This window comes from Pinus tabuliformis, chromosome 5_1, assembly GCF_031772625.1.
Source record: "Pinus tabuliformis cultivar Carrire ecotype Pingquan chromosome 5_1, CPIR1, whole genome shotgun sequence".
In the NCBI taxonomy this organism is placed as follows: domain Eukaryota; kingdom Viridiplantae; phylum Streptophyta; class Pinopsida; order Pinales; family Pinaceae; genus Pinus; species Pinus tabuliformis.
The window spans coordinates 739,811,734-740,075,108 of NC_142305.1; the positions used below are offsets into that span (position 1 = coordinate 739,811,734).

The 263,375-nt window shown below is 39.4% G+C and overlaps 1 pseudogene; it reads left to right on the top strand.

Moving 5' to 3' along the window:
- The first annotated feature begins 52,412 nt into the window (after positions 1-52,412).
- LOC149167073 (putative acyl-CoA dehydrogenase IBR3) lies at positions 52,413-165,415 on the top strand (annotated as a pseudogene).
- The last annotated feature ends 97,960 nt before the right edge of the window (positions 165,416-263,375 follow it).

The window sequence follows — 263,375 nt, forward strand, 5'->3', positions numbered from 1 at the left end:
TCCCCTGTTGCCAAAATGAATTCTATCCGCCTTGTTCTTTCCCTTGCTGCCTCGTTCAAATGGGAAGTCCATTAGATGGATGTTAAATCTGCCTTCTTGCATGGGGACTTACATGAAGAAATCTACATGGAACAACCCATTGGCTTCATAAAAACAGACTCCTGCCTTGTATGTCGGCTTAAGAAATCCCTTTATGGTCTCAAGCAAGCTCCTCGAGCTTGGTATGCCAAAATGGATAGCTTTCTTTTAGAATCTGGCTTTTCTAGGTGTCATTCTGACAATACTGTCTACACCAAGAAAGTGGGCAAGTCTCTTATCATTCTTGTTCTTTATGTTGATGATCTTATCCTTACCGGTAGTGATCCCAACCTTATAAACCATGTGAAGTCCAGCCTTAAAAAGAAATTTGAAATGACAGACTTAGGACACTTACATTATTTTCTCAGTCTTCAAGTCTTGCAATCCAAGGAGGGTATTTCCCTTTCCCAGTCCAAGTATGCCTGTGATATTCTACGCCACTTTCACATGGAAGACTGTAAGCCATCCCCTTCTCCCTTTCAGTCTGAAGTCAAACTTTCAGTCACTTGTACTTCTCCTGAAGTTGATGCTACCTTATACCGTCAACTTGTAGGAAAACTTTTGTATCTAACCCATACTCGTCCTGACCTTTCCTTTGCTGTTGGCCTTGTTGCTCGGTTCATGCAAAACCCCCGTGAAAGTCATTGGAAAGCAGCTAAAAGAATACTTCGTTATGTTCAAGGTACAGTTCAGTTTGGGATTCATTACAGTGCCGAAGCATCTCCTCTATTGGTTGGTTTCACTGATTCCGATTGGGCTGGTGACCCTGATGATCGGAAGTCTACTGCCGGTTATGTGTTCACTCTTGGTTCAGGACCTATTACATGGGCTTGCAAGAAACAAGGTGCCATTTCTCTTTCATCAGCAGAAGCAGAGTATCGTGGTGTCGTAGAAGCTAGTAAGGAAGCCTTGTGGCTTCGTCAGATCCTGTCAGAGTTTGGCTTTGAGCAGCAGCATCTGACTACACTTTGGTGTGATAATCAAAGTGCCATTCAGCTATGCAAAGATCCAGTCCAACATCAGCGCAGCAAACACATTGAACTGCACATGCACTTCATCAGAAAGCTCATTCACGACCATGTTCTTCAAGTGCAATATTGTTCAACAGATGATCAAGTTGCAGACATCTTCACAAAGGCTCTTACAGAGGCGAAGTTCACTAAACTTCAATTTATGGTTGGAGTTCAGGAAGTTGTCACTAAGGGGGATAGGCTCTAGTGCCTCCTTCCTTCTCCTATTGTGTCATATTTGTAAATCCTTCAATCCTATCCCAAGTTGTTCTTAAGGGGGGATGTTAGGATATTCCGACACATAGGAAATAGTTAAGTACAACTTGGTCTAGTATAGAGTTAGGTAAAGTGTGTTTCTTTACCGTTGTACATTTTGTAACTTACAATCCGATGGTCACGATATGTAGTGATCCGACAGTTCATTCTCTCCTTGGTATTACTGACACTTGATCCGTGGCTTGACACCCGATTGGTCCATGATTTCTATTTAAAGCGCATGGAGGGTCATTTGTAGGGTAATTCGCATGAGAGAAACATATGTAAATTTTCATTCTTTTATTAATAAATTCCCTGAAGTGGCCGCGTTGGCTCAGGCCGTGGACTGTTTCCCTCTTTGAGGGTTTTAACCACGTCAAAAATACTGGTGTATTGAGCGATCTGGTTGTGAGCGGTGTCCTTTGGTGTTCTGTCTGAGGAACTTACCCTGTAAATTCCTACATTAGGTGCCAAAGTTATAAGATCTAATAGATTTATACCAAAGATTTACAAATAATACATAGATCTATTGGACCTGAGGAGTATGAGTACAACTCTTCTCCCAAATCAATAGAAACAAACTCTTAATAGCCAGATATGTCTAATAAACGAAATATTATTGGATATAAATGAGTAAATAAGAAATTTTAATTCATGATCGAGATCTCTGCAAAACAAGTAATCGCAAGATATATTTCAGAAATTTAACACAATGGGATCTTGAATCTCTGGATTTGGGAGTTGGTTGGTCCAACCGAATACTTCCCCTCATGCCCAAGATTTGAATCTCGATCAGATCTCTACACAATTAAGATTAATTTTTTATCTTCAAAAGGGGACATATACACGTTAAAGCTCTCAAGGTCTAGAGATACCTGTTAGACCTATTAGACTAGAACGTTTTTCTAAAACCCAATACCTAATGCAAGATACTTGTGAAAATAGATAATCCAACTGATGGCTAATGAAACAACTTTTTTTATAAAATTTAATTCAATAGAGCATTTATGCACATGATTTAGAAAAATATTACCAATAGACAAAAGAGGAACACCACAATGAATAAACCTTGAAGTCTTTTCTATTAATTCCAAAAAAATGTTACAATAGTAGAGCTTGACTCAAAGCTTTCTCAAAAAAAATATGTAATTTGAGAAGCAAATGACTCCTAATTTATAGATAAATTCTCCAAATAGCTAGTTGGATTGATCGTCATCAAAATAATCTTGACGTTGATAGGTATTTGATTATCTTTTAATCTCCGCCATCGAAAATATTTGTTTTTGAGTAATTTTCGAATTTCTCATAAAAAACATTTTAAATTAGCTAAAAACTTATTATTTTGAGCTATTTTCTTCAAAAAATTGACTTTGACTTAACCACCAAGGCCCAAGGGTCCAATTTTTCTTGAAATTTCCAATATTCCCTTAGTGGGGGACCTCCAAAAATTAATTTCTTTAGGACCCTTGAAAAGTTTCACTTGGAGAATTTAATTTGTTTAGGAATTTTAATTTTGACTCTAATTAATTATATTTTTTGTTTAGGATTTTAATTTATTTTTTGTCAGAAAATTTAATTAATTGACACTTGAGGGGACTAATAATGTTTCCACCCTCTAATATTTTAGCCACGATGTCTAAGCATGAGGTACCATGCACCAAAATATTTTTTACATCAAGATATTACAATTTCAACCCTCAAAGGGGGAACACCCATTCGTTGTAGACTCTCAATTTATTACCCAACTTTTCGACTCAATATGATCTAGTAGACCAAGTGATTTGTAATAAAATAATTTAGTCAATTAGCTTAAATTATTCCCAAATCACTTTTACAAAAGACTCAGCTATAACACTAGGACTCACCTCAGATCTTGACGACAAATTCAACCCTATTTGGGGTGAGGCTGGAGGGATTTTTTTCTTCTTCTGATCATTCGTGTTTTGAAACACAGATGAGTCAGTGAGACGAAAAACCTCCTAGGATGAAAATCATCGCCAAATTAATAGGCTTACCTATGTTGTTACATACATATGTAGTCTTACTAGGATCATTTACATTACAATTATTACATAATGGGTCTACAACTCTGATAGAATGATGACCAATGATGATGAATTCAGGATGGTTTGAATGCTTGAACATGATGGAATCTCTTTGCGAAAAAAGTGTATTGATATAGGGTAGTTGACACATAGTGGTCAATAGGGACCATTGATTCCTAAGGGGGGGAGGAATAATCTAGGTGGATATTGGTGGCCACCTGCCTATTCCACTTGGATGCCCAACACTATTTCCTTTAAGTTTCCTAATTTCTAGCACAATTTAGTGTTTTTGGCAGTTTTTCGGGTCCTAAACTTCTGGAGCTATTTTGAAACCCTAAACAACGTTATTTTTAAAATGAGCAAGCCCATGTAATTATAGGGTTGTAGTTGAATTATTTTTTTCTTAGATAGATCTTTTTAATGAGGTATCATATGTGCCAAATGAAGATCGTATGACAACATTACGACCCCATGAAATTGATGTACCAACTAACCCAAATGAGGCCCACAAAATTTTGGTGCTTCGTCTCATAGGGTTAGGTTTTTGGATGTTTAGGGTTTTCCATTGTTTCTTAACGATAACAAGGTCTACAATCCTCATTGTAACACATTTCGTAAATTATGTAGATGTCAAATATTCTCAGAGATAAGTTACCATTGCTCGAGCTAGTTTGTTTCTCTTATGTATGTAAACAATTTTCAACAATTGCTATGTATTAATAGAAGTTTTGTTTCACTGTATCTCTGTGTTTTGGTTTGAATTTGTATTTCATTTTGTTGCTTCATAAATCAAGATCAGTGGTATCAAAGTGGTATCCTCTTTCTCTATTTTTTTGTGCATGTCCCCAACAAGGTTAGGGCATAAGGACTTGGGACTTGAGTTGGTTAAACCCTTGCAAGACCATCCTCGATGACCTTGACGACCTCCCATGGTGGAAGAAAATAAAAATGAGGGCGCAGGATATCGCTTATAAATATTGCTTGAAGAAGCCCTTGAGTGACAAAGGAACGAGATGATGGATAATTTTTCCCAAATCCTTCGGCATGTATCAACAGGTGAAGCATATTCATCCAACAGTCACTTCGGAGGCACATGTTAGGCGGTCTAATCCCTCTTGCATACAATATGGATCTCCCTAAATCTAAAACGAAATCTAGTAACAAACAAGAAAGAATTGCTACCTTTATTTAGCTTACTATTGATTGAAATAAGTAATACGTGAGAGATCACTTATTGGTTTATCGAAATTCCTGTCCAAGTCCCTGTCAATGCCTTTGACAGTTAACTTCTCCTTGATGGTTTAGAGATTGTTCCAACACTTTCCAAAACTTCTCCATGATGTCTCGAATGAGATCTGCATAGACATAAACACACAAAGGATCAAAGCATCTAGTATATAGAATGAAAGATAAATGAACTACTTAACTCAACATATATCATAAATTGAATCAATATCAAATCATAATGTGAGTGATCAAGGAATCCCGCAAATGATATCATAAAAGATATAATTAGGAAAGAACAATTGCTTTTTATAAAATAAAATGGAGAACAAACTTACAACTTCAAATCCTTGATATTACAAGCCTATTCTCACAATCTCCAACCCTCTCCTTGGATGAAAATCCTCCTAGCCTTATTTCTGCAGCATAAGCCTACCTTTAATTTTCCTCTCCAATCCTCTGGCCTATGTTTGATTTATAGGCCAAGAGGAGGAGGTTTGGGATCCATTTCCTAAGGGATAAGATCCAAAAATGGTGGGATAGGAAATCCACAAAGAGAGGGAAGTAGCTCCATGATGGGAGGGATCAAGCTTGAATAGGAATCCATTCGAAGTTGTTAGTTGGAAAAGATTAGACTAAAAAATCTTCTAGACTTTAATTTTTATTTTTTACTTGCGTTAAGTCATGTGTGCAGGCCATAGTGTCAGACAGAGCGCACTTTTGTGCAGTTTCTAATGGACTCTTCTATGTATGTGCAAAAATGGACTAGGGAACTGCGCAAGAAGCCAAAAATAGGTTTTTGAGCCTTGAGATCTAGGAATTTCATTCTCTTTGGGATTGTTTGGGTTCTAACCTTGTAGGGGGATGCTTTGGAACACTTTGATGGATAGTGAAAGATCTAGACTGATGTTCATTTGCCTAATGCGACAAAATGACGTGTAACAGATTTCCCCCTAAAGTGCAAAGTTAGAAGATATATTTGATGACTGAAGTGCTTTATCATGCCAAGGTTCGGGTTAGAGACTACAGTCGGAGACTTGAAACAATCAATCAAATGTTACAATGCAATATAAAATCATTGCTGATATAGGCATTACCATACTCAGAGCATAAATATCTCAAAGAACCAATACCGAAATGCATATGAAGATCCATGTCAATAGACGACATAGTATGGATGCAACCATCAATGGATCTATATTTACAATAATGAATGTTTAATAACTCCATGCAGCCTGGATGAATGAAACTAGATCTAGGGTTTTGATCTCCATATCTTGATCCATAGTACAAATCTAGCCATGTGAGTGGATGTCTCGTATTCGAACATGGTTGAAACACTTGATTACATGTCAATGATGTGAACCGTTAACAAGTGCGAGAGCAACCACCAATAATGATAATGGTTCTCAAGGTACTTCCAGTACAATCTATGAAGTGTAAATAGATGTCTTGAAGTGGAACACTCATAGAATCATTCAATCTCAGGTCAACGATGAGAACCTTTCATCGAACATGAGAAACTTGCCATTAAGGCATGCAAGCTCCAAGGTACTGCAGGGCCTACGAAATGAAACTCGTGTCAAGTTTTGAAGAACAACAGTTTGGAGTAATCCAGGACAAAATTAGGAATGGTCGACGCGATTGAAGACTATGAATAGCAAAGAAATTTGACCGAGGTTGGAATTCTCTTGAACATATTGGCGACACGACATTCTGACTTGGCAGAATTTGTCTCAAAAATAATACCTAAACCAACTGAAGACTTTCAATGAGGTATGGTGAACTGAGAGGAAAATGGATTTTCCAACCCGGATAAAAAAGTGACAGAGTGTCATGTTCAAGAGCGACATATTGCCTTTTAAAATATAAAGAAACAAAGGTTCTTTCCAAATCCCCCCCCACCATTACTAGCAAGTACCTATTTATTTTTGGCAAGCTTGAGGACGATAACATATTCTTGTATTGTAATCTCATCCTTCGGATGTGTCCTTTGAAGTATTTTTAACGGACCTTAGGAAGGAGTGGTTTGGTCTCGTCATGATTGACGAGTCGTGCATTGTTTAAGTTTTACGAGTCCAGTGAAGGGGTAACTTGATGTCATTTTCATGTTTAAATAGTTTGGAAAGACAAAAAGAAAACTCATTCAGTTATTTCAATGTAAAATTTTAGCGAGCCCGAAGAAAGTAAAGCTTGGTGTTTTTTAGTTTTAGGGAGTCGGGAGAAAAACATAAGTAAACTCCATAGTGTCATTTTTTGTAAATTTAGTCCCTCAAGCCCGAAAAAGGATAAAATAATGCAAGAGAGAACTCTATTGATCAATATTTGTCAATGTATACCTTTTTCGTAAATAACATAGTTCAGTCTGTAAAGGGGTAAAATTATATTGAATAGATGATTGTTCATTTAATTTTATGAGTTTGAATAGTTAAGTAATCGATAATATTTTAATGTTTAGGGAGTCTGAAAAGGGTGTAAAGAGAACTCCTTGTTTTGCTTTTTTGTAAGTTTTTGACGAGTTTGAAAAAGTGATAAAAATATAATCATTGCCAAGATGGTTCATTTTCGTAATAAATTATGTTCTGCACACTTAAACTCAAAAATTATCGTCATCGCTAAAAAATATAATAAAAAACATTAAAAATTTGAAATTCAGAGGCTAATAAGTAAAAAATAATATTTTAATAGGCTTAAAAATCTCATAAAACATCCAAAAAGTAAAAAGTTTTTATCATTTGAGAGTGATAGAGTGAATTTTTTACCAAAGACTTTAGAGGAAGATTTTGGGCAAATTGTTGGACCAAATCACAAGCCATCTTCCCCATGTAAACCACCTCTCCGATATATTCATTTTCATTATTTTTATTTTGCATTTGACCTTTTATTTTTGTTTTTTTGGGGGGGTTTATCAAATCAAAAATCGCCCTCAGTGTTTGAAATTTACCTTCATCGAGCATGCGCACACTGAATGATATTTTAACATAGAAAAATGATATTTGTGCAGTTTCTAGGGATAGAACTGCACAAATCCGCACTGGTCTTCATAAGCGGCTGCACACAACACTGAGGGGTTTGAAAAATTTATTAAAAACTCCGAAATTTTTGCAAAACTTATCACAACATTTTCTAATGATCCTCCATGTTTATTTGCAGGGTTTTGAGCTACAAAAATGGAGTGGAGAGAGTGTGAACACGAAGAACATGATATAGCTGCTTTGAACCATCCAGAAACAATACAAGCTCTGAGAAACTATGTCCTGTATAAATTTTCACAATTCCAGGGCATGAAGGCCCAACTAGATTTGCTGGAATGAATGGTGAGAAAGTGATATGTACAGGAAGAGTGCTTTGTGATCGGAGACCATATATGACATTTACTTCTTATCTAGGCTCCCACATCATGGAGTGGATATTTCTTTGTATGGACATAGACGAGGCGGTGAAACAACGTACACCTATCTACTGCAACATTTCTTTTGAGGAGCTTCTCTCAAAGACGAGAGAATTGATATCGAGACCATTGAGAGGCTTCCTTTGAGGACCATTTATTTTACTGTTGCACAATTATGTGGTAGTGAAGTGCTTCATTTACTTACCAAGGCTCAAATGCATATTTCTGTAGAGTGCTCGCAGCCTACCATATCCAACTAGTGTGAAGGGGTTGTTGCCAATCTCAAAGGGAAACTAACTAGAGTGAAAACTGACAAACTCAACAAATTTGGGTATGGATCCATTATGATCTCATTCGCTCTAGAGAGGATCCCACTTCTTTCCCCACAGGTACCCATAGATGCAGGAGGACCGAAAGATCCTTGTATGTTGAAGTGGCTTATGTTGATGGCACGCCACAAAGGTGGTGATGGTCCAACTGATTCGGTATACCCTGATTTTTTTGGATGGTTGGAACAACAAATCAACATGATTTAAGAATTTCCACATGCGGGCATGGATTAAAAAGGTGATCTAGATATGCCACTACCATCTGGGTGCAGTGGGGTGACCTAGGTAAAAAACTTCACATTTTGGTTGTTTTATGTTTTTCAACTTTTTAATTTTTTAGCATCCAACATTAACTATCCAAAATAATCATGCAGATGTGAGCTCGGTCAGACTAGCAGGACTACGTCGATTTGACAGATGTGGTGAGCAATTAGTAATGCCCGTGATACAAAACCCCGATGAGGCAAAGGCTTTGACTGAGCTTGAGCACAACCTGGAGAGGTTGACTCTGGATATCCTAGATGTTGGGATTGATGATTTTCCTCTGCACTACTAGAGGCATACCGTGGGAGTTCAATCGCTTGCTACGACGAGTATCTCTCGCCATCATCTTCTACCATGATCATCATGCTTAGTTACTAGTCATAGGGCTAGAATTTTGTTTTTTGATGTATCAACATGTTTGGATAATAAAGGCCACGAGGCCTCATGTCTTGGATGACATTTTGTAAAGCCACACTTTTTATAGACATTTTGACTAATGAAAACTACTACTATTATCTCAGTTTATCTTGTAAAATATGTTAATGAATATTGTTTTCTTTCTTATAGATGTTACAAATGTCGATTTAACACATAGTTAGCCAATGCATCAATTAATGTGTTTAAATGTCTTGGAATGTGTTGATATTCAATGTAGTCAAATTCTTTCTCCAAGAGACGGACCTGCAAAAAAATCTTAACATTGTGGAACTTCTTATTAAACAAACACCATTTAAATGTAATACTATGAGTTCAAATGAAATGGCGTCAGATAATAGCTCAATAATTGAACTATATGTTGTTCAACCAAGAAATATTCCATGAATAAAAACTAACTCATTAGTGAGGGAATAAATATCCCAAGCCGCGGAAGACAAATTCCAAGTAATACGACTAGCACCATTGACAAATCCAATGTAATTTTGAGGGAGAGTTGACATCTAGAAATCAAGTGTAACACAAGATAAGTAGGAGAAGTAGTAGAAAATTGTAAAAATATGTGATGCAAAAATTTTTCACTCACAAAACATGATACAACAATTTACAATGTACCCATGGAGAGGCACATGCGCTCGAAGCTTTATTTTATCTTCTTAAGTAAATGAAAAATTACTAATAGGCAGATGAAATGAAGGTTCCATTATAAAATCAAATGAAATAAGCAATTTAAATGGGGAATTGTTTCATTTTTAACAAGCTTGAGACAAAACTATGGTCATGAATTTCATAAATGGGTTTCATTTTTATGCAAGTTTGAAACAAAAATAACTATGCTCAGACTTTATTTCATTTTTCAATGAGGTTGACATAGCAAAGAACCATCCTCACAAGAATTTTTTTCAATTTTTAACGAGGTTCACGTAGTAAAAGAAGTACCCTCTTAATGACCCATTTCATTTTTGTTAAAAGGGGTTGACACAATAAAAGAACCATCCTCACAGGGACCTGTTTCATTTTTTAACGAGGTTGACACAATGAAAGAACCACCCTCACAAATCACCTAGATCATGGCTTCCATTTGGAAGAAACACATGCCAAGGGATACTTCTTGACCATGGATTCAAAGAGATATTCATTAGAAGGCATAATTTCTCTATTGAAAGAAGACACGTGAAGAGAATCAAAAGGGGAAATAAAATCCATTTCAAATCCCCCCATAAGGTTCCTTATGTCAATTACCAGATCTAAGTTATAATAAGTCGAGCAAATAATGAAAGGCTTGCTTGCATTGGTAACTAAAAACATGGGATTGGTTTCCACATAATTAAACTGTGGCGGGGTAGATACCACTTGAATATAAGGGACATTAAGGGATTTCGAATGAAATGTAGTCGAATCAAGACCAATGAATGAAAGTTGGTTAATAGTCACAATGTTTCCATGGTGAGGAAAAGACATCACTCGAAAGAGTGTCAACACGACAACTTTCATGGCATAGACATAGTCTTGCCCAAGGAGAAAATTGAAATCCAAGGGGCCTTGGACTACCATAAGATCAATAGAAACAATTTTACCTTCCAGAGTAATAGGTAACTTAGGAAGGATCCCTAAAGGCTCACTAATGGTTTTGTTAAAAGATAAAATATTCTGTGTAACAGGTACAAGCTGAGGGGAACCCAAATCTTGCCAAGTAGATGAGGATAAAATACTGACAGAAGCACCTTCATCTACATTTGTTCACGGCACATTCTTACCATGCGTTTTCATAGTGATTTGGAAAGGGGTGGAAGAAGGAAGACAAGGTCCTGTCAGTCTACTCCAATCAAAGGAATTAGCCTCATTACTTAGAGGGGGATCAATGGAAACATGTGAAATGCCCCCATGTGTAGAAGAATCTGAAGTGACAAGAAGAACCTGAACGATATTATTTTCACTCTCTAAAGGGAGAGTGGGATCAACTGAAGATGGTATTGAGTTGACCACTTGATCAACCAATGGCTCATCAACCTAAGTGATATGTGTTTCATCTCCAATGGAAGAGTGGGATTGACTATACCTGGAATTAGATCATTCACTTCATCAAATGGTAGTAGGTTGGGAGAAAGTTTAAGGTAACCAGCTGAAAGTTGTTGTTATGGAACAACAGGTTTTCCAAAAATTTTGAGGTTTCGTTGATATGAGGGCAAAGGTGACTATAATGAATTCATTTGCATAATCGACAAGGAAACCTAACTTTACCCTTTTTCTGAAGAACCTGAAAATCACTGGTTGATGGATCAACAGTAAGTTGATATAATTTTTTTGACAATACTTACAAGACCTAGGAATACAAGGACAATCAATAAGGAAGTGGTCGCCCTTACAAAGTTTTCAAGGGTACCTGGTATTGTGATGTATGTTGGAAGTTTCCTCAACATTACCAATATCTACAACCATGGTTGTTTGGTTGACTTCTTTCTTATCTTGCTTCTTCTTCTTCTTCGCTTTCTTCTTCTTCTTAGTCACATGGTTATTAGCATCAAGGATTTTACCAAGAGAAGAAGAAGAAAGGGAGGAGGACATGTTGGGTGAAGAAGGTAAAGGGTAAACATGAGGTTGGTGATGTTGAGATGATGAACTCGGTTGAGGTGGAATAGTTTGGGTATTTGGGATCAAAGAAGTTGAAAACAACCACACCAGTCAGCCTATTGTGAATCCAGGAAGTGATAACGTAGCCATATAAGGAGGACTGACATTTGCTAAGTCAGGGAGATGATTATGATTCTTGTTAAAAGGAGTTCTTTATTGATAAATTCTAGCATTATTTCCATTAGATTCAACTTAGATAAATTTATTATCAATATTGATAATTGAAAATCATAATCCACACCTAAGGTTTGTAAAAAGTAAAACAAGCAAATAACATGCATTAATAAATCTGAGTCAAACCATGCAAACAAGCTTTTCACAGTGAAATCACTAGTTGGTGATGAAACTCAACGTCATAGAAATCAATGTGAAAAGTGGCTAAAGATAGAGTGGGTGGAACTAGTTACGCTGAAAGCCTGCGTAATGTACACGATCTGGTGCAAGTAACTTCACTTATTCCATCTCGAGTGAAGAATACCCTCAAAAAAGGTCCAAGTGAGTCTAGCCAATGTTTGTTCCAAGTACAACAGAGACTTCCCCTTTGTCATCACCTCGGGTAATATCCCTAAGATTATGGTCTCTAAGGTTACCACGTAAAACAATTTAACCTGGGGGACAGTCGCAGATAAGACATACACACAAGAGCAAAGTAACAAAGCTCAATCCCCTTGAAATTTCCTCAACATGGTTAATCTGAGGTTTACTTCCAAGTGACTCCCAAGTACCTTTCGACACCATTTTTAATACGTGTAAATCACTCTACCATAACCAATGAAGTGGGGTCGATCACTCCACTGGGTCCGACATGATCTCGTGCTTAACTCCTTTGTAAGGGGAGCTTCCCAGAGCCAAATTGCAGTAAATGGATTTACTCCCTATCGCAAGATTCTAATGTTTGTTTGCAGCTTTGGAAAGTTAACTCACTTCCCTATTCCAAATCCCTACAACCTGATATAATGTAGGTGGAAAAGAGCCCTAAAATAATAAAAAAATTCTAAATTGATTTTGTTAGCACTGGTTTTAGGAGTTGTTACTTACTCAAAGGTAATGGACATGAAATTGATGGTAATATGACTTGACTCGAAACCTAACACAATCGAACATGAAATTGTAATCTTTTATTTTCGATGAATTCTAACTAAAATAAGGGAAGAGGTTTCTTTAACTTTTCAAAAATACAAGAATCAATGAATCATTTCAAGATACACATCAAAGAGAATAAAAAATACACGATTCTTGGGTCTTCTTCGAGAAATGCAACCTAAATTCCTCAAAATCTAAGTTACAAGAAGAAAAATTTTGATCTTATCAACTTCTTACATACCCAAAAACAATCAATGAATTCTTCCTTCAACATACACAAGCTATAATTTCAATTTGATGTAATGAGTTGCAAACCACTGTAAGCAGAATATTGTGTTGTCTTATAGAGAGAAATAATTAGTAATCACTTTGGAAAAAAAATCCCAATCACAAGTGCTCTCTTGAAAAACCCTAAATTTTCCTAATACTAATGACACTTTGCAATTGAGAAAACAAAGTACTTAATATGATGCTTTGACATAAAAAAGGACAGACTCAAACTATCTCAACAATGACTAGTCCTTCCGTTGATTAATCAACAACTCACTAGATCTAACTTTGAACCCTAATTTGCAAAAGTAAAGAATTCTTCAAAAAGGCAACCCCAAAAGTCAAATCGAAATAAGGAGGAGGTTTACAGAAGGTAAACAAGTGTAATTAAATAGGAAAAACAAAAATTTCTGGACTTGATGAAGAGAAAATTGATTTTTTTTTTAAAATTCCAGGTATGTGCACAAGCAATAAATAAATCCAGTGTGCACACACACTATTGCAAATGGAAAATTACGCAGAAATACGCTCTGTGCCTAAAGATAAAGTGCGCACAACGGGAAATTTTTAGAAAAAATAAAAAAAGTCAAATAAATCATAAAATTTAGATTTTCAGTATTTCCAAACACTCAGAGAGGGATATGACTAAAGAATAAAAGGTCAAAACAAAGTGAATGATGGAGAGTGAGATGATCCCCAACAGAGTCGCAAATTTTTTAGGTCGACTAATCCATCTTGCAGATAAGACAGACATCCCTAAATCTCAAATGAAATCTAGTAACAAACAAGAAAGAATTTCTACCTTTCCTTAGCTTACGATTGATTGAAACAAGTAATATGTGAGAGATCACTTACCAGTTTATTGAAATTCCTGTCAAAGTCCCTTTCAATGCCTTTGACAATTAGCTTCTCCTTCATGGTTTAGAGATCGTTCCAATGCTCCACAACTTCTCCATGATGTCTTGAAGGAGATCTGCATATACATAAACACATAAAGGATCAAAGCATCTAGTATATAGAATGAAATATAAATGAACTACTTAACTCAACATATATCATAAATTGAATCAATAACCAATCATAACCTATGTGAGTGATCAAGGAATCCCACAAATGATATTAGAAAAGACATAATTAGGAAAGAACAATTGCTTTTTATTAAATAAAATGGAGAACAAACTTACAACCTCAAAGCCTTGATATTACAAGCCTCTTCTCACAATCTCCAACCCTCTCCTTGGATGAAAAGCCTCTTAGCCTTATTTTTGCAGCATAAGCCTACCTCCAATGGTCCTCTCCAATCCTCTAGCCTATGTTTGATTTATAGGCCAAGAGGAGGAGGTTTGGCATCAATTTCCTAAGGGATGAGATCCACAAATGCCAGGATAGGGGATCCATAAAGAAAGGGGAGTAGCTCCATGATGGGAGGGATCATGCCTGAATAGGCATCCATTCGAAGATGTTAGTTGGGAAATATTCAACTAACAAAGCTTCTATGGTTTATTTTTTATTTTTTATTGCGTTAAGTCATGTGTGCAGGCCATAGTGTTAGACAGAGTACACCTTTGCACTGTTTCTAATGGACTCTTCTGCATATGCGTACAAATGGACTAGGGAACTATGTAGGAAGCCAAAAATAGGCATTTGAACCTTGGGATCTAGGAATTTCATTCTCTTTGGGATTGTTTGGGTTCTAGTCTTGTCGGGGGATGCTTTGGAACACTTTGATGGATAGCAAAAGATCCAGACTAATGGTTATTTGCCTAATGTGACAAAATGGTGTGTAATAGTGCTGCCCCCTTTAAGGTACAATTTAACTTTGGAATTCCTATATTTGAAGGAAAAATAGACGCAGATGTCATAGATAAATGGTTAAATCTATTGGAAGGAATTTTTTGGTCAATAATTTTTCCGATAGGGAAAATATTACTTTTGCACTCGTCAAAATGGCCCCCCCCATGTCAAGGAATGGTGGGAAACTTACTGTGAGCAGAGGGACGAGGAGGAACCCTCATTATTTTCTGTTGCACCCTCTTGGAATTATTTTTGAGATGTTGCCAATGAGCAATATTACCTTGTCGGAAGCTATGAAGATAAGTACAGAAAGTGGACCACACTACGATAAGGAAGGCACCAAGATGTGTTGTAGTTCACAAATATTTTTGATACCCTATTGTAACAACCACTGGTTGATTTTCCATATAAATAAAATAATACCAAGGTCATGGGACATGTGTTCCAAGATGAATGTTGGGAAAAAATTATAGTGGGCATCACTTGTGTTTAATTAATGACTATATAAATTGGCAAAGACAAAGAGGAAATAATTGGCACTTAATTATGAAAATAAAGGAAAATAGGATAAAAGAAAGGTGAAGAGACACAAATTTGCATGCAAGGGAAATTAGAGGGAAAATGAAGGAAAATGAAGAAAAAAAAGAGACCAATGATAAAAAGGCATCAAAGAATTAGTTTCTAGATTTTTAACAATTTTGAATTGAGCTCTCCTTTCATTCTCTCTCTCATACACTCTTGTACAGTTAGAGCATTCTTGGAGCATAATTGGAGCACTCTAACATTCACTTGGATGCATGGTATATGCATGTGGTTCCTTGGTTATGTGTTGTCATTGGCATGGAGATTTTCCTGGATTGACAGTGGTTTCAGCCTTGCCTTGCCATTTCTTGGATAGGAATGGTGTAGTGGGTTCCCCATTTGGGTTTTCTAGTTACTTCTCAGGTTTTCTATCGTTGTGGGTTGGAACAAACACTTTGGAGCCCTAGAACAACATGGGTTCCCTAGAGGTTGTGGGTTGAGTTACTAGTCCCTAGAGCCCATGGGTTGGGAAAAATTCTCTAGAGCCCTAAAATAACTACGGTTCCCTAGAGGATGTGGGTTGATTTATTAGTTCTTGGAGCCCTAGACAACTTGGATAGAGATTGATGTGGTCGATTTTGAGGATTTCTGGAATATAAAGGTGAAATCACTGTGGTTTAGGGTTGAGGTGGTTTGGCTTCTGGAAGCCCTAGATGATTTTGTTTTGGTTTAACCCTTATGATCTAACATCCATGCTTGGAATATGGCATGGGGGTGATTGGATGAAAGAGGGATTTGCCTCAGTCTAATCTATGGACAAGTGGTACGTGGAAGTCCCAGACTTGGTTGGAATTTTCATATATTAATATGAGTTATTTTCCTATTATGATATATGAGCACTTGTACTGGTTGTTATGGTGATCTTATGGTTGATTTTCCACAATTTCTATTTTGGTTATATGTATGGTTTTATGATGTGCTCTAGCTATGGATCTCTCTCATGATTTGATAGTTTATTGAATGGTTGATGAATGCATGGGTTAACAAGTGTTTTTGCAGCTAGCTTGAGAGGGCATTGGGCCTTCTTGGTGATTCTCAGACGAAGTTCAGAAGTTAGGATCATATATGCATTCATGACCTGTAACTTTCATGTTTACCATATGTTAGATGAAATACCTATCTTGTACTAGGCATGTATTGGTCAAGATATGGCTCAAGTTCTGTTTGTTTAGCATTGCTATCCTTATTTTCATGATTTTGGAAAGTTATAGGTAGTTATGGGAAATGGTCTGGCTGCTTGCCAAAAAAGGTGGCATAGATCTCGTGACCACATGCTCTAAACTGAGGGATTTGGGTAATAACTACATGCAAGCATGGTTATCAGCACAGTTATAGCCTCCCCACCGCATTCACGATGTCAAGGGTGTGATTGGAGGTTTTCTCTTGTGAAAACAAGTTCCAAATCAGGGATTGATCACTTGGTGTTGTTTGTAGGCTCCCGAGTGGTCTGTAGTCCCCGAGGGATGATTGTAACTTATCTGTTAGTCGGCCCCACTTCCATAACTGGAACTTGGAGGTCATGTCATATCATAGTGACACTTAACTCATGTTTACCCTATAAAGCTTGTAAAAGTGGGAGGGGGATTTTATAGGGTGGTATCAAAGTGGGTTCCGTTCTCTTTGGGTGATATATGATACCATGGGGTGGTATCAGAACTTCCAAGTTCAAACACTTGGACGAGATGGGCTAAAATGCATATGGTTATGCATGCATGTCAGTTGTTTATGTGTTCATCATGCATGCATGTAGGTTACTTCTTGTTATGATCATGATATTTATGGATGATGTTGATATGTTGATGTCATTATGTATCTATATCATGCTAGTCTAGATTGATTGTGAAGAGGTGATAGTTGTTGAAAATAGCAACAAGAAATGCTAAAAATAGCATTGCTAAGGATAACATTTCAGGATACTCCAATTTTAATTTGTCCTTGAATTAAAATTCGAATTAGTCTCACCAGCTGTTTGAAAAATAATTAATTCATTCATTCATTCTGAGTTAATTAGTTGGAGAAATTCAAACATGAAGTCTTTGTGAAGTCATGCAACAATTATCCCTTTGATTGAGGAAGTTATCCCTTAATTAAGGAGATAAGGATGAGTTGTAATTAGTTAGCTCAGTTAACTGTGTTAATTCCAATTAGATTAGTTCCAAACAGTTTTAGGAACTAATTGTGAGTTCAGCCAGTTAATGCATGCATGCATCAAACTAGTGTACTCCAGATAACTGAGGATTCTCTCATAAATAACTCATGCATGTCAGTTCAGACAAAGACCTAGTTGAGATTAAAGATAGGGACATTGTACTATTAGTTGGAGGAATTTTCCTATAAAGGAAACTCATCCATGCAGAAGGAACAAGGTTCCTTGAGGATTGCGTAGTTTTACAGGGCGTGAGATCAGTGTTACACTTGGTAACAGTAGGATCCCCCAGGAGAAACAGTGCAAGGAAATAGGAGTCTTGGAGGGCAGAGGAGAAGGTTTGTGAGAAGCCTTGTTTTCCTATGAGCATCCAGGAGGATTGTACTGAGAGCTGGTTAGCTGTGGGAGCTAAAGCTTTGTGTAATCTTGATGTATTTCCACCTTGTATGATAATACAAATAGCGGGGTTTTTAGCTAAGGCTTTCCCCAGTATTCTTCTGTGTTTCATGTGTGATTGATTCTTCTTCTCTATTATATGTGTTCTACTTGATCTTGCTCAAATTGATTAAGCTTCCACAAGTTTTATTGTAGAAGTGGATTAAGTATTTTGCTTTATTATATTGCATAATCAGGTTAATCTACAATGAGAATTTCTACATGGTATTGGAGCAAAGGTGATCAGAGCTGTGAACAGTATACTGAGAAGGGAAATTTGAAGTTTGAAGTTTGGGATTGAAGGTACAAATCAAATTCATCTCATACTTCAGGTTGGCCAATGACGTTCTATGGCTTGAGACTCGAGTATGCCTTGGATGGCAACTTGAATTACATAGCATGGAAATATCGCATGGAAGCGCTATTAGAAGACCGATCATCCTTGAGGGAGTTCAAGACCATATTGTCTCGAGTTTCCATGGGAAGGATACTCCATTTTCAATGTGGAAGACATTGAAGGACCTATATCAGAACAACAACGACCAGAGGAAGATGGCACTGAAGGACAAGCTTCGAAAAATCAAGTGTGAAAAGGGCGACACTATTTCTACATATCTGAACAAGCTCACCACCTACAGAGATGAGCTTGGAAGTGTAGGAATAACGACAACCGATGATGATATGGTGAGTCTTGCTCTCCTCGGTCTTCCTAAGAGCTGGCATAGCTACCAGGACTCAGTGAATGGAAGAGAGAAACTGCCAGATTGGGAACGACTGTGGTCGAATCTCATGCATGAGGAGATCAGGAGGAACACACGAGATGGTTCTTCATCCAAGGAGGATGAAGAAAATATGGCCTTAGTGAGTAAGGCAAGGAAAGGGAAGGAGAAGGATTCTCATCCCAAATCGAGTTCTTCTCATGGAGGGAAGAAGGGTGACAAATCTAAAGTGAGATGCTTTAATTGTCATGAGGTGGGCCATTATGAAACTAATTAGTAATTGTCCATTGAAGAAATCCAAGAAGGGATCCTTGGAAGGATTTGAAGGTGAGGCATTGGCCTCTCAGTTCAAATTTAATTTTACCCTCATTGCATGCATGGTTTCATCGATGATGGGTTGTGGTTGGTTTTTTGACAGTGGAGCCTCATTCCACATGACCGACGATAAGATTTTGTTCAGTACCTTGGAGGAGAAAGACCTCCAGATGCGCATAGAGATGGGTAATGATGAAAGGTATAGTGTTTCAGGAGTGGGCACGGTTGCTTTTCAGAGGGAGCATGGAGCTCTCATTACCTTGACATATGTGAAGTATGTGCCTGGACTGAAGAAGAACTTGGTATCGATCGCAATGTTGGAGGACAAAGGCTACGATGTTGTCTTCAGTAAGGGAAAGGTTTTCCTTAAACACATCACCACAAGACAAGTGAAGCAGATCGGTTCACGAGTCAAGAACCTATATGCTCTTGAGGTTCAAGATGCATGCAAAGCCTTGAGGAGCAAGGCAAATGTTGGAGACTTGGTGGTTGAGAGGGAGAGTAAATTACCTCTCAATATGCAGCCCTAGAAGAAGTCTCAGACAATTGTGGAGGAGCCACAATTGGAGATGCTGAGAGGAGATCGAGTGGAGGCATCCACTCATGCAGAGACCTCCAGTAGGGGGAAATTTCAAGCCAAGTGGGCAGAAGGATCACATGCAGCCATACCTCCAGGTGTGAGGTGGGGCAATGTGAAGTGATAGTCCCAAGAAGGCTGAAATAGGGGCAGGATCCTTGAGGTACCCAACCTCTTTGATTAGACCTTGCTACGGGAGCCTCGACGAGGAGTAGCAGGATTGGCTGAGTGGGTAGAGACAGATGCAGATGGAGCGGCAGAGGGAGCTTCAGCATCAGAGGGTGTTTCTAGCTCAACAGGGAGGTTAGTTGGGAGATCAGTTACTTACTTCTCAGTAACTGAGTTGCAGTGTAACATTGGGTAGCACGATGGAACATGATGAGAGGAGGTGCGGTGTAGATGCAGTGCTGGGAGATAGGACTAACAACAACACGGATGCAGTAGGAGGAATCATTTTGATTGATGCAATCAGAGATTAAAGTGACAGAGGCTAGAGCAGTCAGATACTGAAGAGCACAGAGGTGCAGAGTTTTCCGTTGACAGAGGCAATAACAGCCAGAGACTTTGATGACAGAGGGATCATTCTGATTCAAGGTGGATATTTTTTTTTTGTTTCTGAAGTTGCTAGAGCAACAAAACTTGAGAGAAGTGTTGCATGCAGAACATTCCAAAGGTTCAAGATCGAGTTCAAGTTGAATTCCTTTCTTGTTGAGACGGAGTGTTGAAAATAGCAACAAGAAATGCTAAAAATAGAAATGCTAAAAATAGCATTTCTAAGGATAGCATTTCAGGATATTTCAATTTTAATTTGTCCTTGAATTAAAATTCGAATTTAGTCTCACCAACTATTTGAAAAATAATTAATTCATTCATTCATCCTGAGTTAATTAGTTGGAGAAATTCAAACATGAATTCTTTGTGAAGTCATGCAACAATTATCCCTTTGATTGAGGAAGTTATCCCTTAATTAAGGAGATAAGGATGAGTTGTAATTAGTTAGCTCACTTAACTGAGTTAAGTCCAGTTAGATTAGTTCCAAATTGTTTGAGGAACTAATTGTGAGTTCAGTCAGTTAATGCATGCATGCATCAAACTAGTGTACTCCAGATAACTGAGGATTCTCTCATAAATAACTCATGCATGTCAGTTCAGACAAAGACCCAGTTGAGATTAAAGACAAGGACATTGTACTATCAGTTTGAGGATTTTCCTATAAAGGAAAGTCATCCATGCAGAAGGAACAAGTTTCCTTGAGGATTGCGCAGTTTTACAGGGTGTGAGATCAGTGGTACACTTGGTAATAGTAGGATCAACCAAGAGAAACAACACAAGGAAATAGGAGGCTTGGAGGGCAGAGGAGAAGGTTCGTGAGAAGCCTTGTTTGCGTGTGAGCATCTAGGAGGATTGTACTGAGAGCTGGTTAGCTGTGGAAGCTAAAGCTTTGTGTAACCTTGATGTATTTCCACCTTGTATGATAATACAAATAGCGGGGTTTTTAGCTGAGGCTTTCCCCAGAGTATTCTTCTGTGTTTCATGTGTGATTGATTCTTCTTCTCTGTTTTATGTGTTCTACTTGATCTTGCTCAAATCGATTAAGTTTCCACAAGTTTGATTGTAGAAGTATATTAAGTATTTTTCTTTAGTATATTGCATAATCAGGTTAATCTATAGTGAGAATTTCTACAATAGCCTCCCTTGAAACACATTGAGGTATGATTTGATTATGTTTTATATTTGCTTTATCTAACATGAAATGTTTGCAGGAGATAAAAGATTAGAGATGAAGATCAAAATGGTGGACTATAGTTCACATGACTCCCCTTACAGGCCTGATGTGAATTCAATGGAATGGGACATGTTAGTTGAGTAGCAAGGAGAAGAGTACTCTCCTAATATAGCAGATATGCTGAGAAGTTTGAAGGCAGAAATTAAAAGTTGTAAGGAAGATAATAACAAGTTGATTGAGGCACAAGAAAGGCTTGCCAAAGGTGAAGAAAAGGAATCAAAGGTTATTGCAGTCATCCTTTAATGTCTTTCGGATTTGCAGAAGTAGGGACATTTAAGGATCATTCATGGATAGGAGGAAAATATTAATGGGGCATATGGCAACAGGTCTTGATACACATACAAGTTGGACAAAGATTTTACAGTTAGAGGTGGCAGATCTTTGGATACACCTAATAGGCAAGCTAGCACTCATGGATTTTATTCTAGTTCTGATTCTGAGAGACATCATCATCATTACCGCCAACATCCTTATAGGAGGAGTGAGAAGCAGTATTTTCCAGAGGAGTTCAAGAAAGCCAAGCCTCCTACATTTGATGGGGATGTGAATAAATCATAAGATTCAGAAGCATGGCTACTTGGGATGAAGAAGTTCTTCAAATTGCATGATTATTTAGAGGTTATGAAAGCCAAGATAAGATATTTAGTCTCAAAGTAAAGCATATATCTGGTGGGAAGATGTGAAGCGTGTCAGAGGCATGAGGGTAGAGGAGCTCAGTTGGCATGAATTTAAAAGACTCTTCAGAAAGAAGTACTTGTCTAAGAGATACTATGACAAAAAATCCAAGGAATTATATGAGTTGAAAATGGGTTTGATGACAAATTAAGAGTACACGACTAAGTTTCTGGAGGTATTTTCCCAACCTCAAGGATGTGAAGACAAAGGTCAGAAGGTTCATTAGTGGATTGCCTTTAGAATTTATAGATCAGAATAATTACAATGAACATTGGTCATTGGATGAAGTCATTGGGAAGTTGAAGCATTGTTATGATCAATCAAAGCACAAGTATGAGCCTAAGTGGGATTGAAAAGGAAATGAGAAGACTAAAGGAAAGTGGGTTAAGAAGTGGGGAAGAACTCAGGATGTAGGTGATAAGGAGAACATAGTACCTTACAATAAGTTCAATGCAGTTGACAGAGGACATGGATTTTATACTGAGGAGAAGAATAAGGGCGATGGTAGGCCTTTGAGGTGTTGGACTTGTGGTGGAGAGAATCGCATGAGTGAGTGGAAATCACACCAAGGTGGTAGACCTCATATTTATAGTGCTCAGGAGGCACATACAATTGGAGATGTTGGGCATAGTATTAATCGGATTTACACAGCAGTGGATAATAGGTAGGTTGATCATCAGGCATCCATTTTAAAAATGGAAGGTAAGCTTTGTGATCAAGTTGTTTCCATTTTGATTAACCCCAGATCTAATTATAACTATATAAGTCTTGACCTGGTGGATAATTTTTGCTTTAATAAAGAAGTGCATGCAAAATATTGGTTGATGTAGTTGGCTATAGGGACCAAGGGAAGAGTTCATCATTGGGTGAGATCTTGTGAATTTGAGTTGAAATGTATGCCTACATCAACACATCTAAATGTGCTTCCTTTGGGATCATATAATATGCTTTTGGGCATGGATTGGTTTTTCATTCACAAGAATAAGATAGCTTTGTATGATAATGCTATTGAGTGCCTAGATGATGACAGAGAAGGATAATTTTGCACGGAAAGAAGAAGCCTACATCGGGAGAATGGTCACAACTATGCAGGAAAAGCGCAGTTGTAGAAAAGGATGTGTATTGTTTGTATTTCATATTTCTAGTGACAAAGGGAAAAATGTTGATGATAATGAAGTCCTGAAGAGGTATCTTGTTTTGCAGCAGTTTCATGAAGTGTTTCCTATAGAGTTTTCAGAGTTGCCTCCTCATACAGAGGTGGACTTTTCTGTTGAGTTGATGTCGGGAGTAACACCAACATCTAAGGCAACATACAAGATGAGCACTATAGAGTTGGTAGAATTGAAGTTGTAGCTTAAGGAAATGCTTGATAAAGGATACATAATACCAAGTGTGTCGCTTTGGGGTGCATCAATATTGTTTGTAAAGAAGGACAATAGTCTCAGGTTGTGCACTAATTACAGACAATTGAAAAAGGTGACTATCAAGAGCAAGTATCCAGATTGATGACTTGTTTGATCAATTTAAGGGAGAATCAGTATTCTCAAAGATTGATCTGAGATTATGATATCACTAGGAGTGCATCAAAGAATAAGACATCTACAAGATTGCATTTCGTACAAGGTATGGACATTAGAGTTAGTGGTAATTCGTTTTGGCCTTACCAATGCTCCAACCACTTTCATGTGCTTGATTAATAATGTGTTGCATCCTTACGAGGACAAGTTTGTGATAGTGTTTATTGATGACATATTTATATATTCAAAGAATGAGGAAGAGCGTGCAGAGCACCTGACAACAATGCTGAGATTGTTGAGAGCACACCAGTTGTATGCCCAACTCAACAAGTGCATTTTCTTTCAGTCTCAGATTCAATACTTGGGACATGTTGTTTCCAAGGAAGGCATATCAATGAACCCAAAAAAGATTAAAGCTATAATGGAGTGGACATCTCCTAGGAATGTGGATGAGGTTAGATCATTCATGAGGCTAGTAGGTTATTACAAGCGGTTCATCAAGAACTTCTCGCAGATTGGCTATCCCATTACATCTTTGCAGAGGAAAGGGAAGAAGTTTAAATGGACTGAGGAGTGTGCAACTAGTTTTTAGTAGTTGAAGCATTTGCTTACAAATGATCTGGTTTTGAAGATTGTAGTTCCTGATAAGGAGTTTGTGGTTTGTATAGATTCTTGCAAGGAAGGACTTGGTGGGGTCTTGATGTAGGAAGAAAAGGTGGTATGATATGAGTCAAGGAAGTTGAATGAGGGCGAGAAGAACTATGTGACACATGATCTTGATTTGGAAGTTATCATTCATGCTTTGAAGATGTGGAGACATTATCTTCTTGGGAGGAGGTTCGTCCTGATGAGTGATCACAGTGGAATGAGGTATTTGTTTGAACAAACTAATCTAAATTCCAGGAAAACTAGATGGTTGACTACCCTTAGTGAGTTTGAATTTGAGATTAGATACATCAAGGGAAAGGAGAACAGGGTTGCATATGCCCTCAGTAGGAGAGTGCAAGTGAATCATATTTTAGCTGTGATATATTATGGGTAGATTTACATAAGTGAATCTTTCAGGCAGGGCAACATGATGACAAGTACCAGCAACTGAAGCAGAGGTTGCAACAACAGGGTGAAGGTAGTTGGGATGAGGAGTATCACCTCACGTTAGATGGCTTGGTCAACTTTAAGAACATGATTTATGTGTTAGATAGTAGTGAGCTCAAGAAGTTTGTCTTGAGGGAGTTTCATGTCAAGTCATATTCAAGTCACCCAGGATATCAAAATAATTTGATCGCTGTTAAGAAGTTCTATCATTAGCTAAACTTGTAGAGAGAGGTGGATGGGTATCAGGAATCCTTGAGGATGAGTCCATTTGAGGCTCTTTACATGAAAAGTTATAATACTCCTATCAGAGTAAATGATCCAGTGAACATGGTGCTGATTGGATAAAATATGTTGGTTGAGATGGAGCAGGAATTGCAGGTTATTAAGAGGAATTTAAAGGAAATGTAAGATAGGGATACAAGTTATGCAGATCAACACAAAGAATTCAAGGAGTTTTAGGTTGGGGAGCATGTGCACTTGTGCATCAAGCCCAAGAGGATCTCCTTGAGGATCGGGTCATGTGCCAAGATGAAACCTCGATATTGTGGGCCTTTTAAGAGCCTTGAGTGGATTGGACCTGTGGCCTACCGACTTGTACTGGCACCAACAATGAAAGTCCATGATTTTTTCCACGTTTCATTTTTTAAGAGATATGTCTAGGATGTTGATGATGTGATTAATTGGTTTGTATTGCAAGTGGAACTAGAGGGGGATTTCCAACCTAAACCTCAATGCATTTTCAACGGAAACAACTCATGCTCTGAAATCGAGCAATAAAGAGCACTTTGGGCTTGATGAAGCTACATGGGAGATGGATGATCAAATGTGGGCTTTGTATTCTTGTTTATTTTTTGGTCGAGCATATGTGTTTTTTATATTTGTTGGGTTATATTTATATATGCATGTGTATTGTAAATCTTGCAATGAGTTGTGTTATAAAGCTCCAATAAGCAATATATTGTAAATACTACATAGAGTTGTGTTTTAAAGCTCCCATAAGTTGTATGGTGTTCATGGTTTCAATAGTTTGGTACGATGTAAATGCTACATCGAGCTATGTTATAAAGTTCCATGGGGAGCATGTTTCACTGGTTATAAGCGTCATTGAACACCAAGGACGGTCTTACCCCAAGGGGGATGGGTTTGTAACAACCTTTGATTGATTTTCCATGTAAATAAAATAAGACCAAGGTCATGAGACACGTATTCAAAGTTGAATGTTGGGAAAACATTATAATGGGCATCACTTGTGTTTAATTAATCACTATGGAAATTGGCAAAGGCAAAGAGGAAAAATTGGCATTTAATTATGAAAATAAAGGAAAATAGGAGAAAAAGAAGGTGAAGAGACACAAATTTTCATGCAAGCAAAATTAGATGGAAAATGAAGGAAAATGAAGAAAAAAGGGGGATCAATGATAAAAAGGTCCCAAAGAATCAATTTCTACCTTTTTGACAATTTTGAGTTGAGCTATCCTTCCATTCTCTCTCTCTCATACACTCTTGTAGACTTGGAGGATTCTTGCAGCATACATGGAGCACTCTAGAATTCACTTGGATTGGAGAAATAAAGCAAAGCAAAGTAAGGAAGCGCAAAGAGACAGTTGGATTTACAATTACATCAGGCTTACTTTGCAGGTAATAATTTTCATGTGTGATCTCCTTTCTGATTTTTGGATGCATGGTATATTCATGTGGTTCCTTGGTTTTGTGTTTTCATTGGCATGGAGATTTTCCTAGATTGACATTGGTTTCAACCTTTCCTTGCCATTTCCTGGATATACATGGTGTATTGGGTTCCCCATTTGGTTTTTTGGATTGCTTATTATGTTTCCTATGACTGTGGGTTGGAACAAACGTTGTGGAGCGCTAGAACAACTTGGGTTCTTTGGAGGCTGTGGGTTGAGTTACTTGTTCCTTGAGCCCTGAGAAACTTGGGTAGAGACCGATATGGTTTATGTTTGTAATTTTTGGACCGTAGAGGTGAAATAACTATGGTTGAGGGTTGAGGTGGTTTGGCCTTTGGAAGCCTTGGATGATTTTGTTTTCGTTTAACCCTTATGATCCCACATTCATACTTGGAATATGTCATAGGAGTGATTGGCTAAAAGAGAGAATTGGTTCAGTCCAATCTATAGTTGGGTGGTATGTGGAAGTCCCTAACTTGGTTGGCATTTTCATATTTTAGTATGATTTATTTTCCTATTGTGATCTATGAGGACTTAACTTGTTGTTTTTGTGATCTTATGGCTAATTTTTCGTAGTTTCTATTCTACTTATATGTTGGTTATATGCATGTTTTTATGATGTGCTCTAGCTATGGATCTCTCTCATGATTTGATAGTTTATTGAATGGTTGATGAATGCCTGGGCTAACAAGTGTTGTTGTAGCGATATTGAGAGGGAATTGAGCCTTCTTGGTGATTCTTAGTTGAAGTTTATAATTTTATGACCATATATGCACTCATGACCTGTAGCTTTCATGTTTACCATATGTTTGACGAAATGCCTATCTTGCATTAGGAATGTATTGGTCAAGATTTAGCTTAAGTTTTGTTTGTTTAGCATTATTACCCTTATTGTCATGATTGTAGAAAGCTAGAGGTAGTTTTGGGTAGTGATTTAGAGGCTTTCCTAAAAAAGTGGCATAGATCTCACGACTGCATGCTCCAAATTGAGGAATTTGCGTCATAACCGCATATTGGCAGGGCTATGGGTGTGGTTATAGCCTCCCAACCGCATGCACAAAATGTCAAGGGTTTGGTTGGGGAGTTCCTCTTGTGAAAAATAGTTCCAACTTAGGGATTGATAACCTGGGGTGGTTTGCAGGTTCCTAAGTGGTCTGTAGTCCCTGAGGGATGGCTATAAGTATTCAATTAGTTGGCACCACTTCCATAATTGGAACTTGGGGGTCAGGTCATATCATAGTGATACCCAACTCTTGTTTACCTTGGAAACCTTGTAAACATGGCTAAATGTTAGAGGGGGAATTTACACCTACGCATGCATTTGGGTACCAAGGATTTGAGCAACATCTAATACTCAAATATTGTGGATGTCTACATAGATACATCTAGGAAGAAATGGATTTCCCAGGCATCTCCTCGCTTAGCACAACGTACCGATACACTATGAGGATTGAGCAAAAAATTAAACTAAAAAAGCGAGACTTTGGATCTGCAAATCCAAGGAAGGGAAAGGCACCTTCAACCCACAAAACAAAGGACAGAGCCAAGGCAAAGTGACCCAAGACAACCCATCGAAGCAAAAAGTAAAGAATAGCACCACGAAGATGAAGAAGGATACCAGAAAGTGGTGTGAGTTCCATAAGAGCCCCAGCCACAACACAAATGAGTGTCGTGTTAAGTAGTCACTAGTAGCCAAGCTAAAAGCTTTAGAGTTAGATGCATGTTTTGACTCTAAGCCATAACTCGACAAGGGGAATGGAAAGGGGAAATAGATTATTAATGCAGAACCTAGTTCCACCATTTCCACCACCAAGGTCTGAAAGACTGATCCTAAAGATTCAAAGGATGGGGAGTGTATCTTCCACTCACAAATGTGGGTGAAGGGTTCTCCACTACAGTTCATTGTTGATAGTGGGAACTAAATCAACCTCATCTCAATAGAGTTCATTAAGCAGCTGATCATGCTGACCACACCACACTTGCAACCATAAACCATCATGTGGCTTCACCGAGGACGAGATCTCCGTGTTAGCCAATAATGCCACCTTCCCTACAACATCAAGCCCTTCATGGATGAGGTATTGTGTGATGTTGCTCCTATTGAAGTTTGTGAGGTTTTATTAGGTCAACCATACTTTTGGAAGCATCATGATGTGTATGAGTCTATACCATCATTGTTATTATTACTTTATGCAGAAAACTATACAAGATACCAAACGTAGCCCTGCCTACAACTATTTCTTTGATCTCTACTAAGCAATGCAGTAAGCTCATCTCCCAGTCTGGGGAATTTTTTTTCTTTATGATTCACTCCTAAAGTAAGGGGAAGATCATGGCCACATCCATGGCCCCTATAAAGGGTTGCTTTGCACAATAGAAGTAAGTTGACAAGGTCATGGAGGAGTACAGGGACATCTTTGCCTCACCTACAAGGGTAAACTTGCACTATCAGGTCATGCATTCAATCGATTTGACTCTTGGGTCACCTCTAAGAAATGGGCCATTATACCACTACTACCTTAGGGAAAACAAGGCAATCATGTGGAAGATCTAGGAGTTTCTCCAAAAATGGCACATCCGACCAAGTTCCTCAACTTGTGGGAGTTCAATTTTGCTCATAAAGAAGAAGGATGGGACCTGGATACTTTGCATTGATTATCAGGCACTGAATAAGATCACTCTTAGGAATAGATACCCGATCCCGTTGATTGATGACCTTATAGACCATCTCAAGGGGACCAAGTACTTCAACAATCTTGATCTGAAGTCTAGTTATCACCAAGTTCATGTAGAGCCAACAGATGCATGGAATACCACCTTCAAATCCAAGGAGGGCCCCTTTGAGTGGTTGGTCATGTTAGAAAATAAGAAAGGCAAAAATATTTTCTTATCTTGATAATTACTTGTGATTTATTAGAAATCTTATTAATTAATTTTATCTTCTTATCATCAAACAACTACGAAAACATAAATGCATGAATATCAAAACAAAAAGGACACATGATATAGGCTCTCAACCAGGGAAAAACCCCTCTCCTAAGGGAAAACCAAAAAATTCTCTTCTCTTCCTTTAGAACCAAATCAAATGTAACAACCAATACTAAAACAAAGACCTCCTCTATGCCACCAAGTTAGCCTCCCAAGGTAGTCCTTTGAATAAACTTCTTCAATACTGCATCAATACTACATCAACCAAAATTTCGGTCCTACTGCATCAAAATTTCAGACTTATTATAGACCTGCAATTTCAACCCCTCCTACAACTCAAAATCTCACAAGTGTGAGGAAAAGAAAGAGAAAAATGAGCTTGTCTTATTCATTGGGGTTGCTTCTCTCTTCGCTAGGGTTTATCCTTCTCCTTCAAGCTTGGTTCACCTCTTCGCACCTCCTTTTGATTGCAGATCAAACTTTGTTGGTGATTGAGTAAATGAGGTCGATTTCCTTATTATATATAGTGGTTGGATCATCCCATTTTAGGATGGCTTCACTATACTTGAGGCTGCCTTGGTGGAGGAGAGACAAGTGGAACTTTTTATATGAAAAATAATTTTCTTCTTTGATACAATGAGCCCAAGAAGGGTCTGATACATAATGATAGGACAATGACTCATGAAACAAACCCTAGAGGAACTCAACGGGTGCTTTGACCTAGAAACAAAATAAATAAAGCATTAAATCCATTCTTATAAATATTTTTTCTTTGACGATAAATTTTTATTTTCTTTCTTTTGACTTTAATACAATTATGAATGCCGATACTAGTTACATTTCTCAACACTCTCTCTTAACTAGGGAGGTATTCATATTTGTTCAATCAATACAAGGTTGACCTCAATTTGAAATGTTTCAAGAAGAGTACAACAACATACACAATGATAGATACCAAACTGCCAAGATATCAAGTCAAAAATCCAAGTGTCAAGACACTATTTCAAAGATCCATTAACTCAGGGACCTAAGTGTCATTTCCAAGACACTAATACAAGGATCTAAGACACTAACATGGACTAAGGTGTCATCAAGGAAATTTTCCACTATAGGTACCATCAAGCTACAACCCTCGTATCAATCTAACTAGATATAGATACCATATAGGTCTCCATGCCAAGACACCAACCCTTGGGGATCCAGATTTCATCAGAGTCAAACACTAAAATGGAGCTCCACAAGACAAATATACCCTCCAACATCGGGATCTAGACATCATAAAGACCAAACAATAACTGAGATCTAAATACTAGCTAGGCCACAATGTTCTCCCAAGTACCATCATACAAGAAATTTTGTGGTACTCATCTCTCACTCTCAACTAAATCGAAGATATCTACCAATCTAAGAATTCTTATCAATTATTCAAACTTCTCAAGGAGAGATCCACACATCAACTCCCTGATCAACTGTTAGAACATCCAGTAGCTTCACGAACCCAACCAGTACTAGTACTTTATCATCAATATGTTAGCATAAAATCTGGGTTCCTCAACCATTCTGATGCTACTTATTTTATCACATTATCCAAACAAATCTCCATGGAATCTTCCTTATTCAATTTCTCCAGTAGCACCAAACTTAAATTCAACACTTCTCGAAACATCCGAGTCTTTTTACACTACACCTCAATAATAACGATCAATAGTGCGTTGGCCATTCTTCGATCTCGTTCTTTCTTCATGTTTTTCACATTATGTTCTCGATTAAGGAGGATATACACTTTCCTTTATCCAAGCTCCCTCTCAACTTAGGGAAATAAGTCCATCATCAACAACTATATTCTTCCAACTATAAGGCTCTTTCTTTTGCATCATCTCATCATCAGAGAACTTCAATCTTCCAAAACATCATTCTTCATATTACCTTTCAATCAACAATGTAAACTTCAACGTCATCGGGGTTCTTACAACTCCCTCTTTCCATCATTCTTACAAGTTCATCATCAAATATATATATATATACTTTATCCATCCAGGGTTATCATGTTAGCGCAAGGAGAGCATCTAGGGTTACCAAAACTTTGAATAAGATATTAAACTTTATAGATTCAAAACCTAAACCAAGTTAGGATCATATCATAGTGGAAGAAATTAGCTAGGGTTTCACTTTCATACCCTAGATTCTTATAACAACATTAGCTAGGGTTTTCTCACAAACCCTAGACACCATCATCAAAACTTTAATATTAAACTTTGGATTAGCAACTAAACCATGTTAGGGTTTCATCCATAGTGAAAGAAGTTACCCCTAGGGTTTCACCCCCAGGATCTTATATCAACGTTCACAAGGGATTTTCCATAGACCCTAAACATTGTTATCAAAACCTAAAAGATAGGGTTTTATCGTATGTACTAATAAACCCTAAAAATCAAAAGGCAAGGGTTTTATCAAAATAAATAAATAGTAAAATATAGTATGACAAGGGTTGAATTAATCTAAATATCAAACACCCTGACACTATAAGAATATTTCATGATTCTATAGCAAAACCTTAGTAATGTAAAGAAAATCTTAAAACAAAATGGTCATACCTTCTTATATGAAGAAAACCTACTACATATCTTATAGTATTTAACATAACTTGAGTTTCTTCCTTGACAAACCTCGTAGGGCTTCCTCTTGAATGGCTCCCTCTATAATACAATTTCTTTCATGGTTCAAGTCTTCCTTTGGAGTCTCCCTCTGAGTCTAGCCACAATCCTTTTTAGAATATACCTGCAAACTTTCCTTCCAAGGAAAACACAAGAGAAAGGATTACAAACAAGCAAAAATGAAGCTAAGAATATAGAGGAAATCAACAACAAAAATGAAATGAAGAACGAGATACTTATCTTTTGTGAAAAGGGGGGAAGCTCCCTCTTGATCTTACATCAATCTAGTATTATAAGGGATTACTTTAACTCATCAAAACAACTCAAGAACTTTCTAACAAAACATATTAAATCTACAAATCCTATAAATAAAAAAGAAAGATTGATCCTAGAGTCAAACATAAGAGAAACTTTGCAAGAACTAAAATAATAACCTATACTATAAGTAAAGGATACATGAGACTTAATAGAGTAAGTCTTTGACTTCATAATCCTCAGTTTTAAGCTTCTTTGGAGGATTATCGTCAGTAGAAACTGTAGCTTGGTCCCTTTCTTTCTTCTTGTTCTTAGGATTATCGGGGCATTGATTCTTATATTGTCCCATCTTGTGACAATGATAGAATTCTATTTTAGAGAGGTCAATGTTGCCATGATTTTTCTTTGACCCTTTAAACTTCTTATTTCTTCCTTTCTTCTTGAAATAAGTAGAGTAGGAAATTGAGGTATTTTATTCATCTTATTACTTACCTCCTATCAAGCAAAGATGAGTTTCTTCTTGAATACAAGAAAACCACATTTCTTCGAAGGATGGATAATTCTTCCAACTACTAATTCCAACAGCAAAGGCATTCCAAGGCTTTGGTATTCCTAGAAGGGAATAAATCACAAGTTCCTTTCTAGGGACTATTTCATCAACTGCTTGTAGTTCATCTCTTATACAAGAAATTCTTACAAAATAGGAGGATAAATCAAATTTAGTCATTTTCATAGTTCCAAGCTCATTCTTTAAACTTGCCACTTGTCTAATATTCTTGATTGTAAATAATTTGGAGAGAGATTCGTACATTTTTGTTGAAGAATCTAGCGTGGATATGTTGGAAATCAAGTTGTCTTTAACTCCATCCACAATTAGGTTCATGGAAATAATGCCATTTTCTTTGTACTTGTCCTTTCCAGCATCATATGTAGGTTCTTTGACTTTTCCTAGTACTAATTCCAATACATTATTGCTTGCAAAGAGGAGGTCCGTCCTTGTTTTACATGATATAAAGTTAGAGGCTCCTTCAAGTTTGTTTTCAGATTTCATTGATGATGCCATAGGTATACTTGTAAATCACACTTGATGAAAACTAGATATCTTTGTAGCCTTGAATAGGTTTTCTTCTTCAAACTATCTTATACAGAACCAAAAATTTTATATTACCTTTCAAGACTCCCTTCCTTCTATCAAATGGTGTCCTTCAACATATCTTCAAAGGTATGGAATGTAAGAATTTTATTTTCCTTCCTTAAGATGATGTGTGTTATTGATCTTTAGGTTGCCTTTTTCCTTCTACTTTACCTTAGATTTGAAACCATGTTAGAAAATCATAAAGGCAAGAAGATTTTCTTAGCTTGATAATCACTTGTGATTTCTTAGCAATCTTATTGACTTGTTTTATGTCTTATTTTATCTTATTATCATCAAGAAACTACCAAAACATAAATGCATGAATATCAAAACAACAAGGACACGAGATATAGACTCTCATCTAGGACAAAACCCCTCTCCTAGGGGAAAACCCAAAAATTATCTTCTCTTCCTTTAGAACCAAATCAAATGAGACAACCAAGGCCAAGATAAATACTTCCTCCAATCCACCAAGTTAGCCTCCCATGATAGTCCTTTCAATCAGCTTCTTCAATACTCCATCAACCAAAATTTTGTCCCCATTGCATCAAAATTTTTGCCTTACTGCAAAACTGTAATTCTGGCCCCTCCTGCAATTCAAAATCCACAACGTGTGAGGAGAAATGAGAAAAAAAATGAGCTTCACTTCTTCGTTGGGGTTCCTTCTCTCTTCGCTGGGGTTTATACTTCTCCTTTAAGCCTTCTTCACCTCTTCACACCTCCTTTTTATTACAGATCAAACTTCATTGGTGAGTGAGAAAATGAGGTTGAGTTCCTTCTTATATAGAGTGGTTGGATCATCCCCTTTTAGGTCGACTTGACTATACTTGACGCTGACTTGGTGGAGGAGAGATAAGTGAAACTTTTTACATGAAAACTAATTTTCTTCTTTGATATAATGAGCCCAAGAAGGGTTTAGTACATAATGATAAGGACAATGACTCATGACATGAATCCTAGAAGCACTCAATGGGTGCTTTGATATAGAAACAAAATAAATAAAGAATGAAACCCATGCTTATGAATAATTTTTCTTTGATAATAATTTTTTCTTTTCTTTCTTTTGACAAATACATTACATCATAACTTCAATACAATTATGAAGATTGATACTAGTTACATTTCTCAACAAGTCATGCCCTTACGCTTGACAAATGCCCTGCAACTTTTATGAGGCTGATGGATGACATCTTGCATCCTTTCACCAATGTGTTCGTGGTTGTATATCTGGATGAAATCGTCATCTTTAGCAAGAGTTGGGAAAATCACTTGCAACATATTCAATAAGTCCTTTAGACCCCATGACAACACAAACTATATGCTACATGGAGAAATACTCCGCTGGCATGAAATAGGTCCAATATCTGGGCTACGTAATTGATGTGCAAGGCATGTATGTGGCTCTGACTAAGATCCAATTCATTTGGGATTGCCCATCCCTGACAACTCTCACAGAGCTTCATAGTTTTTTGGGCCTTGCAAATTTATGTTAAAGGTTTGTGTTGGGATTCCCTCATATCACATGGCCTTTGAGCAAGTTACCAAGGGCGAAGCGAAAACAATTTTTTCTTGGTTTGAGGCACAACAAAAGGAATTTTTTGAGTTGAAACATCACCTTTTCCTTCCACTAGTACTCACATTTCCATACTTGCAACAACCATTTGAAATTGAGATAGATGCCTTCAACTATGTTATTAGTGTGGTTCTCACCCAACAAGGGAATCTGGTGGCCTATAGTGAGACACTTTCTGATACTATTCGGAAATACCCCACCTATGATAAGGAGATGCGTTCTATCATGCAGACTTGTTGGAAGTGGAGAAATTTCATTCTAGGGAAGGAGACAATCATCCATACAGATCACTAGGCTCTTCATTTTATACAGACACGAGGGAATTTCTAGATTAATTTCCGTCAGAAATGGTACACATACCTGTAAAAATTCCATTTGAACATTAAAAACAATAAGGGTAACATCAAAAACATTACAGATTTCCTTAGTCGGCCCTCAGTTGTGGCATTGACCAATGTTCTCAACTCTTGTGGGTACGAGACTTCTAGATGGTCGTAGTTGTACATAAATGATATAGAATTTTCCACCACCTACCATATGTTGATGGATGGCAAGAAAGCACCATACTTCCACCTACATGATGCATTGTTATGCTACCTGGGGCACCTTCGTGTTCCTTTAAGCGAGCGTGCCAAGATGATTTAGGAGGTGTACAATAGTCGGGTCACATGACACTATGGATTGGAGAAAAATGTGGAAATACTACAAAAGTATTTTTATTGGCCAAAACTCCAACAAAATGTTGGAAAATATATCAGACCTTGCATTGCCTATGTCATCGCCAAGCTAACAATTGAGAAGCAAGGCATGTACACTCTACTACCTACTCCTAGCCAGCCCTAGGAATCCATCTCCGTGGAATATATGTTTACCCTTCCTTCTACCAAGCATGGTAATGACTGTTTATTTCTCGTTGTTGATACATTTTATAAGATTGTTGGGTTGTGTTATATTCTTTCCACATAGTTAATAGGGGGTTTGAAGGGCACCCGTAACCCCACTTTATGGGGTCCAGGGCAGCGCCCCGAAAAATTTTGGTTTTGGACCCTATGTTAGGTTGGACGGACCCACCTATGGTTTTGTGCATGATTTTCGCACATTTTTTTATTATTTATTTATTTATTTATTTTTTATTTTTTCTGACGCGATGGTTTTCGGTCCATGGTATTGGATGCTTCGGCATGTATAAATATGTATTATAACATTGAAAGGAACATAATGAAAAATCAAGCTGGTAGTCCCAGTTTTAGGATCCAAGGGAAAATCTCTGTGTATATGTGTTTTATGTGTTATGCTCTCACATTGTTTATTTTCTGTGTTTTAGAATTCATATGCAGGTAATTTCTGTACGGGGTTAAAACCTACAAATATGGCTATATTGATGGCTTGCAAGAAGAGCATCACAGTAGAATACACTGCCAAACTCTTCTTCGAATGAGTATGGGTACATTTTTGGATTCCAACAACCATTATATTAGATCACAATAGTAGGTTCCTGAGCACATTTTGGTCAAGCCTCTAGGCATTGCTGGATACTAATCTCACCAATTCGACTGCATCTTTTGGCTGATGGACAAACAAAGGTTGTCAATAGGATGATAATGCACATACTACACATGTACAACTCCAAGCATCTATTAACATGGGATGAGAGTATTCCCTATGTTCAACACAACTATAACAAAGCTCTTCATAGCTTGGCTGGTCACAACCCCTTTCATGTGGGCATGGGATTTCAACCATTGTGTCCCATTGATTTTGTAATGCCTCTTGCGACTACACAAGAAAATTATGCACATGTTTAGTTTGAAGTTGATAAAGCCGCCCATTTTGTTGAATGCATCTAATACATCCACCAACAGGGTCATGATATCTTGGATAAATCCAATGCTAATTAAAAATAATTTCATGATCAACATTGTGTGCCACACAAGTTTCAAGTGCACGACAAAGTTTGGTTGCATTCGCAGATGGAATGCATTACCAGAGCCCATCAAAAGATTCGACCACTCTAATATGGGCCTTACACCATCACCAAGGTTGTTTTTGACAATGATTTCTAGCACAATATTCCCCCATTCCTTGGCCTGCACCCAATGTTCATGGTGGACTACCTTCAACCATATTTTCCACCATTGCTCAACACATCAGACATTGTTGAGCAACTGACACCAACAAAGCTCAACCCAGATTGTATTGAATAGACCATGACTAATCTAATTATGGACACACAAATTAAGAACAATCACTAGCAAAGGATCCAACTATATCAGGTTGTCAAAGCTGACCAGCCCCTACACCAAGGCAAGTGGCTCACCATGGACCATGTTCAACAAAAGTTTACCCATCTCATGGAGGCACTCAATGGAATGGGGACCCATTGCTTCCTATGGGGGGAGGACTGATCCAAGTGGATATTAGTGGTTTCCCTCATACTCCATTTGGACTACCAACACTATTTCCTTTCAGTTTCCTAATTCGTAGCATAGTTTACTATTTTTGGCAGTTTTTCAGGACCTGTATGTCCAGAGTCGTTTTGAGGACCTAAATTACGTTATTTTGGAAAATTGACAGACCCATATAAATAAGAGACTATATTTGATTTTTTTTTCTCGGATGGTTCTTTCTAATGAGGTATCGTACGCACCAAACAAATATCGTATGCCAAATTTACATCCCCAGGAAGTTGATGTACCAACTAACCCCAACAGGGCCCACAAACTTTTGGTTCTTCATCTCCTAGGGTTGATTTTTTGGATGTTTAGGGCTTCCCATTGTTTCTTGATGATAAAAAGACCTACGAGCCTCATTGTAACATAATTTAGAATGCATGTATCTGTCATATCTGTTCTCATAGATAAGCTGCCATCGCCTAAGCTAGTTTGTTTCTCTTATGTATATAAACAACTTTCAACAATTGTTATGTATTAATTGAAGTTATGTTTTGTTGTATCTCTGTGTTTTGGTTTGAATCCATATTTCAATTTGTTCATTCATAAATCGGATCATTGTTATTAGAGCAATCTACCCTTTCTCTATTTTTTTTGTTCATGTCCCCAATGAGGTCAAGGTATAAGGAATTGAGACTTGAATTGGTTAAACCCTTACAAGATCGGCCTAGTTGACCCTGATGGCCTCCCATGGCGAAAAAAAAGAAAGATGAGGGAGTAGGAGGTCCTTTCAAAATGTTGCTCGAACAAGCCCTTAAGAGAAAAAGGGACGAGATTATGGACAATTTTTCCTAGATCCTTTGGTAGGTATCAGCGGGCGAAGCATCTTCACCCAGCAGTCACTTCAGAGGCACAACCCGTTTTAAGGTATAAGTTAACTTTTACATTCCTATATTTGAAGGAAAAATAGATGCAGATGCCCTAGATATATGGTTAAATCTGTTGGAAGGATATTTTTCAGTCCATAATTTTATGATAGGGAAAAGAACACTTTTGTACTCCTCAAAGTCACCCCCCATGTCAAGGACTAGTGGGAAATTTATAGTGAGTAGAGGGATGCAGAGGAACCCACACTATTTTCAGTTAGACCCTCTTGGAATTATTTATAAGATCTCATCAAGGAAAAATATTACCCTATCATAAGCTATAAGGATAAGTACATAAAGTGGACCACACTATAGCTAGGAAGGGACCAAGAAGTGTCAGAGTTCACAAAAATTCTTCATACCCCATGCACGAAGTTGGGTATCAAGGATTCTATGCATAATCTAATACTCAAGTATTGTGATTGTTTGCAAAAATACATACAGGAATAAATGGAGTTTATGGGCATCTCATTGTTTGGAATAACATACCGATATGTTGTGAGAATCGAGAAAAAATTTAAAAAAGAAGAAACAAGACTTTGGATCTGCGAATCCGAAGTAGGGAAAAGGCACCTCCAAACCACAAAACAAATGATAGAGCCAAGGTGGAGTGACCCAGGAAAACCCATCGAAGCTACAAGCAAAGAATAACACCACAAAGACGAAGAAGGATATCATAAAGTGGTGTGAGTTCCACAAGAGTCCCACGCACAACACAAATGAGTGTTGCACTAAGAAATCACTAGTGTCCAAGCTAAAAGCATCATATTCAAATGCATGTTCGGACTCTATGCGAGAACCCAATAAGGGGAATGACAAGGGGAAGCAAATTATTGATGTAGAACCTAGTGCCATTGTTTCCACCACCAAGGTCCAAAATATTGAGCCCAAAGATCCAAAGGAGGGGGAGCGTCTCTTCCACTCACAGATGTGGGTGAAGGGTTCTCCACTATAGTTCATTGTCAAAAATGGGAGCCAAAATAACCTCATCTTAGCAAAGGTAGTTAAGAAGTTAAGCCTTCTAACCACGCCACAACCACAACCATACACCATTAGTTGGCTTCACCAAGGACAAGATATTTGTGTTAGCCAATAGTGTTTCCTTTCCTACAACATCAAGACCTTCACGAATGAGCTAGTTTGTGATGTTGCTCCTCTTGATGTTTGTGATGTTTTATTAGTCCAACCATTATTGTGGAATTTATTCACCTTTTGGGAGCCCAATTTTACTTGTACGGAAGAAGGATGGGACCTGGAGAATCTACATTGATTATTGGGCATTGAATAAGATCATTGTCAGCAACAGATAACCGATCCCACAGATTTATGACCTTCTATACCAACTCAAGGAGCCAAGTACTTTAGCAAGATTGATATAAATTATGCCTATCACCAAGTTCCTATAAAAACCCATAGATGTATGGAATACCATCTTCAAATCTAAGGAGGGCCTCTTTGAGTGGTTGGTCATTCCCTTCGGGTTCAAAAATTCCCTTGAAAATTTTGTGAGGTTGATGGATGACATCTTACGAACTTTTTCAAACTCGTTCATTGTTTTATATCTGGACGACATCCTCATATTCAACAAGATTTGGGTAGAGCACTTGCAACATATTTAGCAGGTCCTTTAGACCCTATGACAGCACAAACTATATGCCAATTTGGAGAAATTATCCTTTGACATGAACTAGGTATAATATCTGGGCTACATAATTGATGAGAAAGATGTTCATGTATATTAAGCTAATATCCAAGTCATTTGGGATTGGATAGAACCGACAACTCTCACAGAGCTTCACAACTTTTTGGGCCTTGCCAATTTCTATCGAAGGTTTGTGTTGGGATTCTCTCATATCACTTGGCCTTTGAGTCAAGTTACTAAGGGTGGAGTGAAAGAAATTTTATTTTGTATGAGGAAGAATGGAAGGAATTTTTTAAGTTGAAACATTGCCTTTGCTCTTTTCCAATACTCACATTGCTAGACCTGCAATAACCATATGAAATTGAGATACATGCCTTTGACTATGTTATTGATGCATTTCTCACCTAGTAAGGGAATCTGATGGCATATGATAGTGATAAACTCTCTAATAATATTCAAAATAACCCAATTAAGATAAGGAGATGTACTCCATTGTGTAGGATTTCCAAAAGTGGAAACATTACATTCTGAGGAAGGAGACAATCATGCACATAGATTGTTGACCTCTTCAGTTTATGAAGACACAGGGGAAGTTATAGAATGTTTTCCATCAGAAATGATCCACATACCTGCAACAATTCTATTTGAACATTAAATACAATAAATTCAGCACCAATAACATTCTAGATTACCTCAGTCGGCCCCCAATTGTGACACTGACCAATGTTCTCAACTTTTGTGGGCATGAGACTTCTGGATGGATGTAGTTGTACAAAAATGATCCAGAATTTTCCACCATCTACCAGATGTTAATGGATGGAAAGAAAGTACCAGACTTCCACCTACATGATGCATTACTATGCTACCTGGGGCACCTTTTTGTTCTTTCAAGAGACTATGCCAAGCTGATTTGGGAGGTGCACTACAGTCAGGTTACATGACACTTTGGTTTGGAGAAAATCGTGGCATTACTATACACATAGTTAATTGGCCAAAAATTCGATAAGATGTTGGAAAATATATCAGATCCTACACTACCTATGCCATCACCAAGCCAACCATTAAGAAGCAAGGTCTATACGCTCCTCTACCTACTCCTAGCCAGCCTTGGGAATCCATATCCATGGAATATAGAGTCTGAACTTCCTTCTATCAAGCATGGTAACCACTATGTATTGTGGTTGTTGATAGATTGTCTAAGATGGCTATATTGATGGCTTGCGAGAAGAGAATCACAATAGAAGACATTGTTGAACTCTTCTTCAAACAAGTGTGGGTACATTTTGGGATTCCACAAACCATTATATTATATCACGATAGCAAATTCCTGAGCGCATTCTAGTCAAGCCTTCGGTCGTTGTTGGAGGCTAACCTTACCAAGTCAACTACATTCCATCCTTAGACATATGGCCAGATAAAGGTTGTCGAAAAAATTATGGTTCACATACTACGCACGTAAAACTCCAAGCATCCACGAACATGGGATAAGAGCCTTCCCTATATGCAACATAATTATAATAGTTCTCTCCATAGCTCGAGTGGCCATAACTCCTTTCAAGTGGGAATGGTATTTCAATCATTATGTCCCATTGATGTTGTAATGCCTCTCGTGACTACATAGGCATAATCTACACATGTTCAGTCTGAAGTTGATAAAGCCATCGGGTTTATTTAACACATGCAACACATCCACCAGTAGGTTCATGATATGTTGGATAAAGCTAATTACAAGTACAAACAATGTCATGATCAACAGTAGGTGCCACATAAGTTTCAAGTGGGTGACAATGTTTGGTTGCATTTGAAAAAGGAATGCCTTATCAGAGCCCATCAAAAGCTTCAACCATTCTGATATTGGCCCTACACCATCACCAAGGTTATGGTTGATAATTCTTTCGAGCTCAACATTCCCCCTTTATTTAGATTGCCTTCAATGTGGATCGCCTTCGGCCATATTTTCCACCATTGCTAGACACATCATACATTGCTGAGTAGTTAACACCAACAAAGTTTAACCCAGATTGCATAGAATAGGCCACGATTGATTGGATCATGAACACCAATTAAGAACACTCACAAACAGAGTTTAACCTAGATTGCATAGAATAGGCCACAACTGATTGGATAGTGGACACAAATTAAGAACACTCACCAACAAAGGATCCACACTGTGTCAAAGATGGCCAACTCCTGCACCAAGGAAGTGGCTCACCAGGGACCAAGTTCAGTAGAAGTTTCCCCATCTCATGGAGGCAATCAACGCAATGGGGACCATTACTTCCTAAGGGGGCGGACTAGTCCAAGTGGATATTGGTGGCCACCTTCATATTCCACATGGACCCCCAACACTATTTCCTTTTATTTTCCTAATTTCTAGCATAGTTTACTATTTTTGGAAGTTTTTCAGGTCCTAAACTTCTAGAGTCGTTTTGAAGCCCTAAACAGTGTTGTTTTGGAAAATGGGTAGACTCATAGTGACATTGTTCTGCAATCAAAAGTTGGTTCCCTCATATAGATATTTCTAACGATGTATCATACACACCAAACAGATATGGTATGCTAAAGTTACGACCCCAGGAAGTTGATGTACCAACTAACCCCAACGGGGTCTAATCTCTATATGTAAACTTTTGGGATCCAAAAATCCTTCAGTGGGGATAATTTATCCAAGAGAATCCAAAAAGGATCAAAATTTGAAGCACTCACATCTTAGAAAAAGAAGGGAAAAAAATTTAAAGCTCGGTGAGACCTTTCCAATGGTGCAAACGACACCTCAAACTGAGTATGTATGAAAAAGTTATCGCAGTTTGAAGATTTTGACCAAATAACTAAAAAGTCAAAGTCATGGTCAAAGGATGATGTGGTAGGTGATGATTTGGAAATTCGTATTTTTTATGTGTAGCTCAAGGACATGCCATGTGCCATGCATAGTTGGCATTATTTGGCATGATTTGGACCAATAAAAATGTGCCACATGGCATCACCATGGCATGCCGTGTGTCCTCACCACACAAGCACAATTGGAAATTGAAGTGGCCCAATCTAAGGCCGCCACATGGTGGCAACTTATTATCAACCCACATATGGTTATAATCCAACAAACACAAATATCTTATGGTTGATACGATGGTTGAATTTTTTTCTAAACCATGCATATATTTATACATATAATCAACCCCACATATGTATTAACACCTAAAATGGGAGACCCATGGGTTTGATCCCAAGACCTCCCCTAAACCAATAGATTTATATTATCTACGCCAACTAATCTACCCAACTACCTTGTTGGGATATCCACCCCTCAAAAACTGTTTAACATACATTTTTTCATCCATAGGGGGGGAGAGAAGTCCTCCCAGTGTGCGGAGAATGACACCTACCCTTGGCACAAATTTTAAGGCAGAAATTGTAATTAATGGAAGGAATATTCCAGATGCTTAATATGTTTTCAATCCAGTGGAGCCCAAAGGGGTCCTGCAGTGATGGTAACAAAACTATATGAAGTTTATAGTCTTGTTTCATGATTTTTCAAGAACAATTCACTAGTGCATTCAGAATTTGGATATGAGCAATAGATATGAGGGCTCATGGCAAAATCCCATGTGTCATTAATGCTTAGCATGAAGTTCGAGACAAAGATTCACTTTTTAGAAGTTGATCATGTTTCTAGTCAAAGTTGTAGAATGGAAAGACATAATTGTTGGTGTTGTGTTCAACGTGTTTTGAGCATTTGATGGAGTGTTTTGGCATGGGAACAAATGTAAATCTCATTTATTATTGATTTGTCCCATTCAATTTGTAAAAGGGAGAATATGTATTTGTAGATATGCTCGAGTCTTAACAACAGATTCAAAAAGTATTTATGCCACTTTATGTGAGAGTATATCCCCTTTAACTTAGAAAAAGGGAGAACAACTATGCCACTTTATGTAAGAGAGTTCAACCCCTTTGAAGTGAGAACAATTGTCGCACTTTATGTGAGATTCCAACTCCTTTGATTTGGGAGAAAGGGAGAACAATTTATGCCACTTGTTTTTGAGAATTCATTCATTTGTATTATCAAAGGAGAACGGCTCTTTGTAGGAGAGACATTGCCACATGTCGTGAGAGTTCTATTCTTGTATCAACAAAGAAGAGACTTATTGAAGAGTAGCTAATGAAGCGGCTACACAGTTGAGTGTGGCCTAGAGACGCAACTCACATAATTTGGGTGAAATCCATTATAAATTTTTGGTGTATTTTTCCATATTTTCATTACTTCATGTGTGTTGCATTTATAGTTATTTCATGATATTAATGCAATTCATTTTAAATTCATTGAAGTAAATATCCTGGATCATGTTGGTATCAGAGCAATCTTCTTTCACGTGAATTGTGAGGGTGGATGCTTGCCAGGGCCAAGCTCAAAGAGGGTGAAGGGAAACTTAAGACTTTCAACCTTGAGATTGGATGTGCAACTTGAAGAAAGAAAATAAAGAATGAAGTCATTCATGCAGAGAATGAAGAGTCTTTACACAAGTCTTTCTATCGGATCGCAGATATGGTAGAAAATTTGTTTTCATATTATGAGAAGAGATTGGTAAAGAAGGAAAAGAAGAAATCCAAAGCAAAGAATAATGCTTCAGTGAACCAGGGATTTGGAGGATACCCTCTTGAGCCTCCATCTCCATCTTCAAATTAAATTTATTCTTGTTCTTCCTCTCATTCTCATCATTCAAATCATCATTGCCAGAGAATTAGAGAATGTTGAATTGAGAATACGACTACAAGAAACTAAAGAGGAGAAGCAAAGATTGCAGCTTTAGTTACAAGCCATAAAAGAGACCTTGGTAAATTTGCAGTGTAATGAAGGCTTAATGAAGCCATCACTGACAAATGAGGTAAAAAATGTTAGTAATTCTTTAGTTTCATGTTATTTTCATTACAATGATGATTTTGTTTCTTTTGAAAAACATACCATGGGAATTAGCTTGAATTTGTTAAAGATAATGGGATATGAAGGAAAATCCATTGGATTCAATGGCCAAGCCATTTTGAATCCCATCGAAGTGGTATAACTATCTCAATATGCAAGACTAGGCTACGATAGAGACGAAGATGAAGCATCCTCCAAGACCACCAATGAAAGAGCCACAAAAGCAAGACATTATTCAAGTAAAAAGTCCGAATTAGTGCAGGTTGAGTGAACATCACACCATTCTAGCGATCGTGATTGTAAGTCATCACCAAATGGAGGTGAGAATTTTAGAGGATGACCTAAGTCAATTCCTCCTTACCATATCTACAGAAAGAACAACCATTCAAGGTATAACTATTCGTACATTCCTTTAGATTTTGAGAAAAATTGCAATGTAAAGCAAAGTTTATGGCAAAGAAAACAATGTACATTTTATGGTTTGAATAAACATGTTGCTTCCAAGTGTTGGAAAATAATGGCATTGTATAGGACATTTATGTCGACCAGGATTGGTGCATGACATAAGGACCTCTCTCCATATCAGGAGAAAAAGAATCACAAGAAATCTTGGATGAAGTCTAAACCATTCAACCATTACAATAAGAGTGGACCTGAGAGAGTTGCTTGTTGGAAGCTCTATCGAGAGATACGTCTAAAGAAGGACCAGAAACTTATGAAAGAAATTATGAAGAAATATGCCCTTGTGCAAGAACCAATAGATGAGAAATTGGAACACATTGTAACCCTCCATGAGGCTGCACAAGAAGAAAGACAACTATACGAAGAAAGCCCATTAGCCTAGTTAGGCAAGAGATGGGTAGCCTTTTTAAGTAGTTGAGTGTGACCACCATTGTAAATCACATGTTTCTTCTGAAGACCCCATACATGGGTGAAATTATTTTGTAAAAGTGGTGAATTGTATAACATCACTTAACTATGCAACATAGTGATATTTTTTGCCTTTTTTTGGGTAGCCAAGGGTATGGGTTTTGTTGTAAATCAGATAAAACATACCTAATATTTGTATGTAAAATTTGGGTCCAAAAGTTCTTTCATTGGGGAGGATTGATTTAGCAGGATCCAAAAAGGCTTAAAATTCGAAGTCCTAAAATCTTAACAAAAATGGCACAAAGTCGTAGAACTCGATGAGACATTTCCAATGGTGTTAACGACACCTCAAATCAAGTATGTATGACAAAGTTATCGCACTTTGAATATTTTGACCAAATAATTAAAAATTCAAAGTCAAGGTCGAAGGATGATGTGATAGGTGTTGACTTGGCAGTTCATACTGCTAACGTGGAAGCATAAGGACATGTCACGATTCATGCATAGTTGGAATTATTAGTCACGATTTGGAATAATATAAATGTGCCATGTGGCATCACCATGGCATGCCATGTCTCTTCATCACATAGTCATAGTTGGAAATTGAAGTGGCCCAATCCAAGGTCGCCATGTGGCAACACCCGATTGGCCAGGTAATTTGGGCATGTGAAAAATTTATCTGGCCCACATGCGGGTCCACCATGTAAATCCAAGGTTCAACATTCAATGGGTTCATTGGGATTTTGTTTATATATAGAGGCCCATGGGTTTGACCACAAGACCTCCCCAAAACCAAAAACCTTATATTATCTACACTGACCAATCCACCCAACTACCTTATTGGGATATTTTCCCATCAAGAACTATTTAATATTAATTTGTCCATCTTTTGAGGGGTGGGAGGTCTCACTAGTGCATGGAGAACAAGGCTTGCCCTTGGAAATAATTTCAAGGTGAAATATGTAATTAATGCACAAAATACTCCATATTCTTGGCATGTTTTTCAAGGCAGTGGAGCCTAGAGGGTTCTTGCAGTGATGGTGACAAAACCATATGAAGTTTCTAGTCATTTTTCACGATTTTTTTAGACGAGTTCACTAGTGTAGCTAGAATCTAGATTTGAGTAGCAAATATAAGGGCTCATGGTCTAAGTCCACATGTCATTAATGACTGGCATGAAGTTCGAGATAGAGATGCACTTTTTAGAAACTGGACATGCTTACAATCAATAGTAGCAGAATAGTGAAACAGAGCTATTAGTGTTGTATTCAATTTGTTTTGAGCATTTGATGGGGTGTTTTAGCATGGAAACTAATTTAAGTCTCATTTATTATTGATTTTCCCCTCTCAATTTGTAAAAGGGAGAACATGTATGAGAATATATATTTGCAGATATTCTTGCGTCTAAGTAGCATATTCAAATAGGATCTATGCCACTTTATGTGAGAGTCCAACCCCTTGAACTTGGAAAAAGGGAGAATATTTATGCCACATTATGTGAGAGAGTTCATCCCCTTTGAAGGGAGAACAATTGTGCCACTTTATATGAGAGTCCAACCCCTTTGATTTGGGAGAAAGGGGGAACAATTTATGCCACTTGTTTTTGAGAATTCATTCAATTGTATTGTCAAAGGAGAACATCTCTTTGTAGGAGAGACATTGACACATGTTGTGAGAGCTCAGTCCTTGTATTGACAAAGAAGAGCCTTATTGAATAGAAGCTAATGAAATGGCTATGCAGTTGAGAGGAGCCTTGTTACATAGTATTTTGTCACACTTCCCATCCCATATCCTGAAGTTTCAAACTGACGAAAATTGTCAAAGTGTACTCACCATGAAACACATACAGAAACATCCTTGAAGAATAGAAGAAGAGCTACCCTGAGAGAATTTTGGAGAAATTTGCCTGAAACCCTAGTTTTCAAGATCAACACGCTTTGCACTACTACTGGCCTGTGTTGATGGAATGTTGCAACATATTGACCTAGAGCTTCCAGCGTGGCTTTTGATATGAAAACCTGCACTGAACCTCTTCTGCCAGTCTTTCCTAAAGTGGAGGAGAAGCTTTTCCTGCTAGAATCTTTGAGAACAATGATATAGATGTTGTTAGATAGAGATATAGTCGAGCTCTCCCATTTTGTGTCCTTGATCCTACCTTTAGGGATATTCCTCTTGAGATATGGACGTTCCTCCCTCTTTTGTGGATCCTTAACTTCCTCTCCCTTCCTATAAATCAAGTCCCTTCCATCCTAAATGGTTGTTCATTTCTTGCCTGCATTCCTATGCTGAAACTATACCCAAATGTTGCCCATCTAACTAAGGAGAAGGATTGCTTGAATGGTCTTCGCTTGGACTTTGGAAATCCACTACAAAGAAGGTCTCCAACATCAAGGCAATGGTTGTATGATTCCATTTTTTATTCATTCATAAATACATCTAGTGTTTACTTTCCATAAGTGTATAAATCTGTATTCATTTAGCATGATGCTCCTTGATTTGTCATGTAGTTTATGTTTGAATTATACTATGTATGCTCTTGTATCTCTTATTGTCTTTTGATCTCTCTTGCAGGTATTCGGATGCAAGGAATAGCAAGGAGCGAGCCTGGAAGCTAAGGGATCAAGATCATCATCAAAGGTTGAGCGCTTAGCATTAGAGTGAGGTAGGTTTCTCTCTCACTTTGCTTTTTTCAACATAAACTAGGAAACTTTGCACTAGTTTGTCTAGTTTGTTGCTAGATCCTCTCATAGGACTAGAGAGGTTACTTCTGTCTGCAGAAGGGATTTATCTTCACAACAAAATGGCGACTCCACTAGGGAGCCTATAACCCTTTCAACCTCTTTCTTGTGTTTGGTCTTTTGATAAATTTAGCCAACCGTCGAATTATCGGTCATTTGGATTCTATATAGGTCTGCACTTTAAGTGATTACTTCTTTAGAGTGTTAAGTCGACATTGTTTGTTGAATTTTTTTTTTCCCAGTCTTTCTCATCCGACGCATTTTTCTTGATAATAGCCGCGGTGAAACCCCTGTCTGCACAGGTTTGACTGTAACAGTCGTGATGATCCCAAAGATTTTAGAAATTTAGGGTTTATGTCATAAGGTCTGGTGTGTCTTGACCTCTGAGGTCTTTCCCTGTCTTGTATGCTTGGATTTGTTAGTGTTTTGACTAATTGTCTTGATTAATTTGCAAAATTTGTCTCATTGGCTTTGAAGTGAGGTCTGATTGAGTCTTAAGGTTTTAGGTCAATTAGTATTCTCTTGCTACTTGTTTGTGTCATTGGGATACTAGTTTTGTTGATTGATTGAGTGTTGTTTTTATGTGGAAATCATTGAGAACATTATTTTGCATTTGTTTTAGCTTGTATTTCAAAATTTGCTTTTCAATTGCATTAGGTCAATTTTCATTTGGAAATCATTTTTGTTTTTAATCAAGCATAGATTACATTGTTTGATTCTCAAGCTGAAAGAACTGCATTATCGTTTGATTAAAAAAGAAAAGTGAAAAATATTTTCATGTAAGTGCATTTGAATCGAATTTCATTTTTCTTTGGTTGATGCATTAGTTGCATTAGATCATTTAAAATCAAAATAAAAAACATCATTTATATAAGTGCATATTAGTAAAAGTGAAAATCATTTTACTCTTGAAAAGTTTCATTTAGGATAGTGAGAAGTGAAAATCATTTTTACTTTTTGACATTGCATTTGGAAAGCGAAAGTGAAAGTTAGTAGAAGGCATTTTGTTTGATGCATTATTGGTTGAAACTTCTTCCCTTTGTTACTCTATTTAATCGAAATGGATTTTTTTTTTTCTCATATAGCTTCATCTTAAGCGTTCAGGTGACATCGTTTTGAGCCCCAAAACTGAAACATAATTCAAGATAAATATTACAATTTACTTAATTAACCTAAGGAGCATTTGGAACTTAACGAAAACATTTAGAGGTCTAAGCTAGATACGTGTTCTGACGTCTATAAACCTAGCACCTTTTGTTATCTTTCAGCGTTGTATCCTGGGGGTGATATCACGTTCCACATACGGAAGTATATAGGATCATTCTCCAGTACTTTCAGGTATATCAGAGGCACTCAACATATGGTAAGTTTATGGGAATGCTCTCATCGAAAAGTTACACATTAGGCAATGCTAACACGAACTTGTGCTCCCTCTACCGTCAAGTATATATTGGGAGACCCCACTAGGTTGTGATCCTTTAGCCATAGGTAACTGAGTCAGCTACCTTATAGACATGATACACTGAACACAACATTCGGGGATATTGGTCATCGTATGTTAAGTCCTTGGTTCTACCAAGGTGTATATAGAGGTTCATGGATACTTGGTAAACCCTTTTGCCTAGATTACCATTTTTTATTTATTTTTTGTTTTAAAGTTCTAAAATTTAATGCCCATGATAACATGTCCTACCCATGCAGTTCTCCTTGGCCTCATTATGCCTTATTAAAGGTAAATTTTAATTAAAGCTGAAATAAATTGCCTCCTCTCCTTTTGAGTTTGAGAAAAGGTTATTGTGGCAGAACTGCCAAGTTCACCTCACATACCCACTTCACAATTTGATATTGAAGGGTTATCACAAGGAGTCCATCCTGAGATTCCAGAGTCACTTGAAGATCAAGGTTTTGAACTTGGACTTGTCCCAAGAATTCAACCCCTTGCTTCTCGTCCTCCACCTTGAGAGTCATTTTCATCATCTCAGGAATCTGAACCAGAAATTCCTGAGGTTCCTCAATAGTTCTTGTTGTTTCCCCCGAATCCACTTTACGATCCTTTGGTGATATCTCCTCAACGCCCATATAGTCTGTTCAATAATCCTAATGTACCTTTGGAACATTCTCCTAGTACGTCGTGGGTTCCTCCTCATCAACTGTTTCCACCCATGGCATCAAAAGGTGAGATTCCATCTATGCCAACATCTCCTCAAGATCCTCCTCCAGAAGTCTCAGCCACCCATACTCTTGGTATTGGTGATGGTTTTGAATATCCCTTTCCACTTGAAGGATTTCCATATGTTCCCTCTCCTTATATGGGGAGTGGGACGACTCCACCCCCTGAAAGCAGTGAACCCTTACTTCCTTCGAATTATACCTCTCTTGGTCATTTGGTTTTGAGTACTCCAAGCGCATCTTCACTTTATCACCATCCGATATGGTCATCTGGCATTATGCCTACCACTAACCCATTTGTTTCAAACGTGGCTTCCAAAATTCTTGTTCAACCTTTGGTTTCTTCCCAACCTACAGTCACGATTGGGGTAGTTAATGTCCCTATAGGTTCTTCAGCTCCTCTTTCGACCACTACAGTGGTTACACCTCCTCCATTTAGTGGGAAATCTTCAATGTTGTCTATCACACTGCCTAGGGGGCAGCCACCTCCTCCATATGTACCTACTGTCTTTGGTGGAACTTATGTGAGTTTTGGATCTCAAAATCATGTTACAGGAGTGGGTCAAACTGTTGGTAGTGTTCCTTATCCTAGTGGAACCTCCATTCCATCCAGATCTAGTCAAATTCCTTATCAGCAGCCTCTTTCGGCTCAAATACCTTACCAACAATCGTACCCTCCTTATGGTTCACAACAACCTCAAAACCCACCTCTTAATCAATAGGCAGGATCCCAAATGAACTTTGGTCTTAATCCCTCATTTGGGTCATCTGGTCAGTTTCAGTTTTCTCCTGGAACTTATCCTTTAGGAGCTAGTAATCCTTTGCAACAAGGCTCATATCAGCAGTAAGGAACCTATCAATATCCACAAGTAACCTATCAACAACAAGGACCTTACGTGCAACAAGGGTTTTATCAACAACCATTGTAGCAGTAAGGAAAATCGTTGCAGCAACAAGGTCAATCGTTGCAGTAGTAAGGTCAACCGTTGTAGTAGAAAGGTCAACTGTTGCATCAACAAGGTCAATCATTGCATCAGCAACCCTATGCTCAATACTCCTCATAGGACACCTATCCTCCTTATGGTTCTCAACGGCTAGTGTTGGGTTAATATAAAACCCATCCTGGTCAGAACCCACCTCAGTGGGGACATACTCAACCTTTGTATGGTCAAAATTCCTCCTAGTGGGGGAAATACCAAAATACCTATGTTCAAAATCCACCACTATGGGGGGGAAATCAATACCAACAAGGTTGGAATCCTCAATATGGACCTTATCAAAGGCCTTTCATGCCTTTTAATCCTCAAATAAGTTACCGGATGTGTCAAGGCTTGAAAATGACCCAACACTCCTTTCACCGTATTGGCCTCCGATTCCTACCAAAATTCTTGTTGATTATCTAAAATTCAAAGGGAACTATGGATAAGACCCCCAAGCTCATGTCATGACCTACCATTTATGGTGCTCATCCAACTCTTGGGTCAACGATTCCATTCAACTGCATCTTTTCCAGTGCACTCTAATAGGTGTTTCCACCAAATGGTACACTGAGGTTCCTTTCAAGATTTCAATACCTTGGCTATGGATTTTCTCACTCACTTTCAAATACTAGTTCGATATGAAACTGGGACCCATTTCCTAATTTCTTTGAAACAAAGGACTAATACTCACATCTCCTATCACATCCATGAATGGAGGCATCGACATCATCTTATTAAGTTCAAAAATCCCTGATGAGATTTTAATTGAATGGTTTACTAAGTCATTCGTTAATCAAATTGCCAAAGACATAGCTATGGGTGGCTGTGTGATTGAAGAACAAGCCATCATTTGTGCTTAGTATCTGGATTTGTTATATTCACAATCTGGAATGCTCTATGATCTCTTACCCGATGCCCCACGACCTTCAACTGATCTGGCATCTTCTCAACCTGCAGAGACACCACCCGTTGATGGTATTATTGGGTCAGTAGCTCAAACTTCTAGTAATGCTTCTTCTACTTCTATGAAGCATAAATCTGTTCCTGCTACTGCACCTTCTCCTCCTTTGAATACTTCCAAAAATCCTGGTAAAACTTCTGAGGTGAATGTTGTCCAATCTACCACAACAGACAAAGCCTCGAAAGGGAAAAAGAAGGGTAAAGGTAAGGCTAAATATGATACCCCTAAACAGGATTCTCCTAAACTATCTGCTGATGATACATCCAAACGCAAGCCAAAATATCCTTGTCTTATATGTGACAAATATCATTATACCAAGGATAGTCACCGTCGTGTTGAGGTTAGTAGTCTTCTAAAAGGCACCTCGGGGACATCGGTCGTGTTGAAAGAATCCTTTCCATAACAACAGACTCAATTGGTAGATCAACCTCAATCCTTTACATATACAGGCTCTCAATTTTTTATGAGTGGAACAACACGTCTCTGTTTCTAGTCGATCAAAAGATTATCAAAATCCTACCAAACCGGTTGTGGAAAATGATGCCACTGATACGCCTTCTACTTCCACTGCACCCAATTATGGTCCTCTTCATATTGAACGACCTAGTAATGATTCCATTATCCGACCACCTCCCAAAGGTGTTCTTCGGAAGTCATCATATAATCTGAATGCATGAGCTGTTCAACATTATAGCATTGTGGAAAAATTAGCTCAAGCGCCTTTAGCGATGTCAAATTTGGAAGTCCTCCATACTTGTCCATCGCAAAGGAAAGCATTACTATCCACCATAGGAGGGATTGATGCTACATATTCAAACCTGATTAGTTTTGATCTTGAAAATGATGTTCCTCGATTCCCGCATGAACTTGCCTTTCTTATACAAGTCGTTATCAAAGGGAAGACTATTCATCATACTGTTATTGATTAGGGTGCTTCTACTTGCATCATGTCCCTTTCAAGTTGGAAAGCTATTGAATCTCCACCTCTCAACCGGTCCCCTATTACCTTGGAAGCTTTCGATGGTAAAGGTTCTCATCCATATGGTATTCTCAATGACTTGCCAATTCAATTGGAAGGAAAAATTGTTAACCTGGAAGTAGAAGTTGTCGATGCCAATCTAAATTAAAATCTTCTACTTGGTCATAGCTATACCCATGCAATGTTTTGCATTTTTTCTACCCTATTTAGTGTGCTCCATTTTCCTCATCAAGGGAAAATAGTAATTTTCGATCAGCTCACTTTTTTCTCTTCCAACTCCTCAAATGGCAATGTTCCATATGTTGGGAATACTGATATCCCTTACAAGAGTGTTGGGGTAGGTCTTTTCAAAGACTCTTCCCTTATGGGAACTTTTTCCCTTCCACCTCTGAATGTCACTTCAATTAACATGGTCTCGACTCATCACGATCCTTGGGTCGTTCCCCGTCCTAATCATATTGATAGTTTTGGTGATATCATGTCGCTTTTCCCTGTAGAGAAAGCATATCAAGTTGTCGTTTCAGCTTCTGCGACTACTTCTGAAATTCATGATCATTTCAGTATGAGTCTAGATGCATATTCACAATCTCCCTGGCTCGGTTCTTGGGATTCTCCAAATCCTTTGAATGAGACATTTCAAACTGATGAAAGTATCACATAATTTGTGTCTCTTGAGGAAACTCCATGGAATGATGCCCATCATCGTTCCTCCTTTCTCCCAAGCCTTGGTGAGATTTCTTCTTGTCTAGAAACCCTTGTTTCCAGTGTACCAACTCATCCGCTTCAGACACCTATTTTGGTTCACTAAGTGTTTTTTGAAGGAAACATGGGAAACATTTCAGCTACAATGCCCATCGACATATCTGTCAAACTAGGGATTGTCGAAAATATCGATATCAGGGTTTCTTGATCTACCGATGAGACCAAGATTTATACCACCCTCTTCAAAGAATTATGTGATGTCTTTGCTTAGTCGTACAAGGAAATGCTTGACATAGATCTAAGTATAATAGTGCACGAGATACCTGCTTATTTGAATGCAAAGCCTGTTCGTCAGCGTCTTCGCCTCGTGCACCCTAGAAAGGAAGCTACCATAAAGGGAGAAGTTGAAAAATTCTTAAAGTTGGTTTCATTTATCCTATTCCATTGATAGATTGGGTCTCGAATATTGTTCCTGTGACTAAGAAACAGGGGACTATCTGCATTTGTGTTGACTATTGTGATATCGATCGAGCATGTCTTAAAGATAATTATCCAACTCCCTTTATAGATCAAATCATTGACGAATGTGCCGAGAGTGATATTTTTTCCTTTATGGATGGTTTTTTTGGATACAATCAAATTAACATTCTTCTCGTCGATCAACACAAAACTGCTTTTATTTGTCCTTGGGGAACCTTTGCTGACAAAAAACTCCCTTTTGGTCTGATAATGCTGGCACTACCTTCCAATGAGCGATGCCTTATGCCTTTCACGATATTAAGAATATCATTAAGCCATATCTCGACGACTTACCAACACATTTTGCTAAGCATCAAGAACATCCTGATCACCTCAAGAGATATTTCTTCGTTGTCGACACTACAATATTCGATTGAATCCGGATAAGTGTGTCTTTTGTGTCGAATATGGTCGTCTCTTAGGGTTTTTCATATCAAAAGAAGGCATCCGGATCAATCCCCTTAAGCTGGAGGCCATTATGAATTCCCCCCCTCCATCTTCTTTACATCAGTTGCAGAGTTTACAAGGGAAAGCGAAATTCCTTGTCGTTTTGTCCTTAACTACATGAAACTTACCTAGGGATTTACTCGCTTGTTAAATAAAGGGATCCCATTCATATGGGATGAAGTTTATTAAGAACCCTACGATGCATTGAAGAATGCCCTCATTAGTGCTCCTTTAATGCATCCCCCAAATCATCACCGCAATTATTTCTTGTACTTGGTTGTCATCGATAGTACTATTTCTATGGTACTTGTTCAAGATGATGATGATGGAGACAAACACATGATTTATTACTTGAGTCAAAATATTTTTGACTCTGAAACTTGATATGCCCATGTCGATAAATTGGCTCTAGCAGTCGTTCACGATGTTCAACGTTTTCACCACTATATTCTCTTACATAAGACCACTGTGATTTATAATTGCAACCCCATGACATACATTATGACTCATCATTTCTTGGGGGGAAATTATTCTAAATGGATTTTTATCCTACAAGAATTTGATTTGGAATTTTCTAAAGCTAAATCGAAGAAATCACTGGTTTTCGCCGAGTTGATTTGTGACCTTCCCTCTGCAACCACATCTACTACATCTAACGAGCTAATTCCTGATGAAACTCTCTTCCTCATTAGTATTGTTGACCCATGGTATGGAGATATCATTACCTATCTCCAGACCCAAACTTTTCAACCAGAGTTATCCAACTTTGAATGTCGTCGCATCCGACATCAGTCCCAACCTTATCGAATTATTGGGGATACTTTGTACCGTGTTGGTGTCAATTCCATCCTTTGTCGATGCTTAACGCTTGAGGTGTTGGGTGTGGAGCCTGATTATCTTCTGTATTCAAAGGTTTCGGCCGAATGTATACCCACAGGAAGACTGTACACCCCTCCATGTGGGGGGGACTTGTCCCCCCCGGTTGAGGGGTCTGGGGGCCAATGGTCCCCTGGTAGGGGTTTGGGGGCAGCACCCCCGAAGCTAAAAATAGATGTAAAATTGCCTTGTAAAAGTCTAGTAATTTCTAGTCAATCTAGGCTGTTCATTAGGTGGATGATATGACGATAGAAGTTATGTTTAATTTAGGGTTTTTTTGCCCTAGAAGGCAACCCCTCACTACATATGAGGGAATTGTATTGTGTCTATATATATCTGTATTCTGAGTGAGGAAGAGAGAGGATATTGACAGCGAAGAGGGTGTTACATCAGATCTGCTCTAGGTTGTATCTCTTTAGTTTGCTGGATAATATAATAAAAGAAGGATTGGCTGTTTCTCCGTGGACGTAGCCCAAACTAGGTGAACCACGTATATCTGTGTCTCTCTTGTTTTATGTGTTTTCTGTGTTTATATTTCTGCAATATTTTATGTGTTCCATTGCTCCGTAATATATAATTTTAACATGAGGAAGCTGAGAGAGTCTTAAATTATTGTTACTATGGGACTTGTGGCATTCACATGTCGAGATATGCTACAGCTCAAAAAATCCTGCACACCCATTATTTCTAGCCTTTGATCTTCAAAGATTGCATTATAGCAATCCAAAAATGTCATGCTTGCCAATTTTATAACCGCAAACAACGTGCCCCACCTACTCCCTTTTACCATCAGACCCTTTTCAAAATGGGGTATCGACTTCATGACATGTAACCCTCGCTCGGCCAGTGGCCATGGTTATATCATCGTCGTCGTCGATTATTTCACTAAATGGGTCGAGGCGATGCCTACATATGATGCTGACAGTAAAACTGCGGTTCAATTCCTTTTTAATCATGTCATAGCTCAATTTGGTGTCCCTCAAGCCATCGTCACCAACCATGGCTCTCATTTTCGAAATTATATGATGACAAAGCTTACTGCTCAGTTGGGTCTGCGTCATGACAACTCAACTCCTTACTATCCACAGGCCAACGACCAAGTTGAGGCAGTCAACAAAGTCTTGGTTACAATGCTTCAATGTAATATTGGGATGCATAAACAAAATTGGCACCTTATGCTATTTTTAGCTCTATGGGCATACTGAACCGTAGCTAAGACAATAACTGGATCCACACCCTTTTAGTTGGTGTATGATCTAGATGCAACCCTTCTAATTGAATGCGAGATTCCTTCATTAAAACTAGTTGTCAAATTACTCCCTGGCACTTCATCGGAGGAGGAACGATTACTTTACCTTGAAAGGCTTGATGAAACTCGTTATATTGTTGCATTAGTTATTGAAGCTCAAAAGAAATGAGTTAAAGCACAATACAATAAAACTGTTACTCCCCATTTTTTTGTTGAAGGTGACTTGGTCTTGTTATACGATCAAGCCAATGATAAATTGGGAGCTGGGAAATTCGAACCAATGTGGCATGGGCCTTACATTGTTAAACGAGTATTATAGAAAGGTTCCTATGAGTTGGTTGATTATGAAGGAAATCGGTTGGCTAAGCCCCGAAACGAGCTTTACCTCAAAAATTAGTATGTGTGATTTCGTGTACATACTTTGTACATTAGTGTGCATTTCGTTTTCGTGTGTTTGTTTGATTTTGCAAACGTGTTTTCCTCTACTTACCGCGTGTTCTACTTGGTTTGTAGATTTCATCGAACCTTTATGTCGGTTTCGCTGATGGTGCTTGTCGTAGTACATGGAATCTATCTTTTGCCGCATGGGCAATCTATGACTCTAATGGTGAATTAATGAATTTAGAAGGCATATGTTTAGGTTGTACCACTAATAACATTTCCGAATATAGCGCGATTATTGAGATTTTGTCAGAGACCATTGCTCTTGGCATTAGAGAGTTAGTCGTTAATCTCGATTCACAACTCATTGTACTACAACTTACAGACGATATTTAGTCAGAAACCCTCAAATTTTGAGATTGTATTTGCGAGTTTGACAGATTTTGAGAATGTATTTTCTAGTTTGAGAATGAGACTTTGATTATATAACTTATCGACACATTCTAAGAAGTTTTAACACATTAATAGATACATTGGATAATTACATTCTAGATAGACATTTGCATCATATGTAAATACAAAAACATATAATAGAAACATTAGATAAGCATCAAGGGAAACACATACACATATATATAAGTTTTCAAAATGACTGTTACATCAAAATATCAAAATCTGTGTTCTGAGACATGGATTCTTGAGCCTACATAAGTGCAAAAAAATGAAAGCTAGAGATGGATATCCACCAACGTGGTGCTCATGGTATCACGAAATAGCTCTGATGAATCAGTTGAGCAACTGATGTAGTCTGGCGGACACCCCTACAATATGCCTCTGATATTGGAGTGGCACCTCATCAATAGACGCATATTCTAGAATGCCTCTTGTCAAGGCTTCCAAGTTGCGTTCCACCTCTACGATCGAGTCGATTCCCTCCTCATAGGGATCATCCTATATCTATCATGCCACTTGCCTGGATATCAAAGAAACCCTTGGAGGTGTCTCTGGTCCAACATCTTTAGAAATCACAAGTATCAAATCTTAGTACACATGAAAAAAAAATCAAAAACTTCAAAAACTTTAAAGAATAGTTTTTACCTGCATCAGTCCACTATGTACCAGGTGGAAGTGGAAGGTCGGGATCTCCCCATAAATCCGTGCCAATGTACACCCAATCATCTTCCATAATTAGCTGTTGTCGCAACCATCCAAAAAATGTTGGAGGAAATGACATTCCCTAACCACCTCCCTGTCGAGGCATCAGCTCACCCCACCTCAACAACTGTGGATCCTTGTGCGCTGGTGCATCCACTTCTATTGACTGATATCTGAATAATGGTACACGTTCCAAGAAGAACATCACCAAGATAGATCCATAGTCGAACTGTTTCATCTTCCCTGTCTTACATTTCATGAGTTGGCTCTTCATGTTGACCAACAATCCTTCACACTAATTAAAACTGTGGGACTTAGACAATCAATGGCATACTAAATGGGACTTTTTTCTTCATGCAAAGCCTGATCCCTAGCTATTTGGGCCATGGTATGGAGAATTGTTCTTAGCGGGAGATTCGTGATGGTTTTTATGTCTGTCTTCCCACTCTGAGTTTTCCAAGTGCCTGGGCAATGTTTCGCAATCAGCATATCCGTACTCTCCGCTCTAGTGAGAACCAGACAACTGAATCCATTGTCCCCTTTTGGACAAACACGTAATGAAATAGATGTCTGTGACATCTATCTCAAGTTCTTGGTCCCCAATCATAAACAGTTGGTGATCTACATCCCACCAACCAATCAAATGCTGTAGTAACTCAACCTGGCTCCTAATCCCAAGAATCCAGAAGAATTTCAGTAACCCACATGCTCAAAGGGTAGTTATGCAATTTGGGTCTTGGGTTGCCTGATGATCTTCTACCTCATGTCCTCTCTCCTTCCACTTAATCATAATTTTTCGTTGATTCACCTGTGGAACATCCATTAACCAAGTTTTTATGAGCATCTATGGAGAGAAATTCATAAAACAATCATTAAATATGGAGGATTTTCTGAAAATTTTATAACTCTGTGCCAACGCATCTGTTTCTACATGTTTCCGCGCTTTTAACACACTGACACAATTGACCACAAGGTGAGGAGTGCGGGTCCGATGGGTAAAACCCGCGTTGATCGCCCTCGACACAAAATTTTTCCAAGCCCTCCTTATTGCCTATCCTATGGATGAAAACACATAAAATCATAACCAAAATGAAGAGAAGAGACATATCTCTTACCTGCAACAAACAGATCAAAGAACAGTGTCCTGGATTGGTCGCACTCCTTGCCTGAAGATCAGGGAAAATAGGGTAAAAAGTGCTCTCTAATTTATAAAATGTGAAATGATAAAAATTGTTTTACTTTTTGAGTTTTACAAGTTTTTAAAGATATTTTTACCAAATTAGGGCACATTTTATTTATATTTTAATATTTTTTCTCGAAAATGGGTAATCTGTGTTTCACTTGTGTAGCGACAGGTCATGGATACATGGTGATGGTGATTAATTTTGACTCAATCAACGAGTTTTATTTTATCACTTTTTTGAACTCGTAAAAAAATAAACGAAAAAGGAACCCCCTGGCGTCATCTTTAAGCTCTTTTCTGAATCAAGAAATATGGAATGAGTACTTGTTGTTTTGAACTCGTTAAAGTAAATGAAATGACGTAAGATCCATATACGTTTAACCCTTTTCCAGATTGAGATAAACTATTGTACGAAAAAGGAATACCTTAGTCGAACATGGCTAACAGGTTCTCTTGGATGTTATTTTCTACCTTTTCTGATTCAAGAGAATATTTACAAAAAGGGACCTTTGGAATTTTATTTTTCACCTCTTTTTCAAACTCTCTAAACATGAAAAACATGTCAAGTTACCCCTCCGTCGGACTCGTAAAACATAAACGACGTAGGACTTGTCACCATGACGAGACCAAGTTTCTACTTCCTAGGACTCGTTACACTTACTAGGATGGATTCATTCAAAGGATGGACTTATACGACAAGCATATGTTATCCCCTTCAAGCTTGTGATGCAAAATAATGGAGTACTCACTAGAAATAGTGGGGGGGAATGAAAGCGAATGCCTCTTGTATTTTGTGCAAAGGAAACATGTCGCTCTTGAACATGATACTTATCTATTGCTCATGTTGGGTTTGGGTTATTTTCACTTCATCACTTGCCTTCCTGGGTTTTGGGAATCCATTTTGCATCTCATCTGATTATACTGCATTGTCATCATGACCTCTGATGAGTCAAATGCTACCAAACTATGGAGTCGTGTTGTCGATATGTTCGAGATAAGTCTCATCTACAGTTTTTTATCGCTTATACATTATTTGACCTTTTTTTCACAGTCCTTAATCAAACTTACCTACTCTACTACCTCTTTTGTTTCATGTCGGTGATGTGAGATACATTATGGCCCTCCTTTGACAGATCAATTCCTGTCAACTTTAGCTCATTATCCAGGAAGATGATCCAGAAACTCCCTTCTAGTACCTTGGAGCTTTCATGCCTCAATTGCAAGTTATTCACATTCGACTATAGGTTTACATCATTGGCCTTTAGTCGAATGATTCTACAAGTGTTCGACTTCAGCTTCATTATTCACACTCGTGGATTGTGTTTTTGTACCTTGAGAGCCATTGTCATTATTGGTGCTTTCTCTCGTGCCTGTTAACGGTTTACATCATTGACCGGTAATTAGGTGGTTTTCTATCATGTTCGACTTTGACAAATCTATTGACATGGTAGAATCTGTACATTGATTAGATCGAGATAGAAATCAAGACCTTGGGTTTCATCTGATGAATCTAGGATACGTGGAGTTATGAATTATTCATGATTGTACACATGTTTCAATTTATACGAATGGTTGCGCCCATATTGTGGGTCCATATATATGATCATTTCTATTCGAATGGTTGCGTCCATGCCATGGATCCTTACACATGATCCCTTCTATTCGTATGGTTGTGTCCATGTCATGGATTCATGTATTGTTAGATGCTTATTCAAAGATGTATCATTAGGCATATTTATATCAGAGATGTCAGATATGTATATTGTATCATGCTTGATTTGTAGGTCTCCTAACGGTGGTTTTTTGGGTCCTTGCCTTGACTTGTAAATAATTTCACTCATCACTCTTTATTCTGCCTTCATGATTTAGGGGGCATCTGTTACACAGTATTTTGTCACACTTCCCGTCCCATATCCTGAAGCGTCAAAATGATGAAAACTTTCAAAGTGTACTCACCATGAAACACATACAGAAACATCCCTAAAGAATAGAAGAAGAGTTGCCTTGAGAGAATTCTGGAGAAATTTGCCTGAAACCCTAGTTTTCAGGATCAACATGCTTTGCACTACTATTGGCCCATGCTGATGGCCTGTTGCAGCATGTATACCTAGCCCTGCCAGCATAGATTTTGATATGAAAGCCTATGTTGAACCTCTTCTGGCAGGTTTTCCTAAAGTGGAGGAGAAGCTTCGCCTTCTAGAATCTTCAAGAACAATGAGATGGATGTTGTTGAATAGAGATATGGTCAAGCTCTCCCATTTTGAGTCCTTGATCCTACCTTAGGGATCTTCCCCCTAAGATATGGACCTTCCTCCCTCTTTTTTGGATCCTTAACTCCCTCTCCCTTCCTATAAATCAAGTCCCTTCCATCCCCAAATGGTTGGTCATTTCTTGCCTGCATTCCTATGCCGAAACTATGCCCAAATGATGCCCATCTAACTAAGGAGAAGGAGTGCTTGAATGGTCTTGGCTTGGACTTGGAAATCCACTACAAAGGAGGTCTCCAAAATCAAGGCAATGGTTGTATGCTTCCCTTTTTGATTCATTAATAAATACATCTGGTGTTTACTTTCCATAAGTGTATAAATCTTTGTTCATTTAGCATGATGCTCCTTGATTTTTCATGTAGTTTATGTTTGAATCATACTATGTATGCTCTTGTATCTCTTGTTGTCTTTTGATCTCTCTTGTAGGTATTCAGATGCAAGGAATAGCGAGGAGCGAGACTGGAAGCTAAGGGATCGAGATCATCATCAAAGTTTGAGTGCTTAGCATCAGAGTGAGGTAGGTTTCTCTCTCACTTTTCATTTTTCAACATAAACTAGGAAATTTTTCACTATTTGTCTAGTTTGTTGCTAGATCCTCTCATAGGACTAGATAGATCGCTTTTGTTCGCAGAAGGGATTTATCTTCACAACAAGCATGGAGATGTATCTCACACATTATGGGTGAACTCCATTATCAATTTATGGTGAATTTTTCCATATTGTCATGTCTTCATGTGTTTCTTCTTCATTTTTATTGCACTTATGGTTATTTCATGCTCTTTATGCAATTCGTGTTAAAACCATTGAATTAAAGATCATGGATCACAAAAAATGGCCTTTTTATTTCTGTGGGAATAAGATTGTTGAATCGGATTTAGGAATCACTTGATCAACTTGTTCCACATAGCCTAGGCCATATTTTCTTGTTCAAGGGTTTGTCATAGTTGAATATATATTTCAATTTGGGACCTTCAAATTCTAGTGCAGGGGTTGAATGTATCATTAAGATGTGATCATCATTGAGGAAACCATATATCTGCACAGTTTGGGTGAGGAAAAGGATCAACAATGGTGCAAGGAGGTGGTGGAGTGTTTATACAAAGGGTTATGATTTTGGTGTTCAAGTTATATGGAATTAGACAACTCACCAAGATTGGTTGTCAAACTATGAAGATATACGAGACTATTATAATTAGGACATTTAACAGAGTAAGGGAAAAATCTGAGAGAAGTGGATAATGATTGTAAGGATGGGTATGTACATGACTAATTATGAGATATGGAAGTAAATGAGGTAATTGTGGAGGTATTATACTCACTGATATTTGTTGAAGTTATGGACCTTTGTTTTGGAAATTTGGGGATATCAACAAGCCAATGTTCAGGGAAAGCCAAATTTTCCCACTTAATCATCTAATGTTCCATTTTCTGATTAATAGGATTAGTGAGCACTAATGTGCTAGATTGTGAATATTGACTAGGGTTGTACAAGATAGCAAGATACATGGTGTTAGTATGCCTAAAACATCCTAAAGTCTCAATGGATATATTTGTTTTGTCATCTCTCGTGTCAAAACTAGTGGTTTTCATTTGGAGTTTAAGGATACAAGCAAGATGCTCATCCAAGGAATATACATAAAAATTAGGATAGCAATCAAACCATATTGGGCCATTGGATAAAGGAGCAACTATTGATTCAATTAATGAATCAAAGAATTTGTTATGTCTAAGGTCTCTCACAATAAACATAACATATGCATCAACACCCCTATGCACTAATTCAAAGATTATGACTCTAATGCATTTAATAGACATATATTTTATACCATGTTTTTTGGCTTCAACTTGAATCTATTTAGGATTTAACAGTGGAATTGTTTATGCATTGTAGCAGTTTTGTTGCACCTGAGAGATTGACTCCTTTAAAATAACTCGACTAACAACCTTTACATGAAACATACTTAAAATGAGATATACTTTACTCAGCCATATATCATGCAACTTCCATGCAGCCTACGATTGTGACTGAACTATTTCCATATTAGACTCATTTAAAGGAGCATTTCAACAAGTATCAAACATACTACTTAAACCAGAACTAGAACATGAGTCTTTAACATTATTTATATCTCAAAAATAAACAAATCTATCCATTATAGATATGTAAAGAAGATGTACCATTTTAGATCGTGATATCTCTAATATGAATTTTTGGATTGTGTTTGTTAGAGGCTCCCTAAGAGAGGAAATGAGCATGACTTAACAAAGTTTCTGCTCTACATAAACTTCTCCATACATTGAACACCCCTTTCTCCATAAATTCCCTTTTGCGGCCTCCTGCCTTTGGGAAAAACTTCAGAAATTTTGATGCTCAAGAACCCTAAGCAAACCTCAAGCGAACTTCGAACGAATTTTTAGCCATAAACATTACAAAATCATACAACATATATTGACCATAGAAATAGATAAAGCATTATTTATTTCAGAGCCAAACAATATACATATATTATATCTTTAAATGAGTTACAGATATGAAGAATCGGACTTACAGACTTGCTACTAGAGTCTCACCACTTTAGGTTCTTAGGTATACTATCATATACCTGCGCAAGCCTCTCAAACTCTTCATAGACACGGAATGACTCAAATCTCAGAGAGGAGAGAGAGCTTAGAAAAATGAATCTACACAGACTTAAATGCCTCAAATGAAAGACTTCCTCCTTATTTATAGAGTTCTAAGAGAGGAAAAGAGCATCTCATCGGAGTTATTCTTAGAGAAAGGCCAACTCGTGGAGGCTTACTTTAGTAGAACTTGGTCTATTATGGTGTAATATTGTTAACTTACTTTGAACAACTTAGTTGAGGGTTGTTGTCTTTGACTTATGATTAGGATAAAGTACAAAACTTAACCATTCTAGCACAAAGTTTTCTTTTGGTTCAGAATGATTAATATGTGGAACCATAACAAATTATTGTTGAGGTTACTGCTATAACATCTGCCTTCAAGAAAAAAGTTTGCACAAATACATATTTTGTCCTAGAAGAAGAAATGCATTGGAGTATCAATGAGTGTCATGCACCTAAATATGTACACGGTAATGTTCATCCTATACTTTCTTATTCATGGTGATGTTATTTATACACATCCAAACCTGTTCCATAAATAATAAAGGAGTGGTGAGTAGATAGATTCCTTTTATTCTTGAGACTTATGATTGCTTGAATTCTCATCTTCCTATCCTACTTTCAATTGAGTATATATGAGAGAGTATATTATTCATGTAATGTTATATGTCACTCCCATTTTTTTTCGTATGAATTTATCCCTAAGCAATGTTGAGAGAAGGTTCTTTGGAAATAGTTGGATGTTCCATGGAGTGCACTGTATGCAAAGCTAATATCTCCCAATCTTGTACTTACAACTTTCCAACAATGGTAACATTTTATTTGGTAGTAATACCTCAATTGTTGGACCTCTTTGCTTCACTTGAATTTCCTAAAACAACTAAGATCAATTCTTACTCCCTTTTATTTATTTTCTACTCCATAACCTACATAATTCTAGGTATTGTGGTTACAATTACTAATTTACACATCAAAACTTGTTTTTTTATATTTTAACACGTAGATTCACTTTTAAAAGAATGTTTGACGTGTTCTAACATAAAATTTGCATGATTTCAACAGTGAAATTATATTATTTGGTGTAAATTTGCATTATACTTGTTATCTATACTTATTTCATTCACATTTCAAGTATGATTCATTATAACAAATAATGCATTTGGAAGTGTTAGATTTTTGGTCTCTCGAGATCATATTTTTTTCCCAGATTGAATAGTGATTCCCTTGGGTTTAGCAAACACTAATCAAAACTACAAAGAGATGTTATAAGGTGACATGATATTTTCTCTAGATAGCTTGGAACTCTTCTAGTTTCAAGCTTTAACAAGTATTATAGGTTGCTCATGGAGTTGTGTGAATAAGAGAAATATTTTATGCACTCAATCAAATGGGGAAATCCCTTGGAAAAGGAGAGTTGGAGAAGAGAAATTAGGGACATTCAACGAAGTAGAAATCCTATATAAAATCTGTGGATATTGATAATGAAGACACCTATGAAGAAATATTTAAAGGATTGGAGAGTCGTGTAGAGAATTTACTTGTCATGCAAATTACATTTATGAAGTCAATGGAAGAATTGGTAGTAAGGAATAGAATCCATTGTCTCATGTTCAAGAGGAAGATGAATAAGATCATCCATCAAGGCAAGATGATGCACACGAAGAAAAGCTTAAGGTAATAGGGACATTCAAGAAGCCCCCACCCTTCAAAGCATGGTCCAGATTTGAGTTGATTGTTTATGAAGGATAAGTAAATGCAAAGAAACCCAGTAAATGGATAAAAAATTAGAGATGTAGAAGCACATGAATGTGGAGATAAGAAAAAAATTATATATCCTAGATTCAACATCCTTGGGTTACTTTAATATGGTGGGACACCCAAGTAGAGTCTTGAAAGAAAAATCAAGTCGATAAAATATTGGGAAAATACAAAACCATGAAGAGAATAAGTCTCCACCTAATACACCATGAGAAAATCTAGAAAATAAAATGACATAATTTTGGAAAAGGAAAGATCAAATTATCCAAGAGTAACTTGACATGGTCATGGGGTATCCTCATTAGGTCTCAAATATATTATTAGAATATATGTGAAGATTAACATTTTGTGTAAGGACACAAGTCATGATTCTTGTCCAAATGAGTTTGATGATGCTTGTACAAAAATGATATATATATATATATATATATATAGTATTGAAAGAAAAATCAAGTCGACAAAATATTGGGAAAATTCAAAACCAAGATGAGAATAAGTCTCCACCTAATACACCATGAGAAAATCTGGAAAATAAAATGACATAATTTTGGAAAAAGAAAGAGAAAATTATCAAAGAGTAACTTGACATGGTCATGGGGTATCCTCATCAAGTCTCAGATATATTATTAGAATATTTGTGAAGATTAGCATTTTGTGTAAGGACACAAGTCATAATTCTTGTCCAAATGAGTTTGATGATGCTTGTACAAACACACACACACACACACATATATATATAGAGAGAGAGAGAGATATGGGAAACAAGCAAAGTTTGGAGTATGTCCATACAAACAACCATCATTGGATAAAGATAAGTAGTTTTGAAAGAAAAAAAATACTATCAATATATTTTCCAAATGTAAGAAAAAACATGTGCACATGTCAAGAACACAAAGAACCAAAACATCATTGCAAGAATTGTAGAATTGATGGACATACAATGGAGACATTTTGGAAGCTCCATCCTCATGTCCATCTAACTAAAAACAAAGATGCAGAGGGAAATGACTACTCAAGATGAAGATGAATAAATTGAAAGAAATTTAGAGGTGTAAAATTGGCATGTTTTACCTTGAAATCAACCCCAAATATGTAAGAAATTGTTGCAATTATTAAAAATAATCACATATAAAGAAGAAATAGTCATGTATGTGAAAAAAGACTTACCCACAAGGAACAAAAAAACAATTTTGAAATTAAAAAGGAAATCAGCTACCAATAGAAATTTTCCAACAAACAAAAACTGACCTTCAATGTGTCGAAAAACAAACAAAAAAAACAAAAACTAAAAACTAAAAAACTAAAAACTAAAAAACTAAAAACTAAAACTAAAAAACTAAAAACTAAAAAAAAAAAAAAAACTAAAAAACAAAAACACATAATTGAAGAGGAAAGACAAAAAAAATTCCTACTAAATATTTAGATCATAAGTAAGAAGGTATCAATTCTTATTGATCTCAGTTTTTGAGACAAATATGATTTCCAAATCACTAGTGCAAGCACCTCGCTTCAAGAATCATGCCCATCCTCAACATATCCATTGGATTTTCTTATCAAAGAGGCCAATATGTAAGCAATAAAGAAATATAAGTTCATATTTTCCACTACTTTCCACTATATCAAAGAAATCAAATGTGATGTTGTGTCATTGGTCATAATTCTTGTCCAAGAGATTTTGATGGATTCTATGGAAACAAGCCACATAGAGATGGAGAATAACAAAAGTATGGGGCATGTCCATTGCACTAGTTGTTATTGGATCAAGATAAGCAATTTTGGGAAAAAAGAAAAAAAGAAGAAGATCACATATTTTTTGAAGGCGAGAAAAAAACATATGCATGGACCTTGAGCATGGAGAGACCTAAAACATCATTGTGAGTAGTGTAGCATTTTGATGCGAATACATGTTAATTTCCCATAACCTAGCACTTGACATTTTATTAATCTATAATATTATATATATATTAAATAGATCCACAACTAGGTCCTTAACATAATTATTTAGCATAATCAAAATTACAACAACAATCTTAATAACATGCGACACATACCAATTCTACCCAAACAAATCAATTATTCATTAATAACTCAATCAGAACCTACTTGGGCTCTTGTCATAAGATAATGGCCCAAGTGATAAATTTACAGTTACAACATACTCTAGATTTCATCCCACTAATCAAGCCTTAAATTTTCCCTTGATTTCCTTTGCTAATTTGGATCTCCTTTGTTGCACTTATGCACCTTCCTTGTACCTAGCACACTAGAATAGAAATGATTCTTCATTCACAACTTATATGCCTCTCTCAATCTATTTTGATTATGTATGGTGTGTATTTTTCCTCTCCTTCCTTACTTTTATAACTTTACATTGAGCTAAATCCCTAACCCTAATCTCCAAAGTGATGAATGGTCGAGATTAGATCTCACCTCACTTGAGATCAATAGTTGAGACTAAAACATAATCATGAAAGTGAATACTTCACTTTTTCTAAGTTTCTTTAGCTCAATAGCCAACATAATTAATTATGTGTTCCTAAGTTAGACTTAGGCTAAGTTGCAATAGCAACTTATTAAAACTTAACCAAGTGTCCTAAGGAAAATTTGGGCAACTACTACATGCTTATACACTTAGGAATGTATAGAAGTACCTACACGAGCTACAAACATCAACACTCCCTCTTAGTGAGGAATTTAATTCTACCCTAAATTGGATCTCATCTTAGAATTGCATCTACTGCCATGGTTGCTCCTTCTAAACTAGAAGCCCTACCTGCCACCTTGTTCAAAATCATCTTCAAAGACATGCTCTCTTTGGACTTGTTCCTAGAAACCTCGTGAGCCTGAACATCCTGTAAGGTAATGTCATACTAAGAGACCTTCTTGACAAACTTGGAGGGATCTTCTGACTACTCCTACCCACCTGAACCTAAGGGTTGACTCCCTTTGAACCGCTCACCCTTCAAAGCTACCAACTCCTTGGTTTTTTGCATTGTTTTTCTTTTTTCCATTACTTGAATAGGTTGTCTCTTTAGCCTATATAGGTTTCTCTCTCTAACTCTAAAGTTTTATGTCCCATGGGCTTGATCAATGCCTTTCCATCCATAAATACTACACCAAACCCCTTCTTCTCTATCATAGATACAAATAGAAAATCCACCTGATTTCTAATGCCCATGGCACATCCTTATCTTCCAACCTTCCTCCTAATTCAAGCTAGAATATCGCTATTCCAACCCCCTTCACTACATCTTTGGTATCAATGCCAAACTCCACATGCATATCTTAGTACCATTCAGACAGGTTGTCAAAAAACTCTCATGCTCTTTTCATATGTTGTGTGGCCCCACTTTCTTGTAGCCACCAACCAATTGGTTAGGTACCTAAGGAAAGGTAGGAAACACGTGTAAATTACGTCTCAAACTTATTGGAAATTTCTTCTACCTAAGATTTTTCTAACATGACTATAGTTGAATGTGTATCTTTTATGTCCTTCTTCCTCTATAAACACTATGAATCATAGCATCCCATCTTATGATAGGAAAAACAATTGACCTTATTCAAGTCATTCTTCTTCTTTGGTTTTGAGGTTGACTCGTCACTCCTACTATTCGAATCTTCTCCTTTTCTCTTCATTTATGATAGCTCCCTATAATACTAGTGATTACCCCATTACTATTGTAGTTGTATCCATTATTAATATTGTTGTGCCCCTATTTTCCCCATATTTTTATTACTGTGCCCCATAGAATCCCTCTATTGTTATTTTTGTGGCTTTATATTATTATTGTTAGGTCGGCTGGGTTATATTGTGACTCCTTAGACTCCTATATATAGAAAGGAGGTTTTCTCATTTGAATCATCAAGGAATCATTCATTTATGTAAAGAAAAGGAGGTTGCCCCCTCGAAGAGGCTAAATTCTAAGGCGTTGATCTATCTTTTCTATCTTTTTGTGAGCTGGTTTCATAACATTTGGTATCAGAGCTTTGGATTCTAGGGTTTCGCTGCTCCAAACAGGTCATCGTGGCATTTTCGCTATAAATTTTTTTCTGTGATGTTTCAGAAGCTAAAACAAAAACCCATTTGAGAAGAAATCACGCTAAATCTCTGGTCCAAATTTTAGATCTTTTTTCGCAATATTTGTGGAGATATGATCTGAGGAAGTTGGTCTTTTTGCAGACTCCTGAATTACATTCCAAACAGGTGACCTGGGGAAAATCGTCATAACTTTCTTTCTGTGCATTGGATTGAAATTTCATAAGAAGTTACAGAAAGAGGACAGACTGTAGTTGCTTGTATATATTTTTCAGAGCCAAAAGTCGAAACAGTGACTCGTGGCACGTCGTACAATTTTGTTCTATTGAACTAGTATATAATCAGGTCACTATGGGAGATTGTGCATAACTCTTTCTTGGAGAACCTAATTTGGATCAGACTGGTGGCATTGGAAAGAGGACATAGAGGGCTACTACAGGTCACAATTTCAAAATTGGATGATCCGAAATCACAGAGATACATTAGATTCAATATTATGCTCCTACAAAGTGAAAAATGTGTGTAGTTTTTTTTAAATTTTTGCATAAGCTTGGTTTAAAAAATTATTTTGAAGGAATTCAAAGGGCATAGTAAAGCATTATTATCGGTAATTGATGCCCCGAGGAAAGAAAATGCGAACATCTAGTAGGAAACCTGAAAGCTCTAGCATGACTCATGAAGAAGAGGAAGAAATGCCATATGATATTTCAAAATTACGAGACCAAATGCAATAGGTGTCACTTGCACAAAAAGGAACAAAATCTAAGATGGATGGTTTAAAGAAAGATGTAGAAGCTAAGATGGATGGTTTAAAGAAAGGCGTAGAAGCTAAGATGGATTGTTTAAAGAAAGGCGTAGAAGCTAAGATGAATGACGTGGAAGCTAAGATGGACGATTTGAAGATAGATTTGAAGACAGACATGGAAGAATTGAAGATAAATATGAATAAGTTGCTACAAGAAATGGTCTCTAATGGTGAAAGGGTAGTAAAGGAAACTCATGATGAGAAAAAAATAAATGTTAATCATGATTCCATAGACTCTAATGTTGGATTGAAGACCCACCATATTCCAAAAATCGATATGAGGAAGTTTGATGGCAAGGATCCCGCAACATGGATATTACAGATGGAGCAATTTTTCGATCTCAATAATGTGCAAAACACACAAAAGGTACGTATTGCAACTTTATATTTGGAACCAAATAAATTTTTATAGTATCAATGGCTTTGCTCTCGTAAAAAAATTATCACTTAGGCAATTTTTACAGAAAAATTGACAGCACATTATGAGGATAGAAAAAGCAACACTTTTTTTAGCCAATTGATAAGTCTCAAACAAAAGGGTTCAATAATGGAGCACATTGAGGAGTTCCAAAAATTGAACATAAGGGTAAAAAATATTCCAGAGGAGCATAGGATTGATGTGTTCATAGGGACTTTAAAGGATAATATCCAACATGATGTTCGCCTTTGGAAACCTGATTCATTAGAGAAGACATTTAGGTTAGCAAGAAAAATGGAAAGCAAAACTATGGCAACCAGGAAGCATACCAGTCACAACTATAAAGATGGAAGTGTTGTTACCCCTAGCCTTCCACAACCTATAAGGTTGACACCACAACAATTGGAAGAAAAAAGAGCAAAAGGGATTTGTTACAGCTGTGATAGCAAATACACTAAAGGTCATAAGTGTGCTGAGAAGAAATTATTCTACATAGATTGTGAAGAGGAAGAAGAAAATGAGCAAGAAAGGTCAAAGGAAGAGGATATACTCCAGGGACAAAGCCTAGATAAAGAAGAAATGAATCCGACCATATCTTGTAATGCATTGGTTGGAATTACCACGAGTCCTCAAACCATCAAGATAGAAGGACAAATCAAGAAGAAAAAGGTAATAATGTTGATTGATTCAGGAAGTACCCACAATTTTATTCATTGTAAGGTAGCAAAGGAATTGAATTTCTTCCTATATCCAGCACCAAAGTTTCAAGTGATGATTGCAAATGGAGGAACGATAAATTGCTCTAGAAAGTGCCATAATATCAAGCTATCCATGGGAGAATATGTATTGACTAGCCCAATGCTTTCCATTCCAATGGGAGGTGTTGATGTTGTACTAGGAGTCCAATGGCTACAATCCTTGGGTACAATAGTTTTTAATTTTCAAGAACTCTTCACGAAATTTTCTGCAGAAGGAAAGGAAGTTGAATTAAGGGGTATTATAGGGAAACCAGGAAAGATAATCAACTCTAACGGTATGACAAAGCTTCTAAAAAAGGAACAAAGAGGTGTAATTGCACAATTATGTTCGCTAGATGTTTCCACATCAGAATCATCTATTTCTCTAGATCTCCAAAAAGTCTTGGACAATCATTCCAAGGTGTTTGAGACTCCCAAAGGTATACCACCTATTCGTGATCATGATCATGCTATTCATCTGATTCCCGGAAGTGTTCCTCCAAACATCAGGCCGTACAGATATCCCTATGCCCAAAAGAGTGAAATTGAACGTATGGTTGCAGAAATGCTAGAGGCTGGTATAATTCAACCTAGTCAAAGTTCTTTCTCTTCTCCAGTAGTATTGGTGCACAAGAAGGATGGATCATGGCGCATGTGTCCGGATTATAGGGGGCTCAAAAAGCTCACTATTAAAGATAAGTTTCCCATTCCTGTCATTGATGAATTATTGGATTAATTGCATGGATCAATTTACTTCACCAAGTTGGATCTTCATTCAGGATATCATCAAATCAGAATGAAGACTGAAGACATTCCAAAAACAACATTTAGAACTCATGAGGGTCATTATGAATTTTTGGTCATGCCTTTTGGCCTTACCAATGCACCTTCTAAATTTCAAGGTTTGATGAATTCCATTTTCAAACCCTTCCTTAGAAAATTTGTGTTAGTATTTTTTGATGATATACTAATCTACAACAAGTCTTGGAAGGATCATGTTGAACATGTTGACAGGGTGCTACAACTATTGGAGGAGAAAAAATTATATGCAAAAAGATCCAAATGTTTCTTTGGAGTACAAGAGGTGGAATATCTGGGTCATATTGTATCTCATGAAGGAGTTAAGGTAGACCCTAGCAAAATTAAAGCCATTAAGGAATGGAAAAACCCCACATCCATAAAGCATCTGCGAGGATTTCTCGGGTTGACAGGGTATTATCGCAAGTTTGTTAAGAATTATGGGAGAATAGCAGCACCTCTAACAACATTATTGAAGAAAGATGCATTTTCATGGACTCCAGAAGCAACAAAGGCCTTCGAACATCTGAAAGAGGCAATGTGCCAAGCATCGATCTTAGCTACACCAGACTTCACAAAAACCTTTATTGTGGAATGTGATGCTTCAGGAAATGGAATTGGCGCTGTTTTAATGCAAGATGAAAGACCCATTGCTTTTGAACGTCATCCAATCAAGGGAAAGTTTTTACACAAAGCTATTTATGAGAAGGAAATGTTGGCAATACTACATGCACTTAAGAAATGGCAACCCTACCTAATGGGAAGACACTTCAAGGTAAAAACGGATCATGATAGCCTTAAATACTTTTTAGAACAAAGATTATCCTCTGAAGAGAAACAAAAGTGGGTCACAAAGATGTTGGGTTATGACTTTGAAATCATCTACAAAAAAGGGAAGCAAAATGTGGTGGCGGATGCACTCTCAAGAAAGGATGAGTATGTGGGAGCGTTTTTGTGCGCCAGTTCTATTATCCAACCAGATTGGATAAATGAAGCAAGGGAGGAGTGGAAGAATGATGAAGAAGTGTGGGCACTTATTCGAAAGTTACAACAAGATTCCAGTACATCTGATACATTTAGTTGGAAAAATGATTCGTTATAGTACAAAGATCGCTTATACCTTTGTAAGAATTCGCAACTCAAAAAAAGATTCTTATGGAATTGCACACTTCTCCCTTAGGAGGGCACTCAGGATTTTTAAAAACTTACCACAGGGTTAAGAAGGAATTTTTTTGGGATGGCCTTAAATCAGATATTCAAAAGTTTGTGGCGGAATGTTTGGTTTTCCAACAAAATAAAGTTGAAACAATTAAGACCCCGGGTCTATTACAACCTTTATCCATTCACGGCCAACGTTGGGAGGAGGTTTCTATGGATTTTATCACAGGTTTACCCAAGTCTGAGGGAAAGAGTGTCATCATGGTGGTAGTTGACAGACTTACCAAGTATGCACACTTTTGTGCATTATCACATCCATTGAAAGCCAGTACAGTTTCTACTGCATTTATGAAGACAATTCAAAAGCTACATGGAAACCCAAAGATTATTGTAAGTGACAGAGATCCCATTTTCACTGGAAATTTTTTGACATAATTATTTTCTTGTCTTGGTACTCAGTTAGCTCATAGCTCATCTTATCATCCTCAATCTGATGGGCAAACTGAGATAGTAAACAAATGTTTGGAGGGATATCTTTGTTGCTTTGTATATGATAAACAGACACAATGGGTCAAATGGTTGCCTCTGGCTGAATGGTGGTATAACACTTCCTTCCATACAACAACAAAAATGACCCCATTTATGGCACTTTATCGATATCAGCCACCATCCATCAGATCATATTTAAGAGAAGATTCTAAGGTTCAAGCAGTGGAACATCACATTGAACATCAACAACAAGTCCTCCAACTCTTAAAGGATAACCTCGTGTTGGCACAGAATAGAATGAAACAATAGGCCGATCAACATCGCAGTGAAAGAAGTTTCGATGTAGGTGATTGGGTATTCCTATGGCTACAACCATATAAACAAATGTCCCTAAAGCAAGCTAAGAAGGATAATAAATTATCACCAAAGTATTATGGTCCGTACAAGGTGTTGCAAAAGTTTGGTACTATGGCATACAAATTGGAGCTTCCTGCAGCATCTCGAGTGCACCCAATTTTCCATGTTTCATGTTTAAAGAAGGTTATAGGCGATAAGCTCCCAGTTCAAACAATATTGCCAGAACTTGACGAGGAAGGAAAAATTATATTGGAACCGGAAGTAGTCACAGAAAAAAGAACTCGACAGCTACGAAATCGATCAATCTCAGAGTATCTCATCAAGTGGAAGAACTTATCTGCTGAAGATTCCACATGGGAGGATGAGAATTTTATACAGAAGCATCCAGAACTACTCAAGCGTCGAGGACAACACTTGTTTTGAAGGAGAGGGGCATGATAGCTCCCTATAATACTAGTGATTACCCCATTACTATTGTAGTTGTATCCCTTATTAATATTGTTGTGCCCCTATTGTCCCCATATTTTTATTACTGTGCCCCATAGAATCCCTCTATTGTTATTTTTGTGGCTTTATATTATTATTATTAGGTCGGCTGGGTTATATTGTGACTCCTTAGACTCCTATATATAGAAAGGAGGTTTTGTCATTTGAATCATCAAGGAATCATTCATTTATGTAATGTAAAGGAGGTTGCCCCCTCGAAGAGGCTAAATTCTAAGGCGTTGATCTATCTTTTCTATATTTTTGTGAACTGGTTTCATAACAATTTATATGACTATTGAAGAGAAAGATTCTCATCATCACTCTTGTGTTGACCTCCTAATAGATATTTTTCATGAGTCTCCTCCTCGATGAAATCATCCCATAGTCTATCCTAATCAAGAGGTTTCTATTGTGCCTCGACCCTTTAATGAAAGAAGCCCATGGCTTGGTGAATCCATTTAGGGCCATCCTCACCATCTCTCCATAAGTTATTTTCTTTCCCAATTGTGTCCAACTCATCACGAACTTTTGTGATATTGATGAGATAATAAGTCATTGTATCTGATTTTGTCATCTTGGCGTTCCTAAGATTTTCTCTAAACACCATTTTCTTGTTCGTATTATTGCTCCACTATAACTTTGGTAGATCCTCCCACATCTCCCTTACTATATTCTTCTTAGACAGGTAAGGAATTACGTGATCCTTCATCGCATCCAAGATAATTCTTTTGTATTTCACATCGTTTTGATTATGGATGGCCAAATCTACAACATTTGTAGGTGCGGTGAGCTTGGTCTTAGCAATCTTCCACATGTAATTATCCATGAAAATGAGTGAAACCCCCACCTTTCAAGGAATGAAATTATAGGTGCCCTCAAACCTCAAACCAATTATTTCCATATCCAAATCATAAACTTAGCTGAAAGGATTTTCTTAGTCCTGAAGGAAACCCAAAATTTAATATGTTGTCATGCCCCTAATTGGTACAGTTTCCCTCTCTCCAATTAAGGGCTCACCTTAGCCAATCAAGTTGGAAATTTTGTTTCTTATACTAGTCTATCAAATTCTTGCGGACCTCGGCCACACTTCTATCCTACTAACCAGAGATCTAACTATTGTTTCCCGTAGATTTACGACGGTTGGTTGAAGGTCCTAGACTGGTTGTTGTGGCATACCCTCGACACATTTCTTTACAACCCTACATTGTCCCCCTTGTCACTATGTTCTAACCTATGTCATGTTGGTTCTACAACTGGCTAGGCATTGTCTCGTGCCTGGCCTAGTGGCTCAACTACTTTACCTATCCACGTTAGTGTGGTTAGGTCTTTTCTCATGCTAGAATGCATCATTGGGCCCCTTGGCTAGGCAGTATGCTTCTCTTGACCTGCTTCCTTGTCTGTATTATTGTAGCTTTGGTTTTGTCAACCACTCATCTCTCCATGCTTGTGGTAGCCACTAGTTGTGGCTAGTCAACTCTGCCCAGTGCCTCCCACATGTGCTACACCTTGATCGCATGTTCAACTTCTGTTATAGACATCTTCTTGTGTATGACCCATATACAACCTATGTCGTTGGTCTCCCTATGTGAAAGCCTTGGATAATTAGCTGTTGACTAGTACAACTTTCAATACCCTCCTTTTTTTATATGTATTTTAATTTATTTATAATTGAGCCAAAAATTTTCAACTTTACTCAGCCCCATATACATCTATATGACAAAAAAAAAATCTTTCGCCTTAGTCATCATAGGGCCTTCGACCTAAAACTTTTATTTGATACCATGTACGATTGCAGCCAAACCTGGCCCTTGCAACACTTGTACAAATCGAGCACCTATGTGATTCAACTATTTGTTTTGAATTTTATGCTCTGATACCATGTTAGCAACACATATGATTTTTCCCAAACAAATAAGTTCTACATTAATAACTAAATCAAAAGCTAGTCAAGCTCCCATCCTGGGATAATGGTCCAACTAATAAATTTACAGTTACAACATACCTTGGATCAGATCCAGTTGATCAAGCCCTAGATGTGTCCTTGATCTCCTTGGAAAATATGGATCTCCTATGTTTCACTTATGCACCTTCCTTGGACTTGACACACTAGAATGGAAATTCTTCTCCACTCACCACTAAGAGGCCTCTCTCAATGTCTTGTGTTATTGTATGGTGTGTCTTTCTCCTCTCCCTAGCCTTGCTTTTATAACTTTATGTTAATCTAAATCCCTAACCCTAATCTCTAAAGTGATGGATGGACAATATTAGATCTCATCTCACTTGAGATCAACGGTTCATATTAAAACATAACCACTAAATTAAATACTTTACTTGTCATAAGTTTATTTAGTTTAATAACTTGTTGTCCTTTGAGATAACCTAAGATCGATTAGTTATGCCAAAGGATCTATAATGTTTTGTTGTTTTAAATGATTGGATGACCAGTGAACTGTTTATAAACAGGTTCTTTAAACTTAGATAGATTTTTAATAAAATAAAAGGTCATCCTTTAAATGCACATGGTTATTTTGATTTTAGTGGAATGCATAAGGAGAATATGGAGAGGTATAATTGGTTTAATATTCAAACTGAGTATTTAACCATTTATAAGCAGAAATTAAGAAAACAATGTTTTCTTAATCAACAAAATATAATCAGACTATCACAGAGACCTAGTGCAATTTATTCTCAAAGAGGAATTTACAATAATAAATAGTTTTGTAAATTTATCTCTTATTTAAATTACAACTTCACAAAGGATCCAAAATGAAACAGAAATTCAATTAAATTTTAAATCAGATAACTGCAAAAGACATGATTTATATGAAGAAGACATAATGAATAAACAATATGAAATACAACTCATTGAGAGATAGACCATACGAGGCAAATCTAGAATCTTTTTATCTAAAAAATGCTCCAGCTTAGTACGAATCTCCTTGATGACTTGTTCAAGGGTTCAACCCTTAATACTTCGATAGAATGAAGTATTTAAACAAAATTTACAAAAATATTACAATTAATGCATGAGTCACACAACATTCTATTATTAACTTTGAACTTAACATAAAAGAAATTGTGCGATCAAAAGGAATGAATCTGGCAAAGTGATTTGGACATCTGGCCCTACTTTGGAGGAGAACAATTGCTAAGTGGCCACTATTTGAGTGTTGTGCTGGTGAAGCTAGCCTATCTTTTCAATCCTGGAATTCACACAACTTATCCCACTGCTCTTCTTCTGGAATAGCAATCTTTGTTACCTTGTGGTAGATCTCATCTACCTCAGTATACCAAGCAAAAGTTAGTTTTACTGCAAAAATGTGTTTTATCTCGTGTTGGATAAAACTTAAGTTGCTAATAGCTTCATAAAAAGCTCTCTATGTCATAGAACCTTTGATGTTGGAAGACTTAGTTGTATCCTTTGCAATATATTGAAGCTTCTTCTTGTAATCTTCCCTAGTCATCAATTTGTCATTGATCACAAATAGAGAAAGCAGACCGTTCTTGTTCAATGCATCTATTCTAGTGAAAAACCTGTTAACTGCTACCTCGAGAGTGTGACATTTTTTTGTCAGTTGTATAACCAAGTTCTTCTCTGTTAGAACTTTCTTTACCTCCAGGATGGTTTCTATTCTTTCATCTACTCCTATATCATCCAGCTCATATCTATTGTTGGCTGTAGCAGGCATTTCTCCCAATTCAGCATTGATAGTGGAAATGGTTTGCTTGGCTTTCTCCATCAATTCCTTCTGCTCAAATATAATCTGGATACATGGCTAGATTTCATCTATTTCTTCAATGATATTGTTCAATATGATTTCTTTAACATGGGCTAGTGTGTAGCCAATAGAAGACTCAGCTGCTGACTTCTTCCATGATTCTATATGATTTTGAGCTCTTTGCAGCTCTACCCCATGAAAAGTCTTAGTCTTTGTCTGATGATCCTATAGAAGTTTGACTTGAGCCTAAAACCTTTTGATCTCTTCAGTCTGGAGAGACATGTTTTGTACTGCATTGGCCAACTGATCTGCAGCATCTCCTGTGCTTGTTGTAGAAGATGTGACTGTAGGAATGGTTGTGATAGGGAGTGATTCCAAAGGGACAACAATCATTTTGGCAGCCTTCTCCTTTTCTTTAATCATATTTTCCATCTCTATCTCCATTTGCTTCAACTGTGCACTCTAATCCATGATGAGCTTCATCATATCTGCCTTTTGTGTCTTTGTTTCTTCAATATCCTTGGCCAAAGGATCTTCTGTAGCTGGAAATTTCAACTGCTTCCTTAATGCTGCTATGTCTAAATTCTTTTTCTTTACAATATCTTCTGCAAAATTGATGTTTGTAGGGTCATAACCCACTTTAATCAACAATTCCTCTAGAGTTTTGATCCTGGTGTCTTTGGCAAGTGCAGAGACCTTTTCCATATTCAGTTGGGATTGAACATTGGCTAATGTAACCTGCAGTTTAGACAAACTCATAGCAGTGTTAGTGACAATGGAGAAAATCATTTCCCCGGTCTACTTGTGCATCTCCATTTGGTGAATGGGATGTATATCTTTTACATCAAACTCAAATGTTGTCTTCTTGTAGTCTGATGTTGCCTTAGGCTGGGGAACTTGTGCCTAGAGCAATGCCATTTTCATTTTACCTTTCTCTGAATCAAAGGCTGACAACAGCCTGCTTTAAGAACCAAAAGTCTACTTCCAAAACTGATTGTAGGTGTTAGTCTTCAAGGCCTCATTCCTTACTTTTATCTCCTTAAAAATGTCCATTATACTTTTCTTTGTCTCCCCTGTAGTAGATGTGTTGTTTTGCATTTGCTGCTGATCATGTGAAGCCATGGAGGTAGTGGGAGATAGTGTGGTCTGATCACCCACTAATGAGGAAACAAGTGGCTCATTAGTGGTGATAATGTTCTCCTGCTCTGAATCCTTGCTGAGGCTCAGTTTGGAACTAAGCTTGGCCTTCCTTCTATACATAATTTTGAATCCCTCACTGAAAATTTTAGTCCTTGAAGGGGACTATTCTCTGCTTCTCTTAGTTGTTTTCTCTTGCATGGTAGGAGTTTGTACTGTAGAGGATGATACCAGCTGCTCCTCTGCCTCTTGTAGGGTATTCTCAACCCATTCTAGCTAGTTTTTGTACTTCTTTATCTCTGGTCTGGCTATGTGAAAATAAGCAGTAGATTTGGTTTCTACTCTTAATTTAGAAATGATCCCTAATGGATCATATGATCAGTTGAAGCTAAGGTTGAACTACATTTCTTTTATTAGCTTATCTAATTCTTCTCCTGCTGCCCTGTTGTTGCAAGTGAAAGGCCCAATCTGTGTTTTAATTTTGAACTGGGACTTCTTTTTGCCAGCTACAAAATGGATTTCATCCATATTGAGCATCTGCCTTATGTACTCTAAAGAAAAAATCCTCATTGGGAGGAATTTAGGCAGCTTGTAAGGTGCAAGCTCACACCCAAATATTCTCAATTCTGTATAGTTTTGGTAGAGGTACCAATCCCCTATCTGAACTAGGTCTAATAGCTGCAACACCTTTCTAATTTCCTCACTAATCCTTGGCTGTGTTCTACTACATAAGAGACTGATTGTTGGATGCACAAACATCTCTATGAACTGTTTGTATGTGTATTCTTTTTTTTCCTTCATCACTAGAGTAGTCCAAAATATGACTGACCGACGGTTCCCTTTTGCATCCAGCTTTTGTAAAGCAAGCTTGATGTTGTCTCTGTGAAAATATAAGAACATATAGACAAACGCAGAGGCATACTTGAACACTTCCTTAGTTTGGAATTTGATAAATTTCTCATGAATTGAATCTGCAAGAAATTGGCTAAAGTTAAACATGATGAAGGGCTTAGAATCAACAGATAAAATGGACAGAAATCCTATGATGGCCTCATCTACCCACTGATCTGAGTAGTAGCCAAGGAGGTAAGAGATAACTGTGATAATTTGCTTGGCTCTCTTAGGGAAAATAGAGGAGGGATAGGGAGGATTTTTCTTTGGCAATGAGGCATCTTCTGTCAAGAAAAGTTCAAGGGTTTGGCCTTCTTGGCAAAGTCCAATTTCTGGTACAATTCAACAAGTGCTTCATAGGAAAAGGGGGTGGCATTCTCTACTCTGGGGGCTTGCATCATCTAGTTTATGGCTTGAGGAGTGATAGTAAACATAATTTTTCCAGTGGGGGCAATGATGGCTCTTTGGCCTGGTAGATAACATGCATGACACTTCCTAGCAAATTATGGGGTGTTGTGAGTACGAGGAAAAACATGGTGGGGTAAATTGGATTCCCATAGCTGAATGTCATCGGATTTGTCTATGTATTTTTCCTCAAGCCATAAGTGCATCTCAAAAAGGTCAAATTCACATAGAGTTTCATGGATTTTAAGGTCTCTGTCAGCCAAAGGGATGTGGTGAAAATCAATGGGAGGATAGATCAGAGGATTGACAGGTTCTTCTGGTCCCTTGTCCTTTGGAGGCATCTTGGGATAAGGCTAAGGACAGTAGTGAAAACTGGATTGGAGGCTTCAATACACAGAGAGGAGTTAGGATTTGAGGGAAAGAACAGAGGTAATATGTTGAAAACGAATGAGCAGACAGTGTCGTTGGTGGGTGAAAATGTAGAAGTTAGTCCAACAAACCTGTAACAGAGAAATAACAATGACAGTGCATGAGTTCAGTAACCATTTAATGAGTGAAAGGGAGGTTTATATAACAGTGTGGTTTTTCCGTTGAAGGTGGCGTGGGTCCGTTGGATTAACGACTAAACCAATTGATTGCTTAACGACTTAATTTTGGAGGGAGCGGATGTAATTGGTGGAGTTAACGGGAAAATGACGTGGCAGAAGATGAGTGGCAGGAGCGCAACGAGTAGGAGAGCGATATCGGGAGGTGGAGAAACTGCTTTTTGGAGGGGGGGAAGTGGTGGGTCCGAAAATTTGTGGTGCTAACACATAGGGGCGGGCGCGGTTTCGAATACCACCCATTTTGGACCCCCACCCCCCCCCCCCCTCCCATGGTAAAGTTCGGATGGTGGGGGGGGGGGGGGGGGTCGAAATGCTATACGGGCCATCGGATCTTGGGAGATGGGCGGAGATGAGGTGAGAGGTGGTTGAAATTTAACGTGACATGACGGGGCACCCACTGGGGCCGACATGAATTAATTTACTGCATAGTGGGGAATATTTTCAATGTATGGGGAGGTAATAAAACTTAGGAATAAGTGGGTGGAAGAAAATAGGAGTGGAGGGGTGATTTTGGGGTTTAAAACTTGGGAATAAGGGATTAATACACCAAAATTAATTGATATAAAACCTTAGAGAAAAAATTTAATCCTTTGCCCTTTCCTTCTACATATGAAGATAACATTTGACATTTCCCAATGTGGCACATTTTGACTAGCAGCCAATGCATTTATAAAAATATGAAATGAACCCATTTTTTTCTTTTTACTTCCCTAACATTTTATTCTTCTTTTCGGATTTGTCTATGTATTTTTCCTCGAGCCATAAGTGCATCTCAAAAAGGTCAAATTCACATAGAGTTTCATGGATTTTAAGGTCTCTGTCAGCCAAAGGGATGTGGTGAAAATCAATGGGAGGAAAGATCAGAGGATTGATAGGTTCTTCTGGTCCCTTGTCCTTTGGAGGCATCTTGGGATAAGGCTAAGGACAGTAGTGAAAACTGGATTGGAGGCTTCAATACACAGAGAGGAGTTAGGATTTGAGGGAAAGAACAGAGGTAATATGTTGAAAACGAATGAGCAGACAGTATCGTTGGTGGGTGAAAATGTAGAAGTTAGTCCAACAAACCTGTAACAGAGAAATAACAATGACAGTGAATGAGTTCAGTAACCATTTAATGAGTGAAAGGGAGGTTTATATAACAGTGTGGTCTTTCCGTTGAAGGTGGCGTGGGTCCGTTGGATTAACGACTAAACCAATTGATTGCTTAACGACTTAATTTTGGAGGGAGCGGGTGTAATTGGTGGAGTTAACGGGAAAATGACGTGGCAGAAGATGATTGGCAGGAGCGCAACGAGTAGGAGAGCGATATCGGGAGGTGGAGAAACTGCTTTTTGGAGGGGGGGAAGTGGTGGGTCCGAAAATTTGTGGTGCTAACACGTAGGGGCGGGCGCGGTTTCGAATACCACCCATTTTGGACCCCCCCCCCCCCCCCCCCTCCCATGGTAAAGTTCGGATGGTGGGGGGGGGGGGGTCGAAATGCTATACGGGCCATCGGATATTGGGAGATGGGCGGAGATGAGGTGAGAGGTGGTAGAGAGTTAACGTGACATGACGGGGCACCCGGTGGGGCCGACAGGAATTAATTTACTGCATAGTGGGGAATATTTGCAATGTATGGGGAGGTAATAAAACTTAGGAATAAGTGGGTGGAGGAAAATATGAGTGGAGGGGTGATTTTGGGGTTTAAAACTTAGGAATAGGGGATTAATACACCAAAATTAATTGATATAAAACCTTAGAGAAAAAATTTAATCCTTTGCCCTTTCCTTCTACATATGAAGATAACATTTGACATTTCCCAATGTGGCATATTTTGACTAGCAGCCAATGCATTTATAAAAATATGAAATTAACCCATTTTTTTCTTTTTACTTCCCTAACATTTTATTCTTCTTTTGCCTTATTTGTTTAGGGCAGCTAACACTATCATTTTATTGATATGAATGCCTATAAAACATTAAATTGGCCTAACATTTTAACTTTTCTTTCTTTTGCATCCATATCCTAACTTAACATTTTAAAACTACTTTCGGCTAATATACTAACTTATCAAAATCAAATAATGTTACAACATAACCAACAACATTAATTATGTGTTTTTCCTAAGTTAGACTTAGGCTAACTTACAATAGCAACTTATTTGAACTTGAGAAAGTGTCTAGAGGAGATATGGGGCGAATTTTGTATGCCTAGTCACTTAGGCCTATGTAGAAGTACATTCCTTGCCTACAAACATCAACAATACAGAGAAAACATGTGGGCAGCTCCATCCCCATATCTGTCTAAAAACTGAAAACAAATAAGTGAAGCAAGAAATGATCACTCAAGATGAAGGTAAAAAAATTGAATGCGATTTATAGGTTTAAAACTCACATGTATAGCCCTAAAATCAACCCCAACTATTCCTAAAATAAAGTTGCAAGTATGAAAATTCATCCATAGCTAAATAATAACTGGAAATGTGTATGCAAGAAGACCTATCAACAAGTAAACAAAAAATGTCTTGAAAGAGAAAAAGAAATCAACTCTCAATGACCAAGAAAATATACAAATGGAGAATAAAATAAACCTTGAAGGTCAAATAGAAAGGGGAAATAAAAGAGAAATGACAAAGAAATACAAAGACACTCGCTACTAAAGGTTAAAATCATAAATACAAAAAAAAACATTGACTCTTGATGATCCTAGTTTTGAGTAAAAAATGGATTTAGAATCATTAGTGAAATAACTTGGCTTGAAGACTTATGCCCATCCTTATTTTGATCAAATACACCAATATATAGGTGACAAAGAAATGCAAGTTCATATTTTCTATTACTTCCAGGTATATTAATGAAAATGAATATGATGTTGTGCCATTAATCATAGTTCTTGTCCAAAGAATTTTGATAATGCTTCCATGAAAACAAGCCATATAGAGATGGAAGAAAACCAAAGGAAAGAAGCATGTTCATACAAGCAACCATCACTAGATCAAGACAAACAAGTTTGAACACAAAATTACAAAAAATATATTTAGAAGGTAAGAAAGAACATTTGCACACACCACTAGCATGTTGTGGCCCAAAGCATTATTGTGAGCATTGTAACATTGCCGATGAAGAAATTGAATGTAGTTTAGATGTGTAAAATTGACATGTCTAACCTCAAAATCAACCCAAATATGCAACAAAAAAAAAAAAAAAAACTTAAAAATCCATAACAACTAAAGAAAAGCATTCAAGTATGTGCAAGAAGACCTATCCACAAGCAAAAGATAATAAGCTTTGAAAGTGAAAAAGAAATCATCTAGAAATTGGCAATAAAAATATGTTGATGAAGATGTGATGAACCTTGCAACTTAAAAATTATAAGAAACCAATAATTATGTTCCTCTTCGAGAGGGAAAATTCCTTTTATAATGAATACAATGTATAAGAAAATATTTAATGATCCTAAGACTAGGTTTTCTTTGTGTCTGTTCGCATGTGTGTGTAGGATACAAAGGCTACAATTATAATAGAATGGGACCATGAGGTGTTCTAACCTACATAATAATATAAATGTAATCACTCAATATCTAGGTCTTGATAAGGGGTTTTAGGGTTAACATGGGCCTTATATAGAGCTTAACATGCCCCTCCTCTTCAAACAAGTGTTTTCCTCAACACTTGGATGACTACTAATGATTATGAAAGAATAAGTCATCTTCCCATGTCAACTCTTCCACTAGTAAGTTATTTTGTTTGATGATGTATTGCATAATCCTTGGGTTACTCGACTTCTTAATCATTATTTCCAGGATTGTTTCTACTTCTAGTATGATTTTCCATTCTTCATTTATATATAGTACACTTCCCAACTACAAAAGAATAGTATAGTAATGATCTTGATTCGGTGGAATATCCTTAGGCATTAATCCAAATACCTTGGGATGATTCTTGACAGCTTTTCTGAGATTCCTTGACATGGACGATATTGATGTTTAAACATTTAGTGAACATAATTGTGCCATTACACCCTAGTTCCCTTTTTTGAGCAATTTTGTCAATTCAATACTGCTTATCACTTTATAGGGTTTCCATTGGATACCTCTAAGCTCAAATTCATTTCATTCTAAGGTAAAACTTATGAAGAGATCTTGAAAATTAAAGGTCAATATTACCAATGATTGTAACCATTAGACCCCTAATACAACATCAACACCACCCATATGTATTGCAATCAAGGGACATCCAAAAAATACTCCCTCGTATTGAGCTTAATACTATGGCACTTCAACAATTTATGTTGCCTCCATTTGCAATCATTACTTGAAACTCTGGTGTTGGATATAAAAAACAATTGAGAAGTTTCGCTAATTTGTAATTGATGAATTTATGGGTACTATCCAAATCAATCAACATTGTAACATTTTTCTTTTTGGTACATCCTTCTATATTGAGGGTTTTTGGAGTATTTATACCATCCAATGCATGACACGATATTGTTTGGAGTAGTCTCTTTTACCTCTATATCTTGTGATTGTTCCAATTCATGATCTTCTTCCTCTTTAGAGTTTATGTAGAATAATTTCTTCTCGCTGCATTTATGCCCCTTATTATACTTATAGCCACAGTTGAAGCATAGTCCCTTTGCCCTTCTTTCATACATTTGTTGAGGATTCAACCTTGTCAGTTTAAGAGACGGAGCATGGTCTTCACTATAGTTATTAGTGACTAATTATCTAGTGGCCATATTTTTAATTTCAAATTTTATTTCCATACTAAAAGCATGCTCTAGACATTTAGGTTCAAAGAGCCACACCTCATGTTAGATGCCTTCCTTTAAAGTTCCCATAAATAAGTCTAACAAATTCTCTTTGGAAATATACTTTACTCTAAGACTCAACTTCTAGAATTGTTGAACGTGATATGTAATTGGACCCTTTTGTCAAAGATTTACCAATTGACTCAAAATGGATTTCTCTTAGTATCCCCATAATGTACTATCAATTCTTCTGTGAAAATGGGCCAAGATATAACAAAATCATTTTTCCTTTCACAAAGCCATTGATAAAATAAATGTTTGTCTTGTTCTAAAAATGAGGATGCAACATTTACCTTTTATAAGGATGCCACTTGGGGTATATCAAAGCATTACTCCTTTTGAAATATCCATGTTGTAGGATCATTAGCATCAAACTTCCTCATGTCGATATTTGGAATGCAATAGTTGCTTGGTGTTGACTTGAAGCCCTGATTAATTTTTTAACTCTCTTGAAATCCCTAAATATTTCACAGTTTGAAAAGTTCTAGACATGAAGAATAGCCAAAATACAAATCTAACTTGTTTAAAAATTATCTTAGGACTCTTCACAAACCCTAACTTCCACGGGGTCTAAATCTGAAAGTATATTGAACCAAATTCTAAAAATGGAACCAAATGTTCTTAATATTTATCCTTAATATGGTCCAAGTTTCACTATTTGAAACCTTATAGACAAAATTTGTTGTGAAAATTCCAAACTAACCTTTGAAACTGATTTTAAGAGCATTCAAGAACCTATAATTACTTAGAGCATATATCTAAAATTATAGTGAAATAAGATATAAAATTTGAACCAGACGTTTACGAAATTTCACCTCAATATGCTCCAAGTCTCAAGGTTTGAAACCTCATAGAAAAATAATTATAGTGAAAATTCCAAACTAACTTTTTTGAGATTGATTTCAAGAGAATTAAGAAACCCTAACTTACTTGGAACATATCTCCAAAAATATACCAAACAAATATCTAAACTTTGAACCATATGTTGCTCGTGTTGTATTTTAAATATTTTCTAAGTTTCATCATCTGAAACCTTCCAAAGGAAAAGTCATAGAAAAAAATATACAATGACCTATTTGGAGCAGCAAAACCCTAGGATCATGAGCTCTAATACCAAATGTTATGAATCTTGCAACTTAAAAATGATAAAAAAAAAAAACAAAAATAAAGAGGAAAGGCAAAGACTCTTCCTATTAAATATTCATATCAGAAATGAGAAGGTAACGACTCTTATTAATCCCACATTTCAGATTTTGACTTTTGAATCATTGGTTTAATAGCTTGGGTGGAGATTCATGCCCATTCTCAAGCATATTCACTGGATTAGATGATCAAATACACCAATATGCAAGTGAAAAACATATGTAAGTTCATATTTGCTATTACTTTAAAGTATATCTATGAAATTGAATGTGAAGTTGTGTCATTAGGTGTGTCTATCAAGCCAAAATATTGCTAAATGCAAGCAAAAAAAACTTTTATTGGTGTTGATACTTAAACAAAGATAAGAAAGCAATGTGAAGGTTGAAGCATCAAAGAAAAATTGTTAAAAGAATCAAACAACGCAATTAGACAAGTTTAAATAAGTGTCATGAGTTACAATAAGAATTACACCTAAGAGACATGTGGAACATGAGATTCATCTAGAAATTTATGCTTCATTACCCAACATTGGGTTCTATAGGTAACACATCCTAGATTCAAAGGAAGTGAGTTACTAAAAGGAATTATAATCCCATCTCCCCATGTCAATCATCAATGGTGTTAGTTCCCAAGAAACATGGGACATGGAGGATTTTAACTATAGAGATCTCAAAAGCATTACCATCAAGAACCAATATCCTCTTCTAAGGATGGATTATCTATTTTATGAATTTCAACATGATATATTATTGAACAAATTGGATTTAAATTCGGTCATCGCCAATTATGAGTGGAGGAGGAAAATATGACAAATACCACATTCAAACCTAGCAATGATTGTACCACTAGATTGTGCTAAAATTCAGTTTACATTACACACTTGCTACATTTATGAGGGTAATCAATGACATTCTGCCTTCATACATTGATTCTCTTATAATGGTGTATTTGGACGGCATCCTTGTGCTTAGTGAATCTTGGGAATATCTATGTGTTTAGAAAGGGTAAACCATTAAGGAATATTTAAAATATCTCTTGTATCAACCAATGAAGCAGAATGTTTGGTAAATGCAAATATGAAGTTTGTTTTAATTTTTCCTCTTGTTTATAGCATAGCAATAGGTAACATTTTCACTCCCCCTATGTGTTTACATTAGAATTACTTTGGAGCCTTGTTGAACTACTTTGTGGTAAATAATTAGACATTAATAAAATTATCTTCTCTAAACAATGAGGAAGCACCATGGAGGCTACTTGTTCAAGGAAGTGAAGAAAGAAATTAGATAAGTAAATATTAGCATTTATATAATGGTTATATGTTTAGAGAGTACTTCCACCCAAGAGATGTGGGACATGAATTCAACCCGAGTTACATGCCTACATGAACTAACATTGGGTCGTATAGGCTGTTGGAGAGGCAAATCCCCTCTACGGATAGAGGCGATCCCTACTAGCCCAGAATGGGTCTAGCAACAATCAGTCAATGCTACTATGAAAGTTCCTAATTGCAATTAAAAGGTAGGCAAAGAACACCTACTTGGATTCCAACGCTGTCGTTTGATGAAGAGATGCCACCTTCGATCCTTCGCTCTGGCTGGTCACGATCCTCCGCGATCTCCGCGAATAGATACCTGCACACATGAAGAGAAGACAAACACAAGCGTGAAATCTAATAAAAGCAATTATACATCAGTCAGAAAGGATGTAATTCACATTAACCATTGTAGAGACAAATGAGAATGGAACAATAATAGTAGTCATCTATTATTAATCAAAATCAGAGAAGAGTACAACCAAATGTTCTGACGTCGATATCCTTCTCAGGAGGGGCCAGTCAGCAAGTCTCTTAAGCATTCACCTTTGGAAATGATTCTCCCAAGACAAGAAACTCTCTCTCTCACACAAGCAACACAACACAACCTTCCCTAAGCTATCAAGCACTTCCACACTTATCACACCAACTACCTATAGTAGCAGCAATCTGAGCACTATAAGCTCCACACAATCCAAGCTATTCCAAACTAGCTGCTCATGGCAATGGTGGAGGTTTAAATAGGAGAAGGAGTCTCCATGAATGGTGGGAGGATGAGCTTATCTCCAAGGAAGGTGGCTCAAATGACGAACAGACATGCAATAGAAAGGAGGGAGACATTTACAAAGCCAACAACCAGGTCTAGAGTCATCTGGAAGGCCAGCTGTTAGAACAAACTCGCCCAAACTGGATCAGCGCGGGTCCATAACTGCACTGGAGCGCTGACATCGCAGCTGAATAACAAAGAAGGTCATGTCAGCGCGATCAGATATGAATAACAAATGCGCTGGCTCATGAAATTTGATCAGCGCGGAAAACACGTGTGCTTCCGCGCTGACAGCGCATTCGGTCTGTTATGGAGCACCCATCAGCGCGGTTATTTGGCCAAAAGTCGCGCTGATAGCAAAAACTTTGGCAAAGTGGGTCATTTGGCCAGATTAGAGAGCACGAGCATGATTGACTTGAATTCATGACATAGTAGGGAGACTGACAAGGAGACAGTGACAAATTACTGCGTAACAGATGCCCCCTAAAGCATGAAGCCCGAGAGAGTGGGGGGGGTGAAATGCTTTATAAAACTACTGAACTGGAACACCATCAGGAAGGACCTGCACGTATGTACAACTGATATCTCGATTACATGTAGTCTAGGCATGGGCGCAGCCATCCAAAAGACATACGAAGAAGGTCTGTGGTATGGACGCAGCCACCCAGCTGAAGAGACCATGATGATAAGAAGGTATGGTCGCAGCCATCCCAAAGACTCAGGTATGGGCGCAGCCATCCATCAATGAGTCATGTAATAACAATCCACAAAATCGCAGCCTGGTTCGCAACAGACAAAGACCAGGGTCTTGCGCTCCATCCCAACCCGAACAAAGTACAAGTCCAAGCATGTGAATACATGAGCTGAAGTCGAACATGCATGAACATCGTCTGATTACCAGCCAATAATGAAAACTGTTAACAGACGCGAGAGGTACCACCAATAATGACAATGGTCCTCAAGGTACTTATAGGTACAATCCGCGGCGTGTGAATCAATGAGCTGGTGTCGAACACCCGCAGAATCATCCGATCGGAGGCCAATGATGAAAAACCTCGCGTCGAACACGAAGAACCTGCCATTGAGGCATGCAGGCTCTAAGGCACCTGAAGGGAGTCTCCAGGTCACTTTCCTCGATAATGAGCTGAAGTCGACAGGAAGTAACCTTGATCGAAGGTGGGCCATAATGTTTCCCACATCATCGACACGAGACAGAGAAGGATAAAATATTTTGTGCGAGACATCAGAGGGAGGTGGTAAGCTTGCAGAGGCCAAATTCTCTTGAACATATCGGCGGCACAACAACGGATTTGGCAGTATCTGACGTCAAATGAGCAGAGGTCATGGTGACAAAGCAAGGAGCAGATGAGAGGTCAAAACAGGATAACCCAAACCCACGGAGGCTAGTGTGAAACAAGATGAGAAATCCCCACCTAGACACGAATGCAGACGAGTGCCATGTTCAAGAGCGACATACTGCTGACACGACTATTATTGCAGTTCCATTTTCCCCACCATTTCTGGCAAGTACCCCGATTATTTTTGGATGACAAGCTTGACGGGGATAAAATATGCTTGGAAAGCGTCATTTCAACGGTGTCCGATGTCATGAGGTTTTAACGAGCCTGACAAAGGAGGAGCTCGGCGTCTTTTCTTGTTTAGAGAGTCTGAAAAGACAACGGAAAAGAAAACTCCAGGGGGGTCCTTTTTCGTAAAGTCGTGTCTCTCGAGCCCGAAAAAGTATAAAAAAATGCTCGAAAGAACCGCTCGACCAATATGATCCAGGAGTACTTTTCGTAAGTAGTGACTTCGACCCGAAAAAGTAAAAAAGCGGTGAGAAGCACGTCGTTTTGGAGCCATTAACGAGTGCGAAATGACAAAAACCCGGCAATCTTTTTTAGTTTAAACGGTCGAAAAAAGAGCTTTAAAGGCGACCGCCTCTCATTCCTTTTTTTTAACGAGCCGAGAGGGGGGCTCGGCTATCTTTTTATCTTTAAACGGTCGGAAAAGAGCTGAAAGCAGACCTCCATTTTTATTCTCTTTAACGAGTCAAAAAGGGAAAAATACTCGGCAATCTTTTCATATTTTACGAGTCAGAAAAGAGTTTAAAGGTGACTCGTCCTAGAGGAACGAGTGGTATAAAGGGTAGCAACTGGTTCCGGCAATGTTGGAACTACTCAAAACATGTAATGGTCAAGAGGCTGGCTAATAAAACCACTCATCGCTGCGGTTCCTCAGGAAAGGATAAACAACCAAGTGAAAGCATATGATCGGCCAAGGAGATGGTAGCAATGGAATGAAACAACCAAGGCTCATCTAGCAGAATTCAACGGATAAAAATGGCAATCACGAGATGTAAATCGGGTATGGGTTCATTTTTACACAAGCTTGAACCATGGAGAACTTTGCTTGGGTTTGGTTTCATGTTTACACAAGCTTGAAACGAAAAACTATGCTTGTTATGAGTTCGCATGCCCCCAGCATAATGACGCAAAATGAGGTACATGCCCCCCAAGCTTCATTGCATTCAACACAGTGGATGGAATGAAGATTCACCTTTGAGAGCTTGGAAAGACTCGACTTGGATTTCACGAGATCTTAATCAAAGACTCAATTGGGAAAAGGGGTTGTTTCATTTTTTAATGAGGTTGACACAGTAAAAGAACTATCCTCATAACCCTTGTTTCATCTTTTAATGAGCTTGACACAAGATCAGGAACTATGCTCGACTCCTTGTTTCGTTTTTTAACGAGGTTGACACAAGATCAGAACTATCCTCGGGACTGATCCAGTTTCATTTTTTAAGGAGCTTGACACAGGAAAGGAACTATGCTCCAACCAAGCCTAGTTTCATTTTTTAAGGAGCTTGACACCGGAAAGGAACTATGCTCCAAACAGACCCAAATTGTTGGAGAGGCAAATCCCCTCTACGGATAGAGGCGATCCCTACTAGCCCAGAATGGGTCTAGCAACAATCAGTCAATGCTACTATGCAAGTTCCTAATTGCAATTAAAAGGTAGGCAAAGAACACCTACTTGGATTCCAGCGCTGTCGTTTGATGAAGAGATGCCACCTTCAATCCTTCGCTCTGGCTGGTCACGATCCTCCGCGATCTCCGCGAATAGATACCTGCACACACGAAGGGAAGACAAACACAAGCGTGAAATCTAATAAAAGCAAATATACATCAGTCAGAAAGGATGTAATTCACATTAACCATTGTAGAGACAAATGAGAATGGAACAATAATAGTAGTCATCTATTATTAATCAAAATCAGAGAAGAGTACAACCAAATGTTCTGACGTCGATATCCTTCTCAGGAGGGGCCAGTCAGCAAGTCTCTTAAGCATTCACCTTTGGAAATGATTCTCCCAAGACAAGAAACTCTCTCTCTCACACAAGCAACACAACACAACCTTCCCTAAGCTATCAAGCACTTCCACACTTATCACACCAACTACCTATAGTAGCAGCAATCTGAGCACTATAAGCTCCACACAATCCAAGCTATTCCAAACTAGCTGCTCATGGTAATGGTAGAGGTTTATATAGGAGAAGGAGTCTCCTTGAATGGTGGAAGGATGAGCTTATCTTCAAGGGATGTGGTTGCAAAGGGTCGAACAGACATGCCATAGAAGGGAGGCGATACTCACAAGGCCAACAACCAAGTCTGGAGTTATCTGGAAGGCTGGCTGTTGGAACAAATTCGCCCAAACTGGATCAGCGCGGGTGCATAACTGGTCTGGTGCGCTGACGCCGCAAAGACATAATGGGAAGGGCCATGTTAGCACGGGTAAATACAAACAGAGACTGCGCTGGTCATGAAATTCAATCAGCGCGGGAAAGTCGTGTGCTTCCGCGCTGGCAGCGCACGCGGTCTATTATGAAGCGCCAGTCATCGCGGGTATTTTAGAAACAGACGCGCTGATGAGGAAAACTTTAGGAAAGTGGGTTTTTGGCCAGTTCAAAAGGCATGAAATTGATTATTGTGAACTCCTGACACAGTAGGGTAACTGACAGGGAGACAGTGACAAATTACTGTGTAACAGATGCCCCCTAAAGCATGAAGACCGAGAGAGTGGGAGGGGTGAAATGCTTTACAAAACTTGCCGAACTGGAACACCACCAGGAAGGACCGAATATCTCTGATAATCAAGTACATGCAGTCTAGGCATGGGCGCAACCATCCGAAAGACATGCGAAAAGGTCTGTGGAATGGACGCAGCCACCCAACTAAAGAGACCATAATAATGATAAGGTATGGTCGCAGCCATCCATGAAGACTCAGGTATGGGCGCAGCCATCCATCAATGAGTCATGTAATGATCATCCACAAAATCGCAACCTGGACCATAACAGACAGAGATCCAGGGTCTTGCGCTCCATCCTGACCCGAACAAAGTACAAGTCCAAGCATGTGAATACATGAGCTGAAGTCGAACATGCATGAACATCGTCTGATTACCAGTCAATGATGAAAACTGTTAACAGACGCGAGAGGTACCACCAATAATGACAATGGTCCTCAAGGTACTATAGGTACAATCTGCGACGTGCGAATCAATGAGCTGGTGTCGAACACCCGCAGATTCATCCGATCGGAGGCCAATGATGAAAACCTCTCGTCGAACACGAAGAACCTGCCATTGAGGCATGCAGGCTCTAAGGCACCTGAAGGGAGTCTCTAGGCCACCTTCCTGGATAGTGAGTTGAAGTCGACAGGAAGTGACCTTGATCGAAGGTGGGCCATAATGTTTCCCACATCATCGACACGAGACAAAGGAAAAATGATTTGTGTGAGATAGCAGATGAGGTTGTATTATTGCAGAGGTCAACTTCTCTTGAACATATCGGCGGCACGACAGTGGATTTGGCAGTATTTGACATCAAATGAGAAGAGGGTATGATGATGAGGCAATGAGCAAATGAGAGGTCAAATAGGATAACCCGTACCCATGGAGGTCAGTTGTGAAGCAAAAATGAGAAATTCCCACCCGACACGAATGCAGACCAGTGCCATGTTCAAGAGCGACATACTGCCGATACGACAATTACAGTTCCATTTTACCCACCATTTCTGGCAGGTACCCCGGTTAATTTTGGATGACAAGCTTGACGGGGATAGCATATGCTTGAAGAGTGTCATTTCAACGATGCCCGATGTCATCAAGTGTTTAACGAGCCTGACAAAGGAAAAACTCGGCGTCTTTTCTTGTTTAGAGAGTCTGAAAAGACAGCGGAAAAGGAGACTCTAGGGGGTCCTTTTTCGTAAAGTTGTGTCTCTCGAGCCCGAAAAAGTATAAAACAATGCTCGAAAGAACCGCCCGACCATTACGATCGAGGAGTACTTTTCGTAAATAGTGCCTTCGACCCGAAAAAGTAAAAAAGCGGTCGGAAACACGTCGTTTTAGAGCCAATAACGAGTGCGAAACGACAAACACCCGGCAATCTTTTTAAGTTACACGGTCAGAAAAAGAGCTTAAAACGACCGCCTCTCATTCCCTTTAACGAGCCGAAAGGAAGCTCGGCAATATTTTCTTGATTTATGTCGGAAAAGAGCTCAAAGACGACATTTTTTGGGACCAAGTATACGAAAGACTGCTTACGACCACGCCGGTTACCTGAACCTGCACAAGAACACCACCCGCATAAATCCGTTCGATATGCATAAAAACATAGTAAAACATGCATAAAGGCATAATTAAGTGACATTAGAGCTAAATCCATGGTAAAAATACGACCAAAACCCACATTGATAAGAAATTATAGCAAATTATGAGTTTTTTACCATAAATAGGGGGTAAAAGTCATTTTTACCATTGTTACCATTTTGGATCGTGAAGAACGTTGAGGAGCTGCAAAGTTGACGGAGCGATTTCCAGCCCGTGCGGACACCATTCATTCGGCAGCTTCTTCCAGGTAGGTTCTCCTCTCCCTGCGTTTCATTTTGAGCAATTCCATGGTGGAATGTGGCCCTATGGGTGGATTTTTTTAGCGTTGATGCGCTCTCGGTCAGCGCGGGTTTCCCGCGCGGGACCACGCTGATCGACTTATCTTTACACGTACCACCTCTTGGGTCAGCGCGGAAAACACGCGTGCTTCCGCGCTGACCCAAAGAAAAAACAAAGGGGCGCCATTTTCAGCGCGGAAAAAATTGATTTTTAATAAAATGAACGTTCAAACTTCCACAATTAGCACTCTAATGTTTTTTCATGGTCTTGCAGGGCAAAATGTCTTTTGTGTGGCAAGAGAGAGCTCACGATGATGAGGATATAGCCGCCTATGCACTTGCCGAATGCCGGAATGCAATGCGGGCATGCGGTTTCTTGAAATTCTTCCTGACTCCGCGCCTGAGGGCGCAACCTGACTTACTGGAGTTCCTAATCAGAGCTTGGAACCCCGTAGATGGGAAATTCAGAATCAGTGGTGAGGATATCGAGTTTGACTCCACGGACATCTACTTTATGACTGGATTGTCATGCCGGGGTCAGATGCCCATCCTGGAGGGGCAGCGACCCAGCGGTGAGACTCTGGACCAGCTGATGGCTCGGGTATGCCCAGGAGCCGTCAAAACACGGAACGGGAAGGTGGGTATCCCGACAGTACGAGACATGCCTCTTCGCACTATACTCTTCCTAGTGACGTGGGAAGCGGGTTCTTTGGCCAATCATGAGGCCTCGAAGAACCAACTACTACTAGCTTTGGAGTGCTTACAGCCCACCATTTTCTACTGGGCGACAGCTGTGACTAACAGCATGAAGAGGCAACTAAACAACTGCCATCGCGGAGAGACGAAGCAGTTTGCGTACGGGTCGCTTCTTCTTCCGCTCATGCTGGAGCGGGTGCCGGCTCTACAGTTACAGACGATGGCCGTGGATCCACCTAGAGGTCCCCGGGAGACGAGGGCCAGTCGATGGGCCCGCGTCATGCCACGTGGAGGTGGAGGCCGCCCAGTGTCTTGGGGGGTGTATTTCAGAGAGTGGCTGGATCGCCAGGTTGTCATCATGGAGGACTGGCCATATGCTGGCATGGACTTCCACAATGACCCTGACATGCCACTACCCGCAGGAGAGCATTGGGACGACGGAGGTATGACACTTGATCTCTTTTCAATATGTTTTAATATTTTTTGATTTTTCATGTACATGTCTTAATAAATGTCACTGTATGCAGATGTGGGACCCGTGAGACCCATTGGCCTAGCCCCAACAGCACGAAGAGAGGGGCAAGGAGCTGGAGCCCTGGCCTTAGTTCCTCCAGGAGTGGATACGTCGGAGACTGTAGCTCGCAACCTTGAGGGTTTGCTGGAGGGAGTGCCAGATTACCAGGGGGTCGAGGAGGTCCCTATAGAGCATCAGATCCACACAGTGGGGGTGGCACCCAGGATGCACCGCCTTTTGAGGCGGGTGGCACGAGCAGCTGTATGCTACAGAGAGCATAACCCAGCACAGTAGTCGCCTAGGTTCACTTCCACTGATGTTTTGAGAGACATATGTCTCGGATGTATCGAGGACCATGACTCTATTTTTGACATATACACTTATTTTTGAGCGCCTTAGTGCGCCACACGATATATATATATATATATATATATCTATATATATATATATATATATATATATATATATATATATAAATATATATATATATATATATATATATATATATATATAAATATATATATATATATATATATATATATATATATATATATATATATATATATATATATATATATACATACTGATTTTTGGATGGATCTTGTTACATGTGATGATGTTTTGTTTATGTTATGCAAATGTTCGACACAATTGTAATCTATGCATCTGCTGCACAACACACGACCCATATATTTTAATTTTTTAAATGCAAGCTTAAAAGCACACACGACACGCATGCAAACTATGCTTGGAAAATATTTTATTTACATATGCTTTACTCTAGATGGATCTTCGACATATGCTTATGTGTTTTATATGCTATGCGATTGTTCGACACCCATGTGATCTGATGTATCTACTGCATAACAAACGACCCATTTGTGGAATGTACACATGCACATATATTTTATTTTTATGAAAGCTTGAAAACACATATGACAATCACGTATGCAAACTATGCTTTGAAAAATGGATTTTATTTTTGATGCAAGCTTAAAGGCACGTATATACATGCAAACTATGCTTTGATGAAAAAGAAGACGGGCATGCCCCCAGCATCGTGTCTCAATTCGAGGTACATGCCCCCCAAGCTTCAAGACATTTAAAATGGGTTGAAGGTTGACAAAATGGTTATTGCGCTCGAATTGCACGAGCTCATGTTTCATTGTTTTAACGAGGTTGACACAGGTAAAAGAACTGTCCTCGGGACGCCTTGTTTCATTTTTTAGCGAGCTTGACACAAGACAAAGAACTGTGCTCCATACAGACTTCATCATAATGAACGGGAAGTGGAGGCCCCCAAGAAAGTGGCTCCGGAGGGAAGGCCAACATCTTGGAAATCAGGACCTAATGCCCCCAGGACACTATGCACGATGGTGTCATCACTGGGCACGGGCACAGGGTAGGTGGCCACGTAGTTGATTTGCGGTGAGGCAGATGCAACTTGTGGATGAAAGCCAGGAGGGAAGGATGAGTGCGCCGGAGGGGCTTGTGGACGAACGAACGATAATTGATCGAACGTCACTATTCTTCCGTCGTGTGGAAAGCAGACCACACGGAAAAGTGAAGAAACAAGGGCTCCCATGGCATACACATAATCACGACCAAGGAGAAGACTGAAGTCTAAAGAACCTTGGGTAACTGAGACGTCTATATAGACAGTCTTACCCCCCAAAGTAATAGGAAACTTCGGGAGGATCCCTAAAGGCTGACTCGTTCCTCCATCAAACGCGGTGAGATGCGGTGCGACAGGTACAAGTAGTAACGGGCATGAGACTAACCGATGCTCCTTCGTCTAACACAGTGCCGGGCAGCGCCTTATTGCAAGCATAGGCGGTGACCCAGAAAGGCACATGGGACGGAAGGGGAGGGGCAGTCAAATGACTCCAATCAAAGGAGATGACCGAATTACTTGGTGGGGGAACCATATGGTTGCCCCCATGCTCGGGAAGAACCGAATCTGAATTCTCCGGAGAGGTTGCAGGAGAACCTTTATCAAGCTCAGGAGAATCTGAGGAGACGAGAAGAACATGAGAATTTTGCTCTTCCGAAACAGAGTGCTTGAGAGGAGGTGAACTCGAATCAACACCCTTTCCGACCAACGGCGGGTCTGGAACAGGCTGGGAACAGCGAGGTTCGGGAAGAGGGGCCTGGACAAAAGGGGAATCTGAAGCGATCTCTTTGTCAACAGGGGCGCGATCTACAGCTATAGAAAGACGTTGATAACCAGCGGGAAATGGATTCGGAGGAGTAGCAAGACTTTCCAACACAGTAGAGGCTTTATCCATGAGTGGACAAAGGTGAAGGGGATGTTTGCCTTCACAAAGTCGACAGGGGATTCGAAGCTTCCCCTTCTCCTTACCATTCCCAACTGATGAGGTAGCATCGCCATGATCATCAGTGGACGACGGAGGGCGGGACGGATCGTGAGACCAAACTTCTAATACCCTGGGAATGCCAGGACAATCACGAAGCAGATGGTCGTCCTTGCATAATCGACAAGGAAACTTGACCTTCCGCGGAGGAGCAGAAGGTGACCCAACTTCAGGTATACTGGAGTGGATAGCTGGACTTGAGGGGGGGACTGTGTGTGTAAGCTCTCCCTTATGAGATTTCTTCTTCTTGGTCTTCTTCTTCTTCTTCTTAGCCACCTGGTTATGCGAATCGAGACTTCCACCAGGCGAAGTATAAGAGGACGACGTAGAAGTAGGCGTCGAAGGGGAGAGATCCACCTTAGGATCAACATGATGTTGTTCAGGTGGAGGGACTGATGGACTAACAGCCGACACGGCAGGGACCAAAGAGGTTGAAAACAACCAAACAGGCAACCCGACAGTTAACCCTGGAAGGGATAACGTTGCCATATAAGGAGCACCAACATTCCTAAGAGGAGGGAATTGACCTGGATTCCCCTTAGAGGGGGAACCTGGGTTAGTGAATCCCAGAAAAGTTGCCATCGCAAATGAAAACGAAACCTACTCAAGCTAACGCACACAAGATCTAACCAGGTGATGTTATCGTGGCCGAATAAATTTTTAAGACACAGGAACCAAACTTGACCTTTTCATGTTTCAAGAGTCGAGAAAAGGACGAAAAGATGACTCCAGTCTCCTTCGAATGTTTAATGAGCACGAAGTGACAAGACGCTCACAGGCGCCTTTTCTTTTAGGGAGTCCGAAAAGGATCAAAAGTGACTGCTCTGGAGACTCTAGGTAAAGGGTTTACCAAGCGATCCGTAAAACTGCTTATACACCTTAACAATCGTATGAGAGCCAAGGACTTTCCGTACTGCAGTCAATCTTCCCGAATTCTGTGTTCGGTGCGTTACGGTTCACAAGGCAGCAGACTCGGCTTCCTATGGATAAAGGATAAAAGCCTAGTGGGGTCTCCCTATATACGCGACGGTACGTGGGAGCACAGTCCGTGTTAGACCACTATCGAGTCACAGAAGGAGGAATAACCCAACCGTAATGTGAAACAATAGTGACTATGTTTAAAGACGCCGGAACACGTCTCTAACCTAGACCTCTAGATATGCGTTTAGTTCCAATGCATTTTTAGGTTAATTCAGTTCATTTTATGGTTGATCTTGAAATTAAGTTTCGATTTCAGGTCCTATCATATGATCTCTCACAATTACCTAAATGCAAGCTATATGCCAAAGAACATCATTTCGTTCGATGAATTCTAACTATGAGAAGGTTAAGAGATTTCAATCAAACAAAACGAATTCAATCGATCAAACAATCTAATGCAGCTAATGACAAAGAAATGAGGCTTTTCTTTTGAGAATGCAAATCAACAAAATGCTCTTTCCTTTGATTAACTATTGAATGCAAAAGATTTTAGTTCGATTTCCTTTTCAATGACATAATGCACTTACAATGAATTTTGAGAGACAGCAACACTGAGTAAAGAAAACAAAAAATCACTCAATGGAACACACAACAAGCGTGAAAAGAGCTGGTTGAACCCAAGCAATTGTAATCTATGTCTGGGTGGCGAAGAGTAGTCGAAACAACTGAAGGACTGGTTCGAGGACAATCACCTAAACAACCAAGCAAAGAAAGCGAAAAAGGAAGGTTTACACAATAGCAAAGGCAAGCAGCAACGAATTTTTTGCGAACAAGTGAACAAGCGAACAAAACAAGGTTGGTCCAGTGGAAACTGGATGATGGCACTAGGTCACGGGGCGCAAAAATGAAATTCGTTCGACAAGGCTTTGCAAGCAAGTGTGCAACAGTTCAAACAATGAATATCAAATCACAAACCAAGTAGAAAGAGCTGGAGATAGCCAAACCAACAGGTTCAGGAGGTAAAACTGAGACAATTTCAATTTTACTGGATCAGCGCGGGTAGCCTTCAGCAACTTTGCGCTGAAACTAGGTCACGCGTAGCAACTTGGCGCTGTCAACGCGGAAGGACATGGATTAAGCGTGCTGGTTCGATTTCAGAACCGTCGCGACTGTTTTAAGTACAAGCGCGATGACAACAGGTCTAAAGAAACAGCTAAGCGCTGTCAGCGCAACTGTTTTGATATAAATCGCGCTGAGGTTAAAAAAGAGGCAAAAACAAGCCAAAAACTCCCAAACCCAGGCCAGAACTCTTTAAACAATTCATACACCTCCCAGATTGACCCAGGAAGTCTAAAAACAGAGAACTAGTCCCCAAACTCGAAAAGAGAGAACAATCAAATTCAAACACAAGAATGGACACAAGAGACAAAAGGCTGAACTCCCCAGCGGAGTCGCCAAATTGTTGGAGAGGCAAATCCCCTCTACGGATAGAGGCGATCCCTACTAGCCCAGAATGGGTCTAGCAACAATCAGTCAATGCTACTATGCAAGTTCCTAATTGCAATTAAAAGGTAGGCAAAGAACACCTACTTGGATTCCAGCACTGTCGTTTGATGAAGAGATGCCACCTTCGATCCTTCGCTCTGGCTGGTCACGATCCTCCGCGATCTCCACGAATAGATACCTGCACACACGAAGGGAAGACAAACACAAGCGTGAAATCTAATAAAAGCAAATATACATCAGTCAGAAAGGATGTAATTCACATTAACCATTGTAGAGACAAATGAGAATGGAACAATAATAGTAGTCATCTATTATTAATCAAAATCAGAGAAGAGTACAACCAAATGTTCTGACGTCGATATCCTTCTCAGGAGGGGCCAGTCAGCAAGTCTCTTAAGCATTCACCTTTGGAAATGATTCTCCCAAGACAAGAAACTCTCTCTCTCACACAAGCAACACAACACAACCTTCCCTAAGCTATCAAGCACTTCCACACTTATCACACCAACTACCTATAGTAGCAGCAATCTGAGCACTATAAGCTCCACACAATCCAAGCTATTCCAAACTAGCTGCTCATGGTAATGGTAGAGGTTTATATAGGAGAAGGAGTCTCCTTGAATGGTGGAAGGATGAGCTTATCTTCAAGGGAAGTGGTTGCAAAGGGTCGAACAGACATGCCATAGAAGGGAGGCGATACTCACAAGGCCAACAACCAAGTCTGGAGTTATCTGGAAGGCTGGCTGTTGGAACAAATTCGCCCAAACTGGATCAGCGCGGGTGCATAACTGGTCTGGCGCGCTGACGTCGCAAAGACATAATGGGAAGGGCCATGTCAGCGCGGGTAAATACAAACAGAGACTGCGCTGGTCATGAAATTCGATCAGCGCGGGAAAGTCGTGTGCTTCCGCGCTGGCAGCGCACGCGGTCTGTTATGAAGCGCCAGTCATCGCGGGTATTTTAGAAACAGACGCGCTGATGAGGAAAACTTTAGGAAAGTGGGTTTTTGGCCAGTTCAGAAGGCATGAACTTGATTATTGTGAACTCCTGACACAGTAGGGTAACTGACAGGGAGACAGTGACAAATTACTGTGTAACATAGGCAATCCATCTTATATTTATGAGTGAAGAATAAAATAAATGATTTCTTAGGAGTTATAAGGCCCTACAACCTACCATGTATATCTCTGATTATGTTAGTTCCGAAGAGCAATGGGATATGGAGAATATGTGGTGACTAAAGTGTTTGCAATAAGATAACCATCAAGAACCCATATTCTAGACTTCCAAACAATGATGATATATTTGATCAAATTCAACATATTAGATCCTTAACCAAATTGGATTTAAAATTGGGTTATCATCATATTCTATTATAGGAGGAAGATATGTTAAATGTGACAATCAAAACCAATCAATCATCATACAAACGGATTATGGTACCACTCATTTTATGCAACACAACCACCACATATATGATGGTAATGACTGACATTCTTCATACATACTTTATATGTTTTGTAATGATGTATTCAGATGACATCTATGTGTTCACTAAGACATTAGAAGAAGATTTTTTAGACAATGAAGGCCACCCAAAGAACCCTCAATTGGAAGAAATGTGAATTTTATAGAGTATTTTGTATACTAGGATATGTAGTAAGAGGAGGATAGCTAAGGAAGGATCCTTGGAATCCATTTTCACCCAGCTTTCTAATGCTCATGAAGTGAGAAGTTTTGTGGTGGTAGCCCGGTAAAGGAAGAATCCATTTCCTATTCCTCAAATATAACAGGTTCCACTACACACTTCGACATCAAATAACCAACATTTTGTTGATTTTCCATTGTTCTATGCTTAACACAATGACTTATTCCAATTCTTCTTCAATTAGAAATCGGTTTTCAAATAAATTCAATTTTCCAATGACAATAAGAAATTGTATATAGAACAATAAATCCAATGCACAATAGAAGACAACCAAGAGCAATAACAAGAGACACAAGATTTGGTCAAAGACCAAAGAAAACCCCACAAAATTCAGAATTCTTCTTCTATTAGATTATCATCAAATGTTCAACAGAGAGATACAATGTTCCAATTCATCAATAATGATTCAAAGTCAAATCTTTTACTATCCAAAATTCAAACAACCAATATCCAAAAGATGAGCCCAAAAGTCAAATTTGGTCAACAATTCAAACCTATAATTCTGGTCAAAGTCAACAATATTCAAAGATGCCTGAACCAGTCCACAAGTCATAGTCAAACTTCCTCCAAAATGAGCTTGGTCAACATTCAAACAATTCAGTCTTCTTTGCTAGTCAAACCTCAGACAAAATAATCCTCAAAATTTCATTCAAAGGAGAGAGAAGGTTTTCGGTCAAACTTCATAAATTTGCGATCAACCCAAGTCAAACTGCCCATAAATGTTCGGTCCTTTTTCCAATGAATTTGACCTCCAAAACTCAAAATTTTCCAAGTCTAAGCAAGTCAAAACATCAAGTCATAGTTGTTTAATGGTTGGTAAAACTATCCCAAACAAAAAGTGAAAACAAAAATAAAAAAGAGTCTTCTTCCCTTCACATGTGTGAGGTTAGACCTCCTTATTTCAGACCTGTACAAACCAATCAAATGAAGAGAGAGAAGATGAGATGAGTGATGATGATGCTCCAAAGTGATGTGACATTATGTGTATTTATATGCATTGGAGGAAACCCAATTTTTCCTTTAGGTTGACCTATACTTTTGTGCACATGTGGTTCCATCGTTAAAAAATATATTTTTCCTTGACCAAATTAAATTCTTCAATGGGATAGGAGGGCTATTTCTTGATGAGGAAGGCTCTCCAATGGAGGTAATTTATCCCTAAGCTTCCAAATTAACACATTTTCATTAAGAAAATCTTGAGAAAATACATTTAATAAATGAGAGAAAATCATCCCTTCTCTAGTTTTACTATTGCAAACATTGTGATAACTATCTATAATTTTTTCATATCCAAAGCTAGAACTAAATCAGTGATACCAAAATCACAATCTAGAATCAAATAGAAAAACAATTAGTTGGCTAAAATACATATATTCAAAATTTTGATTAAAATTATATATATATAGATAGATAGATAGATAATGTCAAACCCATCAAACATCGAATATGAAATTTTTTCTCATGTATAGAGCATGTAAGGGTGAATATGGTAAAATGGCATCAATTTAAATACACACATGAACTAACATACATACACAATGAAGCTCTAAAATTCCTCAAGATTCCATACAATTTGCAATAAAAGCAACCAACATTATCATCTCAATCTATGTCCTCTACCAACGTTCATGCCTTGTGGAAGTGGAAGTGGTTGCAAGTCCATCTAGGATAAGTCAATCAATTTTTTTATTTTTTTTTGGGTTGGTGGGGGAGAGGAAGGAACATAATCATATAGATGAAATTAGGTTTTACTGTAGTCCTTGTGATTTTTTCATTTTTGAGGAGGCAGGCAGCACCAGTATAAAATTGGTCAAACCAACCCATTTTGACTAATTTTGTTTCAACCAATCTATTTTGGTTAGTTTTTAACCAAATAAGGAAAATTGGTCTGAATAATTGTTTAAAAAAAATTCTTAAGACTAGTATGAACGAGCTTTATTTTAATTATAGTTTAATCGCTTTTGATAAAATTGTTTCAAACAAGGGTGCATGCATCACATTACTCCATGATATACATGCTCGCTCTATAGACTGGTTTTCTATCATTTGGAAATGTTTCCCAATTCAATTTTGAAATGTTATAGAGTAAAATAAAATATTAGAAAATTTCACTCATTGTATACCAATGTAAACAGATACACAACAATTGTCAATAGAATACTAGCTCATTTACTAAGATGGTATAATCACAAGCACTCCAAAACATGGTACAAAAACCATATTCAACATGCATACAATGGGACAGTTCACTCATCTACTCACATGAGATCATCTGAAGTTTTCTATGAGTTCCTTCCACAATCACCATCTGACATGATATATAACAAGCAAGCAATACAAGCAATAATAGCCCAAAAGTAGGAATAAAAGGTTGAAATTTTCATATAAAAATGTAGAAGGAAAGTGCTTAAACAAGTCCAAACACAATTGGATTCACACATAAAATATAAATAGAGGCATGGGGAATATAATAAAAAGAATAAGTTCCATGTTGAAGGCAATTTTGTTACATTTGTCCAAGTAAACAATGCAAACCGAAAGAAAACTCTCAAGTCCATATAAGGTGTGGTCCATTTGAGAAACTTTCACTAACAAAATACAATAAAACATTTCAGCTCATTTTTCCATCCAACATAAACATCCTTTTAGTTGTGAATGTGGAGTATATGAAACTCTATCAACAAATTTTGTTGGATTAAGAAGAGGCTAGTGAGAAATAACTATTACCCAAGTTTGAGGGATTGCTCCCTGAAGCACCCAAACAGTAGAAGAAGACAATGTCATACAAAAGAAAATCAAATGTCCAAGAAATGGAGAAATAGAGTATTCACAAGTCCTTTTGGTCATACAAAAGAAAATAAAATGTCCAAGAAATGGAGAAATATAATGTTTGCAGGTCCTTGAAGCAATCAAAGGAGTGGAAGAGGGTATGGACATATAAATGAAAATCATATGTCCAAGAAGGGGATAAATTGAGTATTTATAGACTATGACAATAGGACAAATTCCAAACAAGGAAGAGTGGCATCCAAAAGAAAAAATGAGGGAACTCTTGCCTCAACCCATTTTGGTAGCCAAAAGCTTCACCTTGGGAGGTATGATTCAGGACAATCATCTACATGACTTTTAGTAGCTTTGGGGTTACTCTAAAAGTGTTTACACTGAGACTTGAGGGTGTATCATGTGATGTTGGGTGCAAATCATATTTACTACCCTTGATTGTATCATAATGGAAATACACATTGGAGATAGATTACTCATGGATTATTATGTCTTGACTCAATTTTTATGTGGCACACTTCCATAGGAGGTTGGATATTTAGTTGGCTTGGTGAAATTCTTCATGAGATAAGCACATGAAAGGCTTGAATGCTTGATTGGGAGAACAAACCATTTGGAGGAAGGATTTTGGGCATCCAATAGGAGGTCATTGAGCCATGTGCAACATGGGGACACTTGGTTACTTGCAAGGAGGCTAGTTCTTGACTTAAGAATGCATGTGTTGTGGAGAGTTCATGTAAGCATGGTGGATCTGGAGGTACACTTAGCCAGAGAAGGAGCATTGGACCATTGGAGGCCTTCAGATGAGGAATGTTGGACACTTCTCATGGAGCACCCACCTTAGGACCCTTACTTGATGGGTGTGCATACCTTGGAGTTTGTCATGTGTCACTTAGAGAATTTCATGTGTGGACCTATATTGTGATTAGTTGTGTATTTTCAACTTTATCCATTTTGTTAATGTTAACCTCCATCATCTTTCATATAAAAAATGGGAGGAGAAAGTATTTTCACTCTGTTGATGGTGCTAGACCCGCCAAAATGTAAGGGGATCTCCCTGGTAAGAAGTCGCAATCAGACCTCGGACCGTTTGGTGTAGGAGTCCCAGCAGTGGGTTGTATGGTAATGCCTTGACCAAGATGTCGCACAGAGGCAAGTAAGATAACTCTATTAGTACCAAGGGTGTGACCATTGCAGTGAGTCAAGGAAGGTGTATGAGAGGTTCTAACACAGGTGGGTTGAGATGAGCATGAAGATGAGCTACAAGTTGAAAGGGATCAGTCCCAAATTGGCTAGGAACACACAACACAAAGGACATATGCAGCTTCTGGTGGAGCATTCCACTCGGATGCAATAGTCACAACATACAAGGTAAGATAACACGTACAACACTAATGGATCAGTCCGAACGAGTGCAACGGTTGTTACAACAAGTTTCATGTGAAAGTTTTGTCTAATGTCTGGCAGAGTAGTCGACACGGAATGGACAACATTAGCAACATATACAACACATTTCCGTTAATAGGTTATGCATTACAACAAATGAATCAGTTCAGATGTAGAACACAAGTTAAAGCAACATGCATTACAAGTGTTAAAGATCAGTCTTACGACAGATACAATACATGTGTGAAAACATGTTGGCTCTTATTATATAAAGAAGTGTAAGTTCCAATCATACAATACTTCCATGTAAACCTACTAGCCCAACCAGTGAAACGTTACAACCACATCCGCTTGCTCCTCCAAAGAGATGTATTAGTTCCGTGCAGTGGAGAAGCCAAGGCACATTACAATACTATCCAAGCTTTCTTCAAGATAGTTTTAATAGAAGCTTGGCTGACCAAAGGCCTATACAATGAGTTATGAAGGACTCTTTATAGCAAAGGGTGGGGTGACCCTTGACATTCCCCTTTGTGACAGTTCATCTACCCTCATGACTCTTCATCTACTCTATGATTGTTACATCCAATTGTTGACACTTGACTTACACTTGACATGAAGTTACATTACAATGCACATGTACTCATGTGAGACAACATGGCTTGAGAAATCCATGAAAGACATCACTAACACTTGGTTCGTTTTGATGAGACCAACCCTTTGGAATGCTTGTGATCGTGAAGGTGGTTAGTTGATGCCAATCTTGGTCGTCCGTGATGATGTGCATGCACCTCATGGTGACATCTTGCTGAAGCAAACTCTTGCCTCCGTTGCAACTGGTGCATTGGTTCGGCTCCTTCATCCAACTCGTCTGCTAACATGCGCATGGTCTTCTTGGGTGTGGTTGAACTGGAAACACACTGATGCATAGTGTCTGTGTTGATCTTCAAGTGTGTGATGGTGGTAATGTGCATCAACTTTCCAAAGTACATATTCATCTCAAGTTGGACTTGCTTCTTGTCTTCGCCTTCGTGAGTGTGATGAATGGGTTGGATTGCATGCGTACACACAATGACATGCATGTTGTTGAATCCCTTACATGTGATCAACAACACCGCTCACCATGTCTGCTTCGTGTCAGCTGTTGGGATGGATCTTTAACTTGTACGGGCGTAGCTTCATCCGCGAATGCATATTGCGCCCATGGTTGTCCCTGTTCCTACTGCAACTCATTTGTATGTCTGGGCAGCTTCATGTTCTTCCTGAATTGTTGCTTTAGCAAATCCAACTCCTTTTTTCCATTCGTCACCTCATAGCCTGAGTCTCCCAAGTTGCTTTCATTGTCAGTGGTTCTGGAATCTGCTTGATCTTGCAAATTTTTTCTACCTCTGTGTTGTCAACAACCTTCCTCTTGCATTCATTGCATTCACGGTATTCGTTACATTCATTGTGTTTGCTACATTCAGTATGTTTCCTTCAACTGTTGTTCATGATGCTGCTCATTGTGATATTGTTGTTTTCATATATTGATGTCCTTGTCTACAAACAACTTGATGTCTTCATGAGTAGGCAAGCTCATAGACGCTTGATCGACTGCATCTCCAAGTGTTCTCTGAATGGTGTCTTCGACTCAGCTCTCTTGGAAACCATTGTACCTACACTGCTGAGAGGTAGATGAACATCTGCAATACCTAGAGATATGGCAACACTCCTGGCAAGCAATCTGTCAGTTGAAAACCAAAATGAACTTGAGACTTGACTTGCACATCCCTGTGTGACCGATCATGAAGGTTGCGCAATTTTGTCCAGGAGGTCGGGAGACTGACTGACTACTGGAACTGCACAATGAACGGTCTCGTCTGGCTGCTAACTGTTGGAATTGTGCAATGCGCAATCTCAGCTGGAAATGGCTCTAGGCTTATTGACTGCATTGCGTAATTTTCTTGGCCAAAAGTCATTGTTCCTCTGGATTGTGTAAAGCAGGCCTGGGGAACAGCTGATGGGCAGAAATGTGTATTTTTGAAGAGGAAGGCAGAGCCTTCCCTCTCAGGATTGCACAATGTTGTCTTGGTGAGGCAGAGTCCGCGCCAGGGCTGCCCAGACTCGCCAACAGGCAACTTAAAGTGAATGTGAGTGCAAATGTGCGGTGATATTGAGTGTAAGTGTAAGTGAATGAGCATGCATGCAAGCGGTGAATGACAGATTCATAAAATGAAACAACATGCATGTGGGTGAGGTGAGTCGTCGAATTGGTGACCATTCGTGAAAAATTGTTTCATGCATGCAACAATAGTGAGATTGCAATGAAAACTAAAACAGTGCTAGGACAAGCTAGTATACATGTAAACAATAGCAAGCGTTCAAATAAATCAAGCAAACAGTACTCACACAAGCGAAAACACAAAAAGCGACATAAATGCAACACAAGGCAAGGAAAGTGGGCTTACCCTAAAACAATTGAGTTGAGTGTGCCGACTGCTGCTAGATGTGATGTGGGATGTCAGACCTGCAAGGTTGATGTGAGGAATGAGCTCTGCAGTGTATGGTTTATGAGTTTTGATAACATCGAGGTTGTGACGCGCATGCCACAAATCTAGGGAAAGCGACACTTGGTGGGAGGTTTTTGAAATGATCCTTGCATGCAACCTCCAACTACTAAACATAGGTCCCTAAAACAAGGGATTCGTTTGCATGCTACCTTGGGAGAGTCATCCCATGCAAGCAAGTCTATTTTGCTCATTCCCAGAAGGAACTGGTCAACTCAGCTGCACATGCAAGAGACTACTGGACTGTTGGAGAAAAATGCGCATTTTTTGGTTGGGAGCTGGCTAGCTACCCTGGGGGTTTGCACAATTTCTGGGTAGAGAAGTTGACTGCTACCTAGATTTGCAAAAATTCTGGGCTGAGTAGCCCTGCTAAAAAAAATTGCACAATTCCTACTGGGAGTGTTGACTGCTAGAATTGCGCAATCTTGGAGCCCAATAGGCTGCCAAACAGAATTGTGCAATTTTTGGAGGGAAGGTTGGTTTCCCTCTATAAATGCACAATTTTCTTGGGGAAGTTACTCAGCCTGCAACTGGACTAAGTTCGATTGAACAGCCTGTGAGGGGAGTGCATCAAATTGTGATCGACAGGTTGTCTTGTGCAAGCAAACATTGAAGCTTGTGAACTTGACGAAGCAAGGAAAGTTTTTGTGAAAGGTTGGTAGGGAGACTCCAAAACGGGCTAAGGAAAAAATTTGGAGAGTGGTTGTAGCCGCTACAACACTTGGCGACACACTGGTAGAACTCCAACTCTCTTAATGGACCTTGTTCGTTAAAAGCACGTCTAACACCTTCGGAAGTATTGTTCAATTCTCATCTCATCTTGGTTTCACACTAGCTTGATTGTAAGATGTACCATCTGTCGAGCTCTTGGTCAATTGACACACATTCCAAGCCAAGGAAACACAGTTATTTCGATTGGGGTTGAGGTTTATATAGGTGCACAAGTAGTATAGTCGTAAAAATCTTAGTTTCATCTCTGGTGTTGCTCCACTGCAAGTAGGCCTAGACAATACCCTGCTGGAGTCACATAGGAACACAAGCATGGCTCCGCTACCAGCAAGCTTGGTCAGTACTTCGGCGAAGTTACTTGCATCACCTCTTTGCGTAGGAAGCCTTTCTCTTCTTTCACCTTATTCATTTTTCATTTTTTCATTCTTTTTTCACTTTTTTCATTTTTTATTTTCGTAACTATGCATAACACTTATTCATTTCAAAGGCGAAAGAGGGATCCCGACTTATTGAGAGCTGAAGAGGTTGTTAAGGTTTTCTCCCTCACCTTACTCTACTTGACTGAGCTGACAAGGGTTAACCCAAAAACAACCGACTAGAGTAGGTGACACTAGTTAGCACGCAAGCATTGTGTTTTCACCAAGGTTCACTTCGAAAAGTATGTATTTTCCATCGATGTATCATGGACTGAAAGTAACAAGTTCTTCATACAGAGGCAGGATCACATATAACCAAGTAGTGATAGTAGCACAAAGCCTCTTGTACTTTACCCAGCTTGCTTCAAGAGTCATACATGGTTTCATGTGAAACTATCCTTCGAGACGAAACAAGCGAACTAACGAACAACAAGGCAAAGCAAGAGCAGAAGAAAAAGTGAAAGCAAAGCAAGTAAGTAAATAAGAAAGCATACAAACAAATAAACAAAGCAAGTAAGCAAACAAGCATGCAATCAAACAACTCAAATGCAGACACTACTCCTACTCCTAAGCTAACAGTTCATGGGTCATCTCATGTGAAGTGATACTTCCAATGCAACCACCGGCACATTGGTTAACCCATGTTGGTGAAGGCATGGTTCGCGAACAAGAAAATTATGCGAACTAGCAAACAAGAAAGATGTAATAGTGAAGACAAACACACTCTGAGCTTACAAGTAACCACAGAACAAAGATGAGTGAAAGTGCATGACATGCATTTTGTGGTGTTGCCATGATGTTGTGCTACACTGTGTGTAGATTTTGAGTGTATGCATTCTCTAGACTATGCCATGCAAGAAAACGTGAGAAAGGTAGACCACTTGTGTTGTGCATGTGTGCTTGTTGTGTAAGATTCCTTCAATGCATGGGCAATGGGATTGTGTAGTTCGAGTGGAGGAAGCGAAATTTAGGTGTTTGGTTGATCTTCAATGCAAAGCAGAGAGTGATGAGGAGCCTTGAGTGTTTCAACAATTTCCTTACTGGAAGTGAAATCAACCTCAGGACAGCGAGGGTTTGACATAACCATCAACTCAGGTTGAAGTGCCTCGACATTCATGGGAAGATAGATCATCGTAGACTAGTGTCTTGGATATATTAACAATGATTGAATCCACATCGTGATCGGATGAGGAAGTGAATAGATCACGACAAACAATATCATAAAATTCAGGATATTTATCGGCATCCCCATGATTTGATGAATCGGGCAGAGGGGTAGATGAGAAGCAAGGATGTTCACCCTCTGTGTTTTCAAGAAAGATAAATGATAGATTGAACAGATTTTCTAAGGACGTTGTGTCCTCTTCGCACTGTAATGACAGGCTGACATCCGAAGTTTCATGTGAATGATCGAAAGTAGAAGAATCCGGAAATGAGTTTTCACAGGAGAAATCAGCAGTGGCAGAATCACAAGGGATGTCAGGATGAAGCAAATGAGGCGCGGCTGGAAGGGAGTCATCCTTCAACGCGAGCTCTTCTTTAGATTCCCGCACACACTCATCATGAATGATGGCGATATTGGATGCATAACAACAACTCTGTCGACAGCTTGATCCTTGTACACAACAGGTGAGGAGTCCGGAATGGGAAAACACAGGAGAGTTCTGGAGGATCAACAGAACTCAAAGACGAAGGTTGAGGGAAAGAGTCCATGTGACAACCAATAGGCCTGCAAGCCAAATCTGCGCAAATCTCAATAGTAGGTGGGGTGGGAGAGTGTGACAATTCAATAGAGGCATGTGCATGATCTCCCACATCACTTCATGGTGGTGGATCCATTTGATGAGGTGAAGGCAGACAATCACTTGTGACAGAGACTGTGCCTGCCTGTGATTGCGCAACTCCATCACCGAAGTGTGCTGAGCAGGGTTCGGATATGTGAAGAAGATACTCAAATCTTCCATAAAGAAATTCCCAACCAATTTCATCTTCAGGAAATCGGTATGCAAGATTACAAAATCATGTGTGAAACTGATCAACGGATTCATCGAGTGCTTTTCATAATTTTAGAATTTATTGATCAAGCGCTTCATGGTCAAAGTGATTGAAAGCACAATCTATCTCTCTGACCATATGAACAAGAGAATGAATAGATTTTTTGGGTAGTGTGGCACACCAATGCATTAGGTGCCCTTGAAGTGTGTAGATGAACAGCACGTAGCTCATGTATTCCTCAAAGAGTCCATGTCTTTCGCATGAGCCTATAATGCCGACAGCGAGCCTAACCAAGGCTGCATAGCCTCCACCATCATATGCTTTATGAGACAAGTTATCCGAGAGCTTTTCCGAGATAATGAAGTCATTTCCATAGGACATGAATTTTGGAAGAGCAACTCGGTAGGTAGTCATGATAGATGTGCAGAGATTCAAAACAGATGTGAGGACTCAGCTTGTCATTTGGGCCTCCTTCTAGTGCCAAAATGTTGATGGCATTGGACCCACCAACGTGTAAGGGGATCTCCCCAGTAAGAAGTCTCAATCAGACCTCAGATCGTTTGGTGTAGGAGTCCCACCAGCAGGTCGTATGGTAATTCCTTGACCGTGATGTCGCATAGAGGCAAGTAAGATAACTCTATCAGTAGCAAGGGTGTGACCGCTGCAGTGAGTCAAGGAAGGTGTATGAGAGGTTCTAACACAAGTGGGTTGAGATGAGGGTGAAGATGAGTTCCAGGTTGAAAGGGATCAGTCCCAACTTGGCTAGGAACACACAACACACAGGACATACACAGCTTTCAGTGGAGAAGTCCACTCGGATGTAGTAGTCACAACATGCAAGGTAAGATAACACGTACAACACTCACGGATGAGTTCGAACGAGTGCAACGGTTGTTACAGAAAGATTCATGTGAAATGTCTGTCTGATGTCCGACAGAGCAGTCGACACGGACGAGACAACATTAGTAGCATATACAACACATTTCCATTAATAGGTTATGCATTACAAAAAATGAATCAGTTCAGATGTAGAACACAAATTAAATAAACATGCATTACAAGTGTTAAAGATCAGTCTTACAACATATACAATACATGTGTGAAAACGTGTTGGCTCTTATTATATAAATAAGTGTAAGTTCCAATCATACAATACTTCCATATAAACCTACTAGCACCAACAATGAAATGTTACAGCCACATGTTCCTGCTCCTCCAAAGAGATGTACTAGTTTCGTGCAGTGGAGAAAACAAGGCGTGTTACAATACTATCCAAGCTTTATTCAAGATAGTTTTAATAGAAGCTTGACTGACCAAAAGCCTATACAATGATTTATGAGGGACTATTTATAGCAAAGGGTGGGGTGACCCTTGACATCCCCCTTTGTGACAGTTCACCTACCCTCATGACTCTTCATCTACTTTATGGATGTTACATCCAATTCTTGACACTTGACTTACACTTGACATGACGTTACATTACAATACACATGTACTCATGTGAGACAACATGGCTTGAGCAAGCCATGCAAGACATCACTGACACTTGGTCCGTTGTGATGAGACAAACTCTTTGGCATGCTTGTGATGGTGAAGGTGGTGAGCTGATGCCAAGCTTGGTCATCTGTGATGGTGTGCATGCACCTCATGGTGACATTTTGCTAAAGCGAAATCTTGCCTCTGTTGCAACCAGTGCATTGGTTCGGCTCTTTCATCCAACTCGTCTATTAACATGTGCACAGTCTTCTTGGGTGCGACTAAACCGGCAACACACTGATGCATAGTGTTTGTGATGATCTTCAAGTGTGTGATGGTGGTCATGTGCATCAACTTGTCGAAGTACATGTTTCGCTCCAGTTGGACTTGATTCTTGTCTTCGACTTGGTGAGTGTGTTGAATGGGTTGGATTGCATGCGTGCGCACAATGACATGCATGTTGTTGAATCCATTGCATGCGATCAACAACACCACTCACCATGTCTGCTCCATGTCAGCTGCTGGGATGGATCTTTAACTTGTACGGGCGTAGTTTCATCTGTGAGTGCATGTTGCACCCACTATTGTCCTTGTTCCTGATGCAATTCATTCGTCTGTCTGTGCAGCTTCGTGTTCTACATGAGTTGCTGCTTCAGCACATGAAACTCCTTCTTTGTTCCATTCTCTATCTTTGCGTGATCTTCATGTCGCGTCGTCACCTCATAGCCAGAGTCTCCCAATTTTCTTTCATCGTTAGTGGATCTACTTGATCTTGTAACTTTGTTCTGCCTCTGTGTTGTCAACGACCTTCCTCTTGCATCCATTGCATTCATTGCGTTCGCTGCATTCGGTATGCTGCCTTCAATTGTTTTTCATGATGTTTCTCACTGTGATATTGTTGTTTTCATATCTTGATGTCCTTGTCTACGAACAACTTGATGTTTTTGTGAGTAGGCAAGCTCATAGACACTTGATCGACTACATCTCCAGGTGTGCTCAGAACAGTGTCTTCGACTCTACTCTCTTGGAAACCATTGTACCTGCAATGTTGAGAGGCAAATGAACATCTGTAATACCTGGAGATATGGCAACACTCATGGAAATCAATGTGTCAGTGGAAAACCAAAATGAAATTGAGACTTGACTTGCAACATACATGTGTGGCTGTTATGAAACCAGCTCAAGAAAAGATAGAAAAGGAAGATCAACGCCTTAGAATTCAGCCTCTTCAAGGGGCAACCTCCTTTACATTACATAAATGAACAATTCTTGGATGATACAAATGAAAAGACCTCCTTTCTATATATATGAGTCTAAGGGGTCATAACATAATCAGAGCCGACATAACAATAATAATGTAAGGGCACAATAATAACAATAGTGGGCTTCTATGGGGCACATTAGTAACAATATGGGCACTACATGGGTACATCAATATAATAAGTGGGCTGTACTAATAACAATAAGGGGTTACACTAGTAGTATAGGGGCCTAACATGCCCCTCTCCTTCAAAAAGCGTTATCCTCAACTCTTGAGTAGTTCTTGATGCTTCTATATAAAATTCATGTCCTCCCATGTGGAATCTTCAGCGGGTAAGTTCTTCCACTTGATGAGATACTCTAAAATTGATCGATTTCGTAGCTGTCGGGTTCTTGTTTCTGTGACTTCTCCAGGTTCCAATATGATTTTTCCTTCCTTTTCAATATCTGGAAATATTGTTTGAATTGGGATCTTTTGCAACTTTTGAATAAGTGGCCATACTTCTTTGTCCTTCTTCCATTCATCCCTTGCTTCTTTTATCCAATCTGGTTGGATAATAGAAATAGCACAAAAAAATGCTTCCACATCCTCATCCTTGAAGAGTCTTCCCATTCAGTAAGGTCGCCATTTTTTAAGTGCATGTAATATTGCCAACATTTCCTTCTCATAAATAGCTTGCTTTAGATGTAGCAGTAAAAATACCCAATCGCCTACATCAAAACATTTTTCACTATGATGTTGATCTACTTGTTGTTTCATTTGATTTTGCACCGAAGTGGTGTTATCCTTTAAAAGTTGGAGAACTTGTTGTTGACGCTCGATGTGATCTTTCACTTCTTGAACATTTTTCTTCTTGATATGTCCTTCTATCTTGATAGTTTGAGCGGTAATTCCGACCAGTGAATTACAAGATATGGCTGGATTCATTTCTTCTTTCTTGATGTGATCTTTCACTTCTTGCACCTTTTTCTTCTTGATATGTCCTTCTATCTTGAGAGTTTGAGGAGTGGTCATTCTTGCTAATAGTTTACAAGATATGTTCTGATTCATTTCTACTTTCTCTGGGGTCGGGTCCTGGCATATATCCTCTTCTTTTGATGTTTCTTGATCCTTTTCTTCCTCCTCTTCATATTCTATCTAAAATAATTTCTTCTCAGCACACTTATGACCTTTAGTGCATTTGCTATCACAATTGTAACAAAGCCCTTTTTCTCTTTTTTCTTCCAATTGTTGTGGTGTAACCCTTGTAGGTTGTGGAAGGCTAGGAGAAACAACACGCCCATCTTTAAAGTTGTGAGGGGTAGACTTCCTTGTTGCCATAATTTTACTTTCAAATATGTCACAAAGCCCTTTTACTCTTTCCAATTGTTGTGGTGTTGCTCTAAAGAAGGTGTTGCTCTTTGTATCCTCATAATGTGCTATCATTTCCTCCGTGAGAATTGACCACGTAACAAGTTTTTTATGAGAACAAAGCCCTTTATACCATAAAAATTGATCCGGTTCTAAATATGAAGATGCAATACATACCTTTTGTAACAGTGGTACACCATGTAGATCAAAATATTGCTCCATCTGAAGTATCCAATTTACGGGATCCTTGCCATCAAACTTCATCATCTTGGCAGCTTTTTCTTGATTTTAGGACCTCTATCTTGAAACGACTGTAACTCTGTACTTGCGGATATTTAAGTTCTGAAATTTCTACCTGTAGTAGCCCTCTGTGTCCTCTTTCCAATGCCACCAGTCTGATCCAAATTGGATTCTCCAAAAAAGAGTTATGCACAATCTCCAAGATGACCTGATTATAGACCTTTCCAGAAGAGCGAACTTGTATGAAGCGCCACGTGTCAATTTTTCGACCTTTAGCTCTAAAAAAGATATACAAGAAACTACAGTCCGTCATATTTTTGTACCTTCTTACGAAATTTCAATCCAATGCTCAGAGAGAAAGTTATGACTATTTTCCCCAGGTCACCTGTTTGGAATGTAATTCAGGAGTCTGCAAAAAGACCAACTTCCTCAGATCATATCTCCGCAAATATAGCGCGAAAAGATCTGAAATTCGGACCCGAGGTTCAGCGTGATTTCTTCTCAAATGGGTTTTTTTTGCAACTTCTGAAACGTCACAGAAAAAAAAGTTATAGCGAAAATGCCACGATGACCTGTTTGGAGCAGCGAAACCCTAGAATCCAAAGCTCTGATACCAAATGTTATGAAACCAGCTCAAGAAAAGATAGAAAAGATAGATCAACGCCTTAGAATTCAGCCTCTTCAAGGGGGCAACCTCCTTTACATTACATAAATGAACAATTCTTGGATGATACAAATGAAATGACCTCCTTTCTATATATAGGAGTCTAAGGGGTCATAACATAATCAGAGCCGACATAACAATAATAATGTAAGGGCACAATAATAACAATAGTGGGCTTCTATGGGGCACATTAGTAACAATATGGGCACTACATGGGTACATCAATATAATAAGTGGGTTGTACTAATAACAATAAGGGGTTACACTAGTAGTATAGGGGCCTAACAGTGGCTGATCATGAAGGTTGCGCAATTTCAGCCAGGAGGTTGGGAGACTGAAGACTGACTGCTAGAACTATGCAATGCACAGTCCAGTCTAGCTGTTGACTGCTGGAATTGTGCAATGTGCAATCTCAGATGTCAATGGCTCTAGGCTCAGTGACTGCGTTGCGCAATTTTCTTGGCCAGCAGTCACTGTCCCTCATGATTGTGCAAAGCAGGCCTAGGGAACAACTGCTGGGTAGAAATGTGCATTTCTGGAGAGGAAGGCAGATCCTTTCCTCTCATGATTACATAATTTTTTCTTGCTGAGGCTCTTAGTGAGGTAGATTTCGAGCCAGGGCTGCCCAGACTCACCGACGGGCAACTAAAAGTGAATGTGAGTGTGAATGCGAGGTAATACAGAGTGTAAGCGTAAGTGAATGATCACGCATGCAAACAGTGAATGACAGATTCAGAATATGGAACAACATGCATGTGGGTGAGGCGAGTTGCCAAATCGACGACCGTTCATGAAAAAACGTTTCATTCATGCAACAGTAGTGAGATAGCAACGAAAATTGAAATGGTGCTAGGATAAGCTAGTATACATGTAAACAAAAACAAGCATTCAAAGAAATCAAGAAAACAATACTCACACAAGCGAAAACACAAAAAGCGATAGAAATGCAACACAAGGCATGGAAAGCAGGCTTACCCCAAAACAACTTAGCTGAGTGTGTCGGCTGCTCCTAGATGTGATGTGGGATGTCAGAGATGCAAGGTTGATGTGAGGAATGAGCTCTGCAACATCTTGTTGATGAGTTTTGATAACATCAAGGTTGTGACGCGCATGCCACAAATCTAGGGAAAGCGACACTTGGTGGGAGGTTTCTAAAATTATCCTTGCATGTAACCTCCAACTACTAAACATAGGTCCCTGAAACAAGGGATGACTTTGCGTGATGCCTTGGGAGAAGCATCCCATGCATGAAAGTTTGTTTTGCTCATTCCCGGAGGGAACTGTTCAACTCAGCTGCACATGCAAGAGACTGCTCGATTGTTGGAGAAAAGTGCGCGTTTCTGGCTAGGAGTTGGGATGGTTGCCTGGGGGTTGTGAAATTTCTAGGCAGAGCAGCTGACTGCCGCCTAGATTTGCACAAATTCTGGGTTGAGTAGCCCTGCTTGGGAAAATTGCGCAATTCCTACTAGGAATGTTCACTGGCAGAATTGCACAATCTTGGATCCCAGCAGAATGCCAGACAGGATTACACAATTTCTGGAGGGAAGGTTGGTTTCCCTCCAGAAATGCACAATTTTCTTGGGGAAGTTGCTCAACCTGCAGCTGGACTAAGTCCAGGTGAACAACCTGTGAGGGGAGTGCATCAAACTATGATTGACAGGTTGTCTTGTGCAAGCAAAACACTGAAGCTTGTGAACTTGACGAAGCAAGGCAAGTTGCTGTGAAAGTTTGGTATGGAGGCTCCAAAACGGGCTAAGGAAAAATTTTGGAGACTGATTGTAGCCACTACAACACACTCATCTAAGTGAACAACACATCAATGTATTAGAGATGAAAAGCTAAAGCAAACTTAATTCTTTCTCATGTATTCTTCTTCATCATACTTTCATTTCTTGTCTTAATCGCTAAGATTCTTGAGCTGATGCACGAAGATTTTAGGGTTAGGTTTTTCCCTAAAAATACAAGAGAAACTAGGATTTTGAAGAAACCCTAGAGGAGAAAAGGGAGCACTCATTTTTTAGGTTCATGTAAGAGAAGAAGACTAGGGTTTTGTAGCATTTGAAATCCCTAATACTACTTGCAATGATTGATGTGGAGAATATAGTTGAATATTATCTCTTTTTCTCTTATAGGCTTGTGTGATGCAAGTGTAGGTGCCAAAGAAGACTTCTCCGTCTGTATGCTCGCTTATTGGGGATATTTGGTGGAGTGACTAACTTTGGTTGGGAGTTGATGGCTAGGATTTGTTATTTATGGTGGATGCTCAAGATAGGGTTTGGAAAGCATGACTTGTACTAGTTTTTATTAAGTTTTTTGGTATGTAGTTGACTTTACCATACATATATATACACGAATCATACTTTTCTATCCAAATTATGTACTTGCAAGTCTAATTTTTAGATTATGTTCTTGTGATGGAGTTGTTTCAAGTATGCATGTTGATTTAACAATATAGTGACCAAATTGGTTAAGTGATTTGACAAATATATAGAAAAATGGGTAGATTTATGGCTAAAATAAATGTGTTGTAATAAGTAACTTTTATATATGTTTCACTATGGGAAGTGTTCCCTAAGCGATGTAAAATATTTCCCCTAATGTACAAATGTTAAATGTTTTTATTCTCGGGCTACCTTGTGTATTTGGTTAAACAATAGTGAAATCTATATTAGTGTAATTTAAATATCAACTTCAGCCAAAAGTTAAAAGTTCATTGTGTATAGATCCAAGAAACCTCAAAGGTTGAGTTGGAAATTTTGAATTTTCATTGAAACCCATCTCCTAGAGTTTAGAACAAATTTTGGACCTTCCACCACCTAAGTGGGAGGTGTGACCAACGCATTTACATATTCCATTTGATATTCCAAATCTCACTTAAATTCTAATTTTTGCAAGAAAACCAAGTAAACTTTATGGTGATCATCTTCTTGTTCATAGCTTCCAATGACATTATTTAGTAAGGGAGACAAAATGTACATCAATAAGAAAGATGAGAGTCCTCATTGGGAAATTTCCACATATTTATGTGTACATTTGCAGTTACGAAAAGGGATAAAGTCATTTCTAATTATCCTAATGTTGATTTCATGGAAAGGTTTTACAGCACGTAAATATTCGTATTCAAATTATGTTTATGATCTTACTTCATGGAATTCTCATTCAATTCTTTTCTTGCATGATGAATTCTAAACTTGTAGAAATTTGAAAAAATGGCACACAACATAGCACTTTGAGTGTGTTTATGGAAGTCTACAATTAAACTATTATTTTTCATTTTTGAAGAGTTGTATTATAAGATTTCTTGAACAATTTTGGATTATATGTTGATTAAACTTATTATATTTGTGCTTCTTGTTTCATGCTTCACGTGTTTTGCATAAGTTATTGTATTAGAAACGAAACTAGTACATTTCCACAATTCCATTCATGTAAGACTACCTAACCTATTCTAGTATATAAAAGTAAAATAAATAGAGAAGGAAGAGAGATTCTTTCACATTCCAAGAAAATAAATGGAGGCCAAGATGGGAACGGGATACGGTGAGGGAAGATGAGGTGCAACTAGGAGAAGGTAACCAATATTTGGTAAAATCAAGAAGCCATGGGAGATATAAAATGGAAGTGAAGAGACTAGCTTGGAATGGTGCAAGAATGTTGAGTTTCAAATAATTATCATAATAAAACCAATTATTGAACAATTCAACTCCAAAAATTGCAACTAAAGGAAAACTAGAAACAAAATTGGACTACAAAACCAATCGACCAAATAATACATAAATATTCATTTTGAAAAATATATATATACATGTGAATCCAAACCATTATAGAAAAATATGCAAAGTTTTTTATGTATATAGCTAGTAAGGGCACATATAATGAAAAAGAACCAAATGAAATCCATATGTGAACCACTAAAACTCTCCAAATCAATCTTCAAATTAGCCCAACAGGTGAAACTCAAAAATTCCACATTCTTCAAATTCATTGCATGAGTCAAATGGAGAGTGGGGATCTCTTTAAATAGTATTTGGGGGGGGGCTAGGGTTAGGTTTTTTTTAGTTTATTGATTTTCTTGAGTTCAAGTGGTCCCCATAATTGACTATATGGTTTTGTATGCAAAATTTTAGGTTTGACATTGATTACGGATTTTGGTAGAGAACCAATTGGTCCAATACAAAACCAACCTTTACCAGTTTGGGACATTTAATCAAACTAGTGTGGCCTAGAAATTGATTAAACTTGTACGTTTTGCTAGAACTGGTTTAGTTATGTTAGCATGGGTTTTAAGCCATGAAATAGATCTTCTTTGGTGGAAGACTTGACATGACGTTACATTACAATGCACATGTACTCATGTGAGACAACATGGCTTGAGCAAGCCATGCAAGACATCACTGACACTTGATCCATTGTGATGAGACGAACTCTTTGGCATGCTTGTGATGCTGAAGGTGGTGAGTTGATGCCAAGCTTGGTCGTCCGTGATGGTGTGCATGCACCTCATGGTGACATCTTGTTGAAGCGAAATCTTGCCTCCGTTGCAACCGGTGCATTGGTTCGGCTCTTTCATCCAACTCGTCTGTTAACATGTGCATGGTCTTCTTGGGTGCAGCTGAACCGGCAACACACTGATGCATAGTGTCTGTGATGATCTTTAAGTGTGTGATGGTGGTCATGTGCATCAACTTGTCGAAGTACATGTTCAGCTCCAGTTGGATTTGCTTCTTGTCTTCGCCTTGGTGAATGTGTTGAATGGGTTGGATTGCATGCGTGCGCACAATGACATGCATGTTGTTGAATCCATTGCATGCGATCAACAACGCCACTCACCATGTCTTCTCCATGTTAGCTGCTGGGATGGATCTTTAACTTGTACGGGCGCAGTTTCATTTGTGAGTGCATGTTGCACCCATTTTTGTCCTTGTTCCTGATGCAACTAATTTCTTTGTCTGTGCAGCTTCGTGTTCTTCCTGAGTTGCTGCTTCAGCACATGCAACTCCTTCTTTGTTCCATCATTTGTCTTCACGCAATCTTCATGTCGCTTCATCACCTCATAGCCAGACTCTCCCAATTTTCTTTCATCGTCAATGGATCTGCTTGATCTTGTAAATTTTTTATGCCTCTGTGTTGTCAACAACCTTCCTCTTGCATTCATTTCATTCGTTGCATTCGGTATGCTGCCTTCAACTGTTGTTCATGATGTTGCTCGCTGTGATGTTGTTGTTGTCATATCTTGATGTCCTTGTCTACGAACAACTTGATGTCTTCGTGAGTAGGCAAGCTCATAGACACTTGATTGACTGCATCTCCAGGTGTGCTCTGAACGGTGTCTTCGACTCTGCTCTCTTGGAAACCATTGTACCTGCATTGCTGAGAGGCAGATGAACATCTGTAATACCTGGAGATAAGGCAACACTCATGGAAAGAAATGTGTCAGTCGAAAACCAAAATGAATTTGAGACTTTACTTGCAACATACCTGTGTGACTAATCATGAAGGTTGTGCAATTTCGGCCAGGAGGTTGGGAGACTGACTGACTGCTATAACTGTGCAATGCAAAGTCCAGTCTAGCTGCTGACTGCTGGAATTGTGCAATACGCAATCTCAGCTATCAATGGCTCTAGGCTTAGTGACTGCGTTGTGCAATTTTCTTGGCCAACAATCATTGTCCCTCATGATTGCGCAAAGCAGGCATAGGGAACAGTTGTTGGGTAGAAAAGCGCATTTCTGGAGAGGAAGGCAGATCCTTCCCACTTAGGATTACGCAATGTTGTCTTGGTGAGGCAGAGTCCAAGCCAGGGCTACCCAGACTCGCCGATTGGCAACTGAAAGTGAATGTGAGTGTGATTGCAAGGTGATACTCAGTGTAAGCGTAAGCGAATGATCATGCATGCAAATGGAGAATGAAAGATTCAGAAAATGGACCAACATGCATGTGGGTGAGGTGAGTCACTGAATCGACGACCATTCATGAAAAAATGTTTCATGCATGCAACAGCAGTGAGATAGCAACGAAAATTGAAATGGTGCTAGGAGAAGCTAGTATACATGTAAACGACAACAAGCATTCAAATAAATCAAGAAAACAGTACTCACACAAGCAAAAACACAAAAAACGACAAAAATGCAACACAAGGCATGGAAAGCGGGCTTACCCCAAAACAACTGAGTTGAGTGTGCCGACTGCTCCTAGATGTGATGTGGGATGTCAGAGATGCAAGGTTGATGTGAGGAATGAGCTTTGCAACGTTCGGTTGATGATTTTTGATAACATCAAGGTTGTGATGTGCATGCCACAAATCTAGGGAAAGCGACACTTGGTGGGAGGTTTCTGAAATGATCCTTGCATGTAACCTCCAACTACTAAACATAGGTCCCTGAAACAAGGGATGCCTTTGCATGATTCCTTGGGAGAAGCATCCCATGCATGAAAGTTTGTTTTGCTCAGTCCTGGAGGAAACCAATCAAATCAGCTGCACATGCAAGAGACTACTCGATTGCTAGAGAAAAAATTTCATTTTTGGCTGGGAGTTGGGCTGGCTGCTCGGGGGTTTGCACAATTTCTGGGCAGAGCAGCTGACTGCTGCCTAGATTTGCACAAATTATGGGTTGATTAGCCCTGCTGGGGAAAATTGTGCAATTCCTACTAGGAGTGTTGACTGGAAAAACTGTGCAATCTTGGATCCCAGCGGGCTACCAGACAGGATTGCGCAATTTTTGGAGGGAAGGTTGGTTTCCCTCTATAAATGTGCAATTTTCTTGGGGAAGTTGCTCAACTTGCAGCTGGACTCAGTCCGGGTGAACAACCTATGAGGGGAGTGCATCAAATTGTGATCGGCAGGCTTTCTTGTGCAAGCAAAACATTGAAGCTTGTGAACTTGACGAAGCAAGGTAAGCTACTATAAAAGGTTGGTATGGAGGCTCCAAAACGGGCAAAGGAAAAATTTTGGAGATTGGTTGTAGCCACTACAACACATTCATCTAAGTGAACAACACATCAATGTATTAGAGATGAAAAGCTAAAGCAAACGTAATTCTTTCTCATGTATTCTTCTTCATCATACTTTCATTTCTTGTCTTAATCGCTAAGCTTCTTGAGCTGATGCACGAAGATTTTAGGGTTAGGTTTTTCCCTAAAAATACAAGAGAAACTAGGATTTTGAAGAAACCCTAGAGGAGAAAAGGGAGCACTCATTTTTTAGGTTCATGTAAGAGAAGAATACTAGGGTTTTGTAGCATTTGAAACCCCTAATACTACTTGCAATGCCTGATGTGGAGAATATAGTTGAATATTATCTCTTTTTCTCTTATAGGCTTGTGTGATGCAAGTGTAGGTGCCAAAGAAGACTTCTCTATGTGTATTCTCACTTATTGGGGATATTTGGTGGAGTGACTAACTTTGGTTGGGAGTTGATGGCTAGGATTTGTTATTTATGGTGGATGCTCAAGATAGGGTTCGGAAAGCATGACTAGTACTAGTTTTTATTAAGTTTTTTGGTATGTAGTTGACTTTACCATACATATATATACACGAATCATACTTTTCTATCCAAATTATGTACTTGCAGGTCTAATTTTTAGATTATGTTCTCGTGATGGAGTTGTTTCTAGTATGCATGTTGATTTAACATTATAGTGACCAAATTGGTTAAGTGATTTGACAAATATATAGAAAAATGGGTAGATTTATGGCTAAAATAAAGGTATTGTAATAAGTAACTTTTATATATGTTTCACTATGGGAAGTGTTCCCTAAGGGATGTAAAATATTTCCCCTAATGTACAAATGTTAAATGTTTTTATTCTCGGGCTACCTTGTGTATTTAGTTAAACAATAGTGAAATCTATATTAGTGTAATTTAAATATCAACTTCAGCCAAAAGTTGAAAGTTCATAGTGTATAGATCCCGGAAACCTCAAAGGTTGAGTTGGAAATTTTGAACTTTCATTGAAACCCATCTCCTAGAATTTAGAACAAATTTTGGACCTTCTACCACCAAAGTGGGAGCTGTGACCAACGCATTTACATATTCCATTTGATATTCCAAATGTCACTTAGCTTCTAATTGTTGCAAGAAAACAAAGTAAGCTTTATGGGGATAATCTTCTTGTTCATAGGTTCCAACGACATTATTTAGTAAGGGAGACAAAATGTACATCATTAAGAAAGATGAGAGTCCTCATTGGGAAATTTCCACATATTTATGTGTACATTTGCAGCGATGGAAAGGGATAAAGTCATTTCTAATTATCCTAATGTTGATTTCATGGAAAGTTTTTACAGCACATAAATATTCATATTCAAATTGTGTTTATGATCTTACTTCATGGAATTCTCATTCAATTCTTTTCTTGCATGATGAATTCTAAACTTGTAGAAATTTGAAAAATGGGACACAACATAGCTCTTTGAGTGTGTTTATGGAAGTCTACGATTAAACTATTATTTTTCATTTTTGAAGAGTTGTATTAAAAGTTTTCTTGAACAATTTTGGATTATATGTTGATTAAACTTATTGTATTTGTGCTTCTTGTTTCATGTTTCACGTGTTTTGCATAAGTTATTGTATTAGAAACGAAACTAGTACATTTCCACAATTCCATTCATGTAAGACTACCTAACCTATTTTAGTATATAAAAGTAAAATAAATAGAGAAGGAAGAGAGATTCTTTCACATTCCAAGAAAATAAATGGAGGCCAAGATGGGAATGGGATACGGTGAGGGAAGATGAGGTGCAACTAGAAGAAGGTAACCAATATTTGGTAAAATCAAGAACCATGGAAGTTATAAAATGGAAGTGAAGAGCCTAGCTTGGAATGGTGCAAGAATGTTGAGTTTCAAATAATTATCATAATAAAACCAATTATCGAACAATTTAACTCCAAAAATTGCAACTAAAGGAAAACTAAAAACAAAATTGGACTACAAAACCAATTGACCAAATAATACATAAATATTCATTTTGAAAAATATATATATACATGTGAATCCAAACCATTATAGACAAATATGCAAAGTTTTTTATGTATATAGCTAGTAAGGGCACATATAATGAAAAAGCACCAAATGAAATCCATATGTGAACCACTAAAACTCTCCAAATCAATCTTCAAATTAGCCCAACAGGTGAAACTCAAAAATTCCAAATTCTTCAAATTAATTGCATGAGTCAAATGGAGAGTGGGGATCTCTAGGTTTTTTTTTAGTTTATTGATTTTCTTGAGTTCAAGTGGTCCCCATCATTGACTATATGGTTTTTTATGCAAAATTTTAGGTTTGACATTGACTAGGGATTTTGGTAGAGAACCAATTGGTCCAATACAAAACGAACCTTTACCAGTTTGGGACATTTAATCAAACTAGTGTGGCCTAGAAATTGATTAAACCTGTAAGTTTTGCTAGAACTGGTTTAGTTACGTTAGCATGGGTTTTAAGCCATGAAATAGATATTCATTGGTGGAAGACTTATGAAATCCAAAGTCTGATTTTTCATTAGACTCTTGTGCTCCATTTCCATGGCCTTCTCCCATTCAGTTTTCATTGTTCCTTACTTAAACACTTGTGGATCATAAACTCCCTAAAGATTGACCATCAAAGTAAACATATTTGGTTTATGTTTGTTGTTACCTCTTGATGATCATCCCTTAATCAATTCACTCACCCAAAAATATTTAATGGTATTGTGCCACCACTTTTCCTCTTCTTGGGGACATCCCCATCCAAATAAGTATTAACAATGCTACGAATGCATGCTCCCCAACCGCTTTATTGTTAACAAATCTAAATAATCTATGATCCTTCACACTAAGACCAATAGTCTTCTTGGTCTCTTTGTCAACTATGTAGCATTTGAAATGGCTAAATTTGACATCCAAAAGGGGTTAATGCTTCATAAATTGACTCACTAAGAGGAGACTAAGGTCCATGTTGTGTACATAAAACACATTCAAGAAAATTATCATTTTTTGTCCAAAAGAAATTTGCATAGTACCTTTGAATACTACCATGAACTATTCCCCGCCATTGAATATCATTCAATCCTTAGAGGAAAATGTAGTGTACTCCATGAACAAATATTTGTTATTGGTGTGTTGTAATCAATGATTTAAAACTCATATTCAACCTCGAAATTGACTGAGGTTCAACTCAAACTTGGCCATAACTCAAACTAGTTTGAATTTAATGACTTTGTTTACTAAAAAATAGATAAAATATTTAAATTTTCTTGAAAAATCTTCTTGGTGTGGCTTTAGAACTCCAAATGCTTACAAATTATCAATGAGGCAAATAGATGTGGGGAAGGAATCTATATAGATAGTTTTATGGTTTAGGGTTTGATAGACTTTTATTTTATTTTTAATTAACTTTTCCTTCAAGATTGTATCATGCTAAGGTTGAGGACGAACTCAGTTGAGCTGTACCAATTAAGTACCAACTAAGTCATGCATTGACTCAACCAGTTTTCTACCAAACATTTAGTCCCCGAATAAAGCAAAGGGCCAAGTTGACTCATTTTGTGATCAACTCAATCAACTTAGCCAAGTCCAATCTAAGTCAGAAAAGTTTATAAACATTGGTCATGATGCACCAATATCTATGTACCAAGTAGATGACTTAAGCTAATCTACCTGTCTCTTGGCAATGACTGCATAAGAGGATAACTCCTTCTCCTTTATGTGCTTTGCAACCCGATCCTTCTACTGAGACCCTCCATAGTTGGTTTTCTAATAAACCAACCTCAATTTGTAGTGCTTCTTCAACTCAACCACCTTTCAATAATATTGACATGTGATGTTCTTTAAACTGCTAGTTGCATCTTTATCATTACATTGACCTTTCTTTTTGCCTAGTTGCCTTTGTTGTTAACATTTCCTACAAAATCATGTTCTTTACCCTCTACCTCACTTCTACTACCCAATTTTTTCTTCCCTTTGTCCTACTATAAGAGTTTATTACTGCATAACTCATCAAAATTCAAATCAACAATAGTGGTGGTGATATTCAAGGACTTAATGAAGTTCCCATGGTAAGATTTTCAAATTGATTGCCACCATGTTCTCCTCTCCTGTATTCTTACCAATTACCAGAAGCTATTCTTTGATATCCTTGATTATGTGTAGATTCTCCTACAATGATGCACTAGTGTCAACAAGAAAACATTATTAAAGTAAATAAACAACAAATATGACATAAAAGAGGGTAACATGATCTAAAGGAGTTAGCTAATCCTATTGTCACCAATGTTACTAGGAATTTAGCTAGTTTTGTACCAACAGGTTTGTTGACTTAGGGGGTTCTAACCCAGGTTCAGAGTTGGTTGCGCCAACAAACAAATCGCTACACTACTGGACCTTTCGGCAACAACCCCTAGAGCGCAAGTTGTAGTCTCACCCGAAGCAATATGGGGGGATTTAAGAACTAAGTTTCTACATCCAGAGACGAGTGTGATGCCTTTTAGTGTCTCAGATATGCCTTCGCACAAATCAATAAGCCCTTACGGCTCGGTAATACAACTCTACTGAAACAGCCTCCAAACCTTCGCGAAGGTCTACGATCAGCTTTTGCGGACCCTTATCAGTTGATCTATCCACTTACGTGTATCAAAGAACGATCCAAGATTATCGTTTGCGTCGATCTACTTAAGTTAGTTAGAAAACATAACATAATTCATCACAGTCTTGGCAAAAGTACTTAATATTCATTGCGTACATCTATTAAGACTTATTCAAGTGAATCACACATCATTAGGTTAATATTTCATAAACACATCATTTATCCACAACATGTATTGTAAACAGAAGTAAACAGAACTAAACAGATATACACAGGAATTCTTCAATAATCTTCTTTATTGATCTTCAATTCATGTTTACATACTCAAAACTACCTTGCGCACTCAGCTACAGGGGTCTGCTGATCTGAAAATGGGCACTAAAGGCTTCTCGTCAATCTTACAAGAACCTCTCCCACTTCCAAAGCTTAAATATTCCCAAGATCTTATGATTAACCAATTGCAGAATTAAAAAGTGCTTGAAATAGGTGTATGCTTTTAGTTTTCCTTTAACTGTTAAGTGCTTTAAGTTCTATTGCTTATGCTGATATTTAAATACATGTGATAGTAAGTAAAGCAGCAAATAAACAAACACACATAACAGCAATATAATATGGAGTTCACCCAAACCTCTTGGGCTACGTCTCCTTGAGCTCTAGTCAACTCAACTAGGCTCTCTGGGATTATGGCATCAATTATTTTACAAGCTCCACACTCAACTCCATTGGTTTACACAGAAACAATGGGCTTAGAATACCATCTTATCCCGTTGGCTGTCCATACTTCTGCAGACAGATCTAGGCTTCTCTAGACTAGATTCCTTCAATCAGCGCTCTGAGCGATCTTGCTCTAGCTTGCACCAACTCCCTCAGAATTCTCTCACTATCTCTGGAATGCCTTCTTCTATCTTCAGCACACTTTGGACACTAGCAATAGCTGGATCATTTGATCTCTTTGTTGTTCTTGGCTCTGGCTCTTCGGCTCTTTGAGCTTCTCCCAGCCTCTACATGCCTCTGTAGTTCGCTTGACCTCCAAGTGACTCTCAGCAACCTTCCAATGACCTTTTTCAGTCCTCCAGTTCCCTCTGGTCCATCACGCTCTCTATGTTTTTATCATGCATCGATTACAGTCCTCCATCATTGAAGAACCCAACTGTTTCCACAAAAGAATCAGTTTCCTATTGCAATGAATCGGCGGGCATAGGAAAACCCAACCGTTCGGCCTTCCTCCTGCGGAAATAGCCCAATAATGCAATACACAGGAAAACTGACGAAAACACATGATTGGAGCATTTTACCGAACTTCAAAATGCATTCAATCGCATCTATAAACCCATCAGGTCTGCCATTCCATCGCAAATCGCAATCGCATGGCGTATTGGCCAAAAACCCAATACACGGGAAATACACAGAAACCCGAATTTCCAGATTTCAAAAATTATGAAATCGGGTCTACAAACCCATTGGGTCCAACCCTTATCGACATATCGCTATCGCAAATCGCATGGTGTATGTATCGCCCCTTTATATTGGGGATCCGTCGATCGCCGATCACCCCGATCACATATTGAACATTGCTCTAACTCCTCGATCCAACGGCTGACATTGCACATCGTGTATCGCTATCTCATATCTCATTGGGAACAGCCGGGGGGTTCTTTTCATTGACTATGGACTATGCTGACCCGATCCGCTGATCCGATCAGTCGCAATGTCGCATAATCATAATCGCCATGTTTGGGGTCCCGATATCGGGCGAAGGCCTACCTCTGATGCGATAAGTCGGAAGTCGCAATCGGGGTTCCTTCCGCCCTTGCCTTAAGTCCTCCCCTTTGCACATTTGCGATGCGATTTCCTTAAGGAGCCTTTTATGCCATTTTTAGAAGAAATGCCTCCTTTTCAAAGGATAAAGGCAACCTTCTTTCTGCGATAACTTCATCATCCGAAATCCATTTTGGTCCATTCAAGTTGCAGTAGATTCAGAATGAGAAGATATATGCAATGGGACTATTTCCAAGAGAATCCTTGGACTTTCATTTTCCTCTGTGATGAACACTTTAGACTTAGAAGTCTATCTTAGATCCATTTTGGATCACACCTTCCCACTAAAAGAACTTTTGGTCTCCAAAAGACTGATATATTGATTTGAACAGTAAACGAGAGTACCTCACCCTCTTCTTTCAGCCTCCATACACTTGCCTTGCATAGTGCCTCTGAACCAAAGCCTTTGAAGACTCTCCTTCCTAGATGTGTTGGTCCTCTTGGGGAGAACTGTTTTCCTCCTTGATTTCCTGTAGAACTCCTGCTAAGAAAGTTACATAAGGTAGTTTGAACTTCTCTTCCTTGATCATTGATCCAAGGTGGCTCAAACAAATGTGAAGTTACATCTACTTCATAAAAACTTTCATTTGTACCTATTTTACATGCTTTCAACAACAACTATTAACAACAATAGAATTACAGATAAAAACTGGATGGCCTAAACTCCTGCTTCAACAAACGAAACAAATTTCACATCTTGTGAACACCTCCGTGTCTTTACATCTGCATACAAATGATGGACTAGATAACAAGCCCATAAAACATGCCTTTAAAACAAATGACCCTTCAAGTCAAGCATGTCTTTACATCTTTTCTACATGCTTTTCCAAAGATGAAACACTTCATCATTATCTCCGTCTTAGAGACCACATCAACTTTTCTCAAGTCAATATTACATGCATGTTTAAAACAAAGCAATCAACCCTTCAAGTTAATCACACATACATGTTCATAATACAAGGAAATCATCAACATCCTTGTGTTCATGCATATCAAGCTTATGCATGCATTGCATCTTTCAACTTTTGCTTAAGTACACTGTACTTTCAAAGCTGAAATGGACATAATGTTGCAGCGATAAAGTGAGTCTCCTACTCAACTTTTTCCATTCACCTTCTTGGTAAAAACCTGCAACTTGCATTCCATTATCAAAGAAATGCAAATAGATGCATCAATAGACATGCAATCTTAATTGGATAAGAACTCTAACCATTTCTTACCAATCCATTTCAAAGGTGCTACCTTTGTCTGCACATAAGCATCAACATGTGAATCATCCTGAAACACATCAATCATGGAAACTTTCTTTCATTTCTGCCATTTTCTCTTTCGAACTTCTTCAAGTTTCATGGAAGCATTGTTGGATTCAGAGTCCAACACTTTTCAGCAATGTGTCCTTGCTTATGGCAGTAGGTGCAACACATGTGCATCCTCTTGACAGCATGATTTGCCTTGTCCAATGGACCTTTGGCTTCTTGCTTCCTTTCCTTCAAAAGTTTCATGTATGTGGCCATTCTCTTCCAACATCTAGAAACATTATGGTTATCCAAACCACAAAAGGAACATGCAATTCTTTTCCCATACTTATATGGAAATTTACCATGTTGAACATAATCAAAAGGAATATGATAAGAACTAGATTTATACCTTCCTTTTTCACCTTTATTGCCTTCATGAGGAGGTGAATTGAATGAAGAAGTGGCTCCCTTTGGAACACCATCAATCTCTTCCAGGCTGTCAAACTTTCCACAACTCTCTGATTCAAGTGTATGCTGATATACACCTTCTTTCTGCAAAGTATGCTTCACACTATTTCATTCCCCAAGAATACAATCTTCACAATCTTGAGGTAGAAGACCTGCAACGAAACTCCTTCTTGGAACTGTTTCAATGGCCTTCATGGCAGCTTTGGAACTTTCTTCATAAGACTGTCCATAGCCAAGACCCAAATACGTAGGCCTTTCCTCAACCATTATTGGCTCAACAATACCCTGTGCATGTTTACCCAAGCCTTTTCCTTCATAGCACATCTTGGACATTAACTTGGAACCTATGCTTCTGGTATGTTTTTCAAAAGAATCAATATAATAATGCTTAGAAGAGTTTGAAGACAAACAGGAATTATTTACCTCTTCTTCAAGCTGATACTTGACTAAGGCTTCTTTGGCAACAAAGAGTTGTGTCTCCAACTCATGCATCCTTTTCAGGTTCATATTTGCAATATGAAGTTGCCTCTCCATTTCCTACAATTTGTCAAAAAGCAACTGCTTCTCTTCCTCCACGGAATTCAACTGCTCTCTAAGTATGTTGCTCTTCCTTCAATCCTCATACATTTCTCTCACCATATCCTTCATGATGAACAAGTCTTGCTTCACATCTTCATCAAAGAATCTTGTGAAGAAAGCAGAATTTGAGGACTCACTTGTAGTAGTCATTATCAAAATGAACAAAAGAACTTCAAACAAGATTAACAAAGAGCTTATTCAAGAAACCTTTTGCAACAAACCTCTCGTGCTTCAAGGATTGCTTTGAGGTCCTTTGGGATAAGAAGAATGGCTTCAACCATTCTTCCTTCTTGTCCTCTTCTGGACTGAGCTATCAATAGCTTTCCCTTCACCTCTGAAAACTCAAACAATAGTCAGTCTACAAACAAGCATACAATCAATCAAACAATCAATCCTTGACTTCCCAAACACCTTTTAGACAAGCAATCTTTGCTCGGTCAATCAAGCATTATGATCTGATACCACTTGCATCATAATACCACCTGCTTCATGGTATAACCAGTTCTGATATAACCTTCTTTGAAGGTGGGGTTAATCAAACTTAAGCTCTGATACCACTTGATTTGAAAATGGGGCACTAATGACTTCTTGTCAGCTTACAAGAAACTCTCCCACTTCCAAAGCTTAAATATTCCCAAGATCTTATGATTAACCAATTGCGGAATTAAAAAGTGCTTGAAATAGGTGTATGCTTTTAGTTTGCCTTTAACTGTTAAGTTCTTTAAGTTCTGTTGCTTATGCTGATATCTAAATACATGTGACAGTAAGTAAAACAGCAAATAAACAAACACACATAACAGCAATATAATATGGAGTTCACCCAAACCTCTTGGGCTACGTCTCCTTGAGCTCTAGTCAACTCAACTAGGCTCTCTAGGATTATGGCATCAATTCTTTTACAAGCTCCACACTCAACTCCATTGGTTTACACAAAAACAATGGGCTTAGAATACCATCTTATCCCACTGGTTGTCCATACTTCTACAAACAGATCTAGGCTTCTTTGGACTAGATTCCTTCAATTAGCGCTCTGAGTGATCTTGCTCTAGCTTGCACCAACTCCCTCAGAATTCTCTCACTGTCTCTGGAATGCCTTCTTCTATCTTTAGCACACTTTGGACACCAGCAACAGCTGGATCATTTGATCTCTTTGTTGTTCTTGGCTCTGGCTCTCCGGCTCTGGCTCTGGCTTTGGCTCTGGCTCTGGCTCTGGCTCTTCAGCTCTCTGAGCTTCTCCCAGCCTCTGCGTGCCTCTGTAGTTCGCTTGACCTCCAAGCGACTCTCAGCAACCTTCCAATGACCTTTTTCAGTCCTCCAGCTCCCTCTGGTCCATCGTGCTCTCTGTGTTTTTATCATGCATTGGTTACAGTCCTCCATCATTGAAGAACCTAACTATTTCCACAAAAGAATCAGTTTCCTATTGTAATGAATCGGCGGGCATAGGAAAACCCAACCGTTCAGCCTTCCTCCTACGGAAATAGCCCAATAATGCAATACACAGGAAAAATGATGAAAACACATGATTGGAGCATTTTACTGGGCTTCAAAATGCATTCAATCGCATCTATAAACCCATTGGGTCCGCCATTCCATTGCAAATCGCAATCGCATGGCATATTGGCCAAAAACCCAATACACGGGAAATACACAGAAATCCCAAATTTCTGGATTTCAAAACTTATGAAATCGGGTCTATAAACCCATCGAGTCCAGCCCTTATTGGCATATCGCTATCGCAAATCGCATGGTGTATGTATCACCCCTTTGTATCGGAATCCGCCGATCGTCGATCACCCTAATCAGATCCTGGCCGTTGATCTGACTCCTCGATCCGACGACTGACATTGCACGTCGCGTATTGCTATCGCATATCGCATTGGGAATGGCCCGGGGGTTCTTTTCATTGACTATGGACTGTGTCAACCCGATCCGCTAATCCGATCATCGGCAATCGCAATGTCGCATAATCACAATCGCCATGTCTGGGGTCTCGATATTGAGCGAAGGCCTACCTCTGGCGCGATAAGTCGGAAGTCGCAATCGGGGTTTCTTCCATCCTTGCCTTAAGTCCTCCCCTTTGCACATTTGCGATGTGATTTCCTTAAGGAGCCTTTTATGCCATTTTTAGAAGAAATACCTCCTTTTCAAAGAACAAAGGTAACCTTCTTTCTGCGATAACTTCATCATCCGAAGTCCATTCAAGTTGTAGTAGATTCAGAACGAGAAGATCTATGCAATGGGACTATTTCCAAGAGCATCCTTGGACTTTCATTTTCCTCTATGAGGAACACTTTAGACTTAGAAGTCTATCTTATATCCATTTTGGATCATCCGCGCACTCAGCTGTGGACTCTACCTAGGCCTCTACGCACTCAACTATAGAGCCTTTCTCTCTTATCTGACCCACTTCTCTGTGATAAGACTTCTCTTCTATTGACCCATTCCATTCATCATTTCTTAGATATCTCCCTTAGAAGACACACTTATTTATATCCCTTTACATACAATCCCATGGTCTGCGGACCATGGGTGGGTCTCAATGTTGACTCAAACTTTACATAAACAAGGAGCTAAACCCCTTTGACTCCTAACCATCTACGCACTCTGCATCCATAAATCGCAGAGACTTTATATTAGTTACAAAATAAACATCAAAACTTGGGCTATTTTAACCCTAAACTGACCCAGGGGACCCCATCCCAACAGGGCTCCAACACAAAGATCGTGACTGACCCTCGAGTCACTCGGCTGGCGTTGTGATCTTGCTGCAAAGATCCCCCAGCACCACCTGAACTACAACAACTTCAGCATCACTCTGAGTGGTTGCCTGCTTGACCTCCTCAACCAACTTCTTTGTAGCTGGTCCTTCTGCGGCCAGCCTCATTGTCTGTTGCGTCTGCTGCAAGCCCTTCATCTTGTCCTGGATGGTTGTTGTGATCTGATAAGATTCCTCCAACCAAGGCTCCAACCTGGCCTTTAGCAAGGCCTCCTTCTTCTGTTTTGCCTCTACCTACACTAGGAGTTGCTTCCCCTCCTGTAATTTTGTGAGGCGTTGCCCTGGTGCAATTGAGTGCGTCATTGCCCTAACTTCATCATATTGTCGCTCCAGCTTCCTAGTCTTTGTATTCAGTGTCTGAACGTTTGGGTCCTCCCAGATTTGTTAGGAACTCCATAGCTTGCTCAAATACTGCTAAGCAGTCTAGAACTATGGCATCTAGAGTGGTCAATCCTTCCTTGATTGTGGCACCGCATTGTTTCTGGACCTTTGGCAGAGTCATAGGTTGCAACTTCAATTGTAGCTAGAGGATCTTCATGTTGAGTTCAAATTGAACTCGGTTAACCTCAACTTTGGGCTTTGTGCACACCAACAACTAATTTTCTAATATTTACTTCTGGTTATGCGTCCTTGGGAATATGCAGTTCAGGTATTGTTCTACATGCCTCAGTGACTGTTGATTCCAGTCATGAATTGTGTGCCTGGAGTGCCTCCTTCTCTTGCAAAACCTACATCTTTTCAGTGAACAATTGCTGATTATTAACTTTGATCTAACTCACAGCACTAAGAGCTCTTTGTTCCCTGATGTGAAGCTCTTCCACGACTCCCTATAGTAATGCATGCAATGGTTCCAGTTGCATCGCGGCAAGGTTCAGGCCCATACTCAAGATTTTGTCGAGGAGGGCGCGTTGTTCCTCAGTGTCGGCACAGACTAAACCTGCAGGCAAGGGGAAGACTCACACATCCCGCAGCCGCGAAATCATCTTTGTGCCTGTACTTTGACCTCGTGACGAACTTCCTAGTGCGTCGCTTACTTTCCCGACATCTGCTTGGATCTTGGTTGCCTGGAGATGCAACTCTCGAAGATCCTTCTAGACTCCTCCCAATGTTTGTATGTACTGTTGTTCCAATTGTTGCAGTACTTCTATGGCGGCGAACTTGACTTTATCATCGATCTCATCCAGATCTCTTTTTGTGAGCACCATGGGATCAACTTGTGTTTTCTTAGCTTTATGCTTCTTCCGTGATCCACCTTATTATCAAGCTCACGTATTTTCAGAATGAAGGGGGTGTGTTGCCCTTCCTCGCCTCTGTCTCCTTGTCCAGTTTTTTTTTTCCTGTTTCCAGTGAAGGTGACTTGTCACCTTTCTGGGTCTCGCGCTGCTCCTATACCGCATTTTCCTTGGTAGCGGGTTCCTTCTCAACCCGAGCCTTCTCTGTGGCATCCTTCTTTTTTTGTGCAGCTTGCTTAGCTGCCTCCTTCCTTTTCTTCGCGATCGCGCTCTCCGCACCTATGATTGGCCCAACAACTAGATCTAAAGGGGTGCTCCACTCGACTGGCCAGTGCGCCACTACCTCCTGCACATCGGTCTCTGTCACCAAGTATGGAAAATCATGCCACTTCTGTGCTGGATCCTTCCGTGCCTGGATACACACCCTATAAAAGTTAGGTTTGAAGTTTGTGTAGGATGATAGCTGCGTGTACAAGGATGGGGACAACCTTGGATGTTGGTTAATATCCATGCGAAGACTTAATTCCATCAAGACCAAAAATATTTTTGTTTCTCTGATCTTCGCGGGGTCTTTTATATCCCACAAGGAGGCGAACTACGATGCCTTTGGTAATCCTTCTTCCAGCAAAGGAAACTGGCTATCCTCCAGCATTTCCCATGCAACCAATATAATCAACAATAGTAACCAAGCATAATGAAACAGCTTGGTTTCATCCTGGACCTCATGGAAACTCGCGAGGAATTCCTGGCACAGGTATCTGGACTAGTTGAACAAGATGCCCTTTGCACACTGAGCAGCTAAGGACACTACGGGTGTCGGAACTTCATCGGCGCGACACTTCCTCATAACCTTTCATTTCAATATCTGCACGGCCAATAGAACTGTGGGGTATGAGATAGTCAAAATTGAGTACGTGCACGACTTCTTTACAAGTTCATAATCTTTCTTCATTCGCTTAGCAAGCTCATTCTTCCCCGTCTTTCCGCCAAACTCCTTGTTTGGGTTCAGACCTTCATGCGACAAGTGCATAATCCTGTGAATGAGCATATTTGTGATGGGTATAGGCCCTCCTAGCCATAAACACCCATTATTCACCAAAGTGACCAGCTAGAGTATGCAAATTATGTTAATGGGTTGCGGTGGTAATGTGGCACCCAAAGCAAGTTGATCAATCCTGACTGCTCGACACCGCGGACCCATTCCTATGTTTCCAGTGCTGTCACACATGTTTCTTCATAATACACTCTTTTCATGTACTTGTCCGTTGCTAAGTATGGGAACTTATCGTGATCCATGAGGTCCCAATCCTCCATATTCAATAATGGGACTCGCACAAGCCGTAGACCTTCAAAAGGCACCTGCTCAGGTAGCAGGGGCATGGAGATGGTGAATTTCTCCGAGTCTGGGTTTTTAGTGATCTTTTCCTTCCCCTTTCTTGGAGGGATATACCTAGTTAGCTTCGTGATAGGTTCTGTGCCTTCGGCATCAATATCCTTCATTCCATGACCTTCTTCTGCCTCCAGGTCTACAACCTTCTACCTATCTTTTGCTGGCTATTTATCTTTCTTCTGGGCTGGTGTTGCCGTATGCTTCCTTAAGGAAGCATGTATCTACACCGACTTTTTCTACTTCTCCTTTGCTGCAAGTTTCTTTTCTTTCGCCACATTGCTTGGCTTATGGGGTCCTAACCCAGGTTCAGAGTTAGTTACGCCAACCAACAAATCCCTACACTACTGGCCCTTTCGGCAACAACCCACAGAGAGCAGGCTGCAGTCTCACCCGAAGAAGTATGGGGGGATGCAAGAACCAAGTTTTTGCATCCAGAGACGAGTGTGATGTCTTTTAGCGCCTCAGATCTGCCTTCGTGCAGATCGATAAGCCCTTAGGGCTCGGTACTGCAACTCTACTGAAACAGCCTCCAGACCTTCACGAAGGTCTACAATCGGCTTTTGCAAACCCTTATCAATTGATTTATCCACTTACATGTATCAGAGAACGATCCTAGATTAGCATTTGCATCAATCTACTTATATTTTTTAGAAAACATAACAGAATTCATCACAATCTTCGTGAAAGTACTTAATATGCATTGTGTACATCTATTAAGACTTATTCAAGTGAATCGCACATCATTAGGTCAATATTTCATAAACACGTCATTTATCCACAACATGTATCGTAAACAGAAGTAAACAAAAATAAACGGATATACACAGGAATTCTTCAATAATCTTCTTTATTAATCTTCAGTTCAGGTTTACAGACTCAAAACTACCCTGCACACTCAGCTACAGGGGTCCGCGCACTTAGCTGCGGACTCTACCTAGGCCTCTGCGCACTCAGCTGCAGAGCCTTTCTCTCCTATCTGACCCACTTCTCTGTGCTAAGACTTCTCTTCTATTGACCCATTACATTCATCATTTCTTAGATATCTCCCTTACACTCTCTAAGACACACTTATTTATAGCCTTTTACATACAATCCCATGGTCCATGGACCATGGGTGGGTCTCGAAGCCAACTCAAACTTTACACAAACAAAGGGCTAAACTCCTTTGACTCCTAACCGTCTACGCGCTCCGCATCCACAAATCGCAGATACTTTATATTAGTTACAAAATATACATCAAAACTTGGGTTATTTTAACCCCAAAACTTACCCAGGGGACCCCATCCCAACAGACCCCCAACACAAATATCATGACTTGCCCTCGAGTCACTCGGCTGGAGTTGTGATCTTGCTGCAAAGATCCCACAGATCCACCTGAACTACAACAACTTTAGCAGCGCTCTAAGTGGTTCTCTGCTTGACCTCCTCAACTAGCTTTTGTGTAGCTCGTCCTTCTATAGCCAGCCTCGTTGTCTGCTACATCTGCTGCAAGCCCTTCAGCTTATCCTGGATGGTTGTCGTGATCTTATAAGCTTCTTCCAACCAAGCCTCCAACCTATCCTTCAGAAAGGCCTCCTTCTTTTGTGCCACCTCTACCTGCGCTGGGAGCTGCTTCCCCTCTTGTAATTTTGCAAGGCGTTGTCCTGGTGCGATTGAACGCGTCATTGCCCTAACTTCATCATATTGTCGCTGCAACTCCCTGATCTTTGTATTCAGTGTCTACATGTTTGGGTCTTCCTGCAGATTTCTTACCAACTCCGTGGCTTACTCAAATACTGTTGAGCAGTCTGCAACTGTGGCATCCAAAGTGACTAGTCCTTCCTTAAGTGCGACTTTACGCTGTTCCCCGACCTCTAGCGGAATCATAGGCTGCAACATCAATTGCAGCATGGTGATCTTCATGTTGAGTTCAAATTGAACTCGGTTAACCTCGGCTTTGGCTTCACGCACACCAGCAGCTAATTTTATAATCTTTGCTTTTGGTTGTGCATCCTCGGGAATATGTAGTTCAGGTACTATTCTGCATGCCTCTGCGATTACTGATTCCAGTCGTGAATTGTGTGCATGGAGTGCCTCCTTATCCTGCAAAACCTGCATCTTTTCTGCAAATAGTTTTTTATTATTAACTTTGATCTCGCTGACAGCACTGAGAGCTCTTTGTTCCTTGATGTGAAGCTCTTCCACGACTCCCTATTGTAATGCATGCAATGAGTCCAGTTGCATCGCGGCAAGGTTCAGGCCCATATTTGGGATTTTGTCTAGGAGGGCGTGTTGGTCCTCGGTGTCGATGTGGACTGAATCTGCAGGCAAGGGGAAGACTCGCACATCCTCTAGCCACAGAATCATTTCTGCACATGTACTTTGACCTCGTGTCGAACTACCTGGTGTGTCGCTCACTTTCCCAACATTTGCTTGGATCTTGGTTGCTTGGAGATGAAACTCTCAAAGATCTTTCTAGACTCCTCCCAATGTTTGTATGTACTGTTGTTCCAACTGTTACAATACTTCTGTGGCAACGTCCATGACTTTATCACCAATCTCATCTAGATCGCTTTTTGCGAGCACCATGGGATCAACCTGTGTTTTCTGAGCTTTCTGCTTCTTCCGTGATCCACCTTGTTGTTTCAGCTCACATATTTTCAGAATGAAGGGAGTGTGTTTCCCTTCCTCGCCTCCACCACCTTGTCCTGTTTCTGTTTCTATTTCCGGAGAAGGTGACTTGTCACCTTTCTAGGTATCGCGCTGCTCCTGTTTTTCCTTTTCCTTGGCAGCGCATTCCTTATCTGCAACATCCTTCTTTTTTTGTGCAACCAAGTTCTGCGCAACCAGCTTAGCTGCCTCTTTCCTTTTCTTTGTGACCGCACTCTCCGCACTTGTGCTTGGCCCAGCAGCTAGATCTAAAGGGGTGCACCAATCAGCTGGCCAACATGCCACTACCTCCTACACATCAGTCTTCGTCACCAAGTATGGAAAATCATGCCACTTCTGTGTTAGATCCTTTCGTGCCTGGATATAGACCCTGTGAAAGTCAGCCTTGAAGGTTGTGTAGGCTGACAGTTGTGTGTACAAGGTTGGGGACAACCTTTGACACTGGTTAATAGCCATGCGAAGACTCGATTCCATCAGGACCCAAAAGATTTTTGTTTCTGTGATCTGCGCGAGGTCCTTTGTAGCCCACAAGGAGGCAAACTGCGTTGCCTCCGATAATCCTTCTTCCAGTGGAGGAAACTGGCTATCCTCCGGCAGTTCCCATGCAACCAATACAATCGACAGCAGTAACCAAGCGTAATGAAACAACTTGGTTTCATCCTAGGCCTCACGGCAATTCGCGAGGAATTCCTAGCACAAGTACTTGGACCAATTGAACAGGAATCCCTTCGCGCAATGAGCAAATAAGAACACTACGGGCACCAGAACTTCATCCGCACGGCACTTCCTCATCACCTTTCATGCCAATATCTATGCGGCCAACTGAACTGCAGGGTCTGAGATAGAAAAAATTGAGTATCTACGCGACTTATTTACAAGTTCATAATCTTTCTTCATTCACTCAGCAAGCTCCTTCTCCCCCGTCTTTCCGCCAAACTCCTTGGCTAGGTTTAGACCTTCATGTGGCAGGTGCGTAATCCTATGAATGAGCATATTTGTGATCGGTATAGGCCCTCCTAGCCATAAACACCCATCATGTAGCAAAGTGACCAGTTGGCGTATGCAAATTGTGTTAATGCAGGTGCGATGGTAATGTGGCACCCAAAGCAAGTTGAGCAATCCTGACTACTCGACACCGTGGACCCATTCCTCTGTTTCCAACGCTGGCACACCTATTTCTTCATAATACACTCTCTTCATGTACTTGTTTGTTTCTAAGTATGGGAAATTAGCATGGTCCGCGAGTTCCCCATCCTCCATCTTCAGTAATGGGACTCGTGCAAGTCACAGACCTTTAAAAGCACCTTCTCAGGTGGCAGGGGTGTCAAGATGGTGAATTTCTTTGAGTCTGGGTCTTTACTGATCTTTTCCTTCCCCTTTCTCGGAGGGATATACCCAGGTAGCTTCGTGATAGGCTCTGCAACTTCGATGTCAATATCATGTGTTCCTTGTCCTTCTTCTGCCTCTAGGTCTACAACCTTATGCTTATATTTTTCTAATTGTTTATCTTTCTTCTGGGTTGGTGTCATCGTATGCTTCCTTGGGGAAGCACGTATCTGCACCGGCTTTTTCTGCTTCTCCTTTGCTACAGGTTTCTTTTCTTTTGCCACATTTGTTGGCTTAGAGGGTCCTGACCTAGGTTCAGAGTTAGTTGTGGCAACCAACAAATCCCTACACTACTGGCCCTTTCGGAAACAACCTGCAAAGCACGGGCTGCAGTCTCACCCAAAGCAGTATGTGGGGATGCAAGAACCAAGTTTTTGCATCCAGAGATGAGTGTGATGTCTTTTAGTGCCTCAGGTCTGCCTTCACACAGATTGATAAGCCCTTAGGGCTCAGTACTGCAACTCTACTGAAACAGCCTCTAGACCTTCATGAAGGTCTATGATTAGCTTTTGTGGACCCTTATCAGTTTATTTATCCACTTACGCGTATTAGAGAATGATCCTAGATTAGCGTTCAATCCGACCTACTTAAGTTATTTAGAAAACATAACAGAATGCGTACATCTATTAAGACTTATTCAAGTGAATCGCGCATCATTAGGTCAATATTTCATAAACACGTCATTTATCCACAGCATGTATCGTAGACAAAAGTAAACAGAAATAAACATATATACACATGAATTCTTCAATAATCTTCTTTATTGATCTTCAGTTCAGGTTTACGGACTCAAAACTACCTTGCGCACTCAGTTGCAGGGGTCTGTGCACTCAGTTGCAGGGGTCTGCACAGTCAGTTACGGACTCTACCTAGGCCTTTGCGCACTCAGCTGCAGAGCCTTTCTCTCCTATCTAACCCACTTCTCTATGCTAAGACTTCTCTTCTATTGACCCATTACATTCATCATTTTTAGAGATCTCTCTTAAACTCTCTAAGACACACTTATTTATAGCCTTTTACATACAATCTAATGTAGGAGCCTTTGGACTTAACCAGCAATGTGATGGTTTGTTCACATGTTGTGGCTAAATGAGTTGAATTTCATTGACCTGAGTGGTCAAAAGTTAGTTTTGGTAGAGAGGGTTGGATCTCTTGAAAATGATATGTAATTCATTATTTGTAATAGTTAAGAAATTGTCTTATTTTAGACTAAGGGATAAGTTGTTAGCATAGGTGTGTAATAGAGCTTGAAAATAGATATTTGATTGTTAGGTCAATTAAAATAGAGATCGAGTTGTTAGAATAGGATTTGATCCATAAAAAGAAGAAAATGTAATGAAGGAGGATTAGCTTAGATGATTGAGGATTGAGTGAGAAGCGAGAGTTGAGTGATAGATAGGTTTTGAGGTTGGAACAGAGGTCTGTTAATTTGTTGTAATTGAGCCGAGAGGGATGAGACTCTGTAATTATTATTTTATTGAAGGAATTTGATTCAGTGTGTGATTTCGTGTCAATTCTGGTGAAGACTCTCATTTACTTCAGTGAACCTGCGTTTTGAAGCGCATCCGGGATTTTCTCTATTTTTCATATTTTCATTATAATCTCAGTGTTTATGGTTAATCAAGGTCATTAGTGTTAATAGTGGGGGTAGAAGAGCACAGAAAGGCTCGATCGTGATTGAAGGCCCATACTCCATCCTAACCATCGATTTAAGTTTCAACTACTGACGTCATAGTCAACGGCGAGGTTAGGCCTATTTGATAATCTGTGTGTTGGTTGTAAAACCGATAGCCGTAGGATCTGATTGATTCTGTTATCCAATGGATAGCGGGGTTTAAAAGTGATATGACTTAAAGTCTAAACCCAGACCCGAACTTTATTAGATCAAGGTCTATAAATCATATCGGCTTCGTGAGGCAGGTAAGTGTCGCGCAAGTTCCCTGTGCGATCTCGCGTCAACCGTTGGATCACCGCTGACGCTGACCATTAGATTATATCGCTCGCATCGTTCATAAGTAAATGAACCTTGGCCGAGCGAAATTGCAATTTGCGATGTCATTGCCGACCGTTAGACCTGGGGAGAGGAAATCAACGACGTAGAGTGAAGTGTTGTTCAAAAGGGAAAGTCAACGCGGGATAGTTGTTGTTCAATTGTTGTTCAATTGTTGTTCAGTTGTTGTTCAGTTGTTGTTCAATTGTTGTTCAATTGTTGTTCAGTTGATGTTCAATTGTTGTTCAGTTGTTGTTCAATTGTTGTTCAATTATTGTTCAGTTGCTGTTCAATTGGCTCCTGCGTCATTTTTGGTATCAGAGCACAGAGATTGAGTTTGACTGCAGTAAAAATTCCGCCAAGGAGAGAAGCTGGCATAGGTCGAGGAAGACCTAAATTAAATGCAGTTCTGCTGGAGGAGATCCGGAGTCTGCGTACACGGATGGACACAATGGAGACTGTGCAAAGAAGATTACCTGATGAAGGGGATGTCAGTGCTGCAGAAGAATCTTCTGAGGAAGAAGAAGAAGAGGAAAATGAAACTACCAAAGTCATCAATATGTTGGCTAAAGTAGGTGGAAATCCAAAGGTGGAAATTCTTGCATATGAAGGGAGTCTCAATGCGGAAGAGCTAATGGATTGGATCAGTTCACTGGACAAATATTTTGACTATGAGGAGGTTGATGACAAAAAGAAGGTGAAATTTGCAGTTACCATATTGAAGGGTCATGCATCTATTTGGTGGGATGAACTATAAACATCCAGAACGAGAATAGGAAAGTCTAAGATCAAGCAATGGAACAAAATGGTGAGTAAAATGAAAGCTAAATTTATGCCAAAAGATTATCAGTTAAATCTTGTTAGGTCCCTATAATACTAGTGATTACCCCATTACTATTGTAGCTGTATCCCTTATTAATATTTTTGTGCCCCTATTGTCCTCATTTTGTTATTACTCTGCCCCATAGAATCCCTCTATTGTTATTTTTGTGGCTTTATATTATTATTGTTAGGTCGGCTGGGTTATATTGTGACTCCTTAGACTCCTATATATAGAAAGGAGGTTTTGTCATTTGAATCATCCAAGAATTGTTCATTTATGTAATGTAAAGGAGGTTGCCCCCTCGAAGAGGCTGAATTCTAAGGCGTTGATCTATCCATTCTATCTTTTTTTGAGCCGGTTTCATAACATTTGGTATCAGAGCTTTGGATTCTAGGGTTTCGCTGCTCTAAATAGGTGATCGTGGAATTTTCGCTATAACTTTTTTCTACGACGTTTCAGAAGCTTAAAAAAACCCATTTGAGAAGAAATCACATTGAACCTCGGGTCCGAATTTTAGAGCTTTTCGCACTATATTTGCGGAGATATGATCTAAGGAAGTTGATCTTTTTGCAGACTCCTGAATTACATTCCAAACAGGTGACTTGGGGAAATTGTCATAACTTTCTCTCTGAGCATCGGATTGAAATTTTGTAAGAAGCTACAGAAAGAGGACGGACTGTAGTTTCTTGTATATATTTTTCAAAGAAAAAGGTCGAAACAGTGACTCGTGGAACATCGTACAAGTTCGCTCTACTGAACTGGTCTATAATTAGGTCACTATGGGAGATTTGGCATAACTCTTCCTTGGAGAATCATATTTGGATCAGACTGGTGGCATTGGAAAGAGGACACGTAGGACTACTGCAAGCCGCAATTTCAGAACTTGATGATCCAAAATTACAGAGATACATCAGAGGCAATATTGAGCTCCTACAAAGTGAAAAAAGGTGTATAGATTTTTTTAAATTTTTTCTTATGCTTGGTTTGAAAAATTATTTTGAAGAATTCAAAGGGCATAGTAGAGCATTATTATCGGTAGTTGATGCCCCGAAGAAAGAAAATGCAAACACCTAGTAAGCAACCTGAAAGCGCTAGCATGACTCATGAAGAAGAGGAAGAAATGCTACATGATATATCAAAATTACAAGACCAAGTGCAACAAATGTCACTCTCACAAAAGCTAACATAAGCTAAGATAAATGGCGTGGAATCTGAGATAAATGGCATGGAATCTAAGATAAAGGGCGTGGAAGCTAAGATGAATGGAATAGAAGCTAAGATGGACGATTTGAAGATAGATTTGAAGACAGGCATGGAAGATTTGAAGACAGATTGGACAAAGTTTCTACAAGAAATGCTTACTAATGGTGAAAGGGTAGTAAAGGAAACTCATGATGAGAACAAAAGAAATGTTAATCATGATTTCATAGACTCTAATGTTGGACCGAAGACCCACCATATACCAAAAATCGATATGAGTAAGTTTGATGGCAAGGATCCCGCAACATGGATATTACAAATGGAGAAATTTTTCGATCTCAATAATGTGCAAAACACACAAAAGGTACGTATTGCAACTTTATATTTGGAACCAAATCAGTTTGTATGGTATCAATGGCTTCGCTCTCGTAAACAAATTATCACTTAGGCAATTTTTACAGAAGAATTGACAACACATTATGAGGATACAAAAAGCAACACTTTTATTAGCCAATTTATAAGTCTCAAACAAAAGGGTTCAATAATGGAGCACATTGAGGAGTTCCAAAAATTGAACATAAGGGTAAAAAATATTCCAGAGGAGCATAGGATTGATGTGTTCATAGGGAATTTAATGGATAATATCCAACATGATTTTCGCCTTTAGGAACCTGATTCATTAGAGAAGGCATTCAGGTTAGCAAGAAAAATGGAAAGCAAAATTATGGCAACCAGGAAGCATACCACTCACAACTATAAAGATGGAAGTGTTGTTGCCCCTAGTCTTCCACAACATATAAGGTTGACACCACAAAAATTGGAAGAAAAAAGAGCAAAAGGGCTTTGTTACAGTTGTGATAGCAAATACACTAAAGGTCATAAGTGTGCTGAGAAGAAATTATTCTACATCGATTGTGAAGAGGAAGAAGAAAAGGAGCAAGAAAGGTCAAAAGAAGAGGATATACTCCAGTAACAAAGCCTAGATAAAGAAGAAATGAATCCGACCATATCTTGTAATGCATTGGTGTGAATTACCACTCCTCAAACCATAAATATAGAAGGACAAATCAAGAAGAAAAAGGTAATAGTGTTGATTGATTCAAGAAGTACCCACAATTTTATTCATTGTAAGATAGCAAAAGAATTGAATTGCTTCCTATATCCAGCACCAGAGTGTCAAGTGATGGTTGCAAATGGAGGAACAATAAATTGCTCTGGAAAGTGCCATAATATCAAGCTATCCATGGGAGAATATGTATTGAATAGCCCAATGCTTTCCATTCCAATGGGAGGTGCTGATGTTGTACTAGGAGTCCAATGGCTACAATCCTTGGGTACAATAACTTTTAATTTTCAAGAAATTTTCTATGGAAGGAAAGGAAGTTGAATTAAGGGGTATTGCACAGAAACCGGGAAAGATAATCAGCTCTAACGGTATGACAAAGCTTCTAAAAAAGGAACAAAGAGGTGTAATTGCACAATTATGTTCTCTAGATGTTTCCACATTGGAATCATCTATTTCTCCAGATCTCCAAAAATTCTTGGACAATCATTCCAAGGTATTTGAGACTCCCAAAGGTCTCCCAACTATTCGTGATCATGATCATGTTATTCATTTGATTCCAGGAAGTTTTCTTCCAAACATAAGGCTGTACAGATATCCCTATGCCCAAAAGAGTGAAATTGAACGTATGGTTGCAGAAATGCTAGAGGCGTGTATAATTCAACCTAGTCAAAGTTCTTTCTCTGCTCTAGTAGTATTGGTGCACAAGAAGGATGGATCATGGCACATGTGTCCGGATTATAGGGAGCTCAACAAGCTCACTATTAAAGATAAGTTTCCCATTCCTGTCATTGATGAATTACTAGATGAATTGCATGGATCAATTTACTTCACCAAGTTGGACCTTCGTTTAGAATATCATCAAATCAGAATGGAGACTGAAGACATTCCGAAATTAGCATTTATAACTCATGAGGGTCATTATGAATTTTTGGTCATGCCTTTTGGCCTTACCAATGCACCTTCTACATTTCAAGGTTTGATGAATTCCATTTTTAAACCCTTCCTTCGATAATTTGTGTTAGTATTTTTTGATGATATACTAATCTACAGCAAGTCTTGGAAGGATCATATTGAACATGTTGACAGGGTGCTACAACTATTGAAGGAGAAACAATTATATGCAAAAAGATCCAAATGCTTCTTTGGAGTACAAGAGGTGGAATATCTGGGTCATATTGTATCTCATGAAGGAGTTAAGGTAGACCCTAGCAAAATTAAAGCCATTAAGGAATGGAAAATCCCCACATCCATAAATCATCTACGAGGATTTCTCGGGTTGACAAGGTATTATCAGAAGTTTGTTAAGAATTATGGGAGAATAGCAGCACCTCTAACAACATTATTGAAAAAAGGTGCATTTTCATGGACTCCATAAGCAACAAAGGCCTTCGAACATCTTAAAGAGGCAATGTGCCAAGCATTAGTCTTAGCTACATCGGACTTCAGAAAAACCTTTACTGTGGAATGTGATGTTTCAAGAAATGGAATTGGTGTTGTTTTAATGCAAGATGAAAGACCCATTGCTTTTGAAAGTCATCCAATCAAGGGAAAGGTTTTACACAAAGCTATTTATGAGAAGGAAATGTTGGCAATACTCCATGCACTTAAGAAATGGCGACCCTACCTAATGGGAAGACACTTCAAGGTAAAAATGAATCATGATAGCCTTAAACACTTTTTAGAACAAAGATTATCCTCTGAAGAGCAACAAAAGTGGGTCACAAAGATGTTGGGTTATGACATTGAAATCATCTACAAAAAAGGGAAGCAAAATGTGGTGGCAGATGCACTCTCAAGAAAGGATGAGGATGTGGAAGCATTGTTGTGCACCATTTCTATTATCCAACCAGATTGGATAAACAAAGCAAGGGAGGAATGGAAGAATGATGAAGAAGTTTGGGAACTTATTCGAAAGTTACAACAAGATTCCAGTACGTCTGATACATTTAGCTGGCAAAATGATTCGTTATGGTACAAAGATCGCTTATACCTCTATAAGAATTTCCAACTAAAACAAAATATTCTTATGGAATTGCACACTTCTCCCTTAGGAGGGCACTCAGAATTTTTAAAAACTTACCACAGGGTTAAGAAGGAATTTTTTTGGGATGGCCTTAAATCAGATATTCAAAAGTTTGTGGCGGAATGTTTGGTTTGCCAACAAAATAAAGTTGAAACAATTAATACATTGGGTCTATTACAACCTTTATCCATTCCAAGCCAACATTGGGAGGAGGTTTCAATGGATTCTATCACAAGTTTACCCAAGTCTGAGAGAAAGAGTGTCATCATGGTGGTAGTTGACAGACTTACCAAGTATGCACACTTTTGTGCATTATCACATCCATTTAAAGCCAGTACAGTTTCTACTGCATTTATGGAAACAATTTAAAAGCTACATTGAAACACAAAGATTATTGTAAGTGACAGAGATCCCATTTTCACTGGAAATTTTTGGACAAAATTATTTTCTTGTCTTGGTACTTAGTTAGCTCATAGCTCATCTTATCATCCTCAATCTGATGGGCAAACTGAGATAGTAAACAAATGTTTGAAAGGATATCTTCGTTTCTTTGTATCTGATAAACAGACACAATGGGTCAAATGGTTGCCTCTGGCTGAATGGTGGTATAACACTTCCTTCCATACAGCAACAAAAATGACCCCATTTATGGCACTTTATGGATATCATCCACCATCCATCACATCATATTTAAGAGAAAATTCTAAGGTTCAAGCAGTGGAACATCACATCGAACATCAACAACAAGTCCTCCAACTCTTAAAGGATAACCTCGTGTTGGCACAGAATAGAATGAAACAACAGGCAGATCAACATCACAACGAAAGAAGTTTTGATGTAGGTGATTGGGTATTCCTACGGCTACAACCATATAAGCAAATGTGTCTCAAGAAAGCTAAGAATGATAATAAATTATCACCAAAGTATTATGGTTTGTACAAGGTGTTGCAAAAGATTGATACTATGGCTTACAAATTGGAGCTTCCTGCAACTTCTCGATTGCACCCAGTTTTCCATGTTTCATGTTTAAAGAAGGTTATAGGCGACAAGTTCCCAGTTCAAACAATATTGCCAGAACTTGACGAGGAAGGAAAAATTATATTGGTACCGGAAGCAATCACAAAAACAAGAACTCGACAGCTACGAAATCGATCAATTTCGGAGTATCTTATCAAGTGGAAGAACTTATCCGCTAAAGATTCCACATGGGAGGATGAAAAATTTATACAGAATTATCCAGAACTACTCAAGCGTTCAGGACAACATTTTTTTGAAGGAGAGGGGCATGTTAGGTCCCTATAATACTAGTGATTACCCCATTACTATTGTAGTTGTATCCCTTATTAATATTGTTGTGCCCCTATTGTCCCCATTTTGTTATTACTGTGCCCCATAGAATCCCTCTATTGTTATTTTTGTGGCTTTATATTATTATTGTTAGGTCAGCTGGGTTATATTGTGACTCCTTAGACTCCTATATATAGAAAGGAGGTTTTGTCATTTGAATCATCCAAGAATTGTTCATTTATGTAATTTAAAGGAGGTTGCCCCTTCAAAGAGGCTGAATTCTAAGGCGTTGATCTATCCATTCTATCTTTTTTGAGCTGCTTTCATAAAAAATCTTTTCAAATAGTTACAGAATTTAAGGAAAAAATGAATGTCTGTTAAAGAATACACATAAGAGTTTTATAGATTGAGTATTAGAGCATGACATGTAGAGGATGACATGGAGAAGGTAGTTAGATATATCAATGGCTTAAGATATGACATACAGGATGAGATCAGCTTGCTGAGTCTAAAGACCTTTCAAGATGCCTATCAAGCAGGTTTGAAGGCAGAAGAGAAGATGTTGAGGAAACAAAATCAGAGAAATAGAGGGAAAAGTTCAGTAAGAAGTAGAGGAACTACCAGATCAAGGTTTCAAAAACATCAGAACGAAGCAGGAAGTTCAAGTAGCAGACCACCACAGAGAGGATATTTTAATAGAGGAAGATTTGCACCCAGAGGAAGAGGTCGAGGAAGAGATATTCAATGTTACACATGTGGAGAAAGGGGACATGGATCGTGGGACTGTCCTCATAATAAAATAGCAAGTCATAGGAATGCGAATGTGGTTGAGGAAAAGCAAGAAACACCTCGAATTATAGAAAAGGAAGAATCCCCTGAGGTAGGAGAATCCCTATTATTGAAAAGGGCATTGCTTAAGGTAGAAAAGGAGACTAAAGAACCAGTGCAGAGGAAGAGTTTATTCAAAACTACATGCAAATCCAAATGTAAATGTTGAAAACTGATAATTGATAGTGGAAGCACTGATAACCTTGTTTCTATAGAGATGGTGGACAAGCTAGGATTAGCGAAGACAGTACACCCTACTCCTTATAAAGTTTCATGGTTGCAGAAAGGACATCAGATTATTGTGGCAGAACAATGCAAGGTCGAGATACAGATTGGTACATATAAGGATGTGATATTGTGTGATGTAATGCCAATGGATGTATGCCATGTATTGCTAGGAAGACCGTGGCAGTTTGATCGGAAAGCTATTCATGATGGGAGGAAAAATATTTATACCCTGGAGAAGGATGGAAATAAACATACGCTACTTCCATTGAAGGATGACGCTGACAAAGGAGCTCCTGGAAACAATGTTATGCTGATGAGTGGAAAGGAGCTGTTGCAAGAGGTAGGAAAAGGTGAAGAAATGCATTTTGCTGTCATAGGGATACCTAAGGTAATTTTAACTTCCACAAACTTGGATGATTTACCTGAAGAAATAAAAACTATGTTAAACGATTTTGCTGATATTATTGGGGATGAGTTGCCAAATGCATTGCCGCCAATCAGAAGTATTAGTCATCATATTGATCTAATACTGGGAGCAAGTTTGCCAAACAAAGCAGCTTACAAATTAACTCCTCAAGAGAATGCAGAAGTTGGAAGACAAGTGCAAGAACTGATGGATAAGGGACTAATCAGAGAGAGTCTTAGTCCATGTGCTATACCAACAGTACTCAGTCCAAAGAAAGGAGGTGAATGGTGTATGTGTACAGATTCTAGAGCCATAAACAAGATCACTATCAGGTATAGATTTCCTTTACCACGCATGGATGATTTGATGGATTGTTTGAGTGGGTCAAAGTATTTTACTAAAATAGATCTGAAGAGTGGATATCATCAAATAAGAATTAGAGAAGGAGATGAATGGAAGACTACATTTAAAACAAACAGTGGGTTGTATGAGTGGTTAGTGATGTCGTTTGGACTCACTAATGCACCTAGCACGTTCATGAGATTGATGAATGAAGTTTTGAAGGAATACGCAGGCAAGTTTGTTATTGTCTATCTTGATGATATTCTAGTTTTTAGCAGAAGTAAAGAAGAACATCTAGAGCATCTTAAATTGGTTTTAGGAACTCTGCAGGAAGAGAAACTTCTAATAAATCTGAAGAAATGTAGTTTCATGAAAGAAGAATTAATTTACTTGGGATTTTTAGTTTCTAAAGAAGGGTTGAAAATGGATCCAAAGAAAGTCCAAGCAATTTGGAACTGGCCTATTCGAAGGAATATATTTGAGGTAAGAAGTTTTCATGGTCTTACAAGTTTTTATAGGAAATTTATCAAAGATTTTAGTTAGATTTGTGCACCAATTCTTGAAACAATCAAGGAGACTAATCAGCCATTCAAGTGGACAGAAGCAGCAGACAGGAATTTTAAGTTGCTGAAAAGGAAAATCACAGAGAAACCAGTTTTAACTTTACCTGATTTTGAAAAAGTATTTCAAGTTGAAACTGATGCTAGTGGAGTTGCAATTGGAGCAGTTTTGAGTCAGGAATAGATACCAATAGCATACTTCAGTGAGAAATTAAATGAAGCAAAGAAGAAGTATTCTTCTTATGATAAAGAATTTTATGCTATAATTTGTACAAGCCTTAAAAAAAAGAGACATTATTTGCTACCAAAGAATTTTATACTGTATTCTGAAAATCATGCATTACAGTTCATAAACAACCAACCAAAATTGAACCAGAAACATGCCAAGTGGGTAGAGTTTTTGCAGAGCTTTACTTTTGTGATAAAGCACACAAGTGGTAAGTTGAACAAAGTTGTTGATGCTTTAAGCAGAGTAAATTTCATTGTGCAAGAATTAAAAGTTGGTGTTGTAGGATTTGAAGAAATGGTTGAAATGTATAAAGATGATGCAGATTTCAAAGATGTTTATACAGCAGTACAAAATCCAATAGTTCATAACAGAAGTCAGTGGTTAGATTATCTTATCCAAGGAGCTTTATTGTTTAAAGGAAACAAGTTGTGTATTCCCAAATGTTCTATGAGGGAAAACATAATAAAGGAGAAACATAGTGGAGGATTATCTGGTCACTTTAGACAAGACAAAACCTTTGCTCTTGTTAATGCTTTTTATTATTGGCCAAAGATGCAGACTGATGTTAATAGATTTGTTTAGAAGTGTAGGATATGTCAGCATGCTAAAGGGAGAAGCCAAAATACAGGATTGTACCAGCCATTGCCAATACCAAACCGACCATGGGATGCAGTTAGCATCGATTTTGTTTTGGGGTTACCTAAAACTCAAAGGGGGAATGATTCCGTTTATGTTGTGGTAGATAGATTTTCCAAGATGGCACATTTAATTTCATGTAAAAGGACTAGTGATGCAACACATATTGCTAATCTATTTTTTTCAAAAATTGTAAGATTACATGGACTGCCTGTAAGTATTGTATCTGATAGAGATACAAAGTTTGTAGGGCATTTCTGGAGAACTCTTTGGAAGAAACTAGAAGCTAACCTCAGTTTCAATTCAGCATACCATCCTCAAACAGATGGACAGACCGAAGTAGTAAACAGAAGCTTGGGAAACATATTGTGAAGTTTAGTGTATCAAAAACCTAAGTAGTGGGATTTAGCACTAGCTCAGGCCGCGTTTGCTTATAATGACACTCCAAACCGAAGTACTGGAATGAGTCCATTTCAGATTTTTTTTTAATGAACCAAGAGGTGTGTATGGGCTCAGAAATTTGGGTAAATAGGAGACAAGAAGTGCGAAAGCTGAACAGTTTGCAGAGAAGATGCAGAGACTACAAGAAGATGTCAAAGGCAGATTGCAGGAAAGCAGTGGAAAATACAAGCAGAGAGTAGATATGAAAAGAAGAGAGAAAGAATTCCAAGTGGGAGATTTAGTGATGGTGTATTTGAGAAAAGAAATATTTCCTGCTAAGACTTACAATAAACTAAAAATGAAAAAGATAGGACCATGTAGAATTGTGAGAAAGTTTTCAACTAATGCTTATGAAATTGAATTGCCAGAAGGGATTGGAATATCACCTATCTTCAATGTTGCAGATTTGTATCCATACAAAGAGACAGAGACAGAGCTACAGAAGGAAGCTACAGAAGATGAAGTTCAAACTTTGAACTGGGAAGAACAAATGCCAAAGATAGTTAAGAAAGAGGTGGAAGTTGTTTTGGAGAAAAGAGTATCCAAAAGAACCAGAGGACAGATTTATTTTCAGTATCTAGTCAAATGGAAAGGACAACCAGTGGAGGATGCTAGTTGGTTGACAACAGCAGAGTTGTAGAAGTATGGAGTAAACCCAGAAAGTCTGAAGGATGATTCTTTTCTTCCCCGAGAGTCTGATGCATGAGAATCTGGACTTAGCCAACAATGTGATGGTTTGTTCACATGTTGTGGCTAAATGAGTTGAATTTCATTGACCTGAGTGGTCAAAAGTCAGTTTTGGTAGAGAGGGTTGGATCTCTCGAAAATGATTTGTAATTCATTATTTGTAATAGTTAGGAAATTGTCTTATTTTAGACCAAGGGGTAAGTTATTAGCATAAGTGTGTAATAGAGCTTGAAAATAGAGATTTGATTGTTAGATTGATTAAAATAGAGATCGAGTTGTTAGAATAGGATTTGATTCATAAAAAGAAGAAAATGTAATTAAGGAGGATTAGCTAAGATGATTGAGGATTGAGTGAGAAGCGAGAGTTGAGTGATAGATAGGTTTTGAGGTTGGAACAGAGGTCTGTTAATTTGTTGTAATTGAGCCGAGAGGGCCGAGACTCTGTAATTATTATTTTATTAAAGTAATTTGATTTAGTGTGTGATTGAGTGTCAATTCTAGTGAAGACTCTCATTTACTTTCGTGAACCTGCGTTCTGAAGCGCATCTGCGTATTTTCTCTGTTTTTCGTATTTTCATTATAATCTCAGCATTTATGGTTAATCACAGTCATTAGTGTTAATAGCGGGGGTAGAAGAGCACAGAAAGGCTCGATTGTGCTTGAAGGCCCGTACTCCATCCTAACCATCAATTTAAGTTTCAACTGTTGACGTCATAGTCAACGGTGGGGTTAGGCCTGTTTGATAATCTTTGTGTTGGTTGTAAAGCCGCTAGCCGTAGGATCTGATTGATCATGTTATCCAATGGATATCGAGGTTTAAAAGTGATCTGAGTTTAAGTCTAAACCCGGACCCAAACTTTATTAGATCAAGGTTTATAAATCATATTGGCTTCGTGAGGCGGGTAAGTGTCGCACAAACTCCCTGTGCGATCTCGCGTCAACCGTTGGATCACCACTAACGCTGACCGTTAGATTATATCGCATCACATCGTTCATAAGTGAATGAATCTTAGTCGAGCGAAATTGCGATTTGTGATGTCACTCCCGACCGTTAGACCTGGGGAAAGGAAATCAACGACGTAGAGTGAAGTGTTGTTCAAAAGGGAAAGTCAACGCGAGACAGTTGTTGTTCAATTGCTGTTCAGTTGTTGTTAAATTGTTGTTCAGTTGCTGTTCAATTGTTGTTTAGTTGTTGTTCAATTTGCTCCTGCGTCACAATCCCATGGTCCACAGACCATGGGTGGTTCTCAAAGCCGACTCAAATTTACATAAATAAGGGGATAAAATCCTTTGACTCTTAACCATCTACACACTGCGCATTGACAAATCGCGGAGACTTTATATTAGTTACCAAATATACATCAAAACTTGGGTTATTTTAACCCCAAAACTGACCCAGGGGACCCCATCCCAATAAGCACAATGGAACCATTTGTTGGCTTAGGGGGTCCTGACCCAGGTTCAGAGTTAGTTGCACCAACCAACAAATCCCTACACTACTAGCCCTTTTGGCAATAACCCGCGGAGAGCGGGCTACAATCTCACCCGAAGCAGTATCGGGGGATGCAAGAACCAAATTTTTGCATCCAAATACGAGTGTGATGTCTTTTAGCACCTCAGATCTGCCTTCGCACAAATCGACATGCCCTTAGGGCTCGGTACTGCAACTCTACTGAAACAGCCTCCAGACCTTCACAAAGGTCTACGATCGGATTTTTCAGACTCTTATCAGTTGATTTATCCACTTACACATATCAGAGAAAGATCCTAGATTAGCATTCGCACCAATCTACTTATGTTATTTAGAAAACATAACAGAATTCATCACAGTCTTCGTTAAAGTACTTAATATGCATTGCGTACATCTATTAAGGCTTATTCATGTGAATCACGCATCATTAGGTCAATATTTCATAAACACATCATTTATCCATAGCATGTATGTAAACAGAAGTAAACATAAATAAACAAATATAGAGAGGAATTCTTCTATAATCTTATTTATTGATCTTCAGTTCAGGTTTACAGACTCAAAACTACCCTGCGCACTCAACTGCAGGGGTCCGCGCACTCAGTTACAGACTCTACCTAGGCCTCTGCACACTTAGCTACAAAGCATTTCTCTCCTATCTGACCCAGTTCTCTGCACTAAGACTTCTCTTCTATTGACCCATTACATTCATCATTTCTTATATATATCTCTTATACTCTCTAAGACACACTTATTTATAGCATTTTACATACAATCCCATGGTTCACGGACCATGGGTGGTTCTCAAAGACGACTCAATTTTACATAAACAAGGGACTAAACCCCTTTGACTCCTAACCATCTACGCGCTCCGCATCCACAAATCGCGGAGAGTTTATATTAGTTACCAAATATACATCAAAACTTGGGTTATTTTAACCCCATAATTGACCCAGGGGACCCCATCCCAACAAGGTTCCCTGTTCGAATCACCCTAGGTGAGGAGCTCTAATCTATGGTAATGAGTTTACTAGGGATGTCATGAATGAATGTGGGGAATCATCCCTTATGTATATTTACAAGGTTTTCCTTGGAGAAGAAAAATAGGGTAAAGAGGTTGTGAATTATACCTACATTAACCTATGGGTGACAAGTTGACATAGAGTGTTGATTTTGACCTACATAATGTGTCCAAGGTATCTTGGCTAAAAATAATATCCTTAAGGGAAAGGGGCATATATTATGATCCAAAAGGAAAGAGGAGGAATTTAATTTTGTTGTTTATAACCCATTGATGTACCAAGGAAAGTGACTAGAGACCAGATGAACAACTAGGTTCTTAAGTATCGAAGTGACTACCTTATGTCCACGATATCCTCACTTTCCACCATTCAAAGAACAAACAATTTAGTCAATACACATTGTTTTATCGTACTCAAGTCCAAATTGGATCCAAGTAAGTTTTTTAATTAAGGTTTCCAACATTTTTTATGACTGGTCATACATCAAGTCAAGTCCAAAACGAAGACAAGTAAGTTTTTTAATTAAGATTCCTAACATTATCTATGACCAGTCATACACTGAGTCAAATATAATAACTCCCAACATGTCCTATGGGAAGGTTTGTGCCAAGGACTCCATTAAGTACAAAGTGGAGCATGTGAAACTCACTAAAATGCCTTGTGGGTTCAACTTGGGAAAGGGAAACTCCTATACAAGAGGTCCTATGGAATACCTTGGTTAGCCCTATCAACATCCTATGGAGACACTGTGAGAGGTAGGAACCCTGTAAAACTCATATTAGAGCATGTGTGTAAAGAAGGTTCTCCAACTATCCATAATTACCTTAATCATCTAACTCTTCACAATCATGTAAAATTGTCTAATAGTGATAGTGATAAAGTAAGTAGATATATTGAAAAAACGTTCATCAACAAAGGTTGAAATGCTACAAAAAGAATGAGGATGTCAAACTACACCATTTACAAAAACACCAAGAAAATTATTAAAAATAAAGGGACATGAAGTTGTAGCAAGTAATTCATTTACTCAATAAAAAAGGTTGTAATGCTACAAACATAATGAGGTTATCAAGCTACACCATTGCCCAAAATACCAAGAAAAATATTAAAATAAAGGACCAACAAATTTTAGCGGGAAATCCTTAACAAATGAGGAAAAGTTAAAATGAGAATACAACAAGCCACGAAGAGGAACCTATGTAAGGGCAAGGCCACACAAGGATGAGGACTTACATAAAGAAATCCACGACAAGATCCAAGAGATTAAGATGAAGGAAAAGACACTAAACAATAGGGGAGGGAGTTAACGTACTAATATTTTGATGTGGACGGTTACCAAAATTGATGTGGTAGTCTAGAATTAGACTAATGGTTCACTTAAAAACCAATCAGCTACGCGTTAAACATATTTTGTACGTGTATTCCCTCCCGAGGGTCCCGCTTACCTGACCAATCATCGTCGATCCTACTTTGACTTCTTACTCCCTGAGCGCTTCAATCTCCACCATTGATCTGGCTTCTTCAGATCCAACGAATATCGCATCGTATCTGCTTGCCAACTAGTCCAGCTGATTTCCACCGTCGATCTGTCCTGTTCGATCCAATGGTTATCACGCAATCTCGCGCGATTACTTGCACAATTGATATCAGGTCGAGAGCACGTGAGATAAGTGGTTTCTCCATGCTACATGTCAACACCTTAGGTTAATCACACGATTTGGAAAAATACCATTTACCATTTATTTTCCACGCGATATACCACTTACTGCTTTCCGAATACTACCCACGTGCTTAATACAGAACCTTTAAGAAATATACTTAATAAGATTTAGCGCCTAATCTCGGTATTAACCCTTAATGCTATTTGGTTGTAATTATCAATGAAACACATAAATGGAAAATAATACCCGATTAGGGTCCAGAATGCCGATACACAGATTCGAGAGAATTTCACACCAGGAATAATACACAATGCCACACTTAATCAATTATTTCAATAAAATGGAAATTATAGAGTCTTATCCCTCATAGCTCGATTACAACAATTTGTCTGACCTTTGTTTCACTCGCAAACCCTATCTCTCTCTCAATCTTTCCCTTACTCACTCTCCTATTCCATCCAATCTCTATCATTACATTTTTTCCTTTATTTTATGGATCAAATCCTATCTTAACAACATTGACAACTCAATCTCTATTTTTATCGGCTCAACTATTAAATCCCTATTCTCGAGCTCTGATACACACCTATCCTAACACTTATCTCTTGTTCTAAAAATAATACAATGGTTGAATTGTTATAATACTTGAAGTAAAGATCAATTCGAGAGATCCAACCCTCTCTCCTAAGAATTGATTTTGACCACTCAGGTCAATAAAATCCATCTCTTGTTAGCCACAACATGTGAACATACAATCACATTGCTGGCTAAGTCCGGATGCTCCTGCATCAGACTCCTGGGGAAGAAAATAATCATTCATCAATCTTTCGGGGTTTATTCCATACTTTTGTAATTTTGCTGTTGTTAATCAACTGACATCCTCCATTGGTTGTCCCTTCCATTTGACTAGATATTGAAAATAAACATGTCCTCTGGTTCTTTTGGATAACAGCTTCCACCTCTTTCTTGATTGTCTTTGGCATTTGTTCTTCCCAATTTAAAGTCTGAACTTCATCTTTTGTAGGTTCCTTCTGTAACTCTGCCTCTGTCTCCTTGTATGGATATAAATCTGCAACATTGAAGATAGGTGATATTCCAATCCCTTCTGGAAACTCAATTTCATAAGCATTGGTTGAAAACTTCCTCACAATTCTGCATGGCCCTATCTTTTTCATCTTTAGTTTATTATAAGTCCCAACAAGAAATATTTCTTTCCTCAAGTACACCATCACTAGATCTCCCACTTGGAATTATTTTTCTTTCCTCCTCATATCAGCTCTCTGTTTGTATTTTCCACTGCTTTCTTGCAATCTGTCTTTGACATCTTCTTGTAGTCTCTGCATCTGCTTCGCAAACTCTTCAACCTTTGCACTTCCTGTCTCCTGTTTGCCCAAATTTCTGAGCTCATACACGCCTCTTGGATTCATTCCAAAAACAATCTGAAATGGACTCATCCCGGTACTTCGATTTGGAGTATCGTTATAAGCAAACTCAGCTTAAGCAAGTGCTAAATCCCACGGCTTAGGATTTTTATACACTAAACTTATCAATATGTTTCCCAAGCTTTTGTTTACCACTTCGGTCTGTCCATCTGTTTGAGGGTGATATGCTGAACTGAAACGAAGGTTGGCACCTAGCTTCTTCCAAAGGGTTCTCTAGAAATGCCCAACAAACTTTGTATCCCTATCAGACACAATACTTATAGGCAATCCATGTAACATTACAACTTCTGAAAAAAAAAAAAAAAAAAAAAAAAAAAAAAAATAGATTAGCAATATGTGTTGCATCACTAGTTTTTTTGCATGCAATGAAATGTGCTATTTTTGAAAATCTATCTACCGCAACATAAATGGAATCATTTCCTCTTTGAGTTCTAGGTAATCCCAAAACAAAATCCATACTAACTGCATCCCATGGTCGGTCTGGTATTGGTGATGGCTGTTACAATCCTATATTTTGGCTTCACCCCTTAGCATGCTGATAGATCCTGCACTTCTCAACAAATTTCTTAACATCAGTTTTCATCTTTGGGCAGTAGTAAAAAGCATTTACCTGAGCAAAGGTTTTGTCTTGTCCAAAGTGCCAAGATAGCCCTCCACTGTGTTTCTCCTTGATTACGTTTTCCCTCATAGAACATTTGGGAATGCACTGTTTATTACCTTTAAATAGTAAACCTCCTTCGATAAAACCACTGGCTTCTATTATGAACTGCTGGATTTTGTACAACTACATAAATATCTTTCAATTTTGCATCATCTTTATACATATCAACCATTTCTTCAAATCCTACTGTTAGACTCCGTCTCATGTCAGAGATTGATTCTTCTTCAAAACCCTGTTTTGAAGAAGAAATCATTAATATGTTGCTTTTTTTATGTAATTTGTTTTTTAGCTCTTCAACTGGCAGCGACTTCAAAAGCCCCTATCCCTGCACAAGCACAATTCAGAATATCATTAGCAATCAGAGGCAAAAAGCTATGTGGAGAAAATACCAATTGCAGCAGTATCAATTGCACAAGTTCATGGTGGTATTTTGAAAGATGGTACACGGATGGTCGTAAAGATGCAACACTTGCAAATAGGGACAATGATGCGTTATGGTCTTCGTAATCTTGCTTGGATAGTTTATGGAGACAATAAAAGGGAACCTTGAAAAGAATAATTCAGACATATTGTAAGCCCCTGCCTACAAAATAAGCAGTGGAACCCTCCTTCATCAGGAACGTGTCATTGGTGTTTTAGATTGGGAATTGTTAACATTGGGGGACCCAATGTCTGATGTTGCTTACAACTGCATGTGTTTTCTCATCAACAACGAGTTTCCAGTTCCTCAATATGGCTTTGATAATGGGATAATGCCAGAAGGAGTTCCTTCTCTGGAAGAGTATTTGGCGAATTATTGTGCTGCAGCTGGTGTCCAGTGGCCTGCTAAAGATTGGAAGTTTTATATTGCATTCTCTCTTTTTCGTTCAGCATCTATTTTTGCGGGGGTTTATCATAGGTGGTTGAAGGGAAATGCCTCAGGGGGGAACGTGCCAAGTCTGTTGGACGCTTAGCTATATATTTTATTGATACAGCTTGGAAGTTTATAAGTAGGGATTCAGTACTTCCAGACAGGCCACCATCTTCTGCTTTTGGAAATGTACCATTGGAAACAGATGTCTCTTTATCCCATATTCCAGCATACTCTCAAGATATGACCATCAAAGGAAATGGGTTTGTTCCTAGTGCAAGAGTACAGGAATTAAGAAAGAAGCTGATGAAAGAAAATTCGATATTCATATCAAGGATAGGCATGAGAGCTTGTTGCTTGGGGCTGGTCTTTCCAATCTTGAATATTCGTATCTTTGTGAAATCATGGGTCGCTCAGCTTGGGCTCCTCAAATTTTTCAACTCCTGGTAGAAAGAGCCTTGACTGTTTTTGGTTTCGATGATGCTCCTCATGGCCATGCAGAGATTGTCTTTGAGAATGTGTAGGTTCCTATCAAAAATGTCATTCTGGGAGAAGGCCGTGGTTTTGAGATTGCACAAGGACGGTTGGGTTCAGATCGATTACATCATTGTATGAGATTAGTTGGTGCTGCCGAACGTGGCATTGAAATGATGGTAAAAAGAGCACTCCAAAGAAAAGCCTTTGGCAAGTTGATCGCACATCATGGATCATTCTTATATGATCTTGCCAAGTGTCGTTTAAAAATAGAGAAAACAAGATTTTTGGTACTGGAAGCTGCAAATCAATTGGACTTGTTTGGCAATAAAGTTGCCAGAGGAGCAATTGCCATGGCTAAGGTTGCAGCTCCAAACATGGCTTTGAAAGTACTTGATACAGCAATCCAAGTTCATGGTGCCGCGGGTGTAAGCACAGACTTTGCACTTTCCTACCTCTGGGCTTCTGCTCGAACTTTGCGATTAGCGGATGGCCCTGATCAGGTCCATCTTGGGACTATAGCAAAGCTTGAATTGTCTAGAGCAAGGCTCTGAGATCAAGTTAGTATGTTTTATCTAAAAAAATCCATCGAAAGCATTCATCTCAACTAGATAACATTCTCAGAAAAAACAAAATTTGGGGAAGGATACTTACAGGAGGACATGAAGAATGTTAAATTCTATATTTTGGTATGTTCCAACTTGTAAGTTTATTTGAGAACTACCGTAGGGTGAAGCAGAGCATAAAGTTTCCATGATCCAAAGGGAACTATAATTTGTAAATAAAAAAAACTATCTTTCGAAAGTCACCAGCTGTGTTTCTAGAAGACAGACATACAAACCAATGATCCGGATTCTGTTCCGTTTCCATTAATGAAGATTGGGAAAGGGTGAACGTGTCTCAACACAGAGACATCTGTCATAAGCAGCGATTTAGGAACGAATTTTGTCTATTTTGATCCTCTGCTCTCGGAACAGTGATAATGAAGAACGACATCTGTCACAGCAGAAAAACAGTCAATTCGCCTACTTTTATCCTCGGTCAATGCTTCAAACAGGATTGGCGCTCCATATGTCAGCCATCAGAAGATTTTTAGGAATACGATGTTTTATTTTAGCATAGATGAAACAACCTTTTCTAATTTTTGTAATTGTAGTTAAAACAGCGCCCCTGTTTTGGGCAGCAATTTATTATTGATTGTATTAAAAATTCATTTTGAGGAGCGTAGAGAGGAGAGAGGGGAGTTTTTTCTGAGCGCTGAGAGTTGCTGTAGCGTAGCAGAGCTTCATTGTACAGTCATTGGCAGATGATTTTTAATGAAAATTTCACAGCTCTGTTTGCTGAGATTCATGTGGTATGTTGATTTAGCATAAGTTTTTCCCTTTGTCTCATATGTAAACTGTTTTGTTTCATTCACCTCATGATCATATCTATTTGAGCAAATGAAGTGATTAGGTAGGAATTCATAGTATTATATGCTCCTCCTATAAGTTTGTTCAACTCAATGTTTTCTTCTGTTTAAGGAGGATTCGAAGTATTATTTGCCCTCCTTAGCTCCTCACCAGTCTTGCCATCCCATTTGAAACCAGATTTGGTGTTAAATTGCATGCCTACCTTGCCTCAGTTGATAACCTGTGTAGTCATTATATTTCTCTGTTTCAAGCTGTGATTTTGCCCATGCAGCCCAGAAAAGCCCCGTCATTCCATTAAAAAACCCCAAAAATCATTAAATCAACCCCCCTTATCAATTTACTAGCCTAAAATCTTTATTCTTAATTGGTCAGCCTAATCCTATTGAAAGATCTACCGAATCTGACCCGAGAGAGCCTTCTCATACCTCGTAGGGCTAGCTACGAGGTGAAATGGTTTGATGTAGCCTTGAAGGTTTACCTTCCTCAGCCTAGGGTGAAATCTCAAGCGCTAACACCTACAACACCAACTCTTAATTCTTGCACAATGAAATTTACCCTGCTTAGAGCATCAGCAACTTTGTTCAACTTACCACTTGTATGTTTTATCACAAAAGTGAAACTCTACAAAAATTCTACCCACTTGGCATGCTTCTGGTTCAATTTTGGTTGGTTGTTTATGAACTGTAATGCTTTATTTTCATAATACAATACAAACTCCTTTGGTAGAAAATAATGTCTACATTTTTTTAAAGCGTGCACAATAACATAAAATTATTTGTCATAAGAGGAATATTTCTTCTTATATTCATTTAGTTTCTCACTAAAGTATGATATTGGTCTCTGTTCCTGACTTAAAACTGCTCCAATTGCAACTCCACTAGCATAAGTTTCAACTTGAAAAACTTTTCCAAAATCAGGGAAAGTTAAAACCGGTTTTTCTGTAATTTTCTTCTACAGAAACTTAAAATTTTGGTATGTTGCTTCTATCCGCTTGAATGGTTGATTAGTCTCTTTGATTGTTTCAATAATTGGTGCACAAATTTGACTAAAACTTCTGATAAATTTTCTATAAAAACTTGCAAGACCATGAAAGCTTCTTACCTCAAATATGTTTCTTGGAATAGGCTAGTTCCAAATTGCTTGGACTTTCTCTGGATCCATTTTCAGACCTTCTTTAGAAACTACAAACCCCAAATAGATTAATTATTCTTTCATGAAACTACATTTCTTTAGATTTATCAGCAGTTTCTCTTTCTGCAGAGTTCTTAGAACCAACTTAAGATGCTCCAGATGTTCTTCTTTGCTTCTACTGAAAACTAGAATATCATCAAGATAAACAATGACAAACTTGCCTGCATATTCCTTCAAGACTTCATTCATCAATCTCATGAATGTGCTGGGTGCATTAGTGAGTCCAAAAGGCATCACTAACCACTCATACAGCCCACTGTTTGTTTTAAATGCAGTCTTCCATTCATCTCCTTCTCTAATCCTTATTTGATGGTATCCACTCTTCAGATCTATCTTAGTAAAATACTTTGACCCACTTAAACAATCCATCAAATCATCCATGTGTGGTAAAGGAAATCTATACCTAATAGTAATCTTGTTTATGGCTCTGGAATCAATACACATACGCCATTCACCTCCTTTCTTTGGACTGAGTATTGTTGGTACAGCACATGGACTAAGACTCTCTCTGATTAATCCCTTATCCATCAGTTCTTGCACTTGTCTCCCAACTTCTACATTTTCTTGAGGAGTTAACCTGTATGCTGCTTTATTTGGCAAACTTGCTCCAGGTATTAGATCAATGTGATGACTAATACTCCTGATTGGTGGTAATGCATTTGGTAGCTCATCCACAATAATATCAGCAAAATCATTCAACAGAGTTTTGATTTCTTCAGATAAATCATCTAAGTTTGTGGAAGTCAAAATTACCTTAGGTCTCCTTATGACAGCAAAATGTATCTGTTCATCCTTCTTGACTTCTTGCAGTAATTCTTTCCCACTTATCAGCATAACATTGTTTCCAGACACTTCTTTGTCTACTTCATTCTTCAATGGAAACAATGTATGTTTATTCCCATCCTTCTCTAGAGTATAAGTGTTTCTTCTCCCATCATGTATAGCTTTCCGATCAAACTGCCAAGGTCTTCCCAGCAATACATGGCATACATCCATTGGCATTACATCACATAATACCACATCCTTATAAGTACCAATCTAGATTTCTACTTTGCATTGTTCTGTCACAATAAGTTGATGTCCTTTTTGCAGCCATGATACTTTGTAAGGAGTAGGGTGTACTGTTTTCACTAATCCTAACTTGTCCACCATTTCTGTAGAAACCAGGTTATCAATGCTTCCACTGTCAATTATCACTTTACAGCATTTTCCTTTGGACTTGCATGTAGTTCTGAATAAACTCTTTCTCTGAGCTGGTTCTCCTGTCTCTTTCTCTGCTTTAAGCAATACCTTTTCAATAGCAAGGATTCTCCTACTTCAGGGGATTCTTCCTTATTTTCAATTTGAGGTTTTTCTTCCTTTGCCTCAGCCACATTCACATTCTGTTGATTTGTTGCTTTATTATGAGGACAGTCCCATGATCCATGTCCCCATTCTCCACATGTATAACACTGAATTTCTCTTCCTCAACCTCTTCCTCTGGGTGCAAATCTTCCTCTACTAAAGTCTCCTCTCTGTGGTGGTCTACTACTTGAACCTCCTGCTTCACCCTGAGGGTGCTGAAATCTTGATCTGGTAGTTCCTCTACCTCTTGCTGAACTTTTCCCTCTGTTCCTCTGATTTTGTTTCCTCAACATCTTCTCCTCTGCTTTCAAAGTTGCTTGATAGGCATCTTCAATTGTCTTCAGACTCAGCAAGTTGATTTCATCCTGTATGTCATATCTCAAGCCATTGATGTATCTGGCTACCTTTTCTACGTCATCCTCTGCATGTCCTGCTCTAATGCTCAACTTATAAAATTCTTTTGTATATTCTTTGACAGTCATCCCCTTTTGTCTCAAATTTTGTAACTGTCTGAAAAGATTTAACTGATAATCTTTTGGCATGAATTTACCTTTCAACCTACTCACCATTTTATCCCATTATTTGATCTTGCGCTTCCCCTTTCTTTCTCTGGATGTTTTTAGTTCATCTAACCAGATAGCTGCATGACACTTCAATCTAGTAACTGCAAATTTAACCTTCTTTTTGTCATCAACCTCCTCATAGTTGAAATACTTGTCCAATGAACTGATCCAGTCCATCAACTCTTCTACATTGAGATTCTCGTCATACAAAGGTATTTCCACCTTTGGTATTCCACTTACTTTGGTCAAAATTGTGAGAACTTTGATAGCTTCGCTTTCATCCTCTTCTTCTTCCTCAGAAGATTCCTCTGCAGCACTGGCATCTCCTTCATCAGGTGCTCTCCTTTGAGAAGTTTCCATTGTCTCCATCCTTGTACGCAGGTTTTGAATCTCCTCCAACAGAACTGAATTCGCTACAAGTCTCCCTCGACCTATGCCAACTCCTCTCCTAGGTGGCATGTTTACTGTAACAGACTTAATCCTTGAGCTCTGATACCAAATGATGTGGATGGTTGCAAAAATTGATGTGGTAGTCTAGAATTAGACTAATGGTTCACTTAAAAACCAATCAGTTGTGCATTAAACATATTTTGTATGTGTATTCCCTCCCGAGGGTCCCGCTTTCCTAACCAATCATTGTCAGTCCTACTTTGACTTCTTACTCCCTGAGCGCTTTAATCTCCATCGTTGATCTGGCTTCTTCAGATCCAACAGATATCGCGTTGTATCTGCTTTCCAACTAGTCCGGCTGATTTCCACCGTCGATCTATCCCGTTTGATCCAACGGTTATCACGCAATCTCGCGCGATTACTTGCACGATAGATATCAGGTCGAGAGCACGCAAAATAAGTGGTTTCTCCATGTTACGTGTCAACACCTTAGGTTATTCGCATGATTTGGAAAAATACCATTTACCATTTATTTTCCATGTGATATACCACTTACTGCTTTCTGAATACTACCCACGTGCTTAATACAGAACCTTTAAGAAATATACTTAATAAGATTTAGTGCCTAATCTCGGTATTAACCCTTAATGCTATTTGGCTGTAATTATCAATGAAACACATAAATGGAAAATAATACCCGATTAGGGTTCAGAATGTCGATACACAGATTCGAGAGAATTTCACACTAGGAATAATACGCAATGCCACACTTAATCAATTATTTCAATAAAATAGAAATTACAAAGTCTTGGCCCTCTCGACTCGATTACAACAATTTGTCTAACCTCTATTTCACTCGCAAACCCTATCTCTCTCTCAATCTTTCGCTTACTCACTCTCCTATTCCATCCAATCTCTACCATTACATTTTTTCCTTTCTTTTATGGACCACTCAGGTCAATAAAATCCATCTCCTAAGAATTTATTTTGACCACTCAGGTCAATAAAATCCATCTCTTGTTAGCCACAACATGTGAACATACAATCACATTGCTGGCTAAGTCTGGATGCTCCTGCATCATATTTTAGGAAAAACCAATGTCGATAAGAAATAGGGGCCACACGAAATGGGGTACATCTAAAGGAGATAAAAAGTAGGAAGAAAAGGTTACCAAAAGGCAAGTAACAAGAAGGCTCTTGATGATTCACAATAAATTGTAGAAAGGATTCATGAAAACTCAAGGAGATAAGGGAAGGTTTCCCATTGAGAATGAACAAGCTAGAAGATGAGGTAATATTAAGAAGAATGCACAATGAGGGAACTAAGAAGAGGAAGAGGGGGAGGGAATTCCACAAGAAAATACTCACACTAGGGGAAATGAAAAGTGGGGAGACGTGATCCACCACAAGAAAGAGTGAAACAAATTGATAAGAAGCAACCAAAAGGATGAAGTAGATTAGGAATCAACTTGGAGCAACAATGGAGTAACACACTTTGTGAGATAAACTACTTTTCACACCTTCGTGGAAAGGATGAAGCAAGCATTAACTTCAATTTCTCAAGGCCCAAGGACAGGCTTAAGAAAAAGATAAGTTGTGCCATAAAAAATGGTTTGTTGACCTAGGTTATTGAATTTGTGTTTCCTTCAAAATATTTGTTCTAATTATTCCACATGTTTTGCATATGCCATAGTATAGGAAAATATAACAGTTCATTTACCCAATTCCTTAAATTTTAATAATGCAAAGCGGAAGTGGTGTTGTATATGTGAGGAAGCTATGCATACTACACAATATTCCTTCTATGTGGTTCACAGTCACTAGAGATTGGTTATTCGCTACGTTCACGGAAGATTGTTCTAGGAAGATCCACCCAAAGGGGTCACTTCATGTTGGATAAAACATGGATCCTAGCCCTGAAGGTGCTGAGAGAATTAAACCCATGACCTCGCACTAACAAAGGTGCTTAACAACGGGGACTCAAATAATTTAGTTAACCCTAAGGAATTAAACATACTACACAAGATTGTTAGTTAAATGGATGAAATAAACCTAAGTATCATGCATTCTATCACACTGAGACGACCAACCAAGACATTAAGAAAGATATACAAGCATAAAGAATAAATTCTTATCAGAATGGAGGAAACATGTATCAAGGTCATGGTGGCTACCGAGCATGAAGAGGTTGTGGAAGATTGAATGGAAGATTAGGTAGAGGTCGCAGTCAAGGTTGAGGTTGAATCTATTGTTTTACATGTTAGAAGGAAGGGCATATTAAACCTGATTTCCCTCTAAAATATAGAGCAAACCTTCATTTCTATAACATATGTGTACTGGGAGATCACTCCTTGGAGGATTCTCCCAAAATTTTGGAAAATTTAATGAACAAAAGAGTTGTTAATCTTCTTCATTCAATGCCTAAGAAAGAAGTATTAAAGTCTAAAATTTCCATATCATCACCATATATGGGGCTAGAAAATAAAACACCCCATATAGAGAATCTGTCACTTTGACTAGCAAGGGCTAGCATTGCTCATCCAAACACCCAATATCAGGAAGAAATTATGAGGGAAGTAGTTGATTTCTTCAAAAATAATGAATATAATAGACCTATTAATCAACAAAACCACAATGAAATGTTGAGTAAAGACAACATACTACAAGAAGTCCTAGAATTATTTTAAAAAACAACAACAACAAGTCGGTCGATTGATTGAATTGTTAAACATACTAAGAGAATGTAGGGAGGATCAATGTCCATACAATAATATGCACCATCTTAGGAAAATTTCTATTAATACTATGATCCACAAGTTGACTCAGAAATTAATGGACATATTATAAACTAGGTCATTGTTGACCTTGGATCACAAGTTAATATTCTCCCATAAGACACTTGGGTAAAACTCAGCATACCAACTTTTCAAAGAACCAAAATATACTTAAATTAGCGGATTAGAAATTCTTTGAACCCTTGGTACTTTAAAGAATGTTCAAACTACAACAAAATGTATACTCACTTCTATTGACTTTGAAGTCATCGACTTGCTTAAGGGAATACTTGCATACTCAACATCGGTTAGACACTTATGGGGTCGAAAGATTAAGCAACAATCTCCTTAGAAATATATAGGATAAAACTCAAAGGAAACAACAAGAAATTGTAATTCCTATTTATCCACAAGAAGGGAAACCATGGGTAGAATCGTAAGATGACACAAAAGCCAAACAATTGTATCGAGTTATGCATGAAAACAAGGAAACTATTGAACCAAAAAATGTAGGAGAAACTCTAATCAATTAGTCATTATCAATTGGAAAAAAATTTAGATGTTGGACTGCATGAATCATAATTTGAAAATTATGAATCAACGGCAAAGTGATGTTGGTTTATTGAAGCAATACCAATTGAAAAGGACCAACCTTGTTTCTCTATAAAATCAATACTTATCAATTATGAAAAGAAAGTAAAACAAATTATGATGTTGGTCCCAACAAAATTAAAAGTTAGCACAAGCACCCTATTTAGGTTCAATGAACCCAATTCTTTGATGAATCATATCGATGAAGTATCTAAGTAAATAATAGAAGAAGGAATAGTGCAAAGACTTGTGCCAACTTTTACTGGACAAGCAACATAATGGTGGGATACCCATGCCCCTGACTCTAGACTTGGATAACTACCACAACATACTTTGTCAAATAGTTTGGAGGGAAGAAGATATCAACAAAAGTTAATATATTGAAATTCAAGTTGGGATGTGACCATATATCCCATATAGAATACTACGAAAATGAATGGAAAAAGATCAACTACAGAGATGAAAAAATTTGGCCCCATATGTTCCCAGATACATTGGATGGCTTGCCTAACAAATGGTATAAAATAAAAGAAGTACAAGGAATGAACTAAAGAATAATTTGATAGAATGTTTTGAATTTCAGCCTGAGGAAGAATAATTACTCTAAGCATCCCAGCGCATACAAGACTTCATTGAAATTCCATATCTAGCCAACACAACAAGAAAGGGAAAATGAAAGTCAAACTAGCTTTGACTTTTACTTGCAATTGACTAACATGCCACCAACAAGTTAATTAATAATTTTCCCCAATTGGCATAGTAAATATTATATCCCCAATGTAGAAGTTTTGATGGAAAAGAAATCAACCAGAAACACAAATGTAAGTAAAAACATTATTCAAAGTATCAAAAAAAGAAAAAGAAAAGTCAGAGAAACAAAACTTTCCACCTGCTATCAGTAATTGGAAATTGGTGACTAGGAGTTTGAGGAGGTGAAAGCTCTTGATTGGATGGATGTGGATCTCAAAATAAAATAAGTCAACATATATAATGATGATTTACCAACAAAGTTTCAACTAGCGAACTACTAGTCAGATAAGAAGACTGAATTTTTTGATCTTCTCAAACAATATCAAGATGTCACTTGGTGGAGATTATAAAAATCTAAAAGGATTTGTTAAGGAGATGGGTGAAATGAAAATTTATCTTATTCAAGGAGCCAAGCCTATAAACAAAATACCATATAAATTAGCTCATAAGTAAAAACCCATAGTGCAGAAGGAAACTGAAGGGATGCTAGATGATAGCATTGTATATCCTATTGAAAGATCAAAATGAGTAATTCCTACAGTCATTTAGCCCAAGAAACATGGCCCACAAAAATTAAGAATCTATGTTGACTTTCAAGGCCTTAATAAATTAACAGTAATGGATCTGCTCACTACCACCTTCGTCGACGAAATAATAAATGAAGTAGCAGGTGATGAGTGTTATTCCTTTATAGATGGTTTCTCAAGCTATAATAAAGTACTAATTACAGAAGATGATAAAGAAAAAACAACCTTTATCTTAGAATATGTATCCTTCACATACAAAGTTATGCATTTTGGACTTAACAATGCACTAGTGGTCTTCTCAAGAATAATAATTAAAGCTTTTCAAGAATATATAAACAAGACAACGATAGTCTACTTCAATGATTGGACCATTTACAATCTCTTGAAAGATCATACTAAGTGTCTCTGAATAATGTTATAATGATCAAATAGTTTCATCTATCTCTCAATATCAAGAAATTTCTATTTACCACAGGTCATGTAATATGCAAGGATGGAATCAAATTAGACATGGCTAAAATCAAAATTACTTAAAGCCTCCAGTGAGTCAAAAGAAAATAAAAATATTCCTAGGACATATGGGATATTATAGGAAATTTATTCGACGTTGCTCATATATTACATTTCCTATCAACAAACTTTTGAGAAAAGATGTCAAATATGCAATGAGTCATTTGAGTTGATAAAATGGAAGTTGGTGAGGACACTTATATGGAGATTCCCCACTTATACTAAGAGATTTCTTTTAGATATTGACGCATCAACTATAGCAATCAAAGTAGTACTATCCCAACTTGATGATGACACAATTCACCATCCAAACACTTGTGTCAATTAGAAACTAAATATAGTGGAAAGGAATTATTCAACAACAAAAATAGAAGCCCTTGCAATGATTTTTTCTCTTCAAAAATTTTTACACTATCTTTTGGCCAATATATTTACAAACCATTATGCCTTAAAGTATCTTGTGAATAAAATGGTGCACCATAGAAGAATTTGTTGATGGCTACAATTATTCCAAGAGTTTGAGTTTGACATAATAATTCAACTAGGAAAGAAAAATGTTGGAACAACCCAATTATCTCGATTCGACACATGAGAAGAGCTAACTAGCATCAACGATGAACTCCTAGATCAATAATACCAACTTAGCGAGAACTGTAACCTCAAAACAAGAGCTATAGCTCGAAAAACCCTTATTTTTGCACAAAAAAATATGAAAAAAACACCCCGAAGTCGAAAAGTGGTGATGTTGCATCACCCTTTTTTAGGGTTAAAATTCCAACATTTTTTAGTCATGGCATTAAAAATCAAAATCATGATTATGGAAAACCTTAAAATTCCAACAATTTTCAACCATGGCATTAAAGATCAAATAGCATGACTCTGAAAAACCTTAAAATTCTAACATTTTTTAACCATGGAATTAAAACCAAATATAATGAGTACAAAAAATCTTAAAATTTCAACATTTTTCACCTATGACATTATAAACCAAATATCACAACTAAATAAACCTTAAAAATAAGCACATAAATCAAGGAGTAATTTTACCAAGAGACATATTTTTTAAGAGGCTAAAAGTATAGTTCTTTTGATATCTTAGCCTAAGACAACTTGACCAATTTTCAATTGGGCACTAAAATTGCAATATTTTTTAATTATGGTTTATAAAATCATCATTAATGTACACAAAATCATAAAAAACACCCTTTGAATTTATCTATTTTTACAAATTAAATAATCATAAAAAAATTCCAAACAATATTTTTTTAAATCAATAAAAAATAAATTAAAACAAAATAAATTATAATACTTTTACAAACAAATTAATTTAAAAAAATGTAGTGAATTTGAATATATATATCTATATATATATATATATGAGAGAGAAAAAAATGAAAATTAAAAAATCTATAAAAAATAATAATAAAAATAAAAATAAAGCCTAAAAAAAAAATTGAAAAAAAAACATCAAAATGTTACAGGTAAAAAAATTAAAAATGTATATTTAAAATATTAAAAAAACTTTAAAATTAAAAAGCATTAATAATATATATTGGGGCACATGTAACTATGGTGACCTTGTGATTTTACAAAGGTCACTATAGCCTATACCTATATAGGAGGCAAGGGGTTTAATGGATAGAACAATGGAAATACCCAAAATGGTTTTATTGTGGCAAATATTAGTTAGCACCTCTTGACGATGCTAGATATTGCCAACATACAGGGGATATCCCCGATATAAGGTCTCAATTAGACCTCACAAGTTTGGTATAGGACTTCCATCCGGAATATGGCCCAGCTGTCGTTTACTTAAATATATGCCTTGGGTTTAGTTGTTAGCACAAGAGAGAAGCAAAAATGTCCTTTTGAATGAGCAAGCGAGTGTGCCTTGTGAATGTTCAATTGCAGATGTATCAAGGTTCTCTTATTGCAAGGGGGGAATAAAGTGACCCTCTAAGAGAGAATACTAGTACTACCCTAATGGAGGCACACATGAATAAGAAAGATTTGTCTGACATCAAGAAAAATAGTTCACAGGATGTGATGATCATTATAAACATTACTACACTGTAATTATAAACATTGCCACACATTTCCAATAAGTTGAGCACCAAAGTCAATGAAATAGTTCAATTACTCTAGTATAGGTGAAAGCAAACATGAACCATAAATATTCAAAGAATAGTCTTAGAAACATCCACAATCCATGTGTAAAAACGTGTTGGCCTGGAAGGGTTCGATACTAAGCAAAAGTTTTAAGATACATAAATACAATGAACATCACTAGTTCTAATAGTGGAGCATTAGAGCCACTACTTACTCCCAAAAGTACTAACTTTGTCTCTCTAAGGCCTTGTGGAAGAAGCCAAGGTTAAAAGTCCTTTACATGAGTAATGAGCATCCTTTTATAACTTAAGGCATGACCTTCCATATCCTTACGACTCTTGACTTTCCAACTCCTAATGACCTTTGGACTTCTACAACCTTTGGAATTCCAAATGGCTTTTGGAATTACATATGACTCTTGGTATTACATGTATTTTGGACTTCCGTGACTCTTTTTTCCATACATGAATCTTGGAATTCCACTTATATTTCTTTACAATGATTACATCATTACATCATAACTTCCACACCATCATATGATGAATATATGACATGTCACTATTCTTGATGATTGGGACTAATAGTGACTGATGACATGGACTTTCTTCAGTGGTGACATGGTTGCCACTTGTGTCTTCATTCTTCATGCAGCTTTCGATCCTTGATGTCTTCACCCTTTAAAGGGTATTTGATCTAATGGAGTATTCAAGGTGCTTTGATCATCAAGATTTCAATGTGTTCTTTGTTATTCAATGCTTCCTTTGTTTTCCTTCTTTGCCCGATATTCCTCATGTGTGCTTGCCATGTTGTTCCTGGAATACCTGCATCTACAATCACTCATGATAAGCAATCATCAACCTAAAAATATTCTTGTCTAACATGTTTTATTTATATTTTTTGTTCATGCCTTATCACTGCATCTAAAAGGGACAAGAAGAGCTTTTGGGTGCAAGGGCGCACTTCAAAAGGTTGAAGGGCTTAAGGGGGTAGGCTTTAGGGCTTTAACATGCACTCATGTGCTCAAGAGAAAGAGATAGTTAAGGCAGGGTGCATGGTGTAAGTCCGAAGCATGAAGGGGAAGGCTTTAATGTTCCCAAGTGTGTTGTGCACTCAAGGGAGAGAATTAGGGCGCGGGGCGCACTCCTAAAGGCTGAAGGAGGAGGCTTTGGGGTGCACTCATGCGCTCAAGAGGCCCAGGAGGGAACATGGCGTAAGTTTGAAGGATGAAGGATGAAGATTTGTGCCTTCGAAGTGCGCTCATGCACTCAAAGGCTCAAGAGGGTGGATGGTGCATTGTGGAAGGCTAAAGGGTGAAGCTTGAGGCTTTCGGGGTGCACTCATGTGCTCAAGGAGCATGCTCAAAGGAAGACATGGTTTCTAGAAGGGTGTAGTTCGAAGTAAGGAAGGGGAAAGGGCTTAAGGAGTGTACTTTAAGCCCTTGTAGGGCGATGTCACACTTCCAAACAATGAAGGATTCCCAATCAAGGCTTTAGAGTGCACTCATGCGCTCTTTGCCTTAATGGGTTTGCTTTGAAACATAATTTTTTCTAAGTCTGGAAGATAGGAAAAGGGGTGACACAATGAGTTTAGACATAATACCATGTGCGACACATACCAACTCATCAATAAAACTTAGACAAGATTGAACAGGGATATATATACATCAAAATTCCACTTTACATGCATTCTCCAAGTACAACAGATGAAGTATGTGTGACTGCGACCAAAAAGTGTCATTTTACAACAACAACGATATTACAACCATGATGCACCAAAGATGTTCTAATCAATGCGGTAACGCTTGAGAACACTTGAAACATATAGAACGACATGAAACAACACTTGACATGACAATCAAGTAGGCTCCAAAATTTAAATGTAGTGAAATTTTGGATGGTGTTGTAGAAACAACAACACTACCATAAAAACACACACATACATATATATATAGAGAGAGAGAGAGGCCAAAGTTATACAAGCCCACCTTATGAAAACATATCAAGTAAGTCTAATGACTAATTGTGATACACAGAACTTTGGTATATTAGTAATGTGAATGAGAGGAGAAATGAGTTTCACATGTAATAGTTTTGAGATCTCCTTCATATCCTATTAATGAATATTTAAGAGAAGATTGTGAGCATGTTTATGGATATAACATCTCTATTACAAATTGAGTAATATGGGTAGAGAATAGAAAATTTAAGTTCGATACATGAAAGGTGATATTAATGGGGAGATGTGAAGCTCTCATAAACAGAGAACATGACTATTTATAGTTATAAATTTTTTATTTTATTCTTTATGTATAAATGAGGTATGTTACATGTTGTATCAAAGCCAAGTTAAAGGTTGAGGCCTAAGGGCCAAACCACATCTTCATGAATAATACATAAAATGTTGGGTTTTGAAAAGCTAATATTGATTTTTTTGTAATGATGCATAGAAGTAAGCATAAAGAGAATGCATTAATGGTATAACCTTTTACCAAATCTCTTGGTGAAAGAGAAGAAACAAATGTTTTTGAGTACTTTTGTATGTACAAGTTTTTTAAATGAAATGAAGTTCCATATCTTCCGCGTATGAAGTTTCTATGTTTTGATACTTGACCATCACTTTAAAGAATGTCTTTTGTTTCACCACTAAGCATGGCTCCCTTGGGACATATTACTATCAAGCTCCACTTCTAATGGCAGTTTGTTTGGCATTGTTACCATAGGTGTATTGTAAGTTTGTGTCTAGGGTTCATCAAAAGATCGTTATTTATCTACCCATATATGGTTTGCATTTTTCTTGGTCAAGGAATTGAAACTCAATGAGATGTCACAATAATGTGACTTAGACTTGCAAGATAATGTTATTCATAGCTGATGTGAGAGCATAAGACGAACTAAATTTTGGTCTTTTGCGATATTTGTTCAAAAACCTCTTCCAACATAATACAAGCATACTTTGTAATTTACATATCATTTGAATGCTTGCATATCAACGGTTTTGATAAACAAAATGTACATCTAAATTTGTTAACAAATCCTGAGAGTGTGTTAAAGATCAATCGCTAGATCTTTTGTCAAGCCAAGCTAAAGAGACGCCCATCCTTATGGCATTTTTTATTTTCTAAGCAGTTGATGATAAACCTAATTGACATGGTTAAATATTATCATTCATAGTTCATAAATGTTTAAATATAATAATCGATCTCTTCCTACAACAAAATTAACATTTAAGTATCCATGTGGTGACTAGTTATAGCATCTCAAGTGTCATGACTGGTATCATTATAATAATACTACTGAACACTAATTGATGAAGTTTACAAATTTGTTATGAACTAGTACTCCGGGCTTGAGCATAGCTAATACAATAACTTTGTTGATGGACGTTTCATATGTATAAACAAATCTAAGTTATATTACTAGTCAACATAAATCAAATTTGTCCTCCCTCATTCATTGGTAAGCTTTAGGGTCTCTAATGAATACCTCCCTATAAGCCCACTTGGTGAATATCAATAGTCGAATATAGATGAGGAGAACAATTCTATGTAAAACATTGACAAATTGGATATGCATTTCTTAATAATTCAGAGAATATCCCCATATTAGCCCAAATGGTTATAATATTCAACATTCATTCTCCTCTATACACAAGAGATGACCTCTTTACTCATCTCATCTAGGTTCCAGGTCAACTACTATTTTAACTATAATTAACATAGTGAAATGACACCTAAAATCAGAAACTAGATGTAATGGTTTTATTACACTAATGTAACAACCTTGGTTAAAAAATCATGAAAAAATATAAGACCAAGGTCATGGGACACGTATTCCATGTTGAATGGTGGGAAAAACATCCTAGCAGGTGTTCATTTGGTTTATTTATGGCTAATGAAACTGGAAAAGGCAATGGCAAAGGCTTTGGGAAGGCATGAGGCATTAATTGGAACTGTATTCATGAAAATAATGCAAATTAGGAGAAAATGAAGGTGAAAGGTCACAGGTTGCATGTGAGGAGGAAAATGAAGGAAAATAATGGAAAGTGAAGAAAATATGTTATGCTCTTAACCTGCAAAATGATACCCAAATACAGAATATGCGAAGAAAAGATACCCAGAACACAGAATAGCAATGATTTTATTATTCAGAGAGTAATGTTCACTTGCCTCTTCGAGGGGGCAACCTCCAATAGAGCAGAGCTCGACTACAAAATAAGACACGATGCTCCTCACAGGGAATCTCTATCCTTTATATATGACTCATACATGCAATACCATGGGCCAATACCGTGGGTTTTATTAATACCATCTATCTAATACTACGGCCCATTTGCAACTAACAGTGGTTCCGTCATTAATTGCGGATTAACCACTTACAATTATTAATATGGGCTTTATTGACTCTTGACTATGACGTGATCCCATTACATAAATAAGGGGGTTAGGGTGGGACCCTAACATGCCCTCCCCCTTAAGACTAGCCTTGTCCTCAAGGCTGAAGCTGCGGAAGCTGCTGAAGAATAGTGGCTAGTTCCCAAGTTGAATCTTCCGGAGAGGTGTCTTTCCATTTGACGAGGACTTCCTTAATCATGCGGCCGCGCAGTTGCTTGTCTCGTGTGTCTAGGACCTGTTCGGGTTGAAGCCAGATGGACCCTTCTTCGTCCAATTCAGGTAGACTGGTCTGAATTCTGCAATTGTTCCCAATCACTTTCTTGAGGCATGAGACATGGAAAATTGGATGGATTTTTGCAGTAGGTGGCAAGGCCAACTTGTAGGCCACTTCTCCAATGTGCTAAAGTACTTGATATGGTCCGTAGAATTTGGGAGAGAGTTTCTGACACCCCTTGTCTTTGAGTGATGTTTACTTATATGGTTGGAGCCGTAAAAAGACCTGATCCCCTTCTTGAAATTGGTGCTTTGAGCGATGTTGGTCTACCTGTTGCTTCATGCGGTTCTGAGCTTGATGAAGATTCTCTCGAAGATGGGCGAGCATGGTTGCGCGGTGTTGTAGGAGTTGATCCACCGCTTGTACTTTTGAGCATCCCTTGAGATACGAAGTAGGTGAAGGCAGGAGTTGACCATATACTGCTTCATAGGGAGTCATTTTGGTGGTGGCATGATAGTTGGTGTTATACCACCATTCAGCCAAAGGTAGCCACTGTACCCAAAGGTGTTGCTTTTCTAAAGTGAAACACCTAAGGTAGGTTTCTAGACATTTGTTGACGGCTTCGGTTTGACCATCTATTTGCGGATGATAGGAAGTACTAAGTTTTAGTTGAGTGCCTTGTATTCTGAAGAGTTCCTGCCAAAAATTACTGGTGAAGATCGGGTCGCGGTCAGACACAATAGAAGTGGGCATGCCATGCAATTTGAAGATTTGATCCATGAAAGATTGAGCAACCAAAGTTGGTGTAAATGGGTGGGGTAGGGCGTAGAAATGAGCATACTTCGACAATGGGTCCACAACCACCATGATGACTGACTTGTTCCTTGACTTTGGAAGACCTGTAATGAAATCCATAGAAACCTCTGTCCAAATTGATGTCGGAATGGGCAATGGTTGTAATGTGCTTGGTGTGTTGACGGTTTCCCTTTTGTGGCATTGACAGACATCGCATTCTGCTACAAAAGTAAGGATGTCCTTTTTCATGCCTGTCCAAAAAAATGATCTTCTGGTGCGAGCAGACGTCTTCTGAAAGCCCGAATGTCCTGCAATGGGAGATGAGTGCAATTCTGCCAAAATGCGACTTTTGAGGGTGGATGTTGGTGATATTACGACTCTGTCCTTGTAGCAAAGAATATCATCCTGCCACGAGTAGCCCTTGGTGGAATTTGGATCTACCTGCAATTGAGAAATGAGTTGGGAGAGCCCGGGGTGTGAAAGCCATTCCCTGCGAGCCTCTTCAATCCATTCTGGAATGGGGAGGGAAATTGCTAACAGAGTACTTTCCTCCTCAAATTGGCGAGATAATGCATCTGCTACACTATTTTCTTTCCCTTTCTTGTAAATGATCTCATAATCATATCCCAACATTTTGGCTAGCCATTTATTTTGTTGTGGGGAGGATAGGCGTTGCTCCAAAAAATATTTAACACTGTGATGATCTATGCAGATTTGGAAACGTCTCCCCAATAAGTGAGGTCGCCAGGTCTCGACTGCATGTAAGATGGCCATCATTTCCTTCTCGTAGGTAGATTGGCCCAGATTCCTCCCACTGAGTTGTTGGCTTGTGAAGGCCAACGGTCACCCTTCCTGCATTAAGACCGCCCCAATACCTGTACCCGAAGCATCACATTCAATGACAAAAGATTTGGTGAAGTCAGGTAGTGCTAAGACTGGAGTGGAACACATGGCATTTTTTAGAGCTTTAAAGGCCTGTTGTGCTTCCTCATTCCAGAAGAATGAATTTTTCTTTAGGAGTTGGGTGAGGGGCTTCGCTATGCGACCATAGTTGCGGACAAATTTATGATAATAGCCTGTGAGACCCAAAAATCCTCTCAAGCTCTTCAAGGTCTTAGGTTGAGGCCATTCCTGCATTGCCTGGATCTTTTTGGGGTCCACCTTGACACCTTCACGCCCCACAATGTGGCCCAAATACTCTACTTCTGCCATGCCAAACAAACACTTGGACATCTTGACAAATAATTTATGCTTGCGGAGCAGTTGCAAGAGTAGATCTACATGCTGAAGATGTGCGGCCCAAGTGCAACTATAGATGAGGATGTCATCGAAGAAGACAAGGACAAATTTCCTGAGATATGGTTTGAGAATGTGGTTCATAAGGCTCTGAAAAGTAGAGGGGGCATTACAAAGACCAAATGGCATGACCAAGAATTCATAATGGACTTCATGAGTTCTGAAAGCAGTCTTGGGGATGTCGACTTCCTTCATAAGAATTTGGTGGTAGCCTGAGCGAAGATCCAGCTTAGTGAAGAATTGAGCCCCATTGAGTTCATCCAGCAAATCATCAACCACCGGGATGGGAAATTTATCTTTGACTGTCAACTTATTGAGGGCCCTGAAATCGGGACACATCTGCCACTCCCCATATTTCTTGAGCACCATGACCACTGGGGATGAATAAGGACTAATGCTGGGACGAATGACACCTGCTTCCAAAAGTTCCTTGATGATTTTTTCTATTTCATTCTTTTGGGTGAACGGATATCTGTATGGGCGCACATTTGGGGGTTGGGCCCCTGGAACCAAGGTGATGCTATGATCATGTTCCCCTCGCGAGGGTGGAAGCTCATGAGGCTTGTCAAAGACCAGCAGATGGTTATTTAAAATCTGTTGCATCTCAGGATGAATTGGCAGAGGCTTGGTTTCGACTGCCTGGATGGCACTAAATTGAGCTACAACTCCATGATTGCCCTTTTTTAACAATTTTTCCATCCTATGCGAGCTGATGATAGAGGGGGCTCCCGCCTGGAGTTCACGGAGGGTATGTGTGTAGTTGTTCTACTTAAAACTCATATATAACTCTTGGAAATCCATTGTGATTGGCCCAAGAGTGCGGAGCCATTCAGCGCCGAGGACAATGTCGCAACCCCCCATGTGTATGGCAAACATGTGAGTTTTCAACTGATAATCCCCCATTTGAAGTTTCACATTTTCACAGCGGCCTTCACATTTCATTGTGCCTCCATCCGCAATTTGAACTTGGAAGTTAGAAACTGCTCGTACAAAACAATGCACTACTTCTGCGACTTTTTGATGGATGAAATTATGTGTACTTCCACTATCAATCAAGACTACTACTGGGCGATGTTTAATAAAACCTCTGATTTTGAGAGTTTGAGGGGAAGAAATCCCTGCCAAAGCATGCAACGAAATAACTGGTTCATCAAAGACATTGTCCTTTTGGTTGTCTTCTTCTAGCGGCTCATGTTCCTCCAGTGGTGGATCTTCCTCTATTGAGTTGTAGTCAATGGCATCAATTTGAAAAAATTTGGGCTCCTTGCATTTATGACCTGGGGAGTATTTTTCATCACAGTAGTAACATAGGCCTTGCTTTCTTCTTTCGGCCATTTCCGCAGGTGACATCTTTTGGACCTTAAGTGTTTGAGTCGTGTTGTGAGCCTGTGGGGGGCGACCTTTAGCGGAGAAATTTGGGTGACTGTATTGGGCTGCTAATGCACGTTCCACGTTACGAGCGACCTTGCAAGCCTCCGTCCATGTGGGAGGGTGGTGCAGTAGGACTTGGGCTTTGATAGCTTCTTTAAGACCGCTGATAAAACATTCCGTGTAGAACACATCTGAGAGACCCTAAGTGCGGAAGGCTAAGGCTTCAAAAGCTGTAATATATTCATCCACTGTACCAGTCTGTCGGAGCTTAGTAAGACGACCCAAAAAAGATGATTCCTGGTCAAAGCGGTCTTGAAGAGCTTTGGTGAATTTGGTCCAAGTCTTAAAAGGTCCAGTGCAACGTTGATGCCATTCCCACCATTGCCACCTTTCATTGTCCAAGTACATGCTCCCCAACATAAGCTGAGTCTCATCATCGAAGATGCGATTCAGTTTGAAATATTGCTCCATTTGTGTTATCCATGCCGACAGGTGAGAGCCGTCAAATTTATGCATATCCAACTTGGGAGGTCGCTGACTGGGTGGTGGGTGGGTGTGCCAGACGTGAGGAGAGTGGCTAGACTCACCCTCATTGTGTTCAGTGCCATTATACTCCTCCTTGTGGGCTTGCTCCTTGCCCTTCGGGACTATTTTCTCGACCATGTTACATAGTCCGGTAAGCTGAAGGTGGAGGTTGTGCATTGATTCTTCAAATTTGTCCATCCTTTCATTGGCCATTGCTTGAGCTCTAGTTTCTACCATACACCAACCGGGTTTTTTTTTTTAAATTGGGACCGCCTAAAAAAAATTTCACTAAGAAGTGAATGGTACCACCGTGCTCAGCTCGTCGTCCTGATTCTGATGGGCTAGATCACCAATAAGCACCCCGAAAGATCCCAGACTTTTTTTTTTCTTTTTCTTTTTTTTTTCCTTTTCTGAAAACTCCTAACGGAGTTTTACTCCTTCCTTATCAATACTGCAGTGGCCAAATCCTCAAAATGTCAATGCGGCCAAAAGTCCTGCGAAAATTATACCCCGGTATAGGAACCCTTCACAACGACTTCGATCTGGGGGATCTGAGAGATCTGAATGGCGGATCTGATGGCGGAACAGACTGCTTCTGCGGATCTGATGGATCTAATAGATTGGAATGGCTGATCTGCAAACTCGAGACTGCGGGACTGATGTCTGTTGCTGCTGCACCCCTTTGCACAGGCGGATCTGGAAGAGATGCTGTGTGATCCCCCGATAGAAAAGGGAACTAAGGTCTTGAGGAGTGTCAGGTGCTACAGATCGCAATATACATAAGGGTCTGGCAGTAGTACTCGGCCCAATGTTTCAGGGCTCTAACTAAGGAGGATCGACCGTACCCTTAGCCGTACAACCCGACTACCCTATCGTACGGGCGAGTAATCTCCCCGAGTGCTGTTCTCGGTGTACTGTAGCCGCAAGATGGCCGACGGTTTATCTATGGCGAGGTTTCAAGGGAGCCTAGGGGGCTTTTGATATACCCAGAGGGTACGTGGAAGACAATCCATGCGCGGTTCTGTCTAATGCGCTACTACTCGAAGGGGTACCCACAGGGGTTACAAGGGAGTCCAACAGACGTGACCACCTCTTGTATTTCCTGCGTGCATGCCTCCCCAAATCCGCAGGTTTATGCGCTCAACGACAGATCCCATGGTTTAAAGACGTCGGAACACGTCTCTAGCCAAAAAAAAAAAAATTGCTAAGAAATGGAGATCCCACCGACCCTGGAAAGTGCTCTGATACCACTTGTTATGCTCTTAACCTGCAAAATGATACCCAGATACAGAATATGCGAAGAAAAGATACTCAGAACACAGAATAGCAATGATTTTGTTATTCAGAGAGTAATGTTCACTTGCCTCTTCGAGGGGGCAACCTCCAATAGAGCAGAGCTCGACTACAAAATAAGACACGATGCTCCTCGCAGGGAGTCTCTATCCTTTATATATGACTCATACATGCAATACCACGGGCCAATACCGTGGGTTTTATTAATACCATCTATCTAATACTACGGCCCATTTGCAACTAACTGTGGTTCCGTCATTAATTGCGGATTAACCACTTACAATTATTAATATGGGCTTTATTGACTCTTGACTATGACGTGATCCCATTGCATAAATAAGGGGGTTAGGGTGGGACCCTAACAAAATAGGGGCCTCATTAATAAAAAAAGGCTTATGAGGATCAGTTCAAAGACTTGTCAATTCAGTTTTGGAGCCCTCTCTCTAGTCTTTCTCATACTCTTGGGCACATAGAGTTTCTTGGAGCACTCTTGGAGAAGTGTGGCATACTTGGGATTTGGATAAAGAAGGAGAAGGAAGAGCAAGAAAGCACAAGAGGACATTGGGATCAACAAATACAACGGGTTTTGCTTGCATGTACCAAGTTGCATGTATGATTTCCTTGCTAGTTTTGGCATGCATTACATATGCATGTGGTTATTTGGTTATGACATGTCATTGGCATGGAGGATTGCCTGGATTGATGGTGGATTTGCCTAGCCTTGCCATTTATTGGATAGACATGGTGTTTTGGATTCTATCTCTGTTTTCTAGTTCGTGCTCATGTTCCTTTGGTTGTGGGTTGAGTTATTAGTTCCTGGAAGCCTTGGTTGGACAAATGCTCTCGAAGCCCTGTAACGGCTTAGGTTGAGTTACTAGTCCTGGAAGTCTTGGTTGGACAAACACTCTGAAATCCCAGTAATAGCTTGGGTTAAGTTACTAGTCTTGAAATCCTTGGCTAAACAAATGCTCTGGAGCCCTTGGTGGTTTGAGTTACTAGCCCTGGAGCCTTGGTTGGACAAACGCTCTAGAGCCTAGCAGCAGTCGTGGGTTGAGTTACTAGTCCTGGAAGTCAGGTTGGAACAAACGCTCTAGAGCCCTGGACAACTTGGGTGGAGACCAATATGGTGATGGTTAGTGATATTCGTTCATGAGGTGGAATCACCGGTTGAGGGTTGAGGTGGTTTGGCCCCTGGAAGCCCTTGTTTGGTTTTATTGGATGTGTTCCATAAGATCCCATATTCATGCTTGGAATATGGAATAGGGGTAATTGGCTAAAAGAGAGAATTGGTTCAACCTAGTCTATGGTCGGGTGGTTCATGTTGAGAAATCTAGGGCATCAAGATTAGGTAATTTCTTTATTAATGATAGTTACCTTTTTTTTCCACAGGAAAAAAGCGGTAACCTTTTATTTAAAAAATGAAAAGTTACACAAAGCATATGCATTAAAGCATTTCCAGAAGTTGCCCATTGGGCTCGAGTGCTTTCGCACACAATGCAACATAGCGAGGCTACCGTGCATTTAGAAAGAATGAAAGAAAAGAAAAAATAAAGGAGGAAAGGACAGAAAAAACCGATTCCCGGGAGTGAGTAGAGAACTCACACCTCATGTTTTTCTCCCCTTCTTCTTTTCGACCTTCCACCACTCACCTTGGGTGGGCTCAATCAAAGCTAGGACTAACTGTGTTTCTACTTTCTGTGGAGCTGTATCCTTGTCTGAGTCTGAAGTATCTGAGGGGTGATGTCGTTTGATCCCTCCCATACTCATATCCTCGCTTGTCTTCTCTGCCTGATTTGAATGGAGTTGTGAAACCTTGTTGGCTGATATGTTTTCCTTTTGAGTCTCCTTTCCTTGGGTAGGCTCCGTATTCTCTGTGGGGGTAACTTCCTCCTCTGCTTCTGATTCATCGTCCTCTGAGTCAGGAGGGGGGAATTGCCACCCTTTCCGCTGCTTCCCTTTCTGCTTCTTTTTACTGTTTGCTTTCTTGGCTTCTGGGCATGTACTTTGCAAGTGTCCTGTCAGCCTACAGTTCCTGCATCTGAAAGCAGTGTTTTCGTAGTCTAGTCCTTGCAACCAGTTTTGTTGCTTGTATACCAACCTTATACTTTCCGGTAGTCCTTTAATTAGATCTACTTCCACACAAATGTGTGCAAAGGTGTAGATCCTCTCATCAGTCCTTTCCAGATCTATTTTGATGTATTTCCCTATGCTGTTCCCAATTCCTTCCAAAACTCGTTCACTCCAAAAGTGAAGAGGAAGGTTATATAGGCGGACCCAGACCGGCATTTTGGAGACAATAATTTTGTTTGGATCAAAATCTGGAAACCATGGGGTCCTACAAAGACCCGATGTTCCCCAAAACCAAGGCCCTGCACTGATGATTGTATCTCTGACTTCCATCGATGCAAATTTAACAATGAAAAACCCCTTGGAGCATAGATGTATATCACATTCCATGGTCCAATTGGTGAAGATCCAGTGATATATATCCATTGGCTTTGGCCAAAAACTGTTAAATCAGCAGATTAGGGCCTGTGTTTCATATGTCTTAACAAAATCTTCAAGTCCTGTAGAATCAAAGTTTAGGGCTGGGGTTTACCCTAGCTGATCTACTATGTATGGCCTAGGTGTATATCCACCTTGATCTAGAGGGGACCCTAGATCTCTGTTACCCTGTAAGATGTTTTTGTAAGAGGAGCCTCCCTTGGGTTGATGCTGAGCTGCTGTCTTTTTCCCCTTGTCTCCTCCTGAGGAGCTTGAATGTCCCTAGGGCAGAGCACCTCCTTTCAGCCTAAGGTTTAAAGAAATGGTTGTTTCTGGGTTAATATCGTAGTTTTTCAGGGTTCTGCTATCCTGAAGGGACCACCTACCACTGACCAAATGTTGGATCTAAACAGGGTATCCCATCAATGCCCATATTCGTTGTTTCAACTGCATAATGGTGCTTTCTCCATGTACCCACACTAGATTGGTTTTCCCCACAGGGGGTTTAATAAAAATCTGAAAACAAGTTGATGTTACCTGTTGCCTGGGTTCTGGCTGTGATCCTGATTCGCCTAACCCGGTATCGCGCATATATCCCTTCTGCTGTCGATCTGCCTTAAAGATCAGATCCGTGTGCTCTGGCTCTGTCGTGCCAAGTGTTGTTCACCCTTCCGGCCGATGATGCATGCCCCTCATTGACTCTATGTGAGGCAGGGGCGTGGCGTTCTGTTCTGCCCTTGCTCGTACAGCTTTTTCTGGCCAAAGCCCTTCTTCCTCGTCCTTAAGCGTGGCACGAAGATCAACCCCGAGAGAAATTGCTATTATTTTTCCGATCTGGTCGATGTTGGGGGATGTTGTTCATATCATATGCAGTTGCACTGAATGCACAGGAAACCCAGTGATAAAAACCCTGATACAGGTAAGAAGATCGCGTCCATGGCTTGAACGTGGGTTGATCTGCCGCAGGGGATCGATCAACCGTGGGAGATTTGAGATCTGCGTTCTCGGCTCCTTTGTTGATCTGCAGTGTGACGGCTGCGGTGCAGGGGAGATAAGAAACCCTAGCCATCTCTCTGCAATCAGAATCCCAAAGTAGTAGTAGGTTGTAGTTCCTTAATGATAGTTACCTATGAATGCCTTTTAATTAAATAGATTATGATCTTCTCTTTCATTAGATTTCTATAGTGTTCTTCTTCATCAAACAAATACCAATACATAAACAACAAAGAGACAAGAGACACAGAATATAAGCTATCATCCAGGGCCAAAACCTCTCCCACTTGAGAGGAAAACCCAAACAAATGCTTCTTCTTATAGAGACTTCAATTGATGAATACCAAGACCAATACCCTTGACCTATTTGCCACTCAAAGACAAGGACACACAACTTCCTTGATGATATCCTTCTTGCTTGATTCAACAATAGTCAAACCTCTGCTTCTCCCTCCTTCTTGGCTACCCTTCAAAATTTGGCTTCCTTTTCTCTGCTTTAGACCTGCAACCTTTTCGGCCCTAATTCAGAAACCCTAGCTCATGTAGTTTGACCAACTTTGACCCTTGTTTTCCCTTGGTCTAGAGGGAGACTTCTTCTCCTTGAACTCGACTTGAGTATCACCTTGAATTTCTCCTTGATTTGACCTCCAAGTATGACTCTGATACTTCGGCTCTTTCTGCAATTTGGACAGCAAAGATTCTTCACATGTGTGGAGGATTTCAGCCCTAGACCCAAATATCTTTGCTCTTTCCTTCCTTCTCTTCGCTGGCTATAAGACTATCTTCCTTGACCTTTTCGCACTTCTTATTGCAGATCTCTTCTTGACTGAAATTCTTGTTTCTGAAATGAGGCCGAGTTGCCTATTTATAGTGGTTGCCCATGAAAATAAGCCAACATGACATGTATGTGAGCTGACATGTCCTTTTGATGTATATTCTTTATTCCATCTTGAAGCCGACTTAAAGGAGATGTTTTAGCTTGATCTTGGAGGGCCTTTTTATCCTTTTAACAACTCATACAAATATGTAACATGCTCAAGAAGGGTCCTTCATAACATTGACCTAATTTGAATTTATGACCAATCCTAAGGGCTCGCAATGGAAGCCTTACCTAAAAATAAAATCCCTTGCTCATGAAACCCATGAGACGAGCATCACAATAATAATTTTATTTTTTTCTTTGCATCAATTACATAAAATCACAATTACGCATGTCATTATGAAGACCAAACCTAGTTACACTTTTCAATAGTTCATGGAAGTCGCATACCTGGCTGGCTTATGAATTCATTAATAAGAGCTCCTTCTCTTTAGTATTTTATGTGTACATGTATTGGTTTATATGTGGTTTTATGGTTGTTATATCCTTGTTATTTCTGTTGGTTATATGTTGGTTATGAGCATGTTTTATGACAGTGATGATGTATGGCTCTCATCATGTTTTGATTTGTAAATGAATGAAAAATTAATATGTGACATAATAAATGATAATGCAACTAATGTGATAAGGCATCAATGCTTCTTAGTGATTCTCATATAAGTATGAGACCCCTATGCTCAGATCTATTGTTATGACCTGTAGATTCCATATTTGTGACATGTTTGACAAAATGTTTGTCATGGATAGTAGGAGTCCAGTCAAGTCCTTGTTCAAATATTCACATTTGTATCATTGTTTCAATGTTACTTTTCATTTCTGAAAGTTTCATGAAGTTCTCGACAGTGGCCTAAATCTTGGTCTTAAAAAAGTGGAATAGAATCCGGGGTCGCTAGCTCTGAACTAACTGAAAAGTTTCCAGTCGCTTGCATGCCCTTGCTGTGAGAGTGACTGGAGGGTCCCAGTCACATGCATGCCCATGTCTTGGGAGATACTGAGGCCATAGGTCAGTAAAATGTTAATTTGTCTCAGGGATTGATCACTTGGAAAGGTTAATTGGCTCCTGTAGGTTCTGTGACATGTGTAGAAGATCAGAGTGGTTGTATTTTGTCGGTTCCACTTCCTTAACTGTACATAGGGAGTTGAATTAGATCATAGTGGCATCTCATCACATGTTTACCCTAGTGGGCCTGTTAACTTGGGTAAATGTGGGAGGATGGTTGTTATAGAGTGATATCAGAGCGAGTTCCATTCTCTTTAGGGAATGTTTGGTTTCTATTCTCTTTGGTTGTTATATGATACCACAAAGTGGTATCAGAGCATGGTTCACCCCTTGGACTAGATGGGCAGTGTGTGTTGGTTGTGCATTCATGTCGATTGCGTATGTGTTCCTTATGCTTGTGGTCTATGTGCTTGTTGCATATGTATGGCATTGGTCATAGTTGCAATGGTGTCTCCATGTGAAAGTTGATGGTGTTGTTGATTGGGTGTGGTCGTCATGAGTGTATTCCGGTTATGCATTTGTTATGCATGTCAGTGTCTATAGGTTGTTGTGCATGCATTGTTATGGTTATGGTTATGCATGTATAGTAGGTTATAGATGCATTGTGATGGTCATTGTTGTGATCTTGTGTCATCATAATGTTATTGGTTGTTATGATGCTAATGTGATTGCTGAGATAGAACAGGAGTTGCAGATCATCAAAGCGAGGTTGTGGCATTAGACTTCGGGGTAAGAGAAAATCACCACATAGGTTGTATGTTTGGCATGTAGGTATGTGGTTAACGGTTGCTAAAATAATTATGGTTACTTATATACTTGTCATTTTATTGTTGTTATGGTTACATGTATGATAGATGTTAGTTAATCAGTGTGATTATATGTACATGCACCAGATAGTCATGCATGGTAGTAACTTGTTTTTATATGCATTGCGGTCATATGCATGATGGTTATGGTCATTGCAGGTAAGATCTTGATGTTATATGTAGCATGCTAACCTGGATTGACCTATGCAAATGATTATGGTTATGACATTCAAGTATGAGTTAACAGATTGTGATATTATGTCATACTAATCTAGACTGACTGTGCATATGTGATTGTTATGCATGAATGACAATTGTTTATGAGCTTATGAGGTGAACATGTTAGCTAGTTATTGTTATGGATATCATGACCTTATTTATGTTTGAGTTGATGTGTTGTGAAGTTATATCATGTTAATCTAGATTGATTTTGCAGACGAGATAGCCTCCCTTGAGATACATTAAGATATGAGTTTGATTATGTCATATATTTGGTGTTTGGATGTTTGATTATGTAGTCTAGTTGTTGTTTGAGTGTTTGGTGTTTATTATGTCATCTACTTGTTGCTTGAATGTTTGATTAATTGCATGATACAAGTATGTGTCTATAATATTTCCTAAAGAAATGATCTTGTTTTAAGATGGTTGTACTAACACATATGTGTTGAGACAATTGATATGCACTTGAGTGTAAGTAGGTGCTAGTTGTAGTAGTATGAGTAATGATTGTTAGTTGATTATGAAATGGTTGTTAGTCTTGGCAAAGGTTGATTTCAATTAATAGACATGATGTTTTTATCCTTGGAACATGTGTAAATAGTTGCAGGAAAACATGTTTGGTATTAGCATGACAAGGTAATAGACGATTTGTTTATATAACTAAAGGTTGGGTGATGTGATAATGTTGGACATTGGATAAACCAAGGCTCCCTGTGTGTTTCGCTACATGCACTAACCGCCTCGCATTGATCCTTATCTCTAGCGATGCGATCGTTGACTAACACCTACAGGTTTTGGTCTAATGACAATCGTGATCCCCAACAAGTGGTATCAGAGTGTAGGTCACGAGTTGGGGGGGAATTGTTGGACATTAGATAAAGCAACTGATGAGCCCCAAAAATGGATAATTATATGGGCTCATTCAACCTCATAATTCAACTTAATCCACCATTCTCATTAGTTTATTGCATGTTTTTTATTATATTTATGCTAATAGAGTGAATTGGGTTAGTCATTATGCCAACAAGTCTAATGGGTGCTTTGTGCAGATTTTTAGTCAATTTTGAGACAAAATCAAAGGTTTTAATGAGCACTTGGCAGTGAAATTCGTGGGAGAACAAGGGAGAGGATTTTTAGGAAGGTGTCCCCTTCATTTATGGGCCCTTACCTCGAATTCTCCACCATCAGCTCGGAGTTCAAGTGCCACCAAATCGATTATCACAAGGGTAGCCGAGCAAGTGCTAGTAAAAGTGTTATTAACTACAAGTCTTGGCAGCCGAGTTCCTAAAGTTTAGGAGGGTTGTTGGGGTCCTCAATTTGTATAAATAAGAGGGCTTAGTGCGTCATTTCAGTTAGTCACTTTGTAGGCAGAAGTTAGCTAGTTTGTAGTTTGATTTTAGTCAGTAGATTAGCTTTGCATTTCAGCACATTTTCAAGCTTTCCTTGTGGACAGTTTTTGATGTGAATATTATTTCTTGCTCAATAAATATGAATCCAGCTTTGCACCAGCTCTAAATCTCTCTTAAGAGGCTGTAGATCTTGGGGTTGGGCCCATCTCAAGTGCCCAGTACCTCCATTGTTTATCTTTATGTGTTTTTGTTGCATTCTTAGAATAAAATCTGCTATTTAGATTTAAATCTTGTTTTGTTGTTTAGGTTGCTTTTGATGATTAAAAGGGTTTTTTATGTTCAGATTGAGTTGATGGGTTATTAACAGGGAAGAGCTTCAGAAAAAGGCCATCAAGCACCTCTGATTTCACCTCTCCCTCAGTGGGATCAGGAGCTGGGATCAAGGTGACCTTGCTGCCAACAAAAACACAGTCTTTGCTTCGCCATGCAATCATTAGTGTTCGATTTTTATTTGCAGAAGTTGGTTACATGTTCAGATTCTTGATTGCTTCGTTGCATATTTTTTATACATGGTTTCATTACAAGTAAACTTCTGTTCCATTTCTTTGCTGTTATCTAGGTCAAAATAGACTAACGTAACTAGGTCTTTGATTTTCCAAATCCTTGTTTGTTTCATTTGAAAAACAACTTGCAGAGCACATGTTATCCTTCTTTATCTGCCCATTCTCCATCAATCCCACCTGCTTCATCCTCTACTTAGAATCCTTGCCTTACGTTTTCCATTTTCTCACTCTGCCCTAAATTCCCTTATTGTTGTGCAACGTTGCTTCTCTTATCTTTGAACCAACTCAATCGCCTTAGCCACTCTTCAGCCTCATTCACCAAGTCTCGGACATCCTCACACCCCTATCTCACCTCCATACCCACTCCCTCATCTCTTCCTCCATCTATCCTTCAAAATCCCATTTCTGAACATCCTGTAGAAAAATTACAGACATCCTGTAGAAATTCCAGAACACCCTGTAGAACCCCTGCAGACTTCCTGTAGAAGCTCACGAATGACGTTTCTTGATAGCCAAACTCTGTGAAACTCTCTGGAAGGGTGCTAGGGACCCCTTAGGCCCTCTCTGAACCTTCCCAACCTCCTCCAAGCATTTCCTCTCGCTAATCCACCTCTGCATAGTCAAAAACAGTTAAAAGCACATGCATGATAATTCTGACAACTTATTCAAAAATACAAAAAGATGTTCTTTTTCAGATGTTACTATAGAAGTAGCTTAGACACATGCATCTTACCTTCCTAGAAGTCAATGGCATCCTCTTTCTTACATTAGTAGGGCTAGCTGGTAAAATTAGGGTTTGCTAGGGTTTACGTTTCCTTTCAGCTTTCCAGTTTGTTTCTACAAGTAGATTAGCCTTCTTTGAGTTAGCTTTCGTCCATCAGTTAAAAATCTTCTTCTCAGAGCTCATAGAAGTTGGCTTAAGCTCCTAGCAGACTTGTGCCAACTGACCAAGTGACAGCTGCGGCAAGATCTAGTACTTGTGCATACAGCATCGTCGCTTCCAAATTTGTTACGAACTACCGGGTTGATAAAATTAAAGAAGGGAATCCCAGGAGTTGCAGCATTATTGTTGCAATACTGGGGCCCACCACTTATTTTTGGCGCCGTTGCCAGGGAAGCGTCAGAGTGTTGGTGATTGCTGCTTTTCTTCTATTTTCCACTACAACCTTCTGCTAAGTAGTTTATTTCATTTCCATTATGCAATTTCGTTTCTGCAAAAGTAGATTAGCATTTCCCACTTTCATAGATTAGCATTTCAATTCCGCAATTTCATTTCTCCAAGCGTAGATTAGCATTTCAATTCCGTAAGCGTAACCTAGCATTTCATTCCTGCAATTTTATTTGAGAAAAATAGATTAGTCCTTTCCTGCTTTCATTTCAATTCCGCATTTTCATTTCAGCAAGATAGTTAGTTGCAGTTCAATTTATTTTAGTTTCGCAGGTACAAGCAGAAAAAAGAAAAATCAACCAAAAAGATTTCCTTTCATGCCTTGTAGGAGTAGAGATAATTCAGAAAAATGATTGCACAACACCCCCACTACTTCACACAGCCAACCTTCTCTCTTCTTCGATGGATGTGATTAAAGAACCCTTAGGTGGACAACAAGACATATCTGAAGAACCTCAAGGGAAGAAGAAGAAGAAAACATTCCTCTGGAGCAAATGGCTGCAAACAGAAATTTTGGGAGAAGTACCTTATCGAAAAACGAATTTTCAAATCAGATGGAAGATTTCAAGTGTGAGATGAGGCAGTTTCTTGCCATGCAACTGGATACCTTACAGATGCAAAGGAAGCAAGAGGAAGCCAAGAGCGCTTTGGCCATCTTTTGTCCCAGATGCACTAGAAAGCATCCTAGGAACGAATGTCCATTGCACTCCATAGAAGTGTGTTTTGTCTGTGAAAGAGACCATCCTACATATCAGTGCCCTTCCTTGCCTGGACTTAAAGCTGCATATCAGAGAACCAAAGGAGCCACTGAATCACTCTATTATATGAACCAAAGGAGGCCACATGGACCTAGATCTTACCAGTAGGAACTGCAAGGGACATTCGAGACCTATTATGACCCCTATCAAGCCACTTTCATGCCTTCTTGGGGTCCCCCTGCTCATCCTTCCTGGTTCACACCTCCTCCTTATTCCTTCAAAGATCCATATTATGCCCAACCAGTTGCTCATTCGTTTCATTCTTATGCTCAGCCACAGCCTCAGTGGAATGCACCTCATCAGGGGTGGAGGCCCCAGTACAACTCTCATCCCGCTCCTTTGCCTCCACCACCTGCTCAACCACAACCCCATCCGCATCCATCTCAAATATACACCCCCACTCAACTACCCGTACCACCATTCCCAAACCTGCCCATTGGAGCAGCTCAACACAATTGCAATGCTGAGACACAACATGTCCAAATGACTCCTCTTGAGCTCAATGATCTTTACCATAGCTCAAGAAGAGTGTTGCAAAGCAGAGATTATATTGACAACATTGAAGGACCAAAGGCAAAAGAAGATTCAAAAGAGGAGATCAAAGCACCACGGGCTGCACTTGATGAAGAGAAGACATCAGAAGCAGAGATCGAGAAATCTCCCTCATGGTTACCATCAAATCTTCCATGTATTCAAGAGAAAGATCAACAAAAAGAGGAAGATGAGAAAGTCATGGTAGAAGGTGACATGAAACATGATCCAGATCAGCAAAAGGACCAAGGATACCAGAGCTATATTGAGATATGGTTTCAGACAGTCACTAAGTTGCAGCAATACTCTCTTCTTCAGCTATGTTTGATCCCTTCAAAGTCAAATCATTTGGTCTCTGAAATCCGGATAGTTGTCAAAGTATGCATTTCAAGCCTCCACATCATCTTGTCTCTAATCTCAATGTGCACATGGCTCCATTGGAAGTATTCTTATACTTGAAAAGAATTTTGTTTTTCAAGTAGGGTAGGGTAGAAAAAGAGGAAAAATGAAAAAATGAAAAAAATGGAAATAATAGGAAAAATCTAAGGTGAAAACCTCCTCAGAGGAGCCTTAGATTGGCTCATTGATTGAAAACCTCCTCGGAGGCGCCTTAGATTGGCTCATTGATTGAAAACCTCCATGAGGTGGTCAATGGGTTGAAAAAAAAGAAGAAAAAAAGAGAAAAGAAAAAGAGAATAAGATCCCTGGGTGAAAACCTCCCTTGGAGGCGCCCCAGGCAAGAAATTAGGGTGAAAACCTCCATGAGGTGCCTTAGCTGTTTTCAAAAAAAAAAAAAGCAGGACTAATCTCTATGAAAAATTGCAAGTTGCAGTGAATACTTTGCAGGAAAAGAGGGGCGTGCAAAACGAGGAAAGAAGTCCGTACCAAGCTCAAGGACATCCCTTCGGACACTCCCTCCATGGCCACTCACCTCTCCTAGGATTTGGTCACATTCAGGTCAAGATTAGGCTTTCTACAGGAAGTTCTGGGCTTTCTACAGGAAGTTCCAGGCGTTTCTACAGGAAGTTTTGAATTTCTACAGGAAACATCCTGTAGAACCTTCGGACGAGCCAAATTCAATTTTGAAAGGGAATCTGATGGTTGGGATCAGTTTTTTAGGCCTACAGCCACACCTTTATGCAATCCAACACCATGTGGCGCCCTGTTCCATCTCTTTCCACCTCCATTGCACCCACCTGGTTATGTGTTCCTGCACAGTCATACAAGAAACCCTGTTTGCCTCAGATTGACAGCAAGAATTCTTAAGTGACAAGTCAAGCAATGAAGTCTCGCATGCTCTACCTGTCCAAGCTCCATCTAGACTCTGCATCAATGAATTCCAAGTCTGCATTATAGCCCGAGCTCATTTTTCTTACCATGCAACAAAACTGCAGAATGCCTTGAAGCAAAAATACCTAGTGCTGAAATTTGTTTTTTCCCTAGCTTGAAAACCGTGCATCCATTTGCAAAACCATTTCACAGGGAGTTGTACAGGGATGATGGCAACATGCCTGAGCAGTTTCAGCCAATTCCGGTGCACGGTTTCCAAGAAATCAGCCTCCATCACCTCCAGCCATTTTTGCATTTTCTCCCTATCCGTGCATCTGTTTCAAAACCTGTTTCATGGGGAGATGCATATGGGTGATAGTCACCTACCCAAGAAGTTTCAGCCGATTCCGATGCACGGTTTCCGAGAAATTGATCTCTGAAATCTTCAGCCATTTTCCGTTTTTCTCGAAATCTGTGCATCCATTGATCGCAATTTTTCTATGGGAGGTGCATAATGATGATAGGAACATGCTCAGCAAGTTTCAGATCGATCTGGTCTATCGTTCGGGAGCAATGGCGAAAACAAGTTTCGGTCCTATGAAAATTCAGCAGCAGCAACTTGAGGGTGCAGATCTGAACATGAAGCTAGCTCCTACAGCATGGATCCGGCCAGAGGATACCTGCACAAGAAAAAATAGCCATGAATCAGCCACCAAGCCCTCATGCAACCACAAAAACCAATGCATGCAGCAAATGAAAGGCCACAACACCTCACGGCAGCCACATTCGACTTCCAGGTATGTGACTAAAACTCATTCCTGTATTGCATGAATCTAATCTAAGCATTGCATGAACGAATGAGATGGTGGGATTCAGCCAGTTAGCTAGCCAGATTCGATTGCACTCATCCAGGCAAAAATCATGCAGCGTATGTGTATAGTCGTTCACGTGAAATTTGAAAAACACAGGTAGTGGTAGACGTGTTGAACTCCAGCGCACAGGACATCAAATGATTAACAGATAGAAGAGAACATGCAGTTCATAACATCACTGCAGTTCGAATAAAGCCAGCGCACATTTTTTCCACCTCACCACAAATCACGCAGCAATTAACGAACGCTCGGCTGAAACTCACAAACTGCTGTTAACTTGCACTTGCAACATTTTCAACTGAAGTATGCATCCTCCGCTTCCACAAAATGATTAACCCGTCGTCCTCCATTGAGCTTTGCGGCCTGGTTCACAATTCTCCAGCGTATCGGGCTCACTCAGAGGCGCAGAGACATCCTACAGAAGCCGGCCAGCGTTCTACAGGAAGACGTTCTACAGGAAAGTACAGCAGAGCCTTCCAGAGCAGAAAAGCCTGGATTTTTCTTCGACAAATTGGGAGTCCCGAAAGTGGTAGGCTTGAAAAAACACTCTTCCATGCATGATACATTTGAAAGGTGGTGAATTAAACTGTTTTTGAATAAGAAAGTATGAAACAAGTCTGCCTGTGAGTCAAAAAATAGCAGCTGCCTGTGTGATACACGGAGTTCTTCCAGTTGGTTCTGCGTCACATTCTCCTCCATGGTTCCTGTTAACAAATTCTTCCTATAGAAACGATAAACCACTGTAAGGGCTAACCTGTGCATAAAGAATGTGACTTTTATGAGGTTGGGGATAGAAATTAAGCTTTGCACTCTGTCTGTGAGAGCCTAATTCCCTTTTGACAGTCGAGTTTTGGGCAGCAACAGCATTCTAACCAGGGATTTGGTGCAAAGTGGAATATATACACCTGAGGGATACTATCTTCAAAGTTATGGGGAGGAAACCATACACAGAATTCCCCTTTTGATCAGAGCACAAGCCAAAACAGAGCATTATATCTGAATTCTGGCCGAGGAACTCACTTCATCCAGCAGTGAGGAAAGGGAGCACGTTGAGGCAGAAGAGAAAGCCAGGGGTAAGGAAACCCAGGACAGACCACCACAGGAAAAGCCACAGGTAAAGCAACAGGAAAAGCAAGAAAAAGGACAAGCTGCTGAGGCCAAAGCTGTGGGTGGAATAAAGGCACAAACGCCAAGGGAGAAACGGTTGCAAATCAGGGCAGAGAGGACTGAAAAAGTCCAAGCAGGTGAGGGCACACCCAAGGCAACCACAGCAAAATCAAAAGAGAAGGCACCCCCAGCCAAGCAGGCCAAAACAGTGAAAACTGTTTCTACAGGATGCCCGAAAACTGCTTCTACAGGAAGATAGAAAACAGTTAGCACAAAACTTTCTATAGGAAGTCTGAAGACAGAGCAACAGAGGGAAAAATCACCGGAAATTTTAGCTAGGGAGGTAGCAACTGTGCTGGCCACCCTAAGAACATATCCTAAGCAAAAGGAAAAGCGAAAGAGGGAGCCTTCCATGTATTTTAAGGCAAGAAGGAGCATGCGGATAAAAACTGGCAGACCCCAACCACAGTCAAAAGAGCCAATTTCAATTGTAGACACCCCAACTACACAAAAAGAAAGGTCTCCCTCAAAGGCATCCATCACCAATGAATGGGGAAGCCCGTAGACATCCACCTGGAGAGAAAGAATGAAAATGTTGGACACAAAGACCTCTCTACAGGATGTTGAGACAATTCTACAAGAAGCTGAGAATTCTATAGGAAAAGGAGCATAGGCAGTGGGAAGAAGCAGAGAGAAAAGCATGGTTTCATGAACGAGAAGAGGACATCACTTCAGAAGCTTGGCATGACCGGGAGGCCACCAAGGCCATCAAAGATGAGGAGATAGATTGGTTGCTCAGATGATGAGCAACACTTTCAGTAGGGGGGTGATGATGAGCCCAAAAATGGATAATTATATGGGCTCATTCAACCTCCTAATTCGACTTAATCCACCATTCTCATTAGTTTATTGCATGTTTTTTATTATATTTATGCTAATAGAGTGAATTGGGTTAGTCATTATGCCAACAAGTCTAATGGGTGCTTTGTGCAAATTTTTAGTCAATTTTGAGACAAAATCAAAGGTTTTAATGAGCACTTGGCAGCCAAATTCGTGGGAGAACAAGGGAGAGGATTTTTAGGAAGGTGTCCCCTTCATTTATGGGCCCTTACCTCGAATTCTCCACCATCAACTCGGAGTTCAAGGGCCACCAAATCGATTATCACAAGGGCAGTCGAGCAAGTGCTAGTAAAAGTGTTGTTAACTACAAGTCTTGGCAGCCAAGTTCCCAAAGTTTAGGAGGGCCTTTGGGGTCCTCAATTTGTATAAATAAGAGGGTTTAGGGCCTCATTTTAGTTAGTCACTTTGTAGGCAGAAGTTAGCTAGTTTGTAGTTCGATTTTAGTCAGTAGATTAGCTTTGCATTTCAGCACATTTTCAAGCTTTCCGTTGTGGACAGTTTTTGATGTGAATATTATTTCTTGCTCAATAAAGATGAATCCAGCTTTGCACCAGCTCTAAATCTCTCTTAGGAGGTTGTAGCTCTTAGGGTTGGGCCCATCTCAAGTGCCCAGTACCTCCTTTGTTTATCTTTATGTGTTTTTGCTGCATTCTTAGAATAAAATCTACTATTTAGATTTAAATCTTGTTTTGTTGTTTAGGTTGCTTTTGATGATTAAAAAGGATTTTTATGTTCAGATTGAGTTGATGGGTTATTAACAGGGAAGAGCTTCAGAAAAAAGGCCATCAAGCACCTCTAATTTCACCTCTCCCTCAGTGGGATCAGGAGCTGGGATCAAGGTGACCTTGCTGCCAACAAAAACACAATCTTTGCTTCGCCATGCAATCATTAGTGTTCGATTTTTATTTGCAGAAGTTGGTTACATGTTCAGATTCTTGATTGCTTCATTGCATAGTTGTTATACATGGTTTCATTGCAAGTAAACTTCTGTTCCATTTCTTTGTTGTTATCTAGGTCAAAATAGACTAACGTAACTAGGTCTTTGATTTTCCAAATCCTTGTTTGTTTCGTTTGAAAAACAACTTGCAGAGCACCTGTTATCCTTCTTTATCTGCCCATTCTCCATCAATCCCACCTGCTTCATCCTCTACTTAGAATCCTTGCCTTACGTTTGCCATTTGCTCACTCTGCCCTAAATTCCCATATTGTTGTGCAACATTGCTTCTCTTATCTTTGAACCAACCCAATCGCCTTAGCCACTCTTCAGCCTCATTCACCAAGTCCTGGACATCCTCACACCCCTATCTCACCTCCATACCCACTCCTTCATCTTTCTTCCTCCATCCATCCTCCAAAATCCCATTTCTGAACATCCTGTAGAAAAATTACAAACATCCTGTAGAAATTCCAGAACATCTTGTAGAACCCCTGCAGACTTCCTGTAGAAGCTCACGAATGAGGTTTCTTGATAGCCAAACTCTGTGAAACTCTCTGGAAGGGTTCTAGGGACCCCTTAGGCCCTCTCTGAACCTTCCCGACCTCCTCCAAGCATTTCCTCTCGCCAATCCACCTCTGCACAGTCAAAAACAGTTAAAAGCACATGCATGATAATTCTGACAACTTATTCAAAAATACAAATGTTATTTTTCAGATGTTATTGTAGAAGTAGCTTAGATACATGCATCTTACCTTCCTAGAAGTCAATGGCATCTCTTTCAGTAGCTTGCATCCTCTTTTTTGCATCAGTAGGGCTAGCTAGTAAAATTAGGGTTTGCTAGGGTTTACGTTTCCTTTCAGCTTTCCAGTTTCTTTCTGCAAGTAGATTAGCCTTCTTTGAGTTAGCTTTCGTCCATCAGTTAAAAATCTTCTTCTCAAAGCTCATAGAAGTTGGCTTAAGCTCCTAGCGGACTTGTGCCAGCTGACCAAGTGACAGTTGCGGCAAGAGCTAGTACTTGTGCATACAGCACGGTCACTTCCAAGTTTGTTACGAACTACCGAGTTGATAAAATTAAAGAAGGGAGTCCCAAGAGTTGCAGCATTATTGCTACAATACTGGGGCCCACCAGCAACGCTACCCGTGTGTTTCGTGACATGGACTAACTGCCTCTCGTGGATCCTTATCTTTGGTGATGTGATCGTTGTCTAACACCTACGGGTTTTGGTCTAACGACAATCGTGATTCCCAACATATAGTACATAATAAGGCTTGATTGTAACAAGATAAAATTCCTTTGGTGATGTTTGGAAACCACAATTCCAAATGAATGGGTGCTTTGCATGAATACAGGAAGTCTTCTTAACCTTGATTTTTGTCTAACATTATGTGGATATGTGCTAGATTCATGAACATGTATTTGACAAGTATATTAGCTAGTTTGTAGTTATAGCTAGATCCGTCAAGGGAATCAGAGTCCCTTGAGAGATGGAATGGATGTGTCTAGTTATAAGGTAACGTGCTTAGCACAACAAGGTATGATGACAGTTATGCACTAACAATTATGTGTTTATGGTAGTATGATGCAGGGGATTGCATGGTAAAAGAGATTGCCATGAAATTTTGGAGAAGGCTCGGGTTGAACATTCCTTTGGAAGCATTCGAAATCCATGGGGATTGAGTCATGGTGTTTGTTTATAGTCTTGTGCTTTTGGTATTTTATGATTTGTTGCACTTGATTTGTGGCTTTGTTAATAAGACAACGTGCTTAGCACAACAAGTTATGATGAATGATATATTGTTATATTTATTTATGCATTGACAATTATGTGTTTATGGTAGTATGATGTAGGGGATTGCATGGTAAAAGACACTGCCATGAAACCTTGGAGAAGGCTCAGGTTGAGCATTCCTTTAGAAGCACTGGGAATCTGTGGGGATTGAGTCATGGTGTTTGTTGCCAGTCTTGTGCTTTTGGTCTTTTGTGATTTGTTGCACTTGATTTGCGACTTTGCTTATGTCTGGTGCAAGGTCTTGCCACTTTGTTTGTGGTGTCGTATTTCTATTGGCTTTTCATGGTTTTATTATTATTTTCTTTTGTTATTTCCTTTTATGTTTTGAGAGTCTTGGAATTTTTTGAGGAGGAGGAAAGTTAGTGGAGCTCGGGGAGAGTCGTGTGAAGTTCAACATGTAATGTAAGATTTGAATGAAGCTCGACGCATGAGTAAAGGGCAGTTGAAGGCTAGAGTATGGCAGTGGATTGGATTGGATGGGCCCATTGGGATAAATGGACAATGGCAGAACAATCATCAGAAAGGTAGTAGGAAAGGTAAAATAAATGGATTTGAGGCGTCAAATTTCTTGGCTATGTTGGGAACTATTGTTCTCAATATTGTACAAGTTTTACACAGATATAGGAATTTCTCTTAACCTAGACCTTATGATATCTAGTAATTATGTTGTGATCATGATTATGTTGATGTATATGTATGTATGTATGTTGTTGACTAACAGGGTCATTAGGAATGTTTTATATATATGTGTGTGTGTGTAGTTGTCTGACCAGGTCGTTAGAAATCATGATTGTTTAATCATAATATTTATATGTATATGTATGTATGTATGTTGTTTTCTGACGGGATCATGATTGTTTTATGTTGATGTTTATATATATGTATGTATCTATGTATCTATGTCACTGTCTGACAAGGTTGTTAAGGATCATTCTATGGAGGAATGATTGCTTATGCAGGTGAAGGGCATGAAAGAGGTTCCTGGTCTTATGGGGAATCAAGTGGGAAGAGTAGCCTCGAAAAATTTATGAGGTCAATATCATGTGGATATGAGTTGATATTATGTGTTTATATTATGCCTATGTTTACGTTATGGACAAGTAATGTTGAGAGATACATCAACGGAATGAAAACAACATGATCCACGACATGCTAGGATAAGCATGGATGGCAGAGAGACATTGGAAGCAAGGTTGCTTGGTAGAGACAGTGTGGTTTTGGATGTGCAGTGCTACTGTTGTGTATATGTTGTGCATATTGTATATTCAGTGATTGTACCTATGGTATTGAGTGCCTGTTGTATATATGGTGTTCTATGCATATTGCATAACAGTGTTGGGTATATATGGTGCTATGTACATGTTGGATATGCAGTGTTGTGTACATAATGTATTGTGCTCATGATGGATATGTGGTGTTGTGTGCATATGGTGTTGTGCGCATGTTGGATATGCGGTGTTGTGTACATATGGTGTTATGTACATCTTGTATAGGCAATGTTATGTACATGTTGTATAGTGTATGTACATATGGTGTTGTGTGCATGTTGTACATGTGGTGCTATGTACATATGATGTTGTGTGCATGATTGTACATGTGGTGTTGTGTACATGTTGTACATGTGGTGTTATGTGTAGGTCGTGTTGTGTGCATGTCGTGCATGTGGTGTTGTGTACATGTGGTGTCGTGCATGTGGTGTTGTGTACATGTGGTGCAGTGTACATGTGGGGTTGTGTATACGTTGTGCAGGTGGTGCCATGTACATGTGATGTTTTGCACACATTGTGCAGGTGGTGTTGTGTACAGGTGGTACTGTGTACATGTTGTACATATGGTACTAGTGTACATGTGGTATTGTGTGCATGTCGTACATGTTGTGTTGTGGGCATGCGGTACTATGTATGTGTATTGTGTAGTTGTGGTATCATGACATGTGTATTCGTTGTGTTGTACTATGTGTAGTACATGTATTGTGTTGTGTTGTACACCAGGTGCAAGTGTATGTGTTGTGTTGTACGTCGGGTGTAGGTGTATGTGTTGCATGTCAGGTGTAGGTGCATGTATTGTATGGTGGTGTATGTCGTGTGTGGTTGTATGTGTGTGATGCACACTATGTGTATGTGTATGTGTATGTGTACGTGGTTGAAGAGAACGCATTGGGTGTTTTTAGGGTATGGAAACCAATTCGGTGTGTGTACAAAAGGACCGATTAAAGGATAAGTATCAGTATTTTGTTTTAGTTTTATTATGCATGTCATCTATGATTCTGGTTTATGATGATTACATGTGATCTATGATTTTGGTTTATGATGATTGCATGGAATTCATGATTTTGATATATGATGGTTGTGTTTTGAGCTAACCAGATGTGACATGTTTATACATGATGACTTGGTTAAGAACTAGTTTGACTTGTTGTGATAGGAAGTAAACATGATTGTAGGTGTACCTTATTGACGGGCTACCAATGAGGTATGATGTGAATTTATTTCAATTTATGTTAAATCTAGTGGAAGTGTTGACGGTGCTAGACCCACCAACATGTCAAGGGGATCTCCCTGATAAGAAGTCCCAATTAGACCTCAAACCGTTTGGTGTAGGAGTCCTAGCAGTGGGTCATAAGGTAATGCCTTGACCGTGATGTTGCACAGAGGCAAGTAAGATAACTCTGTCAGTAGCAAGGGTGTGACTGATGCAGTGAGTCAAGGAAGGTGTATGAGAGGTTCCAACACTTTGAAAGGGGAAGGAGGTGAAGGTGAGTTCCAGGTTGAAAGGGAGAAATCCCAACTCGGCTAGGAACACACAACACAAAGGACATGCACAACTTCCGGCGGAGCAGTCCACTCGGATGCGGCAGTCACATCATACAAGGTAAGATAACACATACAACACTCACGAATCAGTCCAAGACAAGTGTGATGGTTGTTATAGCATGGTTCAAGTGAAAGGTCTATCTGATGTCCAGCAGAGCAGTCGACACAGACGACAACAACATTAACAACATATGTAACACATTAACAACAAGATTCATATAATTGCGTGTGGATCAGTTCATACACAAGTACATAAGTTAAACAACACATATCATTAAAGCAACCGAAGTAGTACAACTACAATAACAACATATGCATGAAAATGTGTTGGCTCTTATTATATAAAGAAGTGTAAGTCACAACAATATAATACACCCATGTAAACCTGCTAGCCCAAATAGTGGAACGTTACAACCACATCCGCTTGCTCCTCCAAAGAGATGTACTAGCTTCGTGTAGAAGCTTGGCTAACCAAAAGCCTTTACAATGAGTTATGAGGGACTATTTATAGCAAAGGGTGGGTGACTCTTGACATTCCCCTTTGTGAGAGTTCAACTACCCTCATGACCCTTCACCTACTCTATGATTGTTACATCCAACTATTGACACTTGACTTACACTTGACATGACTCAACGTTATAATGCACATGTACTCATTGTTATAGACATTTTTGTGCCTTACAGCATGAAGCATGAAATGTCAATAATCTGAGGGATCCAAAGTCCCTAAACATGTTGTTCCTACCCCTAGAGGAACAAGGTCAGCAAACCACAGCACTGAAAATCAGTTCTCCACCTGAAAACACTCAAAAACAAGCTAATTCTGGATCATGTCAACTGCTCCACTGAGCATCTGCGCTGAATGTCAACTGCTCCACTCTGTACTTGCGCTGAATGTCAAATCTAATGAAGGCTACCTGCGCTGGGCGAGATTGGCCAAGTGGCACAGTCATTCTGCAAGGTGTCAAATGCCCAGGAAGCTTCCAAAATGATACTTGGATCAGGGAATTCGCCTTGTGATGAGTAAGAGGATCTAGATCTCCAAGTGGAAGCAAGAAAATCCAAGTGGACTCAAGAACTGAAGTGGGAGAGGACACTAGTCAACTTCATGCCAAGCTCAAGCTGACTCATCCTTTCTCCAAAACTCCTATATATAGAGCTCTCTCATGAGGTCTATGGAGGCCGGAATCTTGTGAATGTAAGGAAGTGCTGTTGGTTTGTGCATAGAACTATTGGGTGATTGCTTTGAAGGAGGTGAAGAGGAGATTTCTTTCTGCTGGGAGGTGTTGCTGGATTGGGCCTCTTATGGTTGTAACACTCTCAGAACTTTACTTCTTCCATTAATAAAGCATTTGAGGTTTTTCTATATGCATGTGTCTCTGTGGCGTATTGATGCTTGTATATTTGATTTATTCTAATCCTTGAATCAATTATGGATGTATGCTTCTTGTAGTTTCCCCTTCTTGTGCTTTTGCAGGATCTTTGTGTAGCTGGGCCAGTGAAAGAGCAAGCAGCTGGGAGCAAGCAGCAAGGAGAGAAGATTGGATCAAACATTAGCGGAAGATAACGGTTAGTGGATCTCTTTCTCCCCTCTCTTACATCTCATAAAGAAGTAATCTTGAATAGCTTTGCATTCGGTTGTTGCTGAGGTACTATCACCCTTAGAGTGGGATAGGGTCATTCTGTATTGGATACTTTTCCCAACAACACTCATGTGAGACAACATGGCTTGAGCAAGCCAAGTAAGACATCACTGACACTCAGTCCGCTGTGGTGAGACAAACTATTTAACATGCTTGTGATGGTGAAGGTGGTGAGATGATGCCAAGCTTGGTCATCCGTGATGGTGTGCATGTACCTCATGGTAACATCTTGCTGAAGCGAACTGTTGCCTTTGTTGCAATCGATGCATTGGTTCGGATCCTTCATCCAACTCGTCTGCTAACATGCACATGGTCTTCTTGGGTGCGGCTAAACTAGAAACACACTGATGCATAATGTCCATGTTGATCTTCAAGTGTGTGTTGGTGGTCATGCGCATCAACTTGTCGAAGTACATGTTCAACTCCAGTTGGAATTGCTTCTTGTCTTCGCCTTGGTGGGTGTGTTGAATGGGTTGGATCGCATGCATCCGCTCAATGACATGCATGATGTTGAATCCCTTGCATGCGATCAACAACAATGCTCACCATGTCTGCTCCGTGTCAGCTGCTGGGATGGATCTTTAACTTGTACAGAAGCAGTTTCATCCGTGAGTGCATGTTGTGCTCACTGTTATTCATGTTCCGGCTGCAACTCATTCGTCTATCTGTGCAACTTCATGTTCTTCCTGAGTTGTTGCTTCAACACATGCAACTCCTTCTTTGTTCCATTCTCTGTCTTTTCCAGATCTTCATGTCGCGTCGTCACCTCATAGCTGGAGTCTCCAAAGTTTCTTTCATCATCAATGGATCTGCTTGAGCTTGCAACCTTGTTCTGCCTCTGTGTTGTCAACAACCCTCCTCTTGCATTCGTTGCATTTGGTATGATGTCTTCAATTCGTGTTCATGATGTTTCTCGCTATCATGCTATCGTTGTCATATCTTGATGTCCTTATCTACGAACAACTTCATGTCTTCGTGGGTAGGTAAGTCCATAGACACTTGATCGACTGCATCCCCAAGTGTGCTCTGAATGATGTCTTCATCTATGCTCTCCTGGAAACCATTGCACATGTACTGCTGAAAGGCAGATGAACATCTGCAATACCTAGAAATATGGCAACACTCATGGCGAGCAATTTGTCAGTTGAAAACCAAAATGAACATGAGAACTGACTTGCAACATACCCGGGTGAATGATCATGAAGGTTGCACAATTTTGGCCGGGAAGTCGGAAGACCGACTGCCAATACTGCACAAGGCACAGTCTGGGCTACTGGGAGACTGACTGACTGCTAGAACTGCATAATGCATAGTCCAGTCTGGCTGCTAACTGCTGGGATTGCGCAATGCACAATTCCAGCTGGGAAGGACTGTTGGCCTAGGGACATATTTGCGCAATTTCTTGGGCCAAGCAGCCACTGTCCTCCAGAAATGCACAAAACAATCCTGGAGGCCAGTGTTGGGTAGGAATGCACAAATATGGAGAGGAAGGTGAGCCTTCCTTCCCCAGATTGTGCAATGCAACCTTAGTGAAGGCAGAGTCTGGGCCAAGGTTGGCCCGACTCGCCAATGGGCAACTAAAAGCAACTAAGACAGTAAATGCATGGCGACACTAAGTGATAGTATAAGTGATTGACAGTGCATGCAAAACATGAATGAAAGATTCAACAAACAAATCAACATGCATGTGGGTGAGGCAGTTCGCCGATCGGACGAACATCCGTGCAAAACAGTTTCATGCATACGATAGCAATGAGATAGTAACAAAAACTGAAACACAGCTAGGACAAGCTAGTATATATGTAAACAACAACAAGCGTTCAAAGAAATCAAGCAAACAGTACTCCCACAAGAGAAAACACAAAAAGCGACAGAAATGCAGCGCAAGGCATGGGAAGTGGGCTTACCCCAAAACAGTTGAGATGAATGTGTTGATTGCTCCTAGATGTGATGTGGGATGTCAGAGATGCAAGGTTGATGTGAGGAATGAGCTTTGTAACTTCCGCTTGATGAGTTTTGATAACATTGAGGTTGTGACGCGCATGCCACGAATCTAGGGGAAGTGACACTTGGTGGGAGGTTTCAAAATTGCTTCTTGCATGTAACCTCCAACTACTAAACATATATCCTTGAAACAAGGGATGCCTTTGCATGCTGCCTTGGGAACAACATCCCATGCATGCAAGTCTATTTTGCTCAGTCCCGGAGGGAACTAGTCAACTAAGTTGCACATGCAAGAGACTGCTCGACTGCTGGAGAAATATGTGCAGTTCGGGCTGGGAGTTGGGCTGACTGCCCAGGAGGTTTGCATAATTTCTGGGTAGAGAAGCTGACTGCTACCCAGATTTGTGAAAATCCTAGGCTGAACAACCTGCTACTGGGAAAATTTGTGCAAATCCTACTGGGAGGGTTGGCTGGCAGGATTGCGCAATCTTGGAGCCCAACAGGCTGTCAGAGAGGATTGCGCAATTTTTGGAGGGAAGGTTGGTTTCCCTCCAGAAATGTGCAATTTTCAAGGGGAAGCTGCTTAGCCTGCAGCTGGACCAAGTCCGGGTGAGTAGCCTATGAGGGGAATGGATCAACTGTGATCGACAGGCTGCCTTTCTGCGAGGAAAACATTGAAGCTTAAGTACTTGACGAAGCAAGACAAATTGTTGTGTAAGGTTGGTTGGGAGGCTCCAAAACAGGCTAAGGCAAAATTTTGGAGGGTGGTTGTAGCTACTACAACATGAATTTATGTGCTTGGTACAGGAGAGCATGAAATGCTTGGTTGGGTGGTTGAAACTGACTGCAAGAATTAGCTGCATCAGCGAAACGAATTGGGGCATGTAGTAGTAAAGAACTTCAGGAGCAGGGCTATTGTGGGACATTGGTACCCAATAGTGTCCATTGATTTCCATGAGCATGTTATTATCAGTATGATGGTTTTGAGGTAGAGATATGCCTTATTTTTTTACATTCCGATGCGAGGAAACCTTGCCAAGGGAGGGGTCGCCCGAGGGACTATGTAGCAAAGAATGGTATGCCCCAAGAACTTGGAAGGTGTGTGATTGCATGGAAGGGAATGATCGGATTTCCCGAGGGACTGTGTAGCAGAGAAGGGAAGGGTAGGTATGGATTTATTTTGGTCATTAACATTGTCAAATGGAATCAGATGCACATTGGGAGTGTGCCTGGGAGAAATGAGACGATAATTGTTCACTGAGAAGACAAGTGGCGTAGGATTGTAGCATTGGACATTGGATGCGGACTTTGACTTTGGCAGTGGATTTTGGAATCCCTGGGAATGAGGTGAATCATGGTACTATTTTGAGGGTGGAGGTGTCAGCCTCTGGATTCCCTTATTGATTGATGCAAGCATCATATCCTTTTATTTGTTGGTTGAACAAATGTTCATGTGTATATGTGGCTGTATTATAAATATAGTAATGAGTTGTGTTATAAAGCTCCAATAAATGATATGATTATCATGTTTTCAGTAGATGTCATTGTAAATACTACAAGGAGACGGTTTATAAAGCTCCATAGGTAGTATGCTTTTCTTTCAGTAGTTTGTTGGTCATAGGTGTCATAGAACACCGCGGATGGTGTTCCCCCAAGGGGGAGGGTTCTGTAACAACCCTGGTTAAAAATTCATGTAAAAAATATAATACCAAGGTCATGGGACACATATTCCAAGTTGAATGGTGGGAAAAACATCATAGAAGGTGTTTATTTGGTTTATTTATGGCTGAGGAAATTGCAAAAGGAAATGGTAAAGGCTTTGGGAAGGCATGAAGCATTAATTAGCATTTTATTTATGAAAATAATGGAAATTGGGAGAAAAGTAAGGTGAAAGGTCACGGGTTGCATGTGAGGAGGAAAATGAAGGAAAATAATGGAAAATGAAGAAAATAGAGGCCTCATTAATGAAAAAGGCTTATGAAGATTAGTTCAATGACTTTTGTCAGTTTAGTTTTGGAGCTCTCTCTCTCTATTCTATCTCTCTCTCTCATACTCTTGGACACTTAGAGTTTCTTGGAGCACTCTTGGAAGAGTGTGTCATACTTAGGATTTGGAGAAAGAAGACAAAGGAAGAGCAAGATGATATCAAGATCAACAGTAACAATGGGTTTTGCTTGCAGGTACCAAGTTACATGTATGATTTCCTTACTAGTTTTTACATGTATGCCATATGCATGTGGTTATTTGGTTATGATATGTCATTAGCATGGAGGATTGCCTGGATTGATGGTGGATTTTCCTAGCCTTGCCATTTCCTAGATAGCCATGGTGTTGTGGGTTTGATCTTTGTTTTCTGGTTGGTCCTCATGTTCCTTTGGATGTGGGTTGAGTTATTAGTTCCTGGAAGCCTTGGTTGGACAAACGCTCTAAAAGCCTTGTAACGGCTTGGGTTGAGTTACTAGTCCTGGAAACCTTGGTTGGACAAACACTCTAGAAGCCCTGTAACAACTTGGTTGAGTTACTAGTCCTGGAAGCGTTGGTTGCACAAATACTCCAGAGCCCTTGGTGGGTTGAGTTACTAGTCCTGGAGCCTTGGTTGGACAAATGCTCTGGAGCCTAGCAACAATTTTGGGTTGAGTTACTAGTCTTGGAAGCCGAGTTGGAACAAACACTTTGAAGCCCTGGACAGCTTGGGTGGAGACTAATCTGGTGATGGTTAGTGATATCTGACCGTGAGGTGGAATCATTGGTTGAGGGTTGAGGGTTGAGGTGGTTTGACCTCTGAAAACCCTGGTTTGGTTTTGTTGGATGTGTTCCATGAGATCCCACATTCATGCTTGGAATATGGCATGTGGGTGTCTGGTTAAAAGAGAGAATTGGTTCAACCTACTCTATGGTCTAGTGGTTCGTGGAAGTCCCATACATGGTCGACCTATTCATTCATTAATAAGAGCTCCTACTCCTTAGTATTTTATGTGTACATGTATTGGTTCATATGTGGTTTTATGGTTGTTATGTCCTTATTATTTATATTGGTTATATGCTAGTTATGAACATGTTTTATGACATTGATGTTGTATGGATCTAATCATGTTTTGATTTGTAAATGAATGAAAAATGAATATGTGACCTAATAGATGATAATGCAACTAATGTGATAAGGCATCAATGCTTCTTAGCTATTCTCAGATAAGTATAAGACCCATATGCTTAGATATGTTGTTATGACCTGTAGATCGCATATTTGTGACATGTTTTACGAAATGTCTGACATGGCTAGTAGGGTTCTAGTCAAGTCCTTGTTTAAATATTCACATGTGTATCATTGTTTCGATGTTACTTCTCATTTCCGTAAGTTTCATGAAGTTCTGAGCAGTGGTTTGAATCGTGGCCCTGAAAAAGTGGCACATAATCTGGGGTCGCCAACCCTGAACTAGCTGAAAAGTCCCCAATCACTTGCATCCCATTGATGTGAGAGAGACTGGAGGGTCCCAGTCACATGCATTCCCATGTCTTGGGAGTGACTGAGGCCCTAGGTCAACAAAATGCTAAGTTGTCTCGGGGGTTGATCACTGGAAAGGTTGGTTGGCTCCTGCAGGTTATGTGACATGTGTAGAAGATAAGAGTGGTTGTGTTTTGTCTGTTACACTTCCTTAATTGTACACGGGGATTTAAATTAGATCATGATGGCCTCTCGTCATATGTTTACCCCAGCGGACCGGTTAACTTCGGTAAATGTATGAGGAGGGTAGTTACAACTAAGAGAAAGCAAACTAAGTGATGGTGGCCTTTTGGTGGGAAGGATTTGTTGTGCAACATTGTATTCATTGAATCTTGATAGAGCATTGGGTGAATTGAACAATGTATTGGGTAAATTGAATATGGGTAGTGACAGAGCAATGACTTACACCCTGTTGGATAGGTAAATCCCCTCTGCGGACAGAGGCAATCCCACTAGCCTAAAACAGAACTAGCCACAATCAATTCACGCTGCCACGCAAGTTCCTAGTTGTACATTAAAGGTGAATTAAGAAGACCAACCTGGAATCCAACGCTATAGTCGAGGCAGAGTTGGCATTCCTGCTCCCTCGCTCCGGCAGGTCACAATCCTTGCGATCCTTGCAAACGGACACCTGCACATGCAAAGGAAGAAACAAATACAAGCATAAAATCCACCAAGGCACAACTATATTTCAGTCAGAAAGGAAATAAATCAAACATCACTATAATAGACAATGAGATTGGAACTATAATAGCAGTCGTTCATTAATGAATAATAGACAGGAAAAGTTACAACCAAGGTTCTGACATTGAACCTCTCCTCTGGCTGGGCGAGCAACTATATGTGTCTTGCAATGTACCTCCTCTCCGGTAGCATAACCTCTCTATGCTTCACTATCACTCACGACAAGCGTAATCACAACTAGCATTCCTCCAGAAAAACTAGCTTGTCTAATGCATGAGGACAGATATTTATAGATGGAGAAGGGAGAAAGATTCAATGAACCAGGACACCCATTGTGGATTGGCATTATCTCTGAAAAGCCACTGTGGATAGATGTCAAGGATAGATGATGACTCTCGACCTCTATCAGATGGATTTTACCCTCAAAAGACTTCGTGATCTGAAAGGAAAAAACAGATGGGCGTGCGTTTGTCAAAAATCATTACCAAACTGGGCTGGCGCGGGTGTTGTTCTGTGACAGAGCGCCAATGGTCGTGCCCTCTTTTGAGGATCTCAGTGATTGGCGCGGGTAAGATACTGTGGACCTGCGCCAATGGAAAAAGAGTACTTTTCAGGGAGAATTTGCAGAAGGTGTCTTCGGGGAACATGAAGTACATACTCAGGGGAACATAATGCAAGTGTTTTTGGGTTATGTCACTGCTCACAGGTCCCGGAATGCGTCCTCCAATGTATGGAAACAGGGCGATAGGGACGGTGACCAATGGTGACAAATTACTGTGTAACAGATTCCCCCTAAAGCATGAAGTCCGAGAGGGAGAGAGAGGGGTGAAATGCTTTATAGGAGCACACAAGAACACATATAGCTGCCGCCGAGGATCTGCATTGAGAGACACGACTGATAGTTCAATTACATGATGTACGTGGTATGGTTGCAGCCATCCATAAGAGAGTACATAAATAATCTAGATCCATAGTATGGACGCAGCCATCTGGTTTGGATCAATGAATAGACTCAGGCATGGTCGCAGCCATCCAGTGAATGAGTCATGTATCAAGAACCACGCCTGGATTACAACAGACACAATCCAGGGTCTTGCGCTCCATCTCGACCCGAACAAGAGTACAAGTTCAAGCATGCGAATATATGAGCTGAAGTCGAACATGCATGAACATCGTCTGATTACCAGTCAATAGTGGAAACTGTTAACAGACGCGAGAGGTACCACCAATAATGACAATGGCCCTCAAGGTACTATAGGTACAATCTACGGCGTGCGAATTAATGAGCTGGCGTCGAACACCCGTAGAATCATTCGATCGGAGGCCAATGATGAATACCTCACGTCGAACACGAAGAACCTGCCATTGAGGCATGCAGGTTCCAAGGCACCGGAAGGGAGTCTCTAGATCAGCTTCCTGGATAATGAGCTGAAGTCGACAGGAAGTGACCTTGATCGAAGGTGGGCCATAATGTTTCCCACATCATCGACACGAGACAGAGAGATAATGTTGTGAATCAAGATCATGTGAACTATCAGATGGAGGTTGTTTCTTTTCAGAGGTCAACTTCTCTTGAACATATCGGCGGCACGATAGTGGAATTGGCAGTATTTGACATCGATGGATCAAAGGTCATGATGACGAGGCAATGAGTAGATGAGAGGTCAAATAGGGTACCCAAGTCCATGGAAGCAAGTGAAAAATATGAGATGAGATATCCCCACCCTGGACACGAAAGCAGAGAAGTGCCATGTTCAAGAGCGACATACTGCCGACACGACGGTAATTATGGTTCTTTTTTTCCCCCCGCCATTTCTGGCGAGTACCCCAATTATTTTTAACAAGCTTGATGGGGATAGCATATGCTTGTGGTACGTCATTTCGACAAAATCCGATGTCATCAGGTTTTAACGAGTCTGACAAAGGAAGAACTCGGCGTCTTTTCATGTTTAGAGAGTTTAAAAAGACAGCAGAAAAGGAAACTCCATGGGTGTCCTTTTTCATAAAGTTGTGTCTCTTGGGCCCGAAAAAGCATAAAATAATGCCCGAAAGAACCGCCCGACCATTACGATCGAGGAGTACTTTTCATAAATAGTGATTTCGACCTGAAAAAGTAAAAAAGTGATCAAAATCACGTCGTTTCATGACCATTAACGAGTTTGAAACGACAAAACCCGGTAATCTTTTTATGTTTTAACGGTCGACAAAAAGAACTTAAAACGACCGCCCCTTATTAACGTTTAACGAGTCAAGAGGAGCGACTCGGCAATCTTTTCTTCTTTAAATGGTCAGAAAAGAGCTAAAAGCGGACCTTCATTTTTATTCTCTTTAACGAGTCAAAAAGGAAAAAATACTCGGCAATCTTTTCATATTTTACGAGTCAGAAAAGAGCGTAAAGGCGACTCGTCCTGTGGGAACGAGTGGTATAAAAGGTAGCAACTGGTTCCGATAATGGTGGAACTACTCAAAACATGTAATGGTCAAGAGGCTGGCTAATAAAACCACTCATCGCTGCGGTTCCTCAGGAAAGGAAAAACAACCAAGTGAAAGCGTATGATCAGCCAAAGAGATGGTGGCGATGGAATGAAAACAACCAAGGCTCATCTAACAAAATTTAGCGGATAGGCGGCAATCACAAGATGTGAATCAGGTATGGGTTCATTTTTACACAAGCTTGAACCATGGAGAACTTTGCTTGGATTCGGTTTCATGTTTACACAAGCTTGAAACGAAAAACTATGCTTGCTATAAATTTGCATGCCCCCAGCATGATAATGCAAATCGAGGTACATGCCCCCCAAGCTTCATGGCATTCACGGAGTGGATGGAATGAAGGTTCACTTGGAAAGACTCGATTTTGAAAAGGAAGATGCATGCCCCCCGGGCTTCAGTCACGCGCCCGGGTCAGCTGCCGTCATCAGGATGACGGACTGGATGTTGAGGCATTTCCTGTGGAAATAAGACCATTTAGGAATGGTAGATGACTATATGTGAAGTGTGAACCGGGGAACGAAAGTTGGTCTACGATCTTGATCGTCCTTCCTTCGTGCGGAAAACACATCACTCTGAAGAGTGAGGACACAATTGCACGTATGCGATAAATATAGTCTCGCCCAAGGAGTAAATTGTAATCTAACGGACCTTGGACTACCATGACGCCCATTTGAACGGTCTTCCCTTCTAATGTGATAGGTAGATTGGGAAGAATTCCTAAAGGTCGACTGGTTTCTCGATGAAAACCTGTAAGGTTTCTCATCTCAGGCAGAAGCAGTGGCGAACCAAGTGCTTCCCAAGCTGTTGAAGAAAGGATGCTCACAGGAGATCCCTCATCAATAATGGTACCGGCCATAATCATTCGGTAGACTTGGACTATAATTCAAAATGGTATGGAAGCTGGTAACCGAGGATTGCCTAGTTGATCCCAATTAAAGGAAACAACTAGGTTGCTTGGAGGTGGGACCGGATAAACGGTCGGATATGACTATGATGAACTTCCTTCCTGCTGCGAAGGAATGAGAGGGATGCTCACTTGATCATTAGAGTCTGTGTTTATGAATAGAATTTGGACGGTGTGGTCTTCATTCTTTACAGCGATAATATCATCTGAGGATGGAACTTCTGAAGGCAAAACCGGGTCAACTGTCATCTGGACCTCTGGAAAGACCGGGTCAACTGTCATCTGGACCTTTGGACTTTCGTCTGGTTTGGACTCAGATGGTTCATCCTTGATGATAAACACTCCTAGAACAAAGTGGTGGATAGACGATGAACGTAAATCAACACTCTTTCCGACCAGGGACTGGTCTGGAACAGGCTGAGCACAGCCAGGTTCGGGAAGAGAAGGCTGGACCAAAGAGGAATCATGCTTGATCTCTTGGTTAGCGGAGAGATGATCTGCAGTTGCAAAAAGACGCTGATATCCAGCGGGTAGTTGAGGTAAGGGAGCTGACAGACTTTCCAAAAGACGGGAGGCTTCATCCATAAGTGGACAAAGGCGAAGGAGATGATTACCTTCACAAAGTCGACAAGGGAAACGAACCTTCCCTTTTCCCTTACCAGCTGATAAGGTATCGTCAATCTGCGACGACGAGGGGCGAGTCGGGTCACGGGACCATATATCTAGGACCCTGGGAATACCAGGACAATCAGTAAGAAAATGGTCCTCCTTGCATAATTGACAAGGAAACTTAGCCTTCCGCGGAGGAGCAGAAGATGGCTCTACTTGAGGTATAGGTAGAAATGAGGAACGATGGTGAGAATCATGCCAAGGAGGTTCCTCTAGAGACATGGTCTCAATAATAGCTTCGTCGGAGAGAAATGTTTCTCTTAAGGAATCCGAAGAAGCCTCGTCTAGAAGCCCTGAGGATGGAGTAAGCGTAGAAGAGGGAGCCGAGGCAGCAATGATTTCAACATAATTAAGCTCGGCAGGACTCAACGGCATCCGGTCGCCCCAGGAATCTATTTGGTCTGTGGGAGGTATGATCCATGGGTCAGAACCAGTAGTGATCATATTGACAGAGGCGATATTTGGAGGAGGGAGCGGAAAAACACCCATAAGAGCGGGATCTTTGAAAAGTCCAGCTCCCAAACTCTCAGATAATTTGGAGGTATGCTCCACAAACGGAATGGTGCCTTCGGAAGAAGAAGCAAAGAAGGATAGCTGGTCAACGGTAACGATCTTCCCTTGATGAGGGAAACGAATGATTCGAAAGAAAGATGAAGCAACAGCTTGCATCGCGTATATCCAGCTACGTCCGAGAAGGAGGTTGTAGGTTAGAGTAGCATCAACGACTTCAACTTCCATCTCAACCGTCTTTCCTTCCAAAGAGATTGGTAAACGTTGGAGTATACCGTAAGGACGGGACGCTCTTCCATCAAAAGCTTCCAAGGTAGTAGGAGACTGGCTCAGCGTTGGAGATCCAATAGCTTTCCAACAGGCAACAGACATGATGCAAGTTGAGGCACCTTCATCAATGACTGTACGATGAATCGTCTTGGAATCAATAATCACCTGTATGAGGAAGGCGATTTGGGGAGGCAGTCTCTGAGTATGGCGTTCTAAGTCAAAAGTGATTAAATCCGAATCAGCCGGGTCTATGCCACCAATGGCAGATAGCATGGACTTCCTCTGAGAAGGGCAACTCTGGAGAACCTCTAACGCGGACATAGCCGACGGAGTCTGTGCTAAGTCCTCAATGATATTGTAGTGCTGTGCAGCACGAGCATTCGGATTGTAAGAGGATTTCCGGAGTACTCCTTTTGGAGGGGGTCGAAGAGGCGTCTCAGTGGTAGGTCTCTCAATGTGGAGTGGACCTGAACTGAACGGAGGAGCACTAGAGGGAACCTCAGGCTCCTTCCCGGCAGATGGCGGATAATATTTCGTTCGAGTACTGATATTAATGGGTACTGTACCAGCCATAAACACTTGAGAACCAAAGGAAGAGGGAGGCTGAGAAGGGTCAGCCACCATTTGAGTTTTTTGAGTGTGTTGAGTGGGAAAGGGCTCTTTGAGCACCGCAGGAGTCCCAGGGGCGCCTTTTAACAAACGACTAACTTCGGACCGCCTCGGGCAGTCCTAGGTATAGTGATCCTCATCACAAATAAGACAAGGATACTTGGGTTTGCGTTTAGTGCCGTCCTCGGGTTGAGGTTTTGGGGCTTCCTGTTTGGGTTGTTCTGGCTTATTTTTCGCTTTCCCTTTCTTCTTCTCTTTCGAGGCCTTGTTTGCCGTATTGGATTGGACGAAATTAACCTCAGAAGTAACATTTGAAACAGTTGGTGCCTGGGAAGGTTGTTCATTCGAAGCAATAGATTTTTGCTTCCCAGGGTTTGCGGGATTTTTCTTTGAGGATGAACTAACTGAACCAATGATACCGTCAACAGTGGGTGTTGGCGGGGCTTTAGACGTTCCTGGTCTTGGGGCATCAGGCAAATAATCATATAATGTACCTGATTGAGAATAAACTAAATCGAGGTACTGAGCGCGCGCAATAGCTTGCTCTTCAGTAACACACGCTCCCATGGCAATATCCCGGGCTATTGGAGGAACGAACGAAGTCGTAAACCAATCGGTAAGAAGCTGGTCGGGAATCCAAAATTTGATCATACGTCTACGCCGTCTCCATTCATGGATATGATCAGAGATATGCGTAGCCGTCGTTTGTCTTAAGGAAGTGAGGAGGTGCGTACCCGTTTCATATCGAATGGGTAACTGGAAATGAGTGAGAAATGCCATAGCCAAAAAATTGAAATCCTAAAAGGACCCGCGATTAAGTTCGATATACCACTTAGCGGCAGAGCCAGTGAGAGTCCTTTGAAAAAGGCGAAGCCGAATTGAATCATCAAGCCATGAATTAGATGAACACCACAAATGATAAGTCATGACATGGGCTTGTGGGTCTTCATTGGCTTTACCATCGAATTTTGGACAGTCACCAGGAATTTTAGTTGGAACCGGAGGCCAATAAGGATTATGAAGAATAGGATCATTGGTTAATTTGGACACATCCGGTAATTCTAAAGTCGCTAAGAATGGTAATTGAGGATTGAAAGACATCTGGGGCTGCTGGTAGGATGGAGCACCAGGGTTCCAACCAGGTGGTGGTTGCCCCCATGGGTTTTGTCCGGACGGATTTGGCCCCATAGTGTATTGGCCATAGGGATTTGTATTTTGCCCCCCAGCATAAGGATTACCAAACGATGTTGCAGATGCGCCATACGGCTGTTGATAAGTCTGCGAAGGATTCGCCTGCAGTTGTTGGTAGTTCTGGTATGGGGCGAACAAAGGTTGCCCTTGAGGTTGCTGGTAGCCATACAGTGGTGGGGCTCCAAATTGAGGTTGAGCACCAGGCTGGGTTTGATAAAAAGTTTGTGATTGAGCCCCAGCCTGCATTTGAAGACCAGATGGGTTTTGGGGTCCCATTTGGGGCCACGGACCGGATTGAGCAGCGCCAGTAGGCTGTCCTGTAGGTTGGGCTATCTGGCCAGAAGGAAAACCTTGTTGATATTGAGGTTGGCCGACCTGTCCAGAAGGTTGTACCTGCTGATACTGAGGTTGGCCTACCTGTTGGGATTGGAACTGTTGTTGCACAGCTGAAGGTTGTCCTAACAGACTAGATGGCTGAGAGGGCTGGGCAGTTGGTTGGCCCAACTGTGTTTGAGGCTGACCAGCTTGCCCAGAGGGTTGTGAATACTGGATAGTAGGCTGACCAAGTGGTTGAGTAACTTGTCCAGATATTGGACCATACTGGACATTGGATTGGTTTAGGTTAATAGTTTGTTGACCAATTTGTCCAGCGGGATAACCTTGCTGGATACCAGGTTGGGCTTGTTGAAAAGATGACTGACCTGAGTTACCAGAAGGTTGCATATAAGAATTGAAAAAGGGACCACCAGCAGCAAAAGGGTTTCCATGAAAGGATTTTCCTTGTTGGTCTTGGGGGGGTTGTCTTGGAGACTGCGCAGATGAAACTTGACCACCATGAAAAGTGGTGGAGGTCCAATCAATTGACAATGGGACTGATACCTCAACAACCGGTTGAGACGACAAATACGGATCGTCTGGCCCCTGTATTGGGACATTTGTCATGGGATCGAAGACTCCGAACAAGGAAGCCGAGGGACGACTAAAATTAGGAGTCGAAGAGGCTGCACAGACCGTCGGAGCGGTTGTGACTGAGGTAACAGATGGACTGCGACTTTGCGGAGTAAAAGGCTCCGTAGTAGGAAAAGTGTGTGGTGACCAAATGGAACCCGTGAACGGAGTTCCAGAGGGCATAGTATCTCTTAAAGCTTTATAGCCTGGTGGTAAATTTGTAGTAGTGGGAGTACTACTAACATGTATAGGGTCCGTTGCGGTGGGAATTTCACCGCTCGTCGCAACGGACTCATCAGTCGTTGTAGGGGACAAATCATCCATGTCAGAGGAAACAGGTGGGACTGACACACGAGGAGAAGTATAGTCCCAAAAAGGGACACTGTCCTCAAAAGGTTCCCACGTAGGGTTCCAATGAAACTGGTAAGTCTCGTCACCTGGGGCACGAGAACTAAGTGGTTGTATACTTGGAACCACAGGAAGACTCACAACCGGTATCTCGGCAGAAGACGAAATTGGTAATTCTTCCAGGATGAAACTTCACAAACCTAGACAACCCCTACTCAAACTAACGCAAACAAAATCTAATTGGGTAAATGTTATCGTGGCCAATAAATTTTAGGACGCAAAGACACAACTTGACCTTTTCATGTTTTAAGAGTCGAGAAAAGGACAAAATATGACTCTAGTCTCCTTCGAATGTTTAATGAGCACGAAGTGACAAGACGCTCACAGGCACCTTTTCTTTTAGAGAGTCCGAAAAGAATCAAAAGTGACTGCTCTGGAAAACTAGGCAAGAGGTTTACCAAACAATCCGTAAAACTGCTTATACACCTCGGCAATCAGATGAAAACCAAGGACTTCCCGTACTGCAGTCAATCTTCCCGAATGCTGTGTTCAGTGCATTACGGCTTGTAAGGCGGCATACTCGGCTTCCTATGGATAAAAGGTTTTAATCCTATAGGGGTCCCCCAATATATACGCGACGGTACGTGGGAGCACAGTCTGTATTGGCACCTATCGTTTCACCGTGGAGGAATCACCCAACCACTCGACGATAATCTACCAGGTTTAAAGACGCCGGAACACGTCTCTAACCTAGACCTCTAGAATGTTTGCGTTAGATTCCAATGCGTTGTTATGTTCATTGAGTTTATTTTAAAGTTTATCTTCAATTATGTTTCAGTTTTTTTGGTCCTACCGTATGTGATATCTCAAAAACTTCTTAAATGCGAACTACATGCCAAAACTATATCATTTCATTCAATGAATTCTATCTACAGGAAGGTTGAGATCTTTACACAAACGAAATGATCACTCAGCAAACAGCAAAGATCCTAATGCAGCTAATAACAAGAAATGAAAATTTTTTCTTTTTCTTTTTAATAGCAACAAATAACAATAAACGCTAACTAATATGATGCAAAAGATCTTTTGTTTTTCTTTCCTTTAAGATGGCATGATGCATTTAAACAAATCTTAAGAGATATTCACAAGTATAAACAAACCAAGTTCACTTGATGAAATGGAACCAATTCTGAAACACCAAGATGAACTATCCGAGCAAGGAGAAACACAAAGACTTTCAATGAACCATGTAATCTAAGTTCAAATGAAGTCGAGCAAAATCCAGAGAAGCTAGAAGTGAATCACCCAAAGCATAGAAGACCAAGCTTTAAAAAACCACTAGATAGGTGCGGAACACAACCAACAAGTTGACTGGAAAATCAAAAGACCGAAACTTCCCACAGAAGGCTAGACACGCGAAGCCACTAGATGTTCTAGGGCTAGGACGAAAATCAATAGAAATAAGCAAACAACTGAAGGATAAAGGCAAAACCAGTCAAACAGAGGTTCAACACACTTCCAGAGGCTGTAAAAGATATAAAAAGATAAAAATCTGAGTTGAAAGAGCTTCCAACCAACACACAGGCAAAATTCACAGGGCTGGCGCGACTGTCAGCCTGCAACTTGCGCTACCAAAAGATTGGCGCGGGTTGCTGTTGGGCAACATGCGCCAACTGGCGCGACTGTCAGAATAAAAACCGCGCCAACAAAGCTTGCCGGCTTAAAAAATAAATAACACGACCCCAGGTCGGGCTGACAGTGTTCAGATGGATCAAACAGTAAAGAACAATCTCAAAACTGACCCAGAAAGCTCATTCACTCAAGCAAGCAAGAGAAAATGAACATGCAAGACAAGTTCCAAATAGCTTCTCCCCAGCTGAGTCGCCAAATTGTTGGATAGGTAAATCCCCTCTACGGACAGAGGCGATCCCACTAGCCTAAAACAGAACTAGCCACAATCAATTCACGCTGCCACGCAAGTTCCTAGTTGTACATTAAAGGTGAATTAAGAAGACCAACCTGGAATCCAACGCTATAGTCGAGGCAGAGTTGCCATTCCCGCTCCCTCGCTCTGGCAGGTCACAATCCTTGCGATCCTTGCAAACGGACACCTGCACATGCAAAGGAAGAAACAAATACAAGCATAAAATCCACCAAGGCACAACTATATTTCAGTCAGAAAGGAAATAAATCAAACATCACTATAATAGACAATGAGATTGGAACTATAATAGCAGTCGTTCATTAATGAATAATAGACAGGAAAAGTTACAACCAAGGTTCTGACGTTGAACCTCTCCTCTGGCTGGGCGAGCAACTATATGTGTCTTGCAATGTACCTCCTCTCCGGCAGCATAACCTCTCTATGCTTCACTATCACTCACGACAAGCGTAATCACAACTAGCATTCCTCCAGAAAAACTAGCTTGTCTAATGCATGAGGACAGATATTTATAGATGGAGAAGGGAGAAAGATTCGATGAACCAGGACACCCATTGTGGATTGGCATTATCTCTGAAAAGCCACTGTGGATAGATGTCAAGGATAGATGATGACTCTCGACCTCTATTAGATGGATTTTACCCTCAAAAGACTTCGTGATCTGAAAGGAAAAAATAGATGGGTGTGCGTTTGTCAAAAATCATTACCAAACTGGGCTGGCGCGGGTGTTGTTCTGTGACAGAGCGCCAATGGTCGCGCCCTCTTTTGAGGATCTCAGTGATTGGCACGGGTAAGATACTGTGGACCTGCGCCAATGGAAAAAGAGTACTTTTCAGGGAGAATTTGCAGAAGGTGTCTTCAAGGAACATGAAGTACATACTCAGGGGAACATAATGCAAGTGTTTTTGGGTTATGTCACTGCTCACAGGTCCCGGAATGCGTCCTCCAATGTATGGAAACAGGGCGATAGGGACGGTGACCAATGGTGACAAATTACTGTGTAACACACCCAACTAAAAACAGATTTGATATACACCTCAAGGACAGTATAGGTCGAGAATGTAGATGTCAACCTATGTAAAATGTTTTATTAAGCCAACAAACTTACTTTATTTTAGAAGTTTTGTAGAAGTCTCAACATAAGATGCTACAAATTCAAGAAAATAGAGATAGGAAAGTGGAAGTGAATACCAGTCATTTCCAAATCAATCTAGATAAGTGTTTTCTTCAGTGAATGTACCTAACTAATGTGAAGTCAACCAACGGGAGACAGATTGACTAGATGGAGTTGATTCAACTCAAAAATATATTAGAGTCAACTCAAATAGCTATGACAACAACTATAGTTATGCACGTTCTGTAGATGAAGCATACAACCTCTCGCAACATTATTTTGTTGCACAAAGGAAATAATAATAGGAAAATGCAGTTAACTCATACCTAACTCTTGCAATGTTTGTGCAAGATTAATGTCAGCATCTGAATGAACAACTATATCTAGTATAATCTAAAAAATTATTATATACATCATGGACATGAACTACTTATGTCAATGTACACTGGGAAACTGAGTGGGGAGATACAACTCTCCACCCAACCTCAGATTGGGCAACACTGTGGTATTTCTTGCTACCCAATCACCACCAATCCATATTCCTAAGCATAAGCGAGTGAGGGGGTCTAGATACAGGGATCATCATTTGTTGTTGAAAGTGGGTTTTTCTTTCTTTCCTTTGATGATTCAATATTGAGAGTCTTTGTGCCTGTGTATCCCTCTTGTAGAAGCTTGATTTATTCTACGCTGCCTCCAAATGGGCACATGGAGAACTCCTCCTTCACCGACTTACCTTCCCTAGCTTGACCTCCCTTCTCCCTCCACTATTCGGACCTTGCTTCCCCCTTAGTTAGAGCCCATATTGGCCCAACCCCTTTGTACCAACCCAAATTGTTCCGCTTATCCCTTGTGCACAAATTATTGTGGTGGTTGGCTCTACCGTCACTAGTCTACCTACCATAATCTTGTAGCCAATCACAATGGGTCCACTTAGTCCCTATCCTTCGTTTGGGACCTGTCATCTTCCATGGCTTCCACCAAGCAAGTCATGTCCCAAGCAGTCTTCCCCCTCCACCTTAGCTCTAGAATTCGTGTCACCAACTCAACCCATTTAATTTAATTAAATTTATAACCCTTAAAATAAGTGAGGAATGTAACCAGGGTTATTACAAACCCCTCCCCCTAGGGGGAACATCGTCCTCGATGTTTAATGACCATATACAATATATATTGCCTTTTTAAAAGACACAACACAACTTATATGGAGCTTTATACATACAACTCGTTTCAACTTTTACAATAAAATTTATATGCATAATGGCTCATCCAACCACTCAGTAATATTTTTTTTATAAATTTAGCCATTTTCCCATGGCCCCTTTTGTTGTCTTTTGATTCAATACAATCTTGGATTTGTTCCCTTTCCTTGAATCGTTGCAACATTGTTAGCCTCCAACATCCAACATTGTTATCCTTGTGTTCTTTATTCCTTTAGTGAACAATTCTCGGTTCATTATTTCTAGGCACACCCCCAACATGCTTTCGATTCCAGCCAACTATGCTCATGACCAAACCCAATTTATTTTCGACCTTCCCTTCTCTGCTTCCCAATCCCTTGGGCAATCCAGTCACCCCCTTCCAAGCTTCCTTGCATCAGAGGGGTCTCAAAACCAAGGCACATCTCTGCCTGAAAACCATCATACCTTTCATAACATGCTTTATGGAAATCAATTGGTAATATTGGTGCTAGTGTCCCACAATGGCCCTGTTACTGAAAGCTTTGGATTTTGCACATTGTTCTCGTTCCATGAATAGTGTCATGTCTTTTCCTACATCATAGGCATACAGATTCCTCGAGATTCATCATAAATAAAAATGTAATGAATGTAGATTATACCTCATTAGCAGTCTATGTTTGCAATAAACTCAAAATTTTGCATAATTCCTAAAGTATACTAGGTTAATACATAATCAAATCATCATAATAAACTAAAACCTATCATTAGGTTAGCTAAAAAATCCAAGCTATCATAAATCATGCTCAAAATTTAAAGTTTCAGTAGATCAATAAAATATTGATACTCATCTTCATTTGATGGCTTCCCTTCTTCTTCTTTTCCTCAAACACACCCAGGGATGATTACTTATCCTAGCAAGCACCCAGACGATAACATGTCCTCCATAGCCAATTTTTTTATCCAAACTGGCTACTCCAATACTCTAAGTACCCTCCAGACTATTCGTTAAGATACCAACTCAATAGTCATGTTGCTTCAGAGCTCTAGGTACCCTCCAAGTTAAATGTCCAGGTACCCACCCCACAGTGATGTAGGATAACCCACTCACAACTATGGGCACTAACAAATTAGGTAGTGTTCTGTTGATAGAAATATTGGGAGTCCAGAGACTATCACGCCTCCACCTAGAAACAGTGCGTAGTACAAGGGCCCAGACAAGTAACATACATGTATACATGTACATGTGGTGTCATACCACATACACATAACATGATGCCACGTAGACCAAACACACATACGACACAATACAACACATACACTACACATGCACATATACACGCGAATAAGGGCATACAAAGGCTTCTTCATATCTATATACACGCGAAACAGGAGTCCAGAGCACTTGATCCACTTGTGTGTCTTTTTCCTTGTTGTACCACATGCATTCATCATTATTCCACAAGAATGACTCTTGAAGGAAACTTGTTAGCCATAATGGCTTCTTCATATCTACATAATCGTGTATACAATATATAAACACATGTAGGAAAATAATAAGTTATACAAATGCTTGTGCAAAGTGCACCTTTGATACAAGGCTTCCCCATCTATTAGGATTGACTAACCCATGTCAAAGTGTTGTTCACAACGAACCTTTCCCCACTCCAATCATACAATATATGAGCACAGTATATAAGCACATGTGCAACTAAAATTAGGCTTAAGAGAACTCCCTTTTACCATTTTTTTGTCCATCACCTTTATGGACTCAACCAACCTACTTGGTTGTCATATCACATGGCACTTACCATTTTTCTTTGCATATGCTTGTTGCCATGTTTTTGCCAGCTTGCTTCATGATGTTCCATGTTACCCTTTTTCCCTCAACATGTTCTTATCCATGAGAACCATACATTACCTCTTTATTAGAAATTTGTGGCTTCCCTGCCACCCAACCAACCATCTTGCCCAAGGCCCCCCAAGTATATAGATCAAGGGGCAGTTATAAAATCAAAAGGAAATGCAACATCCAAAATCAACAACAACCTTGCAAAATAAAAATAGAATACGTAATCACAATCATATAGGAAAACCGCACACAAAAATAGCATGTACATGCACATCCATAAACCAAATTGTGCAAATAAAGTTCAAAATCATAGCACATCAATCATCAAGTAAAATAGTCCCAAAACTAGGCTCAATGTACTAAGTCTGACAATCATGACACTCTCCATCATCATGCCATGCATACATATGTGTAACAAATCAATTTCCTTTCCCTATCTTTGTCACATGTTCTTTCCATTTGCAAGTAAATGCAACCTGTTGCCCTATAGTTGTTCATGCATCCATAGGATTGTTAGCAACTATATATATATATATATACACATCTATGTAAGTTTGCTTTCAAATTCAGGAACACATATGCACATGGTCATAACCATTATCTTACATTTGCAAATGTTAGATTTGTGTTAACAAGGTAATCATAATCAACCTCTTTTTGAAATCACTATTTAAACTTGTTGTTTGAACACTTAGCAAGATTCATCCTTATTAGTATAGCACTTGCAACCTCATAGAATCAGTTAGCATGCATCACATTTAAATCAACATTTACAAGAGCTTTCTTCAATTTCAAGAGCACATATGAACAATAGTGATAGTTATCCTCCTACAATTACAGGGCCCGAGTAGCATAATGAGCAACCTCTCATTTTTTTTTAAAAAAAATTCAACTCCACAAAATACTAAGCATATACTTGAAACTTACACCTTCAACGAGGTTGGCCATCAACAATAATGCTTGAGATGAAGGTGCTAACTCTTAATTCTAGTGTGCCTGACTTGTATGGTTAAATGATCCAAGTAAAGTGTCTCTTTGTTGAAGATGATCCAAGGCATTCACACATGCATCTCACTAGAGTTTTGTGTGTGCGTTACCTAATTGGTCTTGGACTTGAGTCAAAATTAGAAAACTGTTAGAGTGAAAATGAAAAAACACATGTAAATTGTTGAGGATAACATGCAAATAGTTGAGGATAAATTGTTGGAAATAGAACAACATTCACTCCAAAATTATTTGATATGCATACTGTTGAATCTAGAAAAGAGGAGGGTGCCCCTACTATCCAATTCAAATTGTTGAAACTAAAGCTCCTTGATATGTTCACAAATGTGCCTAGGCCCTAGGGTTGCCACACTTGTGCATGGGATGTATAAGACTACTTGAGGTACAATCTAGCATACACCTCCTTTAGGGTTGGGGTGTTAACCACATAATCTCAGTAGTGTGCATTGCAAGAAAGTTATAAAAATATTTAAGAGGGGAAGCACTACCACAATGACATACATAATTTCGTTCCAAAACATCCTTCTTGGTTGCAAAGATTTAATTCTAGAGAAGCAAAGATATCTACAAGTAATTGAATAATAAGCTAGTTTGCAATTTCTTTCATTGCTAGTATGAAATGATGTATTTTATTGGCATTCTTGAATAAATTTTTATGTTGTAGACCACATATTCTAATATTTTCTTCTTTCAGTATGTATATAGCTTGTCTACAGATACACTAACAACAATAACCCAATAGACAATGACGAAAAGAGACATCAATATTGATCCAATGCACATCCTAGCACACATCAATGTGGTTATTATCATTACTTATTGGTGTTTATATTTTTATATACATTTATCATTACCATAGATTCAATGTTGCCTGAATATTTCAACCCATGTGCCATGAACGTAGAAGTTGACTTCAACTTCTCTCTTCCCCAAATAGGTACCAGAGGGTTAGAAAGTTCATGAACTAGGCCTCTAAAGCGGAATGTTAATTCTATTTGACAACAGAGAGAACTGATTCTAGGATGTCAAAGAATTGAGCAATATGCATACAACGTCAACCATTATCTTTCACATCCTATACCCATCTAATCATTCCTACGTTCAACATGTATGAGTACCCTAGCCACATGAACCCCCATCATTTCAACATACCTAGTAACCAAAATTGATTCAACTACTAACCTGAAGGCCTTGATTTGAGTGGCACCAGTTGCAATCCAACATCCCTCGCCAATAAAGGTCCCTTTTCATTATGAAATATATCTCCACACTTATAGGTAAGCTTGATCCCAAGTATTAGGCTGATTTATTAACTATTTAATTTAAAATTGACACCACAAGCAAATCCCCTAAAACTCCTCCCAACACCACCCATAAATCTATATATACTATATAATCCTTTATGCACTATTCAACCAAGTACCGTCCTAGTACTTCGCAGTTTCGTCTCAAGGGTGAAAATCTATTTTTCTACCTTAGAGGAGGTTGAATACTAAAGTGTGTTAACTTGACCCAGATGTAGAGAGTTATCCTCAAAAAGGGACTCTACAATGATGCAATTTAAGTCTATTGTAAATACTATTAAAGTAATACAACATCAACAATTCCACAAAAATCATTTTCGGTAGTTGCATTGATCGTTGCTCATAACCTTTAATCATGTGTTGATCCCTTAGTAACTCATGTTTGTTGTCATAGAGACAAGGAAATACAATTCTATACTTCGTCTGAAGTGGAGAGAAAATGATAGGCTCATTAATATCATTGAATTTATTCTAGTCTTCAACAACCTTCTCCATATCTCAATAGAAAGGCTCAAACCTGGTCCTCCTAGTAAGTACATATTTTGCTGATCTCATTTCAAGTGCCATAGTCTATGCTTCTAATGAATTGTTAGGGTTCACACCTATGTTTGCTATGTAGGTGAGGATTATATTTCCCTAAAAACAGTGAATGATGTCTCCCAAAAATGTCATCCTTGGGTTACCTATAAGGCACTCTAGAAGTTAAGATTCCACATGCCATTCTAGGGGTTGCCACCTATCTTGAGCCTTAGGAAGCAATCAAGCATAGTTTCATGCCTGAGTTGAGGGAGGTTTATGCCCCAAGCTTCAAGGGTTTTTCTTTAATGTTTTATTCATTTATTCGTACTCCTTTTGCAGCTAATGTCCTCCTATAGTTTCTCTTATTATCCCCTTTGCCTTAGACAAAATTGTTGGTAAACAGGAACATTATTCTCAATGTAATTGTCCCATTAATCTTTATTCCTTTTATGATAGAGAAAATTAGGTCTAAGCATTGAACCTGGGAGATCTAATGCCACTTTGTGACACACCACCTTAATTAACTTGAGGTGGTTACTATGCTACCCAACTCTCATCGTTCAGTTACGAGAATGGGGTAAGTGTAAAATTTTCTTATCATTATATTTTGTTTTTATTTTTTTCCTTGTTTTATCACCAATTGGATCTTTTGCCACAATTTATAAATAGCTCCCAATCACATTACCATAGATAGCATGTGAAAGGCTCTTGCTACGATTGCTTACAATTTCTTAGAGCTTGTAGACTAGTTGGGCAAGAATGGAAATGATAACCATAAAACTTGACGATACTTAGTGTGTTTTCCTGAAGTGTATACCTTGGGTTATCACAATTACCTAGCACACCATATTCTAAGTGAAACTAGTCAATCCACGATTCAAACAAAGTGCATACCTATATTTAAGGCATAAATCTAGATAAGCTCAATCTCTAATATAATTAGCTCTATCTGGCAATACCCATGTTTCTAATACCTTCTCTTGAGTGCATTATATGGAAATTGAACTTGGGACCGAAACCCGTTAATATTAGTAACTCGTGACCTATTTACTTCATTTCACTAAAACACAATCATTTTTCTATTAGTTTCTCTCCTAAGTCTAAGACCAACCCTCCATAAAAGTTGAACATTTCTCCTATAGTTTATTCCAAGGATCCGACAATAAGAGGAAAAAGTAAATGGGAATTTGATCACATCATAATCGATCCTAAATGGCCACAATTGATAATAGACCAAATTTGTTCTTTTGTGGTGTAATAGTGGATGTAAATAGCATGAATAGAATGGAGTCCAATAGGGCCAGCCAATGAGGTTGAATTCCTTAACGCTTGTTCCTTGGGCCAACAAAAATAAGGAAATAAAAGAAGTGAGATCTGAAGCAACTCCCTTTAGAATGACGTGAGTCTCCCTATGCCTATAAAACATGATAGCCTAGAATTCCTAATTTAGCCATGAATAAATTAATGAATGACAATGGGTGTTATTTAGATTATCTAAATAATATTAACAATGGAACAAGGAGGGATCAATCGTAAGCATCCCCCAATTCATTAGAGCTTCTAATCCTAGAGTGAGCTAAATAAAGTAGCTCTAACTTAAGGGTTATAAGTAATCTTGATTTATTATTTCCAGGAGGCATTCACTCCTGATCAAGCTTCTTCTCTAGCAGAAAGGAAACAAAGCCGCAAGGCTTTATACCAATCCAAGTAAGTAAGAGAGCACTAAGGATTTATAGAAATAACATGCCCATTATGAAGTAAGTCTATAGGCACTACTTACCTGCACGCTTTCCTTTTGTTACTAAAAGTGATATAACTTATCCAGGTGCTTTTGCTAGCCCTCCATTATCTTGAAACCCGAAGAAACCAAGTTAGAAAGGAGAGGTTGCATTAACAAGATTAGAAAGGAAGAGTAGGGAGGAGATTCAAGGTATACAACCTTGTCTATGACTATGCACTTGAACAAGCTTTGCAATGAAAACAACACACCTTGTTTACTAAAGTTGTGTTTTGTGGGTGTTGTTAACTTTGTTTGAGCAATGCTTCCTTGAGAAGCAAATGATAGTTGGCATAAAGATTTACTATAATAGGAAAGGGTCCACTTTGGGCACTTTTGTGAAAACCTACAATTAAGTTATAACCTATATATGATGTTCCAACCATCTATCATTGATGTACAACCTTCATATATGATAGAGATTTAGGCCTAAAATTTTGACTTGTAGTTGAAATGCACCTGCAAGTTGTTGTAAAGCCCAATTTTGTTTTATAACACGAGTAAGTTGCCACAAATCTCTATATTATTACTTTAGTGGCAATATATACACTACAATCCTCCTACATAATTACCTCAAGATTCCAATTTACCATACCTGGGGGCCACCTCTAGCACATGATGTATACCTATGACATAGTGTCACTATGGTGTATCCACATTTCCACTAAGATTGGATACTTGATCATCAATTTAAATAATGTCTTTTGTTTCACGACTAAGCATAGATCCCTTGAGACATATTACTATCAAGCTCTACTTCTAATGGAAGTTTGTATGGCATTATTAACATAGGGGCATTATAAGTTTGTGTCTAGGGTTCATCAAAAGATTGTTATTCATCTGCCCATTTATGGATTGTATTTTCCTTCGGAAAGGAATTGAAACACAATGATATGTCACAATAATGTGACGTAGAATTGCAAGGTAATGTTATTCATAGTTGATGTGAGAACGTAAGACGAAATGAATTTGGTCTTTTGTGACATTATTCAAAAACCTCTTCCAGCATAATACACACATACTATGTAATTTACATATCATTTGGATGCCTGCATCTAAGCGGCTTTTATGAACAAAATGCACATCTAAATTTGTTAACAAATCCTGAGAGTGAATTAAAGATCAATCACTAGATCTTTTGTCAAGATAATCTCGAGAGACATCCATCCCTATGGCATTTCTGATTTTTTAAGAAGTTGATGATATGCCTAATTGACATGGTTGAATGTTATCATTCACATTTCATAAATGGTTCAATATAATAATCGATCTCTTCCTGCGACAAAAATAACTTTTAAGCACCCTGTGGTGACTTGTTATAGCGTCGCAATTCAAATAACATGCACAACATAATTACTCAGAATTGTTCACTGAAAAAGGTCTCATAAATTTATTTTGTGATTCTTCTTGTTTAAGTGTTCATGATTGGTATCATTTTAATAATACTAATGACCACTAATTGATGAAGTTTGCAAATTTGCTCTAAAACGGTACTGGAGGCTTGAGCATAACTAATACAACAACTATGTTGTTGGGTGTTTCATATGTATAAACAAATATGAGTTATATTACTAGTCAACAAAAATAAGATTTCTCCTCCCTCATTCATTGGTAAACTTTAGGTTCTCTGAAGAACACCTCTCTATTGAATATAGACGAGGTGAACAATTCCATGTACAGCACTAACAAATTGGATCTGTGATTCCTAATAATTTGGAGAAAATCCCCATATTAGCCCAAATGGTAATAATATTCACCAATCATTTTCCTATGTACACAAGTGATGATCTCATTACTCATCTTATCTAGGTTCCAGGCCAACTTACTATTTATTTTTAATTAACACAGTGAAATGGCACCTAAAATTAGAAACAGGTTGTGAAGGTTTTATTGCACCGAGAGAAACAACCTAAGTGATGGTGGCCTGGGTGGTGGGAAAGCTCCGTTGTGTAATGTTCCATTCATTGAATCTTGACAGAGCACCGGGTGAATTGAACAATAAATTGAGTGAGTTGAATGTGGGCAGTGGCAGAGCAATGACTTACACCCAACTAAACCCAGATTTGATATACACCTCAGGGGGTAGTATAGGTCAATAATGTATATGTCAGCTTATGTAAAATGTTTTATTAAGCCAACAAAATTTCGTTATTTTAAAAGTTTTGTAGAAGTCTCAATAGTGTTTAGAAGTCATTAGGGGGAGCAATTAGGGTGATTTTTTTTACTTGATAATTGCTTATGAAGTTATGTTGTCTTCTTATTACTTTGTTATCTTATGTTCATCAAACAATTACCAAAAGATGTAAACAATGAATATCACAAATAGAAAATGGACACAAGATGTAGGCTCCAAGCCAAGGCAAAATCCCTCCAAAGGGAAAAACCAAAAAAATATTCCCTTCTTATAGAATCAAATCAAATGAAGAATCCAAGACCCAAACAACAAGACCAAGACCTCCAACAAGGCCCAAGTCAACCCTCCTCCCAAACTCTTTCATAAAGTCAAAGTCAACTCAAGAGAAAACCTTCAAAACAACTCCACCTTCAAAATTTTAGACCTCCAACTTCGGCCTACAACAGCTTCAAAATTTCGTACGTGTGAGAGATTTAGGGCAGAAACTTCGATTTTCTTCTTCTTTTTCTCTCTTGCCTTCTAACTCCTTCTTCTCTTGAATTTCACTCTTCTTTTCTTAGAGATCGAACTTGATTGAGTGGTGCTTCAAATGAGTTCGAGCTCTCTCTATTATACACATCTAGGAGGTCAAATTACCCCTTCTAGGGCCAACTTGGTCTTGTTGGTACAAAAATGACATTTTTGACTCAAATAAACTTATTTTTCCACTTTCTTTTTAAAGTCCACAATGGATTTGACTTCAATACAATATTTTGACTTGTGACAAATATTCTTTTGACTCAATAAACCCTAGAAGCATGAATAACATGATTGACCTAGATGACCAAATAATTTGAGCATGAAACCCATGCTTGAAAAATAATATTTCTTTTTCTTCTTTTGAACTTTACATAAAATATACAATAATATAAGTATAATAACAATTATGAATACCGAAGCTAGTTACATTTTCTAACACTCCCTATTAACTATGGAGGTATTCATAATCCCACAACAGGCGTAATGATACTCTCAAACTGAAATGTTCCCATAAGAAGAGTCATATTGGTAAGCCATCTCAAAATTATCAAAATCATGACCAACATTATCAAATACCAACATAGTGAGGCTTTTTGACTAACAAGCTCTAACTCTCCCCAAGATTAGAGCATAATGTTGGGAGGCACACACATATGGACACCTCAACCTCTCAAGGCACACACCCCATCCGCATGTTCACATGGTATGTCCTTTCAAGACTTATTCTTATCTTGGATTCCCAATCCTCAAAGAATATTGATCATCTTTGACCACTCTTCTCTTGGATACCTTGTTATATCCTCAAAGAGTGTCGATCCTCGAGACTACTTCCTATCTTGGATTTCCAATCCTCAAGGAGTACCCATCCTTAGATGCTTGTCCAATCCTCCATTCTCCCTCCTAGTGTGATACACTAGATATGAGCTTCGACCTTCCTAGATGTTGTGAAGTCATCTGATAATCACCTTATGAGTGTTCTTAGTGAAGATTTATTACATAAAGTTATTACAGACTCATGTGCTGGTGTGTGTCTATGTTATTTAGGCAACGGATCGATCAGATTGTGAATACACAGACACTTGAAATGGAAAACAACAGAGAAATACAGTAAGCAAATATAAGAACACAAGAATTTAACAAGGAGTTCACCCTATCCTCTAGGGCTACATCTTTGGTCTAGCTCTCAGTGGTGGCCTTCTTTTATTGTGTCTTAAAGCATAAAATTACAATAGAGGAGCTCAATATGAGTCTCCTGAAACAGAATTTTGCTTGCCAGGGTGGTTCCTAGGTTCCCCAAGCCACTAGAGTGCACAGACTCGTTTCCTCACCAGCTCTTTGACCTCTCTTGTCTTTGATGGAAAGAGCCCAGTGTGGTGCTCAGTCCTGACAGATCCTCTTAGGGATGGCTTGAATCCCTCAAGCTCTCTGGTGCTCGATGCTGCCTTTTGTCAGCTCGGCCCTCTATCTTCTTTCTGCTTCTTTTGCTTCACTGTCTTTCTTCACTTTCTCTGTCTTCTTCCTTTTCCTCTCTGTCTCCCTCTCGGCTGTTCATGGCTTTAAAGCCATTCGATCCCATGGTTGTTCGATTCCCCTTCCACTTCTCATCGAATCGCCTACTACAGCTTCGTTTGGAGTTCCCTGTCTCGGCATCATCATCAAGCTCACAAGGAGTGGCCACTTGTCCTCCTGCAACTGCGCCAGCTTGCTTCGTCAGTTTGGTTTACGTCGTGGAGTGAGTCATCTGCCACCTTGGCAGTCAAATCGGACGTCAAATTCTTATAGATCGTGGCTTAATCCCCTGTTGATTCCGGCTTTCCCCATCGGGCGCGATCTCAGCCGTTAGATCTGGGGCCTCCAGATCTGACGCCATTCGTACATTTCGCATGGTTGACTTGCTCGACCATTAGCGCGTGATGAGCGATGGTTTTCTCTCTCCACCGCTTGCCACACGTCAGCCACTAAGTGGAATCGCTCCATTTTCGCTAAAAATGCTTACCGCCCAAGGGTGCCCCTAATAAATATCGCTGGTTTTTGGAGCGCGGGTCCCGCCTTTGCCTTTATCCTTTTCCCCCATGGTTTTCCGAGCTCTCATGCGACCGAGCGCTCGGGGCCTCTCCTTCTCGGGGGTTTTTGCCAAACGATGCGCCATTAGCGCTAAAAGCTGCCTCCTTTTCCCGATCCGGGCCTCCCAGGGGCTAGTTTCGCCTCCTACGCAGTCTCCATGGGCCTCAGTTAGCGCGCTTTGACCGAGGTCCTCGTCGTTCGACGCTAGCTGCTAACCGCCATTGTTTAGAGGTGTTTTTGATCGTTGTTCTTAATTCTTTGAAGCCTGTCCGACCTGATACAGTCATGGTTTGCTGATGACTTTTATTCATGGATCCAATTCGGATCACGACCTTCCCACTAAAAAGCTTTTGGACCACCAAAATTTGGTTTTCAAGCATCGAATAAGTGAGGGTATTGTTTTCTCACTTGTCCAATCTCAATCCACTTTGCACTGCTTGGCTTTGAACCTTTGAGCCCTACTCTGAGGTACTCAACATCTCCTCTGCGCATCGTCCTCACCTTCCTGTCCAGCACTGTGTCTTCTTGCAATTCATTAAGATATTCAGGTAGCAGGTCATCAATAGAAGGCAATTGGCTCTGCTTTTTAGGGTCCTCAATCATTGAAGGTTCAAACAATCTCAAGCAATCTGCATTTACGACTGAGTAGATGTGCATGTAAGCTGGTAGATCAAGGTGAAAAGCATTCTCACCAATCTTCTCAAGTATTTTGAAAGGTCCATACCTGATAGGCTTTAGATTTTTACCTTCACCTTGCATCCTGTCCTTGCTGATATACATCTAGACCTAGTCACCAACTTGAAAACTATGCTCCATCCAATGCTTGTCATGCCTAGCCTTGTATTTGGCTTGGCTCTTCTCCAATTGTTCCTGTACTGCCTAGTGGATCTCTTGGATTTGTTCAATGAACCTAGTTGCCTTGTCCACATCGCTGTGTCCATCAACTGTGGGATCTTTACCAAAGACAAAATCTAAAGGAGACCTTGGTGTGAAACCAAAACAAGTCTCAAAAGGAGATCTCTGTGTAGAAGAATGTTTGGCTCTGTTGTAAGCATGCTGCACATAACACAAATGTTCATCCCAAAGCTTTGAATGTTTGCTGCAATACCCTCTGAGTAACTGGATCACTGTCTTGTTGACTACTTCTGTCTGGCCATCAGTTTGTGGATGAAAAGTTGTGCTTTTCTTCAGTTTGGTGTCCATCAGTTCCCACAGACTTGACCAAAACTTCCCCACAAATCGGGTGTCTCGATGAGATATCATAGAAGTGGGTAACCCAAAATGAACCCATACATGTTCAAAGAACATTTTTGCAGTTTGTTCAACTGTAATCAGTTTATTACAAGGTATCAAGATACACATTTTGCTGAACCTATCCACAACAACATATAGATAATCATGACCCTTTCTAGATTTAGCCAGTCCCCCAACAAAATCCATGGAAACACTTTCCCAAGGGTAAGAAGGTACTGGTAATGGAGCGTACAAGCCTAGTTTTCTGTTGTTGGGCTTGCTTTTAGCACACATAGTACACCCTCTTACATATCTAGAAACTGTCTCATTCATTTTTGGCCAATAACAAAATCTTTGCAACTGTGCAACTGTTTTACTTACCCCAAAGTGGCCTGATATCAAAGAAGTGTGTGCTTCCCTAACTATATTTATTCTCTCAGTTTGTGGAATGCAGAGTTTCCCACAATGATATAAGAGTCGGTCCTTCACATGGTAATCCAATTCTTCTACCCATTTGCCTTGACTCAAAGTTGCATATACATCTTTAAAGTCTATATCTTGAGCATATTGTTCAATGTAGCTTTCATGTAGCATAGAATTATGCTTAAGTATAGTAGATGCATTTATAATGGGTCTGGATAACATGTCTGCAACTTTGTTATGTATGCCCTTTTTATATCTAATGACTAAATGAAACTGTTGTAGAAAACCCATCCATCTGTAACGTCTTGACTGCTACAACTTAGTTTGGGAGTGTAGATATTGAAGTGGTTGATGATCAGTATGTATTACTGTCTCTTTGCCCATTAAGTAATGTTTCCACTTTTTCACACTCTAAACTAATGCATACAATTATTTATCATATGTAGGATAGTTAACTACTGCAGGATTAAAAGTCTCAGAATGATAACATATGGGTTTACCGTGCTGTGTCAACACTACTCCCATGGCATAGTCACTGGCATCAGTTTGGATCTCAAATGGTCTTTGCAGATCAGGCAGTGCTAGTACAGGTGTTGTACTAATCTTTTCTTTCAAGGTGTTGAAGGCTTTCTGATGTTTGCCTCCCCATTGAAACACCTTGTTCAATCCTGTTAAAGCATGTAAGGGAGTTGCAATTGAGGAAAAGTTAGAAATTAACTTCCTCCAATATTGTGCTGCTCCTAAGAAGCTTCTCACTTCTATAGTATACTTGGGTTTAGGCTAGTTTACAATGGCTGCCACTTTAGAGGGATCTATCTTCAATTCACCACCCCCTACTATGTGACCCAAGTAATTTAGAGATGTTTTGCCAAATTCACATTTTGAGAGTTTAACATAAATTTTTTCTCTTTTCAAAACATCTAGTGTCTGCTTAACATGCTTTAAATGTTCTTCCCACATTTTACTGAAAATCAGAATTCGTCCAAATACACAATAACAAAATCATCAAGAAAAGGTCTGAGTACATCATTAATTAATCTCATGAAAGTAGCAGGAGCATTAGTTAAGCCAAAAGGCATAACCAGCCACTCATACAATCCCTACCTCGTTTTGAAAGCAATATTTCATGCATCTTGTTCTGCAACTCTGACCTGATGGTATCCATTGTGCAAGTCTAGCTTGGTGAAATAAACAGCTTCCTTCAATTGATCTAAAAGATCATCTATGCGAGGAAGGGGATAACGATTTTTCATCGTTATCTTATTCAATGCTTGGTAATCAACGCACATTCTCCACGAGCCATCTTTTTTTCTCACCAAAACGATTGGTGACCCACATGGTGATGTGCTAGGCCTGATGAACCCCTTCTAGAGCAACTCCTGCACTTGCTTCTTGATTTCAACATTCTCTAAAGCTGACAACCTGTACATTCCAATGTTAGACAATGGAACATCTTATTGCAAAATAATATCATGTACTATTTCCTTTTTGGGTGGCAGACCTTTAGGTTCTTGAAACAAGATATCATACTCTGAAACAACCTTTTCTATATCAGCTTGTTGTTTAGCATTACAACCCTCAAATACATTGGTTTTATCAGGTTTCTTTTCCTTTACAACCATCAATAAGAATTGTTTGCATGAATTTATCATTCTTTTCATCTACCCTGAGTTTATGAGAGTATAATTATTCTTGAGCTTATGAGCTCTTACAAAGTATTCGATTCCATCTTTAACAAGTAGATACTTGTTCTAAGCTCTATGTAAAATAGCCTTTCTATCATACAAGTAAGGACTTCCTAAAACAATTCCACATATATCCAAAGCAATTATGTCTAACTCCACCTCATCTACAAATGCTGACCCAAAAGAAAATTTGAGTTTGCACTGTCTAGTCACTTGTAGTCGTGCTTTATCATTCAACCATCCTAATGGGTATGGTTTCTTGTGAGGTGTAGTTGCTAATCCCAATTTCTTTAAAATCACTTCAGAAATTAAATTTACTTGTGAGCCACTATCAAACAAAGTATCAATCTTTTGATATTTGGAAACAACTCGAATATGGAAAAGCTCATGCCTTTTTCTCTCATTCTCTTCATCAATAACAGATTGAGCATAAATATTAGTAGATGCTTCAGAATTCTTACCTTTGGTACATGTGGCTGCAATGGTTGTTTCATCTCCCGAGTCTGACCCCAAATCTTTCTAAATAGCGGCAATAGTCTTCTTCTTCTTGCCCTCGAACTTCTTAGGCCCCAGCATTGGATGCAGAATCCAAAAATGCTCATCATCATGCCCATCCTTTTTACAGTGAGTGCATGAAGCTTTGCTTTTCTCTGTAGTGTTAGCCTTCCTTGCTTTCCACTTCTGCTTTCTTTTTCCTTGCTCTTGCTTGCAGTGGGTTGGGATGGTCCCCCGGCTTCTGGATTTCCATTCTTTCCTCTAGCTTCTAGATGAGTAGCTTGTACAGATACCTCATCTATACTAGTGGGATTAAACATGAGGATGGTATGCCTCATGTAGCTGTGTAGACCACCAATGTACTTCAACAGAGTTTCTGGTGAGTCTAATGAAATTCCTAGGATCAATGCTCTCTTTCTAAATTCTTGAGTGTACCCTTGCACACTTTGCCCTTTCAACTGTCGAAGAGTTTTCCAACTCATCATGGCTTGTTGCATGTAGGCCAATGGGTAGAACTGCTTTTTGATTGCAAAAACAAATTCATTCCAGACAGAGATAGTCTTACCATGTCTTTTCATATCAGCTTGGGTTCTGCCTTCCCACCAAACCAAGGCAGTGCCTCCTAGGCATAGGCTTGCCAGCTGAATCTTGCTCTTGTCTGAGTCGATGTTCTGTACTCTGCAATAAATGTCAATTTGTCTAATCCAATTGTCCAACTTTTCTGCATTTAGCTCTCCATCATATATAGGCAAATCAAATTTAACATCTAGCTCGATTAAGGATGCTTTCTTGTTATGCACGGGGCTATTAGGAGGTGTGAGAAAGCTTTCCTCTTTCCCCTTTCCTTTGGAGTGGTCATGGAAGTGAGACTCTTCTTCTTTGTCTTGTTTAGAGCCTGATGAGTCTTCATCTTTATGTTTTCTAAAGTCCCTATACATTTCTTCTACCATGGACTTTATAGCTAGAAAACTTTCTATGAATTGAGGGTCTGGCCCCACAAAACCTTCTTCTGACATTGTCTTTCGAGGATAGACTCTCCCAATTTCAGGATTAGTTTCCACCAACTCTCCTTCTCCTAATTTGAGCTTTGATCTAGTGAGCATTCACAGCTAAACCAACACAAGCTTGTCAATCCTTTACAACCTAGAGCTCTGATACCACTTGATCTGATAATCACCCTATGAGTGTTCTCAGTGAAGATTTATTACATAAAGGTATTACAGACTCATGTGCTAGTGTGTGTCTATGTTATTTAGGCAACGGATCGATCAGATTGTGAATACACAGACACTTGAAATGGAAAACAACAGAGAAATACAGTAAGCAAATATAAGAACACAAGAATTTAACAAGGAGTTCACCCTATCCTCCAGGGCTACATCTCCGGTCCAGCTCTCAGTGGTGGCCTTCTTTTATTGTGTCTTAAAGCAGAGAATTACAATAAAGGAGCTCAATATGAGTCTCCTGAAACAGAATTTTGCTTGGCAGGGTGGTTCCTGGGTTCCCCAAGCCACTAGAGTGCACAGACTCTTTTCCTCACCAGCTCTTTGACCTCTCTGGTCTTTGATGGAAAGAGCCTAGTGTGGTGCTCAGTCCTAACAGATCCTCTCAAGGATGGCTTGAATCTCTCAAGCTCTCTGGTGCTCGACGCTGCCTTTTGTCAGCTCGGCCCTCTGTCTTCTTTCTGCTTCTTTTGCTTCACTGTCTTTCTTCGCTTTCTCTGTCTTCTTCCTTTTCCTCTCTGTCTCCCTCTCAGTGTTCGGTGTCTTCTGCTTCGTCTGTTCATGGCTTTAAGGCCATTCGATCCCATGGCTATTTGATTCCCCTTCCACTTCCCGTTGGATCGACTCCTACAACTTCGTTTGGAGTTCCCTATCTCGGCGTCATCATCAGGTTCATAGTAAGTGGCCACTTGTCCTCCTACAACTGCGCCAGCTTGCTTCGTCGGTTCGGTTTTTCTATTACGTCGCGGAGTGAGTCGTCTACCACCTTGGTGGTCAAGTCGGAAGTCAAATTCTTGTAGATCGTGGCTTAATCCCCCGTCAATTCTGGCCTTCCCCATCGGGCGCGATCTTAGTCATTAGATCTGGGGCCTCCAGATCCAATGCCATTCGCACATTTCACATGGTTCACTTGCTCGACTGTTAGCGTGCGATGAGCGGTAGTTTTCTCTCTCCTCCGCTTGCCACGCATTGGCCGTTGAGTGGAATCGCTCCATTTTCGCTAAAACTGCTTATCGCCCAAGAGTGCCTAATGAGCCCCAAAAATGAGTAACTATATGGGCTCATTTTCCTAATATTCACATTTAATCCACCATTCTCCATAGTTTTATGCATGCTTTTGAATATATTTATGTTAATTGTGTGAATGGGAATAGTCCCTTTACCACAAAGTCTAATACGTGCTTATTCCATATTTTTGGACATTTTTGGACCAAGATCAGGGATTTATGAGTAGATTGGCAGCCAAATACGAGGAAACAAGGCTGAGGATTTGTAGGAGGGATGTCTACTACACTAAATGACGCCTTCCTCGAGTTCTCCACCATCAGCTTGGAGTTCTACAACCCACCAAAGATGATTTCAAGGGACAGCCGAGCAGGTCTAGTGAAGTGGCTGATTAACTACAGTCTTGGGCAACCAAGCTCCTAAAGTTAAGGAGGACTGTTGGGGGTCCTCGTTTGCATAAGTAGGAAGGCTTCAAGCCTTAGTATATTAGTCATTTTGTTAGCCTATTTTCGCACTTTAGTGCAGCCCTGTATCAGCACATTTTCGAGTTTCTTCTTGTAGACAGTTTTTGGGATGTAACTATTATTTTTTATCAATGAAGATGAATCCAGTTTTGCACCAGCTCTGATCTTTCTTAGGAGGTTGTAGCTCTTGGGGTTGGGCCCAACCCAAGTGCCAGTACCTCCTTTGTGTACTTTTATGTGTTTTTCTTGCATTCATAGAATAATTTATGTTATTTAGGTTAAAATCTTGCTTTAGTACTTAGGTTGTTTTTGATGATTAAGATAGTTGTTCATGCTTTAGGTTGATTTGACAGTTTGGTAACAGAAAAGATCCATAAAAAGGCTACCAAGCAGTCCTTGATCTCAGTTCTCCCTCCTTGGGACCATGAATTGAGACCAAAGTACACTTGCTGCCACAAAAACATTGTTTTTGCCTTCCAATGCAATTGCTAGTGTTAGATTTTGAGTTGGAGAAGTTGATATCAGTTGTGTTTCCATGTTTAGATTTGTTATTTCTCAGTTTCCATAGCTCTCTTGCATGATTTTTTTTCTATAAACTTTTGTTCATCATATTTCTGATTTTTCAGAGCAGATTAGGTCAAAATAGATAGATCTCTGTTTTTTTAGTCTTTGTTTGGATTAGTTTTGGAAAGTAGTGTGCAGAACACCTGTAATCCATTCCTACCTACCCTTCCTCCATCATACAACCTGCTCCAGTCCCTCACTCAAGATTTCTTCCCTTCATTCGCCACACTTTCCTAACTTGCCCTAATTTCTACATTTTTGTGCAACATTGCTTTCTTTATTATTGAACAAATCCAACCATCTTCATCACTCCCGAGCTTCATTTACCAGGTCCTACACCTCTTAACATCCTTATCCATCCTTCATTTCCACTTTCCCACCATTTTTCCACCATCAATCCTCTAAAAACCACTTTCGGCCTGTTCCTGTAGAACTTCTTGTAGAATTTCTTGTAAATCCTCTGCAGCCTCCTGTAGAAGATAACGCGAGTGATTTTTGGAGATCTGAGCACTGTGGAAATCTCCAGAAGGGTGATAGGTACCCCTTAGGTCCTCTCCACACCGTCCTCACCCCCTACAAACACCCACTCCATTTTCTTTCACCAATAAACCTCTGCACAGTCAAAAATAGTTAAAATACATGCATAATAATTCTGCATAAAATTGCTCAAAAATACATAAAGATGATTTTCCATATTTTTCTGCAGGAGTAGCTCAAACACATGTATTTTACCTCTGCAATAGTCCATTGCATCCATTTCAGTAGTTGTAATTTTCTTTTCTTGCACAAGTAGGGTTAGTCGGTAAAACTAGGGTTGCTAGGGTTTGCATTTCCTTTCAGCTCTCCTCTTCTTTCTGCAAGTAGACTAGCCTCTTTTGAGTTAGTTTTCATCCATCACAGTTAAAAGCTTCTTCTAAGAACTCATAGAAGTTGGCTTAAGCTTCTAGCAAACTTGTGCCATTTGATCAAGTGTCAGCCTACAGTAAGAGCTAGTACTTGTGCATATAGCACCGTCGCTTCCAAGTTTGTTACGAACTACCAGGTTGATAAAAGTAAAGTAGGGAGTCCCAGGAGTTGCAGCATCATTGGTGCAATACTGGAGCTCACCATCTCTTTGGCGCTGTTGCCGGGGAAGCGTCAGAGTATTTTGTGATTACTGTTTTTCTTCTATTTTCTACTGCAAACGTTCTGCTAAGTAGTTTATTTCAGTAAGAGTAGAGTAATTGTTTCCTTTCAATTCTATAATTTCAATTCAGCAAGCATAGATTAGACATTTCCTGCTTTCATTTCAATTTCGCAATTTCATTTCAGCAAGTGTAGATTAGTGTTTCCTGCTTTCATTTCAATTTTGCATTTTCATTTCAGCAAGATAGATTTCAGTTAGTTGCAGTTCAATCACTGAGTCACTGAGTCACCCTTCTCTCTTCACTGAGTCACCCTTCTCTCTTCTTTGGTGGCAGTGATCTTGAAGAACCTATAGGTGAACCTCCAGAGATGTACGAAGATCTTATAACAGAAGAAGAGCAAGAAACCATTCCTCCTGAGACCATGGCTGAAAATAGAAACGGTAGAGGGAATGGGGAGAGAGTAGAAGGTACCTTTCCCATCTGAGAGACCAATGGGGACACAAAAATGAAAAACATCAGTCCCTCAACCTTACCTCACTTCCATGGATTGACCACTGAAGACCTTGATACCTTCTTGCTTGAGTTTTCCGTCCTTTGTCAAACTTATGACTATGCAGAAGATGAGCAAAAGTTGAAACTCTTTCCTTCTACCCTCAAGGATGCAGCACTCTGTTGGTTCATGGGGCTACCTGGAAACAGTATCACAACTTGGGCTCAAATGCAGCAAGCCTTTAACAACAAATATCGAGGCTGTTGTAGGTCAAAGGATACAAAGGAAGAAATCTTCTGAATGACCATGGGAAGTGATGGATCTTTAGAAGACTATGAAGAGAGGTTGCAACTTAGTTATAAAAGGGCTAGGTGCACACTTGACCCCGAATCTCTGAAGTTGGTTCTGCTTAGAGGAGTCCCTGAAGACCTTCTAGATACCCTCCATTTGCTGGCCAGGGGAGACATCTACCAGCTACCTTATGATGACATAAAGACTGTATTTAGAAACCATTCTAGGGCAGCCAGAAAGAGAGGTAGGGGAAGTCAACTCTTAGCCAGTACCCCCTTATCTAGTTCATTCCTTAAAAACAAGTTTGCAAATCAGATGGAAGATTTCAAGAGCGAGATGAGACAGACCATTGCCATGCAAATGGATACCTTGCGAATCCAAAAGAAGCAAGAGGAAGCCGAGAGGGCTTTGGCCATCTTTTGTCCCAGGTGCACCAGAAAGCATCCTAGGAATGAATGTCCATTGCACTCTGTAGAAGTGTGTTTTGTTTGTGAGGAAGACCAACCTACAAATCAGTGCCCTTCCTTGCCCAGATTTAAAATTATGTATCAAGGGGTTGAAGGAGCCACTGAACCACTCTACTTCATGAACCAAAGGAGGCCACATGGACACAGACCTTACCAGCAGGGAATGAAAGGGACATCCCAGACTTATTACAACCCCAATCAAGCCACTTCCATGCCTTCTTGGGGTCCCCCTACGCATCCTTCCTGGTCCACACCCCCTCCTTGGTCATATCCTCCTCAATACCATACTCAACCAGCTGCTCACTTGTTTCATTCTCACACTCAGCCACAACCTATGTGGAATGCAACTCATCAGGGGTGGAGGTTCCAATACAACTCTCCTCCCGCTATTTTGCCTCAACCACAACCATTACCTCCTGCTCCTCCAAGAAAACCCTAAATACCTGCTCAACCGAACCCAAACCCCAATAACAGACAGGCCCAACAGGTATATACTGGAGAAACCACATGCCCTACCTATGCTGTGGAGATTCAGGAGATCAACCTACAATCTGGGAAGGTCCTCCCAGATAGCCAACCTCCTCCTAAGGAGGATGAGGAAGAGAAACAAGAAAGTGAACCCAAAGCCATTCCACCCTTTCCTGAGAGACTAACTGGAACCAGGCAACCAAACCTAGAAGAAACTAAACTTCTAGGAGAACTTAAATAGTTATGTGTGAAAATACCACTTCTCCAGGCCATAAAAGATGTACCAATCTACAATATGTTGATCAAAGAGAAGTGTTTCAGGCACCCAGGCAGGCGCAAGAGAGATGCCCCAACTATCAATGTCATAGGACAACTATCTGACCTGATGTTGGGACAGATAATCTGTCCAAAATATCTAGACCCTAGGAGTCCTGTAGTCAATGTCCACATAAATGGCACCATAATCCCCCACACTTTGATTGATCTAGGGGCTGCAATTAACGTAATGACTAGGGACACCATGCTCAAACTCAACCTTCAGAGCTCCCTAAGAAAGACCTCAACAGTACTGCAATTGGAAGATCGCTCCACTGTGACTCCTGAGGGGATTGTGGAAGATGTCATGGTCTCCATTGATTCCTGGGAGTACCCTGGTGACTTCTTGGTCCTTTAGCCAAAGGCAAAACTCACTAGGTATCCCCTCATCTTGGGAAGGCCTTGGTTAGCTACTGCAGATTCTTACATCAATTGTCGAGCTGGGAGCATGACCACCAAGAATGGCCATATGTCCAAACAGCTAGTTCCATATCCTCCCGCCCAACCTCTGCTCGAACATGACTTACCTCTCTAGTTGGAGGAGGAAGATGAGGGTGAAGTTTACTCCACCCCATTGTGCACAGTGGAAGCCACCAGGGGAGGTCCTCAAATGAAGGATGATCTTAGTGAGAAATTGATTCAAAATCCACCCCCCAATGTGCTTCCATTAGAAGAGTTGGTGGAAGAAACTCAAGCCAGTGCTTTAGTTGATCTCTGTGTGGCTGATCCGACCTCTCTCCGAGTTAAGAATGTGGAATTTGGCCCCGAAAGAACCTTGAAGATCAACTCATCCCTATCCACCTCTCAGGAGAAAGAGTTGTGTAGCTTATTGAACAACCATTTGGATGCTTTTGCTTAGATCTATAAGGAGATGAAAGGAGTCCATCCTTCAGTCTATACCCATCACATCTACATTAAAGAGGATTGTAAACCAGTCACGCACCCTCAAAGGAGGATGAATCCAGCCCTTAAGGACATTGTCAAAGATGAACTGCAGAAGTTGTTGGATGCAGGATTCATCTACCCCATCTCTGATAGCGAGTGGGTTTCTCCTTTGGTGCTTGTGCCTAAGAAAAACGAGAAGTAGAGAATCTGTGTAGATTATCGAGAACTTAACAAATCCACCAAGAAGGACCATTTCCATTTGTCTTTCATAGATCAAGTGTTAGATGGCTTGGCAGGGAAGAAGTTGTTTTCCTTCCTAGATGGGTTGAGCGGGTACAATCAGATCCAAATCAGCCCGGAAGACCAAGATAAGACCACTTTCACTTGTCCATGGGTACCTTTGCCTACCGGGTCCTTCCCTTTGGGTTATGCAACGCTCCTGCCACTTTCCAGAGAGAAGTACTGAGTATATTCGTTGAGCTGGTTCATGATTCAGTAGAGATCTATATGGATGACTTTACCCCTTATGGTTCTAACTTCCAAGAAGCTCTGACTAACCTAAGGAAAGTTTTAGCCAAGTGTATTGAGATGAACCTGTCCCTTAGTCCTGATAAATGTGAATTCCTAATGACTGAAGGGACCGTGCTAGGTCATACAATCTCTCAGCAAGGTTTACAGGTGGATCCCAACAAGATTGCTATCATCCAAAGGGTCCCGCCTCCTCAAAAAGTAAGAGATGTTCGAATTTTTCTAGGCTTAGCAGGATATTATAGAAGATTCATTAAAGATTTTAGTAAGCTAGCCTCTCCATTGTTTGGTCTTTTGGGAAAAGATGCTAAGTTCATATGGACTGACAACTGTCAAGAGGCTCTGGATGCTTTGAAAGGTAAGCTGATAACTGCCCCAATCTTGAGAGGTCCAAATTGGGCCCTACCTTTCCACATTCACACAGATGCCTCGAACAAAGCCATAGGAGCAACCTTAGGACAAGTTGAGGAGAAGCTACCGTATGCTATATATTTTATTAGTAAAAACCTGTCCAAGGCAAAGTTAAACTATACTGTAACCGAGAAAGAGCTCCTGGTTGTAGTCCATTCCCTAAACAAGTTCAAACACTACATCACTGGCTATCAAACATTTGTGCATATTGATCATGCTGCAATTACGTATTTGATGAACAAACCTGATGTAAATGCTCGTATCATTAGATGGCTACTTTTATTGCAGCAATTTGATTTGACCATTGTTGATAAGCCAGGTAAGGAAAATGTTATTGCTGATTTTCTATCTAAACTAGATTTGCCTGCAGGTGAAGAAGGGATGGTGGATGATCAAATGCCAGATGAACACCTGTTTGTTATTTTAGTACTCTCTCCATGGTTTGCTGATATAGAAAATTATGTGTTTTCAGCACAGTTTCTGCCATACTTGTCCTCAAAAGAGAAGAACAAGATCGTGAGGAAAAGTGCTCCATTCACTTGGATTGGGGGCAATCTTTTTAAACTTGGCCCAAATAAGATTTTGAGGCGGTGTGTCAGGGAGGAGGAAGTTTTTGACATCCTCCTAACTTGTCATGATGGGCCCTATGGAGGCCACTTTGCAGCAAAGAGAACCGCCTTCAAAATTCTCCAGGCATGATACTATTGGCCCACTCTTCATGAAGATGTCAGGAGATACATCAGCCAATGTGACAGATGTCAAAGGATGGGGAAACCTACTCCAAAGGATGAGATGCCCTTGCAACCTCAGGTGACTTTTGAGCCATTTGAGAAGTGGGGCATGGACTTTGTGGGTCCTATCAACCCTCCTTCAAAACAAAGGTCCTACATCATTGTGTGCACAGATTACCTGACAAAGTGGGCAGAAACAAAGGCAATCAAAGCAGCAACAAAAGAAAAGGTAGTTGAGTTTTTGAGGGAAAATATCTTCTACAAGTTTGGCTACCCAAGAGAATTAGTCATAGATCAGGGAAGTCAGTTTACCTCTAATCTGATTGAAGACCTGCTCACTCATCATAAAATTAAGCACAGAACTTCCACCCCTTATCATCCACAAGCAAATGGACAGGTGGAAGTTACTAACAGAGCTTTGGAAGGGATTTTGACTAAGGTAGTGAGCAACAACAGAAAATATTGGGCAGATCACTTGGTTGAGGCCACCTGGGCCTATAACACTACTTGGAAAACTACAACAGGTTTCACACCCTATGAGCTGGTCTATGGGAAGAAGGCTTTGCTGTCCATAGAATTTGAATATAACGCATTGAGGTTGGTAGCTAAACTGGACCTAGATCTCAGCCATGCATAACAAGAAAGATTGCTTCAGCTGAATGGATTAGATGAACAAAGAATGCAGGCCCTTCTCCACTCAGAAGCAATCCAACTTACAGAGAAAAATATGGCACGACTGGCACCTCAAAGAAAAGCAATTTCAACCAGGGGATTAGGCGTTATTATATGATTCAAGGTACAAGGATTTCAAGGACAAGCTGAGGACAAGATCACTGGGACCATATATAGTGGAAAGATGTAATGACAATGGTTCAGTCCTTATTCGGACCATTGATGAAGAAGCCATCCCCATGCTCGTCAATGGACATAGATTGAAAATCTACAAGAAGCCCCTTCCCAAGCAGGATTTCATTGAGACTCTTGGCAAATCAATATTGGTAATGGAGCAGGTCCCTGTCTCCACTCTACCTACATCATGAAAAAAAAAAAAAGATCCTTGGGTGAAAACCTCTTGGAGGCGCCAAAGGTAGACAGTGAGGGTGAAAACCTCCTAGAGGCGCCCTAGCTGTCTCAGAAAAAGGAAAAAAGAAAAAGAAAAAGAAAAAAGAAAAATAAATCTAATTTCTGTTGAATAAATTGCAGGTTGCAGGAAGGTCATTACAGGTTTTGGGAGAATCGCGCAAGTCAAAGACAGAGGACATGACCAGGATGCATGCATCCCTCACAATCCATTCCTCCATCATCGTTACCCTTTCCCAAGATCTGGTCTCATTTGGTCCGAAATTCCACATCCTACAGGAAGCTCTGTATCTTCTATAGGAGGATCCTGTAGAAACTACAGACAAGCCAAAACCGATCTCAGAAGAGGACCCGAGGGTTTGAAACCTGTCTATGAGGCCTATAAACCTCCCTACCTTCATCCCTCACCATATGTCACCTTTTTCCATCTCTGTACACCTCCATTCCACTCGTTTCCATGTCCCTGCACAGTCACACACAAAAATCCTGTTTTTCATGCTGCAAACAAAATTTTAAAGACAAATCAAAACAGCAATTTTTTTCACTCACCATACTTGATACCCTCCATCTAAGATTCCTTGCCAGTCGAGACCCTCATCAGCAGTTGTAGCCCTACTCATTTTAGCTTGAATCTCAGAAGGAGAAGCAGCTACAAGAAATCCTACAGGATTCCTGTAGCAGTTGATCCCCCTGAAAAACATACTACAGAGCCAGGGACAACAAAGTATAGCCTATGAAACATGCATGAGCTCTGTTTGAACGTGTAAACATCAGCAAAAATCTGAGGTCAAGCATGTAGAACACAAGCAGCAACAACAATGAAGAAATGGGTTCCAACATCCGAAATGTGCATAACACGGTCGCGACTGCACAGGTAAGTGCCTAAACCTATTCCGCAATTCCATGAATCATATTTCAAGGCTGCGTGACTATGGGAATGGTTTAGATTGAATGGAATCGGTGGCCAGTTAACTGGCCACCCTCGGTCAGTTACACGTCCTCGTGGAATCCAAATGAGCCCTGTCAAGTTCAAAACTGCTGATCAGATACGCAGCCAACACGTGTGGAATGTCCATTCAAGACGACATATTCGGGACTAGTAGTGGTGGCGGCAGATAACGGGAGTAAGGGAGGTGATGGCGGTCAGACAACATGCAGAAACATTATGGCCATGACGTAGGATCAACGGTCCGGTCTGGCCACCTCATCACCTCACCACGAATCACGCCCGCGGATAAAAAACAACTCAGTTAAGACATTCACCACCCTTTGTTCATTCTGCACTCACGACGTTTTCGACTGGAGTACGCATCTACCACTTCCAAAGCAGCTAACCAGTTGTCCTCCACCATATTTCTGCCTGTTTTTTGAAAATCTCCCGCCTATTGGACTCTACAGGAAGCACAGTTTCATTCTACAGGAGCCGGGTGACTTCTACAAGAAGGGTTCTACAGGAAAAGCAGAGAACAGCTCTGCAGAAAGAAAACCCAGAACTTTCATCGAATTTCAAGCTCAAAATGAGGTAGGCTCGGGAAAACTTCTCTGTGCATGATTTGTGTGTGCAAGGTGGTGAATTGAACATGGCATTAGATTGAAAAACGAGAGTAAAAGTCTGCCTGTGCATTGAAAAAAAGTGAAAGTCTACCTGCATATTTCACTGAGTTTACCCAGTTTTTTCTCTGCATCCAAAACCTCCTCATCATTTTTCAATTTCTCTTGTAAGGAAGATACATGCAACAGTAGAGGCCAGCCTGTGTGTGTAAAAAAAACCCGAATTTACATATCTATCTATGTGCTCAGAAGAGACCTTGTGTCCTTATGCTCTGTTCTGTAAAAAAAAAAATTCTTTTCATAAACAAACAGTCAAATTCTAGGTGACAACAGTTTCAAACAGGGGAATTATTGCCATTCGATATTGTAAGGAGCACACGAGAAATTCCTTCTTGGGTTCAGAAAAAACCGAATTCAGCTATCCTCTGTCTCAGTGATTGACTGTGTTTTTTCCCACCTGAGCATTTTCTTTTCTGGTTAAAGCCCAAACTCAACACCATGCCAGGAGGATTCATGAGGAAAGAACCCTTAAACTCTAGCAAATTGTATGAGAACCCTGAGGTGGTGGACCTTTTCACCAGGCCAACTGGATATCCTTCTTTGACAGAATTCAGGGTTATGATGAAGAGGTGACTGAAGAGTTTTTGATATCCCTGAGACCACATTCGAAGACACATGCCACAGTTAGTTTTAGGGGTTTGACCCTAGAACTTACCCTTGATTTCATCAGTAGAATTACCGATTTACCATTGGGGCTCCCTTGGAGCAAAGAGGAGAAGTCATTAGGACAAGTGGCTAAGAAAACATTTTTTTCTGCCTGAGGAGCATCCTGTAGAAGACAAAAATGGGGTCAGAAGGACAAGCTTGCCTCCTCTCTGGAGTGAAGTCAGTTATCAAATCATGAAGTATATCACATGTGAAGGGAGGTTTAGCATCATTTATGGTTATCATTTCAGGTTGCTACATGAATTGAGGTATGGGATGGACTTGCCACCAGCTAAGAAACTGAGCATCCCATATTTCCTCCTTCAGTCTTTAATTGAATGTGGTACAAAACTAAATGCAGGAGTCCCAGATCAGTTAGCCCACCATGGACTCATCAAACTGTTGGTGGAAGATGCTTTACACACCTATACTGTCCCCATAGCTTGGGAAATCTTCAGAAATATGTCCAGTGATGATAACATCAGAACTTTGGCTGAGAACATTAGCCCATCCAGCAGTGATGAGGGGGAGCAAACTGAAGAAATTGAGAAGAACATTGATGAGGGAGTACAGGACACTCAAGCAGAGGGCAAAACAGAGGAAGAACAGAAGGAAAAAGAGGAATTTGACAAGACTGCTGAACCTAAGACAGAAAAGGAGAAAACAACAAAAACAGAGAAAGGAAAAAAGACAAAGATTGGAAAGAAAAAGGCCAAGAAGGCCCAAAAGAAGGCTGCCACAGCCAAGGCAGGCACCCAGCAAGAGAAAGAAGAGACACACCCTGAGATATCAGGGACACAAGCAGAAACAGGGGGCATAGAGATTTCTACAGGAAGTGAAGAAAAAGAACAGCAGAAAGAGAAATCCCTTGAAATGTTGGCAAGGGAGGCAGCAGTTGTGCTTGCTGCATTAAGCACACCTACAAAACAAAAAGGAAAAAGAAAAAGGCAGACCTCCATGTACTTTAAAGCCAGAAAAAGCACAAGGATCAAAGTGGGCAAACCTCAGCCACCGTCCAAGGAACCAATTGTCATTGAGGACTCACCCACTAAAAAGAAGGAAGAGTCTCCTTCCAAGATATCCATCACCTATGAAAGAGGAAGCCCAAAAACCTCTACATGGAAAGAGAAAATTAAGTTGATGGACTCAAAGGCAGTTCTACAGGAAGTTGAAACATCTCTACAGGAAACTCTAGCCAAGTTAAAAGAGACTGAGGAATTGGAGGAGAAGGCAGCCAAACAGTCACAGGGGGAGAACAAGGCCAAAGAAATACCTGAACCTACCCCTCAGCCTAATTTGGGCTCATATTACAATCTGTTGGAGGGTGGGAAAATCATCCCACAGAAATTTGTTGTACCATTATTTTTCGAATTAGAGAAGGAGAGGATCAGAACACACACATGGATGAAAATTGCCAAATCTAAGGGAGTTGAGGACATAGGCCACATGGAGGATAAGTTAAAATAATTAAGGGAAGTTTTGGCCATCGTAAGGCACATAGAAAGCTGCAAAAGAGCCCAGCTACAGGAGGAGAATGAGCTGCTGAAAAAGCAGTTACAGGAAGTCCATAAGGAAGATAGGCTGTCCATTTTGGGAGGGCAACAGCAGCAAGAAGGACCTCCAGCAGACAAGGACACAACTAAGAAACAACAGAAAGAGGGAGAGCTACAAGCTAATGTGGAGATGCTAACAAAACTACTGCAAGAACAGGAGTCTCAGGCAGCAAAAGAAATACAAGTTTTAAAACAGCAGTTGCAAGACAAAGAAGCCCAAATGGCCTGCATGGCCAGTTGGGCAATAGAAGCCTTACAATGTAGGCAACCTGCTAAATCTTATGCATTATACCTTAAAGACCAATGGTTGCAATTTCAAATTAACACATTGGCCCAAAGGGGCACCACTCCATTTCATAATTACAATCAGTTTCTGCAATTGTGTAATAATAGCTCAGCTGAAGACAAGGCCAAGTTAGAAGAATTCTATTTACACAACTTGGTGCTTCCTAACATGAATCTATGGGACCCAAACACTGTATTAGGAGATCTGCAACTTATGGCCATGGCTTCTTGGTTAAGCCATGAGGAAAAGAGGGGAGTAGAGATTCAGAAGATTATGGCCAGGGAACTAAATGAGCCACTTATGATCAGGGCAGAACCAGAAGATCCCTCAACTCTTATATATTCCCATCGGTACCTTGCAGACAACCCTCACATCGCACCTGACTATGTTGAAAGGCAGGCTCAAGCCATCGCTCACTTTGAGGACATGGAAAGACTGTTTGGTGATAATTGCATTCATGCTTGCATAAGGAGATGGAACACCTTGTCCCATAGTCTGAAAATAAGAGAATACCACTCCCCAACCAGAATGAGGGAGGCCATGAGAAGAGTACCCCTATACAAACAATCAATGCAGAACTTGAAAGCCAATTGGATTGGCCTTAAGTTCAGCCCTCCACTATTGCTAGCGCTGTTAGAAGGGGTTAAGAAAGAAGAGGAGCAAAGACAATGGGAGGAGGTAGACAGAAAGGTAGGATTTCATGATAGGGAAGAGGACATCACCTCAGAGGCCTGGGATGTCAGAGAGGCAGTCAAAGCAATCAAAGATGATGAACTGGATTAGTTGCTCAAAGGATGAGCAACACATTCAGCAGGGGGGTGATGATGAGCCCTGGAAATGGGTAACTATATGGGCTCATTTTGCCTAATATTCTCATTTAATCCACCATTCTCCATATTTTTATGCATGATTTTGAATATATTTATGTTAATTGTGTGAATGGGAATAGTCACTTTACCACAAGGTCTAATACGTGCTTATTGCAGATTTTTGGACATTTTTGGACCAAGATCAGGAATTTATGAGTAGATTGGCAGCCAAATACGAGGAAACAAGGCTAAGGATTTGTAGGAGGGATGTCTACTACACTAAATGACCCCTTCCTCGAGTTCTCCACCATCAGCTCGGAGTTCTACAGCCCACCAAAGATGATTTCAAGGGACAGCCGAGCAGGTCTAGTGAAGTGGCTGATTAACTACAGTCTTGGGCAGCCAAGCTCCTAAAGTTAAGGAGGATTTTTGGGGGTCCTCATTTTCATAAGTAGGAAGGCTTCAAGCCTTAGTAGTTTAGTCATTTTGTTAGCATATTTTCGTGCTTTAGTGTAGCCTTGTATCAGCACATTTTCGAGTTTCTTCTTGTAGACAGTTTTTGGGATGTAACTATTATTTTTGGTCAATGAAGATGAATCCAGTTTTGCACCAGCTCTGATCTTTCTTAGAAGGTTGTAGCTCTTGGGGTTGGGCCCAACCCAAGTGCCAGTACCTCCTTTGTGTACTTTTATGTGCTTTTCTTGCATTCATAGAATAATTTATATTATTTAGGTTAAAATCTTACTTTAATACTTAGGTTGTTTTTGATGATTAAGATAGTTGTTCATGCTTTAGGTTGATTTAATAGTTTGGTAACATAAAATATCCACAAAAGGCTACCAAGCAATCCTTGATCTCAGTTCTCCCTCCTTGGGACCGTGAATTGAGACCAAAGTACACTTGCTGCCATAAAAACACTGTTTTTGCCTCCCAATGCAATTGCTAGTGTTAGATTTTGAGTTGGAGAAGTTGATATCAGTTGTGTTTCCATGTTTATATCTTTTCTTGCTCAATTTCCATAGCTCTATTGCATGATTTTCTGTCTATAAACTTATGTTCATCATATTTCTGGTTTTTTAGAGCATATTAGGTCAAAATAAATAGATCTTTGTTTTTTTAGTCTTTGTTTGGATCAGTTTTGGAAAGTAGTGTGCAAAACACCTGTAATCCATTCCTACATACCCTTCCTCCATCATACAACCTGCTCCAGTCCCTCACTCAAGATTTCTTCCCTTCATTCGCCACACTTTCCCAACTTGCCCTAATTTCTACATTTTTGTGCAACATTGCTTTCTTTATTCTTGAACAAATCCAACCATATTCATCACTCCTGAGCTTCATTTACCAGGTCCTACACCTCTTAACATCCTTATCCATCCTTCATTTCCACTTTCCCACCGTTTTTCCACCATCAATCCTCTAAAAACCACTTTCGGCCTGTTCTTGTAGAACTTCCTGTAGAATTTCCTGTAGATCCCCTGCAGCCTCCTGTAGAAGATAACGCGAGCAATTTTTCGAGATCTGAGTGCAGTGGAAATCTCTAGAAGGGTGATAGGGACCCCTTAGGTCCTCTCCACACCATCCTAACCCCCTGCAAACACCCACTCCATTTTCTTTCGCCAATAAACCTCTGCACAGTAAAAAATAGTTAAAACACATGCATAATAATTCTGCATAAAATTGCTCAAAAATACAAAAAGATGATTTTTCCATATTTTTCTTCAGGAGTAGCTCAAACACATGTATTTTAGCTCTGTAATAGTCCATTGCATCCATTTCAGTAGTTGTATATCTCTTTTCTTGCACAAGTAGGGTTAGTCGGTAAAACTAGGGTTGTTAGGGTTTGCATTTCCTTCCAGCTTTCCTCTTCTTTCTACAAGAAGACTAGCCTCATTTGAGTTAGCTTTCATCCATCACAGTTAAAAGCTTCTTCTAAGAACTCATAGAAGTTGGCTTAAGCTCTTAGCGAACTTGTGCCAGCTGATCAAGTGACAGCCTGCAGTAAGAGCTAGTACTTGTGCATATAGCACCATCGCTTCCAAGTTTGTTACGAACTGCCAGGTTGATAAAAGTAAAGTAGGGAGTCCCAAGAGTTGCAGCATCATTGTTGCAATACTCGAGCTCACTAGTGCCCCAGATAAATACCGCCAGTTTTTGGAGCGCGGGTCCTGCCTTTGCCTTTAGCCTTTTCCCCCACGGTTTTCCCGGCTCTTGGGGCCTCTCATTCTCGAGGGTTTTTTCCCAACGATGCGCGATTAGCGCTTAGTGCGCACCCAAAACTGCCTCCTTTTCCCGATCTGGGCCTCCCAGGGGCTAGTTTTGCCTCCTGCATAGTCTCCATGGGCCTCGGTCAGTGCGCTTTGACCGAGGTCCTCATCGTTCCACGCTGGCTGCTAACTGCCACTGTTTAGAGGTGTTTTTGATCACTGCTCTTAATTCTTTGAAGCTTGTCCGACCTGATACAGTCATGGTTTGCTGATGACTTTTCTTCATGGATCCAATTCGGATCATGAAGCCAAATTCCTTCTTTTATCTACCTTCATTACAGGGTTCATGCCATCAACCTTTTACATCACTTTCCATCAATCATTATCTTCATCATCAATAATATATTGCCAAACCAATCATCATAGCTCCTTTTGTCCATCGAGAAAGTGAATATGATTGGATCCAACATGTTATCTTGTGAGTTGCTACCTTTTGACGTTCATAATGTGCATATTTCTGTCATCAATATTCTTAAGCTAAAATCAATGTTGTTCACTCAATCCATGTGATTGGAATTGAGCTTAAAAACAAACAGTTGTAGATATATATAATATTCAACCGCTATCTTTCCAATCTATACTTTTGTAATATGTCCTTCCATGTAGCCAAGTCATATCACAAATGAATCATCAATACCATATTACCAAAATCAGAGTTACCCATTCATGATAGCCTTTAAGATGTCATGTTCTACTACTATCTCCCTTTGAGATCAACACCCCTTTGTATGGTCCTTCTATCATTCTTCAATAGACCAAATCAGATGTTGATCAATATTATCATGTGTTATGCCCATCCATCATATTTCTATATGCTGGATAATCATATGGAAGAGTTCCAAAACATATCATCTTGCTCATCTATCATGCTTCTATGTATATGGAAGAGTTCTTTCATATTCATCACGCTTCTTTGTGTCAAGTTATTGAACAAAAGAGTTTTCTCCAATCTTATCCAAAACATAACATGTCTATGCATGTTTTTGCAACAAGCTCTTCCTGCAATAATACTTGAAGACATGAATTTTACTTCCTAATGAGAAGTTCTTAAAGATATACATAACTCTTCCTTTATGATTGTCATCTAATATTCTTCCTTTTTGAATGAGCTACATCTCTTCCCAACGATAATGTCTAGAATGATGTTTAATATGAAATTCCTTCTCTAATATGAGAAGTATTATATTATATCTCCATGCTGCAACTCAATTGTCTTCATTTCAACAAGCTCCTTCGATGCTAGATTCCATAATTTTTGTAGACATATACTTTTTGTCATGCTACAAAGATTCTTTCACATAGTGAAGAACCTTCATAATCACTATCAAGGATCCTTGTGATCCTTTTTAATTAGTAGACTTCTTCTATAATGACGTGGATGCCAAAAAGTAATTGCATGAATGGTGGAGTGCTAGATGATCAAAGATCTTTTTATCTTTGCTTGATGATTGATACCAATGAGATGCAACTGACGGTGTAGACTCTAATCCTTCCAATGCTTTTATGCTTCTTTCCATGATGCCATGCTTCCAAACTTCTTTTACAAATGCAATTGTACATGCTACTATAACTACCATCTTCCAATGAAAATAAAACATATTGTAAACAAACTTGCTAGGAGAGTTCTTTAATAATACAGATCCTTGTTATCTTCATTCTTCAGTTTCTTCATTTTATTCAGTTGCATGTGATCTACTTCTTTCCTTCCTCTTGTTGTTCTTCTTGTTTTGCGGGTCTTTGGGACAATCTCTCTTAAAATGTCCATATTCATTGCATCCAAAGCATTGCACCTTGGACATATCTAGATTTCTTCGTGGTTGATTGATGTTCCTTTGACAGGGTTCAAACTTTCCAAACTTCCCTTTCTTCTTCTTTACTTTGGCAGTAAAAGCTTGATACTTTTCATTTGGTTTGGTGTCATCCTTTGCCTTCAATCTTGTCTCTTCTATCATACACAAAGACCATATCTCATCAAAGTTCAGAGTGTCCTTTCTTGAATAAATGCTTGTCACAAAACTGCTCCATTCAGGAGGTAATGCATTGAGTATACAAGTTATTAGTTCAGAATCAGTAACAAATTCTCCAAGACCTTATAATTGGTCCCTTAATTGTCCTACCTTCAAGAGATATGAGGTCAAGTATTCATACTTTGATAACCTTGTCTTGTAAATCTTGTTCCATAGAGATATTTCCGTACCTGTAGTGCTTACCGAATACAATTTCACCAACTTGTCATATATTGCCTTAGATGTGCCAAAGTCTACCACAAAAGGAATAAGATGATCCTTAGTGGATTTAGTGAGAATCCTTTGAGTTCTCACTTCTCGTTTCATGTACTTGGCCCATTCTTAAGACTTATCTTTCTCTGGTTCTGCAACTTTGCCTTAAACATAGTCCATGACTTCATTCTCTAAAAGTATCAAGTCTATTCTTTTCTTTCATGCTTGAAAGTTTGTATACCCATCAAGATTGTTTCCTTCCTTACAAAATGAAGTCATTTGATTTGAATATTGAGCCATAGAGAATAATGTAGTACTTGATATAAGAGTGTCTAGCTTGATGAAGAGATCTTCAAATACCTTGATGTTGCCAAGACTTCCAAGAGACTTCAAAGATGCCCTAGAATGATGACTTTTAGTGTGCTTCAAACATTAGTGACTTCAAGCTTCTTCAAAGGATGATGCTCCCAAGATTCTTGATGCTTCCTTGTATGATGCCTTGTATAAAGATGTCTTCCAAAGAACCTTCCAAGAGAGAGATATCAATTTTCTTCTTCAAGATGATGATGTGTAAACAAGAGTCTTCAATGGATGAGTAGTAGCCTTCCTTCGAGATGATCCTTTAGAGTCTTCTTCCTTGTATCCTTCCTCATGTCTCTTCTTTGTGTCCTACCTTATGCCCTTCCTTGTGTCTTTGTGCCCTTCCTACAAATGATGTCCTTCAAGGTATCTTTGATGAATGTCTTCTCCTTATGCCAACAAGAGTGATCTTCAAGTTGCCTTCTCCTTCACCTTAGCTCTAATACCATGTTGAGAAATCAATAGGGGCAACAATTAGGGTGATTTCTCTTTACTTGATAATTGCTTGTGAAGTTATGTTGTCTTCTTATTACTTTATTATGTTTTGTTCATCAAACAATTACCAAAAACCATAAATAATGAAGATCACAAATAGACAATGGACACAAGATGTAGGCTCCAAGCCAAGGAAAAACCCCTCTAAGGGGAAAACCCATAAAATTCTTCTCTTCTTATAGAAGTAGATCAAATGAGGAATCCAAGACTCAAACAATAAGATCAATACCACCAACAAGACCAAGTCATCCCTCCTCCCAAGCTCTTTCAACAAGTCAAAGTCAACTCAAGACAAAACCTTAAAAAAAAATCCAGCTTTAAAATTTCGGCCCCTAGCTTCAAGATTTTGGACCTGCAACTTCAACCTCTACAACAACTTCGGAATTTTGCATGTGTGAGATATTTAGAGCATATTTTAGGGAAAAAACTTCGATTTTCTTCTTCTTTCTCTCTCTTACCTTCTAGCTCCTTCTTCTCTTGAATTTTTTTCTTCTTTTCTTGGAGATCAAATTTGCTTGAGTGGTGCTTCAAATGAGGTCAAGCTCTCTCTATTTATACACATTCAGGAGGTTGAATTACCCCTTGTATGGCTGACTTGGTCTTGTTGGTAAAAAAATGATATTTTTGACTCAAATAAAATTATTTTTCCACTTTATTTTCAAAGTCCAAATGGGACTTGAATTCAATACAATATTTTGACTTGTGACAAATGTTCTTTTGACTCAGTAAACTGTAGAAGCATGAAGAACATGCTTGACCTATATGACCAAATAATTTGAGCATGAAACCCATGCTTGAAAAATAATATTTCCTTTTCTTCTTTTGAACTTTACATAAAAATATACAATAATATAAGTACAATAACAATTATGAAGACTGAACCTAGTTACATTTTCTAACAAACAAAAGACGTTAAAAATTCAAGAAAATAGAGATAGGAAAGTGGAAGTGAATATCAGTCATTTCCAAATAAATCCGGATAAGTGGTTTATCCAATGAATCAACCTAACTAATGTGAAGTTGACCAACAAGAG